At 37.4% G+C, this 288,358-nt stretch overlaps 1 protein-coding gene and 1 pseudogene across 1 annotated transcript; one reads left to right on the forward strand and one right to left on the reverse strand.

The window, feature by feature from the left end:
* Window positions 1-73,650: 73,650 nt before the first annotated feature.
* LOC116887891 (Kruppel-like factor 18) lies at window positions 73,651-75,841 on the reverse strand. Its single transcript, XM_032889373.1, has one exon. It carries the CDS (start codon window positions 75,804-75,806, stop codon window positions 74,112-74,114), a length of 1,695 nt encoding a protein of 564 aa, XP_032745264.1. The 5' UTR covers window positions 75,807-75,841; the 3' UTR covers window positions 73,651-74,111.
* Window positions 75,842-278,902: 203,061 nt separating this feature from the next.
* On the forward strand, window positions 278,903-279,353 carry LOC116887902 (annotated as a pseudogene).
* Window positions 279,354-288,358: the final 9,005 nt, after the last annotated feature.

The raw sequence follows: 288,358 nt of genomic DNA on the forward strand, positions 1-288,358 counted from the left end.
AAAAGTTATACCAGAGAACTCATGCAGCTTATAAACAACTTTAGCAAAGTGGCTGGGTATAAAATTAATTCAAACAAATCAGTAGCTTTTCTCTACTCAATGTATAAGCAGGCTGAGAAAGAAATTAGGGAAATGACACCCTTCACAATAGTCACAAATAATATATAATATCTTGGTGTGACTTTAACCAAGCAAGTGAAAAATCTGTATAGCAAGAACTTCAAGTCTCTGAAGAAAGAAATTGAAGATCTCAGAAGATGGAAAGATCTCCCATGCTTATGGATTTACAGGATTAATATAATAAAACTGGCCATCTTGCCTAAAGCAATCTATAGATTCAATGCAATCCCTATCGAAATCCCAAGTCAATTCTTCACAGAGTTAGAAAGAGCAATTTGCAAATTCAATTGGGATAACCAAAAACCCAAGATAATGAGAACTATTCTCAACAATAAAAGAACTTCTCGGGGAATCACCATTTCTGGTCTCCAACTGTATTACATAGCAATTTTGATTAAAAACTGTATGGTATTGGCACTGAGACAGACAGGTCAGTGAATGGAATAGAATTGAAAACCCAGAAATTAATTCACTCACCTATGGTCACTTGATTTTTGACAAAGAATCTAAAACCATCCAATGGAAAAAAGAGAGCATTTTCAACAAATGGTGCTGGTTCAATTGGTGGTCAGCATGTAAAAAAATGCATATTCATCTATTCTTATCTCTTTGTACAGAGTTCAAGTCCAAGTAGATCAAGGACCTTCACATAAAACCAGATATGCTCAAACAAAAAGAAGAGAAAGTTGGGAAAAGCCTCAAACACATGGGCACAGGAGAAAATTTCCTGAACAGAAGACCAATGGCTTATGCTGTAAGACCAAGAATGGACAAATGAGATATCATAAAATTTCAAAGCTTCTGTAAGGCAAAGGACACTGTCACTAGGACAAAATGACAACCAATAGATTGAGAAAGGTTCTTTTCCAATTCTATATCCAATATAGACAAAGAACTCTAGAAGTTAGACTCCAGAGAATCCATAACCTTATTATAAATGGGGTACAGAGCTAAGCAAAGAATTCTCATCTGAAGAATATCAAATGGCCAAAAAGCACCTAAAGAAATGTTCTTTTAAATTCTTAAACACAAGAAACTGCTGGTTCTATATTGTTAGTGAGGAACATTAGCAGCTCTGAGGAGAGGCACTAAATCTGCTGTACCCAAAATGCCAGGCTGAAATGTAGGTCATTCTTTGCCCCACCTCTTTTTAAATTATCGCAAGTAATGCAGACTAGACTTCAGATCAAACATATGGGGCTCATATGATGTATCTCCTTGTGATGTTTTGAATATGCTTGGTTCATGGAACATGGCATAATTAGGATATGTGGCCTTGTTGGAGTAGGTGTGGCCTTGTTGGAGAAAGTGCATCACAGTAGGGTTGGGCTTTGAAGCTCTATCCAGTAAGCAAGAGACAGTCTTCTCATGACAGTCTTCAGAACAATATCTTGACCTCTCAGCTCCTCCAGTGCCTTGCTTGCCTGGATGCTGCCTGCCATGCTTCCTGCCATGAACCTCTGAACTTTTAAGCCAGCACCAACTAAATGTTGTCTAGTATAACAATTGCATTGGTCATGGTGTTTCTTCACAGCATTGGTAACTAAGATAGTCCTTCTTCTCATAGTTCATTAGCCTTGAGCATATCTTACTAGAACTCGTTCTTTCCAAGAGTATTTTGAAGGACATTATTAAAATGAAACCAAAACATTGTTAAACCCATTGAACAAGAGTAAAACCAATATCTGAAAATTTTAATTGAATTAATAAGCTTTATTTTCTATCAAATAGAGTTGTCTTCCTATAATGGGGTTTAAAGAAACAATATTGAGCACATGAAGATATGGGGGTTACATAGCTCATTGTCAACAAGATTAGGGGTTTTCCAAGGTTTGGAGGACATCCAGAGAAATTTCAGTTAAGTAGGGATTTGACAGAACATCTCAAAATTATTTGAAGACTCAATCAGGTATGGACTAAGTTGAAATCCAGGAAGGTTCAAGGTATGAGTAGGTCAAATTCTAAGCCATAGGAACTTAAGTTTTATAAAATCAGAAACAAACTTATTTTGATCTTGTAATAAGATTGCTACTGATCTTAAAATGGAATCAGGCTGGTCCAACAGTCAGGCTGATAAATTAGCTCATAGAAACCTTTGTAAAACTTCACATTAGAACCTTTTGTTCTTGAATTGAGCTTGATCATATAGTTTAATTAAATCCTAGATTTCTTTTTTCAAGAAACATGCCTTTATTAACTGATGTTTCTGTAAGTTAACTAGAAATGTATCAGCAAAATTGGAGGTAATTGAGGATGGATTTCTGCCTCATAATCAGCATCGTATAAACCAAGAATTGATGCTACAAGGATGTGGTTACCAGTCAAAAGATGGAATCCGAGTCAAACTTTGGGCTTGCTAAAGACATGAGATTCTGAATTATCTGAAAGATAAAAGGTCAGAACCATTTAAATACTACATTACTATTATTTAGAGGATTCTTTGTAGTATAAAGAATCAGAACATACTATTGCCCTTTTCTCTAAGAGACAGTCCAAACATGTCCATCAATCACGTGGCCAAAGGAAAAACAAACAAACAAACAAAGAAACAATCAAAACCACCAAAATCCACAGCCTTGTCCAGAGATTTTGAAGCAGTGTAAAGTGTGTCTGAGATGTAGATCAGTGTAATGGTTCCTATAGCAATAGAGTTTTTATCCCTTGAAAGTGTGCTTTTTCTAATCTGAAATAATAAGTTTTTCATCCCACTGAATTCCTTCAAGGGACTGCACAAGGACTCAGAAGTCCAACAGCGTCCAGAATAAGATTCAAGAAATATTTCTTTTGGTCTTTCCACTTGCTATCATATTTTCTTCATCTTCATCTAGAGCTCATAAAATGTCTTGCTCAATTTTGCTCTGAACTTCACTTGTATATGTACTGTCTAGTCACAGCATCTTCTTTGCTGTCTTACATTCTGGATGACATATGATAGGTACTTGATACTTCTACAGATGTTCTTCTCTTTCTATCTACATGTATTCTAACCTGAATCATATACCATTTTCAAATGCTAAGGGGTATGAGACTAAATTCTATATTTATGCAATATTTTCTGGGCATGCATATTGTTATTGCTATGTGATTAAAGTAAATACATTTCCATTATTGGACTAAGAATTTCATACCAGACCTCAAATGCTGAGTACTTTTTAAGAGATAATTTATTTGAATAATGTACTGAGTCATAAACAGAGTTTCAATATCCCCCTATTAACAAATGATGGACAGAATATGTAGCGCTTTCCTTCTGAATTTCAAAATAGCCTCCCCTGATCAGTTTAGGAAGAAAACTCCTGCTAAATATATTAGAGAAGCAATTATTTGCACACAATACCAAACACCTCAGAAGATTTAAATTTGGTATCCTTTAGCAAGGGCAAATTTAGAATGAAGAAAAGGATGTTACATATGATTCTCTGGAAACTTATGTGACTCAGGATTCACTGTCCATGGCAACCCCAGGATCAGGGAAGGTCTATCCAGGCCACTGTTTATCTAGGAGCATGAGTTCCATCTATCAAGATATTTCCAGAATTGGGTAACTCGATTCCCAAGTTCTCAAGTAAGAGGAGTACCCTTTCACAATTTGTTTGTGATTTTGATAAACCTCAAGTAAAAGGAATCCTTTCTCCATGAGCTGTTGAGTGTAGGCTGGGCAGAATCTGGGGCAGTGCTGACAGTCTGTAGAAAAGAGACCTCCTTAAGGTTCTACATGCCTAGATGCTAGCTTGGCCTCTGGTAAAGCACTGGAGCTTCTTCCTGAATTGTGGGAAGGAATAATGTGAGAGGGGCTCATGGAAGTAGGCTAGCCGGGCACTGAAATTTGCTGGAGGTCATGCCAGCTTCCAGAATCCCAATTAATCCCACTGCCTGAAGACTGTCAACACTCCCCCACAGCCTGCCCAGCTTACCCCAACAGCATCCCCCTCCTTGTCACATATATGGAGAAACCAAGATTTTCCATGACCAAACCAAATTTGCACAATATCTTTCCACAAAACCAGCCCTACAAAGGACAGTAGATGGAAAAGTCCAACACGAGGAGAAAAACTGCACCCCAGAAAAAGCAAGAAAGTTATCTTCTTTCAACAACATACATAATTCTACCTCTAACAACAAAAATAACAGAAAGCGAAGATGGGTTTCAATTAACAAACAAAATTAAACAAAAAGAATTGCAAAAAAAAATAACAGAAAGCAATACTCATTTTCCTTAATATATCTTAACATCAATGTACTCAATTCCCCAAAAAAGACACACTCTAACAGACTGGATATATAAAGAAGACCCAGCATTTTGCTGCATACAGGAAACACACTGCAGAGACAAAGACAGATACTACCTCAGAGTAAAAGGGTAGAAATTTTTTTCCAAGCAAATGGTCCCAAGAAGCAAGCTGGAGTAGCCATTCTAATATTGAATAAAATCAACTTTCAACAAAAAGTTTTCAAAAAAGGTAAGGAAGGACACTTCATACCCATCAAAGGAAAAATCTACCAAGATGAATTCTCAGTTCTGAACATCTATGCTCCAAATGCAAGTGCACCCACGTTCATAAAAGAAACTTTACTAGAATTCAAAGCACACATTGCACCTCACACAATAATAGTGGGAGACTTCAATACCCTACTCTCATCAATGAACAAATCATGGAAACAGAAGCTAAATAGAGATATAGTGAAACTAACAGAAGTTGTGAACCAAATGGATTTAGCCGATATTTATAGAACATTTCATCCTAAAACAAAAGAATATAACTTCTTCTCAGCATGTCATGATACCTTCTCCAAAACAGAGCATACAATCAATCCCCAAACAGGCCTCAACAGATACAAGAAGATTGAAATAATCCCATGCATCCTATCAGATCATCACAGACTAAGACTGGTCTTCGATAACAACAAAAACAACAGAAAGCTCACATACAAATGAAAGCTGAGGAATGCTCTACTCAATGATAACTTGGTCAGGGAAGAAATAAAGAAAGAAATTAAAGACTTTTTTAGAATTTAATGAAAAGGAAGGCTCAAAATGCCCCAAATTATGTGACACAATAAAAGCAGTTTTAAGAGGAAAACTCATAGCTCTGAGTGCCTCCAAAGAGAGACTGGAGAGAACAGACACTAAAAGCTGGACTGCACACCGGAAAGCTCTAGTACAAAAAGAAGCAAACCCGACCAAGAGGAATAGAGTGCAGGAAATAATCAAACTTTGGGCTGAAATCAACCAAGTAGAAACAAAAAGAACTACACAAAGAATCAACAACACCAGGAGCTGGTTCTTTGAGAAAATCAACAGAATAGATAAAGATAAACCCTTAGCCAGACTAACCAGAGGGCAGAGAGAGTGTATCCAAATTAACAGAAATGAAAAGGGAGACATAACAACAGAAACTAAGGAAATCCAAAAAATTATAACATCCTACTACAAAAGCCTATACTCAGCAAAACTGGAAAATCTGGATGAAATGGACAATTTTCTAGCCAGATACCAGGCACCAAAGTTAAATCAGGATCAGATAAACCATCTAAACTGTCCCATAACCACTAAAGAAATAGCAACAGCCATTAAGAGTCTCCCAACCAAATAAAAGCCCAGGACCAGATAGGTTTAGTGTTAAATTGTATCAGACCTTCAAAGAAGACATAATACCAATAGTCTTCAAACTATTCCAATGGATAGAAACAGAAGGAACACTAACAAATTAGTTCTATGAAGCCATAATTATGCTCACACCTAAACCACACAAAACCCTACAAAAAAACCCCAGAACTTCAGACCTATTTTACTTATGGATATCAATGCAAAAATACTCAATAAAATTTTTGCAAATGGATTCCAAGAACAAATCAAATGGGTCAAACTAGTTTATGCTCTAAGATTAAAAATCTACAAATGGGACCTCATAAAAATACAAAATTTCTATAAGGCAAAGGACATTGTCAATAGGACAAAATGGCAACCAACAGATGGGGAAAAGATTTTTACCAATCCTACATTAGATAGAGAGCTAATATCCAATATATACAAAGAACTCAAGAAGTTAGACTCCAGAAAACCAAATAACCATATTAAAATGGGGTACAGAGCTAAACAAAGAATTCTCAACTGAGGAATATTGAATGACTGAGAAGCACCTCAAGAAATATTCAACATTCTTAGTCATCAGGGAAATTCAAATCAAAACAACCCTGAGATTCTACCTCATAACTGTCAGAATGGCTAAGATCAGAAACTCAGATGACAGCAGATGCTGGCAAGGAGGTGGAGAAAAAGGAACACTCCTCCATGGTTGGTGGTAAAACTATTGTGGAAATCAGTCTGATGGTTCCTCAGAAAACTGGACATAGTACTACCTGAGGACCTTGTTATACCATTCCTGGTCATATACCCAAAAGATGCTTCAACATATAACAAAGATACATGCTTCACTACATTCATAGCAGCCTTATTTATAATAGCCAGAAGCTGGAAAGAACCTACATGTCCTTCAACAGAGGAATGGATACAGAAGGTGTGGTACATTTTCACAATTGGGTACTTACTACTCATCTATTAAAAATAATGATGTTATGAAATTCTTAGGCAAATGGATAGAACTAGAAAACATCGTACTGAGTGAGCTACCACAGACACAAAAGAAGCCCTAAGTCCTGTGAACCCTAGATGCTCCAGTGTAAGGGACTTCCAAAGCAGAGAGGCAGGAGTGGGTGGGGGGGTGTACTGGGGAGTACCATAAAGAAAATAAGTTTCAGACACTTTAACCATATATTTTTATCTTATTAATTACAATTTTGAGAATAAAACCAACATCAACTCTCAAAAAATACAGAGAGAAGAATTTTAGAAGATTAAAATAAACTGAAGATATACTTAGGAGATATGGATTTACATGAAAATGGCTTAGCTTACATTCATCTCATGAAAGGATTACTAAGTACTGTGAACCATAGCAGTGTATTGCTTCTTCGAGCAAATTTTTCTTTGAGTATGAAAATCCATTTACATATATGGCATATTACTATCTTCATGGCAACAACTAGATAGAGTTGGTAGTTGTGACAGATACATATGGCCTGTTGGAAATATCTATTCTTTGGTCTTTGTTTGCTGGTAATCTGCTAGGTATTTGGTGAAAAGTGAGACGGATTAGTACATAAATAGTATTTGAATCTAAAATTGAATTCAATTTTTAGGTATGTTAAGAAAGTTAGTTATTAGAGTATAAGCTAGCTCAGTAGCTAAGTATTAATTTGATTTAATAAAAGATGGAGATTATAAAAATTGTATGATACTGATTGGGATATTTGTATGAAATAAGTAATTGAGAAAGTTACCTAAGTACTGATTGGTAAGTAAATACTGGGTATTCAATAGATAGTAGTCCTTGTTCCTGATCATTCTGAAGCTACTGTTAAAATGTGACCAAAAACTAATGTGAGAATCAGAAAAAAGGAAAATCTCTTTGCAGAAAATTCCAGACGAACATCACCCAGAGCTTCAGAAAAATTATATGAATGTATGTATTTGTGTGTGTGTGTGTGTATGTGTATTTGTAGTCACCACAACATTCTTACACAAACATACATATATTTATGTATATGTATATTTATATATGTGTGTATATGTATACATGCATACATGCATACATATACACATACACACAGCCTGCAGCCAACTGAAATATTCTGTGGTAGCTGCAACTGTAACAGTATAGGCTGTTGTCATAAGTACCATTTTTAGCAGAACTGGGGAGAACTGAAACAACTTGAAAGTTTTAAGTGCTTTGGTTTTAAATGAATCTGGCCACTCTGGGGGCATAGAGATGATCAATCCCAAAAGCAAGTGCTTGGGATTTAGAAATAGTAAACTCTGAGGCAATATCTAATAATTGAGCCTGTAATGTTAAAATGCCACCAACAATGATAAGCTGAGAACTTGGAAGAGAAAGGACCCTCATGCACATTTAAGCATTGTCATAGACCTAAAAGCTTTTCCCTGGTCATTTAGATGACCCCCAAGACATTTTAGTGCTTGTAGTTTCTTCTGAAAGTTACTTTTTACAAACGCTGATGGATCTTACAATTACATGAGACAATCCAAAGTCCATGCAAAACAAAAAGTACTCTTGTCTTAAATTTATTCTATCATTTTGAAAAATTACTTGAAAAATAAAAGCTATTCTACAAAGCATCGAGGGAAGATAATTAATTAAGAAGTTTACATTATGAAATTTGAACTTCACCCATGAACTGAACTCCCAAGTATAGAGAATAAGTGATTCATTTGCTTTTGTCTTCATCCAATTTATTCAGCAACAAAGAAAGTTGTCATTTGGTATGGGTTAGTTTTGTGCATATACCAATGACGGTGTGTCTACTTGCACCCTTGATGACTCTTGATTGGTCAGAACATACCCAAACTGAAGATAAGACTGTGTTACCACTGTGCCTTAGAAGATGCACATTCTCCTCAACTGTCAGCATCACATTTCTTTGTATTCACAAGTGTTTACTACCTCAGCCAAACCAGACCCTCTCATTGCCCTTCCTGTCACCCGCTGTAGTAATTGCTGACACTGGCAGGCTTTCATTTATTAGGAGGAAACCTGGGGCTATGCCCTTTGAAAGGAAATAGTAAGAACTGTAATAAATGCAGAGGATTAGAATTTTCTAAGCTGTCCCAGAAAGTAAGGCATTTGGGGAGACATTGTCCTCAAATCATTTTGGGCATCAACCTAATTATAAAGGCATTGAGGACCTAGGGCAGTATTGGGTTGTCTTCTCAAAATCAGCAGGAGCCTTTGACTACCAGCCGCCCCATGTGGTTCTGAGTGGGAAAATAAGGATGAAAAAACGTGTTAAGATTCTGTGGATAGAGTGACTTTAGTGCTTTGTCTTTCAACACAGGAAGGACAAGGACTCACATGTATTCTTTTCTGCTTTTAGCTATGTCTTTGTAGCCTGTGTAGTACCTATTGCCTTAATTAGGTACCATGCTCCATCCGAAAGGATAGCACAATAGGGCTCCTGTGGGCTTGGTTCTCTTGCATCATAAAAGCTGAATTTTAATAATAAAATTGATTCGCATCTTTTTCTGAACCTTGTCTCCACTGTATGCTAAATATCTACAGAAGCATTCCTTTCATCAGAGGTGCCCACTGTGTATCGCTAGCTACACAACTCCACACCTGATGGACCAGGGACAAAAACAACTGGGATTTAGCATCTCACCCTAATCTTAAGAAAAACAACAGCCAGGTGGTAAAACATATTCAAAGGACTACATTTAAGCTCACATGTCTAAGTGTGCACGTTTGGATGTTTGTGAAAATATAAGGAAAATCTTTCCATTCATATTAAATAGTACAGCCGACAGAACCCCAGAAGACCTGTGAAAACGCTGCATGGCAAAACTCTTGTGCTTTATAATAAGGTCAACATTCTCAGTCTATTCCCAGGTAAGAAAAATGCAGGAAATAAACTTGTTTTGGGTGTGTGTTTGCTCTAATCTGGAATATCTTGACATAGACTTGACAAGCCCTGCTATCTTTGACTTCTGGGTCATGTTCTTATCTTAATCCATTGTGCCTTTCAGTACTTTGCAAGAGAAATCATTCATAATTTCAGACTGTGCCAGAAAATACCAGGCCTCTGCTGGGTATAGAGTGCAGTATGTTCCCCCTTAACTTTTATACATTTCATCGCCTTTTTGAGCTGCCAGTAACTTGTAGACAGCTGCAAAGAGATTGGGCCCTATGAAGACTAAATTGAGCCAGCTTAAGGATTTCCAGGCACTTAACAGTGAGCCACTCTTCTTCCTGCCAGATGTTAGATATGTTACCATGAAAAGGAATCAGAGGGATACACATAGCAGTTTCTTCAACCAGTAATTCTATCAAAGCTAAATTATAATGCAGAAAACAGAAGATGACTTAATATAACCAAAGGTGACATCATATTTTACCAGTGTGTTTCAGTTGTTCATATAAAGTAAATGAAGAATCTCTTTTAGTGGAGGCAAAATGTCTCTACTATCACAAAGAATAGCTGAGACATCTTTCACAAGTAATGCCATGGTTGCTTAAAATTAATGTGTTAAAATGACTTTAATGTTTTAAAGAATTATATTCAGATTAGATGTTACAATTATGTGTTTGTGAATATCATATTTATATATTCATATCTGGTGCTAGAATGGAAATAAAAATAATTGACCTAGTCAGGAAGTAAATAATGAAGTGAAAATGAATATAATTTTAGGGAGGAATAGCAGGTAGAACAGTGTCGTTCTACCATGGTAGTTCCTATGAATGACTTCATTGATTATCATAAAGCCTCTTACCAAGACTATCAGTAATTATTATGTTTCTCAATTGAATTACTTCAAGAAAGCTCCCTTCACTTTGACATTTTGTTTATTTATTTTATGTGACTGTAGCAGTATGCATATATACACACATATATGTTCAGAGGCCAGAAGAAGGCACCAGATGCTCTGGAGATAATAATCACATTAGGGTATGAGCTCTTGATATGAGTGTTGGGAAGAAAACTCCAGTCAATTCCAGAGCATCAAACACTCTTAATTACTGAATCATCTATTCACTTCCCCTCAAACTCCATATTTACAGCGTATTTATTGATATATGTTTATACCTTGGTGAACCAAAGAGCTTTTAGCAAGGTTACTCAAAGAAGTAGGAATGAATGAAAAACAACTACATTACCAAAAGTATATTCCAACATGGACGTATGCAGTCAGTTTCATAGTAGGAGGATCTTGTCTCTTCAGCTCCATTGGTCACAATCCCCTCCTGCAGCATGAATTTATTCCTTTTTATATTTTGGAGAGGAACCATTGAGAAACTTCTAAGTTTCTGTTCTGCCATACTTGTGACCTTTCATCTTCTAAGTCACTCAAGCATCCTGCTCCCTCTCTTTTTTGCCTGGAGAGAATGTTTCAGTCCAGAGGAAACTGACAAGTAAAAGGAAGGACTGCACTGGTGTAGTAGTCCTGATGCTTCAATAATACTTATTCTGCTTTAAAACGATGCAATATGAGAGAGAGCTGGACCCCCAGAAGTGCGGACACTCCTGAGAACTCAGAGGAGACAACTCTCTGCCCACATTCCCGACACAAGAGGAAATCTCCTAGTGCCATCTATGCCCCCTGGGCACAGGGACCTAGAAGTAGTCAGGGGCAGAACCATTCTGGTACCTACCTCTGCCAAGAACTGAAAGCCAGTCACCAGAAGTGCCTACACACCTGAGAGCAGAGCTCTCTTTTCCCAGATCCAGCTGAAAGAAAATAGGACTACAGGAGTGCTGACACACAGGATTATAGAAGGGTCAAGCCACTTTCAGAGTCAGCAAGACAGGCCAACATCAGAGACAAGCTGATGGCAAGAGGCAAGCGCAGGAACCTAAGCAACAGAAACCAAGACTACTTGGCATTGCCAGAGCCCAGCTTTCTCACCAAAGCACATATTGGATATCCAAACACACTAGAAAAGCAAGATTTAGACATAAAATCAGATTCATGATGATGATGGAGGACTTTAAAGAAAGACATAAATAACTCCCTTAAAGAAATACAGGACAGCACAAGTAAACAAGTAGAAGCCCTTAAAGAGGAAACACAAAAATGCCTTAAAGAATTACAGAAAAACACAAACAAACGTGAAGGAATTGAACAAAACTGTCCAGGATTTAAAAAGGGACATACAACCAATAAAAGAAGCACAAAAGGAGATAGCCCTAGAGATAGAAAACCTAGGGAAGAGATCAGGAGTCATAGATGTAAGCATCACAAACAGAGTTCAAGAGATATTCTATCAGTAGATAGAAGAGAGATTCTGTTTAGTGTAGAATACTATCAGACCTTCATAGAAGACCTCATACCAAGAGTGTCCAAACTTTTCCACAAAATTGAAGCAGACGGAGGGCTACCAAATTCCTTCTTTGAAGCCACAATGATGCTTATACCTAAATCACACAAAGACCCAAAAAATAAAGAGAACTTCAGACCAATTTCCCTTACGAATATTGCTGCAAAAATACTCAGTAAAATTCTTGCAAAATGAATCAAAGAACACATCAAAATGATCATCCATCATTATCAAGTAGGCTTCATCCCAGGAATAGAGGGACAGTTCAATATATGGAAATCCATCATTGTAACCCTCTATATAAACACACATGTATAAAAACCACATGATCATTTCATTAGATGCTGAGAAAGCATTTGACAAAATTCAACACCCTTTCATGATAAAAGTCCTGGAAAGATCAGGAATTCAAGGCCCATAACTAAACATAGTAAAAGCCATATACAGCAAACCAGTAGCTAACATTAAACTAAATGGAGAGAAACATGAAGCAATCTCAACAAAATCAGGGACTAGATAAGGCTGCTCACTCTTTCCGAACTTATTCAATACAGTACTCGAAATCCTAGCCAGAGCAATCAAATAACTAAAAGAGGTCAAATGGATACAAATTGGAAAGGAAGAAGTCAAAATATCACTGTTTGCAAATGATATGATAGTATCTTTACGTGACCCCAAATGTTCCACCAGAGAACTACTAAGCCTGATAAACAACTTCAGCAAAGCTGCAGGGTATAAAGTTACCTCAAACAAATCAGTAGCCTTCCTCTACTTGAAGAATAAACAAGCCAAGAAAGATATTAGGAAAATGCCACCCTTCACAATAGTCCCAAATAACATAAAATATCTTGGTGTGACTTTAACCAAGCAAGTGAAAGATCTGTATGAAAAGAACTTCAAGTCTCTAAAGAAAGAAATTGAGTATCTCAGAAGATGGAAAGACCTCCAATGCTCATGGATTAGCAAGATTAATATAGTAAAAATGGCCATTTCGCCTAAAGCAATCTACAGATTCAATGCAATGCCAATCAAAATTCCAACTCAATTCTTCACAGAGTTAGAAAGAGCAATTTTCAAATTCATTTGGAGTAACAAAATACCCAGGATATCAAAAACTATACTCAACAATAAGAGAATTTCTGGGGGATTGCTATCCCTGATGTCAAGCAGATTACACAGAAATAGTGATAAAAAACTGTATGGGATTTGTTTAGAGACAGGCAGGTAGATCAGTGGAATAGAATTTAAGATCCAGAAATGGACCCATAGACCTATGGTCAGTTGATCTTTGACAAAGGAGCTAAAATCATCCAATGGAAAAGAGATAGCATTTTCAACAAATGGTGCTGTTTCAACTGGAGGTCAGCATGTAGAAGAATGCAAATCGATTGATTTTTACTGAACTGTACAAAACTTAAGTCCAAGTGGATCAAGAATCTCTGCATATAGCCAGATACACTAAAACTAATAGAAAAAAGTGAGGAAGGATCTTGAACACATGGGCACTGGAAAAACTCTTGAACAAAACACCAATGGCTTATGCTCTAAGATCAAAAATTGACAAACAGGACTCATAAAACTGCAAAGCTTCTGTAAGGCAAATGACACTGTCATTAGGACAAAATGGCAACCAACAGATTGGGAAAAGATCCTTTCCAATCCTACATCTGATAGAAAGCTAATATCCAAAATATACAAAGAGCTCAAGAAGTTAGATTCTAGAGAGCCAAATAACCCTACTTAAGAAATGGGGTACAAATCTAAAAAAAAATTGTAAGCTGAAGAATATCAAATTTCTGATGAGGACCTAAAGAAATGCTCAACATTCTTAGTCATCAGTGAAATGTAAATCAAAACAATACTGAGATTCTACCTCACACCAGTCAGAATGGCTAAGATAAAAAAACTCAGATGACAACTGATGCTGGTGAAAATGTGGAGAAAGAGGAACACTTCTCCATTGTTGATGGGATTTTAAACTGGTACAACCACTCTGGAAATCAGTCTCGATGTTCCTCAGAAAATTGGATATTCCACTACCTGAGGACCCAGCTATACCTCTTCTGGGTATATACCCAAAAGATGCTCCAACATACAACAAAGAGACATGCTTCAATATATTTATAGCGGCCTCATTCATAATAGCAAGAATGTGGAAAGAACCCTGATGCCCTTCAAGATAGGAATGGATACAGAGTGATACATCTACACAATGGAGTGGTACTCAGCTATCAAAAACAATGACTTCATGAAATTCATAGGCAAATGGATTGAACTACAAAACATCATCCTGAGTGAGGTAACCCAATCACAGAAAAACACATATGGTATGCATTCACTGATAAGTGGATATTAGCCCAAAAGCTTGAATTACCCAAGATACAATACACAGACCATATGAAGTTCAAGAAGACAGATGACCAAAATGCAGATGCCTCACTCCTTAAAAAGGGAAATAAAGATATCCATGGGGAGGTGGGTATGGAGGCAGAGTTTGGAGCAGATCCTGCCCCACATGGGCTCTACACACACACACACACACACACACAGAGACACAGAGAGAGAGAGAGAGAGAGAGAGAGAGAGAGAGAGAGAGAGAGAGAGAGAGAGAGAGAGAGATCAATATATATAAAACCACCAAGACTAAGAAGCTAAGAAGGGCATGCTGACAGGAATCGGATATAGATGTCTCCTGAGAGACACAGCCAGAGCATGTCAAATACAGAGGTGAATGCTAGCAGCAAACCACTGAACTAAGAATGGACCCCTGTTGGAGGAATTAGACAAAGGGTTGAGAGAGCTGAAGGGGCTTGCAACCCCATAAGAACAACCATACCAACTTACCAGAGCTTCCAGAGACTAAACTACTACCCAAAGACTATACATGGACTGACCCATGGTTCCAACTTCATATGTAGCAGAGGATGGCCTTGTTGGGCAACAATGGAAGGAGAAGTCCTTGGTTCTGACAAGGTTGACAAGGTCCCACAGTGTATGGGAATGTTGGGAGGCAGAAAAGGTGGGGTAGATGTGGAGTGGAATACCCTTCTAGAAGAAGGGGAGGGGATGGGATAGGGAACTTATGTCCAGGAAACTGGGAAAGAGAATAACATTTGAAATGTAAGCTAAAAAAAAAAACAATAAAATGTTTACTTGAAAAAAATGATGCAATACACAAAAGTGGTAAAACTGCTGATTTAAATCTATCAAAGAGGATCCACAATGTGATATTAAGTGGAAAGGTAATAGCCCACCACTTAAGAAAAAAAACAAAAAGACCTTTCACACAGCGAAAATGATGCATGTTCTCAAGTGTTTTCAAATACTAGTAGCCCTACTGTCTCATAGTGCTTGCCACTGACCACACTCTACTGCCTCAAATAAGCATTATTTTCTTACATCATTATAAAAAGAAGTGTTAGTACAGTGAAGAAAACTATACTGAGAGAATATGCTTACATAATTGTATAATTATGGCTTTATTTAAAGCTTAGTATGGCTAACTTCTTTCTGTACCTAATGTGTAAGGTAACCATTATCATAGACAATGATGTATAAGAAAGTTTAATAGAGATAGGAATTGTTTCTCTCTATAGTATTAGTTGTCCATTGAGAATTGGAGCATGACTCTGAAGAGAGAAATTACTGTCATTTAATTTAGAATTGCTTAAATACTTTAGATTCTAAGTTATTTAGAATTGTTGTAAGAATTAAATTGACATGTAATAATATACGTATGCTAGGTTTTTTATTCAAATGATCTGCTGAGATTAGTTTTCAAATTCAGGTAGATATACCACCGTGACTTCTATAAGCAAGAAATATATTCACACACACACACACACACACACACACACACACACACACACACACACACACACACACACTGAAAGTAGATAAATCTCAACTAAAACCACAGGTCTTAGACCAAAGATATGATTCTGCTCAACTTTTATACCTTACCAAATTCATTTGAGTATCACATTCTTCTAAAACTCACAAAAGTATTACTTTTTCTAGTAAATAAAATTAGGTATGACTAGAGATTAGCAAATCAAAATATCTAGCTATGAGAAAATAAAGAAAAATTTTATATGCTTATCAGGACAACTTTTTAGCACCTGAGAAGAAAGAAGTGTCAGCTGGACAGTTGCCTTGTCTGTTTATCTTGTGGGCATATCCTTAGGGCATTGTCTTGACCAATAATTGACACTGGAGGGTCTGACAACTGCAGGCAATACTATGGCCTGGACGGTATAAAAGTGGAATCCAGAAAACCAGCCACCAGGCCTTCCTCCATGAGTTCTGCTTCCAGTTCTTACTCTGACGTTCCTGAAAGATGGATTGTGACCTGGAAATAGGAACCAATTAAACCCTTGTACAAGTTTCTTTATTGAAAATATTTCATTATAACAGCCTAGGAGAAACTTGAAAATTAGTATGTATATTTTTAAAATAGAATGAAGCAGGAAAATATTTTGCTATCAAATTGTCATGTAAAAATGTTTTAGGAAGGTATTTTGTTTGAAAAAGGAGGCAGGAGGCCAACGTTTGCTTACATTAGGAATTTAGGTTTCGTAGAAAATGTTTCAAGACTTTGAAAAATGGCTCTTAGGTTATGCTTATTGCAGGATTTTTTTAAAAAAATCAATGATAGAAGTAAATAACTTGGAACTAAAAGGTAAGTAATTTCTTGGAGCAAAAGAGCGTGTAGATCTGCAGGGTCCTTGTCTATCGAGGGAAAGACAGTGAAATAAATGAAAGAAGTGATAAGACGGCCAATGAAAACAACTGACCAGTTGCTGAAATGTGAGATGATGTGTGTCCCGAAACTAATGCAAACACAAGACACACAGGGAAAGCAATCAAGACAGTAATCCATATCATTTGAAAACAGGGCAAGAATAGATGACAAGGCAAGAGAAATGGATAATTAAGACACCCATGAAACACACTCATTCCTCACAGCTTAAGGTATCAGTGTATCGGCTGGCTTTACCTTTTGCCAGAATTGAAGAATACTACTGTGATAGATATTTTTGTTTGTCAACTGATTATATCTAGAACTAACTAAAACCCCCAAATGGGAGGAACAAATGTTTGACGTGTTCTTGGTTAATTCAAAGTGGGAAGATCTACTTCTAATTCAGCTCATAGAGGTAGGAAGAAGCATTTTTAATCTGGATGGCAGGCAAGGAAGATATAACTTTAATCCAGATCTGGGAAAACTTACCGCTCATAAGGGCCACACCTTCTGCTGGAAGCATATATAAGTACACGGAAGAAGGTAGCTTTTGCTCTTCATCTATTTGTTCTTGCCTCAGTAACAAATGCATTTCTTCATTAGCATTCAGGCCTACTTCTTCAGGGTTCAAGTATACACTAAAGATCAGCTGAGACATCCAGCTCATGAACTAAGCAACTACTGAATTCTTGAACTTTCCATTCAAAAATCAGCTATTTGAATAGATAGAACACAGCCTATAGGCCATTTTAAGAATCCCTTTCTATATATAGAGATACTGCTGGACTGTCTTGATCTGTCAGCCACCCAAGTAATGACATGCAGACATTTTATTAGTTATCAAAGCTTAGTCTTAGCTTTCTTGTTCCTAACTAGCTTATATAACTTAAATTGATCAGTTTCTACTAATCTGCATTCTGCCAAGTGGCTCCTCACCTCTCCTCAATCCCAGCACATGTTTCATCATCCAGATCTGACTAGCAAACTCCCCTCAACTGACTCTTGCCCAGAGTTTCTATCTCAACATGGAAGTTTGGCCTATCATCTCCCGCTTTGCTATAGGCCAATCAGCTCTATATTAAACCAATCAGAAGGTGATAGAGAAGACATTCACAAAATACAGAGACAAGTGATATTTCATACAAGGACATCCTTTAAACAGAACACAAGAGATTATCCCAACAGAGATATTCATTTTCTAAGCTTCATTACCTTAGAGATCCTTGACCAATATGTCTACCATCAAGGTGAGAATATATCTATGATGCACACTCCTAACAAGGCCTGTAGCTACCATACTAAGTCATGAATGGTCAGGCATAAGAAATCCCTAACATGGGTTGGGATTTAGCTCAGTGGTAGAGCGCTTGCCTAGCACACGCAAGGCCCTGGGTTCGGTCCCCAGCTCTGAAAAAAAAAAAAGAAAAAAAAAAAAAAAAACCCTAAAATTATATTTATAGAGGACACACATTTAACTATTAAAATAGATCTAGACTATTGTTTCAAGGTTACAAATACAAATTCAAAATTTAGGTTTCCTATTCACAGAGGTCAATCAACTTTTTGCTTACACTGAGCCAACCGTTTGCTTTCCAGATCTCAATTTTCTACTAAAGGATAAAAAACTTCTACTTTTTCAAGCATGCTCTGGACAAGTTTAGTCACCATGAGGCAGTGGGAGACACCTGTAAAAAGCATGGAAATCCATGGTTCCACCCACTCCTGTCTTCTACCCTACATTCCGTGTTGACTCCAACATCTGCTTACTTCAGAGCCTCCAATCACTTTCATATAGCCTTTTAGTTTGCATGGATCAATCAATCTTCATTGTAAAAACATTTAATTTCTAATCTATCCCTTAGTATATTCTTCAATATTCATTTCAAATCCAAAGTTAGCTTTAGTTCTACCAGACAGTTCTCTCTTGTCCTGGTCTCTTCCTATCTCATCTCTGACCTTCTCTTTCCTTCCCTCAGAAAAGGGAAGGACTTTCATGGATATCAACTAGCCTTGACATATGAAGTTGCACTAAGATTAGGTACATCTTCTTTTAAGGCTAGACGAGGCAGCCCAGTTAGGGGAAAGTAGCTCAAAGGTCAGCAGTATAGTCAGAAAGAGCCCCTGCTCCTGCCTTAGGAGTCCCACATGAAGACCAAACTGCACACTTTTTCATGTGCTAAGGATCTAGGTCCATCACATTCATGTTCTCTGGACGGCAGGTCATTATGAGTCCCCATGGGCTCAGGTTACCTGATTCTGTAGGCTTTCTTGTGGTGTCCTTGCCTCCTCTTGCTCCTTTAATATTTCCTCCTCTTCTTCCAAAGGATTCTCCAAGCTCCATTCAGTGTTTCATGTGGGTCTCTGCATCAGTGTCCATCAGCTGGTCCACTACATTTTTGAATGTCTGTTAAATTAGCCATGGGATTTTGTCATAATGAAGTTATTTAATCAGTAATAGATTTTATAAAATAATACAGTAAACATAATTTAACTAGAAACTATGAAAACTAGTAAAATCAGAACATTTCACGAATATTATTTAGTGAAATTATCACATTTATAAATGGATAAATGCTGTGTGACTGAAACTTGCCTTTTTTTAGTAAACACTTGGTTTCATTTGTTTTTCCCTATTACAATCTGGAAACTATTTTTCTTATGAAAAGTAAAATACAGTTACTGCTATATGAAACATAGCTACCTTTTATAAACATTTTTAAACACTCAAGGAAAACTACAAGTCCATTTATTAAATTAAAAGTTAGTAGAAAATGAGTAATCTCTAGAACCCAAACCTACAGTGGGGCTATGACCATCAGAAAATTCACTCCATGAAGCATGGACTAGATATAAGAAATGATGTGTAGACAGAGGAGATATTTGTAGATAAGTTCATTTCCTTATAATAGTCTTTATATATTTGTAGGCAGATAATATGTACATAGAAATGTATGTAGCTATGAAGAGCAAATGTATAGGCTAACAATACAGGGAGTAATAAATGACAGGTGACAGCCTCAGTGGGCTCACTGTCTAGTATATGACAACTCACAGTGAAAATGATTAGGCAGCTACTATGGAAACATACAAATATGAGACCTTCTTGAACATGGTTTTAGCTCTCACATAAGGTCCCACATTATAATTGTGGGATTCATTTATTTAGTAAGACTGTAGAAAATAGTTCATGTTCTTTAGGTAAAAGGTGTAAAACGGATTTCTACAAACTAAGGCTATCTATCTATCAACAAATATCTATTCAAATAGTTCATTGATATTTAAATAACATTGACACAATGATAGTGTGTTATATCCAAAAATTAATAAATTAGATATTTGCATAGTAAAGATTCAAAACCAATAAACACAAAGGATTGTATTATTGGCTCACATGTATGTGGATGACTTGCTATTTAAAATTAGTAGCCAGAGTAAGACAGTCATGTCTTTTGAAGACTGGAGGGTTAAATTGTCAATAGTGTAGATTGTGGTCTGGGCCCTAGATATGAGAACCAGAAATATCTGTGGAAAAATGCTTACCTCCTAGTTGAAGTAGACATGAGTAAAGCCTTTAATCTTCTTTTTTGTATGAAATCCATGCTCTCAAGTAACAACATGTTGCCATGAACAAAGAGGGTAGGCCACTCTGCTCTGAAGTTGTTTCTCTGATCCTGAAATGCTGTTAGACACTTAAATACATAATATTCATCAGACACAAATTAAGATATCCTGTCTAGTCAAGTTCAGGTGAAACTTGACTATCAGAAGCCCTATATAACCAGATCTTCCACTCCAATTAAATTTTGGAATTAGGTTTTCTTTACTTTACTACCAAGAAAATTTCCATGAAACTATTGCTCTAGATTTTCAAGTATTAAAGATTATAAAGTAATGTATCTTTCTTTGGCTCTGTTACATCTCTTCACAGGAAAGTATAATAAAACAAAACTGTCTCTGAATAGCCATTCACTTTTTCACGTTCCAAACTGGCTTTCCAATTGTATATGGGCACACAGACTCACACTGAGGCCAAGACTGACCAAGGTGACCCTATTTTGTTATCAGAAAACACAGGAAGAAAGTTAAAATTCAATAGAAAGGTAAGTTTAGAACTTCTAGTTGAAATGGGCCATTTTGTTTCTCACTTGTATGGCTGACATTCTGATCTGTAGTTCTTACAGTCTCCAAAGTAAATATGAAACACGCTTCATACAGTCCTTTGTCCTCTGTGGTTTTTATCAAAAAGACTCCAGCAGAATTTAGTCCATTTCATTCACTCACTGTCCAAATAGATTCCAGAAACCAAAATTATAGCTCAGCTGATACTATGCTGATATTTTAAGCCTTCCTGTCTAACCTACATGAAAGTAGCATTAATACAAATTTGCTTATCGCATTTTTCTCCTGCTTTTGTGTTTAGCCCATCTGTTTTTTGTTTTTTTTTTTTTTTTGATTGTTTGGTTGGTTAGTTTTGTTTTGTTTTTCTGTCCTGCATTATTTGCATGCAGAATGTATCTTGACCATTCAAAGTACAACTCCCAAAAGTTTTCTGGTTTTTTTTTTTTTTTCTCATTATTTCTAAATGTTATCTCTCTCTGGAATACATTTATAGTGTTTTGTACCCAGGAAATATGGCAAATATTGACTTTGAAATTTCTTGATTTTATTTATGTAAACTACAAACTTTTTTTAGTTCTTTTTGAAATAGGTTAAATATGCCCTTTTCATGGCCTCATTCTGCTTCATACATTTTTATTGGAATAATGTGTTAGCTTCCTATTGCTGCTGGAGCCAGTGACCTCAAATTCAATAGCTTAAAACAACTCAGATTTATTTTTTGTAGTTCCAGAGTAGGAAAGTTGGAAATGAATTCTATTATACTAGAATCAACATGTAGTCTGCACCGTCTTCTGTGGAGGCCCAGAATATATATATCTCTATATATTTCTAGCTTTTTAATTCTATTTTTTGAGATTATAATTAAAATTATATTCCTCTTTCTTTTTCTCCATGACAATTCACCATTGTAATGTCCCAATGTTCTTTAAAATCCACAGGCATTTTTTTCTTTATTTTTTTCTTATACACACACACATACATACACACACACACACACACACACACACCATATATGTAAGAAATATTCACTAACAATCTAATACTAACAGTTTATATAATATTTTACATATATATAGATATAGATGTAGATATATATAGAGAGATAGACAGATAGATAGATATAGATATATGTTTTCAGGGCTAATCGTTTAATATTTGATAACTCTTAGTGTGCTTTTTACTGAAAGGGAAGTGGTTCTCTATTTTTCACCAATCATTTGTTGCCTGTAGTTCTTTGTCTATGGTTGAAACCTTTCAAGATTTTCTCAAATCCATGTTGGTGTGTGTATTAGTGTCATCCCACTTAAGGGCATGTTTAGGCTGCCGTGTTGTTGAAATATCATAGGTGTGGCTTTTGGTATTCTTAGGTGACACAATCTCAGAGCAAATCTCCTGTACTTCAAACTCTTACAATCTCTCTGCCAAATTCATTTGACCAAGAATTAAGGCCAAAAATTGGCAAGCAGGATTTCATAAAACTGAAAGCTCCTGCACAGCAAAAACAAAACAAACAAAAACCAACCAAACAAATAAAAACCCCCAAAAATCCAATTTATCAGGTAAGTAACAACCCCACATAATGGGAAAGGGTCTTTTTCAGCTATGCTTTGAATACTGTATCAATTTCAAGAGTATATAAAGAACTCAAAAAACAAAGTGTCAACAGCAACAACAACAACAACAATGATGACATAAATGAGCTATTCAAAAAGATGGGCCTAGGTTATGAATATAAATTTCTCAAAAGAAGAAATATTACTGGCTAACAAGTATCTCAAAAATGTTCATTTTCAATAGAAATTAGAAAAATGTATATCGAAACAACCTTGAGATTTCTTCTTACCCTTGTCAGAATAGAGAGGACTCAGTTAGCCAGAGCTAGAATGACTGCATGATAGTCTGCAAACTTGCAGTTTGGGAGACTAGGCCTAAGTTTCTGTTTCCCTGAAATAAGGACCTGGATCCAGAAACCTGTGGTGAGCCAACCACAGCCACTGGCAGCCAATTCTAGGACAACTTGTCATTTAGCCTGAAGTAAAAGTAGATAGCTAGAATGAGTAAGCAACCCCCTGGAAGTCTCCGGAGCCTTAGCAATTGTAGAATCAGCCAGAACCCTAGAGATAAAGATAAATAATCAAGATAAATGCACACGAATTCCTTCCTAGAATTCCTCTGACAATAAAATCTGTGGCTATGAGTCCACCAGAGGTCTCCATTCCAAAACGGGAAGGCCTCTCTTTGTATGTAAGAAATTCAGCTGAATAAATTCTCTTTGCCTTTACATTCTATTTGAGTCCAGGGTATTATTCATCAGACATTCTTATACCCTAAATATTGGGGCTCATCAGGGATCCCCCAGGACCCCTCACACCAGGACCCTTCCAACCTGTGGAGTCAAAGACTGATTAATAAATGTGCTCTGAGTGGTGTTTGAGTGTTTTGCTGCCTTTCCTCTAGTAAATCTGTAATCTTGTGATTTAGTACTGCCAAATGGACTAAGTGAATGTGATTGAACCCCTAAAGCAGCAAGGGTCAGGAGAATTCCCTGACCCATTAGTAGGGGATTGAACTCCTCTATTTCTCTGAGAGATACTGTGGGCCACACATGCTTTGAGGCATTCTATAGTAGTCTCTCTTTACTTTGGGTATCCTATACTGATAGCCATTAATAATTCTGTTTTACTGGCTGTTATTTGTCTGTGTCTGACTTATTTGTGTTTGAACTTAAAACAATGAAACAGACTCAAACAAACCTCCCCCCCAACTGTTTTCCAAGACAAATTTAGAGACCTTAAACATAGGGTCTAGAAGACTTAGGTCTAAAAGTGAGAAAGGACAGACTAACAACTTTTGCACACTAGAGTGGCTGACCTTCAAGGTTGATTGGCTCAAGAGAGGATGTGGGACACTTTCTTTATCTGGAGGGTCAAAGACATCATTTGAAGCCAACTTGGACATTCTGACCAATTACCCTACATCACCACCTGGTGATAACCCATTTACCTGACTGAAAACTCTTCTCCCTTAGAAGCACATCCTGATGGTTAAAGAAGAAGACAAAGAAACCTAAACCAACAGACGCCCTCTACTCTATTTTGCAGGATAGTTGGGATGCAGACTTCTTTTGGTCCCTTTCCCCCAATCATCAGCACCGGCCACTGTGATTTATATAATTGGAAGATGCAAAACTCCACTCTTTCAGAAAGGCCCAAGGACCTCATAAACCTTTTATATTTGGTAATTTTCACCCACCAACCTACTTTTGAATGGTTGTCCACAACTACTACAGATTCTCTTCACCACAGAGGAAAGGGAGAGAATTATCAATGAGGCTCAGAAATTAAATCTGGGCAAGAATGGAACCCCTAGTACTAACCAATTGATTATTGATATCCCTTTTCCTGTAGCTAGAACCAACTAGAACTTAAATTCTGCGGAATGTAAGGAGAAGCTCTGGGTCTACCACCAGCCTCTAATGGAGGGTCTCTGGGCAGGTGCCCATCACCCAACCAATTTGGCTAAAATAGCTATTAGACAGGAAGACAAAGAGTCCCCTGCAGTCTTTATAAAAAGAATCATGATGGCATTCTGGACCTATACACCACTAAACCCAGAATCACCTAGGAGTAAATCTGTAGTGATAATGGCTTTTGTCAACCAAGCTGTACCAGATGTAAAATACAATGGTATGCAGGAAAAATCTACAAGAAATGATGACAGTCACAGAAAAAGTACTTAACAATCTGGAAACCCCTGAAGCCAGACAGGTAATCATACCTGAATACCCCTACTCCTATTAGGAAGAGATTTGCTAACCAAAATTGGGACCCGAATTTCTTTCAACCCCAAGGGAGCCTCCATCACAAGTCCAGATGGACAACCAATATAGCTCATCACTTTATCATTAGAAGATGAATATAGACTACATCAAAAAGCTAAATTGCCTGAAGAAGAAGTCTGCACATGGCTATTATAGGTCCCCTCAAGATGGGAAAAGGCTGAGAGGATGGGACTGGCAGTTCATCAAGCCCCAATTTGAATAGAAATAAAACCAAGGCCTCTCTAGCTTGTGTTAGACAATATCTGGTGCCAGAGGAAACTGAGAAGGGGATCACTTCCCACATTAGAAGACTCAGAGACTTGGTGATCATCATACCAATCCCTATGAACACCCTGCTCCTGCCAGTTTGAAAGCTAAATCCAATGACTACAGGTCAGTGCAGGACCTTTGACAGGTCAATAAACATGTCATGCATATCCATCCCACAATATCTAACCCATACACCATGTTAAGTTCTCTAGAGCCATCTAAAATCTGGTATACTACATTAGATCTTAAAGATGTTTTCTTCTGTCTACCTCTAGTGTCTTAAGAGCCAGTTGCTGTTTGTCTTTGAATGACATGATCCCAATGAAAGATTCAATGGAAAGCTTACCTGGACCTGGCTATTCCAGGGATTCAGAAATTCACTCACCATCTTTGATGAGGCCCTACATGAAGACCTGGGTGAGTACTTATAAGAACATCCCCAGACCATTCTCTTAAAACATGTAGATGACCTCTTGATGACAGCAGAAGAGAATGCCAGTAAAGCACAGAGGACCTACTGGCAGCTCTAGGTGATCTGCAGTATGGAGCATCAGCCAAGAAGGGTCAACTCAACAGAAGATAGCATACTTAGGCTATACCTTGAAGAGGGTAACATTGACTGTCAGAGGCCCAAAAAGAGATCATCCTAAGAATCCTAATTCAAACCTCCAGATGGGAGGTCCAAGAGTTCCTCAGGTCAGCAGCGGGGTTCTTCCTATAATGGATTCCCAACTTGGCAGAACTGGCTAAATCCCTCTAGGATGTCACAAAAGAAAAAGAGCCTTTCAAATATGGCTTGAGGCTCTAAAGGCTCTGGAGTTTTACTGATGGCCCCAGTAGCAGGGCTGGAAGTGACAAAGCCCTTCTATCTGTATGTAGATGAGAGCAAAAGCATAACAAAAGGAGTAGTGACCCAGTGCTTAGCTCTTAGAATAGGTCTCCAGGCGCAGGACACTAGATAAAGTAGCATCAGAATGGCTGCAATGCTTGCAAATCATCACAGCTACTGCTTTATTAATTAAAGATGAAGACAAGTTAACCCTAGGGAAGAACTATATGTCACCACCCCCATGGCATTGAAGTGTTCTCAAACAACTCCCAGACTGGTGGCTAAACAATGCCCACGTGACTCATTACCAGAGCTTACTGTTCAACCAGCTTGTGTTTGCTTCCCATAAAGTACAGCTCTAAACCAAGCCTCCCAGCTATCAGACCTAGACCTCAAGGTACCTCTGCAAGACTGTGCTGGGATTTAAGTCAGGCACGTGGACACAAAAAGGACTCATTTGACCAAACACTAAGGTTACTTGGTATACAGATGGTAGCAGCTTCATATACAAGGGACAGAGTTACATGGGGACAACAGTGGTTTCTCACTCTAAGACTGTTTGGATTTCAGCCCTACCCACTGGCACTGCAACCCAAGGAGCACAGCTGATAGCCCCGACTAAAGCTCTCAACTTGGGCAAGGACAAGTGGGTTAACATTTATAATGATAACAGGTATGCCTTTGGCACAGCACAAATTCAGGGGATCATATATCAAGAAAGGGGACTGCTGACAGCAGAAGAAAAGACTATGTAAAACAAGCAAGAAATTTTAGACATGAAAAACCCTCTGGCTACCCAAGAGGTTGGCATTTATTCATTGTCCTGGTCAACCAAAGGCAACTACCATGGAGGCCAAAGGCGACCATTTCAAAGGGCAGATGCAGCAGCAAAGACAACTGCCCTTGATCTTCTGCCAACTCTGGTCCTTCAGTGGCCAGGCCCTGGGCCACCTACTCTGCTAAACAAATCTGTATGTGCTAAGGACTAAGGAGAACATTGCTTATATCAAAAATAAAATTCCCTGTGTCTCACAAGCCCAGAGATTGGTTGATGACAAGGAACTGTAAGCTAATCCTGCCAGACACTCTCATTCAGTACTTGCTCCAGCACATCTACCAGATCACCTATGCAGGTATGAGGAAGAGATCTTACTCAACATGTAAATGTAAAGATAATTCCTCTGAAATCTTTGTTAGAACAAATTGCTTCTAAGTACTCACCAATGCAGATAGTTAGCTCAAAGAAAAAGGCTCCTGACAGAGGTGCCAAACCAGATGCCCATTGGGAAAGGGACTTCAATGAGGTAAAACCAGCCAAATATAGACACAGGTGTTTATTAATGCTTGTAGATACTTTTTCAGGATGGATTGAGGCCTTCTTTACCAAGCATCAAAAGACTCAGACACTGAGCAAGATGATATTAGAAGATATTCTTCCTAGTTATTTGGTATGCCAGCCATGCCGAGCTCTGATAATAGACCTACCTTTACTGCTCAGGTAACATAGAGAATGGACAAGGACCATTGGCTAAAGTTTTGGAAATTACATTTGGTTTACAAGCTCCAATGTTCAGGACAGGTAGAAAGGATGAATAGAACTCTAAAAGAGACCCCTTACCAAACCTTTACCAGATTCAGTGGGGACTAGAAGGCTCTTCTCCTCTTTACCCGCTATAGGGTCAGTAATATGCCCTATTCTTTGGGACTGACCCCTTTGAGATCATGTATGGTAGACTCTCTTTCTCATTTCCTAACTTTGCCAGGTTCTCTGATTTGGCCTTCTATTTCTATGTTTACTTCTTTCTATAGTGACAACTGTCTCCTAATAAGGGGCCGTGATTACATTAGAAGCAATATAACAATACAGAATAGTTTATTTTATTTCTACTACTTTAATTATATTCGTGTGTGTGTGTGTGTGTGTGTGTGTGTGTGTGTGTGTGTGTGTGTGTGTGTACATGGATTCAAACACCAGCTATGGTCAAGAGTGTTGAATTCCCTGGAGATAAGGTTGTAGATAGTTATGAGCTGCCTCATATGGGTTCTGGGAAACAACTCCTGAGTGATCTCTCTATTCCTGTGGAATATATTTTATATCAAGTTTATTAATCATATTTGCAAAATTACTTATGACATATAAGAGATATATTAAAGGTTTCCAAGGTAAGAACATAAATATATTTGTTACCAGCTAGAGAACACTGGAGCCTGGTGATAAGATATTTCACATTTAAACCATAATAGATCTTAATAAACATTCCTTATCTTTATTTGCTTTCCACTGATATTCAAATACTTTAATATTGTTTGGGGGACATTGTGGAAACTTTTGGAGTTGCACCAGGCTCAAAGACTAGGTATAGGCTTCTGCTCCACTATGGACTAGGCTTACAGTTCCCTGGCCTCACCATTCAGAACCTGATGCTATCATGATTTTGCTCTTAAGAACTTTTGTATGCCTTTTCCACGTCTATGGACTAAAAACCATGTGTCAAGTAAACCTCTACCCTCTTGCTTCTTCCAGGTACTTTGTTATAGTGATGAGAAAAGTTAACGAAAATAATTGAATTCTGTTTTTACCTTCTTTCATTCAAAAATGCTTTAATGCTGCTCCCTGGAACAGCTATAGGAAGCTCTGCTACATTTTACTTTCATGGTAGAGCATGCTGTTCCAGGAGTGCTCTTATCTGACAGCTATTGGCTATAGCTTATCACCATTCCACCACAGCATGGCCTTGGGAATTTCTCTTTCCTCTTCTCTTCCATATTTCTTTTCTCTTCTCACATAAGGAAAGACCCTCACAATCTGAAATACATCTTTATTCAAGTCACGGTTTCTGTCTAACCTTTTTGGATATAGTAGACTGTTTATCAATGTCTTAACATCTCACATAAGCAGATACATACCATATTTGTCTTCCAAGGTCTGGGTTACCTTCACTTAGGATGATTATTTTTCTTGCTTTATCCAATACCTATATATTTTAGGAGATAAGTTTTGTTAAGAGCTGTTAACAATTGTTAATATTGTGTGCATGTACCACATTTTTATCCACACATCCTTCTATCCTTACTTTAATTTGAAAAGAAGTGTCTTTTTACTTCCTAATTTCTAATAAACTCTGATCAAATTTGACTCTATTTTTTATTGAACATATACCATCTTCCAGTATACATGCAAAGATACTTTCCGAACTAATATGAGAAAGACATCATTTATATGAATAGAGGAGACAGACAACTGTATAAGTTTAAATGTGCTTATTAAATAAAAACTTCTAATATTCTGTATTTCAACCAGTCATCTGATTTGCTTTTCAAACTAATATAGAATACTTTAATTTTCCAAATAACTAAAACAGCACAAATATTATAACTTAAGTCATTTAATTTTACAAAATTTGTCTAAGACAAATTATGGCCTTTTCTGTTTTTCATTTTCTTTCAAAATAATTTATATCCTTTTGTAAATAACACTACTATAATAGCTAATATGCCTAAATATCAATGCAAATATCTATGAACCATGTGCTACATTAATCATACAACATATGCAACCTAATTAATTATTTGTAAATAGTCTACTAATCTGCTCCTACTATTAATCCCTCAACCGCTGAGTTATGAGGTAGAAAGTTAAAATAATTAGCTGACAGATTTTGTGTATAAAGACCTCAGTCTTTTACTTTTACTACAGATAGAAGAGTTACCTGCTATTCACTGAGCAACGGGAGCAGCTTTTCCCTTAGAAGTTTATTTTACTAAGTACAACAAGGAAAAATATATTAAATCTAAGGTTTGGACTTCATAGCTGTGAAGAAAATCACACATTGAACAGTATGTTTATAGTGGTGAGAATTAATTGGGCAGGAGATGTTTTCAACCTTCAGACCATCAAAAGCACTACATTTTCCCTTCCTTGTTCCAAATTGCTTAAGAGACTTATCTACTAAAGACAGGCTTAATCTGAACAAATGGTCAGAGCCCTGTGAGCCTGCACAGCTGATATGCAAAGATGGCTGGAGCTCAAAATAGTCAACACAGAATGTGCTACAGGAAGATTTTAAAGTAAAAATTAGTCCATGTATTATGCCTAAGATAATCAAAGGAACAGCATACTTTGCCTTGTAAACATTTCTCCTGTTTTCCCTAACCACATTTTCAAATCAGTTTGGAGGATTAAAAGTGTAAGATATTCCTAAAGCTTTAATAAACATTTGGTTGATTAGTGGAACAAACCTATTGGGCCTTGCAGCTAGCCTTTTCAGAAATATCTCTTAAGTAGAAAAGACTAGGTAAAGAGCAAGCCCCTCTCCTCATGCCTTGTGGTGGGATGGGCTTTGCAATGAGATCTCCTTGATGAATATCTGCAAATAAATTTTGAAGATGATTATTTCTGGTCACTTACTGTTACCTCTAAATAAATACATTATTTTTCTTGGTTCCAATACAGCAAGCAGTACCTAAAATGAAGTTAAAATATGAACATTATGAATGGAGAGCAGAACTTAATAAACAGAACAATGAGGACTAAGCTTCCTCTCCTACGCTTGCTGCATTTGCCATAGACACAATGAACCTCACTGATAGTGTTCCAAGTGTCTTGATTCTTAGGTTCATTATTAGTATGACATGTTTGTAACATACTTAAGCAAAAATTTTATAAATTGGGTGGGTATAAGTAGATTCTTAGCCATTCTTTTCAGTAAGGATAGAAAGAGTACGTCTTACATGTACTGGATCTGAAACTTTCCCTTGTGTTTACAAGCTACCCTTGTTCTTTAAAAATTCCATCCTCAGATTAAGAGTTGTACACATTTGTAATCCCAGCATGTGAGGAACTAAAGCAGGAAAACCCATGACACGTAGAGAGTTCAATGTCAATTTATAGTAAGTTCAAAGCAACTTTACATAGACATTACATAACATCCTATCTCAAAAACAAAACAAAATATAGAAAACCCTGAAGGACACTGGGTTTGTCCTAATAAACTTCATTTGTTCCATTTCTACCTTTATGCTTGAGCTTGAGAGCTGATCTTTGCATTTCACCCCCTTTTCTGTATCTCACTCTTTTAACAATGTTTTAAATTTATTAAGACATTAATTAATTAGTGGTTTTACAACACTCCCAAGTCTTTCTTCAAAGAGTCCCCACCCTATCCTCTTCTCTTCAGAGAGGGTGCCCTGCGCCCCAGAAACTCCACCTCTTTGCAAATCAAGTCTCTGCATGCTTAGTTGTATCCCACTGAGGCCTGACAGGGCAGCGCTGTTGGGGAAGGGATTCCCTAGGCAAGCACCAGCTTTAGTAACAGCCCCCACTCTAGTTGTTGGTGGACTCACATGGAGACTGAGCTACATATATGCTATATATGTACCAGGGGCCTCGGTCCAGACAGTGTATTCTCTTTGCTTTTTTTTTTTTTTTTGTGCTCAGAATCTGAGAGCTCTCAAGGGTCCAGGTTAGTTGACTATGTTGGCCCTCCTATAGAGTTCCTATCACTTTCAGGGCCATTCCTCAACTCTTCCATAACAGTTCGAGACCTCTTTCCAGTGTTTGCTGTGAGTATCTGCACCTGTTTCAGTCAGTGACTGGTTGGAGCCTCTCAGAGGACAGTTATGCAGGGCTCCTGTCTGCAGGCATAACAGAGTGCCATTAATAGTGTCAGAGCTTGGTGCTTACCCATAGAATGGGTCTCAAGTTGGGCCACTTATTGGTTGACACGCTTCAGAAATTGTAATTTAATTAAAAAATATCTTTCTTCCCTTTTATTCCCCCATACTTCCCTATACATTCATGTCCTATCTTCTCACTAGTTTTTATTGATGTGTATATGTACATAAATATACATACATACATGTTCCCAAATATCCTATTGTTCTTTTTACTTCTTATTGGATATTCTTCCTAAGTCTTCCTTTCTTTCATGTTTAATGGCTGAAAATTTAGATGAATGATAAGAACTGATTAGAAATGAATTTCATAGGACTTTCACATCAGAAGAATTTTGTAAATACGTGTGATATTTCAAATGTCTTCAAAATCTGTTTTACTTGTTTTTGCTTTCATGTAAGATGAGATATATTTAAATCTCCCTTAATATATATTTAAGATGTAATGCTACTCTAACCTTATCAGGAAAAAAATTTATTCTATTTTTTTTCTTGCAAGGTTTTTTTTCAAAGTTAAGTTTAATTCTTTGGACTTCCATTGATTTACCCTCAAAACAATCTTGTAAAGATCCAAGACTTAAGTTCAGGCTCTCAGTAGATTCCCTTAATCTTGATGGAACTTGGCAAGCTTGTTTCTCTAGAGAGATAAATATCCTGGTAACAGTTCAAGTAACAGTTTAGTTTTCCAAAGTATAAGTCCTAAAGACTCTCTCTCTCTCTCTCTCTCTCTCTCTCTCTCTCTCTCTCTTTAAAAGATTTAAAATGGGAATAAAAAGTTCTTTAGAATGTGTGTAAGAATATCACTGATATACTCCTCACATTCTAGTTATTTATTTACTTGTCTGGGTTACATAACTTTGGATAGTCTACTGCAGATAAAGTTTCCTTGTTGGATGTTCATATGTACAAAATCATTTAACATTAATTCTTCTCATTTTAAAGTGCAATAAAGAGAAAAGGGAAAGTTTTATTATGGCATACAATGAGAGAGAGAGAGAGAGAGAGAGAGAGAGAGAGAGAGAGAGAGAGAGAAAGAGAGAGCAGTTTTTAATGGTTAAAAGTTATAGCTAGTGACCATTAGGCTACATTCAAAAGCCTGGTCTTTCACTTTCCATTTAAGTCTGCACTTATTTATATATCAAAAGATCTAAATAAGAAATACTACTGCTGATACCCTGAAAGAAGGCACTATTTTGTGGTTATCCAAATAGAACAATTAATAGCAACTTTAGATAGACATTAGGAGTGGGCAAACCCCAGATCTATAGCATTACTGTATTATTAAGTTGGGTAGAGCTAAAATAAAATGAGCTCTCAGCCAATAATGGAAATATGTCAGAAATGGGACATGGTCAGATAATATCTTATTTCTATTTATTTCTGCAAGTATAATTGATTGCATATGTTTAAAGATAAAGGAACTAATGTCATAGATTCATTAAAAAAAGAACCTAAAAACTCGTTCTTAATAGCTGAGTAGTATTCCATTGTGTAAATGAACCACATTTTTTTCAGTTCAACTAAAATTTTTAATATTTTCAAAGCCTTTAATTTCTTTCAAATTAGAACCTTTCCTTCAGTCAGATATCCATGAACAAGTTAAACACCATTTTAGCATATTTGAAATTCATAATAAGTAAAAGAAAAAAATCCCAAACATCTTCATTGAACGTTAATGTTATGTAATTTTTTAACCACATTTTGTGTATCCATTCTTCTGTCATGGGACATCTGGGTTGTTTCCAGCTATCACAAATAAGGCCGTGATGAACATGAGCCCCTGTGGCATGGTGGGGCATCTTTTGGGTATATTCCCAAGAGTGGTACTTCTGGGTCTTTAGGTAGGACTATTTCCAATTTTCTGAGGAACCTCTAAATTGATTTCCAGATTGGTTGTACCAGTTTGCAATCCCATCACCAATGGAGGAGTGTTCCTCTTTTTCCACATCCTCGACAACATATGTTGTCACCTGAGGTTTTGATTTCAGCCATTCTGAGTTGTGTAAGGTGGACGGAATGTCAGGGCTCTTTTGATTTGCATTTTTCTGATCACTAAGGACTTTGAATATTTCTTTAGGTGCTTCTCATCCATTCGAGATTCCTCTGTTGTGAATTCTCAGTTTAGTTCTGTACCCCATTTTTGATGGAATTCTTTTTTTTTTTTTTTTTTTTTTTTTTTGGTGCCTAACTTCATGAGTCCTTTATATATTTTTAATATAAGCTCTCTATAGGATGTAGGATTAGTAAAGATCTGTTCCCAGTCTGTTGTTTGTCATTTTGTCCTATTTACAGTGTCCTTTGCCTTACAGAAGCTTTGCAATTTTATGATGACCCATGTGTCAATTCCTGATCTTAGAGCATAAGTCATTGGTGTTCTGTTCAGGAAATTTTCCCCTGTGCCCAGGTGTTCCAGGCTCTTCCCCACTTTCTCTTCTACTAGTTTCAGTGTATCTGACTTTATGTGGAGGTCCAGTTGGACTTGAGCTTTGTACAAGTAGATTAGAATGGGTCAATTTGCTTTCTTCTACAAACTGACCTCGAGTTGAACCAGTGCCATTTGTTGAAAATGCTGTCTTTTTTCTATTGGATAGTTTTAGCTCCTTTGCTTTTATTATATTTAGATATGGGCCTTGAATTCCTGATCTCTCAGATACTTTTAACATGAAGGGGTATGTTTCTATTTTATGGAATAGTTTGAGGAATATTGTTATCAGGTCTTAGACGGTATGGTAGAATTCTGAACTAAATCCATCTGGACCTGGGAACTTTTTGGTTGGGAGGTTTTTCTATTTCCTTATGGGATATGGGCCTGTCTAGAAAGTTTACTTGCTCTTGATTTAACTTTGGTATATGCTGTCTGTCTAGAAAACCATCCATTTCATCTAGATTTTTCAGTTTTGTTGACCATAGGATTTTGTAGTAGTATCTGATGACTTTTTTAACTTCTTCCATTTCTCTTGTTATGTCTCCATTTTCTTATCTGATTTTGCTAATTTGGATACTGCCTTTATGCCCTTTAGTTAGTTTGGCTAGGGGTTTATCTATCTTGTTGATTCTTTCAAAGAACCAGCTTTTGATTTTGCTGATTCTTTGTATTGTTCTCTTTGTTTCTGCTTGGTTGACTTCAGCCTTGAGTTTAACTATTTTCTGCCATCTATTCCTCTTGGATGAGTTTGTTTCTTTTTGTTCTAGAGCTCTCAGGTGTGCTGCTAAGTTGCTAGTATAAGATCTTTCCAGTTCTTTAACAATGCACTTAGTGCTATGGATTTTCCTCTTAGCACTGCTTTCATTGTGTCCCATAAATTTGGGTATGATGTGTCAATATTTTCATTAAATTCCAGGAAGTCCTTTATTTCTTTCTTTATTTCATCCCTGAACCAATTATCATTGGGTAGAGTTTTGTTCAGTTTCCACATGTATGTGGGTTTTCTGTTGCTTTTGCTGTTATTGAAGACCAGCTTTAGGCCATGGAAGGTTGATAGGATACATGGGATTATCTCAATCTTCTTCCATTGGTTGAGGGCTGTTTTGTGGCCAATTATATGGTCGATTTTGGAGAAGGTACCACCTCCAGCAGAAAGACAGGGTATCAACTGAGGAATGGGGTTGCTATCCCACAGTCAAAGCTCTGACTCATAATTCTTCCTGCCTGAAAGAAATGCAGGGTTGGAAATGAAGAACAGCCTGAGGAAAAGAAGGTCCAGAGACAGGTCCAAAATGGGATCCAGCTCAAAGGGAGGCCCCATGACCGAACACTATTACTGAGGCTATGGGGCACTCACATAAAGAGACCTATCATAACTGCCCTCCAAACGACCCAACAAGCAGCTGAAAGAGTCAGATTCAGGTATGTGTACCCAACCAATGAACAGAAGCTGCCGACCCCTCTGTTGAATTAGGGAAAAACTGGAGGAAGTTGAGGAGGACAACCCTGTATGACGACTAGCAGTCTCAATTAACCTGGTCCCCTAAGATCTCAAAGACACTAGATCACAGACCAGGCAGAATACACAGTAGAGATGAGGCCTCCAACACACACACAGCAGAGAACTCCTGGTTCTGGGTTCAATCAGAGAAGATGCATCTAGTGCTCAAGAAAATAGAGGACCCAGGAAGTTTAGAGGTCTGGTGAGGTGGAGGGTGGGGATATCCTCATGAAGATGGGGGTGGGGTGGGGGTGTAGAGGAGGCTGAGCGGGGAGGAGTCATGGGATGTCCAACAGTCGACTGACCAGGAAGGGAATAAAATCTGAAATGTAAAAATAAATTAAAAAATTTACAAAACCCTCATTTATATTCTTGCAACTAATACAACTAATACATGCGAGGAAATATATAAATAAAAGCCTACCTTCAAAGCCTATATGGCTTATACTGGGGATGTAAATCACCGACAAATCACTTTCCCAGCCTGTGTGAGTCCACAAATTTAATTTCTAGCACTTACACACATACATAAAATTGTCTACTATTTTGCCTTTTGCGTGAATATATTGAAAACTGGGGAAGAATATCTAACAATCTTGGGAATGATGCTCCAAGCTAAGACACAAATATCCCGAATTAGACTCCAATGCTTACATAAAAATAGCCTATAAATTAGTGTTTCTTTTAAGAAATCGTACATGATTTTATATTTTTGTCATTTCCTTATTGCTAAAATCTCACCATAGACAGAGAAACGTCTTTTATTAAGGCATTTTCTCTGTGTCCACAAATCCCAATGAAACGACAGCCAGATTAATGCATAATTCATAGAAACTAACAAATTGCAGTGCATTTGCAAAAATGACCTGTTATTTTCTACTTATTTTCTGTGTGATACATTAATGTCAAAAATAACATAGTGGTGACCATAGACAGCATAATGCAACAAGCAATATTGAGATCGAGTATTGGTATAATCAGTACCACAAATGGTAGTGAAGCAATTAAGGCATGCAGTTTTAAAATGAGGTCAGAAAAGGTCCACCAAGCTGTTATTACAGCAAATGTTATTTTGTGCTTTATATTCTCTTTGGAGTGAGGAGACTAGCCTTTGTTTTGAGAAAGACCAATCAGACATATGAAATTCCATTTTTAAATCCTGACGAATTGACATTGCCTAGACTATCAGGAATTGCAAAAGACACTATCTGTGTAGATTTCTACAACCAAACAACATATCAGTAAGACCTGCAAATTACTAAAGCCCCAAGGGTAACATTTAAAATGGCAAATTTTCAGATCTGCTCTTTGAAAATGATGTGTTTTACTGTGTGAGACAGGATGGAAGAGAATAAAACAAATCATTTGCAGAGTTAAAGGGCATGGTTAAATTCTCTCTATTCCTTTTTAAATATAAAATTAAAATTAAGGCACAATCTGGCCAATGAAGTATTATGGACATTACGGACAAAATTACTCTTGAAATCTAAGGGGGCATATCACAATAAAACATTTAGATAAAAAACAAAATCGTTAAAATCATGAAATACTTAGAGTTCATGGAAGCATGGGTTAATAAATTTTAAACTGAAATTTACATATTTTTAAATTTTTATTCAGATGCTATTCACTAAACTATAGCTAGAGAAGTGTTTGTTGATATATTAAGCTGTGTGCCAAGATCTTTACACACAGTTCTTACCACATATAAATATTCAGTGTTATTCTTCTCCAGGAATGCTTATCTAGTGAGCATACTCTTCCACTTACAATTATATTCTACACAAAGATGTGTGTGTGTGTGTTTAAAACATTTACCCAAAAATTATTGGCCCAACATTAAAATAGCTTATTTCTTCTTTTAAATTCCATTTAATTAATTTTTACAGTCCAGATTTTATCCCCTTTCCAGTCAAAACTCTTATTGTTCCATATCCTATACCTTCTCCCCCATCCCTGTCTCCACAAGGATGTCCCCCACCACCATCCCCCACTCTCCAACTTCCAACCCACCAGACCTCCTCACTCTTTGGGGCCTCCAGGATGTCCCCACCCCACCAGACTTCTAAGCTTTCTGGGGCCTCCAGGCTCTTGAGGGTTAGGTTCATCTTCTCTGATTGAGTCCAGACCAGGCAGTCCTCTGCTGTATATGTGCTGGCGGCCTCATAGCAGCTGGTGTATGCTGCCTGGTTGGTGACCCAGAAACCAATAGCCAACATCAAATTAAATGGATAGATACTTGAAGCAATTCCACTAAAATCAGGGACAAGACAAGGATGCCCATTCTCACTATATCTATTCAATATAGTACTTTAAGTTCTAACTGAACAATAAGACAGCAAAAAGAGATCAAGTGAATACAAATTGGCAATGGAGAAGTCAAAGTATCACTGTTTGCAGATGAAATGATGGTATACATAAGCAACCCCCAAAATTCTACCAGAGAACTTCTACAGCTGATCAACAACTTCAGCAAAGTGGCTGGATATAAAATTAACTCAAATAAATCAGTAGCCTTCCTTTAAATAAAAGATAAAACAGGTTGAGAAAAATTAGGCAAATAACTCTCTTCATAGCAGCCACAGATAATATAAAATATCTTGGGGTAACTACAACCAAACAAGTGAAAGATTTGATAATCACTTCAAGTCTTTCAGGAAAGAAATTAAAGATTTCAGAAAATGGAGAAATCTCCCATGCTCATGGATTGGAAGAATTAACATAGTAAAAATGGCCATCCTACCAAAGGCAATCTACAGATTCAATGCAATCTCCATCAAAATGGCACACAATTCATCAAGGACATGGAAAAAGCAATTCTCAGGTTCATCTGGAAAAACAAAAACAAACAAACAAACAAAAAACCCCCAGAATAGCGAAAACAATTATTAACAATAAAAGAACTTCTGGGGGAATCGCTATCCCTGATCTCAAGTTATACTACAGAGCAATAGTGATAAAAACTGCATGGTATTGGTACAGAGACAGACAGATTGATCAATGGAATAGAATTTAAGACCCAGAAATAAAATTCCACACTTACAGACACTTGATTTTTGAAAAAGAAGGCAAAAATGTACAATGGAAAAAAGAAAGCATCTTCAATAAATGGTGCTGGCCTAACTGGCTATCTGTACGTAGAACAATGAAAATAGATCCATATTTGTCACCGTGCACAAAGCTCAAGTCCAAGTGGATCAAGGACCTCAACAAAAAACCAGATACACTGAATCTAATAGAAGAGAAAGTGGGCAAGAACCTTGAACTTATTGGCACAGGGGGAAATTTCCTAAACAGAACTCCAATGGCTCAGGCTCTAAGATCAAGAATTGATAAATGGGACCTCATGAAACTGGAAAGCGTCTCTAAGGCAAACGACACTGTCGTAGGACAAAACAGCAAAATAGATTATTTCTAATCTTTTCTTTATACTTACTTAAACAAACATTGTTACCAAAATTCTCTAAAGCACTTTTATTGATGAAATGCACAGGCACTTACATATATATAGGCAAAACGCATACCTGTATACCCGGAAGTGAAGGTAGTATAGGTAGAAGAATGTAAAAACTCTACGCGCCATGTCATTTCACAGAAACCTCTCAGATCTGCTCTTTAAGGGGAATCTTCAAAGATTCACAAACATGTTCAGGTTGAATCAATGAGCAGAGCCCTCTGAGCAAAAGCTTGCAGAACTCAGAGACTACTCCAATGTGGCATTGTGGCATGTTCAGCAAACTTTGAATCATTTCAGCTTGAAATGGCTGAAAATGAGATAAAATTAGGGCAGAGGGATTTTAATCCAGTAACTTGGTTACTCTGACTGGAATACACACACGCCCTTAGTACACAACTTTAATCCTAAACAAGGAAGGTAAAGTTAGTTTGTAGAACGAAGCACCCATGTATGAAAGTGATTGGCGAACCAAACTATATGATGTATCAGATTCACAGAACAGGATATGCCTGACTCAGGAGAGGAGAAAAGAAATGGAAGCTACTTAAGGGACAATATAGAAAAGGAAGAAAATAGTTTTCCTGTGGGAATTTTACAGAGACAGTTTGGAGAGAGAGAGAGAGAGAGAGAGAGAGAGAGAGAGAGAGAGAGAGAGAGAGAGAGAGAGAGAGAGAGAAGACTAGACACAGCTGAAGGCAGAGTGATCCAGAGAATGAGAAGGCCAGAAGATTAGAACATATTGCCAATGTTAGTAGGAGGCCAGGCAGAATCATTCAGGAGAGGCCTAGAGAGAGAAGCCAGATTGAATCACTTAGCTTAGAGAAGAGTTTTAGCCAGAGCAGCTGAGCTGAATCAGCCATCCAGAAGTCAGAAAGAACAAGAAATGGTGAGCTTATTCAGAAATATCAGAGGCTGAAAACCTAGGCCTAGATTAGATTGTACAAAGGCTAGAAGCTTCTAGCACTGGGCCTAGGTTAGCAGACAGAGGCAGTGAACCTCAGAAAGGATAATTACATCAGAGGATTAAAAGTTACTTTTATAGATTAGAGGCTTGTCCAGAAAATAGATATGTGATGCTGACATATGAAAGAATGAGTGTACTTAAAGATTTTTCACTCATTTAGCATCGCCTGACCCTGTATTCTGGTTAGATATAGATGGAGAACAAAATGGTAAATAGAAATTTGCTCACATGAGGCTTCTAAACTAACGTTTGACTTGTTTTTAAATATGAAAAAACTCAATCATTGACATATGAGACAATATCAAGTGATTGAACATTTTATGAAGAAAAGGAAGAAATTATATGTATATTTGGAAGATCATTTGTGGTGGTTCAAAGATAGTTGGCCTAGGGAGTGGCACTATTAGGAGATGTAGCCTTGTTGGAGTATGTCTGGCCTTATTGGAGGAATTGTGTTACTGTGAACATGGGCTGAAGACCCTCATCCCAGCTGCCTAGAAGCCAGTCTTCTCCTAGTTGTTTTCAGAACAGGAGATTGAACTCTCTGTTCCTCCAGCCCCATGTCTGCCTGTGTGCTGCCATGCTGTGATCTTAATGATAATGAACTAAACCTCTGAACCTATAAGCCAGTCACAATTAAATGTTGTCCTTTATAAGAGTTACTTTGGTCATGGTGTCTATTCACATCAGTAAAACCCTAGCTAAGACATCATAGTCTGAATACAGACTTAATATGTCCAAGTGGAAACTCTGGATCTAGCCAGAAAGAGAACTCAGGCAGTGGCAATAGTCCTCTCTTACCTAGGATAAATTTTTGAAATGTTAAATAAGTAAAAACTTACAACATTGATATTAGTAAAATTAGTGAAATGAAGGTTACTTTCTGTGTTGTCTAAGTAGGAAAACAGAGAGAAGTATAGTCCAATGAGGAGCAATATACACATGAAAAAGAATCTTAGGATACTGGATGATGAAGTCTTACTGAAAATCATATCCACATGTACAGGAAATGTGAGAATATAAAAAGCTGTGTCAAATGCATTGTTTAAATATAAATAATATGTTAATATACAGTATTATAATAAATCAGAGAGCAAGTATAAAGAGAGAATAGAAAAGGTAATTTTTATAGATGTAAGAATTTAAAGGATGATCGAATGAAACTTCATGCAGAATTTTATAATGACAAGAGGTTGATAATATAAATGTGAATAATTTAAAAGAGTAGTAATGTGGTAACAGTGGTTGAAAGTATCTCACAGATCATATATGGGAGGAAGTCAGATTCAATTCCAAATGGGAATGAGCACATCTTGAATGCTTTTCATTTTAAATTTTACTTTTAAGATTATAATATGAAGACATCATTTATTCTTTCCTTTTCTTACTCCAAACCCTCCTACATATTCATTCTTTCTCTCTTTCAAACTAATGGCCTCTCTTTTTTATTAATCATTGTTATTAAATTTATCAAATTAAATAGATTTATATTCCTAACTATGACCTGGTATGACCATTTAGTAGTAGATAACCAATTGCTATGCCCTTCCCTGGAGAAGGCTATTTCTCCAACTCTCAGCATTCCTTAGCTGTCTGGAGCTCTCTGTGTAGGGTTGAGGTCTTGTGGCAGTCCCTGGTGGACTTTGACATGGCTGTTGGTGTCACCCTTATTCAGCTCATGTTTATGGTAGTCACAGTGGTGACTTTAGTGGTGACTGGAAACATTAACTGGTGATGCTGCTGAGTGGTGAGATTACTGAGAGGCTACAGAGGAGCACAGAATAAAGAAGAGAAGGTACAGGGCCGTTGTGACTGTAACTAAGTAGTTTCAGCAACTGCAGTAGCAGAAATGGTTAAAAGAAATGACCATGGAAAGAACAAAGTACAGGAGACGGTCATTTTTAATGAGGGGACAATTTATAACCAGTTTGTCTCTAGGGGAGAAAATGTGACGATAGAATTAAAGATTTTAATGAAGTGGGTAAATAAGCAGAGTAATGGTGATAAGGAAAAATGTCGCTGTGGCCTCAACGGACCCTTGCTTAGCAAATGCTGCTCTTTCAGAAGTAAAGCACAGATGACTCTTAAAATGTAAAAATATTGATTGTTCACAGTCGAACTCAAGAGCTTTCTACATTAATTTTTGGTTGTTTTTTTCTCAGTTATGACCACTATGGATAATTAATATAAACAGGCTAGTGAGACTCTTGACTTTTCAAGGTAATTAACACAGCAGGGAATGTGTTCTGGGGCAGACAGTTCTAAGGAGAGTGGGTAGAATCTTAATGGGAATCTAAGGACTATTAAGAAAGTTAGTAATCTAGACTGTCTATATCTCTCACATCATTAAAGTCTCAACGATAATTTTAAAAGGCCAAAAACCTGGGGAAAATCTCTTACTTTTTTGGGGTTCATTGTAAGCCCAGACTTTTCTTATTATTTTTGTTTTGTCTGACACTGGTACTAAGACACATTTCTAAAATCATCCAAAACCCAAGCTAATTGCTCACCTTGAATAACTTTCCAACGTATTATTTAAACAATAATGACCTTCAGAGTAGATATGTTCTAAGCATTAATAAATAGTTTGAAAGCATCAATGGTCTCTGATGAAGCTAGGAGCCTTTAATGGAACCTGCTATTAATGGCCAGAAAATGTCTCTACCTGGGAGGTCATTAGTTTGATTATAAATTGTAACAATGTACATAAAAAGCAAAATGTTCAAAATTACAACTTGAACATCAAGTTGTCATGGATACAGTATTTTTCTAGACACAACCACTCAGATCACTGAGAGAAGGAAAGAATTACTTTTATAATTCCATTTAGGATTCTAGTTGTTATGTGGATACATAGACAATGGTCTATGAAAAATCTAAATTCCTCCAGTGCTGTGGTATTCTTTGGGTTTATAAGGCCATGTGAGCACAATCTTCTCAGTTTTTAAGACCACAGATACAAAAGATAGATTGAATTATTATAATGTCCTCTGACATTTAAGAATAAATTTATAGATATTATTAGGTGATGTATTTCTTGTAGAACCTGGTACTTATACAAATTTTCAAATCCCAACCCAAAACCCAAAGCAATAATAATCCAAATTAGTAATATAAAGTATCAATTTCTTCATGAAGATATATAATAGAGATAAACCTTTTAGACATCATAATTAGAATTTCTTACTTTTACAAAGTATATAAAAATCATATGTCCCTGTCTAATATAGGAAGGTCCTGTGCAACATATGATAACTGGAATCACTTTTTCTTATTATTATTTACTTTGCATCCTGATCACTTTCAGCCCCCTTACGTAGTTCCTCCTACCCCCTCTCCACTTCTCCTCTGACAGAATGAAGGCTTTCCCTGGATATGTGCCACACCCCCACCCCTGCCCCAACACATTAGGACTAAGTGCTTATTCTCCTACCAAAGCCAGACAAACAAGACAGCCGAGTTAGGGATTCAACATACAGGCAACAGCTTTAGGAATAGCCCCAGCTCCAGTTGTTCTGTATCCATGTGAAGACCAAGCTGCACATCTGCTGCATACAGTGGGAGAGGACTACATCCAGCTTGTGTATGCGTTTGGTTAGTGGTTCAGACACTGAGAATCCCCAAGGATTCAGGTCAATAGCTGCTGTTGGTCTTCCTGTAGAGTTCCTATCCCCTTGGGGAGGTTCTCAATATTTCCTCCATATCTTTCGTAAGAGTCCCCAAGCTCCATTCAATGTTTGGCAGTCGGTCTCTGCAGCTGTCTTAGTCAGTTGGTGGGTGGAGCCTCTCAGAGAACAGCCATTCTAAGCTCCTAGCAGCAAGGGTAACTGACTATCATTAGTATTGTCAGGGATTGGTTTTTGCCCATGAGATGGGTCTCTTGTTGGGCTGATTATGTTAATACAAAGTGATTACAGTTGGAACTACCAAACAATATCCAGCCCAACTGGGATTACTTGATATTAACTTCTGTGGCATCCTTTCATTAGTCTTGTATGTCTTGGACAAAGGAAGAGAGAAGGTTGTCCAGTATAATCACCCTCATTGCAGATTAGGGAATCAAACTCCAACATTGTGAATCTAAAAAGAGTATATTTATTTCTGGAAAACATGAACTATCCTAGAAAAGGAGATCATTTAATTAGTATTTTAAGTAAAAAGTTTGCATGTTGGAAATCACTAGCTGCTGGAACAATGAATCTTCTAATTTGCTAAAAAGCATGGAAAAATCACTGGCCAAGCAGATATATATTTTTCAGCTCTCTTTTACAGCTGGGCACTTTTCTGATTTTCAGTTTAAATAGCAAAAAATATATTCAATATTTCTCCTAATTTTATATAACTCTTATATGAAATGGTATAAGAAGAACAATTATAATCGCTTCTCAGACTTTTGGCTAAGATCAAGAGAAGAAGAACAATTATATTAAGTACTTAGTGACTACTTATTCTTTGTTTAAAATTGCTCATCCTTTTTTGGGGGTGGGCTATTCAGACCTCATGTGGATGACATCTCAGAGTAAATTAACTGCAAATTAATTTATGCAGTCAGAAAAATATTAATAAAAGATTGACTTGGATATATTTCTACAGAACATTATCAAATCATTATGTTTTTAACTAGTCAAGAATAAAGATAAGAAACCACAAACTTAAGTTTATTCATTGTTACCGGATAGGATCATTGTTCAGAGACAAGTGAGGAAAGGGATTTGTCTGGAAAGGTACCAGTCAAAAATATGGAGTTGTCTGTGTTTGCTCAACATATTCTGCTGTTACCCTCAGAATTGATATTTTGGGTTCTGTCAATCTAAAGATAAGTTTCTCCTTACAAAGGTTCATGTTCTCTTTTAGTTCATTTTCACTGGAATAATTAACTTTAAAATTAATTATTGGACACAAAAGACATCTTTTCCTTTAGAGAACATTAGAAGATAATGAGAAGCTTCTTTTCCCGGGATGATAGAAATGACATTGGATGAAGACTGGGTACTGATAGATTTGGTGGCAACAGAAGATATTCTGTAACCAAGCTAGTAGGTGTTCACTAATACATTGTTCTAGTGTGTGATGACCAAAACCAGTGACTTTACCTAGGACAACTATGAGTAGGCAAAACTAGAAGGTTGACTTTTTTCCCTGAATGTGTGAAAAATATCACACTCATCCTTAAAATGTTTTTTACTGGTATTACTTTAACATATAATTAGGAATCTGTTTATCTATATATCTATCCATCTGCCTTAGTCAGGGTTCTCCAGAGTCACAGAACTTATGGGTCGTTTCTATACAGTAAGAGAATTGGTTGATGATTTACAGTCTGTAGTCCAACTCTCCAACAATGATCAGCAGCAACTGTGAATGGAAATCCAAGGATCTGGCAGTGGGAGGCAGGCAGGCAAAAAAAGAGAGACTCTTCCTTCTTCCAATGTTCTTATGTAAATCTCCAGCAGAAGGTGTGTCCCAGAATAAAGTCTGGGCCTTGCTTTGTCACAGGTAACCTTGAACTCGGAGATCTTGCCCTATGCTCCTGGGATTCATAGCCACTTTGCCTCAGATCTCCATACCAAGATTCAGGTCAGAAACTTGTATCTCCTAGCCTCAAGATCAGGATCAAAGGTGAGCCTTTCAATTCTGGATTGTAGTTCATTCCAGATACAGTCAAGCTGACAACCAGGAATAGCCACTACACTCTCTCTCTCTCTCTTCTCTCTCTCTCTCTCTCTCTCTCTCTCTCTCTCTCTCTCTCTCATCTGTATATATTCAATGATACTGATTTTTCTCTTCATGATAAAAATCAACTGTTTAGAAAACATTTCTACTTTGAATTTACCTAATAGTCATCTCAAGGGAAGAATTCCAGTGACTGTATATAATCATAAACTTTTAACCACAGAGGCCAAATATTCAGACTTCTGTCAGCAGTACATATTCAGCTGCTATGGAGACACATGAGATTGCCAGTTCTGCCAAGCCTGTCAGAGGGGGAAGGTGTACTCAGACATTTGAAAATTCTCAGGAAAAATAAAACTTAACAGATGAAATGCTTAAGATCCCTAACACGGGAAACAACAGACTCCTGGTGTTTCCAATGAAAGGATCTCCATCCCTGTCAAGCTGCTACCTTCTACCTTTTCAGCCTGGTTCTAATGGTTTGGAACCTGGGCGATTTTTTTATGTAACTTTTCCTGAAAGTAGACTTTGACAGAAATTATTATCTTGTACCTTCTAAGTTTCACATTCCAACCTAATTCATTATCTATTCCACCAACTCTGTTCAGATATGAAGTAACAACCACAGCACCAGGATCAAAAGAATATTATTTTTTTTACCCACAAATTCATCAAACTTAAAAGTAAAATCTTACAGAAAATTATCCTTTGAACATGGTGTTCCTTATGTATTTTGGATTAGTGTAACAAACTTGAGCTGGTTCCTGGTGATATAAGATAGTTACTTTTGATCACTGATTCTTAAATTGCAATGACATTTTGTAAAAATCTAATGCCAAGGACACTCACTTTTGACTGATAGAATCTGTCTGAAGAAGCACCATGTAGGACATCAATAGGAGGAAACACACAGGGCAAGCTAATGCAGAGGGGGGAGCATTGCCTCTGCAGCCTCAGGATGTAGGTTTATAACCAGCTGAGCTCATTGCTTTAAGATGTTTGAGATCAGTCCGTGTCTGTTTTCCGCACATCCAAAACCATACCACTACTCAGAATAATTGACAAGTTACTTCTCCAAGGGGACTGTGCACTAAAATAGAGTTTGCCTGATATTTTGAAAATGCAATCTCCAAACACTCATACAATTCTTATAGTTTTGGGGTGCTGACAGTATAATAAAGTCTGAATTTCCTTTCAACTCTGACTTGGCTTCTGCAACTTTGCACAGCACAAAAACAGACTCAATAAAATACTTTAGGTCTTGAGTCCGATATTGCAGCTACTGGTTTGTAAGCACTCTCAGACACCTGAAAAATTTTGTGTTTGGAATCCTTAAGAAGGCCATTATGAGATATCAAGGTTTTTGTTTGTTTGTGTTGTGTTGTTTTTATTTCATTTTGTTTGTTGGATCATTTGTCAGAACTTTGAAGAAAGTATACTATTAGTGCGATGCTGAAAGAAATAAAGGGGTTATGATACCTAAAAATTATGGTTCAAGAGAGTGAATTATATTATAAACTTCATATTAAGACAGGAAGAATACAGATATGTAATTTTAGAATATAATGACCAATTCATATGAATAACTTTATAAATTGTTTTTCTAAATACAATTTCCACAATGGAGCTTTGAAAGCAGGTACTGTGTGCCAATGTACAACAAATATGATGGCTACATTATTTTTAAGGAAAGTGCTTATTTACTGATATTTCATCATTTGTCTCATGTTCTAAAATATGGTCTAAGGTTTATTGCTTATTTCTTGAATACAGCTCCTCCCACTGAAATGTCCTGTTTGTCCTCATGCTGAAAGAGCATAATAAATAGAATTAGTTCAAGTAACAGTCATACGGAGGGCTCTTGTTCTCCTTAGAATGTAACATGCTGTGTAGTGTTGTTGCTTAGCAGAAGTTATCTCAAATTTAGCACTATTATTACTCTAGGTTACTCAGCTCTTTGTCTGGGGAAGCTGTTAAGTGTATTGTAGAAGGTTTCTATCCTACCTGGTCTTTACAAACTAGATGTCAGTGAAGTAACAACTTACTTTCATTTTGACAACCACAAATGTCTAGAAATTAATAAGGGCTCCCTGGAGACGAGATTTCTCCGAGCTGAGATCCAAGGTGGGAGATGATATGCAAGGATAGTCTCCTAAATATTCAGGGAATAAACTCAAGAAAACTGGGCAATGAATATCCGAAGAGATAGGTTATGTGGAGGAATCCTCAATACAACAACAACTAATGAGCTTACTTATGAACAGAATGTTTCAGAAAATGATAGCAGATATTTTTATGTCTTCTTTTTACATTTACTTATTTTCTTTTTATTAATTAATTAATTAATTTATATCCCAAGTACTGCCCCCATCCAGGTCCCCCTTCGAATAAGACCCTCCTCATCCTCCATCCCCTTCTCTGAGAGAATGTGGCTCCTGTCTATTCCCCTTCTACAGTGCATCAAGTTTCTGCCAGATTAGGCACATTCTCTTCCAATGAGGCCAGACAATGCAGCCCTGTTGGGAAACAGATACAGCAGTCAGGCTACAGCTTTAGGGAAAGACTGGAATCTATTTGTTGGGGCTATCAAGGGATACTGAGCTGCACATCTGCTGTTGCACATGTGCCCTGGGTCTGGTTCAAGCCCATGTGTTCTTTGATTGGTGGCTTAATCCCCAAGAGCTTGTAGATATCTGGGTTACTTGGCTCTGTTGGTCCTCTTGTGAGATTCCCATCCCCTTCAGGCCTTCAAACCTTCCTTGAACTCTTCCATAAAACCTCTTTCCCTGAACTCTGTCCAGTGTTTGGCCGTGGATATCTTTCAGTCAGCTGCTGGATAGAGCCTCTCAGAAGATAGTTATGCTAGGCTCATGTCTACAAGCATTCCCTTTGGGAGAGTTAGGGGGAGTGTTCCTCTTTCTCCACATCCTTGCCAGCATCTCAATCTTAGCCATTTTGACTGGTATGAGGTGAAATCTCAGGGTTGTTTTGATTTGCATTTCCCTGATGACTAAGGACATTGAACATTTCTTTAAATGCTTCTTCACCATTCAATATTCCTCAGGTGAGAATTCTTTGTTGAGATTTGCACTCCATTTTTTAATAGGATTATTTGATTCTCTGGAGTCTAAGTTCTTGAGTTCTTTGTATATATTGGATATTAGCCCTCTATTGGGTGTAGGATTATTAAAGATCTTTTCCCAGTCTGTTGGTTGCCATTCTGTCCTATTGACATTGTCCTTTGCCATACAAAAACTTTGCATTTTATGAAGTCTCATTTGCCAATTCTTGATTTTAGAGCATAAGCCATTGGTATTCTGTTCAGGAAAATTACCCCAGTGCCCATGTATTTGAAGCTTCTTCTTCACTTATCTGATTTTATGTGAAAATCTTGTTCCACTTGGACTTGAGTTTTGTACAGGGAGATAAGAATGGATCAATTTGCATTCTTCTATAGGCTGAATAGCAGTTGAACCAGGATCATTTGTTGAAAATGCTATCTTTTTTCCACTGGATGGTTTTAGATCTTTGTCAAAGATCAAGTGACCATAGGTGTGTGGGTTCATTTCTGGGTCTTCAATTCTAATTCGTTGATCTACCTGTCTGTCTCTGTACAAATAGCAAACAACTTTTTATCACCCTTGCTCTCTAATACAGCTTGAGGTTAGGGATGGTAATTCTCCCAGAAGTTATTTTGTTATTGAGGATAGTTTTCATACTCCTTCATTATTGGTTGGATTGAAAGCTGGTACAACCACTCTGAAAATCAGTCTGGAGTTTCCTCAGAAAATTGGACATAGTACTACCTGAGGATTCAGCTATACCACTCCTGGGCATATACCCAAAAGATACTCCAACATATAACAAGGACACATGCTCCACTATGTTCATAGCAGCTTGATTTATAATAACCAGAAGCTGGAAAGAACCCAGATGTCCCTCAGCAGAAGAGTGGATACAGAAATGTGGTACCTTTACACAATGGTGTCCTACTCAGCTGTTAAAAACAAAGACTTCTTGAAATTCTGAAGCAAATGGATGGAACTAGAAAATATCATCCTGAGTGAAGTAACCCAATTACACACACACACACACAAACACACACACACACACACACACACACACACACACACACACACAACACATGGTTATTCATTCACTGATAAGTGGATATTAGCCCAAAAGCTAGGATTACCCAAGAGACAATCCACAGATCACATGAAGGTCAAGAAGAAGGACAACCAAAGTGCAGATGCTTCAGTTCCTCTTAAAAGGGGAAACAAAAATATTCATAGGAGGGGATATGGAGACAAAGTTTGGAGCAGAGACTGGCAATTCAGAGCCTGTCCCACATGGGTATACAGCCCACATATATATATATATATATATATATATATACAGATACCAAAACTGGATAATATTACTGCATGCTGACAGAAGCCTGATATAGCTGTCTCCTGAGAGGTACAGCCAGAGCATGTCAAATAGAGAGGCGAATGTTAACAGCAAACCATTGAACTGAGAATGGGATCCCAGTTGGAGGACTTAGAGAGAGGATTGAAAGAACTGAGGGGCTTGCAACCCTATAAGTAAAACAATGCCAACCAACCAGAGCTCCCAGTGACTAAACCATTACCCAAAGAATACACATGGACAGACCCATGGCTCCAATGGAATATGTAGCAGAGAATGGCCTTTTTGGGCACCAATAGAAGGAGAAGCACTTGGTTCTGCCAAGCTGGATCCCCCAGTGTAAGGGAATGTCAAGGCAGGGAGGAGGGAAGGGGTAGGTGGATGGGTGGGGAAACACCCTCATAGACAAAGGGGAGGGAGATGGGATATGGAGTTTATGGGCAAGAAACTGGGAAGGTAGTTAACATTTGAAATGTAAATAAATAAAAAATGTCATATATATATATATGATTTAGGGGAAGGATGAAAGGAGTTAAAGGGGATGACAACCCTATAGGAAAACCAATAGTGTCAACTAACTCCCTGGGAGCTCCGAGAGCCTCCAATCAAAGAGTAAAGAGTATAAGTGGGCTGGCCCAAGCCCTTCCTACTCCCTACATATGTAGCAGAGGATTGCCTTGTCTTGCCTCAATGGGAAAGGATGTGCCTAATCCTGTAAAGACTTGATGTTCCAGGTAGGAAGAATGTCTTGGGGGTGTACACTCTCTCAGAGGCGAAGAGGAGTGGGGACAGGGTGAAGAACTATTCAAGGAGGTACAGGAAATGAGATACTAAGACACTGAAAACTAGGAGGAAATGGGTAGTGGAAAGAACTAGAAAAAAGTTGATGGGTATGTATTTGATTGAAACACATTATAGACATGTATGACATTCTCAAGCAAAAGATATTGAAAGGTATGGAGAAAAGATAGCCTCTTGAGGCCCCACTCCTAAGTAAAGTAGCTGCTGGCAATTGATGTCTGTTGGGGAATGGAGAGTCATTCTTTTAGAAACGTAGAGATGTGTACATTTCCCATGCCCTTAAGTGCAATACTACTGCATTTTGTGAATTAAACTAGATAAATAAATAGCAGACCTTTTTAAAGGAAAACAAAGGAAGAAGGAAATGAGGAAAGAGTTGCCTACACAGGAAGCAGAGAGAGAGGAGACACTCTCAGCACTTAACTGGAGCATTGGTCAAATATAATCTACATAAAAGACTCCTACAATAGCGTGTCTCCTAGACATAGCAAAGATGTTGTTGTATCCATGAAATCTCAACAATATGATTACCTCAACCAAATCTGTATAATGACATCATTCCACAGGCCAATGTAGGTGGATGAAATTTCACAAGAACCCACCCCAACATGAAGGTCTACAGGAAACAATGTCTGCTGAGAGAGGAGGAATCATTCTTTGTGAGGACAAAAGCCATCTGATAGGTTTTCCATCATAAATGGTCAGCCTTTAGCACATGCATATAAGAAAAGCAATAAATAGGTCACATGTGGGGTAGAGGTAGGGGTGTATGTGTAAGCGTATATATACATGAATATCCATATAAACATATGAGTATGTGTGCAGCAACAAAAATAAAAGCAATAAAAGAAGAAATCATAAACATGAGAAGTTGGAAGGATATAGCAAGAGCAAGAAAAGTAAAATTATGTAAATTTCATATAGTATTTATGTAAGAAATTAACAAAGAGGCAAAAGATATATATTATCTGAAGAACTTCCTGAACAGAACACCAACAGTACTGGCACTAAGATCAAAAATTAATAAATGAGACCTCATAAAACTGAGAAGGTTCTGTAAGGCAAAGGATACTGTCAATAGGATAAAATGACTGCCTACAAAAGGAGAAAAGATTTTCACCAAATCCACATCTGACTGAGGGCTAATATCTAAAATATATAAATAATTCAAGAAAATAGATATTTAAAAAACAAATAATAAAATTAAAAATGGGATATAAACAGAGAATTCTAGGCAGAAGATTAAGGATTTATTAAACATAAATGGCCAAGAAACAAAAATATTCAGTATTCATAGCCATCAGGGAAATTAAGAATCAAAAGTACATTAAGATTTCATCGTACAACTTCCAGACTGGCTAAGATCAATAACACAAATGACAGATCATTCTGGCAAGGATGTAGAACAAGGTAATCACTTCTCCACTGATGATAGGAGTGCAAACTAGCACAGTCACTCTGAAAATCAACATGGCAGTCTCTCAGAAATCTGAGAATCAATTTACCTCAAGACCCAACGGAAACTCCATCCTAGCACAAGAACACTTGCTCAACTATGTTCATAGCAGCTTTATTAATAATAGTCAGAAATTGCAAACAACCCTGATGTTCCCCAACTAAAGAATGCAAAAAGACGTGGTATATTTACTCAATGGAGTATTATTCAGCTCTTTTAAAAATGACATCATGGAATTTGGAGGCAAATGGATGGAACTAGAAAAACATCATCCTCGGGTAACCCAGGCCAGAAGGACAAACATGCTATGTATTCATAAGTGTATATTAACAGTTATTGATAATCATGCTATAATCCACAGAGCCAAAAAGTCTAATTAAAAAGGAGTGCCATAAGGGGGACAAATGGAACTCCTAGAGAAGGGGAAATGTAATAGATTTTGTGTCTGGACCAGGGCAGGTGGAGATAGGAGCAGGAGGGATCAGGAGGTACAGGGGGAGCAGGATTAAGGAAGGGAATACATGAAGTGGTGACAAGAACCGGAGGACTCTGGGAGGGGGCAGAGCTCAAGGTGAAAATCTAGTACAGTAGAAAATTCCAGGGTTCTGTGAGAGTGATCCTAGCTAGGACTCCTAGTAATGGAGCATTCAGAGCCTGAAGGGGGCATCCTCTGTAACTAGGCTTCCACTTGTGGGACTGCTACACCAATCCAGCCACAAAACCTTCAATTTACAATCCTGCCCACAAGAACTTGTGGGAGTGGCCAATCAATGACTACCAAACAATAAGTGGTAGCTCATTTATGATGCTGCCCGAATAAGAAGAAATGAAAGTCTGGATAGCCTAGAAACCAATAATAGAAATAAAGTCATTTCTAATGATATACATACATACTTATCCCAACTGTCATCAGAGAGTCTTTCTGATGGGAACAGGTGCAGAGAACCATAGGTCTTCACAATAGGTAATGATATAACCTAAATTGGCGATCTCCATTGGATCCTTCCCCTTGGGGCTCAGACAACCCCTCAGAAGAGGGCAAGAATTGCAGTATCCTGGGTTGTCAGGAGAACACAGTACACAGACACTACCTAGATTAGGGCTTATAGGGAATCCTAGAGACTGAAGCAGCTATCAGGGAGCCTGTATAGGCCCAAGCTTGGTTTCTACATATTTGTTATAATAATTAGTCTAGTGTTTTGGAAGACTCCTAACAGTGGAAATGGCAGTGTCTCTAACTCTTTCATCTGTTTTAGGTACCCTTTACTTCTTACTGGGTTTCCTTGTCTAACCTTGATATTTGGGTTTGTGCCTAGTATTACTGTATCTTGTTAAGCCATCTTTGGTTGATATCATGCTCTTTTCTGAAGGGAAACAGAATAGTAGTGGATCTGCTGCAAAGAAAAGGGGATGGAAGGAGAATTCAGGTGGGTACCTGGATGAAGGAAAGCTGTAGTTAGGGAGTATTGAAAATAAAAAAAATAAATGTATTAATTAAGAAAGAAATTTACAAAAAATTAAATTAAATCAAAAGTCCTCCATATGATCCAGATAATAACTTTGGGATATTTACCAAAAGGTCCCAGGTAATCATATCACAAAGAAACTTCCCTATCAATATTCATTGGCATATTAATCACAATAACTCAGAAGTTAAGTGTCAAAGACCAGCTTTGACACCACAGGATAAATTGAGTCAGGCAGCAAGGTGTGGCATTGGTGATTTGGGTCAACCCTGAAAATAGATGATGGGGATCAGCACTATAAGGGACTAATGGGTCTGTCTAGATAGCTACTATCTATATAGCAGCCAGTAATTAGAGAAAAGAAAAAAGAAACCAACACACACACACACACACACACACACACACACACACACACACACACACACACACATGCTTGAAACAAAGACAGCCTCCAGCATTTTATTTTTTTCTCTTAACACTTTTCATATCCCCTAAGACAAAGGTTTTCTATGTAAGAAAATTACCTCAGAACCAAAAGGTGCTCATTTTCTAAATCAATCACCACAAGAACGTGTTCTTCAAAAACAGATTAAAATAATTACACAAGAGGAAATTACTACAGGATTATTGGTTATGTATTCCTTTTTTGAAACTTATGTCTAACTAAACATTTCTTGTCTTCTCTCCCCAACCTCACTGTAATATCAAATCAATAACTCTCTTGTCATAGATTAACGAAGTTGAAGCAGACTAAGTCTACAGTTGCAGTTTTCTCCTATGTTTGCTTGATGACAATCTGTACTTGCTGAGGATCAAGGAATCTGTCTTACATCTTATTTTTTAAGTCTTGTTAGGCTAAACTGGCTAATAATCTGTTCTTATACTCAGAATAGGCTGGGGTTTTTGTTGTTGTTGTTGTTGTTGTTGTTGTTCATAACCTTTTCATCCAATGGCATACGACAAAGCCCTGTTACAAAATTCCTAAATTACAAGACCAAGGAACTAAGTACCTACCAAGAGTGAATGTTGTCTTTGGTCATTAACTTGTTCCAAGTCCTTTTAATGCATAAAGGATCATTGTACGTTTTCTCTAATCTATGAATCTCTTGCATTCTATGAGAAAGGGGCACGTTTTATTTTTCATGCTAACTTGAAACTTTTTATCAATTACCCTAACTTCCCAATATTATTTGAATCAAGCTAGTCATTTTAGGAATAAAATGACTCAAATCACATCAGGAATTCTATAAAATCATTAATTCATCTAAATAGCATTTTCTCAAGAATGCCCATCCTCATGTTGATCTGCAGGTTCTTGCCTAACAGAAGGGGCTATTGCATAGGAAGTGATCACACTAGGCTATAGGAAGTGAGGTTCTTCCACCCTCACCAAGACAAATCAATGAGGAATATGGCAATAACAAACATGAGAAAGTACATCCATAGCAAGAAGCAATCCTGGAAGAAGTCTCTGGGGCCATGCCTTTCCAGAGTGCACCCATTGTACCCGAGCAAAAAAGTGTGCTGTCTCAAGGGAGCTCACTTGCTCACTGTAGTTCTTTGTGCATGGTGCCCTCCAGTGAAGTAAGTCTAGACATCCAATGATAGAGATGTGGATAAAAAAATATGTTTAGACAGTCAACAAAATTTTCTTCATTCACAACAAAGGATAAAGATATGTTGCTTGTAGAAAAATGGGTACAACTGGTGAAAGCCATATGAATTAAAACAGTCTCAGAAGGTATTATTTACAGTAATATGGGCAATGTATCAATGACTATATCACAGATGATATTGGCTCTCTGACCAATGATGAACTACCAACAGACGTCTAGGAGGCAAGACCTCATAAGCTTTTCATTTCTATACGATGACATGTGTCATCAGCAGTCACAGCTGCTGAGAATTCAAGGGTGCAATAGCCATGTCATGCCAGGAAGACTTCCAAAACTCCATCCTTTGCTCTTGCCCTTATATTTTTTTCTGCTCTATCATCTCTGATGATATTTAATATGTGGAGGGGGCATGCAGCCATTCTGGTTTTCATTAAACACTCATTTTTCACTTATTTTAATCATAGTAACAATTTATGAGTCTCAAGAGTAACTATTTCACACAAACAAATCAAGCTCCCATGATCAAATCAGAGAACAATACCAGTTTATGTAATAAATATAACTATTGGGAAATAAGGAAAATATTCACTTATTTGGAAAGAAATCCGACTGATTCATCATATACATTTGACAAGACAACAGTAGTAGCCTCTGCACTGGGGCCTATGGTACTAGAGTACTAGACATGAATTCTCTCCTGAGGAGCAAACCTACAATTGAATCAGAAAGCAAGTTGATTGATTATCTTCATAAAATTATACTTCCATTTTAATTTACTGTGTAATAATCATTTATAATTTTCTATATTCATAGCACTAAGTGCCCTGGTAAAGGAGTTGGAGAAATCCTATACTAGCAACTTAACAGCACACCTGAGAGCTCTAGAACAAAGAGAAGCAAACACAGTCAAGAGGAGTAGAGGATAGAAAATAGTTAAATTAGGGGCAGAAATAAACCAAATAGAAGCAAAGAGAACAATACAAAGAATCAACAAAACTGAAAGCTGATTCTTTGAGAAGATCAACTGGATAGATAAACCCCTTGCCAAACTAACTAAAGAGCTTAGGGACAGTATCCAAATTAACAAAATCAGAAATGATAAAAGAGACATAACAAAAGAAACTGAGAAAACTGAAAAAATCATCAGATCCTACTACAAAAGTGTATATTCAACAAAACTGGAAAATCTAGATGAAATGGATTATTTTCTACACAGATACTATGTATCAAAGTTAAATCAAGATCAGATAAACTATCTAAACAAGCACATATCCTGTAAGGAAATAGAAGTCATTAAAAACCTGCCAACCAAAAAAAGCCCAGGGGCCTGATAACTTTATTGCAGAATTCTACCAGATTCTCAAAAAAGACCTAATACACAAGACTCCTCAAACTATTCCATAGAATAGAAGCAGAAGGAAAATTTCATAATTCATTCTATGAAGCCACAATTACTCTGACACCTAAACCACGCAAGGTCCTAACAATAAAGGAGAATTTCAGACCAATTTCACTTAAATATATTGATGCAAAAATACTCAAAAAAAATTCTCACAAACTGAATCCAAGAACACATCAAAATGATTATTCAATATGATCAAGTAGGCTTCACCTCTACTTGCAAGTTGCAAGGTTGCAAGGATTGCAAGTTTGGTTCAATATATGAAAATGCATTACCCTAATCCACTATATAAACAAACTCAAAGAAAAAATTCTCATGATCATATCATTGGATGCTGAAAAAGCATTTGACAAAATACAACACCCCTTCAAAACAATATACAGTAAACCAATAGCCAATATAAAATTAAATGGATAGGTACTTGAAACAATCTCACTAAAATCAGGAACAAGACAAGGTTACCCACTCTTGCTGCATCTATTCAATAGAGTATGCTAAGTTCTAGTTAGAGCAATAAAACAGTAGAAGGAGGCCAAAGGGACACAAATTGAGAAAAAAAGTCAAGATATCACTATGCTGATGGAATGATAGTAAGTGACCTCATAAAGTCTACCAGAGAACTACTATAGCTGATAAACAACTTCAGCAAACTGGCTGGATATAAAAATAATTCAAATGAGTCAGTAGTTTTGTACAAATGATAAATGGGCTATGAAAGAAATTAGGGAAACAACACCATTAAAATTGTCACAAATAATATAAAATAAATTGGTGTTACTCTAACCAATCAAGTGAAAGATTTGTATGACAAGAACATCAAGTTTCTCAATAAAGAAATCCAAGAAGACCTCAGAAAAGGAGAGATTCCCACGTTCATGGATTGGCAAAATTAACATAGTAAAAATAGCAATTCTACCAAAAGTAATCTACAGATTCAATGCTATTTCCATCAAAATTCTAACACAATTCTTCAAAGACATAGAAAAAGCAATTCTCAAATCATCTGTAATAACGAAACACCCAGGGTTGTAAAAACAATTATTAACAATAAAAGAACTTCTGGGAGAATCACCATCCCTGACCTCAAGCTATACTACAGTACAATAGTGATAAAAAAAACTGCATGGTATTGGTAAAAAGACAATCAAGGTAATTAATGGCATAAAATCGAAGAACTGAAATAAAACCACACACTTATAGACACAATCTTTGACAAAGAAGACAAAAAATATACAATGGACAAGAGAAAGCATCTTCAATAAATGGTGCTGGTCTAACTGACAGTCAGTATATAGAAAAATGAAAATAGTTCCATATTTATTACCTTGCACAAAGCTCAAGTCCAAGTGAAACAAGGACTTCAACATAAAACTAGATACATTGAATCTAATAGATGAGAAAGTGAGAAAGAGCCTCAAATTCATTGACACTGGGTGGTAGTTTGGGATGAAGGGATTTCCTATACAGAATTTGAATGGCTCAGGTTCTAAGATCAACAATTGATAAAAGGGACCTCACAAAACTGAGCAGCTTTTATAAGGCAAAGGACAAAGTCAATAAGACAACTCAACAACTTACACATTGGGAAGAATCTTCACTAACCCAACATTCAATAGATGGCTAATATCCAATATATACAAAGAACACAAGAAGCTAACTTCTAAAAACCCAAAACCCTAAGTCATAAAAATGTAGTATTGAACTAAACAGGGATTTCACAACAGAAGAATCTCAAATGACCTAGAAGCACTTAAGGAAATATTCAAATTTTTAGTCATCAGGAAAATGCAAATCTACACCAACCAGAATGTCCAAGATAAAAACCTCAGGTGATAGCATTTGTTGGCGAGGATGTGGAGAAAGAGAAACACTTTTCCATTGCTGATGGGATTGCACACTGGTACAATCACTTTGGAAATCAATCTGGAAGATTCTCAGAAAATTGGAAATAGATCTACCTGAAGAACTAGCTATACCCCTCTGGTTTCATTAGGGAAAGTCTGAAGAGGCTGAGGAGGATTGTGACCCCATAGGAAGAGCAGTCTCAACTGACCTTAACCCCTGAGAGCTCTCAAACACTGAGCCACCAGCCAGGCAGCATACACCAACTGGTATGAGACTCCAGACACATATACATCAGAGGAATGACTGGTCTGACCTCAGTGAGAGAAGATGTACTTACCCTTGAGAGACTGGTTGAGTGGGGGTGGTGGGGACATCCTCTTGGAGATGGGTGAGGAGGAATGGGAAAAGAAACAGTTGGAGGGTGGACTCGGTGAGGGATAAAGACTGGCCTGTAATAAAGATTAAATAGTAATAGTAGTAGTAGTAGTAGTAGTAGTAGTAGTAGTAGTAGTAGTAGTAATAATAATAATAATAATAATAATAATAATAATAATAATAATAATTTTCTACAAAATATATTGAAAGAAAGTGTTTTTGAAGAAACTTTCTCTTAAGTGCTATTTATTCTTTATGTAAGTGGAAGGCTTTTTTTTCTAAGTTTGTTCATAGTTTATATGAATGAATGTATGAATTTGAATCTATTAACCCAGATAAACCTTGTTATAATGATTTATTTATGAGCTTCTATATAGAGTGGAATATAATTTCTCACATATTTTCTTTTTTTAAATTTTGTTCTTGACTTAATTAATTAACTAAAAATATAAGTATTTTAACAAGAAAACATGTAATTCATAATTTCAAAGAAAAAATCTTCAAGTACTTCATATATATTATGAACCATAAGTCATTTTTATTTTGTAATAATTTAAAGGCAACATTAACTGCACTATAGGATAACTTTAATGTAGTTAAATCAGCCAGTAAAAATGAGTAGTAAAATATGAACATTTAGGTTGGTGCTTCTATACTACGAAGACTGAAATGTATATAAAACTTAATTTTTGACATGTTAAGTTTGAGATGCACCTTAGATATGAAAACAGCTTTTAGTTATTTGATTGTGTATATAATAAAGTCTAAACAGAACCAATGCGATATCTGTAGACATATAATATTTAATAGAACAGCTGTCTTGCCTAATTATAGAGGAAAAGAGGTTTCTTAGTATGCCACGTGTAAATTAAGAACCAGGAAAGTTGGTCATTAAATTAACCTAAATTTGAAGGCCTAAAAAGAAAAGAGATATTGATATTACCTGAAGTTTGAAGTTAAAGGCCTTTGCAGCAGTAAGAGTTGCAGGTAGAGTGGGAGTATGTGCACAGATGTAGGAATCTTTATGTTTGAAAGCAAAGATAGTCCCAAATTAAGGAGAGAATTTATCTTTCCCTACATTTTTATTTGAACTTATACTTAAATGTATTAAATAATGCTGGATTCCATGAAGGAAAAGCTTCATGTTAGACATGTTAAGTTTGAGATGCACCTGCTGCAGTGGGCAAGAGCTTTCTAGAGACAACCCACCATTTTGCTTAGCTGCCATGGCTTTATTTCAAAAGGCATGGGCCTGGGAGCGTCACCCTAGGCCTGCTTCTTGCTACTGATATAATTTCTTGTGTTTGTCATTGCTATATACCTCGTATGTCTGTCTTAGCATGCTGGGGCATGACAAAATCATCACTGTCTATTCCTCGTGTGTCCGTCTTAGCATGATTAGGCATGAAAAAAAATCACTATCTCCTGGTGTGATTCTTTCCACGATGAGGACACAGTCTGTTAGACAAGTTTCCTGCAGGTTTACATTAAGATGAATTTTCTTTAGATAATGCTGTTTGAATTAATCAAGGAATCCCTGGTTTAATTTAAATTAATGAACTTATGGAATCTCTTGTTTGATTTAAGTAGTTTTAGAAAGGTAGTTTGACTTAAATGTTTTTGTAAAGTTACAGGTAGTTGATAAAAAGTTTCAAGCTAAACTCATGAAGAGAACGTGTCCTTTCCTCATAATAGAACAAGAGCTGCATAAGTTAGAAATAGGAGCATGGTGAGCTTTCGAATATTATAAACATATATTTGTGGTGGCAAGAAAAATAGGCTTGGAACACGTTAATGATCAAAGCAAATGTTCATTCTAAATTGGGTCTGAGTTTCTGGATCTTGTGATCTAGGGATGTGGTCACAGGCACAGGCTTCAGTGTACAACATGAAAAGACAGGGTTATAAATAAGGTGCCAGAAGCCATCTAGGACAGGTTAAAGGCAAATAAGTATATTTTCTGGAAATGGACCACCATTTTGCATGGCTGTGATGGAAGAGCTCTAAGAATTCAAGGTCCTTAGAGTCTTCATTCCAGGATAGGTTTCTATTATCACCATGTCTTTCCTGTCACTATTAAATAACCTAATGGTTCCTGGAGATTAGTCCACGCTATTGGGCAGATTTTCTACAAATTAACATAAAGATGTACTCTCATGTAGTATTGCTATGTAGTGAGCTCATAATTCCTGATAATGACTTTATAGAATTCCCAAATTTGCACAAGAATTTTGAGCCCTCTATAGAATTAAAGTTGCAAATACAGCTCTGTAAACTATCATGTGTCATGGCTAATTCCACTAGGATAAGAAAGCAGCCTTGGAATAAATTTCTGATCAGAGAAAATATTCCTTTTAGGTTAGCTCTGAGGCCACTACCCGATAACTAAAGGGCATACATTCGGAATAGACAATGTAGTGTAGGTGCATAGACAAAAAATAAAATATCGATAGGCAGATCTTCTGTCTCTTGACAAGGACATGCTAACTTGTGACATAAAAAAATCACTTTAATCTTATAAAGAAATTGTGGGGCTAGTAACATAATGACTATTTAGTTTTAATTGAAAGAAATATAAACAATTCTGTTATTTCTTATGTCTTATTGATCTTTGACTTGAATTATAGCCTAAAACTTACTATGAACTTATTGAAATGTAAAAGTATTTAGAAAATCATATAATCTATTATCCTTCTGTGATGGTTTTATCTGATAGTTGTATGAGGTAAATTTTTAGAGGCAGTATATATGCTGAAAACAGAAAATGAAGGTGGTTGGAACTTATTTTTTCTGCTTAATCCAGAGTGAGTGTTTTCTGAGGCATGATTTTTTCTTCTTTCATTCTCTTCTTTTCATTTCTCTCTGGGTCATAAAGAGTTAATGAGTTCCAGGCACCTCACCTGGCCAGAGAGAGGTCCTTCAGCCAGAGAGGAAAAATAAGTCCTGGCAATAAAGCCTTTTTTCCCTCATCCCTTGCTGCTGCCAGCAGGAGTCTCTTACCAGAATCCAGCTGGATTTAGCCACAGAATAGTAAGAAACCAGCAACATTTAGTCACAAATTAGTAAAGAATTGGCATAATCTAGAGAGAGTTACAAGGACAGACATCATCAGTCTTTGACCTTCTTCTGACTCACTCAGTGTTCCACCTCTGCACGGAATAAACCTCCAAAGGCCAGAGTACATAATTCTATTGTGAGTGTAAGAATAGAGCATAGATGATTGGCCTTTTAGCTGAATAAGACTTCAAAATTAAGTCTTGTTCAGGTTAAAAATAAGTAAGTAGATGATCTGTTTCTTAGTAAATACAAATTGTCATTAGCTGAGCATAAGAAAAAACTTGCTACTGTAGACTTGGCTTGCTTTAACTTTGTTAATCAATGGCAAAAGAATCATTGCTTTGGGGATACATTGAACTTGTAGAAAGAAAGACAGATGGAAAATGTTTGTTAGGTGTAAGTTTCAAAAGAATATATAATCAATAATCCTGTTGTAATTTCCTCTGTGTAAGTGGCTTTAATCTGTTTTTTAGAAGAATATGGTTTTTGGTGATTATTTTTAGAGAATGTGTAACTTGTGGTTGTCAGGTAAACTTTTTCTTACATAGAAAACCCTGTCTTACGCGGTATAAAAAAAGGTAAGAGGAAAAATAAACTTCTTGGAGCCAGCTCATTGGAGTTTGCTCTATCCACCAAATATATATAAATATATATTCATATACACATATGTGTGTATATGTTTGCATGTATGTATGTATATATGCATGTATGTATGTATGTATGTATATATGTGTATATGCATATATGTGATGTGCAAAATGGTTGCAGTCTGCTTATTGAAGATTTCCTTCATCCATCCAATAAGTCTGTGTGTGTGTGTGTGTGTGTGTGTGTGTGTGTGTGTGTGTGTGTATGTATGTATGTATGCATGTGTGTTGTTGAGCTTGTCTTGTTTTTTCCTGTGTGTGTGTGTGTGTGTGTGTGTGTGTGTGTGTGTGTGTGTGTGTTTTGTGTGCGATCCTCTCCCCCTTTTCTCTCTGCCTTTTAGCCAGTCCCTGAAGAATTTAAAGAGTTCAGAGTTTCTTGCTGGTCAAAAAGGCGCTGGCCCCAATGAATCAAGCTTTATTCCCTCAGAGAAAAGTCTGCTGAATGATTACTCTAGTCATTGGATGCCATAGGCAGCAGCCTCCATTGGCTCTATCAGTGCTGGCACCAGGGGGCTGTTATTAGTGCAGGCTCCAATCCCTGACACCACATTCTGTCCTCCTCAGGTAACACTGTGGTGTTGAAGCTAGCCTTGGGAAGAATAATATCTTTCTTTGACAAACGTGCAGCAGCCTAGTGATGAAAATTTCCTTCCCTCCTAGAAACACTCACATCGATGTATCCATAAATAACACTTTATAACTATTTAAATGTCTTTTATCCTAGAGAAATTAAGACATAATATTACACATCATGAATCTATACCTTGTTGACCTGACATTTGTATACACTGCTTGAAGCTACACACCAATCTCAAAGTCACCAAGAAGATGTGCATATACTTAATATGATATAACTATTCTCCTTACAGTAAAAATTACTCGATTCATTTTACTCAAGTGAAGTACTTGAGTTGTTTGAATGCTTCTAATATCTGGCATCTTGAATATCATGATCTAATATTATCAATACTCAAAGACCAAAAAAAACCTGTTCTTTTTTATTACATGTGAAGGGGATAATAGAAGAAAGAAAACATATCTATTTCATATGTATCTAGTTACAAAAATATATCATAATAAAATATGGATGATTATAACTCACTTCTATAATCTTCCATATTTGTAACTAGTTGTTGTGTTCCTCTAAAAATTTTCCAATCCTATGTTTTTCAATTCTAGAGAGCTATTTTAAACAGTTTGGATGGGTTTCTATAGGTTTCCATTAATTTAATGGCAGGGAATGATAATTCTAAGAGAGAACCTAATAACCCTTGTTCCAGTCTTCTAAGATAAGACTGTCTGCTACTGTAATCAATTCTTCAAAGGTCTATTCAGTAATCTTTTGTGCCAACTGCCTTGAGTTGGCAGGCCTCATAGTAAGATCCGTAAATTCTATAAGCATGATATATTACTTTACTCCTATATGTATCATATGTGATCCTTATTATGTAGAAGACATGCTATGTAGAATAGTCTTCTATAAGTACATGGATGAGTATATTGGCTAAAACAATATGTGCCGATAAGAAAAATCTATACCTAGATTATAGAGTAAATACCTACTGTATGAAGAACAAAATGATACCTCTTTCTTGATAAAAGCTGTAACCTAACTGTCACTAGATACCCTGTTGATAATCCCAGGAATAGTAGTATTTCAAGGTGGACTTCATTTTCTCTATTTTAAAGGCAAAGTTGGAGTTAAATAAAATAGATCCAAACAAAGACTTAATAAAACAGGGTGATCAATAAAGGAGAGGATCACTTAGAAGATAGACAGTATACCTACTTGTGGATGTGGACTTCTCAAAATTGAGTTGACTATTATTAGGGTGTGATATGGGGATGATAAATATTATCCATTTCTGATAGCCAATCTGAAGACTTGTAAGTGACAACATCCTCATCTGCTTCGGTGAGCAGAAGTCCGTGATACTAAACTTCTTCATAACGTCAACACTACTATCAGAGCCATTTTTCTCACAACAAGGATATCTAGGCAATGAAGTTGACTGGCATCCACAGAGTGGGTGATTGAATACAATTGACTACCAAGGTAATTGTCTGCTAAATTAATCATTTGTTGAGCATGGACTAAGAGCACAAATATCTCTACTTTTTCAGGTTGAAAAATCTTTCCATACATCTCTTTTCTTAATTTTCATGATCAATTTTATCATCGTGTTCCTTATGAGTAACAGACCATTCACTCAAATCCAAAATAGCTATAGCCTATGAATCAGTTTTTAATCATCTAGTTGGCCATTTCCTCCCTCAAGAAATGGACACAACAAGATGCCTCATCTAATCCTTCCACTACTGGGAAGTTTTCCTTCACCATTATTCTTAGTGAACAGTCAAGAGTGGGACAGCTTGACTGTCCTTTTCTGTGTGTCATATTCAACTATCTATAAATTAGGCCTATAGATGATTAATATAAAGAAAATAATAGTGTTTTTCTTCCTCTGTCAATTGGCTGCAGAGAATGCCATGTGATGTTGTATTGGGAAGTGGAGGAAGAGAAGGTACTGTAAGGACATAGGATTGTGGGCATCTGGGTATCTTTTCTGTCAAGTCAAGAAATAAGTTGGAACAGGTTCTATTTGCCTATGATACTTCAAAGGCAAGGAACAGGCAAAACACAACCCAGTATAAAATAACTCTGGTACAGTTAAAGTCCCACTACACTCATATCAGCTGCTCTATTTTTTTTTCCATTTTTCTTTCACCTTATTCCTGATTTAGAAACAGCTAGAATAGAGCTGCATTAGCCATGATGACTTCTGCCTCCAGCTAGTCCCCTAAATCTTTCAAATTTCACATGTAGTAAATGCAGCTAAAACTAAGTAAGCAAAACAACACCCAGGAGAATTGTTTTGTAAGTTTGAGCATAAAAATGTCTCTTTTGAAGCCTGACCTATTTTTACAAGGGCAGGACTATGTAGTCTTCATATTTAATATGGCAAGCCAGCTCTGCATCCCTACTGGAATCAGCACTTTAACACTGATGAAGCTTTGAGGTGAAAGGCAATCTCCTGCATCACTGCTCTGCCTAGATACTATTTGTGTTTTATTTACAACTGCACTCTCTGTTTAAAATGAATCATTTTCCTCCAAAAAAAATAACTGCAATAAAAATGTAAAGATTTTAAATATTTTTCTTCTATGTATATTTTTCTCTCTTCTGTTTGAACTAGGAATTCGCTTATTTATTTATAGAAAAATCTTAAATTTTGTAGTGAATCTAATTCAAGAAAAATAGCACAGAATGCACAAAGGGAACTTTTAAAATAGTAGGTGCAGCAGACCTGCTATTAAAGGGAAATCCATGTGTTTAAAGGGAAATAATTGACTACAAGCGGAATAACACTTGTTTAGAATCACATTATACAATAACACTGAAGTGTGTGTGTGTGTGTGTGTGTGTGTGTGTGAGTGTTCTGTTCAAACTACTTAACATTAGAGAGCCAAATAGAACTTAGAAGCAAGAATTCTGGTTCTTGGTGAACCATCTTGTTTCAGTACAAAATAATTTGCTTTTATTGTTTTTGGTATAAATCAGCCAGTCATTAATATTTCTTGGTGACACATTATTTTTTAGAGACTTTTCCTTGCATATGTTTATTATGTTTGCTTGTGTCTAAGTATATGTATATGCACTGTAGAGACCAGAAGATGTCAGATCTCCTGAAATTGACGTTAAAGGTAGCCATTAGTCTCCTAAATCAGGTTCCAAGAAATAAATCTGGAAAGAATTGTGTTAGAATTTTGATGGAAATTACATTGAATCTGTAAACTGCTTTTGGTAAGATGATTATTTTCACGATGTTAATCCTACTGACCCAAGAGCATGGTAGATCTTTCCATCTTCTGATATCTTCCTTAATCTCTTTCTTCATAGATCTAAAGTTCTTGTTATACAAGTCTTTCACTTGCTGGATTAGAGTCACACCAAGTTATTTTATATTATTTGTGGTTATTATAAAGGGTGTTATTTCCATAATTTCTGTCTCTGCCTCTATAAAGGCAGGCTACTGTTTTTTTTTGTTTTGTTTTTTGTTTGTTTGTTTTTTTTTAGTTAATTTTCGATCCAGCCACCTTGCTGAATGTGTTTATTAGTTGTATAAGGTCTCTTGGAGAACTTGGGGGTTGGTTATATATACTATCATGTCATCTGCGAACAGCAATACTTTGACTTCTTCCTTCCCAATTTATAACCCTTTGATCTCTTTCTGTTGTCTTACTGCCCTAGCTAGAACTTCAAATCTGTTTTGCCTACAAATTGTGCAGGGATAAAGCTGGAACAGAGAGCGAGGGAGCAGCCATCCAATGACTGGTCCAACTTGAGATGCATTCCATGGGAGAGTGCCAACACTAGACCCTATTAATGATACTCTGCTAGGCTTGCAGACAGGAACCTAGCATTCTTGTCTCCTGAGAGACTTAACTCAGCAGAGGACGGAAGCAGTCTGACAGTCAAACATCAGGTGGAGTCCAGGAAGCCTCATGGACATGGAGCAAGGGCTACCTCATCTGGCTCTGTTCCCTGCCATTCCATCTCCTTTCTCCTACCTGGACTGCCTGGTTGGGCCTCAGTGGGAGATGATAAACCTGCACCTGCTGGGAATAGATGCCCCAGGGTGGGGTGATACCCAAGGGGGATGCTCTTTCTCTGAGAAGTGGAGGTAGTGATAGGGGGAGAGAATTATAAGGGTGGGAACCAACACACCAGGTTAGTTTTACATGAGTTCCATGTTTGAACTTAGTTTTTCATTATTGCAAGACAAGAGACTGCCTGAGCTATCTTAATTCCTGGGGAGACACAATACTCATCTCTCCTAATCTCAGATAGGGCTCATGACAGACCAAATATGTATCATACCGAAGTCCAACTTGGTGAATCAGTAAATTTTATTGAGGTTATTTTTCAGGAATATAGATGAGTTGTTGCAGGGGCAAAATCTTATCTAGTTTGGTGGCCCATACATATACAGCCACCAAACTAGATAGGATGGATGAAGCAAAGAAGTACAGGCTGACAGGAACCGGATGTAGATCTCTCCTGAGAGACACAGCCAGAATACAGCAAATACATAGGTGAATGCCAGCAGCAAACCACTGAACCGAGAACAGGATCCCCGCTGAAGGAATCAGAAAAGACTGAAAGAACTGAAGGGGCTTGAGACCCCATATGTACAACAATGCCAACCAACCAGAGCTTCCAGGGACTAAGCCACTACCCAAATACTATACATGGACTGACCCTGGGCTCTAAGTGCATAGGTAACAATGAATAGCCTAGTAAGGGCACCAGTGGAAGGGGAAGCCCTTGGTCCTGCCAAGACTGAACCCCCAGTGAACGGGATTCTTGTGGGGAGGATGGTAATGGGGTGAGGATTGGGAGGGGAACACCCATATAGAATGGGGGGGGTTAGGGAGATGTTGGCATGGAAACCAGGAAAGGGAATAACATTTGAAATGTAAGTAAGAAATACTCAATTTAATAAAGATGGAAAAAAAGAATGACTCAAAGACAGCTACATCACCAAAGTCCACCCAAGCGTGGGTGACAGCTCACAAAAGCTGGAAACTTGGGGCATATTGACAGCACAATGGGTTTTATAATACCCTTTCCAAGTGACTAAGCTAATATAAATCTCTCCTAGACATCTAGTTTTGCGTTGCAAAAGTGTGGTAGGCATATTGGATGGTTTCTGCTTCATCCAGGAAGCTGGCTGGTCGCAGAATCTTTTTTACCTCTTGGCTTATTTACTCTAAGTGAGAGGGGCATAGTAAATTTGGTTAGTTGCAGGGACTCCTTGAAGCTATTTTTAGTTGTTTACCTTCCTATTTGAGGAGTTTGCTAAAGGATGGAATATTTCAGTCTCAGAGGAAACCACTAACCTTCACAGATCAAAGCCATAATGTCTTATCTCTCTTAATAGTCTGCATTCTAGCCATAGTATCTAACTTTTATATTATTAAATTAAGTTTTTCTTATTTTCAATTTTTATAGTAAATTCGACCTATTGCAAAAGCCCCTTACAAATTTATTTGCCTGGTAAATTAGTACTTTCCCTTTACCTTGTGTTTCACCTATAAATTTATAAAGCAGCTTATGAATAGTGAATGTAAGTCATGTTAGGAGCCACAAATATAGAAGATAGGTCTAAGCACTTAGTACAAAAGAGAGCTGGACGTTGAAAACAAGATTTTGCTATTGCATCATATTCTAGCATGTGCTGTACAACTCTTTGGGGAGCCAGAGACATTGCTTTGAGTTATGATGATGTCAAAGATGGTGACTGATAGTTCTAGAAAGGAACAACATGATAATTTGTTCCTGTGACAGATGCATACCATGGAGGAGCAAAAGAAAGTAGTTAATATACATTACAAAGATCACATTTTCAACCTGACATATGTCCAAAGAAATATGAGAAAAATAACAAAAATATTTTTCTAAATTATTAAAACTTTACAAAGCCAACTTCATGAGATATGAATGAGAGTGGTAGATGGTAAAGGGTAGCAATGAAGCAGAATTTGTCTACAGTGGTGACTTGGGTTGAATTAAGAACACTTGGGACGACAGTGTTTGTAATAATTCTATTTGTAAAGCAGAGTTACTTTATATTCAAGGGCTTGCAGATTGTGTAACTATGGAAACCATCTTTTATAGAAAGACTGTAAAATTACAAATACAAAATGAGGCACACACCAAATATTTATTAGAAGGACCAATAAATCACACAATTTTAAAACACCAAAGCGTTTCACAAAGTTTAGAAAATAATATTTTCAATCATTTTATTTAATACCCAATTTACATTAAACTATACAAACCAACTTTGGTATACAGTCATTGGAACTTTGACAGATTTATAAACTTATTATTTACCAATTGAACTAAGACATGAAGCCCTTCTGTTAGTCATAGGTATTTTCTCATGTTCCACTGAATCTCTGTTCCAAAGTCAATCATTACTGTATTATTTATATGACCATAAATTAAATTTGCCTGATCTTAACCTTCATAAAAGTACTATTTAGCATCTTATTACAAACACATACACATGCATGTACATGCATAATTTTGCTGCTAATACTAATCTGAATATGTAATTATTTTATTGAATGCATCAGTAGTATGCTGGTAAGACTGTATTGTAGTCAACTGTAGTGATAGACCAGGGATTTCTTATCTACTTTATTGGGAATATTTTATATCTAAGTTGAGGAATTTCAAGTTAAGCTGGTGTTCTAGTTTGCTATCTTTGGCTGTAATAAACACCATGACCAAAAGAACGGGGGGAGGAAAGGATTTTTCTTACAGGATATAGCCCACCGTCAAGAGGCACCAAAGGAAGGAGTTCAAAGCAGGAGCTTGAAGCAAAAACAATGAAGGTATATTGCTTAGTAGTTTGCTCCCAGGTTCTGGCTCATTAGCCTCTCTCGTTTTTTCTCCTTGCTTTTTGTTTTTTTTTTAATTGGATATTTTAATATATTTACATTACAAATGTTATCTCTTTTCCAGGATCCCCCCTCTCCCATGCTGCTCCCCCTGCTTCTATGAGGATGCTCTGCCTCCCACCCGCCCACGCCCACCTCGACACTCTGGCATTCCCCTTACACTGGGGAATCAAGTCTTCACAGGACCAAGGGTTTCTCCTCCAATGGATGCCAGACAATGCTATCCTCTGCTACATATGTGGCTGGAGCCACGGGTCCCTCCAAGTGTACTCTTCGGTTGGTGGTTTAGTCCGTGGGAACTCTGAGGGTCTGATTGGTTGATAGTATTGTTCTTTCTATGGGGTTGCGAACCCCTTCAGCTTCTTCAGTTCTTTCTCTAACTCCTCAATTGGGGTTCCCATGCTCAGTCTGATGGTTAGCTGCAACCATCCCTATTTGTCTCAGTAAAGCTCTGGCAGAGCCACTCAGAAGGCACCCTTATCGGGCTCTTCTCAGCAACCACTTCCTGACATCCACAATAGTGACTGGACTTGGTGGCCTCTCTTACATAGCCTTGGACTACCAGCCGAGGAATAGGTATCACCACAGTTGTCTGGGCAATCACTATCAATTAGGAATCAAAAAAATAAATAAATAAATACAACACAGACTCAGCCATTGGTCTGTCTGGAGTCAATTCCTCAATTGTTTCCTCCTTCAGAATGTATAAAATGGAGCATCACCCAGAACATAGCAGGTGTGTGTGTGTGTGTGTGTGTGTGTGTGTGTGTGTGTGTGTGTGTGTATTGTATGGGGGTTGCTTGTTTTGTTTTTGCAATAGTGCGAGATGATAAATAAGTATGGTTTTAATTTACAGTTTTGAAATTGGCAAGCACACTGAATATTTTTCCTGTCTGTTTTCACCTAAATATTTCCAGTGAAATATCTCCACAGCTGTTGCTACTTCTTCAACTGGACTGCTTGACTTTCCTAGTATTAAGATGTTCACTACCTTTGTCAGACATGTGATTTGTAGATATTCGAGCTAAAGGTAACTTGTTTATCAAATTCAGTGATTTTCAGAGCCCAATTTGTTTTTAAAGAGACCAAATTATTAGGTATTTATTGTATGAGTATTGCATTTGGTTTACAAATTCAGAAACTTGAACTTAGACATCGATTAATTTCCTACTTTTTCTAAAATGTTTATAATTTTACATATAAGTTGATAATAAAATTTTAAAGTACACAATTTAAATTCAGGCTTGCTGTCCTTTTGTCACAATATCGCTGCTTTCCTTTTAAAATCTGTTGGGAAGTTTGAGCGGGACCTTTGCTGGGTTCCACTAATATCTCCAAAGTGCTAGGTCAGTGGCCAGGCGTGGTGACTGTGGTTTTATAAAAATATAAGAAGAAATATGGCGTGGGGGGAGGGGGTGCCTCTGCAGGCCCATGCTGTGCCATCCCCTGAGGTACCAGTAGTACATATAGTAGTACAGAATAGAGTTTATTCAGAGCATGGAGAAGGAGGGTCGAGAAAAAGGCAGAGGGGGGGGGGGGGAGGGAGGGAAAGAGGAGACATGGGGGGGGGGGGAAAGGAGAAGGGAAGGAGCAGGAGCAAGAGTAGAGAAAGGCATAAGAGCAAGGAAGTGAGGAGGCAAGCAGCCCATTTTATATTTAATCAGGCACACCTGGCTGTTGCCAGGCACCTGTGGGGCGGAGCCTAGACAAAATGCCACCAGTGACACAGTTATAATTCCACCACTGTACTCAGGAAGCAGACTTAGAACTCTGTGAATTCTCGGCCAGACTGAGTTCCAGGACAGTCAGGGAGACATAGTGGGACTCTATCTCAAAAAAACATCAAAAAACAAAACAAACAACAACAGCAACAAATTTAGATTAGTGATTAGTCCCACTTGTAACTACTACATGTCTTATTATTAGATTCAACAGAGGCTCAATTTTCTGTTGACGTAGTATTTCTAAAGTGCAGGAATAAAGGAAGCTTCCGAAATTCTCTGAGTATATAAGCCATGTAGGGAAAATCAGAGTAATACTTCTGCATTTAGTGTGTCAGAAGTGGGCATTGTGTTTATTCATATTTGTATTTAGATAGAAAAATATAAGTGTCATACAAAGGTTATCTATTTTGTTAGGATGTCTTTAGTGGCACCCTTCTGTTAGTCCATCGAATATGAGAAAAGTAATTTTATTGGAGGTTTTCTCTTCTTCAGGCCAGTTGATGTTTTGGTTATTGTTGAGACAATTTTGCTTGTTTTGTTTGTTCTGAATTTGAGATCTTATAAATAATATTTCTACTCTAATATAAAGAAAGAATTCCTCCCATAAATGCAAGCATTGCTGACAATCTAACATCTACATGTCCTTACTGTTTTACAAACTAAAATTAAATACCATAATTAACAATCATAGATTTCACAGAAACACCATGTTTACAGTTTTAATTATCTCTCATACAATTTTGCTTGAAAATTATAAAAAGTGATCTTACACATATAAAGGAGCATATTCAAGCAATTTTACATGTTACCATTTCAAGTATGAAAATTCATCTATCTGCTTAAAATTTTATATTTATATTAAATTGGTAGTTTAAAGTTTTTTGATATTTTTAACTGATATTTTTTTCCTGTGACATTGAGGATATATACATCTGTTATATAATTGTTTTGAACTAGCTGTTGTTCTATTTATAGTACATTGCAACGAAAATTGTCAATTCTTAAAATAATCTTTAACATTTGCAATCATGGTAACACATTGACAATGATGTTATTGTATAAAGTAATAAAAATAGCTAGATTAGGTAGCTATAAATACTTAAAAACTCTCCATGGCAATGTTATGATTTCAGAAATCTCAACAGCCCCATTTGAGGTTCCAATCCTGCTTCTAATTCATTCATTTTTTGTTTTTTTGTTTTTTTAATTGCAGGTTACAGGAATTAAAATGAGATTCTCCTTTCTGTATAACTAACTTCCTTCTTTGATATTCCTGATAGTTGATTCTTTCCAATAATTAAAAAAATGGTTTTCTTTTATTCACTAATCAACAATGAAAAATAAGTGGCAGAATAGAACAATAGATGAAGAATAATAAGTTATAGTCACACTGGGCTTCCTCTTCCCACTGAATAGGGCAAGAGGGGTTGGGGATTTAGCTCAGTGGTAGAGCACTTGCCTAGCAAGCACAAGGCCCTGGGTTCGGTCCCCAGCTCTAAAAAAAAAAAAAAAAAAAAAACTGAATAGGGCAAGAAATGAGGAAGGAGAATCAAGCTACAGTCATACCGGCCTCCCTTCTCCCACTTTGTGCTGCTTTTCCTCACTCTTGACAAAGCACAGAAACTGGTTTTTTTTGTTTGTTTGTTTGTTTTTTTTCATTTTTCCCCATTTTATGACTAAAATCAAAGTTTGCTCTGCTCTCCATCATGAAAGGAATTCACAGTTTTGGGTTTCCTTTTCATTAACAAAGCCAAAAGTCACTGGAACATAATGATGCATCCAGTCAACTAGAAATTAGTAAGTGATTTCAGAAATCTCAGTTTATACTTTCTTAAGATGGAGGAAGGGTAGATCTTTTAAGAAATTATAAATCCAAAGAAAAATAAATGAATAAGTGTCTTTACAAACATATTCTCAAACAAATATAACAGTATAAATCATGTCAATTATAATCCTAATTTATGTAATGGTCATATAACCTTAACTGGAATACATAACTAAAAATGTTAACAAAATTCTAGGATAAAGATAATGATGGGAGAAATATTAATCCTGATTCAGTGTACAATGATACTTTCAGGAATTTCTTAATATTTATATTTTTGTATCACTTTAGTCCAAACTACAATAAGCCAAATTTTGTTATAGAAATATAATTATACTCTCAAAAAAAGGGTAAGTTAAAATTTCCCCATGCAAAATAAAAGATAAGTATCACACGGTATACTTTCTTATTCTAAATGTTTGTTTTGCCATCTAAACACAAAATTAAAATCTCCTTCTTGTTGATAGAGTTAAAGGTAGGAAACAATTAAGTTTCTTTAGGGAAGATATTGTTTGTGGACAATCAGTTTGCAGTGGTAGGCAATGCTTGAAGGTGGCTCACCAGATGCTGCTTAAGGTAAGAAGGTCTGGAATAGTTTTTGTTGCACTTGGGACAGGGATAGGGCCTCTCCCCACTATGCTTTTTTTTGTGCCTGTTGAGATCTATTGAACGGAAGAATTTCCAATCGCATCCAATCTGATCACACACAAAAGGCTTCTCCCCAGTGTGTTTCCTCATGTGGTCCTTGAGGTGGTGAGACTTTGTGTAAGATTTCTCACAACCCTGGTAGGTACAGGAGTATCGCTTCGAGGTAGGAGGCTTCTCCGGGGACACAGGGCTCTGGGTCTTGAGGTCTAACTTTATTTGTGGATGTTGTCCCTGGTCCAAACCAGAAGCTGAAGCGATTTCCTGAGATTGTATTTGGAACAAAGGGGAACTTGAAGAATCTGAAGATTCTCCCACATCTGAGGCTTGGTTACTAAGTGAAGTCACTTCAGGTTCTAGGCTTTCTTCAGTATTTGCTGTTCCATTCTGACTTGGGTAAACATTCTGATCAACAGAGGTCCTCATCTGCCCCATGTACAGTGTTTCTTCAGAACTGGAACTTGTCTCTGGATGCCAAGCCAGGTTGTCTTCTGCACTGGATGTTGTTCTCTTAGTCCCATGAGGAGTTGTGTTAAAAGTGGCGGTTGGTTTCTGAGAGTCATAAAGATTCTGGCCACCAATGGGACTTATCACCTGGTGATTCATAATCCAGTCCTGGTCACATCTGTAGCCTGATGTCTGAAACCCAGAGAGGGAGTGCTCACCCTGGAAGATGCTCTCCTGACCACTGCAGACATTTTGACCACTGAAGGATGCTATCTGAGAATTGAAATTTATCTGGTCAAAGTTATCTCTCACCTGAGGCTCATAGAAAGCCTGATATGCATTGGGAGGTATCGTCTGATCTCCATAGAATTTGTTCTCAGTTACTGGGCTTCTCTGCTGATCCCCAAAAGGATTCTGTTCATAAAAGGAAGTTATGAATTGATCAGTATCAAGGACCTGGTTACAACTGGGTGCTATCATCTGACTCTCATAGAGAGTCAAATGCCCTCCACATTTAGTTGTCATTTGACTGTAGTAAGAGTCATCACTGGAAGGCATCTCAAGGTCACCACCGAAGGTCTGGTCCCACACAGAATCGAGGTGATCCACATTTGGGACCTGGCCTGCATGACTCCCAGAGAGAGCAACTGGATGATTACCAAAGGTAATCCTCTGACTCTCACACAAGTCTGTATTTTGAATCAAGAGAGTCTTGTCAGAGTTCAGTGTCCTCCTCCAGTAGCCTTCATTGTAGAGAGTCTTTCTGGTGTCCAGTACTGCTGTCTTCTGGGGCTGAGGGAGGCATGATGTGTCAGTACTGTTGAGCTTCATAAAGGGAGAGCCTTCAGGAGATTTATTCTGCTCAGCAGACACAACTTGCTGGATAAAAGAAGCAGTCTCACTTGGCACTCCAAAATAGGAATCAGTGGCTTTTCCTGGGTGTGCTGTTGAGTTCTGAGTACAGTCTGTCTCATGTGGGTTAAAGTATGCAGATGCCATCACTGTTTGTTTCCAGGTAGGCATCTCTGAGCTCTGACCTGAAACAAGCTGGCTGGATTCCACAGGGGAAGGCTGAGTGTTACATGGTACTGCCTGGGAAGCACCTGGGGTTTCTGCCATGTCCATATAGGCGTCACAGAAGGCCTGAGGACTCTTCAAGTTCCTCACTGTTGGGAGAAAGGAGAACATATGACTGAACCAGGTATTCAGTTGTAAGAGCTTAAAGTCCTTGAGAATACTCACACTCAGGAGACAAACAGAAGTCAGGTAGTATACTGGAACAGACACAGAATGTGTGCTGGGGGCCAGGGATTCAAAACTTCAGGGGCTTTGATGAAGGTGGAATGGGCAAGCAAAATATAGCTCCTTATCTCTGGGGTCTCCCTTTTGAAAGCTCAGCCTGATATGTCTTCTGAGTCTATGGCTTGGTAGGCCATACCTTTCAAGGGGTAGAACCCCATACCTAGATGACGTTCTTAAACATCTCATCCCAGGCTCTTAGCATTCAGAAGGTGCTCCCTTTTATATAACCTCTTAGGTTCTTTGGGTGTTAGCTTGCCTACTATTTACTTAATGGCCAATGTATTTACAAAGTAGCATTCATCTATCTTGGAAGTGAATGTGGAATAGGATTTGTTCGTGGGATGGTGGTGGGTTTGGACAGAAGCAGTAGAGGTCAGGTGGGCTAGTGTTGGATGGAGAAAATCAATGAAGAAACAATTGCATGATGTTGTTGAAACCTCCTTCTGAAGAAACTTATAGATTACATGAGGGTAATCTTAGTAATAGTGGATACTACTATAGCAAATTTTTGTAGCCAGCAAGTCTCCCTGGAGAAGGACTCTGCTGCATTCTGTTGTATCCTTGTACTATAGAATCCCATTGAGTTTCTCAAACAATACAGGCTAATGCTAAGAGAGACGTTTCACTCTCAGCACACTGCCAAGAGGACCCCATTGTCTAGGTCTATAGTTACACAGCTCATGGGACCTGGAGAGATCTAAAGGATGAACTAAATAAGTGACAAATCTAATTTTGAATTTTACAAAAGTGAATGGTGAAAGCAAAATATTTAAGAAAGAAAGAAGAAATGAAAGAAACAGAGAAATAGCAAAAAGAAATAAAGTAAAAATAGAAATCACATCACCACCATCATCATCATTATCATCATCATCATCATCACCAGCACCACCACCACCACCACCACCACCACCACCACCACCACCGTCATTTGGCACAACCTGTAGAATTGAAAAACTGAAGTTTTCATGGATATGTATACACTGGAAATTAATTCAGAAACTGTAATCGAGGAGGTTAAGACTTGGCAACTTCCAGTAGAAAAAGCTTCCAGTTTTTCACCACTAACAAAACTCTCCAAAAAGTATCCTCTGGTGTTTTTGTGAAGGTATTATTGCATAGATTTCAGTCGTTAAAACATTTACCAGGTGTTCAGCTCAACATCCAGCCGGTCTCATTTCCCCTGGAATGTGGGGAACCAACTGCTACCTAGTCTCGTAATCATTATTATTTTGTCCCTAACCCCTGATTGCAGAAATTTAAAATACTTGCCTGGAAACTGGTCATGGTCTCTATTTCTTAGTATTATAATACAGCATACCTGCGGGTTCCTTTCTATTTTGTGCCATTCTACATTCCTCAGTGTTTACATACTTTATATTTTGATGTTTAAGATTGCTAACTAACAATAAAATAAATCTGTGGGAAGACAATAAAATCAACAACAGGTTGATTGAATCATCTGGCAACAAAGCTGGGATTCTATGAACTCTATTCAGAGCAAATAGTGGCATATATTTTAAATCACTACTTGCTCTGAATTGAGGTGCCCGGCAGGAACATGTAGAAAAGAACTGGACTCCTTATTGCCCAGGATTCCTTATTGCTGAAAGGATCTAGAAGTCCCATCCTCAGTGATTGCACTGGGACTCAGGCCCTGTATGCACACCCCTTAGTCTTAAAACTTGGATTCTTAGTGAATTCTTGGGCCCCAAAATTGTTCTGGTTCTGCACCTTCAACTTTATCTTTGAGAAAGATCATGGCAAATCCCACCTGCTATGATGGTGATAGTTAGGACATGAACAAAAGTTCAGGTTTCTCCTGCTTGGACTTATGAAAATGAGTTCATAGAATCCCAGCTTCGTGGCCAGGTGATTCAATCAACCTGTTGTTGATTAAAAAATATGCTGTCTCACCCCAGACGGATAACTCTAACTTTATATATGTTGAACACAGGTATTACCTGTCAACACCATAAGGAGTAGTACTTTAAAATGCTGTATGTATACTTGGTTTCCTAATGTTTTCACCAAAACTACTCCAAATGTTTGCTACTATAGTGCACAGGTACTGTGGTAATCATTGGTGACTTGGCCTTGTGCAGCCCCTTTTCTCCTTCCCTGGGAGTGATAAGGCTCACAGAAATATATTGGTTTAAGTATTACGAGTACATGTCATGGGGAGGTTTCTGTATCAATCTCCTCTATTCCCACTGAAAATACTGTGAAAAGATAAATTATGTGGTTTGGAATGCTGTGTCCTAACAAAGAACATCTCATACAAATTGTACAACATGGCTTTTTCATGAATATTTCATGCCATTCCTATAGCATAAATCAAATTTGTGACCATTAAATAAATGTATAGAATCAAGATTTAAAATGAGACCTAAATTCCTATGAACACAACATACCCCTGTAATAATCACAATTTTCAAGAGTCACAGATGTTATGGAGTCCCTTTCCAGTTTCCATCTGCGCCAGGGAGAAAACCCTGTGCCACAGCTCTACAAAACCCAATCTCACCAGAGAGAGCAGATCACCAGGCTCACAGGAGGAACGAGTTATAGCCAGCAACAGAAAGATAAGCTAATACTAGAGATAATCAGATGGCGAGAGACAAGTGCAAGAACACAAGCAACAAAATCCAAGGCTGCAAGGCGTCATCGGAACCCAGTTCTCCCACCACAGCAAGCCCTTGACTGCCCAGCATAATAGAAAGGAAAATTCTAATTTAAAATGGAACTGGAAAATATCATCCTGAGTGAGGTAACCCAATCACAGAAAAATACACATGGTATGCACTCATTGATAAGTGGCTATTAGTCCAAATGCTTGAATTACCCTAGATGCACAGAACACATGAAACTCAAGAAGGATGACCAAAATGCAAATGCTTCACTCCTTCTTTAAAAGAGGAACAAGAATACCCTTGGCAGGGAATAGGGAGGCAAAGTTTAGAACAGAGGCAGAAGGAACACCCATTCAGAGCCTGCTCCACATGTGGCCCATACATATACAGCCACCCAATTAGACAAGATGGATGAAGCAAAGAAGTGCAGACCAACAGGAATCGGATGTAGATCTCTCCTGAGAGACACAGCCAGAATACAGCAAATACATAGGCAAATCCCAGAGAAACCACTGAACTGAGAACGAGACCTCTGTTGAAGGAATCAGAGAAAGGACTGGAAGAGCTTGAAGGGGCTCGAGACCCTATATGAACAACAATGCCAAACAACCAGAGCTTCCAGGGACTAAGCCACTCCCCAAAGACTATACATGAACTGACCCTGGGCTCCAACCTCATAGATAGCAATGAATATCCTAGTAAGAGCACCAGTGGAAGGGGAAGCCCTGGGTCCTGCTAAGACTGAACCCCCAGTGAACTAGATTGTTGGGGGGAGGGTGGCAATGGGGGGAGGATGGGGAGGGGAAGCTCATATATAAGAGGAGGGGGAGGGGCTAGGGGGACGTTGGCCTGGAAACCAGGAAAGGGAATAACAATCGAAATGTAAATAAGAGGCAGATCTTCCCGGCTGCTGCCACCGCAGAGAGCCCATGGGCAGCACCCCGCGAGCGAACTTGAGCCTCGGGACCACAGGTAAGACCAACTTTTCTGCTGCAAGAAAGTGGCCTCGTGATCTCGGGACACACGGAGGCAGAATTCCTCTAGGACCAGGCACGTCCTGTGTTTACCGGAAGTCCCACACCCGAGGATCCCGGCCCGCAGCAGCTCTCTGCTCCCAAAACCCGTGGGAGAGAGACCTCACCGCCTGGTCAGGTGGGCACTCCTGAGGCTGCAGAGCAGAAGAGACCACCAACACTGCCCACCCCTGCCCACATCCCTGGCCCAAGAGGAAACTGTATAAGGCCTCTGGGCTCCCGTGGGAGAGGGCCCAGGAGAGGCAGGAGCCCTGCCTGAGACACCGCCGGAACCTGAAGGAAACAGACCGGATAAACAGTTCTCTGCACCCAAATCCCGTGGGAGGGAGAGCTAAACCTTCAGAGAGGCAGACACGCCTGCGAAACCAGAAGAGACTGCTCTCTGCACACATTGCTGATTCCAGAGGAAAACACCGGAGGCCATCTGGAACCCTGGTGCACGGAGGCTCCCGGAAGGGGCGGCGCAGATCTTCCCGGTTGCTGCCACCGCAGAGAGCCCGTGGGCAGCACCCCGCGAGCGAACTTGAGCCTCGGGACCACAGGTAAGACCAACTTTTCTGCTGCAAGTGACCTGCCTGGTGAGCTCAAGACACAGGCCCACAGGAACAGCTGAAGACCTGTAGAGGGGCAAAACCACACACACGAAAGCAGAACACTCTGTCCCCATAACTGGCTGAAAGAAAACAGTAAAACAGGTCTACAGCACTCCTGACACACAGGCCTATAGGACAGTCTAGCCACTGTCAGAAATAGCAGAACAAAGTAACACTAGAGATAATCTGATGGCGAGAGGCAAGCGCAGGAACACAAGCAACAGAAACCAAGACTACATGGCATCATCGGAGCCCAATTCTCCCACCAAAACAAACATGGAATATCCAAACACACCAGAAAAGCAAGATCTAGTTTCAAAATCATATTTGATCATGATGCTGGAGGACTTCAAGAAAGACGTGAAGAACTCCCTTAGAGAACAAGTAGAAGCCTACAGAGAGGAATCGCAAAAAATCCCTGAAAGAATTCCAGGAAAACACAATCAAACAGTTGAAGGAATTAAAAATGGAAATAGAAGCAATCAAGAAAGAACACATGGAAACAACCCTGGATATAGAAAACCAAAAAGAAGAGACAAGGAGCTGTAGATACAAGCTTCACCAACAGAATACAAGAGATGGAAGAGAGAATCTCAGGAGCAGAAGATTCCATAGAAATCATTGACTCAACTGTCAAAGATAATGTAAAGCAGAAAAGCTACTGGTCCAAAACATACAGGAAATCCAGGACTCAATGAGAAGATCAAACCTAAGGATAATAGGTATAGAAGAGAGTGAAGACTCCCAGCTCAAAGGACCAGTAAATATCTTCAACAAAATCATAGAAGAAAAAACTTCCCTAACCTAAAAAAGAGATACCCATAGGCATACAAGAAGCCTACAGAACTCCAAATAAATTGGACTAGAAAAGAAACACCTCCCGTCACATAATAGTCAAAACACCAAACGCACAAAATAAAGAAAGAATATTAAAAGCAGTAAGGGAAAAAAGGTCAAGTAACATATAAAGGCAGACCTATCAGAATCAAACCAGACTTTTCGCCAGAAACTATGAAGGCCAGAAGATCCTGGACTGGTGTCATACAGACCCTAAGAGAACACAAATGCCAGCCCAGGCTACTGTATCCTGCAAAACTCTCAATTAACATAGATGGAGAAACCAAGATATTCCATGACAAAACCAAATTTACACAATATCTTTCTACAAATCCAGCACTACAAAGGATAATAAATGGTAAAGCCCAACATAAGGAGGCAAGATATACCCTAGAAGAGGCAAGAAACTAATCATCTTGGCAACAAAACAAAGAGAAGAAAAGCACACAAACACAACCTCACATCCAAATATGAATATAACAGGAAGCAATAATCACTATTCCTTAATATCTCTCAACATCAATGGCCTCAACTCCCCAATAAAAAGACATAGATTAACAAACTGGATACGCAACGAGGACCCTGCATTCTGCTGCCTACAGGAAACACACCTCAGAGACAAAGACAGACACCACCTCAGAGTGAAAGGCTGGGAAACAACTTTCCAAGCAAATGGTCAGAAGAAGCAAGCTGGAGTAGCCATTCTAATATCAAATAAAATCAATTTCCAACTAAAAGTCATCAAAAAAGATAAGGAAGGACACTTTATATTCATCAAAGGAAAAATCCACCAAGATGAACTCTCAATCCTAAATATCTATGCCCCAAATACAAGGGTACCTACATACGTAAAAGAAACCTTACTAAAGCTCAAAACACACATTGCACCTCACACAATCATAGTAGGAGATTTCAACACCCCACTCTCATCAATGGACAGATCATGGAAACAGAAATTAAACAGAGACGTAGACAGACTAAGAGAAGTCATGAGCCAAATGGACTTAATGGATATTTATAGAACGTTCTACCCCAAAGCAAAAGGATATACCTTCTTCTCAGCTCCTCATGGTACTTTCTCCAAAATTGACCATATAATTGGTCAAAAAACAGGCCTCAACAGATACAGAAAGATAGAAATAATCCCATGCGTGCTATCGGACCACCACGGCCCAAAGCTGGTCTTCAATAACAATAAGGGAAGAATGCCCACATATACGGGAAACTGAACAATGCTCTACTCAATGATAACCTGGTCAAGGAAGAAATAAAGAAAGAAATTAAAAACTTTTAGAATTTAATGAAAATGAAGGTACAACATACCCAAACTTATGGGACACAATGAAAGCTGTGCTAAGAGGAAAACTCATAGCGCTGAGTGCCTGCAGAAAGAAACAGGAAAGAGCATATGTCAGCAGCTTGACAGCACACCTAAAAGCTCTAGAACAAAAAGAAGCAAATACACCCAGGAGGAGTAGAAGGCAGGAAATAATCAAACTCAGAGCTGAAATCAACCAAGTAGAAACAAAAAGGACCATAGAAAGAATCAACAGAACCAAAAGTTGGTTCTTTGAGAAAATCAACAAGATAGATAAACCCCAGGCCAGACTAACGAGAGGACACAGAGAGTGTGTCCAAATTAACAAAATCAGAAATGAAAAGGGAGACATAACTACAGATTCAGAGGAAATTCAAAAATTCATCAGACCTTACTGTAAAAGCCTATATTCAACAAAACTTGAAAATCTGCAGGAAATGGACAATTTCCTAGACAGATACCAGGTACCGAAGTTAAATCAGGAACAGATAAACCAGTTAAACAACCCCATAACTCCTAAGGAAATAGAAGCAGTCATTAAAGGTCTCCCAACCAAAAAGAGCCCAGGTCCAGACGGGTTTAGTGCAGAATTTATCAGACCTTCATAGAAGACCTCATACCAACATTAGCCAAACTATTCCACAAAATTGAAACGGAAGGATCACTACCGAATTCCTTCTATGAAGCCACAATTACTCTTATACCTAAACGACACAAAGACCCAACAAAGAAAGAGAACTTCAGACCAATTTCCCTTATGAACATCGATGCAAAAATACTCAACAAATTTCTGGCAAACCGAATCCAAGAGCACATCAAAACAATCATCCACCATGATCAAGTAGGCTTCATCCCAGGCATGCAGGGATGGTTTAATATATGGAAAACCATCAACGTGATCCATTATATAAACAAACTGAAAGAACAAAACCACATGATCATTTCATTAGATGCTGAGAAAGCATTTGACTAAATTCAACACCCCTTCATGATAAAAGTCCTGGAAAGAATAGGAATTCAAGGCCCATACCTAAACATAGTAAAAGCCATATACAGCAAACCAGTGGCTAACATTAAACTAAATGGAGAGAAACTTAAAGCAATCCCACTAAAATCAGGGACTAGACAAGGCTGCCCACTCTCCCCCTACTTATTCAATATAGTTCTTGAAGTTCTAGCCAGAGCAATCAGACAACAAAAAGGAGGTCAAGGGGATACAGATCGAAAAGAAGAAGTCAAAATATCACTATTTGCAGATGATATGATAGTATATTTAAGTGATCCCAAAAGTTCCACCAGAGAACTACTAAAGCTGATAAACAACTTCAGCAAAGTGGCTGGGTATAAAAGTAACTCAAATAAATCAGTAGCCTTCCTCTACACAAAAGAGAAACAAGCCGAGAAAGAAATTAGGGAAACGACACCCTTCATAATAGACCCAAATAATATAAAATACCTCGGTGTGACTTTAACCAAGCAAGTAAAAGATCTGTACAATAAGAACTTCAAGACACTGAAGAAAGAAATTGAAGAAGACCTCAGAAGGTGGAAAGATCTCCCATGCTCATGGATTGGCAGGATTAATATAGTAAAAATGGCCATTTTACCAAAAGCGATCTACAGATTCAATGCAATCCCCATCAAAATACCAATCCAATTCTTCAAAGAGTTAGACAGAACAATTTGCAAATTCATCTGGAATAACAAAAAACCCAGGATAGCTAAAACTATCCTCAACAATAAAAGGACTTCAGGGGGAATCACTATCCCTGAACTCAAGCAGTATTACCGAGCAATAGTGATAAAAACTGCATGGTATTGGTACAGAGACAGACAGATAGACCAATGGAATAGAATTGAAGACCCAGAAATGAACCCACACACCTATGGTCACTTGATTTTTGACAAAGAAGCCAAATCCATCCAATGGAAAAAAGATAGCATTTTCAGCAAATGGTGCTGGTTCAACTGGATGTCAACATGTAGAAGAATGCAGATCGATCCATGCTTATCACCCTGTACAAAGCTTAAGTCCAAGTGGATCAAGGACCTCCACATCAAACCAGACACACTCAAACTAATAGAAGAAAAACAAGGGAAGCATCTGAACACATGGGCACTGGAAAAATTTCCTGAACAAAACACCAATGGCTTATGCTCTAAGATCAAGAATCGACAAATGGGATCTCAAAAACTGCAAAGCTTCTGTAAGGCAAAGGACACTGTGGTTAGGACAAAACGGCAACCAACAGATTGGGAAAAGATCTTTACCAATCCTACAACAGATAGAGGCCTTATATCCAAAATATACAAAGAACTCAAAAAGTTAGACCGCAGGGAGACAAATAACCCTATTAAAAAATGGGGTTCAGAGCTAAACAAAGAATTCACAGCTGAGGAATGCCGAATGGCTGAGAAACACCTAAAGAAATGTTCAACATCTTTAGTCTTCAGGGAAATGCAAATCAAAACAACCCTGAGATTTCACCTCACACCAGTGAGAATGGCTAAGATCAAAAACTCAGGTGACAGCAAATGATGGCGAGGATGTGGAGAAAGAGGAACACTCCTCCATTGTTGGTGGGATTGCAGACTGGTACAACCATTCTGGAAATCAGTCTGGAGGTTCCTCAGAAAATTGGACATTAAACTGCCTGAGGATCCAGCTATACCTCTCTTGGGCATATACCCAAAAGATGCCCCAACATATAAAAAAGACACGTGCTCCACTATGTTCATCGCAGCCTTATTTATAATAGCCAGAAGCTGAAAGAACCCAGATGCCCTTCAACAGAGGAATGGATACAGAAAATGTGGTACATCTACACAATGGAATATTACTCAGCTATCAAAAACAACGAGTTTATGAAATTTGTAGGCAAATGGTTGGAACTGGAAAATATCATCCTGAGTGAGCTAACCAATCACAGAAAGACATACATGGTATGCACTCATTGATAAGTGGCTATTAGCCCAAATGCCTGAATTACCCTAGATGCCTAGAACAAATGAAACTCAAGACGGATGATCAAATGTGAATGCTTCACTCCTTCTTTAAAAGGGGAACAAGAATACCCTTTTGCAGGGAAGAGAGAGGCAAAGATTAAAACAGAGACTGAAGGAACACCCATTCAGAGCCTGCCCCACATGTGGCCCATATATATAGCCACCCAATTAGACAAGATGGATGAAGCAAAGAAGTGCAGAAGTGTAGATCGCCCCTGAGAGACACAGCCAGAATACAGCAAATACAGAGGCAAATGTCAGCAGCAAACCACTGAACTGAGAATAGGACCCCGTTGAAGGAATCAGAGAAAGAACTGAAGAGCTTGAAGGGGCTCAGACCCCATATGTACAACAATGCCAAGCAACCAGAGCTTCCAGGACTAAGCCACTACCTAAAGACTATACATGGACTGACCCTGGACTCTGACCTCATAGGTAGCAATGAATATCCTAGTAAGAGCACCAGTGGAAGGGGAAGCCCTGGGTCCTGCTAAGACTGAACCCCAGTGGACTAGACTGTTGGGGGAGGGCGGCAATGGGGGGAGGGTGGGGAGGGGAACACCCATAAGGAAGGGGAGGGGGGAGGGGGATGTTTGCCCGGAAACCGGGAAAGGGAATAACACTCGAAATGTATATAAGAAATATTCAAGTTAATAAAAAAAAAGAAATGTAAATAAGAAATACTCAAGTTAATAAAGATAAAAAAAACATTAAAAAAAATCACACCTCATGATGATGGTAGAGGAATTTAAGAAGGACATAAATAACTCCCTTAAAGAAATACAGGAGAACATAGGTAAATAGGTGAAGGAATTGAATGAAGTGATCCAGGATCCCAAAATGGAAATAGAAATAATAAAAGAAATCACAAATGGAGACACCCTGGGAGATAGAAAACCTAGGAAAGAGATCAGTAGTCATAGATGCAAGCATCACAGACAGAATACAAGAGATTGAAGAGAAAATCTTAAGTGTAGAAAATACCAAAAAAAAACAAAACAAAACCAAAAACCATCACCACACACACACACACACACACACACACACACACACACACACACAACATTGACACATAGTCAAAGAAAAAAAAAACATTGACAAAACAGTCAAAGAAAATGAGAAATGCACAAAGCTCCTAACCCAAAACATCCAGGAAATCCAGGACACAGTGAATAGACCAATTCCCCAAAGTTTTTAGTGCTGCTGGACCAGATGTAATCTTTGCCAGTTACCTTGTTTGTTTGTTTTTTTGTTTTGTTGTTGGTGGTGGTTTTTTTTTTTGTTGTTGTTGTTGTTCTTTTTTTTTCTTTTGTTCTTTTTTTTTCCCCTGGGAGCTGAGGACCGAACCCAGGGCCTTGCACTTGCTAGGCAAGTGCTCTACCACTGAGCTAAATCCCCAACCCCCATTTCCAATCCTAAGGAAAATAGCTATAGAAGAGAACAAAGATTCCCAACATCAAGAGCCAGTAAATAAGCTCAACAAAATTATAGAAGAAAAAAGTCCCTTACCTAAAGAAAGAGATGCCTATAAACATACAAGAAGCCTATAGAACCCCAAATAGATTGGACCATTGGGAAATAAATTCTTCCTGTCACATACTCAAAATACCAAATGCACAAAACAAAAAAAAATATTAAAAGTAGTAAGGGAGATATGGAGACAAAGTTTGGAGCAAAGACTGAAGGAATTCCCAGAGACTGCCCCACCTGGGAATCCATTCCATATGAGGCCACCAAAACCAGACAGTATTGCTGATGCCATGAAGTACTTGCTGACAGGGGCCAGATATAGCTGTCTCCTAAGAGGCTTGGCCAGAGCCTGACCAATACACATGCAGATGCTTACATTCCACCATCAGACTGAGTACAGGGACCCTAATGGAGGAATTAGATGAAGGACTGAAGGAGCTGAAGGAGTTTGTAACCCCATAGGAAGAACAGCAATATCAACTAACCAGAGCCCCCAAAGCTCCCAAGGACTAAACCACCAAGCAAAGTGTTCACATTGAGGGATTCAAGGCTCCTGCTGCATGTAGCAGAGGATGGCCCATTGAGGGGGAGGCCCTTGGAACTGTGAATGCTCGATGCCCCAGAGTAGGTGAGGAGGGAGGTGCATGGGTTGGTGGGGGAACACCCTCATTGAAGCAGGGGATGGGAGATGGGTTGGAGGTTTGGGGAGGGTAAACCAGAAAAGGGAGTAATATTTGAAAAGTAAGGTAAATAAATAAAATACCCAGCTAAAAAGCAGAAGTTATGGAATGAATCTTTCTCTATATACATGGCAAGATGAAAATTTTTGGAAGTACTTACTGGCTGCTGTCCTGCTAATCCCACTATGGCTAGCTGGAGTTGAAAGTTCAATAGTCTTGTAGTTTTGGAGTCCCACAAGACAGTTTGTCTCAACTAGTCTTCTCTACAGGCTGCAATTTGGAAATGGTCAGCTCCAGGGCCAGTGTAGGGATGGATGTGTGAACAAGCTGAAGACAAGCTCACAGATGGAAAACCTTCCTGCTTCCATGGCCTTATATACACCTCCAGGAGAAGGCGTACCCAGGATTAAAGGCGTGTGTCTTCCAGTCTCATGTTCGTGGCTACAGTGGATTAACAGAATTCAATCAGAGAGTATTGTGGTGTGTCACCCTTGTGTAGATCTGTGTTTTCTCTAGTTATTTTCTTGACTTCAGAAAATTGTGGTTTTAGCTCCCTAGAAACCTTAAAATATCATAATTTCATTTCAGAAGATATCTATCAGATGGCTGCATACCTCAGTATGCTCAAGTGTACTTGCTAATGATTTCTTTCTTTTTCTTACCTCCTGCATTTGTCAGGGTTCTTTAGAGGAGCAGGAGTTATACAATGAATCTTTTTATATATGGTTTACAGGTTGTGCTAACCCTAACCCAACAATGGTTCCATGTGGTCTCCAGGAGTAAGAAGGAGTCCAGGAGGATGAATGTCTTGGCTGGTCATTTTTTAAATTATTATTCTTTAATCTATTTTAAAAAAAATTTATTGGATATATTTCTTTATTTATATTTCAAATGTTACTGCCTTTCCCAGTTTCCTGCCCATAAACCCCCTATCCCCTTCCCCTCTCCCATAAGTGTGTTCCCCCACCCCTTTGCACCCCCTCTCCGACATTCCCCTGCACTGGGGGTCCAACTAAGGCAGGAACAAGGGCTTCCCCTTCCACTGGTGCCCCAAAAAATCTATTCTTTGCTACATATGAAATTGGAGCCCTGGGTCAGTGTCAGTCCATGTACAGTCTTTCGGTAGTGGTTTAGTCCCTAGAAGCTCTGGTTGGTTGGCATTGTTGTTTTTGTGGAGTTACAAGCCCCTTCAGCTCTTTCAATCCTTTCTCTAAAAGGGGGTCTGAAGGGGGTCCCATTCTTAGTTCAGTGGTTTGCTATTAGCATTTGCCTCTGTATTTGACATGCTCTGGTTGTGTCTCTCAGGAGAGATCCATATCCGGTTCCTGTCAGCATGCACTTCTTAGCTTCATCAATCTTATCTAGTTTTGGTGGCTGTATATATATGAGCCACATGTGGGGCAGGCTCTGAATAGCCTTTCCTTCAGTCTTGGCTCTAAACTTTGCCTTCATATCCCCTCCTATGGATATTTTTGTTCCCCCTCTTAAGAAGGAGTGGAAGCATCTGCATTTTAGTCATTCTTCCTCTTGAGCTTCATGTGGTCTGTGGATTGCATCTTGGATAATTTGAGCTTTGAGGCTAATATCCACTTATCAATGAGTGCATACCATGTGTGTTTTTCTGCAACTGGGTTACCTCACTCAGAATGATATTTTCTAGTTCATTCCATTTGCCAATGATTTCATGAAGTTACAGTTTTTGATTGCTGAGTAGTACTCCATTTTGTACATGTACCACATTTTCTGAATCTGTTTCTCTGTTGAAGGGCATCTAGGTCCTTTCCAGTTCCTGGCTATTATAAATAAGGCTGCTATGGACATAGTGGAGTGTGTTTCTTTGTTGTACGTTGGGGCATCATTAAGGTATATGCCCAGGAGAGGTATAGCTGGGTCCTCAGGTACTGGAATGTCCAATTTTCTGAGGAACCTCCAGTCTGATTTCCAGAGTGGTTGCACCAGTTTGCAATCAAGTAGACTGTACAAAGAATTAACAAAACCAGGAGCTGATTCTTTGAGAAAATCAACAAGATAGATAAACTCATAGCCAGACTAAACAGAGGGCACAGAGAGTGCGTCCAAATTAACAAAATCAGAAGAAAAAGGGGGGACATAACAACAGAATCTGAGGGAATTCAAAAAAATAATCAGATCCTACTATAAAAGCCTATATTCATCAAAACTGGAAAATCTGGAGGAAATGGACAAATTTCTAGACAGATACCAGGTACCAAAGTTAATCAGGAACAGATAAACCATCTAAACAACCCCATAACTCCTAAAGAAATAGAAGCAGCCATCAAAAGTCTCCCAAACAAAAAGAGCTCAGGACCAGATGGGTTCAGTGCAGAATTCTATCAGACCTTCATAGAAGACCTCATACCAATACTGTCCAAAATACTCCACAAAATTGAAACAGACAGAGAACTACCACATTCCTGCTATGAAGCCACAATTAGTCTTATAAAGCAACTACACAAAGACCCCAAAAAGGAAGAGAACTTCAGATCAATTTCCCTTATGAACATTGACACAAGAATACTCAATAAAATCCTTGCAAACCAAATCCAAAAACACATCAAAATGATCATCCATCATGATCAAGTAGGCTTCATCCCAGGGATGCAGGGATGGTTTAGTATATAAAAATCTATCAATTTAATCCACTATATAAACAAACTCAAAGAGAAGAACCACACGATCATTTCATGAGATGCTGAGAAGCATTTGACAAAATTCAACACCCCTTATGATAAAAGTCCTGGAAATATTAGGAATTCAAGGCCCATATCTAAACATAGTAAAAGCCATATACAGCAAACCAGTAGATAACATTAAACTAAATGGCGAGAAACTTGAAGCAATCCCACTAAAATCAGGGATTAGACATGGGTGTCCACTCTCTCCCTATTTATTCAATATAGTACTCAATGTCCTAGCCAGAGCAACATGAGGAGGTCAAAGGGATACAAATCGGAAGGGAAGAAATCAAAATATCACTATTTGCAGATGATATGACAGTCTACTTAAGTGACCCTGAAAGTTCCACCAGAACTATTTAACCTGATAAACAACTTCAGCAAAGTGTCAGGGTATAAAATTAACTCAAACAAATCAGTAACCTTCCTCTACTCAAAGGATAAACAAGCTGAGAAAGAAATTAGGGAAACGACACCCTTCACAATAATCCCAAATAACATAAAATACCTTGGTGTGACTTTAATCAAGCAAGTGAAAGATCTGTATGACAAGAACTTCAAGTTGGGGGCCTCATATCAGCTGGTGTATGCTGCCTGTTTGGTGGCTCAGTGTCTGAGAAATCCCAGGCGTCAGGTTAGTTGAGACTGCTGGTCTTCCTCTAGTGTTGCCTACCTCCTCAGTTTCTTCTAGCCTTTCCCTAATTCAACCAGAGGGGTCAGCAGCTTCTGCCCATTAGTAAATACCTGCACCTGACTCTTTCAGCTGCTTATTGCCCTTCAGAGGGCAGTCATGATAGCTCCCTGTTTGTAAGCATACCATGACATCAGTATTAGTGTCAGGACTTGAGGCCTCCCCCTGAGCTGAATCCCAATTTGGGCTTGTCACTGGACCTCCTTTTCCTCAGGGTCCTCTCCATTTTTGTCCCTGCAGTTCTTTCAGACAGGAATAATTCTGGGTCAGAGTTTGTGATTGTGGGATGGCAACATCATACCTCCAACTTGATGCCCTGTCTTTCTACTAGAAGTGGGCTCTACAAGTTCCCTCTCCTCACTATGGGGCATTTCAGCTAACAGTTCTCCCTTGCAGACCTGAGAGTCTCTTACATCACAGGTCTCTGGTATATTCTAGAGGATCCTCCACCTCCTACCTCCTGAGGCTATTTCCATTCTTTCTTCTGGCCCTTAGGGCTTCACTCATGTTCCTCTCCCCTAATGCCTGATCATGTTCTCCTCTTCCCCTCCCTGTCCCATTTACCAACCAGGTCCCTCCCTCCCTCCCTCCCTCCTCCTGGCTCCTGTGATTGCTTTCTTCTCCCTCCCAAGTGGGATTGAGGCATCCTCACTTGGGCCCTTCAGCTTGTTAACCTTCTTGAGTTTTGCGGATAATATCCTGGTATTCTGTATTTTTAGGCTAATATCCATTTATTAGTGAGTACATACCATGCATGTCCTTTTGGGTCTGAGGTACCTCACTCAGGATGAGAGTACCTCTTTCCATCCATTTGCCTCCAAAACTCATGATGTCCTCACTCTTAATAGCTGAATAGTAGTATTCCATTGCGTGAATGAACCACATTTTCTGTATCCATTCTTCTGTTGTGGGGCATCTGGATTGTTTTCAGCTTCTGGCTGTCACAAAATAAGACTGCTATGAATATAATGGAACATGTGCTCCTGTCACATTGTAGGGAATCTTTCAGGTATGTGCCTGAGTGGTATAGCTAGGTCTTCTGGTAGATCTATTTCCAATTTTCTGAGGAACCTCCAGATTGATTCCTACAGTGATTGTACCAGTTTGAAATCCCACCAACAATGGATGACTGTTCCTCTTTATCCACATCCTTGTCACCATGTGCTGTCATGAGTTTTTTGATCTTAGTCATTCTGACTGGTGTAAGGTGGAATCTCAGGGTTTTTCTGATTCACATTTTCCTGATGCCTAAGGGCTTTTACCATTTCTTTAAGTGCTTCTTCACCATTAGATAGCCCTCTGTTGGGAATTCTCTGTTTAGTTCATACCCTATTTTTTGATTGGGTTGTTTGGTTTGGTGCAGGTTAGCTTTGAGATTCCAAATCTTTTAAATTCAGTCTCCATTTTAGGGAAATTGATTCAATGAAACCCAAGTCAACTAACTGACTGGTGCCTAGCTCTAATTTCCAAGTTGGCCCCCAACAAAACCTGAGCCTAGCTCCAGTCTCTAGGCTAATCCCAAGAAGACTAGAGTTTCCAGGTTACACACTCAACTAGACCAGTGTCTCCAAGTTATTTCCCCAACAAACCGCACCCCAGGTTATAAGCCTACCCCTTGACTAACCAATGCAGATGGGAGCAGAAGTTAAGTTTATGATATGACTCCCAGCACCAGCAAATTATGTTAAAGGACACGGTAGCTTTAACATAATTTATGCTTGCACAAATTACTCCAATTAGATGCTTGCACATGTACTCCCTGTTTTGCTGCTTACTATAAAGCCTTGCTATGATAGACATATGGGGATACTAAAACTGTCCTGCCTGACAGTGTTGCTTTGAGGGAGGGGGCAAGCTAGCTTGAATAGAATAAAGACCCAGCTGTGAGTTGCATCAGATCGGCTCCTGCCACTAAGCTTCTTCAGTTCTTTGTATATTTTGGATATTAGGTCCAGGCATTGTAGTACATGCGATTAATCCCAGCACTCAGTAGACAAAGGCAGGTAGATCTCTGAGTTCAAGGCAAGCCTATTACTGATCCAGTTCCAAGTTAAAAAAAAATGATTAGGCCCAGAAATAGTGGCATATGCCTTTAATATCAGAACTCAGGTGATAGGAGCATGCAGATCTCGGAGTCTGAGGTCAATTTACTCAGCAAATGCCAGAACAGCAAATCCGAGGCAGTGAAGGATTTAATAGAATAAAGGAGGCATGTTCCAGCCCCAGCAATCAGCAAATTCAGGAGCCTTGGCCTTCTGACTCTGACTTTAGAGTCAAGAACAGAAGGGGTTGCAGGGACAATCCTTTATAAGAATTACCTTGTTCATGGTGTCTTTTCACAGCAATAAAACCCTAAGACACATAGGTAATAAAATGTCAGAACCTATTGAAAGTTGGAATCATAAAATAAACATGAATGTTTTTGAAAAATCTAAGTGACTATCTTAGATAAAACATTGTTGAAATAATATCATGTTTTTATACCCATGGTTGAATTTTTTTGCTGTTAATTAAATTGATAACTTTGGAATTAATATACAAAATTTGATTGGAATTATTGTTCAAAGAGTATGTGTAATTTGAGCAATAAGTCATCGATAGTCTTAACTGTAAACATTGTAAACTAAAATAATGACTTACATGGATAAACATGACCAATGATGCAATAGTGCATGCATATTATGATAGTAAGCAACCATTTCCTGTTTGGAGTTAAAAATCTGTTTCTTAGGGCAGAATTTATACCTGCTACTATGAGCTGACCATGAATTCATGGAGAATTCATTTCCAAAGGGAAAGCCCAGCGCTAAGCATACACAGTATCAAACTGTTTACTAAATACTAAGACTATAACTACCAATTAATTAATGAAGCTCTTACCTATCAGTGAGAGAATCTTCTTTTTGTGGTGGACAGAAATTAATACAGAGACTCAGAGCTGTTTAATGTACAGAGGTACAGAGAATAAGTCAGGCTGGACTGTTTACCTCTAAATGGGATATCTGGATCACATCTCCTCCCTGTACTCCACAGGGAACATTGTGGGAGATATGGAAGAAATCCAAGAGCCAGAGATTGCAGAGGACTGCTGTGAAATACTGTCTTATGTTGTGACCATAATAGTCATTTCAATCATTAATTTAAAGCAACTGTGGTTGCCTGCATAGATCTACACAACTCAAACTGGTCAAAATTTCTTCACAGACGCAGAATGGACTCAGAAAGCACCACTTCTAACTGACTAATTTTGGTGGCTGAAGGCTTTGGAATACTGAGAAGCAAGTTTCATCATATAAGTGATCTCTCTTATACTACTCATGCTCAAATGGGTTTTCACACACAAATCATTGGTAGGACTCAGTGAGTTATAGAAGGAAGATTTGAAACTAGGACAAGTACATAGTAGAGCCTATATTAGGGAGGCATTGAAGAGGGCCTAGACAAGTAAATAAGTGCATTGCATGAAATTCTCAAGGAATGGCTTAGAAATAATATATGATTGATATTTTTATCATTTTTATTTCAATGAAATCTCAGTCAATAAAATAATGAGATTTGACAGTGTGGTGGTTTGTATTTGCTTGGCCCAGGGAGTAGCACTATTTGGAGGTGTGACCTTGATGGATTAGGTGTGGCCTTGTTGGAGTAGGTGTGCCACTGTGGGTGTCCAATTCAAGAGCCTTATTTTAGTTGCCTGCAAATCAGTATTGTGCTAGCAGCATTCAGATGAAGATTTAAAATTCTTAGCTCCTCCTCCTCCATGCCTGATTAGGTGCTGCCATGCTCCTGCCTTGATGATAATGGACTGAACCTCTGAACCTGTAAGCCAGCCCCAAATAAATGTTTTTATAACACTTGCCTTGGGCATGGTGTCTGTTCACTGCAGTAAAACCCTAGGACAGAAGTTGATACAGGCAGTAGGGTATTGCTGGGATAGCCCTGACGATGCTTTTGTTTGGAAGAATGTGGATTTTGGAACTTCGAATTTAGAAGCCAGGGAATGTTTTAAGTGGAGTTTAATGAGCCATCGTAGTAGGAATATGGAAGAGTTTGTTGCTGTGAACGATTTGCACTGTGCAAAAGGGACCCAAGAGGTTTCAGTGGAGAAGTTTGGTATGTGCTTTTGTAGTATTTTGTTGAAGAATGTGACTGCTTTTTGCCCTTATCTGAAGAGTCTGCCTGAGGCTAAGTTGAAGCTCAAATTAATTACATTGACGAAGGAAGTCTCAATGAATCGCACTAGGGACGTTGTTCTTTTTAAATGTCGTTGAAAGAGCCAATCTTGGGGTCAATCAAAGGCCAGTGGAAAACTTCCAAAACAAACCTCCAAGCACAAAGATCCCTCCTGTCCAGGAAGGGTAGAACTAGTTTAGTTCCTGGAACAACTACAAGTGAACTATCAGACAAAGCCACCTGTGACTCCCCAACAGACCCCCTTGGAAAGTTCCAGATGGTCCACAGACCACAAGTCAGTTTGAAGGTTGCTTCACCCCACCAATAGTACACTGCCTAGTTACTATTGTTTTAATTGTGCCCTTACTGCTTGAAATCCGCCTGAACTAAAGGTATATAACTCCTTGTTAGAGTCTTCTTAGGGTCTTCTCCCTCTCAAAGTGGGGCAAGCCCAGGCACATGCTGGAACAATAAAACTCTTGCTTTTGCATGGATCACTGCCTCCATGAGTCCCATTCAAAGGGTCCCAGAAGAGGTCCAACTTGAACCTCACATCATGAAGAGTGTTTTGAACAAGGATAGCAAGCTTAGAAAGGAAAAAATATAACATATATGGTTCCAGTATTAAAGGTGCACCAGGAAGTGAAATGGAGTTGAATTCTAGGAGATAACAGATTAAGGGAGTGGGACTGTGGGAAAAGATCCTATCTACTTAGATCCAGGCATGGTGGTGCACACCTTTAATCCCAGGAGATATAGCCAAGCAGATCTCTGAGCTCAAAGCCAGCTGGGGACAGAACAAGATTTAGGTGAAAAAACAAAAAAGGTTAAGTTCAGGAATCTTGGCACATGCCTTTAATTCAAAAGACAGGCATGCAGATCTCAGGAGTTGAAGATCAATCTACAGAGCGAAATCCAGGACACCCAATCTTAGGGAGTAAAAGAGTTAAAAACCAAAGAGCTAGTGATGATGTAATAGAAATGCGGGGACGTGTTCTAGTTCCTACAAGTAGTAGAACTTGGGTTTTCTGGCCAGGTGGCTCTGGGTTTAGATTCATGAACAGAAGGGACTACTAGGACAATTGATGCTGGTTAGCTGGAGTTAAATGAGAGGTGATTACGAAGAGACCAGTATCACTGAGATAAAATCTCAGTGTTTTATGAGAACACCAAGAAGCTGTGTTCTAGAGATAGCCAAGGTTCTACCTGGTGCTGCAGGTAAACTTGATAATGGTGGTACTGGTTTTGAAGCATTAAGTGGTCATAAAGAGCATCTGAGGCTGGGCACTGTGAGAGGCCATTGAAGGCCTTTGATGAAGGTGCAGCCTCAGTTGTAGTTCAGGATCCAGGACTGAATGAATAATGCAAAGGACTTGAGGCTTTGACACCATGAAGAGAGCCTATGAGAGGTTATTTTTGAAGCCTTATTGCAGCAGAAGACCTTGTGTATTGGAGATGTCAGTGCCATGGGATGATCACCAAGAGCAGCAGAAAATCAACCTGAGCTTAGAGTGCTGTAGGGGTCAGAGCTTGAGAAATAACACAAGCCTTTTGGAGGAGCCCAGTAGATCATGTGTGGATCCCAGACATTGAAACAAGAAGCTGTAACACTGAAGTTGCCTAGGAAACCCCAAGATATTTGAGATGCCAGAGTCATAGGATATCTGTTGAGGAAAGCTGCTAACAGGGATTAAAAAAAAGTTTGTTGCAGTCAACAAAGTTGAAAAAGGAGATGGAGATCTGAAGACTGTTTTGCCATCAGAAATGGAGATGCAGAGTTTGGAGTTTGCCCAACTGGTTACCTGTCTTGCTTTGGGGATAAAGTCTCAGACAAGACTTTGATCTTTGTGCTTTTAATATTGTTGAGACTGTTATAGACTGTAGGGACTTTGAATGTTGGACTAAATGTACTTTTTTATTATGTTATGGCTAGGTATGTCTCCCATTCAAAGCCTATGGAGGTTAGGGAATGGAATGTGATGGTTCATATTTGCTTGGCCTGAAAGACCCCCGGAGTGGGGAGACCCTCACTCAAGTCTCGGGATGACGCAACCCCCCAAGAACTCACACAAGACCGTCCTTGTTGTAATTACATGAGGTTTATCGATAGCAACCAGTGCACTGGGGTCGAGACTCGTATCCCACGCAGTGGAGTTCGACCCAGAGGCTGGGAGAAGAGGTATTTAAAGGAGAAACCACAACCTGAGGGGGGAGGGATGGCGTCATAGAATAACAGTGAAAAATCACAAGGAAGAACTCTCTGTCTCCCAAGATTGTTTCCTAGGAGAAGCTGTCTCTTACTTCTCAGATTGTTTAACTTCATGGTCCGCTAGTTCTTAGGAGACGTTGTTTCCTGCTTCTCAAAATTGTTCTCTAAGATTTATGGTCAGCTAGTTTCTGGGAGAAAGCTGTTGAGCTGGCCAATGTAATTATCCATTCTATAGCCCTAGGAGAGGCTTCTTGGAACATACAATTCTGGGGCCTAACCTGTTTTCTTTTTTTTTTCTGCTCTAAACTTTGTGTCTAGGGGGGCAACTTTAAAACTTTTATCTTTCAGGCCCAGTGAGCGGCACTAATTGGTGATGTGGCCTTGTTGTAGGTGTATCACTGTGGGTGTGGCCTTTAAGACCCTCATCCTAGCTACCTGGAAGACAATATTCTGCTAACAGCCTAAAAAGTTGTAGAATTCTCAGATCTTCCTTCACCATGCCTGCCTGGATGTTGCCATGCTCCCTCCTTGATGATAACGGACTGAACAGCTGAATTTGTAAGCCAGCCCCAATTAAATGCTGTCCTTATAAGAGTTGCCTTGGTCATGGTATCTGTTCACAGCAGTAAAACCATAACTAATATAGTCAGTAAGAAAAAAGCCATCCTTTGTAATCTGATAAATGAAAAATCTCTAATTGTGGGCTTGATTTCATTTCCTATTGTGGATTATGTTGAGTCTCTTTTAAGCATGTGGCTGTTGTGTTTATTTACTTTGCTTTGACAAAAGCTTCAACAGACTGCTCAATTTTAATATGTATTCTGTATTTGTTTATTTAACATTACTTATAGCGACTTCTTCCCATTAAAATGTGACATGTGTTTTATTGTATTCTGAACCATAAACACAATGTTATAAAGCAATTTGAGAATGTGTGATAAATAATATATAAGACAAAACATGAGTAAGGAAAACTGCAGTGTCATTAACAATGAATTTAAGTCTCATATGTGGACTCTTTTTATAGAATTGTATACTAATATATATTCATGACCTGTGAGTTATATACTGCCAAACTAATAATCTGGGGATTGGAGCTACTATGACAATGATAATTCTCTATTAGCTAATTTTTGAATTGCTTCTACTTAGAATGTTTCTTTTCATATATAATACAAGTACTACTGGATTAAAAAGAATATCTTAGCTGGTTTCTGAACACGATCTCTTCACTGTGTAAATAGTGAATTTAATACAGCAAAGTTTGCATTTATTTGCCTAATATTACTGCAGTAGGTATATCCCTGAACCACGATAGCTTGGAGTATACCCTAGATATAATGCAAAAATAGCATTTATAATTTATGCAAGATATTGTAAAGAGTCTCTAGTGTTTACACTCCTTTTCATTTTCAAGTTACTATGCTGTTCATATGCATCTACAACATATCTTGAATATCAAGAGAGCAAGCTCTAAAACTGTGTGTCACATAATGCCCCTCTTACTTTCATAGTAACTGCTTACCTGGACATTATTGTAACAATAGCAGAGTGCTCACTTTTTTTTACACCAAGAGCTATTTCTGCAGTGGTAACGTCTTTAAAAGATTTCATGTCTGTATGCTATATAGATATCTTCTTGCCTTGTGATATGAAGTAATTATTTTGTAAAGGTTAATAACTAATGATACGGGGTTGGGGATTTAGCTCAGTGGTAGAGCGCTTGCCTAGCATGTGCAAGGCCCTGGGTTCGGTCCCCAACTCCAAAAAAAAAAAAAAACTAATGATACATAAGTTAATATTCAGATAACTATCATTGAGGTCAAATAAAATAAATTTTACCTTAAACATGCCTTTTATATATTTACACATCTCCTATGGGGAAATAAATATATTATTATTAATAGTAACTTGTTTCTGTTTTGTATCTCTTTCCTTTATAGCTTTTAACATGTGTTTACTTCCATTTAACTTAATTTATTTTGTCTCATTTCTAACTTTTATAGACATTAAGAGATTGGCATGTATTGCTTCATGTAGTTTAACGTAACATTCCATTTTACATTGGTAAGATATGTCCTTTCATATTAGATCAGAGCTCATCTAAACTGGGTAATGTGCAAGAGTCACCCAGGTGGTACTGATTTTGAAGCATGAAGGGGTCATAAAGACCAGCTGAGGCTGGGCACTGTGAGAGGCTGTGGAAGGCCTTTGGTGAAGGTACAGCCTCAGTTGTAGTTTAGGGTCCAGGACTGAAGGGGTCATGGAAGGTACTTGAGGCTTTGGCCCCATGAAGAGAGCCTATGGGAGTCTATTAGTGAAGCCTAATTGCAGCAGAAGACCTCCTGTATTGGAGATGTCAGTGCCATGGGATGATCACGGAGAAAGCTGATAACAGGGAGTGGAACCAGCCCTGTAGAAAGAAGGTTGTAATCAACAAAGGTGAAAAAGGAGTCGGAGATTCGAAGACAGCTTTGACATCAGAGTGTGGAGCTTGCCCAACTTGTTTCCTCTTTGGCTTTGGAAATTAGAGTTAAGTTATTGGATGAATCTCAGAAGAGACTTTGAACTTTTAACATTTGTTTGACTTTTAACATTGTTGAGACTGCTATAGACTATGGGGAAATTTGAAGTTGGACTAAATGTATTTTCTTTTATACCATGCTTAGCTGTGGACCTCATAGACTCATATGAACAAGCCTATGGATGCCAGGCAGTGAAATTTGATGGTTTGTATATGCTCCACACAGGTAGTGGCAGTATTAGAAGATGTGGCCCAGTTGGAGTAGATGTGTCCTTGTGGGTGTGGCCATTCTGAATGGGAAAAGGCAAAATCAATAACTTTATGTTTGATTTCCCTAATGGCTAAGTATGTGAAACACTAAATTTTTTTTCAGGCATTTTATTTCTTCTTGGAGAACTCTCTATTTAGTCCCATTTAGTTGTTTTATTTGCTTAGTGTCTAAAGCTCCCCCCCCCGACTCAACTCTGTCATATAATATAGCTGCTAAAATGCTAATTCTATCCTGTAGATTACCTAATTACTCAAATGATTGTTTTTGATAGGGTGAGGTTTTTAGTTTCATAAAGTTCCACTTTTAATGGTTGGTCTTAATGCCTATTGAATGCTTCCTCTGCATTCTTCTCTAGCTGATTCTGGATGTCTGATCTTACACTGAGGTACTTGATATGCAGAGTTGAGTTTTGTCTAAAGTTAAAAGTTAGGATCAAATATATTTATTCTTCATGCAGCCATTAAGTTTGGCCAATACAATATGTTAGGTCTTTCCCCCAATGGGTATGTCGACCTCTTTGTCAAAAATTACATAGGTGTAGCAACAGGTCTTTTATCTTGGTCTTCAATTCTCTTCTATCGATCAATTATTTTGTCTTTATGCCAATATCATGCTGTTTTGTTACAAGAGCTCTATAACGTGTCTTGAAATTAGGGGTGTTAATGCTTATAACAGGATTATTGTGACTGTTCTGCGTGTTTGATGTATTCATATAAATTTTAAAAACTGCATTAATATTTTGATGAGGATCAAATTCACTTTGTAAATTGATTTTTGTAGAGTGGTCATTTTTTACAATAATGATGATAAAAGTAGAAGAGCATGAGTGATCTTCCCATTTTCTAGTATGTTCTTCACATGATCTTGTCAGTATTTTAAATATTTTGTAAAAAAAATTTTTCACTTGTTAGATTTATTGCCACTTTTTAAAGACTATTGTGAACAGAATTATTTCTTTTACAATTTGTTGTTTTGTTGTTATCTCAGAAGACTATTTTGGGTTTTATTTTGTGTGTGTTTGTGTGTGCGTGTGTGTGTGTGTGTGTGTGTGTGTATTGATTTTTATTCTTACACTTTGTAGAACCTGTTTATCAGTTGTAGTAATTTCTCTTTTTATTATTTCATTTTGTTTGGATTTACAACATAAGTACATCATTTCTTACTTCCCTTTCCTTCATCCAAATTCTCCCATACATACCCATATATCTTTGTTCTGTTTCAAGTTTATGGCCTCTTTTTATCTCATTTATTGTTGTTACATTTATACATGTGCACCTATGTATTCCTATATATACCCTGCTTGGATCGTATTTTGCTTTTATATGTTTTAGAAGGTGAGTGCTTTGTATTAACGTTTCCTTTTTAAAGTCATTTACTTTATTTTACATATATGAGTGTTTTGTCTGTGTGCATGGATGTGTACTACATGTGTTCAGTGCCCAAGAAAGGTAGAAGAGGCCCTTTCATCTCCTTGAACTGTAGATATAGGGGATATGATGCATCCTGTGGGTGATGGGAACAAACGGTAGTCCTCTGCAAGAACAGCAAATTCTCGTCTCCCTCTCCCTAGATTTAACAGTTTTCTGGTCAGATTGTTAGAGTCATTTTTTTTCTTTTTTTGGTATGGATTTATATTATCTGAAAATAGAGATTATTTGACTTCTTCCCTCTTATTTGTATCCCTTGCATCTCTCTTACTTGCTTTATTCTTCTAGCTAAGGTTTTAAACCTCATATTGAACAGACTTAAGACAGTTAATATTTTTAAAGGTCCAAATTTTTCTATGTTACAATTTTTCTATGTGCAAGTCTTCATTGTTGCACAGTTAGAATCATTTTTCCCATCAATCCTATTATTTATTAGCCTGACAATTGTGAAAAGGGCATTATTTCTTACCTCAATGACTTCGCATGTTCTGTTGTTGTTGTTTTAATGTTTTTTGGAGGGTTTTTTAATTGCCAAAAGATTATGTGGTTTTTCTCATCTATTACTACTATTAAAATAATTACTACCTTTTCTCATCTATAATTTGGCAATCACTCATGCCATAGTAATATCATAATTTTATTCCTACTTTCACATCTTGCTCAAATTTTCTTGAATTGAGGTCTATATTTTATTTATTTTCCCTTTATTTAATAATAATTTTAATACATAAAATATTAAATTAAAAATAAATATTCAAATAGGAAAACCTGTCACAGCTATAAGAGCATTTTAATTGCCTTATAATTAAAATACATTGAACTATTATATATTTATTATATATTTAATTGTTTAAAACATTTTTAAAATCTAAATATATTTTGATCATATTCTTTTCCTAAACCAAGTCCTTTCAGACCCTCTCCCTGTTCCTACACACCCAACTTTATTTAAGTTCTTTCTCCAAAAACAAATACAAAACACACAAACTCATACACTCGGACACACACCACACACACAGACACACACAGACACACACAGACACCCACAGACACAGACACAGACACACACACACACACAGACACACACACATACACACCAAAAATACAAATCAAAAGCACTGAAAATAAAAACAAAATCTCCAAGCTGTAACAAAATAAAAGCATGAGAAAAGAGAGAGAGAGAGAGAGAGAGAGAGAGAGCGCCATGGACTCCATTTTATGTTGGTCAACTCCTTCTAAATATGAGGCCTATCCTTGTAGTGGTTGATATATGCCATGTGAATCCACTTGAGAAAACAGATTGCCTTCTTCCAGTAGGCCTAAATGAAAGTTCAGTCATTAACATTTTCTTGGTAGATAGGTTTCCATTTATTTGTTTATTTATTTATTTAATTATTTATTTAAAAATATAACAAAATGAAACATAATAGTATATAATAAAAGCTCTCACATTAAAGTTGGACATAAAACAAACAAACAAACAAAACAGAATGAACGGAACCCAAAGGAAGGCACAAGAATATACACTTTTGAATAGTCAGCATACATAGATTCCTGAAACTCTTAACATAATCAAATTAGAGAATATTTTCATCCCTGAAATTTTCTCATCTTCTTTATAATCCTTTCACTGTTTTTAGGGTTTCATGCTCTTTATAAATAATTCATTATATCAAGTGATGTACTTGTTCTTAAAACAATAGCATTTAAACTTCAAGATGGCATTTAGTAGCTCTGTAATGGCCAAAGTATTTGTGACCACTGAAATCAAAATATTAGAATTCTAGTACCCAGTGTAAGGGTATTAACAGGTAAATTCTTTGAGAGGTAAGTTGGTCACGAAGGCACAACCCCTATGAATAGCATATGTTCTTTAAGAAATTAAACCTGTAAAGACATAGAAAATATGATCATATAAGACCATGAAATGACTATTCTGAATTGAATATGCTAGCACCTTCATTTCAGACTTACAACCTCCAGAACTCAGAGAAACATATTATTGTAGTTCATAAATGTACGAGTTTGTAGCATTTCTTGTAGCCATCCTGAATATACTGAGATAGATAGATCGCTGGTACTGAGAAATGGCACTGTTGCTGTGGCAAACAAGTTTACATGCAGAAATGGGCTTGGAATTGCCCATTGGAGGTGGACACATTGGAGGTGGGCACATTGGAGGTGCCCATTGGAAGTGCAAATATTTTGAGGAACCTGGAAAAACAGGTTTGCATTGTTTTAAAAGGACTGCTAAAGGAAATTCCAGTGAACCATGATAAGGAAGAACCATAGAGCTATAGATAGTATGTGGCTCACTGGGCAGGCACTTTGAGATCTTGAGTTTGATCATTAAAACTGGGAAGAAGAGTAGCAGCATTACATCAAATCATTTATTGAAGGGTGTCATTATTTTAGCAAATACTGAGACACAAATAGAAGTCTGGTAGGAGTACTGTTTGGAAGATCAAGCTGATAGAATCATGAAGGAAAGGAAAAAATATTCAGGAAGACACAGGAAAGTCTGATCTTATTATCAAGTGGCAAAAAATTAACTAAATTGTGTTCATGCCCTACTGAGTTATGGAAGGTGGAATCTGTGAACAATGAACTGTGTGTATGTATAGATATGTATGTATGTATGTATGTATGTATGTATGTATGTATGTACATATGTATGTATGTATGTATATGTGTATGTATATCTTTATAGATGGAGTTTCACTAAGCGAGTTTAAAGTGAAAGTCTGAGATTCCTTCTAACTTCTTTAGAGAGATAGAAGAAAGCGATAATTTCAGGATAAATTTTAATAAAAAGAAAAGTAGAATGTTATATTTTAGAAAAATTTGAGCTTATCTTTATTGGAAAAATGAAAAGTGATATTTGAGAGAAAATATTAATTAGTTGACCATATTGATTAAGACATGATTATGAATTGATAGAATTGACCAAGACAATGAAAGTTAATAACCATATATCAAGCCAATAAATGAATTAGTGAGACATCTAAACTAAAATTAGAATCTATTGACAGTCTAAGGCAGTGGTTCTCATGTGGTCATGACTCTTTTAGTGATGGACTGACCCTTTCACAAGGGTCACATATCAAAATCCTGCATATCAAACATTAACAATATGATTCATAATAGTAACAAAATTACCATTATGAAGTGGCAGTGAAAATAATTTAATGGTCGGGATTCACCGCAATGTAAGGAATTGTATTAGGAAGGTTGAGAAACCTTGTCTAAGGGCAAGAAAGTAAATTTTTAAATTATCAAGGCGTCCCCAGTCTATACAGGTGCAGCCAGCAAGTATCTGAAAATGAAATATTTCAATGGGTCTACTACTATTTATAGAGGCTTAATACATACAACCAACATCCCCCTATGTTGTATGATCCAAAGCTGCTCTTCATGTATTTAAGTATATCACAGTATTGTGTTATTGTATCCAGAAAAATTTGTGTGAATTATGCTGTCTCCACTTGTACATTAAGGAGATACCAAGAAAAACTGTGGAGCCCAGAGAAACACTGCCACCAAAACAGAGCTACTATGGATTCTCCACTAAGATGATTTTCAACAAATACAGTAAAGTTACCAACATTTAAGTCTACCTTGGAAACTAAAAATGTATGATTCCAATAATGAGAACTATGGAGTGGACTACTCCAGACAAAACTGGAGGCTGGAACTCTGTCCCAGTGTGTTCAAAAGATGGTGCCTACACACAAAGCATGTAAAGACAAGGGGTTGGAATAAGATTTTGGGATTTGAGACTCTTTTTATCTGTTCCTGTCTTGGAATATCCATCCTGTGTCTGACTCACCATTTTACATTGGAAGCACAAAAATAGTAGATTTCAGAAAGTTTCAGTTTGGAAGCAATTTTTTCTGAGGATGAATCACCTAGAATATCACTCATTTCTGAGTTAGAAGCCATTTTGATGAGAACTTTGATTTTCAGTTGATAGCATAACAAATTCACATTGATAACATTGCTGTGAGGGAGTACATTTCATGTGAAAATAGGAATGAAGTTGGAGAGGACAGGAGTTAAAGGGTTATTTGCTGAATGTCCGTATCCATCTGCTGAAATCTTGAGTTCCTGGACAATAGCATCAGGAGATTAAGCTGTTTGCACAAAATTAGGACATGATAAAAAGTGTCTCATGGATGGCATTAGTAATTTTATAGTAGAGACTTGTCCTTTTGTCCTTGTCTTTTTGGGATGACAATGTTTCTCTCTGCACATGTTACCACCTAAGAGTTTGCCTTGACTGACAGAGAACGATTATCAGCTTTTAAATGTGGATTTATTCTTTTTCTTCTTACTTGGTACAGGATCACTTTGTTTCTGAAGCTTATCTGTAACTCACTATATAATTCACAAAAATTGTATTATTATGCATGGTGAGGCATAGACTTTTGAGAGACATTGGAACTCCTAAAACTATGGGGACTCATGCAAAGGGTCTGAATGTATTTAGTACCACGCAATGGACAAGAATCTTTGAGGTGCTGGAGGTGAAATGTTATGGTCTAATGAGATGGTTTTGAGCATTGAGTTAACAAAGGGTGGGTTTGTGATGATTATCCTTGATTTTCAATATGGCTAGATTGAAAGGGGCATAGCAGATTGAGAAATCGATCCTTTAGGTATGTCTCTTAGAACATTTCCAGAGAAGATAACAAAGAAGAGCAGACCCATCCTGATTGTGGGTAGCATACTTCACAGGGTGAAGTGTGGGATGAGAAAGAATAACAAACAGGAGAGACACACCAGTGCTTTACTCAGGCTTTAGGCTATGGTGAAGTGAGAAGCTTGTTCTGTCAAGTCTTTCCTTCATAATATTCTACCTTATTACAGGGCCACCAGAATAGAGGCATCCAATCATGGACTGAAATCTCTTGAACTGTGAGTCAAAGCAAATCTTTCCTTCCTTCTTTCTTGTACAAATAAAAATAAGAATTATTTTTAAAAATGTGTTTGCCCTCTTTCATATGGAAAAAAATATAACAGGAGATATAACCACCTACACAGATCTCACCAGAATCTGAATCTGCCAGTATTCTGACATTGATTCTTCAGTACTCCTAGCAGAGTACTTTTTTGTTGTTATTGTTTGTTAGTCACCAAAATTTCCTGTCAGCATGAATATAATATCGTCACCCTACCTCTCCATCTAGCTCTTTAACTGAGCCAGACCAAATTTTTTCATTTCCTTGTGTTCTTTTCCATTTTAGAAGTTTGTAATGAGTCTTTCAGCTTTATTCTCTTTTCTCCATTTGCACTCTGCAGATGTCTTATCATATGAAGAAAAAAGTTATATTGATCCTTGAAGACGATGCTCTAACCTGGCATAATGTCAGTTCAAGTATATTTATTGTTCAGAGCAAGACACAGATTGAAAGGAAAGAAGAAAGACTTAATGTCTTGTTGAAAGACACATAGCCAAAAGGGCTGTGACCAAATGATAAACGTATTTAGGGGAAATGCTTAGGGTGACTAGAATATGGTAGTTGCTATGCAATAGAAATATGTTAGGAACTCACCACAGAATAAATTAAATATTTATGGAGCTAGAAAGGTTAAGTGCTTATTGCACAAACATGAAGAAATGAGTGTGGATCTGTAACACCCACATAAAAGCATGTGTGTCTGACACAATCACCCTAGGTGAAATAGTTATAGGTAGATCCTGGGAACTCATTCACTAGCTGGGCTAGATTAAATGCTGAGCTCTGGGTTCAATGGTAGACTTTGTCTCTAAAAAATATTAGGGTACTGTCAAGTAATGGAGAAAGACATCTTTCATGGAGATCTGACTCCTTACATATACACACACAGAGACACACACAGTCGTCTTTCATATTTCCTCCTATGTTGATGAAATATGTTTTAAGTACTTGGAAATAATAACACAAACTATTTTCTTTTTCACTATTTCATTTTGTGCTAATGCTTGGTACTCATGTGAGGTTCGAGTTGGACTTCTACTCAGGAAGGTGGTGATCCATGCAAAAGCAAGAGGAGTTTTATTGTTCCAGCACATTAGGACTGCTCTGCTTCAAAAGGGAGAGGGCCCTGAGCAGACTCAGAACAGACAGTTATATACCTTTGGTTAGGGCAGATTTCAAACAATAAGAGCAGAATCCAAACAATAGTAACTAGGCAGGATACTATTGGTGGGGTGAAGCTCCTTCAAACCTACTTGTAGTCAGTGGACTGTCCGAGACTTTTCAAAGGGGTCAGTTGGGGGTCATAGGTGGCTTTGTTTGACAATTTGGCTTGCAGTTGTTCCAGGAACTAAACTAGCTTATCCTTCCTAGGAGGGAGGGGTCTTTGTGCATGGAAGTTTGTGATAGAATTTCCCACTGGCCTTAGATTGATCCCAACTCTGGCCCTTTGATCGCCCCCATTTTCTTTGAGCATTGCTTCAAGCCCGAAGCTTAAAGTCCTCTGGTTCGTACTCTTGATTCTCTGTTTCGAGGTGTGTATATTATTGCCTTAAGATCCTTAACTTGTCGGTATTTATTTGTTCTCTTACAAAAGCTACTAAATTGTTTTAAATGCAGGGGCCAAAAGTCAGGAGTAAAAGTAGTATTATCAAGGGTCCTAGCAAAATGGTAAACCAGGGGAGCTATTAAACCAACACTCAAACCATCCTTGGACCTGATTTCTTTCTTTTTTTCTCTTGGCAAGTACTTCTCTAATTTTGGCCACAGAATCTTTAACTACTCCTGAGTGATCTATGTAAAAGCATCATTCTTCCCGGAGGGCTGCACAGAGACCCCCTTGCTGAAGAAACAAGAAGTCTAGACCTCTTTGGTTCTGCAAGACCACCTCAGAGAAAGAGAGGTCAATGACTCTTGTAAATGGGAGATAGAAGTCCCAATTCTTTCAATATTTGCATCCTGAGTTTTTGACATCTCTGTCCCTGGAATACTAAGGAGGTGGTTCCAATGGCCACACCTGTTGTGCCTAGCCCCACCGGTAGCAAAACACAGTTATAACTATAGGCTCTCTTTTGACTTGGTATTCTCCATCCTATATATCTTGCATTTCCTCAAAAGGGTGATATATTAGCCTTGGAACTAACAGTACCAGGACACAGAAATCTTTTATCTGGTCCAATATTTGTATGTGAACACAGGGCACTAGGCCCATGGAGCAAGCAAGCCATCCATTTTGGGGCTGTATAATGTATGGAGCTCGGTTACCTGGAGAATAGGTAGAGTTGCACAAAGACTGGTAGGACAGTTGGATCTGCCCTAGGCAGAGTACAGACCTCTTCACTGCCTGTAAGGTAAGACCTATTCCCAATTTCTAAGCCTACTTGCAGGAAAATGATATATTGGACAGGGTTATATTTAAAGAGTTAAAGGCAATGCCCTCATAATAAGGGGCTTCTATTTCATAGCAGAGCCAGCAAGAGTTAGTGGCCCCAGGGCTAGATGCATTCAACACATGAAAGGTTTTCTTGATGAGATCAGTCAAGGGGGCTGGGTTAATTGGATATAGAGTCAGATTGTCTAAAGTATGGGAGGGTTACCATATGAGCTGAGAGACGGGGGTGGGGGATGGGGACGGTGTCCAGTGGTTTTGGTGGGATGATGATCATGTCTTTGTTGGGTCCCACTGAAGCAGTGGGAACTTCTCTCTTGAGCTGGACAGTGAAAAGGAGCCCATCACACTCACATTTATAGACTCTAAACCCCCAGGCTTTTCCCTTGAGCCAGCTATTATTAGCCCACTTCCCTGGTTTGGGGAAATCTACAAGTGGGGGCTTGCAGGCCCCCAATTGGCAGGGAAAGGTTGTTAGACCTAAGTTGCAGTTAGTGGTCTTGGTTAGGTTCCTTCTGACTGTAATCAGGTCCCAAGAGGAGGATGAGCCCCAGTAAGTATCTCCAGTAATCTCATATCCCCAACTGCCATAGTAGAAGGAGTCAGTACTCCTCCCCCCCATACCTGTGCTGGTCTCTTCTGATAGGCTTATCCTGGGTGCAGACATAGACTGGGGTATTATGAAGGCAGCAACCAGCAATCGCAGCCAATCTTCTGATCTCCCAGACTCTGAATTGCCCTTGGTGTATTTAAGAGTCCAAGAAGGCTGTTTAACCTAGTCCTGTCAGCCATGGGTATATCCCAAGAGTCTAGTCCTACAGCCAATTGACACAGGTCAAAGGCAAGCGTTGGTCACCATGTGTAAAGGGAGATTCTTGGCCACCATTAACTACCTCATCTCCCATGAAAGTCGAAGTTAAGCTCCAGGTCAGCTTGGCCAGCTGGTGGGAGCTTGTCCCTCTGGCCATCCCCTCAGCTGGGAGCAGAATCAGGATCAGGATGATTGTCAGCAGAAGGAGTTCCATTTTTCATTGGCTGTCAAGTGAGCTGATCTTTAAAGGGTTGTGGGAAACTCTCCAATCTTTGTTTCAGGAGGCATGGTCAACTGGGAGCGGGCAGGTATATGAAAGGCATGTATCCAGGCTGCAACTCTGTCCACATTTACAGCCATTGGCATGGTTAGCAGGATTATGTAGGGGCCCTTCCATAGAAATACCAGTGCTAGCAGACATATACAGAATCTCCGGTTTAAAACTAATGGGGTATTTCCATAGTCCCAGTAGCATAAAGAACAGACAAATTGGACCTCTGAACTGTCTGAAGGGCTATCAGCTTCTTTATAATTCATGATTGGCTCAGTTGGTAATCTCAAGGTCAGGTCCAGAAGCTACCAATGGGGTGGGCCCCCCACAGAGAATCTCAAAGGGGGTCAAGTTCAGCTGGTAAGGAGTGTTCTCAGCTCAGAACATGGCCAAGGGAAGGAGTGCCACCCAGTCACTGCCAGTCTCTACGATCAATTTTGTCAAAGTCTCTTTTAGAGTTCTATTCATCCTTTTTACTTGTCCTAAACACTGGGGATGATATGCACAATGGAGTTTCCAATTAGTCCCCAAGACCTTAGCAAGCCCCCTGACTTACATGAGATATGAAGTCAGGCCCATTATCTGATCCTATTACCTTAGGTGCTCCAAACCTAGGAAAAATCTCCTTTACTATCTTCTTTTCCATCATTGTGGCAGTCTCCTTTTTGGGGGGAAGGCCTCCACCCAAATGTATCTACAACAACTAGTAAGTATTTGTAACCATACTTCTCAGGCTTGACCTTGGTAAAATCTACTTCCCAAAAGACACCTGGCCTGCTTCCACTGGGTCTTTTCCCTTTCCCTACCTTGGTGAGGCAGGCATTTACTTGTTGACAAACCTGGCATCTTTCTACTACTTCTTCTGCCAGGTACCTCAGGTCCATGATGAATATTCAAGAACCCTTGACTGCTTGGTGCCTAGATGAGTCCATTGGTACATCTGGGTAAGTAGATCTCTTTCTTGGGCCCTGGATAAAATAATTTTTCTCTCCTGTGTCTTCTGTTGTTTACCTCTTTTAAGGCAATCGTTGGTGGGATAACTAGAAATTCAGACTACTTCCTCTGGGGAGTACTGTAGAAGGAGCCAGCCCTTAGTCCAGTTTTCCACTCACCTTTTCTCTGTCTCTGTTAGTTGAACTATGACATGGCCAGGATGTTAGTAGCAACCTCTTTCACTGTTTTATCCACAAAGTTTTATCCCTTAGCTGTGAAAGTCTCTTTTTTTTTTGGTGGCCCGGGCAGTGGATGATGTTCACCTTTAGTGGTTTGAGTAGAGCTTCCATGAGTGCCTTAATCTCTCCTTTGCTCTTAATCTCTCTGTCCCTGGATGGCAGGAGCCCCCTCTGCTGTTATATCACCACATGCACATGAGTGTAGGTGAAAGCATGCCTGCTATTGCTGTAGATGTTAAGTTTTTTGCCAGCTCCCAGATCTAAGGCCTTGGTGTGTGTGATCAGTTCTGTTTCTGGGTTAACATTCTGGAGGGCAATGGTTCTGCCCAGAGCACTTGTTGCCAGTCTACCACTGTGGCTCCAGCCTTGAGCTGTCTAGGAGATAGCTGCTGTCATCAGTGAACCAGGTAACCTCTGCGTCCAGCAGTAGTTGGCCCAAGAAATCTTTCTGCCACCCCTGTTCCTCTGCTTGGACTTGCAGACAGTAATGGGCAGGTACCTGTGGATCACGGTTAGGTAATAGAGCTGGGTTGAGGGTCACCGGAGGTGTCAAAGTGACTTAATCTGAGTTCAGCAACAAAGTCTGGTAGTGGGTCATATGGGCGTTAATGAGCCACTGGTCATGGGGCTGAAACACCATGGTCTCGAGGGGACGGAGGACTGACACAGTCAAATCCTGTCCATGGTCAGCTTATCCACATCCTTGACTAGACCTGCTACTGCTGCTATTGTCCTCAAGTAGGCAGGCCATCCATCCCTACCGGGTTCAGCCTCTTTGACAGGTAAGCAATGGGGCATTTCAATGAGCCCAACTATTGGGTCAGCACCCACTTAGCCATCCCTTTGTTTTCAGCCACAAAGAGATGAAAAGGCCTGCTGATGTCACGCAGCCTGAGGACAGGTGATTCCAACAGAGCCCTCTTAATGGCATCGAATGCCTGTTGTTCACCCTCACCCCAGTAAAATGGTTGTTCAGTCTTAGTCAAGGGGTAGAGGGTGGTCACTAGCTCGGCAAACCCAGGAATCCAAAGCCTACCAAAGCCAGCCATCCCCGAAAATCCTTGCACTTGTTTGGGGGTCTTTGGGACAAAGATATGAAGGATGTTTTTTTCTTGGCCTCTGATAACCAGCACCTCCTGTTTTCTAACAGGTACCCCAGATAGCTCATCTTAAACTGGCAGATTTGGGCTTTCTTATATGAGGCTCGATAACCCAACTGGCTCAGCTCTATCAGCAGCTGCTTAATGCCCATAAGCCAATCTTCCTCAGTCTCTGCTGCAATTAAAAGGTCATCTAGGTTCCTCAGAAAATTGGACATTGAACTACCTGAGGACCCAGCTATACCTCTCTTGGGCATATTCCCAAAAGATGCCCCAACATATAAAAAAAGACACGTGTTCCACTATGTTCATAGCAGCCTTATTTATAATAGCCAGAAGCTGGAAAGAACCCAGATGCCCTTCAACAGAGGAATGGATACAGAAAATGTGGTACATATACACAATGGAATATTACTCAGCTATCAAAATCAATGTCTATGAAATTCATAGGCAAATGGTTAGAACTGAAAAATATCATCCTGAGTGAGGTAACCCAATCACAGAAAAACATACATGGTATGCACTCATTGATAAGTGGCTATTAGTCCAAATGCTTGAATTACCCTAGATGCACAGAACACATTAAACTCAAGATGGATGATCAAAATGCAGATGCTTCACTCCTTCTTTAAAAGGGGAACAAGAGGAAGGAGAAGCCCTGGGTCCTGCAACTGAACCCCCAGTGAACTAGACTGTCGGGGAGGGCGGCAATGGGGGGGGTGGGAAACACCCATAAGGAAGGGGGGGAGGAAGGGATGTTTGCAAAATGTACATAAGAAATAAAGTTAATAAAAAAAAAAAAAAAAACATCATAGTAAAAAAAAAAAAAAAAAAGGGGAACAAGAATACCCTTGGAATAGGGAGGCAAAGATTAAAACAGAGGCAGAAGGAACACCCATTCAGAGCCTGCCCCACATGTGGCCCATACATATACAGCCACCAAACTAGATAAGATGGATGAAGCAAAGAAGTGTAGGCCGACAGGAACCGGATGTAGATCTCTCCTGAGAGACACAGCCAGAATACAGCAAATACATAGGCGAATGCCAGTAGCGAACCACTGAACTGAGAACAGGACTCCTGTTGAAGGAATCAGAGAAAGGACTGGAAGAGCTTGAGGGGGCTTGAGACTCCATATGAACAACAATGCCAACCAACCAGAGCTTCCAGGGACTAAGCCCCTACCTAAAGACTATACATGGACTGACCCTGGGCTCCAACCTCATAGGTAGCAATGAACAGCCTAGTAAGAGCACCAGTGAAAGAGGAAGCCCTTGGTCCTGCTAAGACTGAATCCCCAGTGAACGTGATTGTTGTGGGGAGGGCGGTAATGCGGGAAGATGGGGAGGGGAACTCCCATATAGAAGGGGAGGGTAAGGGGTTGGGGGATGTTGGCCCGGAAACCAGGAAAGGGAATAACATTCGAAATGTAAATAAGAAATACTCAAGTTAATAAAGAAAAAAAGGAAAAAAAATAAAATAAAAGCTCATCTATATATAACCTGTGGGTTAGACTCATGATAGATGGTGAGGTCATGATAGTGAGGCCTCATTGAGGAGGGTTGGCAAATTCTTGAATCCCTGGGGCAGCCTGGTCCAGGGGTGCTGTCCGGTGATCCCACTCTTGGGATCTTTCCATTCAAAAGCAAAGTACTCCTGGCTTTGGGGAGTCAAGGTTAGACAGAAGGCATCAAGGTCCAAAACTTTGTACCAGGTCCTGGTAGGTGGTAATGAGCTCAGCAGGGTATAAGGATTAGGTACTGTGTACTGTATATATGTCAGCTGTTTGCTGATTTACCTCATGCATGTCTTGCACCGGACAAAAGTCCTGGGTGCCAGGTTTCTTGAGGTGTGTGCCTTGTTGATGTGCACCTCTTCAGGATCCCCATGTTCAGGAGCCTGTTAACGTGAGGCTGAATCCTCTCCTGAGCCTCCTGTGATATGCGGTACTGGCACAGGGATTTTGGGTAGCTGTGGCCTTCAGCTCTACATGAATGGGCTGGTTGGCAGTCTTCCCCTTACCTGTTGTTTCAGCCCAGGCCTGGGGGAGGTACTTTTGGAGCCACCAGTCCGTGTTTTAGGGCATCTCCTTGATATTCTTAAACAGTTTGCCATCATCTTCCAGTCTTATGGTCAGAACCTATATAGGTTCCCCCTATGTGGCCTGTGGTGGTAGGGCCCTTTGGGAGTAAGTGGATTTGAGCACGCATTTTAGTAAGTAAGTCTCGACCAAGGAGGGGGTAAGGACAATTAGGTATGACCATGAAAGAGTGGGATACCTGGCCCACAACTAGATCAATAGATCTTCAGGTAGAGTCCATGAGTATTGTTTAGTCCCTGTGGTTCTTTGGACTCAAGACATTTTCTTGGAGAAAAGCCCCTCTGTTTGGAGGAGGACAGAATGTTGTGGCCTTGTGTCCACCTAAAACTGGGTGGGTTTCCCCTATACTTTCGGAGTTACCCTGGGTTCAGGGAGTGTCTCCAAACCTTGTCCCCATAGTTACTCTCTTCTCCCAGAGTTGAGACTCTTCGGGTCCATGATCCATTTTCCTTCCTTTTGCCCACTTCTCCCTGCTTTTTCTTGTTGGGACAATCTCTAGCCCAGTGGCCATGTTCTTTGCAATAGGCACATTGGTCCTTCTCAAGTGGAGCTCTCTGTCTCCTCATTTGTGGTGGAGGCTCAGGTTCCCTCCTGTTTTCTCTAACGTCTGATGTCAGGATCTTTTCTAATTTTCTATTTTGATGCTCTTCACTTTGTAATTCCATTTCCTCTGCTTCTTTCTGTTTCCTCTCTTCCTTTTCTTCTTATGTTTCCCTATTGTGGTAAACTTTCTCAGCTACCTGTACTAGTTCCCTCAAAGATTTATCTTGTAAGCTGTCTTGCTTCTGGAGCTTCCTCTTTATGTCCTTGGCAGCCTGATCTGTGAATGCCATAGTCAGTATAGCCCTATGTTCCGCAGTGCTAGGATTATAGGGTGTATATTGGCAGAAACCTTTCATTCGTCCTTCTAGGAAGGCAGGTGTCTTGTTAGGGCCCTGCTGTACCTCTTGTACCTTAGTCAAATTAGTGGGTCATTTTGCTGCACCCTTGAGACCTGCCAAGAGAACCTGGCAGTAGACTTTCATGCGTTCCTTATCTGTTGCCTCATTGTAGTCCCAATCAGTTTTCCTGAGGGGGAATCCTTCATCTGTGTCAGCAGGGTTTATGGTTGGGACTCCATTATTTCCTGGAACATTTTTCCTGCTCTAGAAGTGGTAAAGAGGACCTGTAAAAGCTGCCGACAGTCACCCCAAGTAGGCTGGTGAGTGAAAAGAGTGGACTCTATTAGATTAGTGAAGCCCATGGGTTATCTGAAAAGGGCGGGTTTTGAACTTTCCAGTTATAGAGATCAGAGGTGAAAAAGGGCCAGTGTTGCAAGGCCTGATTCCCTGTTGCATCTGCAGGCCCAAAGGCCCTCAGGGAGAGAGCTACAGTGGTATCAGGGGATGCCACTCTGTAGTTTTGTGCCTCTTCTAGGGGGAAAAGGCATGGGTAAAGGGAAACAAAGGCTGGAGCCAGTAGAGCCTCAGCCTCTGCTTGGGGCTCCCACAGCATGCTCAGGGCAAGAGTTGGCAGATATGGGGGAGGGAGAGCAGGTAGGGGGAGACCTGCAGTTCCTGATTCCTGGAGAATTTCTGTCTTTAGGCTCAGTCTTAAAAGTCAGAAACCTGCTAGGAAGAAAAGGATGGACCCAAGCAGGGGTGCTAGTTATAAGCTTTATCCAAACAATTATATATGGGATCTGATCCAGCTGACCAGCAGATCTGGATTCAAGATCCAGGATCTTACACTTTACTGCCATGGCTATGGAGAGACCAAATGGACCTTCATGGGGCCAATTGACTCCAAAAGCTGGCCACTCAGACATGCACAGGGTCTGGAGTTTCTTTTTCTTTATGTTTACTGACAAGTTGTGTGTGTGTGTGTGTGTCTCTGGACCTCATCCCAATACTCCAGGACCAGACCCAGAAGGGTGGTAGAAAGTTACTGTCCCATGTCCATAAATTTCATCAGTCCAAGTCCAAGAACACAAAGAAGAACAATTAACACATAGATAGACCACTCGCCCCTTCCATAGGTGGAACAGATTACCTGGTGACTCAGCCAGCTCATGCTGTATCTGGAGTAGGCACTCCAAGCCTTCCCAATGCTTGCAAACACAAAGGGAAAACAAAGCCAACACACAAACACAAAGACAATACAGAGGAAACACAGACAACTGTGGTACCTGCTCGAGCTGTTTCCTCTGATTCACCCACCTCCTGTGGGACCCCCACAAGAGGTGAGTTTCCTGGTCAACACACCAAATGTGAGGTTCAAGTTGGACCTCTACCAGGGTTCCTTGAATGAGACTCTCAGAGGTGGTGGTCCATGATAGAATCAAGCTCACTGGGGCTGCCCCACTTCAAGAGGGAGAGGGCCCTGAGCAGACTCTAACAGAGAGTTATATACCTTTGGTTAGGGCAGATTTAAACAATAAGAGCAGAATTCAAACAATAGTAACTAGGCAGGGTGGGGTAAAGACCTTCAAACTGACTCTTAGTCAGTGGACTGTCTGGGACTTTTCTTTCTTTCTTTCTTTCTTTCTTTCTTTCTTTTTTTTTTTTTTTTTGGAGCTGGGGACCGAACCCAGGGCCTTGCGCTTGCTAGGCAAGCGCTCTACCCCTGGGCTAAATCCCCACCCCCTTGTCTGGGACTTTTCAAGGGGGTCCACTGGGAGTCATAGGTGGCTTTATTTGACAAATTGGCTTGCAGTTGTTCTAACTAAACTAGCTCCACCCTTTCTGGAAGGGAGGGGTCTTTGTACTTGGAGGTTAGTGGTGGAATTTTCCCACTAGCCTTAGATTGACCCCAACTCTGGTTCTTTTCACTTGCACCTTTAAAGTAGTCTTATTTCTGAAGATCTTGTGTTATATGTTCAGACACAGGTAACATTCCAGTTTCTGGTTGTCCAGAATTTTATCAAACATAGAAATTGTACTAGCAAAACATAAATTCGTGAGAAGAGTTAGAAGATAAGTACACAAGAATATTTATTAAAACTAAATACCTTAAATGTGAACCTTTAAGAATATACCATAATTCAAACTTAATTAATTTTTTAAAAATGTGAAACACTGGCTTAGGCTTTACAGAGTAGAAATTTCTAGTAGTTTTTGCTTGCTTATTACTTGTGTTTTACTATCAAGCAAAATTCTAAGGCCCTAAGAAACAAAAGACAATCAGAGTAAATATGACATTCAATATCCTCAAGTGTGCAGAACCCTGAACTGACATACCTGCTTGTCTATTTAGATGGCATAACTAAAGAAGATTCACGTACTTCATTTAGAATTGGGTGAGTTTTTGAGGCAGAACAAATTTAAAACCCTTGGATATATGCCTAACCATACAAAAAGCAGAAATATTGGCATATAGAAGCTAAAAATTAGCAAGATGGCACAGGGCCTAGAGGAAAATAGAAATCTGGGCTCCTCCCCAACCTCATTGCTGACTTTCAACATAACCTTATAGCTTATAACTTCACTTATTTACAATCTTGATTTTTTCCAACCCTAAAGTATGTTTTATGTGTGTGTATGTGTGTGTGTGTGTATGTGTGTGTGTGTTGTATTTCATTTATAAATCCAAAACAATCTACATAAAATATCAGCATTCATACAATGAACTTAGTAATGTTTGTTTCTTTTGGAATTCTGAGAAAGTTCCAGGGTTAATTGGTAACGGAAAATTATAGGAGATAGACTTTCCACTGTAGGCCTATTTTTTTTTTGTTGTTGTTGTTATTGTTTTCATCTTGAAAGATATAGGAGGGAATAAGTGGAAGAATGAATGAGGAAAAAGAAGAAAAAAAGAAAAAATGGAGAGAGGGAGGAGGGGGGAGACAAGATGGGCTGGTGAAAAAGAGGAAGTGCAAAAAGAGAGAGGGAAAGAAGAAGAAAATATGAGTTATTTATATTCAACACTAACCTCAAGGCTTTTCTGAGATTATTCACATATTCTGAAAATAATAAAATGTTTATATTATGATGAATTATCCTAAATGTCATTTTGTGTAGTATCCTTCATCTTTCATTTTAAATTCTATCCTGTTATTTTTTTTTCTGCCTCCTATGATCCATTCAACTCAAGAAACTGTATGAGCAGGTGCACAGTTATCTGTGAGATGAACACTATGAAATGAGCAAAAACAATGCTAGATTGTCTATTATCTACAAATGCAGAAGCATCTGTCATCTGTTAATACAAAGAACAGGGATCCCTTGGAATTCACAAGCTTGAGTAGGGAATTAGATATGAATCACTTCTTAAGCTTTCGAGTCCATCTTATCCCTGTTGTTTTAAGGATAAGTGAACTCATTTCAACCACCGGCCTTTTCTAGCATCAATGCGAAGTGAGACCCTTGGTCCTGTCAAGGCTCCCAGTGTAGGGGAATGCCAGTGCAGAGAGGCAGGAGGGAGTGGGTGGGTGGATGGGGGAGCACCCTCATGGAGGCAAGGGGTGGGTGGATAAGATGGGGGGTTTTTGGAGGGGGATAACACTTGATATGTAAATAAAGAAAATACCCAATCAAAGAAAAAAGAAAGTACAAGCCAAAAGATGGGGGTGGGGTGGGGATGAAAGGCTGGATGGGTGCTAGAGATATTCAAAAGGAACACATGGCTAAAAGGAGTAAAAGAAAGGCAATGAATCAACAAACACTGCAGGCTGAGCAGGATGGGGGTAATGGCTTTAATAATGAGGAAAATACAGAGACCTTTTATTAAGATTCTCTTATCTCTAAATAAGATATATGGCACTTGGAAATACTGCAAGAAGAGAAGTCTTTGGGGGCAAGAATTTAATATGCAGAAGCCACCACACTTCAAAGTTGAATACCAAATTGGAAATGTTGCTGCACTGAGGTTCACATGTGGCTGTGAGAGGCAAGCTCAGCCATCCTCAAGCTTTTGAAGAGGAGGCAACAGGGGGCAAATCAAGACACACATCAAAGTGCCTTCCTGGAATTGCCTGGGAAAGGTGAAACTGCAAGTGGCTGTGGTAATAGTGCTCTGAGCGCCAAGGCCACAGCCAGTGGATTGCTTGGAACACAAAGGGCTCTTCTCATTAACTTCCTGCTTCTCCTTTTGAAACCTCCCAGTGGGCTGCAGAGTTCTGTCAATGAGTCTGCACCTCTATTCCTTAACTGAGAAGCCCTGGCTGTGCGGGGACTACAAATTCATATACTGAAGCCTTGCTAGGAGGAAACATACTATCAATATTTTTTCACCTATTTCGTTAATATTTGAAGGATTATAGGACAGTTTCTGCACTACCTGTCTACTCCATCTCCAAATGTATAAAATTTACTAGATCAAGCCAGTATTATTTCTAGAGTCCTTAGTTTCTATCATAGACCTTTAAATATGACATCGTCTGAAGTAGACACTAAAGAAAACTTGATACATTTAACCCTTAATAAAATTTATATGGGGTAAGGAATTAACCTTCCCTATCACCTACTGTGTGCTTCACATGGTACTCCCCCCGCCCCTTTGGTTTTAGACAGGGTCACAAGTAGCCAAGTCTGGCCTTGAATTTGCTATGCTATTTAAATAACTCTACCTTTGAGACACAACTTGTAACTTGCTATGTAGTCAAGGCTGGCGCCAAACCTTTGATCTCCATTCTTCACCTCTGAAAGGCTACATAATATGCCCACCACCACACCTGGCTTTCATGATAATATTTATTACGGCTACTTTAGTGAACAAATATGGATATAGTTTCTGGGCTCAAGGAACCTGGAGGCATTCTGACCAAGCCTAGGCTCCATACTTCCAGAAGTAATTACATGTTAACAGTTGCGAGCATTTAAATACAGTTTCCCCCATCTCTGCATCTTTAGTTTATTAGTCAGTTCATCCATGTCACCTCTCTTTCTCTTTGAATTTATGAACTGCATGTGATCATGATATATAGGTAGCAACAAACAGAAAATTAATATGTACCCAATAGCAATAAAACAAAATGCAAGAGCATTAGATTTGTCTGGAAAAAAATATCTAATGACCTCCCAGGTCTCTGGTACATTCTGGTACTGTTTTCATTCTTTCTGCTGACCCTCAGGGCTTCAGTCCTGTTCCTCCCTACTAATACCTGACCATGTTTCCCTCTTCCTCTCCCTGTCTGCTTTCCCACCTAGGTCCCTCCCTGCCCCTCACCCCATGTTTGCTTTCTTCTCCCTCCCAAGTAGGATTGAGGCATCTGTACTTGGGACCTTCAGCTTGCTAAACTTCTTGAGTTCTGTGGATTTTATGCTGGACATTCTGTACTTTTTAAGCTAATATCCACTTATTAAAGTACATACCATTCATGTCCTTTTGGGTACCTCACTCAAGATGATATTTTCTAGTTCTATCTATTTGTCTGCAAAACTCAGGGTGGCCTCATTCTTAATAGCTGAGTAGTATTCCATTGTGAAAATGAACCACATTTTCTGTACTCATCCTTCCTTTGTGGACATCTGGGTTGTCTCCAGCTTCTAGATCTCACAGATAAGGCTGCTGTGAATATAATGGAACACATGTCCTTGTGGCATGGTGGGGCATCTTTTGGGTATACCCAAGAGTTAACACTAGTAGTAGACCCAGATTGTTGGGTCTTCAGGTAGATCCATTTCTAATTTTCTGAGAAGCCTCCAGATTGATTTCCAGAGTGGTTGTACCAGCTTGCAATCCCACCAACAATGGAGGAGTGTTCCTCTTTCTTCACATCCTTGCCAATATGTGCTGTCACTTGAGGTTTTGATCTTAGCCATTCTGATTAGTGTAAGGTGGAATCACAGGGTCGTTTTGATTTGCATTTCCCTGATCACTAAGGACTTTGAACCTTTCTTTAAGTGCTTCTCAGTAGATACTCTCAGGACCTAGAGGAAGGGGCCATAAAGGAGATGCCCTACAGTGTGGAGATGGAACTTGTAGAGCCCACTTCCTGTAGAAAGACAGGTATCGAGTGGAGGGATGGGGCTGCCATCCCACAGTCAAAACCTCTGACCCAGAATTATTCCTGCCTGGAAGAAATGCAGGGACAAAAATGGAGAAAATGATGATTAGCTGATCATCTGTATCAGTAAGGCTCTGGCAGAGCCTCTCAGGAGACATCCATATCAGGCTCCTGTTAGCAAGCACTTCTTGGTATTGGCAATAGTGAACAGGTTTGGTGACTGCATGTGGGATAGATCCCCAGGTAGGGCAGTCTCTGGATGGCTTTTCCTTTAGTCTCTGTTCCACTCTTTGTCCTATATTTCCTTTCATGAGTATTTTAGGAGCTGAAGGGGTTTGCAATCCTATAGGAAGAACAACAATATCAACCAACCAGACACCCCAAAGTTCCCAGGAGCTAAAACACCAACCAAAGATTACACATGGATAGACCCATGGCTCCAGCTGCATATGTAGCAGATGATGGCATTCTCTGGCATTAATAGGAAACAAAGCCCTTGGTCCTTTGAAGGCTTATTTTCTCAGTGTAGGGGAATGTCAGGGGGTTGAGGTGGGAATGGGTGGGTGGGAGTGGGAGTATCTTCATAAAAGCAGGGGGAGAAGGGATGGGGGGGAAGAAATACAGCTTGAAATGTAAATCCATAAAATATCCAATTAAAAAATAAAAGAAAAAATTGGAGAAGAGCCTGAGAAAAAGGAGGTCCAGCCATAGGCCCTAATTGGGATCCAGCTCAAGGGGAGGCCCCAAGACCTGAGACTATTACTGATGCTATGGTGTTCTTACACACAGGAGCCTAACATGACTGTCCTGTGAAAGCTCCAACAGGCAGCTGAAAGAGTCAGATGCAGATATTTTTATCCAACCAATGGACAGAAACTGGGGAAGTCTGTGGTTGAATTAGGGAAAAGCTGGATAACACTGAAGAGGAGGGTGACCCTATAGGAAGACAAGCAGTCTCAACTAACCTGGACCTCTGAAATTGCTCAGACACTGAGACACCAACCAAGTAGAATACACCAGCTGATTGAGGCCCTGGATATATATACAGCAGAGGACTTCCGGGTCTGGACTCAACGAGAGGAGATTCACTTAACCCCTAAGAGACTTGAGGTTCCAAGAAGTGGGGAGGTCTGGTGGAAAGGGTTGGGGACATCCTTTTGGAGACAGGGGCAGGGGGGTGGGAGTGAGGAGCTTATGAATGTGGAACAGTCAGAGGGCAAACTGGTAGGGGAATTAAGACAGGACTATAAAAAGAGATAAAAGAATAAATAAAAAAAAACATTTGATGACCATGGAGATCTTGACTTCAGGCATTGTCTATATACTCAGGAATTTCTGTCATGCCCTTTATTTCTTTTTGCAGTGTTGTAGCTCCTTCTGGAATGACCTTTCCATTGTATGCTCCAGGATACCACTTGCAATCCTTTGTCCAAGCCCAGCTTTATTGTCCTGTCTTTGGAACTTTCCAAATATTTTTATCATTTTCTGTCTGAAAGAATTCTTCCTCCACTTGTATTCCAATGTCACTTAGGAAACTAAGACAAAAGAAAACAAATAAACAAACAACAACAAAAAACCCCACCAAAAATCTATAGTAACACTTATGTTTGAAAAACACTTACTCTTCTGCCAATTTTAATGCACTTTCTTTTGACACTTCTTATCACATGAATCTCAGTATTTACTCTTACAGGTTAGACACTTATGTGTTGATTTAATAAAGTAGATTTGTGCTTTACTTACTATAATTATGTTTTCAGAATTCAGTCTCTATCAGAATATATCAGTAAACCGAGTTTTACTCGCATTTACCAAAGCTACCTGGAGTAAAGGAGTGTAGACTAATCTATTTCTGTCCTATTATGGAATGTGAAACATGACTAGCATCTTTAAACCAGAATGTGCCTGTTTCTAAGATACTGCAGTAATTCCATCCTCACACCAAAAAATATAGATATACATATGAGAAGAACAATCTCCACATCCTCACTTGAAGAACAAAGCAGACTGGCCTGGAGGAGGAAATCCAGAGAAGTTCTGGGAGCATTATATCAGAGGAAATCACCACTGTGGTGGTGTGGTCCCACCTCCATTCACAAGTAGTTGCTTCGCTCTAGCTGTGCTCTTTGACATTTTAGAAATCTTTTGTTCATCTTTAACTATCACTTTTACTTGTCTGCCTGTTTAATGGACACCAGAATTATGTGACGTCCCAAGGCAGCTCTATGTTGTCCCATTTCACAGATTGCTTTTCCTCCAAAAGGTATTTGCTCTCTTTAAGGCTAATCCTAATGCCCATACAGCAGTCCAGCTGAGCATCCATGACAGGAAGATAGAAGCTTTCTAGTTTGTAGCAGTACTCTCCTCTGAAAAGTCTATCACTCACCCAGTATGCACAAAATTCCTTTTAGACGAAAGACCTTTTAACAGTAACAACCAATTACCAATTGCTTATCATTATAAACAGTATTCCATGCTTTTAAATATAATATATATTGATCATCAATGTATAAATTATCCCTTTTATGTTTATATAAAACATTGTGCAATTGAGTAGTCTACTTTCCTCAAGTACACATTTTAAGTATTTTTAAAGCTGTTGCAAACCGCATTATATTCTGACATTTAAAAGACTGGTTTTCTTTAACACTGTTCAAATTAATTTCAGCACTATTATTGTTTTTCTTTAGTTGAATGTACTTCATTCACTGCCAAGAATTTTATTGTTGATTGCTTTGATTTAATCTTTGATAACTTTTAGTAGATAAAAGGTATTTTCTCCTAAATTTTTAAATATAAAATTTCCTGACCACACGGGACGAACATTTAGTGAGGCTGTTACACAAAAGTCGTTATATTTAACTTACTAAATATGAGTGTGACAGAAGGGTCTGTGCCACAGAAGGGTCTCAGCATCACCATTCTGGTCTTACTGGACAGGTTTGTGGGTTTGTTTGTTTGTTTTTTTCTGTCTATGGTATATCAGTCTTAATGAATGTCAGAGAGATGAAGGAATGGTTTACAGACAATCATATGCATTTTTGATGGAACTGTTAGTAAAATGCCAGTCTATATGTCTTAAAATATATTTTCTTTGTAGATTGGTTACCTATTTTACATAGTATTCTGATGGTAACCATGACTACACTGTGTGAGCTGGATTGCTCAATATCTATTCATCTCATCTCATTCTTTCCCTATTTACCTCAGGGACATACAAAAAGCCATTTGCTGCAGCAGCGAAAATGACAAAATATAGTAGTCAGTGAAATTATAAAAAGGAAGGGCACATGTGTCCAGGATTATTTAGAGGATAAGGAATACTCATAGCTTCAAGAAATCATTCGAGTTATAGAAATACAAATAAGTTGATACAAAGCACAAAAGAAAGGAAGAGAGATGTAAAATATAAATCAATAAACAAATAAATAAAATAAAGCAATCAAAGAAACAACACAAAAAGCTTAATTGAACTAATTTCATTTATAGTTTTTACAGTAAGTAAATTTTTTTCTAGGATGTCTGGACAAACCACGAATAACAAATTGAATTTTAATATCTTAAAAACTAAAATCTTTTTAAACTAATTGACAAATACACCAGCAAAATGCAGGCACCATTTCACAGACAGATTTCCTCAATGAAGGGTGTGCTGGGTGTTCACTGCCCTGGAGCATTTACAGTTTAATATAAACATCAGAGTGAAGGCCAGGTATCAACTGCTGGTCTTCCTGGATTTGAGAAATACAGGGTCCTTTACTGCTTGGTTCACCCTCCTCCTCAAATTTTTAATTTCTTTTTTAATTTTAAACTTCCAGTTTTTATCCTTTCAATTCAACCATCAAACAAACAGGGCTCAATATTTTTATTCAGTTCTCCTGTCCATTGGTTGTTCCATTTGCATGTGACTTCTCTGAGGGATCAGACCTGCTTGTACGGGCCTTCCTGATATATGAGGGCAGTCATGATAGACCCTATTTGTCCAGGTTAATACACCATCAGTAACAGTGCCAGGCCTTGGGGACACCTCCTGAGCTGGATCCCAATTTGTGCCTGTCACTGGACCTTCTTTTCCTCAGGCTCCTCTCCAGTTTCATCCCTGCAGTTCTTTCAGATAACAATACTGGGTTTTTGACTGTGGTATAGCAACCCCATCCCTCCACTTGATGCCCTGTTTTTCTACTGGAGGTAGACTCTACGAGTTCCCTCTCCCGACTGTAGGGCATTTCAGCTAAGGTTTCTCTCTTTGAGACCTGACAGTCTCTCACTCTGGGATATTCTAGAAGGTCCCCCTACCTCTTACTTCCAGAAGTTGGCTGTTTCTATTCTTTCTGCTGCTACCCCACCAATGCCTGATCATGTTCCCCTCTTGCCCTCCCTGTTCTTTTTCCCACTCAGATCCCTCACTCCCCACCGTCTGTGATTGCTTTATTTTTTTTTTCTTTCTCCTTTCCAAGTGGGAGTGAGGTATCCTCTCTTGGGCCCTTTTGCTTGTTAACCTTCTTGAGAATAATTAACGGACAACAGTCCAGGTTACCTCATATAGATAGATGGTTTTCAAAAACATCAAAAATCCACAAAATATAACATTTAAAGTTATTTATCTTTTTTTTGAGACATATCTGCTCCTAACAGTTCCCATTTGGTATGTTTAATGAAGAAATTGAGCATCTCTACCCCCAGGTGAGGTAATACTTTGTGGCTAGGCAGACTCTGTGTAGAAACTGCCTATTTCATCTACAGACTAATACTGTCCAAAAAAGGACACTTTATGCAGAATAGTTGACTGATAATCTTTGCCAAGCCATAATTATCAGCCCTTCAAGGTTTCTGCATTTCAAGAGTCTGTCAGTTGATTTGGGGCCAGAAGGCTGATGACTTGTACTCACATGTTGCTAACAGAGGACTGTGCTAGTGGAGACTTGTCTCTACAACCTGGGAGCTGTGTCAGGCTTCTTGTGCTTATAGATATTTGGTCATTCTCAGATTTCTGATGGGGTTGAAGATTGGTTATAGTCTCATAGCCTACTCGGGCTGTTTAACTTTGAAAATAAACATTTAATTAGATAGTTATCAGATAGTATACAAATGGCCAGGATATAGTATAGATTTTAAGGCATTGTATAAATGAACCACATTTTTTGTATCCCAAATTTATGGAACCCATTTGACCAATGGCTCAGCAGTATATAAGCCATAACTGCGCTGGAGGTTCCACTTGGTCACATCATATTTCTATTTGGGATATTGTATCCCCAATTATATGGTAACCCCCTTTAACTTTCTTCAATATATGTAAATGTCTTAGGACAATTCTATAGTAGTTAATTCCCATATGGCTCTTCAAAGACTTAGTTTTCTCTTTCTTATATTCCATAATTATTCTGCATCCCCATTTCATCCCCATTTAATTCTCTGATTCTGGTTTCCCCTCAATCTCATTTAAATACCATATTGTATTTCCCTTCCTTGAAAGATCATTCCACCCACTCTAAGTCCCTTACTAGATTCATAAACACTGTAATTATTCAGATTGGGACACAGACAACATTCAAATTATACAAAAAGCATACAATGTTTGTCTTTCAAGGTTGGATTTCTTCACTCAAGATAACTGTTTTTCTAGCCCCATACATTTACCTGCAACTTTCACAATTTCATTTTTCTTAGTCTCTGAATAATATTCCATTGTGTAAATATACCACACTTTCATTATCTTTTCACCATTTAATAACATCTAGCAGTTGCAATTTCATATCTATTGTGAATGTTGTGGTAATAATCGTGGGATAGCAAATTATTTCTACAGTAAGATATAGAGTCCTTTGAGTATATACCCAACAATTGTATGGTGGATCTTAAGGTAAATTGATTTTCAGCTTCTGGAGGATTTCTGTACAAGTTTTAATTCCCAACAACAATGAACAAATGTTCCCCTTTTCCCTCATCCTCTCCAGCATGAACTCTCATTTGTTTTATCAATCTAGATCTTTCTGTCTGGGGTAAGATGAGGTATTTAAGCAGTTTTAATTTCCATTTCCCTTATGGTTAAGTATGTTGAACATATTTAATGTTTATTGTAATTGTTTATTGGTAATCTGTGTTTTATATATTTAGAACTCTCTCTTTGGGTCTATATTCCATTCTTTGGATATTTTTTCTTGAAGTTCAATATTTTGTTCTTGATATATTCTAATACTAGCCTTATTAGTTATAAATTGGCAGAGATTCCTTCTCCTTTCTGTAAACTGTTGCTTTGATTCAAGGATGGTATCCTTTGCTAAATAGGAGCTGTAGAGCATTGGTAGGTCTTATTATTCACTGTTAGACTTAATTCTTGTGCTGTTGATATCCTGTTCAGAATGTCCTTTCCTTTACCAATGAATTGAACTGTGTTCTGTATTTTGTCTTCAGTCAGATCCAGTGTTTCTGATATTTCAATGAGGTCCTTTATTTACTTGGACTTAATCTTTTTTGCTGCATGATAGATAATGACCTACTTTCATTTTTAATATGTATCTATCCAGTTGGACAAAAACCATTTGTTGAAGATTCTGTCCTTTCTACACTGTGTGATTTTTATTTTTATTTTTTGAATGTCTAGTTGTATGGAGTTGTCTCTTAGGATTCAATTCTGCTCTAATGACCAAAAATATAAAGACACTGAGCCACCCATCTGGAAGCATACATGAGCTGGTCAAAGACTTCCAACATATATACAGCAGAAGATTGTCTTGCCTGGCTTCAGGGGGAAAAGGTACAGAAGTGGACTACCTGGTCTGGCCCCAGTGGGAGCCTAACCCTGGAGAGACTTGAGGCCCCAGGGAGTGTGGAGGGCTGGCATGGGTAGAGACATTCTCTTGTAGAATGGAGGGAGAAGGAATTGGGTAAGGAATTGTGGGATGGCAGACAAGGAAGGGGACAATGACTGGACTGTAAAAAAAGAAAATTAAATGTAATAGAATAAATAAATATTGCCTATTAAATTAATGATCCAAAATATCCTATAAAAAGGCATAGATTAATAGACTGGGATGAATAGAAATGTCCTTATTTTAAAAACCTTTTAGGTGCAAAGTTAATGAATAAAAATATTTAGAAAAGGTAACATCAATAAATGATATATGCTTTCTCTGGAAATAAAATTAATTAGATTTAATAATACAACAATTGTTTATCTCTTTCTCTTCCCATATGAGTCTGCCACCATACTCTCCTGATATATATGTATATTGGGGAATGAATTCCATCACTTATACTTATGCTAAAAATGCTTTATGTGACAAGCCATGTTCAAGGCCCTTATTTATCCTATAATCAAAAGCTTATAAGCTTTGACCAATACTTCCATGACCTTCTCTACTTACAAGAGTGTTCCTCTTTTAGATTTCACACAATAGTATAATGACACCATATTTGTTCTTTGTCACCACTTTCTTTTATTTAGCTTATAACTCAAGGTACAACAATATTTCTATAAAAGGAAACAGTAAATGTACACTGTTAATATACTAAATTACATTATTCAAATTACTGAATTGTCTAAATATATCTGATTCAATTCTATTTTCAATAAATAAATTGAATAAAGGAAATTAGTGAATTAAATTGTATATTAATTATATCTCAACAAAATTGTTCATAAAACATAGTGATAATCTTTTAAGTATTTTTTAAAACTCTATAGGCATGTATATATTGTCTGTAGGTATCTGTCTATATATAGATATAGATATGAAGAGAAAAGGAGGAAACTTTAGTGAACTAAAAAGAAATCTGCAAGTATATCTGACAGATCAGGAGATTAAAATATCAAAGAACATTACGAGCCACTTAGAAGGGCATTTAGATTGTCAACTAACTTCTCATAACTAATAGTAGGAACGAGAGGCAATAAAAATAACATTTTCAGCATTCTAATCGAAATGGCTGTCAACTCTGGTTTCAGTACACACATTTATTTGTCTAAAGGAAAGATATAATATAAAATCTTCTGGTTTTACAAAAACTTGAACACCACTGTTCTCAGCACATAGTTTACTTCTCCCTTGGAGCTGAGTGAAATTATATCTAAGTTTGGGACAACACAAGGTAAGCAGGCTTGTATCTACCCTTCTTGGCCTACTCTGATCCTTTCGTTAGGTAAAGAAACTTCAGAGACACAGGGAACACAAAATAGTTGATTCACTAGACTGGAAGGCTGCCTGGCAAATGTTTGATTCTATTCAATATGAATGGAAAATAAACTTTCATGCTGTTAACCATTGAGATTTGATGTTTTGTTTGTCATGGAAGAAGCAAGGATGAAAGGATTTTAGGTCAAACAGAAGATGGCTCCATATGTTTTAAAAAATGGAAAAAATATTCAAGAATATATTTCATTAATATGCAAGTGTAGATTAGAGAAAGAACATGTGTGTACTTGGGAAATTTCTGTAACAAATGAGAACCTTATAAAAACATACTTAAATAGGTAAAATAGCACATATATTGAAGGATAAAAATGTAAAGAAAGTTATTTTAAAACATTGTTTTCAACAATTGTGGTTAAAGGTATTATGGTTGCACAATATGACATATATTGTTGAAATATCAGATTTCTAAGGAAAACAATAGATACAGTATCTAAATATATTACATAAATAAAAGTTTTCTTTGGAAAAGTCAGAAGAGAAGTATATTAAAGTGAAGTTGAGAAGCATGCACGTTTTAGGATAATATAGGTGTATGTTAATAAAATATGTGTATACAAAATATTAATACTGTCTATATGAAAGAGAAAATATTAAGCAAGACTCTAGAAAAACTTAGGTAAATGCTTGAAGAGAACTTTAGTATTAAGGGATCTTATTTTTAATTCACAATTTTATTGAGAAAGAAATTAAATAGCTTTCAGTACATTTATTTTAGAGTATTTGGTACCAGTAAAAATGTAGCTTTTCACAAACTGAAAATCTTTGAAATCTTTGATTTTACTTCAATGAAAATTAAATGAGAAGACTAAATTCTAAATCAGTTCAAAGAAAAACAGAGCTGATATCAAATAGCTAGAAAAATTAACAAAACAAAACATAGCAAGAAAGATAAAACCAACCTAACACTTCCTCAGGAAGGGGAGATATAATGACTTACTTATGGTGAAAATAGATTTTTCCTATATACTTGAACTATGAAATATTGATAGTATTAAAATGTAGACTGTTGGGGAGAGGGCAGCAATGGGGGAGGGTTGGGAGGGGAACACCCATAAGGAAGGGGAGGGGGATGTTTGCCCGAAACCGAAAGGAATAACACTGAAATGTATATAAGAAATACTCAAGTTAATAATAATAAAAAAAATAAATAAATAAATAAAGTAAACTAAAAAAATGTCGACTGTCTAAAACTAACATGTATCTTCAACTCTGACTTAATCAAGTCTCATAGGCATTTTAAAAATAAGATTATTTCAGCTTGTAGCAATATAGAATTTGAAAAGTAAAGTTGTAATTTAAAGAGAAGAGAAGCAAATAGAGATTCAGGAGTGGAATGATACCACAAGCAGGGTGAAGTAGTTACTAGAGCAAATCGAAAGCCGATTAGAGATGCTAGGAAGCAGAATCAGCACACCTGAAGCTAGGTCAATTGAGATTACTCAGCCTGAGAGACAAAGGGAAACATATGCATGGCCTCAGAGGCCTGTGGGCCACCATCAAGAACAACACACATAAGGAATGCTAAAGGGAAGAAGAGAAATTAATTGTGTATGTTTGATGAAAGAGTGATTAAAACTTCTCCAACTTGATAACGACCATTTTCTCTGAACTCGAAAAGCAGTTTTAAGGAGATACGTATACAGAAACATCATGATCAAAACAACAGGAATAAAAAACAAAATCAGAATCGCTAAAGAGACCATTAAAAAAACAGACATCCCAAAAAAGAAAAAAACATGACAGAGAATAGAAAGTAGAGTGGCACTGCAAATTAGGAGGAAATAAATAAACATAAATAAATACATAAATAAATAAGTGAGACTGTCAAGCAACCTAAATGACAGACCTAGTCTTTGCAAAAGAATAAGAAAGTGCTGTATAGAAAATACAGAACCCCCAGATTTATGAATAGATCTGCTATTTTCTCAAATTTAATGTTATTCAAAATTATACTGGAGGCCTAGGAAGAGTGATTCGAAAGAAAAAAAAAAAACATTGTGACATGAGAAAGAAAGATGGAAAGTCATTCTCTGCAGAAGATAACCCTGCAAAAACGAAAACTTAGAGAATACCAACACAGAGAGGAAAACAAAAACTTCTAGAAATACTCAAAAAGAAATTGAACAAATTCTCAGGTTATAAAATCAATATAATAAAGTTTAATGCAGTTTATACATTAACAATCACCAGTTTGACAAAAAAAAGTCGTAAATCCCTCAGTATATAATACCTTTAAAAACTATCGTACAGTACTGATGAATGTATGTTTTCAACAATATGAACAGCTTATGCACTGGATAGTAAATTAATCTGAGGAATAATTCAAAGATCTAAGTAAGTAGAAAGATTCCACATACTAATCCAATAGTGTTTTTTCAGAAGATGATATGATCGTATAAAGAGATCACTGCTTCAGTTTAATCCCTTCCCAATCCATAGTGATCTCTTTTTACAGAAGTAGAAAACTTGATCCATGAATTCAGAATTTCAAAGCTCCAAACAGACAAATACTGTGAAGGTACAGCTGGTACTTGATATACTCTAATATAAAAACTATGTAAAGCTAAATAATGAATGTAGCGTGGTTCAGACATTAAGACAGACACATAGTTAATACAATTGAGTTGAGAATCTGAAATAGAGCAGAACATCAATGGTCAATTGATTTTCAGCAGAGGCACTACAATTCAATGGAGAAAAGTCTTTTCAATAATATTCTGAAGATCTTACCACTCTCTACTTCTCTGACAGAGATGCAAGGTGACCATCCTCTTGTTTTATCTGCTTTGAAGATTAATCTATCTCTTCTTGAACTATCAGACTGATGTAGACTAAGTTCTGATAATATGCTCTTCCTCATTTTACATTATCAAACTCCATAGCTCAGATGCCAATGGGCGCCAGAATCCCCACAAACTCAAGCAGCTGTACATACACGTATTCACCTACCATAAACGTTAACCATCACATACTCTTATGTAACAGCATAATGACAAATGTATTCGACTATATAATGGATGGATATCATGAATTAAAGTCAATAAATTATTCCACTTAGAATTATTAAACCAAAAATATTATTTTGGGAATGAAAGAATCACATAATTTAGATTAAATATGAATTCAAGAAATTCAAGATACAAAAATAATTGGAATAAGCTCACAATGGTATATAAAACATGAAATTCTATACAAAGCAAAATATGACACTAAATATAGAAGAAACATTTAAATATACACTTTTTAGAACCTTTTATTTTGTTTTATTTTATTCTTTTTGATATAATTCAACTAGAAATATTTTCTTCTATTTTTTTAGCCTAAAATTATGGCATAATTGTGAATATGTAAAAATAAGATTTTTAAATTTATAAAATCGAAAAATGACATAATTAAAAGGTCATGTTAAGCACTTCAGACTTGGTCCCTTGGAGGGCTCTCAAAGACTGAGCCACCACTCATAGAGCATACACAGGCTGTACTGAAGCCTTGGGAACATATGTAGCAAATGTACAGCCCGATCGTCATTGGGTCCCCAAACAACTGGAGCTGAGGCTTTCCCTAAAGCTGTAGCCTGACTATGGTATCCATTTCTTAACTGCCTTGTCTGACCTCAGTGGGAGAGGATGTACCTAACCCTGCAGTCTTGATGTGCCAGGGTTGGGGGATATTCAGGGTGCCCCCACTCTCTTAGAGGAGAACTATGATGAGTGGGTGGGGGAGTAGGAGCACAGTCATCAGTATGTAAAATAATTAAATAGATTAATTAATAGAGAAAAAAACAAATGCAAATTTAAAGCTGAATTCTCAGCACTCATTCTTATATTTCAAAGTACACAAAAGAATGAAAGTAATAATATAAAACTGATAAACACTAGTCATTGATAGATTTTACCAATATCAAAAACATTGTTTGCCTATGTACTAACAGCTCAAGTATATTAAAAATCATTTTTTAGCTTATAAAAGTATAAAGTTCTTTGGAAAACTTTATTAATTAGAGGCAATAATTTTGTGATATTTATTTAAAGGAATTCAAATAAAAAGGAGGATGAATTATTTTCCTAGATTAGAGGACAATTTAAAGATTTCAATCACTTCCAAATTGGTGAACAAATCTAGTGTTTTTTGTTACTTTAGACACAATATATTTAAGTTTCAATTTGTGAATTCAAAGCACAACAGGCATGACAGGAGTGTATAGAAATGACCAAGTTATTAACCTGTGTACCTGAGCAGCAGACGTACCTCTCCCCAACATTTTAATACAAACTATAAGCAACAAACAATTGACATATGAAATTAGTCATGTATTTTCTTTGTAATTTCCATAGAAATACAAAAATCATTCTGAAATGTAGGAATACAACAAGCATTTTGAAGTACCATTTCTATAAATTGTTGCTCCATTGACAGGTTAAAAATATTTAATAGCAAAAATCAATCCGCATTCATAAACAGAGCATTCATCCTTAACTACCATGGTTATTTTAAGGCTTCAAATGCTGTCAAGATTATGTTAACAAGTACAGAGGTTACTGTTGTATTAAGAAATTTGGAGTCTTCTAATACTATTATATATGTGAATAGGTAAGACATGCTTTAAACAATCAGTAATAAAACATAAGCTTTAGGAAGGCAGCTCCGAAAATACTTGTCACACAGTTCTGTCACCCTATAGCCAATTGTCACACACATAAAATCTATGCTTGGTGGCATGTGCTCTGTAATGCAAGTACACGGGAAAAAGATCGAGATAAATCTCTGAGCCTCACTGGCATCAATTTTAGTCTTCTTGACTAGCTTCATGTATCAGTGATTAAACAATAAGCTACCACCTAAAATATGATAATAGATGCTATTAAATTATTAGGATGAGAAAATAATTATAGACTTTATATTGATATACAACCTCTTAATGTATAACCTGTAGTTATTTCAGTTTATATTCCACAAAATTCTTTTCCATACACACTGTCACCAAATTTTGTGTTGCTTAAGTAAATTTAATTATTTACAGATGCAGAAAACGATGTTCGCAGACATCAAATGGCTTGCTAAAATATGGCATGGCTTTTGCATTGAAATCAGAACTTGAGATGTACTTGCCTAAGTTTGTTTCTTTTCTATCCATTATCTATCATAGTGAAAATATTAAACTTTCAATTTAAATTTTATTGTCTGGTAAATTAAAACTGCCTTGTCCAAATACATAGAGTTGTTAACTATTATTTTAACCAAAAATAATGTTTTACAGAGTGAGTCAGAGTGATTCTGATCATCAAATAGTTTTAAAAGTCACCACTAGCCATTCTGGTTTGCTCTTACTTTTTCCACATAAAAATCTCCTAACACTGTTGAGATGTGGTAAAAGTTGAATGTAGAGGAAAACGCATTCATGTGTTTATGACTTACAATGCTCTGTACAAAAATAGCTCTAATGAAAGGGTACCAGAGCTTTTCATAACAATACAACAAAACAGTATTATGCAAATATCTCCATTGAGTGCTTCCATTATCAGACGATTCTTCATTGATTCAAGCAACAACAATATCAGCTTGATACTATGATGACTCAAAAGGAGCAGCTCTGTAAGTGTGCTTTCCCTTGAACAAAGAGGACCAAGGGACAAGCTTTATTGTCACAAGATGTTCTAAGACCCTTTGCGTATTTAACAGTTGCTCTAATTCATAACAAATAAAGGTAAATTAAATGAGAGGTATATGGTGTTTTCCTGTTTCTTCAGCAGAGAAAGCACACACAGTTCCCCAGTTGGCTATTCACTAGCTCAGTTAGTTCATTAGGGCATTTTCATGATGTGCATGGATTTACTTTTGGCCATTGTTCAGATACAAGATGCGATGATTGTCAAGATCTCATCCTCAGCAGGTATAGAAGATGCTAAGAAAATTATTCCACTCCCACTTGGTTAAATTATGAATCGAAATATGATAAAACACAAAAAGTAAATTGATTAAAGACACTTAAGGGATGGCATTCAGCAACTAGAAGAGAAAATGGCTGAATAGGCAAAAGACGAAGGGAGGAAACAGGATGAGCTTGGAGCTTAGTGGTTAAAACATGCTTAATTGGTTGTATTCTGGGATGTGGATACAGTTAGTAAATGTAGAAAATATGTATGGTAATGGCAAGAGGCAACATCACGAACAACAAATATATGATCACTAACAGGTGTGGAAGGAATCACAGAAGACCTACAATACATATTACAGCCTAAGTGCTTTCCCACCCACTAGTGTGGTGCACTCAAGAAATAAATATAATGACCACTGTGAAAGTAAAGAATAGGCTAATACCTTGGTAGTTGATATACTTCCCCTTAAGCCATCTTTATTTTCTATTTAGTATTATTCATTCGATGAGAGAACTTTGGTAAACTGAGGGAAGACAATGAATAAAGTGTGAAGTAACAGATGTGGCAGAAGCTCTTTGTTAGATGGGATATTGGGCTTGCCTACCTTACTGTGTCTTTCAATATTGTCTGTTACTTCTTGTTGTTAAGATCAACCATTTCTGCCTTTACTGTGAAAGTTTTCTTTTCTAAAAATTGCTTGGAGCGTTCTTCATTCTTAAACTCAATTGACTCCTCTTTTGAGGGCTTCGGGTAGGAGGATGGATACCAACACCTGTGGTGAAGAATGCAGAATCACAGTTTATTTCTAAAAACAGGTAGCATATATACTCAGGTACTTCTTCAAAGCCTAATCTGCGGTAATATCCAGCTGAAACCCTGCCAGTCCGCTCTGATTGTTAGCAGTGTGTGTGCCAATTCCTCTCAGCCTTCAAAAAGGTGTGTTCACTCTCTGGCACCCACAAAGCACTGTGGCCTCATGGAACTCAGCCGTGGGTGATTAAGGAGAACTGAGGAAGCCTGTAGATTAACTTCAGCTTCTGAAGAGAATAAAAAATTTGAAACTGTAGTTTTTAATCTTACAAGGGAGAGAAAGGAAATGGAATGTTAAGCAATGGACTACTATATTCATCAAGTTTTGGAAAATTCTGTTATCTTTAGATTATCTAAGAGGAAAACCTAGGAATACATTTTTTTTGGTAAAGCTGCATAACATCTAAAGCTATGTGATTTGAAGCTAGTCCAACCAATGTCCTTCATCTTGTGAGAGGCTGGTACCTGAGACTCATGCAGGCAGCAGCCCCATGGCTGCTTCTCTTCAGTGGCATTTTGCTTCTATCCACAAGCTGTGCTTGAGATTTTCGGCCTCATGATTATCTTCACTCTGAAGTTCTCTGTTTGTTTCTTCCTCTAATCAAGTATGCTGTCTGGAAACAGTAATGTTAGTTTCCTAAAATTTCATGGAACTGGAACTCTGATGTATTTCTTTCTGTGTTGTTTTGTTGTTGTTGTTGTTTGAGAAAGAAGGACTGATATTATAGCTTTTCGCCATTGCCCAGACACCAACAGGATTTGTTTGGACTGTTTCTTTTCCAGCTTAATAAAACAGTGCTCCATTGTCCTACATATCTAAACCCTGACAATATGTAAAAAATAAATAAATATGAATCTCAGGACACAAAAGAATTCCAATATAAAAAGTAAATGGGGTGGTATGTTATCTAGGCAATCACATTTCTGAGATAAAAACATTTTCTTCAGCAAATTATTATATATTTTTCTGTTCAATTGTCTTTGTCTTTTTGTACAACTTTAACAAAATACCAGAAATTGGGTTATTTATGAGAGCATAAATTCATTATTTCACAGTCCTGTAGCCTGGGAAGTCCAAGATCAAAGAACTGCCAACTTCAGTTTCTGGTGAAGACTCACTATGTTTCCAAGACGGTGCTTCTTACTGCCTCTCACATGGCAGAGGATGTGATTATTTTATCTTATTGTGAAAGAAGGCAGAAAGACAAAAGGAACTGAATTCATTCCCCCAAATATGTTTATAAAAATTTTAATCTCATCTTTAAAGACAAAGTTTTCATGACATAATTTCTTCAAGCCTTTACCTCTTAATAATGATGTCTTAGAATTAAATTTCAACCTGAGTTTTGCAGGAGAATAACATTCAGAACAGAATGGACTAATCATGAACCCACAATATATCCATATTATAAATTATATATTGATTCCACCTCAGGCTTAAGACTTGTCCCTGTAACAATTAAAAGTTTTAAAGTCTAAAGTCTTACGTAAAGACCATCTAAAAGACACAAACAGAAAGACTGGGTATGATTCATTTTGAGGGAAATCCTCCTAGCTGGTGGTTTGTGGAAATGAACAAGTGATATTTTTCACTAATATAATGATAGATAAACCTGATGACATATTTCATGCCAATTGACACACTAAAATTCTAAGTGTAGGCAATTATGGTTACAAGTGTGCATTCTCTATACCTGCAGATTTAGGACCACGTGGATGACACAAAGGCCACCATGTTTATTCGACCTTTGAACATTGCAACAGATATTGTTATCTACAAAGTTCACATGCCAGACCTGTGAAATGCAATTCGAAATTACAATTTTTAAAATGTAAATTATATTTTGTGTCATAAAATTATGCTATTAAATTATACAATGCAATTTATATTCATTTACATGTAATTGAAAATCACAAAACTTGTTTTAAGTGAGTTTACAATTTCTGTTGAGCCACATTTATAATTGTTCTTGGCCACGTGTGGATGCATGTGACTTCATTTTTTACCTGCATACCCTCTCTCTTTACTGGTAAGCACAATCACATCTTAGCCCATTTGAGTTGTAGATAAGGATCAAAAGAACATCTTAGTAAAATGTGTAGGGTAGAAAAGCACAGCAACTCTGAACATTGAGTTCATGGGCACATTGAAAAACATTCTGCCCTCAGTCCTTTGGCACTCCTGGCTTGCGATGTCAGTGCAAACATCAGAGGTCTCTAAAATGCTTATGGGGACATTTTCCATTGTCTTGATAAAAGCATCTGTTTCCTTTCTACCCTTATTAGTCAGTCCTGCTGCTTTTTAATACCAATTATTATGCCAATTGTATTTATATCTGGCCATGCCAAGAATTTTCAGAATATTGAAATTTGACCTTCCTATTTATGATATATTACAGCATTAGAGTGTTCCTATATCTTTTCCTTTCATGATAAGGAACTAATTTGTGCAAATCTTTTAAATTTGGGTGATAGGTTTCTTTCACTAAGTATCCTAAATATCCCTTACACATTGTCTTCTACGAAGTGCTTGGGGACATAGAAAACTAAGCCAAGTTCTTTGCTGTTTTACAACTAGAATGTTTTTTCTAGTTTCTACTATTTTGACTTTCATTACTAAGACCCTATCACGGTTGTCTTTATTGTCAATTAGGGCTAACATTTTGATTGTGCCTAAGTAGGTAATCTCTAAGAATAAGGCTTTCCCTGTCTTTCCTCTTCATCTGAGCTATCACCAGAATAACACTCTATGGTCCCTCCCAAATTTAAAGACTATCTTACGCAGTGCTTCACTTCGCAACACTTGTCTCAATGTCTTTGTGCTGCATTGATAAAATACTCTTGTCTATCCAGTCAATTCTCTGGGTTCGTTATCTGAAAATCCATAATCAAGATGCTTCAAGCTTAGATATTCCTGATCTCACCACTGTTATGTCTGGACATGGCAAAAAGGTGAGTGACATCTTTAAGCCACGTAGAAAGGTAGAAAGACCAAAGCAAGAGCATCCATGTTCAACTGTTTTATGAAAGTGCCATTTTCATCCCTGAGAGCAGAATCACTGTGGCCTCATCATTTCCTAAATTCTCTTTAACTGTTTTTCACTAGAAATTAAGTTTCGACATGAATTTTGGAGAGCACACAAATATTAATAAAAAAATAACATTTCCAAATGAATGAAAAATATAGATACCTTTCTAAGTTCACAATGATTTTATATATTTTTAACCTCTAGGAAAACTTTTGTTGAAATCCGTGGACTGAATTTTAGTCCCATCCAAAAGAAATTAAGCAAAATGCTGATCACTTGTACTCTGAGTTCTTCAGGGAATTGCATTTTCGATAGAGATCCAGAAGAGTCATGATGAATGTACTTAATGAAGTATGATTAAAGTATAAGAGACACAGAAATATCCCATTTTATTATGAAACTAAACATCAATTATTTGAAATGTTTATAATCATTTCAGTCAATTATCATATAGATAATCATCACAATTTCATCTTTTACTGGGACTCTTGATTTCTCAGTTCAGGTATATATTTTCAGTGTGTCAATTATTTAGCAAAAGTATCTGCCATTTAACAAATGTCAGTTTCTTATGTGTGTTAGACACTGGGATCAGAATTAGTAATGGAACACTGGGTGAAATGGACAAGATGCTTTTACTCACTGTTGCAACAGCTGGAGACTGGCTAAAGAGGGTTATTAAAAAATGATGATGATGAAGATGACTGCAGTGGTTCATACCTACAATCCCAGCACTTAGATTGCTAAATCAAGAGATTTACTGCAGTTTGATGCAAGCTGGGGCTGCCAGTGAGTGCTACTCTACCAGGGTAACAAATTGACGCCAGTCTTCTAAAACCTACAAACAAACCATTGTTCAAAGACTAGATTGTTATAAATGCCACAGGCAAATAATTCTTGGATAGCATCAGACTCTATGATAGGGAAAACTAAGACGGCTGAAGTGCAGGAGATAATGGCTCGTGCCTATGATCTCAGTGCTCAAGAGACTGAGAAGGAAGAAGATCACAAGTCTTAGGCAAACCTGGGTTATATGATGAAATCCTGTCACAAATAATAAAGAAAAGGACAAATGAAAAGATGGAAGTTCACAAGTTTTTGCATCTCCCGAGATGGCAGAGCTGAGAAAGTGTTTTTGTTTGTTTGTTTGTTTGTTTTTTGCCAAGTCTGGTGACCTGAGGTTAATCCACATGGTGGAAGGAGAAAACCAGTTCCTGCAAGTTGTCCTCTGATACTACATGATGTACTGTGTCATAGATTACTTCTCCTTTCTCTTAACTTTACAAAACTAAGAAATGTTAAAAAAAATAACAAAAGAATCTCCCATAGAAGTTGAGAGCACTCAGATTTAAATTTTCTTAGACAAACTATCACATTTGGAGAATGTCAGGTAATAGGCATCCGACTAGAGGATGATTATATGGCTATACAGGTATTCATGTAAGGAATACCTAATTGAGATTAAAAAGAATAGTCTTCATTAGGACATCTTGTATGAAGAGTAGAATTTAGTCGTATGACAAAAAAAATACAGTTTAGATTTAGAGGACTTCATGAGGAGCACAAAGCTAGGATAAACCACAGTAAACATAAGAACAAAGCCAAAAGAGCTATTATGTACTGATTTGTCTACAGCATGGCTGGAAAGGAAGCAGAGCCAGAGAGTGTTTGAGCATCCTCCTGGTGGGTGCTAGGTGGTTTTGCCACATAACCAGAGTTGTAACTTGCATTCCAGTGGATGCTCTCAGAGGCCAACTAGAAGATGGATTTTCCACCACAATTCTGAATTCCCTAGAATATCATCTTATCAGTCACTTAACTTGGTACACCAAAGATTTCCATTGCACTGGGATACAAGGCACTTGCCAGTTTTCAGTGAAATGCAGTAGCTACGTACTGCCACCATGTGGGAGTCTTTAAGCTTAAATAAACTTCAATACCTAGCATTCACTAATGTAGATACTTTGAAGCCTATAACTGGAGGGTTGATTTTTAAAGATGTATGAGAAAGCACAGACTGTTTTTCAGTGAAGATAATCCCTGTCCTGTGTGAGCCTGATATTTAAATCTCATATCAAATCTAGCATTAGGTTATTCCAAGTCTGATGCCAGTAACCTGTGTGTACAGCTGAAATTGTTTTGATATTTATCTTTTGGCTTCTCTTTTTATTTAACTTATTTCTTTATAGTCTCACTTCCATTTCTCACCCCATTGCTCTTGCTTTCCAAGTGAGAATTGCTTTCCGGAAAATCTGTATATCTTTTATGCTATGTTTTAGCTGTAATTTACTGGCTATAAATTGAGAGTCATTTAATAAATTATTAAATGAGATAGACATGGATAATTGACCATAAGTTACTCTAAGACAAAATGTTGTATTAAATTGAAATATACTAAAAATAATGAAGCACAGCTATATGCTTTACACTTATAAATCTAAAACCATGTAAGGTTGAATGTTATAAGTCTATGTGATCTACTTACTTTAGACTTTTCTAAGGATACTTGCTTTCCTAAGTCTTCTTTTTGAAAGAACATGCATATCTTCTTACAATTAATAATTTCTTTCTCTGAATATTGAAATTGATGTAACACCATGCAAGATTTTTATCCAATTAACCTCAATCCTTTTACTGTTACATAATGTACTAAATTAAGGAGTCTTTTTGATATGGAGCTCCATATTCAGGCAAAATAAATTGTTAAATATAAGATACAATGAAATGAATTTTCTATTTTTCTTTCACAAAACTTGAGAAACCCCAGGGTAATGGAAGCTAAGAAAACTGATTCCGTTTCCATTTTTTCTAGACTTATCATATGATGCTAGTGTCAAGATCCTGCTGTATCTGTTTGTTGAGTGTTGAGCGGCTCCAGTATCAAAGTGTTTTTCAGTCACAGAATTGTTCAACACATATCAAAGATCTTATTTCTTCTTAACATTGCACCATTTGTACTAAATCAGAATTTGTTTCTAAGTAACAGAAAATGTGTTTATCATTATGTTGCTATGTGGTGTGTAGTGCCCGCAATATACTTTACAAATGTCATCCTCTTTCACATCGCAGGGGCATCTTTGGGCATACACTGCCTATGCCTCTGTCAATCTTGAAGATACATGGAAGTGATATTTTCATAATTCTTCCTTTTATAAAAAGCCCTCTTCATTCATGATAAAAATCAAATCATCTCCTGGTCTTACAAGCTGAAAGGTGTTTGCCATGGCCATAAGGGGCCAGTATAATTCCTAGTACTCAGAGCTTAGTACTCAGAGATATGCAATATCTTGCGAATGTTTCATAATATAGTTATGGTTATATAAATAACAAGCAGTTACACCGTTGTATATAGAGTAACATCTAAATGTTTTTAAATTATAATTAAATATTAAAAAGAAACTGTCTGTTGATGTTGGAACACATGGGTTTCCCTTTCAACTTCTAATTCTTTTTAAAATCACTTGATCTTTGGAATATATTTTTATTACTTTTACAGTTCAGTCTGTCTTCCCACACTTACACATCCCATCCCCCCCATTCCCACCCCTTGTCTCCAAGATGTTGCCCTTCCCCATCAGGCATCCCCACTCCCTGGAGCTTAAAGTCTCTTGAAGATTAGGTGGATCATCACCCACTAATGCCAAACCAGGAAGACCTCTGCTGTGTTTGTGTCAGTGTCCTCGGACCAGATAGTATATGCTGCCTGGTTGGTGGCTCAGTGTCTGAGAGGTCTAAGGGGTCCAGGTTAGTTGAGACTGCTGATCTTCTTATAGGGTTGCCCTCCTCCTCAGCTTTTTTCAACCTTTCTGCAGTTCAACCACAAGGGTCCTTGACTTCAAACCATTAGTTGGGTGCAAATATCTGCCTTCCGCTCATTCAGCTGCTTGTTGGGCCATTTGGAGGGCAGCCATGCGAGGCTCCTGTCTGTAAACACATTATAGCATCAGTAATAGTGTCAGACCTTGGAGCCTCCTCTTCAGATGGATACCAAGTTGGGCTGGTCACTAGACTGTAATTCCCTCCGTTTTGTCTCCATTTTTGTCCCTGCATTTCTTTTAGACAAGAACAATTCTGGGTCAAAGTTTTCACTGGGCGATGGCAACCCCATCCCTTCACTTGATGCTGTGTCTTTCTACTGGAGGTGGACTCTACAAGTTCCCTTTCCCCACTGCTGGGCATTTAATCTAAGGTTCCCTCCCTTTGAGTCCTGAGAGTCTCTCATCTTCCAGGTGCCTGATACTTTCTAGAGCCCCCTCTCCCAACTTCTAATTTTTCTTGTCAGCTATCAATGTAATGCCCACTGAATTTGGTATTTTTCCCAAGTTTTGGTGGTGACTGTATCTAATAAAACATTTAACTTTTCATTTTCATAACTAAACTTTGGTTTTAGGATAATGAATCTCTAAAAGGAAAATGTTTGTAAATTAGAATATCAGACTAATTAGAAATGAAGAGCAAAGTTTTTATTTGTGGTAAAATTTTACCTCCAAACTCTTCTAGTTACTTTATTCACTTGTAATGTTCATCTTGTTTGACTCCAAGTTTGAACTTTAAATATTTGTAGATCATATATAATAGGCCATGCACAGTGGATCATTAACACTGAACCCTATTCTTAAGGACATACAAAGGTAACAAAAAATAGATATAAGTCAGTTATAAAAATGCATGCAATTGATCTAGTAACAGCAAAGAATCATAAGAGAATGTACATTAAATTTACCTTAAAAGATAAATAGAAACTACTCCATAAATCCACACAGCAGAAACTAAGATGCATACATATGAAGGGGTATACTGTCTCAAGGAGTTAGAAGTAGGTTGACTTCCACAACACAAAAGTTGGGTGATAGGGATGTGGAAGAGAGTAAAAGTCATTAAAAAAATTTTTTTGGTCATAATAGTTTTTATTCTAGTTCTTTTTTTCCTTTTGTTGGATATTTTTATTTACATTTTAAATGTATCCCCTTTCCTAGTTTCCCCTCCAAAAGTCCCCTATACCATCTCACCTTCCCTTGCTTCTATGAGGGTGCTCTCTCACCCACCCACCTACTCTCTCACCTCCACACCCTAACATTCCCCTATATTGAGGCATCAAATCATGACAGGACCAAGGCCCTCTGCTCCCATTGATGGTCAACAAGACCTTCCTCTGCTACATATGTGGCTGGAGCCATAGGTCCATCCCTGTGTACTCTTGGGATGGTAGTTTAGTCCGTGGAAGCTCTGGGAGGTTTGGTTGGTTGATATTGTTCTTCTTATGGGGTCGCAAACCCCTTTAGTTCCTTTAGTCTTTTCTCTAACTCTTCCATTGGAGATCCCATTCTCAGTTCGATGGTTGTCTTTGAGCATCTGCCTCCGTATTTGTTAGGCTCTGGTACAGCTTCTCAGGAAATAGCTATATCAGGATCTGGTCAGCATGCACTTCTTGGCATCAGCAATATTGTCTGGGTTTGGTGTCTGTATATGTGATGGATCCCTCAGGAGGGACAGTCTCTGGATGGTCTTTCCTTTAGTCTCTGCTCCATTTTTAAAATCCATTTTAATAGCTTAAAAATTAAACTTATTTGCAAAATCCATTTTAATAGTGTAAAAATTAAAATCATGCCCAAATTTTAATTTTATTAATGTATGGGTGTTTTGCTTGTGTGTATGCCTATGTACCATTAATAAAGCTGATACCTCAGCATAGGTTGCCATATTCCTGAGTTATAGAAGGTTGTACATCATCATGTAGTTGCTTAAAATTGGGCCTTGTCTTCTGGAAGAACAAGTGATTTTAAATTCTCAACCCTCTCTTTAGCTTCACTTTGCCATTTCTGAAAATATTCCTGGTGATAATCTCTCTAAAGACATCAACAAAGCTAATGTCAGCCTTATTCAAAGAGACCAGTTTGGTTTCTAATGATTAGTATTTGCTTATATGGATGCTTAACATTATATTTAATCAAAAGTTTTATGGAAAAATCAAATGTTTATATCTATGTTACTATCTTAGGGTTTTATTGCTGTGAACAGACACTATGACCATTTCAAGTTTTATAAAGGGCAACATTTAATTGGGGCTGACTTACAGGTTCAGAGATTCAGTCCATTGTCATCAAGTTGGAAGAATGGCAGCATCCAGGCAGGTATGGTGCAGGAGGATCTGAGAGTTCTACATCTTCATCTGAAGAAAGCTAGGAATAGATTGAGCATCCTCAGGCAGCTAGGGGGAGAGTCTCCAAGCCTACCCCCACAGTGACACACTTCCTCCAACAAGGCTACACCCTCTAATAGTGACACTCCCTGGACCAAACACGGAAACCATCACAGCTCCCAACAGTAAGGACCACAATTCCTTTTTTAAAATTTCCATGTTCAGTCCTTTAGCATTCCACAAGTCAATACCACATTTACATTTCTAAAACACACTTTCACACATTCCTCCACGTTCCCCTGTGTTTTCCCAATTTGTTACCAAATTTTTTGAACTGTTTTTATTTTTTTAATTGCTGTATTTATGTATGTGGGGATTGTTGTGGGCTGAGTTGAGGGTTGAATAACTTTTCAGTGGGCTTGTCAGTTACAGAGAGAAATCTTTTTTCCCTTTTCTTAGTAGTCATTGATTGCCTTTGGGTTGTCATATAGGGCAGGGGTCATTGTGATTTCCCCACCTACATGGCATGTTAATGGGCGCTGCCATTGGACAGGGCGTGTTTAGATGACCATATTGTTAGTGTTCCATGTGTGCTGATTTCTGCCATGTATAGGAGACACTGGATGTCCGCAGACATCTTGGTCTTCTGCCTCTTGCCATCTTTCTGTCCTGTCTTTTCAAATGTTTCCTGAGCTTGAGGTGTAGGGTTATGTTGTGGATGTATCACTTTGGAATGTGAACTACCCTTCTCCTTCAGTGCATTTGACCAGTTATGGATTGATCTCTGTAAGAATTTCTATCTGCTAGAAACAAACAAACATACAAAAACCCAAACAAACAAACAATAAATATATAAAAAACAAAGAACAACAACAACAAAAAAACAAAAACAAAACAAAAAACCCTGAAGCTTCCATTGCTGAAAGGCACAGTACATCTGTATGTGTGAATAAAGATAAGTATTTAGAAAGCAGAAACCATATTTGCTTAGGCAATGGACAACAGTAGAATCTCCTCTTAGGTGTATGACCTCTTCTAGTCACTGGTACTTGCCTATGTTTACACCTAGCATTAGTTTCTACCTACTGAGCTGACCTTAATTAAAAAGAAATGGTTTCCAGTTATTCCAGGGACAGATTTCACTGTTAGTTCCTGGGCTATATCTAATCATTGCTAATCATTGTTGTAGGTCACAGGCTTTACAGATTTCAATTGATTTTCTCCCTTGGCATCACACATAGAATCTTCAGCTGCTACAAGAGCTAGTCCTCAAGAAGAAAGCTTCCAGGCCAGTTTCAAGTCAATTCCTCCAAGTCTTGCCTGGTGTCTTCAATTTATCTTCAAATTTTGAGAGTCAAGCAAGGCTAGCAGCAATTGCCTATTGTGTTTTGGGAATCTCTTCAACTCTTCTCACCAGTGACTAAAAGGAATATTTTACATGTCTGGCACTGGGGTTTTCCTCAGAGAGTTTCTGGCTTTTGGGGGTATCATTAACACCACATCCGAATAACTTTATTTCTGGTATTTATATACATAAACAATACAGTAATATATATACAAATTATGTAAACATAAACATTTTGTTTTTATATAACTTTTTCAGTCATCGTAGTATTCTTCATCAATGCTTCTTCTCCCTGAGGATTGCTCACCTTTTCCCCATACAAAATCTTTCCTCATTTTTCCCATTTCCCCATTCAGCGCACCTGTGTACCAGTTTCCATCTGTATAAAGCTCCTTTTTCCCAATACTGTGCCCCACAACTGAGTCATTTTATACATTCTTAATTTCTATGATTGCTCCAGTTTATATAAATCTAGAGATCTAAAGTTCAGATTTACACATAAAAGATAAATGCAACATTTGTGTTACTAGGTTTGGATTTCCTCTCTCTGTATGATACCTCGTAGTTCTATCCATTGACCTTCAAATTTGATGAGTTTAATTTTTTCTCTGAGTATACTTCCATAGTAGATATGTATCAAAATTTCATTATCCAGCCATTAATTTGTTGAAGGGCTTTTGTTTGCTTCCATTTGCTAACTATTGTGAATAGAGAGTACTGTACCCATTTCCTGAACCCCAAAAGACCACCAGAGAGCCAACTCCAATGTATAATACATAAGGGTCTTGATTTAAGCTTGAGCTTGGGCCACACTGTCATTATCACTAACATAGCAAGACAGGAGGGTAAACCCAAGCCCGGTTTCAAGCAAGATTTATAGTGGCCAACAAACAAGCAAGGGGGTATCCAGCTTGGCACACATTTGATTGGGAGGCTATTATGGAATTTGTTGCTCTTTAAAAATGATTGACTGGTGCTGGGATCCAACCATAAACTGTCATAAGTAAATATGTTTAGGTACTTCTTTCCTGCTGATCAATGGAGATGGACCAGTGTTAGTCTGATTATTTCGGGGTAATCTTAGGTGAGGTTCTCTAAGTGCTACTGAACTGGAAGATGGAAGAGGGTGGTTGACCAAGTATTTCTGGAGTATGATATCAAAAGAATGTATAGTCCTTTGCACATGTGAAAAGAATAGAAAATCTGGGTCATAACACTCAATTCTCTTTAAAACAGGATTACGATGAGCAGATTGAGAATTTTAGCAAAATTTTCTTCTTAAATTTTAAAACCAAGGTCAATTTTTTTTTGGTTCTTTTTTTCCACTGTGGCTTCCTGGGCATTACCACTGAGCTAAATCCCCAACAAAGGTAATTTTTGACTGTACAAGTTTACGGATTGTGTCTTCTAAATGGCAATAATGCACATGAACACAACACACACACACACACACACACACACACACACACACACACACACACACACAGAGAGAGAAAGAATAATTTGCTGATGTATCACTTGATTATTTAATCCTTTCAGTATCTTCACAATTGACACTAAGGATTCTTCAAATAACATAACAACTTGATCAAAGTTATTGTTTTTGTTTTAATAATTCTCACGTTACAAAAACTCCAGTTGAGACCAAATTAAATTATAAACACTGATGCATGTGTTTTCTGTTGAAGGGTGGTCTGAGTACTGTTACTGTTAGACTCCATTCAGAAAGGCTTCAGTAAACACATGATATATGAGCGAGGGAAGAGTAGAATTTTTCACATATCTCTATGACCTATTAGACAAATTTTGATTCTCAATTTGTCTCTGGAGTCTCAAGAATAGCAAAAGACACCAAGCACCAGTGTATAAAATTCTACATGGCTTTCTGTTTACCTTTGAAATTATTTTCTTTAGGATTTCTTTATTTTCTCAAGTATAGTATATGGCTGATTTCACTGGGTTGGATAGAAGTAATATTTGGAGTGGCTGGGTAATAACAATACATAGTTCAAAAGGAAAAAAGAATTCTTTTTCAAGAGGTTGCATATGCATTTATCATGAGTGATTGAAATAAATTCATATATTTTGGCTTTATTATGTTAGCCTCCCTCATAAGCAATTCATTTTATATATGCTGGTTTATTAGTAGAAGACACTTCCAAGGCATGAAAAATGTTGATACTTATTTTGTTTGTACATGACAGAATAACTCCTTGCTTTTAAGTCACTTATTCTAAAGCACATATTTAATCAGAGATAAAAATCTTGCCACATTTTCTATGTTACTACAGATTATTTGATCACAAAACTATCAGGATATTGTTAAATACAGTATATCATGCTTTTCCATATTTCAGGAATTAATGTAGAACTCAAATAATAAATCTCAAGGTATTTGTGACCCAATTATTATGAGAGCCCACAGTTTTATTCACCAAGTAATAATTATGGAGAGTTATGGCAAGACATGTAGGTCAACTATCTGTCTAGACAATTATGACTCATTGTTGCATCAAGCAATAATAGCTATAAGGCGAAGGTTGAACAACTCACTATTGGAGCCCAAATGGACTTCATTAATCTTTGTGTTAATGAAATGATGTTTTTCTTCAAGAGTTGCTATATTTCCAAATGTTTTTGATTTGCTTATCACTCCTATGCAATTTAGATAACTCCCTTTTGATAGGCTCTGTCATATAGATTATATGAATGAGAAAATAAAATGTCAGAAATTTTCAAATGCCTAATTCTAACCACACAGCCAACCATGAATCTCATTTAATTTTACTTCCAGAAAGTACAGAAATTATGTGACTGAGTATAGGACTTATGGAAGTCTTAAAGACATTTTCTATTGTTTGTCCTATGCCAAACATCACTTATTTTTTCTTATCGTTGTTTTATTAGTTTTTAAATTAGCATACAGAGTAATGAGTTTCATTATATCATGTTTATGTATTCTTTTATTTTATTATTGATCCTCCTCATCCTGTTATTCTCCTCCTGCCTCCTAACACCCTGTCCCTTTGTATACATAAAGCAGTATCTCCTTCTGTTCTTAAATAATATTTATTCTGCTATCATTTTTGTCCATCTTTCCATTAAGATATGTTTTAGTCTTTTCAGGGTTTAAATAGAAAGGTATTAAAATCTTGCAGTCTATCTATTATGTATAATATATCTAATGAGACATAAATAATATTTACATATATGTATGCATATACATATAAACACATATGCATGTATATATATAACCATATGTGAGAAAACTCTAAATGGAATTGCAAATGACAGAAGAGACACATTCTCAAATAGACATCTCATGTCAGCAAGTTAAACCTCCGTTATCAAAACTGCATTTTATCTCAATGAACTATTGTCCAAAAGGATAGCATGGAACACTGCCCACTCCCCAACCCACACACACACACACACACACACACACACACACACACACACACACACACACACACAAGAAACTCTCAGGCTGCTGTCAAGGCTTGGTTTCTCTCCACAAACTGATGATAAGGCCCTATTGCTGATGATAACACCTATAAAACTCATTGAACATGGAGAAATCAAGCAGGTGCTGAAGTTGAGTCTACTGAGTAGTGTTCATGGGACTGGAACATATTTTATATACTACTAAAAGAGAAATATAAAAAGCAACCCAGCTATAAACTGTTTAATCTACATTGGTTACCTGCATGTATAAACCACTACAGCAATAGTGGCACACAGTTTGTGGAAGTTACCAACCAACCCATATCTGATTTGGCTTAAGTTCCACTCCATGAAATAGAACCCATCCTCAAAACTGCTCTGGTGGCCAAGAAACAGACTAGATAAGTTAAGTTACTTTGAGAAAATCAAATACAATTGTTCTGCTAAAGGAGCATAACAATAAAATGACTCCGAACAACATTTTTCTACATTCATAGATCAGTGCCTTGCGCAGCTACCATCAGAGAAGTTTCCTCCTATAGTATACAGGAGCTAATAAAGAGTCATACAACTGAACAGTGTGCAAAGAGTAAAAGACCTTGAAACACTCAGTCCTAAATGAGATTTTTGATCACATTCGTCTCTTCAGGACTCAGTGAACTATGTACAAGAGGAAGAAGAAGGGTTATAAAAGAACCATAGGAGATGGGTGACACCAAGGAAGCAGTGTCTTTCAGACAAAACAGAACTGACAGACATATGAACTCCAAGAGATATGAGGAGTGCATGCTTAATAATTGTACAGGTACAAGCCAGATCATGTTTCAGCACTGACAAGGGGAATGGACATATGGGCTCCCATTGCCAAACAAGAATCTATTTCAGATAAACAATGATTCATAAAATCTTAACTGTTCCAAGGGAGCCTCAAGGGGTACACAATGCACACTTTAATAAAAGTTAAATCTAGTTCTATGCATTTGCCTGCAAATTTCATGATATCATTGTTTTTAACGGTTCAGTAATACTCCATCATAAAAATATACCACATTATTGTTATCTATTCTTTGGTTGAAAGACATCTATGTTATTTATAGTTTCTGACTATTTGTAATGAACCTGTTGTGAGTATAGGTGAGCAAGTGTCCTTGTGATAGAATGGAACATCCTTCAGGTATATAACCAAAAGTTCTATATTGGATCTTGAGGTTGGTTGATTCCGAATATTTCACTCCTACTATCAACAGAAAAGTGTTCTCTTTGCTCTACATTCTTGCTTGCATGAGCTATCATTTGTGTGTTTGTACGAAGATATTCTGACATGTGTAAGATAAAATCTCAGTGTCATTTTGATTTGCATTTCCCTAGTGGCTTAGGATATTGAAATTTCTTTAAGAGCCTCTCAGCCAGTTGAGATTCATTTATTGAGAATTTTCCCTTTAGATCTCTACCCCATTTTTTTGGTTTGTTGATTTCTAGTTTCTTGAAAAAAAAATATATATATATATATATTAGATTCTGTCAGATATAGTTGGTGAAGATTTCTTCCCATTCTCTAGCTTACCATTTTGTCCTGTTAATGATGTATTTTTCCAAAAATTATCCTATGTGATGTAACCCAGTCCTAGAAAGACAAACATGATATATAAACTCTTGTAAGTGGATATTATCTGTAAAGAAAAGGATCAATCCCCTGACCCAGAAAAGCTAAGTAACTAGGAAAGTTCAAGGATGGATGAATGAATCTCTTTTTATGAAGAGAAAATAGCATAGACATTGTGGGTGGATGGGAGGGTTACATTTTGGTAGGGAAATGAGAATGGGAATAGGAGGAATCAGGTTGGAGAAGAATGGAGTAAGAGAGTACTGATAGAGACCACTGGGATTGAGGGACATCTTGGGAATGAGCTAGAAACATAGTGCAATGGAAACTCCTAGGAATCTATGAGGGTGGGTCAAGCCAAGGTTCCTAGCAATAGGGGAATTCAGATCCTGAACTGGCCATCTCCTGTAATCAGGCAGGATTTTGAGTGGAAGGATTGGGAAAACAACCCAGCAACAAAATCTTTGACCTATAAGTTGCCCTGCCTTCAGGATATAAGATATGCTGAAGTAAACATAGCAAAGAAATTGTAAGTGACCAATCCATTAACTGATCAAACTTGAGACCCATTCCCTGAAAGTGATCCCACCTCTGATAATACATGGAGCACCAGGACCTCAGATCTGGATAGTCCTGAGATAGCCATGGATAGCCTGAGGATAGAAAATGATTTTTAATGGTATTCAGCTGTACCCACAGATTGGTGCTTAGACAAATTTTCATCAGAAAGGCTTCACCCAAGAAGTGATGGAAACTCACAACCAAATATTAGCAAGGGTTCATGAATCCTGCAGAAGAGCAGTGGGGGAGGATTGTAGGAAGCAGAGGTATCAAGGGCACCACAAGAAAATCCACAGAATCAACCAACCTGGGCTTATGGAAACTCACAAAGACTAAACAAATGTCAAAATTGTGGGCTTCATAAGACTGACGTACGTCCTCTGTAAATATGTTACAATTATTTAGCTTCTTCTTGAGGGACTTCTAACAGTGGGAGCAGGGGCTGTCTCTGACTTTTTGCCTTCTTTAGGAACCCTTTCCTCAAGCTAGGTTGCCTTTGTCTACCTCAATAAGAGGGGAGGTGCCTAGTCTTACTGAAACTTGATATACATGAAAGGGCAGCACATTTCTGAAGAAAAGTTGAGAAGGAGTGGATGCCTGGTGGGGGACCAAAGGGGAAGTGAGGGGGAGAAACTGGGAGAAGATGCAGGGGTTAAAACTGTGATCAGGATGTGACAAAAGAAAGAAAAAGAAAATAAATGTAGTTATATCAAAAATTAAGGAAGAAAGTTCAATCGTGAAAAAAGAAACATAAGATTGATTTAACAAATCTAAAAATTAAGAAAACTACAGAATGTTTATATTTGGTGCTATTATTTCTATAAACAAATCCTGAAAAGTATATGAAAGAAAACTCTAGAAAAAAATTAGAATTGTCATATGTAGTAAAATTTGAGTTTTGATATATAGTTTATGCTTTATTTCCTTGGTTTTATTCCCTTTTCCTATAATATATATTGCATTTATGATTAATAAACGTTAATGATTATTAATTCACAATAAAATGTATATCTTATTTACTAAATTCATAAGAGTAACTTAAGCTTGTTGCTTCTGTCATCCATTTTGTTTGTGTCCTTATATAGAGATATTAAATCCTAACTTAATATTTATTACATAATTAGAATAAATACTGTCAATTTTCAGTTAGACTGCAGAGATTTACTATGATGTAGGCTTCTTTTGTTGTTAAACAAGTTTGTATCCACTATGTAGGATAGGCTTACTGCCAAAATAATTTTTTTACCTCAGGCTTTCACAATTGCCTGTAAGTCTAGCACCAAGGATCTCTGATGTCACTGCCCTCTGTGGACCTCCATTCAAATATACATGATTTTAAAACCTTTATAAATAGCTTGAAAGGCAATAAAAAGACATAGAATAACAGACTGAATAGGTAAACCGGACACAGCATTTTGCTACATACAGAAAATGCACCACAGTGACAAAGGCAGACATTACCTCAGGGTAAAAGTCTGGACAAAAAATTCCAAGCAAATAGTCCCAAGAAACAAACTGGAGTGGCCATTCTAATATTAAATAAAATCAACTTTCAAACAGAAATCATCAAAAAAGAAGAAAGGATACTTCATGCTCCTCAAAGAAAAAAGTTATCAAGATGAACTCTTAATTATGAACATCTATACTCCAAATGCAAGGGCACCCACATTCATAAACAAAACTTTATTAAAACTCAAGGCATACATTGCACCACACACAATAATAGTGGGGGACTTCAACACTGTACTCTCATCAATGGACCAATCATAGGAACAAAACTTAAACAGAGACATAGACAGACTAACAGAAGTTATGAACCAAATGGATTTAAGAGTTATCTGTAGAACATTTCATCTTAAAACAAATGAATACATCTTCTTCTCAGAGCCTCATGGTACCTTCTCCAAAACGGACCATATAATTGGTCACTAAACAGGCCTCAACAGGTACAAGAAGATTAACATATTCCCTTGCATCCTAACATATCACCATGGATGACCACCATGGCAGGTCTTCAATAACAACAAAAACAAAAACAAAAACAAAAAAACTCCACATACACATGGAAGCTATGATAACTTGGTCAAGGAAGAAATAAAGAAATTAAAGACTTTTTAAAATTTAATAAAAATGAAGGCACAACATACCCAAACTTATGGGACACAATGAAAGCAGTGCTAAGAAAAATCTCATAGCTCTGAATGCCTCAAAAACGAAACTGGAGAGAACATATACAAACAGTTTGACAACACACCTGAAAACTCTAGAACAAAAAGAAGCAAATACATCCAAGAGGAGTAGAAGGCAGGAAATAATCGAACTCAGAACTGAAATCAACCAAGTAGAAACAAAAAGAATTATACAAAGAATCAACGAAACAGGAGCTGATTCTTTGAGAAAATCAACAGGATAGATAAATCCTAGCCAGATTAACCAGAGGGTACAGAGAGTATATCCAAATTAATAAAGTCATAAATGAAAAGGGAGACATAACAACAGAATCAAATGAAATTCAACAAATTATCATATCCTTCTACAAAAGCCTATACACAAGAAAACTGGAAAATTTGGAGGAAATGGACAATTTTCTTGACAAATACCAGGTACCAAAGTTAAATCAGGATCCAATAAGCATCTAACAAGTCCCATAACCCCTAAAGAAATAGAAGCAGTCATTAACAGTCTCCCAACCAAAATACGCTCAGGACCAGATAGGTTTAGTGTAGAATTCTATCAGACCTTTAAAGAAGACCTAATACCAATACTCTTAAAACTATTCTACAAAATAGAAACAGAAGGAACACTACCCATTTGTTTTTTGAAGCCATAATTATGCTTATATCTAAAGTACACAAAGACCGTACAATGAAAGGAACTTCAGATTAATTTCCTTCATGAATATATATGTAAAAATACTCAATAAAATCTTACAAACTGAATTCAAGAACACATCAAAAAGTTCATTCACAATGATCAAGTAGGCTTCTTCTGAGGGATACAGGGATGGTTCAATATACAGAAATCCCTCAACATAATTCATTACATAAAAGAAAAAAAACAAAAAGACACATAATTTCATTAGATTCTGATAAAGCATTTGACAAAATTCAACACTGTTTTATGATAAAAAACATCTTTGAAAGATCAGGAATTCAAAGCCCATACATAAACATAGTAAAAGCAATATACAGCAAACCAATAACCAACATCAAACTAAATGGAGAGAAATTTGAAGCAAACCCATGAAAGTTAGGGATAGACAAGACTGCCCACTCTTTCCCTACCTATTCAATATAGTACTTAAAGTCATAGACATAGCAATTATACACCAAAAAGAGGTCAAAGACAAAAAATTGGAAAGGAAGAAGTCGAAATATCACTTCTTTCAGATGATATGATAGTATACATAAGTGAACACAAAAATTTCACCAGTGAACTCCTACAACTGATAAACAACTTCAATAGAGTGGTTGGATATAAAATTAACTCAAACAAATCAGTAGCTTTCCTCTACTCAAAGGGTAAGCAGGCTGAGAAAGAAATTAAGGAAATGACACCATGCAGAATATTCACAAGTAATATAAAATACCTCTGTGTGACTTTAACCAATCAAGTGAAAGATCTGTATGACAAGAACTTCAAGACTCTGAAGAAAGGAATCGAAGAAGATCTCAGAAGTTGGAATTATCTTCTATGCTCATGGATTGGTAGGGTTAATATAGTAAAAATGCCTAAAGCAATCTACAGATTCAATGCAATCCCCATCAAAATTCCAACTCAATTCTTCGTAGAGTTAGAAAGATCAATTCTCAAATTCATTTGGGATTACAAAAACAAAACAAAACAAAACAGGATAGCAAAAACTATTTTCACCCACAAAACAACACAGAACAAAAAACCAAAAACTTCTGGGGGAATCACCACTCTTGACCTCAAGCTGTATTACAGAGCAATAGGGATAAAAACCAAATGGTATTGCTACAGAGAAAGGCAGGTAGATCAATGGAATAAAGCTGAAGAACCAGAAATGAATCCACACACCTGTGGTCACTTGATCATCGATAAAGGTTCTAAAACAGTCCAGTGGGAAAAAGACAGCATTACCAACAAATGGTCCTGGTTCAACTGGCAGTCAGCATGAAGAAGAATGCAAATCAATCCATTCTTATAGGCTTGTACAAAGGTAAAGTCCAAGTGGATCAAGGACCTCCACATAAAATGAGATACATCGAAACTAATAGAAGAGAAAGTGAGAAATAACCTCAAACAAATAGGCACAGGGGAAATTTTCCTGAACAGAACACCAGTGGCTTATGCTCTAAGATCAAGAATCGACACATGGGACCTCAAAACTGCAAAGCTTCTGTAAGGCAAAGGACACTGTGACTAAGACACTATAGCAACCAACAGATTGGGAAAAGATCTTTACCAATTGTACATCTGATAGAGGGCTAACATCTAATATATACAAAGAACTCAAGAAGTTGGACTCCAGAGAACCAAATAATCCTATTAATAAATGGGGTACAGACCTAAACAAGAATTCACAACAGAGAAATATTAAACGGTGAAGAAGCACCTAAAGAAATGTTCAACATCCTTAGTTGTCAGTGAGATGCAAATCAAAACAACCCTGAGATTCCACTTCACGCCAGTCAGAATAGCTAAGGTAAAAAACTCAGGTGACAGCAGATACTGGTGAAGAAGTGGAGAAAGAGGAACACTCCTCAAATGTTAGAGGGATTGCAAGGTTGTACAACCACTCTAGAAATCAGTCTGGTGTTTCCTCAGAAAACTGGACATAGTAGTACCTGAGGACCCAATTATACCTCTCTTGATTATATACCCAAAAGATGCTCCAACATATAACAAGGACACATACTCCACTCTGGTCAAAGTAGTCTTATTTATAATAACCAGAACCTGGAAAGAACCCAGATGTCCTTCAACAGAGAAATAGATAGAGAAAATGTTGTACATTTACACAATGAAGTACTACCCAGTCAGCTATTAAAACAACGACTTCAGGAAATTCTTAGGCAAATGGACCAAACTAGAAAATATCATCCTGAGTGAGGCAACACAGGCACAAGAGAACATACATGGTATGCACTCACTGCTAAGTGGATATTAGCCCCAAAGCTTGGAATACCCAAGATACAATTCACAGAGCATACGAAGCTCAAGAGAAGGGAAGACCAAAACGTAGATGCTTCATACTCACTGGAGGAAATGCAGGGACTAAGAAAGGAGGAGAGACTGAAGGAAAGGCCATCTAGAGACTGCCCCTGGGGGCTAATTCCATATGCAGCCACCAAACCCAATCGCTATTGCTGGTGCAAAGAAGTGGTTGCTGACAGAAGCCAGAAATGGATGTCTCCTGAGAGGGTCTGCCAGAGCCTTACTGATACAAATGAGGATGCTTACAGTTAACCATCAGACTGAGCACAAGGACCCGGATGGAGGAGTTAAAGGACTAAAGTAGCTGAAGGAGTTTGCAAACACCATAGGAAGAACAACAATATCAACCAACCAGACACCTCAGAGCTCCCAGGGACTAAACCACCAACCAAAGAGTACACATGGAGGGACCATGTACAGTGGTTGGTCTTCTCGGGCATCAGTGCCCTTGGACCTGTGTAGGTTAGTTTCCCCAATATAGAGGAATACCAGGGTTTTGAGCTGGGTGTGGGTTGGTGGCAGTAGGAGCATCTCATAGAAGCAGGATAGGAGAGAATGAGTGATGGGGGAGCCAGTAAAGGGAATAACATTTGAAATGTAAATACATGGAATTTCCAATAAAAAATACACTGTCTCTAATGGGTTGACCATGCTTTTAGATATCTGTACACTGGAAAATACATTGATAACACCACCTGTACTTGAAGGTTATATCTGTCTCTGTCTGTCTGTCCATCCTTCCATACAAACATCCATCTATCCCTATTATCAATATCACTTTTCTGAATATTTTAAATCTTTTTTTCTGTTTTCTGTTTTAGTTACGATGTACACAGGCAAGAATTATTTGTGGTTATCTTTTCTTCTTTTTTAATCTATGATATTATGGTTATGCATTTGTTAATCATTATCAGATTATCATCATTATCTTTAAAGATGTTTTAAAAACATCTTTTTTTGTTTTCCCTTTCTGGAACGCCGATGAGAAAAATTTACACCTTTTAATATTATTTAATTTTCTTGATATTCTACTTGCTCATTAAACCTGTTTTCCTATGTGATATACAGATATAACTGATTAATAGACAACATCTCTTATTTTTTTTTAAATTGTACTGTTTCAAAATCTTGTTAGTGCCTTTTCTCATTTGATGATTAAAGCTTGATTTCTCTTAATAGCATCTATTCTAGTGTTGTACATTGTTGCTCGTTCACCCATTTTAACACTTGTGTATTAAAGTCTTTGTTAGAAATTCCAACATCTGTAAGATCTTTTCATTGGCATCTGGTGATTTTCTGTTGATATGCATGTAGAGATTTTGAAGATTCCTTGTACACTGAACAATTTTAATTAAACCCTAAGCATTAAAAGACTGAGAGTTACATTTAAATTCTGTAGATAATGTTTATGTACATGTAGGCACTTGACATGATAGATTAAAACTACACGATTCTAATGAATGCTACTGTAATATCAGTTTAATATTTAAAATGACATTTAGTTATTCAGATAAGTGTACATGGAGGGTACACTAGAAATTTAATGGGGGTTTTCATATCAACTCAGTAACATGTTTTATCGTTAACTTGGTTTTCCTATTTGTATTCCATTCAGATTTAAATCCAGCATTTGTTGGTATAGATTAAAGGTTTGCTTTAAAGTTTCAGTCTTAGTTTTGAAAATGATTGAATTTTATGTTCCAATCAGTGGAAGATTATGAAAGAAAATATTTCCTTCTGCATAATGAGAAGTTGAGTAAATTAAAATTGGGACTCAAAAGCATATGCTCAGTATCTATAGATCTATAAAAATGAATAAAAACAGTAGCCATTTGGTATTAAAATGAAACCTACATTGCAAAAGAAATCATGATATTATTCTCATCCTAAATAAATTCAGATTCCCAGAAATAACAAAGTAGTTTTGTACACTAAATACTCTTATAAAAGTTTGGGACAAATATTTGTAAAAAGTGATTCAAGTGGCCAGTTTGAACACAGCACCAGCAATGCATTTCTAATGCTCCCTTTTGGTTTTAATGAGAGACTACCTGCTTGCCAAAAATAATTAATCCATGTTTTTTGACTTCTACCCTTGGGGAAAATAGTCTGTCCTATTACCATTGTGCTACTGTTATACTTTTGAAACTAAAGGGTCATGTCTTAGAAAGACTAGGGAATTACTGAGTATGAACCTCAAAGCTCTCATTCAATTTTGGCTTCTGTGTAGTGCAGGACATACACACAGCAGGGTTAGCTATTGGATGGAGACCATGCTGTGTGGTTAAGTCTCTGCTTGCTGTGTCTAAACCATTTGGCAGGCACAACAGTCTTCTTTTCCTTCATAGGCCTAAATTTGTCTCATTTGGCAAACAAATAGGAGACCTCCATCAATGCAGAAATCCATCCCCGCATGCTTACTGGCAACTGTAAATGCATACAAAGGCACAAATCAATTTAGTATCTCGAAGGTGCATCTTACACATCCAAAATTATTACATGTATTAAAATTATTACATACCAAGGACAGATGAAAATCTTTACCTGGTATATCTTGGCAATGAATACTTGCAGAATTTAAAAGATTTTATTAACTCCTATATTTTGCAAGTATAGTCATCTTCCAGTTTAATGCAAAAGTCATTCTTTAAACCATGTTTCTCCCAAGGCCATAAGAACTCAGGGGCAGGGTAGCAAGATTACTCAATGGATAGTGGTGCTTGCTGTTCAGCGTCATGACCTGAGTTCTATCCCAGATCCCCACTCGTTAAAAAAAGAAAACTGGCTACTGAAAGCTTTACTTTGACTTCCACATGTACACTGTGGCATGCATGTACACACACACACAAATGTACACAGGCATGCATGCACACATTCACTCATACACACGTGAATGCATAACTATAAAATTAGAATTTTAATGAATAAAAATTTCCATAGTTTATCCTTAAAGTATATTTGTTAGAAATCATGTTTCTCTTTATGTTATGTTTTCTTTCTTATCAAGGATGAGCTTCAGCACCTGTGAAGGACAGAATACTAGGTCGTCTTTCAACTCCTTCTCATTAGATACGCTACAGAAAAAAAAATGAATACCAGCTAACTTGAATTAAGAGGAGTAAGAAATTACTATATGTAGAATTCTGCAGAATACTTCCTTAGTTTGATGTTTCTAGTATAACAATACAATCTGTGTTCTTTATATCTTGTGGATGTGTATTGCTAAAATTACATCTTTTTAAACTTATATTTGAGAATTTCTTACATGAAGACTGTATCTGCAATATTTTTACCTCCTCACTTCTTGAAGCTTCCTTTATGCTACTTTTCAATTTCATGATCTCCTCTTTATTATTTTGTTGTGCATATATGCATATACAAATATACATACATATGTATATGTATACACCCACATATGTAATCAATGTAATGAGTCCATTTCACCTAACTTGTATATTTGTGTGTCCAGGAATTAGCACCTTGGATGAGATTCCTTGTCCCTGGAAGGAACTAATTCTGTATCAGCAACCATTTACCATTTGAACCTCTTCATCTATGGATAGTGCCATGTGGAATTTCCTCTGTTCACATTGGTATATCAACTGGGACTTACTCGCACCTTGTTCAGCAGGATTGCTGAGATTTTATGAGTGCATCTTCCTTCTCCTACCTAGGGGCAATATCTAGCATCAGTCATCTTGGGCTTTTTATCATCCTCCTGTCTCTCTCTCTCTCTCTCTCTCTCTCTCTCTCTCTCTCTCTCTCTCTGTGTGTGTGTGTGTGTGTGTGTGTGTGTGTGTGTGTGTGTGTGTGTGTGTGTGTGTGTGTGTTTTTATGAGAGGCTGTAAAGATCACATTGCAGATGTGTCCATTGGAGTTAAGTACCCCACCATCCTTGATGCTTGGCATTTTGACCAGCTGTGGATCTTTGAAATGGTCTCCGTGTGATCCACAATGAAGCTTCTTTGATGACATGGGAGATATATACTTATCTGTGGGAATAAAGCTAAGTATTGGGAAAATGTAAGTTCTGTTTGTTTAGAGAAACTGCTATAGTAAGTTCTCCTCTCAGGTCTCTGACCATGCCAGCCACTGGTAGTTGACTAAGTTTGTAGTTGCCAGTTTGAATTCCCTCCTGCTCAGTGGGCCTTAAGTCCAATTAGATAGCTGCTTGTTACTGCCAAGATAAAAGTGTCATATTGCTTCATTATTGATATATTGCTGGTTCTTTTATCTTTACTATTTGTATGCTTTCAATTTGTGAAGGATTATTGGCATCTTGTACCTTGACAGCCTATATATAATTTTCAGATCCTATGTATGAGACCTTGTTCCCAAGGAAGAAGCATTTAAGATAATTCCAGCTGAATTTCTCCAAGTAATGTATCTAACGTATATGTGTTTTAAGCAATAGCATCTTATTTCAAGTTCTGGAGGTAACTAATAGCAACACTGATAGCCTGCATAGTGCATGGTTCTTGCAGGAAACATTGCCATCTCACATGGCATGCATATGTACATCTGACTATATGCACACATATAATTTTAAATATATGTATATAAATTTATGTATGCCTATAAAATTATACATTGACCAATTTCTTTTTCATACATTCATAGTATTATTTACTTTCCTTTATGCTGTCTCTGTATTATCTGTCCTTACTTTTCTAGTTAAGATACACTCCATTCTTTTCATTACTCACTTTATAGCAGTTGCCTTCTACTATCCTCCTCATGAGAGTTCCTCCTTTCATCATCCTTCTATAATGTCTTTATATTTTCCTGGATTCTTTATATACTTCAAATTATATATCCAGCACTAGAGATCTAAGACTATGAATCACAATATAAATAAGAGATAGATAAGGAAAAAGAGAGAGGGGTTGGGGATTTAGCTCAGTGGTAGAGTGCTTGCCTAGCAAGCACAAGGCCCTGGGTTCGGTCCTCAGCTCCGGAAAAAAAAAAAAAAGAAAAAGAGAGAAATAGAGAGAAAGAGGACATATAACATTTGTTTTTCTAGGTCTGTATTCCCTAACTAAGTGTAATATTTTCCATCTGCAAAGTTTATGATTTAATTTTTCTTTACAGATGAATGCTATTTCATAAGTTTATTTTATCATATGTTCATATATTTCATTCAGTCAAAAGAATAGTATTTGTTTTTGTTTTTCTATTTTCTAACTATTATGAAATATATTGGCAATGAACATGACTAAGCATTTATCTCCGAACTGGAAAATAGAATCCTTTAGATACCTGCCAGCAAGTGGTTTATCAAATGTGAGCCAAGCTGCCAGATATTAAGAAAGTTCAGCAAACACGCACTAGCCTAGCTCAAGTTTGCTAAAACCTAGCTACAATAACCTCATCAATCTTTGAATGCTATTTTTCATTCTCTAGGTATAGGATATTCATTCTGTATTCTTACTATATAAACACTTAGATATCTATGCTGAACTCACATGAGACCTTACCTCCTCTGAAAAAACTTCCTTTGGTTTCTGCAGTAGTCTACCCCCTTTTCACCTGTGGTCTTATAACATACTATTTTCCAAGTGCTACTTCACTAACTATAAGATTCTGAGGGAGCCATTAAGCTCTCTAAGAATGAGGCCTTCCATTTATTACAGCCACCAAGACTAGATAATATTGATGAAGCCAAGAAATGCATGCTGACAGGAACCTGATATAGTTGTCTCTTGAGAGGCTCAGACAGAACATGTCAAATACAGAGGCAAACACTAGCAGCAAACTATTGAACTGCGAATGAGATCCCCACTGGAGGAATTAGAGAAAGGATTGAAGGAGCTGAAGGGGCTTACAACCCCATAATAAGAATAATGCCAACCAACCAGAGCTCCCAGGGACTTAACCACTACCCAAAGACAACACATGGACAGACCCATCTCTCCAGCTGCATATGTAACAGAGGATGGCCTTGTTGGGAACCAATGGTGGGGACAGGCCCTTAGTCCTGCCAAGGCTGTACCCCACAGTACAAGGGAATGTCAGGGGGAATGATGGGGGGATGGTTGGGGAGGGGAGACACCCTAAAATGTAAAATAAAATAAAAAAGAATCAGGCTTTCTATATAAGATCTATGCATAGTTGTAGAATACAATTTATTTAATAATTATGGTATTTATATTATATTATAATTGTAGTGTGTCATGCATCCAATCATTCTTAAATAATAGTCCAAACTGAAGAGAGAATTAAGCACAACCAAGTAATAGAAATAAAATAAATGAAGTCTTAATTTAATAAAAAACAAACCACAAACATGAAAACAAATCATTGAAACCTACCAAAATGAAAATCTACAAACATTTTTCAACGAAAACTCTAATATCATTGTCCTCAAGGCTTCTATCAAAAGACACAAGCTAAGTGAATAGATTAGGAGATCAAACCCACCTCTCTTTGATCTACAATACACATATCCTAACTTTAAAGATCAGCATCACCTTAAAGAATAGAGAAAACTATTCCGAACAAATGATATCAAAAGCAACTAGGATCACCATCATACACAGACTAAAGAGAATACAAGCCTAGGGATATAGGTAATTTCAAAACCCTACTTTCTTCAACAGATCATCTGATCAGTACATAAACAGAGAAACCTCAGAATAAAGACTGTTTTAGTCAAATAAACTAAATAGAATATTCTCCCCAAATGATAAAGAATCTATGTTTTACTCAGCGACTTCTCAAAATTAGGTCACACAAATTAAACCTTTGAAAAATATAGAAAAACTGAAATAGTCTCAGGCATCCTATCTGATCATTGTGCAATACATTTTAAAATCAGCAGCAAACAAAACTCTAGACAGTGTATATTCTCATGGATACTGACAAACTCATTATTGAATGCTGAATGGGTCAAGAAAGGAATTGAATGTTTCTGGAAGTAAATAAAAATAAAAGCACAATACAACAAAACAAAAGGGACACACTAAAACTAATGCAAAGGATCTTTGTAGTTCCACTTGTGCACATGAAGAAATCAGAAAGAACACAAATAGATGACTTAATTGTGCATAGTTAGATAAAAATAAATGTTATAAGTCATTTTTATCATGACTTAAATTTTGATATTTATATCCATATTAAGTATAAGTTCATTACTGGAGTATATAATACATTTTCTCTCTTTTTTCTTTTATTGGATATTATTTTTATTTACATTTCAAATGTTATTTCCTTTCCCAGTTTCCTGGACATAAGCCCCTATCCCATCCCCCTCCCCTTCTTCTATTTTCTTAACTATTTCAATGCTATTTCTAGAAAATAGTAAACATTTTTAAAAGGGAATAAACTAAGAAGCCAATGACATTCTCAAAGGTACATTAAAATGGTTTTTGCATTATAGTATCAGGCCAAGAATTAATTTAAACAATGTCTAATGTGCATTCATTTTGTATATAGTCCACTTGTATAATTTTATATAGTACCCACATAAATATGCACTGCATATACATGAGTATACATAGAAATATGTCCATGTATCCTCCAGAAAGTATAAGAGAGATGCTTTAGACTATTCTAAGGTAATAGGTTCTGAACAAAGATGATTATAGTTAGAAATAACTTGCATTGCACATTGTGTGGCCTGACAGGACATAGTGTTCAAATGGTTTGAATTATCATAACTGGTAGGAGACGATTCTGTATTTCTCATGCAGAACTCAATGGGTACATGGACTTTTCATAGTCACTTCAAGCAAAAAGAATGATAATTAAAGATAAAAACATGACTGTTGATAATTCGTGTATATATCCAGGTATTAATGGACTTAGAAATAATATTGTGTAATGTAATGTTTCTTGAAAAACATTACTCTGTGGCTCAAATCCAAATGAGGTATAGGAGAAAATGTGTTCTTTCCATTAATATTATTACTACTAGATTGGAGGAAGCAGAGACAAGTCCACCCCGCCATGGACTTGATTTTTGACAGAGTTAAAAAGCACATATGGTAGCAAAGCCATTATTTTCAATAAGTAGTCTTGGTTAAACTGGGTAGATTTATGTAGAAGAATGATAGATCTTTATTTCTCATCTGCACAATACTAAACTCCAAATGGATCGAGGATATTTTCATAACACCTGATATCCAGAATCTGACAGAAGAGAGAGTAGGGAATTTAGCATAAATGCTCAAGAAGAAGTAACTGAGAGTATATTTTGGTGTCAATGAGGCAAAGAGAAACTCTCATCTACTTTTGGTGAGAATGGAAATTGGGGCATCCATTATATTAAATGGAATGGTGGATCCTCAAAAGGTTGAAACAACACCTACCATATGATCTTTTCATACAATTCCTGGGAATAAAACCAACACTCTATATCTTGCCTCAGAGAGGCTCTCTTATCCATATTCATTATTGTTGTATTCACAATAGTCAAGAAATAGAAGCAGTCTAAAGTCCCATCAGTTAATGAGTAGATAAAAATGTGATACATTTATACAATTTGTAATATTACCACCTGTTAAAATATGTTAAATTTGAAGGTAAATGGATGAAACTAGAAACAATAATCCTGAGTATGGTAACCCAGACCTAAAACACAATAGTCACACACCTTTTGTCATATGTGAATGTTAACTTTGAATCTTTAGATATGAGCTTTCACACATCTGGCCAATAGAGAATAGTAAACTAGTAAGGGACTGTGTGAGAGAAGAGAATATTCCAAACTAAAGGAATAGGTGTACAGTGTTAGAAATGGGGGAACAGAGAAATAATGAAATGGGAAAACTTAAGTAGTGGAGGGCTGAGAAGGTTGGGCAGAGAAGGTAATATGAGGAAAAATAACATTAAAGGCATTTTGAAAAATCCACACAGAAACACACTACCATACAAGCTTTCTAAAATATAAATATATACATATACAAAAAGTTTAAATAGAGTTACCCTATCATGGAGGAATATCCCAACTAAACACTTCATACTAACAAATTAAAACTCTTTTGAAAGCAATGAACCATCTTTTTGTGTAGTTGGTCATTGGAATTCTATTGAATCCCAAATATTACAGGCTATATGTTTCTGTCCAGAACTTGACTGTACTGCTGAAGATATGCCGGCATGATTGAAAAACATGAACAAATCAGACAGGTACTGATCTGGGAGCCTCATCCTTACCAGTTGGCTTTCACAGCATTAAAAGGTGTTATGAACTCCAAAAGTGGAGAAAAGTGATCATCAGTGTCACCTAACTCCAAGAACTTTGAGCTACAGTAATGTCCAGTTGGCCAGGTCTACCTATTCATTCAATAGTATCATGAAAAGTTATGTAAGCAATCAATAATTCTGATTGGATCTAAGGCCTGCTTCATGAAATAGAACCAATAACTGAGACTACTAACAGGACCAAGAGCCATTGGTTAGATAGGTGATTGTGCTTAAAAGAGAAAGTACTGTTCTTGTTCTGTTAATATGACACATACTCAAACAAAGGTCTTGGCCTATAACTCTGGCAGAAGCACCCTGTTCTATTGGAAGCTGTACCAGTATCCAGAATCAACATAGTTTCACACATGCTGTGTGAGTCCTAAGTCGAATTCGAAAGAAGCGAGTTACTACCAAAGTATGTGTGCCACTACCGAATATTTAGGATAATTGTGCCTTGTTTGTCATGGCTGTGATTTATAGGTATCATAGCTAGGTGAGAGAGTTTGTTGCTCCTTCCATTGGAAACTTGCATGGTTCATTCTAGTACTGAAGGACACTAATCAGGGAGGAGGTATTCAGGTAAATTCCAGTTCAATGGCCTCTGGGTCCTGAATTTGAAGAACATTGTATCTTTGGTGTTACTGGAGAAAACTTGCCTTGAACCTCTGGGTAGAAACCATGCACAATATCAATAATCTGTAATAGTGCAGGATTTTCTTGGATAAGCCTGACTAACAACTCAAAGGTGAGCTGTCATTTTAAACAACTCTGTCAGCTCAATGTATCACTCCAATACAATTCAAGAAGAAAAAATATTGTAATAAACTTATACATAATGCTCTGCACACCTCTTATTCTATAGTTCTTTACTTGAAAGAAACAGACTTGAGAAGGAGCAAGAGGTCAACATGTCTACACTACAAGCCCAACATGATTTGAGTTGTATCACTCATGGTTTAAACATTATTTAAAACATTCATGATAAAACCGAGAGCCACTGACCTTCTTTTCAAGTCCAACTACTCTCTGTTCCACATATAATGCACTGTGATCATCCAAACAAATAACCATTTTTTGCTTTTTCCCTTAAACAAAAATGTAATGCCAATTCTGATTGCAGGTATATAGTCGTGTTTGAGCTTTTTAAAATATTAAATGATAAAATTCAGCAGACATATTCTGCATATCTTATTTTGTTACTATATCTATTACTTAGTTTCTACAATGGTTAAATCAGAAACTAAACTAAAATAGGTTAGTGTGGGATTTATTAGATGAAATATATTTAGGAATACTGAGCATAACTGGCATATAATGATCAGCCAGTGACTTGTTAAAGATTGAATGCAGAAAGAGATTTTGACACAGCTTTTGAAAAATTAGAAGGGATAAGTATTAACCTTGTCCTCATATTTTCTGTATGGTCTTGACAAGGCTGACAAGGCCCATGGGGTAAAACCCTATTTGATAAAATTGAAAATTCTCTAGGAACCAATCAAGCCAAGTGTGAATTTTTCAAGCAAAATGGATGTAGATCAAAAAGATAGCAATGGATTTTCTATATCTGTCTTCTGTAGTATTTCCTCTGGCTAAATCATATCCTCAAATTAGTGAGATGTGATCATGGAGACTCATATCAGAAATGACTTCTTGGTAGTGAGTACAGTCTTGTTTTATTTTCAAATAAAAGCTTTTGTACCACAATTATGACTGATATTTCCTAAGACATTTATGTAAGTGTCCATAGTTCCACCATTGCAATATAGAGGAAGAAGGGCAAAAGGAAAGCAGAGGAGGAGAAGATGTAGCATGGAAACTCAGTTGGAAAGGGGATATGGGACAATTTATTATTGCTATGCACAATGAATTTCATTCACTTGTTTATTGACCAAGTAATGTTCACTGTAGACTAATTGTGAGTATGAAACTAACGCAAGTATTACAAAGACTATGGTTAATTAGTCATTCATTTTGTTATATTCCAGTAGCTCATATTGAAGTGTAGACAAGTACATGGTCCAAAACATGCAAATAATATTTTCATCCTCTCTAAAGACCCCATGTGATTCATTATAAGACTAAAATCAAAGTGAATTTGGTTCATCTTTGGCTATAAGCTGTACATAATCTGAATCTTATTTATTTTTCTATCATAATTACCATTCATTTATTTCTCAGTAGTTCCATATATTAAGGCATCATAGACTGTGTTATTTAGCTTTCTATCACTGTTACAAAATATGAAAAAAATGTGGAAAAATAAGAGATTTCAAATATACTTTTCCATGTTTACTTGGCTACATTGATTTTGGGTCCACGTTGAAGCAGAAAAAGTGGTGAAAATAATGGTAGAAGCAATTGTTCTCTTCATGTCATCCAGGAAAGCAGACAGATCCAAAACCTTATTGTTACCTTGAAACATTCACCAATGGTCTTTATTCCCTTCTGATAGGTCTCACTTCCTAATGGTTGAACTACTTTCCAACTATGTGATGGTCTGACAAATAATCCTACAGCATCTGAAAGATATTTAAGACCTGACCTAATGAATCAATTTCGTTTCTCCATCAGTGTCTTTAAATACCTTAAAATTTTCTGCCTTGAATATTTTTCTTTAGAGCTTTCTATCTGTCTGTCTCTGTTTATCTCACTTTTCAGTTTCTGTTTTTGACTCTCTCTCTCCCTATGTGTATGTATTTGTAAAAACATAAATTAATATGTGACAAATGGATATGAATGTTTAAATATACAAATGCATCTTCTTTACTTCTTATAAGATAGAATACACACTAATGCTCACAGATACCCATGTCCTGTTCACAAGAATTAGGGAATATGTTATCATACCTAGGAAATGAGATTTTGGTGATTAACATTAAAGACATACAAGAAGCAGAGAAGCAGACAAAAGCTATCTAAGGTTGTGTTCTTCAGAAAAAAATCATAGAAATTGAATGAAAAAAGATCTGACACATTGACTTTAAATACAGATAAAAACCACCACTGGCCCCAGAATGTGAATAGACTGACACTTGAAGTCATAAAGAAAGATATTCTTCCTGAGGATTCAAAGGCAGACAGCACTGATTACACCCTGATTTTAATGCCATGAAAATTGTATTAAAATTAATGCCCCAGAACTATAAAATAATACCTTTGATTGTTTTTAATGCCAATGTTTATAGTAATTAGTTATAGAAACAAGTAATTAGTTGTAGGAACATAAAAATGCTATTGTGGTTTCATTAAAATATCTGAATATCATCTCAATTTTTCAAAGAACAGGAGGGTAACAACTTATCTATACTAATCCATTCCCTCCTTCAGGTATTTATTCTTCTGTAAAATGTAATATTACTTGAGCTTATGTTATCCTCTCCCTCTCCCTCTCTCCCTCTCTCCCTCTCTCCCTCTCTCTCATCTCCCTTCATTCTCTCAAACAATAAGATGAGATAAGCTCAGTGAAATCAGTGATATTCTTTGTCCTTTCCTTTTTATCTGTAGGAAGTCTTCCAATAACTACAGCAATATCTGGCATGTCCTGAGTGGTACTCATTAATTTCATGCATGGATGAATAAATCACCTTCAAAATCTTCAATTCCATAAAGGTGCATCTAAGGTCATCCTGTGAATCAGATTCATTGTCTCAGATTCTCATCTCAACCTCCCACAGGTCAAATGATTCCAGATAATGTTATCAATCAACCTCTTCTTACCTTCAACTCCACACCCCTTACCTCTTATTTAGAATGGGATATTGTCCACATTCCCTGAATTTGAGAGTCCCTACCCACAACTACCTGGTCCACTGACCTAAAACTATCAAATGTACAACTATTAAAAAATTCCCCCAAACTCCTTACCTTTATGATATGCAGTGGCTGGACTGAGACTACTCCCCAAAAGACTCATATGTTGAATATTTGGTCTCCATTTGGTAGAACTGTTTCACAAGTATTTGGAGGTGTGGTCCAGCTGGAGACATCTTATTTGCAGTGAGCATTGAGGTTTTAAGACCGGTGATTCCCAATGACTTCTCTTTGTGTTTTGTGTTTGTGAATCAAAATGTTAGCGTTCTAACACCATGGAGTCTAAACCTCTAAATATTTAAGACAAACTTAAACCTGTTTTTATGAATTACCTTGACCATGATGTTATATAACAGCAAAAGAAAGTGACTAAGACATGATGTTATACAAGAAACAGCTGATCTGAGAATATTGGAACATTCTTGAAGTAATTGCAAATGGCATTAGGATATTTTTATTTATTGGCTTTAATCTTTCATATGATATATTGTTATAATATTCCTTACCCTCCACCAACTCCTCACAAATTCTTACTATGAATATGCCTCCAAATTTATATCCCTTCTCTCTCTTAAATGAAACATGGAGGGTGTTTTGTGTAGGAAACTACTCCTCAGCATGGGACCTGACAAGCAATGTGGATGATTTACCCACACTACTGGCTACATTTATGTTATTTTGACAAAGTAACATCTTAGAAGAGGAAGAAATATTTGTTGAGAAAATGCCTTCACAGGATTGACCTACAAGCAGAACTCTCAAACATTTTATTGATTGGTTATTGATGTGGGCGGATTTTGCTTGTTGTCCTGATTGGTATCAAAAAGCAAGGTGAACAATGTATGGGGAAAACTCCACAAAGCAGTGTTCCTCCATGGCTTATGCTTCAGTTCTTGCCTCCAGTGACCTGCCCTGTTTAAGTCATTTCCCTGTCATTGATGATAGAATATGATGGGGCAGTATAATTGAAAGACACCTTTCCCTCACCACATTGATTTGATGAAAATTAAAACATGAACTAAAACACTGAGTATCAACCAAGAAAAGTAAATTGATTATCCATTTCCTGAAGGAATTATTTACAAAGAGCTTTCTTGAATAGGGAGGGATTTTGTGCTCACTCTCCCCTCTCTATGCTTAGAGAGTATCTGTCTTGGTATTCAGGTATTGTGCAGGCTGCCAGAGTTCCTGTGAATTCATATCAATATCAGCATTGCTCTGTCTGGAAAATACTGTTTTCTTGTTGACTGTTTGCTACCTGTGACTCTTACAATATCCCCACCTCCTCTTTCAAATAGGTCCCTGAAACCCGAGAAGTTGGGATTTAATAAAGACATAAGACAGCCTACTCTCCCCTATCTATTCAGTATACTACTGGAGGTTCTACCTAGAACAATAAGACAACAACAAGGGATCAGGGGGATACAGATTGGCAAGGAAGTAAAAAAGAAAATTAAAGAAGTATTTGCAGATGATAGGGTAGTATACATAAGCAACCCCAAAAATTCTACTGGAGAACTTCTACAGCTGATCAACAACTTCTGCAAGGTGGCTGGTTATGAAATTAACTCAAATAAATCAGTAGACTTATAGAGATGATTGCATATTGTAGCATTATAGAAATGAGAAAGAAATTAGGGAAACAACTCCCTTCATAATAGCCACAAATAATATAAAATCTTTTGGGGTAATTCTAAGAAAGCAAGTGAAAGATATGTGTGACAATAATGTCAATCTCTAAAGCAAGAAAATGAAGATCTCAAACAATGGAGATATCTCAGATGTTCATAGATTAGAATAATTAACATAATAAAACTGGCCATTTTAACAAAGGAAATCTAGAGCTTCAACACAATCCTCATCAAAATCCCAACACAATTCTTCAAATACATGGAAATAACAGTTCTTAAATTTATCTGGAAAGGCAAAATAAAAACCAGAATATCAAAAACAATTCTTAACACTAAAAGAACTGCTGGGGAAATCACCATCCCTGAGCTCAAGCTATACTACAGAGTGATAGTGAGAAAAATTGCATGGTATTGGTACAAAGACAGACACATTGATCAATGGAATAGAATTGAAGACCAAGAAATAAAACCACACATGGACACTGGATTTTGGCAAAGAAGCCAAAAATATGCAATAGGAAAAAAAAGCATCCTCAATAAATGGTGCTGACCTAACTGGCAGTCTGTATGTAGAAAAATGAAAATAGATCCCTATTTGTCACCTTGCACAAAGCTCAAGTCCAAGTGGATCAAGGACCTCAGCATAAAAACAGATTCACTGAATCTATTAGAAGAAAAAGTGGAAAAGAGCCTTGAACTCATTAGCACAGAGGGAAATTTCCTAAACAGAACTTCAGTGGCTTATTTTGTAAGATCAAGAATTGATAAATGGGACCTCATGAAACTGGAAAGCTTCTGTAAGGTCGAGGACATAGCCAATAGGACAAATCAGCAACCTACAGACTGAGAAAAAAATCTTCACTAACTCCACATCTGATAGAGGGCTAATATCCAAAAGATATAAAGAAGTCAAGAAGCCAACCACCAAAAACCCAAACAACCCAATCAAAAATGGGGTATAGAACTAAACAGAGAATTCACAACAGAGGAATCTCGAGTGGCTGAGAAGCACTTAAAGAAATGTTCAAAGTCCTTAGTGATCAGAGAAATACAAATCAAAACAACTCTGAGATTCCACCTTACAGCAATCAGAAAGGCTAAGATCAAAACCTCAAGTGCTAGAACATTTTGACGAGGATATGAAGAAAGAGGAATACTCCTCCACTTCTAGTGGGATTGCAAACTGCTACAACCACTCTGGAAATCATCTGGACATTCTTCAGAAAGTTGGAAATAGATCTACCTGAAGACTTAGCTATACAACTCTTGGGCATATAGGCAAAAGATGCCCCACCGAGCCACAGGGGAACTTGTTTCACTATGTTCATAGCGACACATCTGGTCTTTCCATCTTATAATATCTCCTTTAATTTCTTTCTTCAACATCTTTAAATTCTTGTTATATGAGTCTTTCAGTTGTTTAGAGTTATTCAAGATATTATCTATCTATCTATCTATCTATCTATCTATCTATCTATCTATCTATCTATCTATTTATTTATTTTTACACTTTCAGATTTTATTCCCCTCTCAGTCCACTCCCAGAGAGTTCCACATCCCATATCTCTTCCCAGCACCCTGCCCTCCCTGTTCCCAGTCTCCAAAAGGATATCCCCATCCCACCCAACCCACCGTTGAATAGATGAAGAAAGAATGGACATTCTTGTCTTGGTCTTCATATTAGAGGGCATGTTTTGAATTTCCCTCTGTTTATGATTAGTCAGTCATGGACTTGCTCTACATGCTCTATTATATTGATATTAGCTCTCTCTATTCCTTGTCACTAAGGACATTTATCATGAAGGAATGGAGGATGTTTTTAGAAGATTCTTCTGGCTCTAATGAGATGACCATGTGGCCTTTGTCTTTTATACATTATTCTGTGTGCTATATTTATTAAGTTTGTGTATGTTGAAACAACGCAGGGCCTCTTAGATGATGCCAACTTCATTATGGTGGATAATCTTTTTGTTTGTTTGGTTTTGTGTTTGTATGTTTTGCTTTGTTTTGTTTGTTTGTTTGTTTGTTGTTTTTTTTGAGACATGGTTCTCTCTGTATCCTTGACTGTTCTGGAACTCACTGTGTAGAACAGGCTAGTCTCTAATTCAGAGCTAACTGAATAATCCATCTGCTTCTGCTTTTTCAGTACTTGGATTAAAGGTATGTGCTACTACTTCCCAGCTGTGAATTTTTTTGTATGAATTTAGTTTGTAAGTATTTTATTATAAACTTTTTGCATCTACTTTCATAAGGAATATTTGTCAATATTTTTAGGTTGCATTCTTGTATGGTTTTGCTTTAAGAATTATAGCAAATTTAAAAAAATGTTAGGAATTTTTTCTGAAGTTTCTATAATTTGGGAAGTATTAATTTTTTTATTTGAAGGTTTGTGAGAATTCTATGCTGAACATCTGGCCATAGGCTTTTATTCATTGGTAGTCTTTTAATTACTACTTTTATTTACTAGGCACTATCATTCAATTTAAATTGTTATCTCATCATGATTTAACCTTGGTAAGAGTTAAATCTATTTTTTTTAATTCTGTAGATTGGTGGAATATAGATATTTAAGTATGTCCTTATGATTCTCTGAATATTCTTGGGTCTTCCTGTTACTTATTTTTCGTGTGTGTGTGTGTGTGTGTGTGTGTGTGTGTGTGTGTGTGTGTGCCTGTGTATGCCTGTGTGTGTGTATGTGTTTGTATGTGTGTATGTGCCTGTGTGTGCCTGTGTGTGTGTGTGTGTGTGTGTGTTTGTATGTGCCTGTGTGTGTGTGTGTGTGTGTGTGTGTGTGTGTGTGTGCTGGCCACAAGGCACGCCTCATTCCTGGCAGGTTGATTGCTTAAAGGAAATGTTGGATCTCTGGAACTGTAGTTGTGAACTACCTTATGGGTAATAAAAATTGAACTCAGGTCATCTCAAAGATTAGGCAGTGTTTCTAACTGCTGAACCAAGTCTCTAGACTCCTTTATGTCTGTTGTAATGTCTCCTTTTTCATCTTTAGTTTTAAGAATTTGTATCTTCTCTCCTTCTTTCAAGTTAATTTGCATAAATATTTGTATAATCTACTTAATTTTTTTCAGAGGACCAACTTTTTTTTCTTTTATTCTGTATGTTGATTTTTGTTATGTTGCTTTTCTTTTATTGATGTAGCCCTGAGATTCTTTCACTCTAATCTTTTTGAGTGTTATTTATGCTTTTTTTCCTGGAGAATTCAGGTGTGTTAATACGTTATTAATATAAATATCTCCCCTTTTTTGTTTTGTTTCATTTGTTTTTTTCTTATATAGGCACAGTGCTTCGAAATTCTCTCTTAGAATTGACTTCATTGTGACAAATTGTTTTGAGTTTATGTTTTCATTTTAATTCAATCATGAAAGATTTTAATTCCCTCACTAATTTCTGTCTTCATATAATTTTTTAATAGTGAGTTTGTTAGTTTTCATTGGTTTGTATACTTTTTGCCATTTCTATTTTGTTGCTATCCAGCAGTAACCCATGTGTTCATATATGATACATGGTATTATTTCAATGTTTCTGCATGTATTAGGATAAGATTTGTTTCTAATACATAGTTAACTTTTTGGGGAAAGCTCAATGGTTACTGGTAATAAAGTGTGTTCTTTAGGATTCGGATGGAATGCTTTGCATATATCTGCTGGATCATTTGGCTTATGATGCTATTAATTTATGCTAAATAGAGAAACTCCAATGTTTCTCTATTTAATTTTGTCTGGATGATTTTTCTATGTTATGAATTGGGGATTGAAGTCACCCACTATCACTGTGTTATGGGCCATGTGATTCTAGATGTAATTTAATTTCTTTTATTAAATTGTGTCCTTTTTTGGTACATGGCTGTTTAGAAGCATAATATCCTCTTGGTTGCTTATTTTCCTTGAAGTAGAGCCCTTTCCTATCACTCTTGATTAGCTTTAGTTTGAAGTCTACCTTGTCAGAAATATAGACTCTTTTTTTTTAATGGTTTCACTTGATTGGAATACTTTTTCTTTTACTCTAAGATGATATATGTTCTGGTGTATTTCTTGGATGCACCAGAAAGATAGTTCTTGTTTTCTAATCCAATCTTGTCTTTTTATCAGGAAATTAAGATCATCCATATTGAGAGTGATTATTAAACATTTTTGGTAATTTCTGTATTTCCATTGGATTGGTATTTCTTTTCCTCTTTTGATTCAATGCTCTGAGATTTTTTATTCACTGCATCCTCTTACAGATTATTTGTCTTCTTAACACACTGAAAATTTTCTTCTGTTGTCTTCTGTAGAGCTAGGTTGGAGGACAAAATTTTATAACTTTACATTATCATGATATGTTTTTCAGTTTTATCCATTGTGATGGTTTTGCTGGACTTGCATTTATAGTCTTTCAGAGATAATAAAACATCCATCCACAGTACTTTCGTCTTGCAAGGTTTGCACTGAAAAGGCATGTGTTTTTTTCCTTGGCCTTCCTTTATATGTAACAAGATGGAAACCTTCACATATGTGTTGCTCATTCCTGTAAAGAAGCCACAATAATCTCTCATCATTCTATTTTTAGTATATGTGTGGGCAAAATGAACATTCGCTAAGAATTTTATGTTTTCCTTCATAGGATCTCAAGATAGGGCAAAGCTCGCTAGATCTTCCAACTACAGTGTGTGATGAGGAAATATTTATTATTTATTTATATGGCAAGTTTTGTAGTTCTCTTAGGAAACAAACTATATTTTTCAGTTTTTAACTACAATAACCTTCTATTGTATAAACACACACAAACACCCACTTCTCCCACACATACATTAAGATTCTGTATCCAGGATAAGAAATAGATTTTAAAACTAAATGAAAAAAAGAAGAGCATTCTTCATTCAGAGGTACACTTATTTTCCCTGTAAATTAACACTTAGTATATTTGCTTTGGTTTTTCAAAAGAAATTTTCCTGTTCATCAACGTAATGGAGTAAACATAATTATAACAAGACATCTTAAAAATAGAAGCTAGTTCTCATCCTGGGTAACAATTTTCTGGAGTAGCTCTCTTTGTAGCACTTTCTTCCATCACAACTTCTGACAGGCTGGATGATGGAGTCTGGTTGGAGCTATTGCTCAGTATCCTCCTTGACAGTTTGCTCACTTTCTATTTTCTGTCTACTACAATTTCCAAACTCCTTGATAGATAATTGCTTTTTAATTCTTCAGGAAAGATCGTGCTGTCTATTTTTATGACAAGTGACAGTGATTAGAAAAATCAACTAATTCATACTGACTTTATACTGTGTTTATTAACCTTGTATTTGTGACTTGTGCCCTCTAATGGCACCATGTATCTATTCTTGGGCATGTGGTATTTTTACTCACTAAAATGACAGAATTTTATTTTTAAAATATCAGCAAAATTCCTCATATATATGTCATGTGTAAACACTTATAACCATTATGAGATTGTACAGAATGTGGGGTTATTTATTTTGGTTTAAATTCTGTAATCATTCATCTTATTGATTTTGGAACAAAAATAAATTCCTACCTTTAAAATGTCAATGTACTAGAAGAGTTGAGTGAATTTGTTATACTTTATTAAATGGGCATACTCAGACTTGGAAAGAAATAATTCCCTTATAACCTGATCTAACAATATTCTGTGTAATGATAGAGTAATTCATTTAGGTAAGTTAGGTCCTGATGGCTATTTTTTTTATCTTTTTTCAAAAGTAAAATTCTAAATGACTTTGAACTTTGCATATCATTTCCCTGCATATTTTTGGGATGTTGTTTCTCACCACTCATTCAATTTCTCATCTAGACAATCCTGGCCTCATGAGCCAGGATTTTGAATGCATCATTGCCCAGAACATTCTTTACCCATATATTTTCTCCACTTACTTTTTGCCTCTGACCAAATACCATCTTTTTAAAAATAAAGTTCTCTCCATCTTTACATAAAATAAATAATTGTCCCATTATTATTTGTCTCACAGTGATAATAATTTCCTGTTAAGTAACTATTTTGAAGTATCTTTCATATAAAATACTCATATGCAATTATTTAAGTAAGAAATAATATTAAATTTTATTAATACAGACAACTAGAAAACCATCACACTCAGGACAAAGACAATTTACAGTGTTCCTCAAAAAGATCTTCTCGTTGAATGCCAGTAACTGGTTACTAAGCTCAGCAGGCTTTCTTCTTTAAATAGAGAATGATTTTGTCTTTTCTGGAATTCATATTAAGGGAGTAATTTCGTAATCTCCCTTGAAACATTTTTGATTTACACATGTTACTACTGCATATTCTCATACATTGTTATTTCTACTGCAAAAACATACTACATGGTATATCGGGAAATGAACATTTAATAAGCCCTGATTTTTATGTATTTGTTTCTGTATTTGTGTATGTTTACATTTGTGATTTAATCACATACTTGGCATATTGGGTCTGGTGCAATAGAAATGATCCAACTCTGATCATCACCATGGAGATTCCCTGGTTTTCTAACATAACCATAGCAATCTGTCTTCCCCCTCTCCAGTGCCTAACAACAACTGTCTTAATTAGGGTTTCCATTGCTCTAAAGAGACCATGACCAAGGCAACTCTTACAAAGGACACCATTTAATTGGGCTAGCTTGCAGTTTCAGAGGTTTAGGTCATTATTTTCTGAGTAGCAAGCATAGTAACATGCAGGAAGACGTGGTAATGGAGAAAGAGCTGAGCACTCTACATCTTGATCAGAAATCTCTCTTCTGTATGCTGCCAGGAGAAGGGTCTCTTCTGCACTGGGTGGAACTTTAAGGCCCAGCCCCACAGTGATGTACTTCCTCCCACCAGTCCACACCTCCTAATACCACGTCCCATGACCCAAGTATACTCAAACTGCAGTAACAACTATTACTATTGCATATGGAATGTGACCAATTAATATTGCCCTGTTCCTCTATAGAATTACTTGTGTCTATGTCTATTTATTATTCTACACTTAAATTCTTGGTTTATTCTAAGTCATTTTTGACAAAAAATATAAGAATTAGTCACAGATAATTTTCTTTCTGTTTTGCTGGTGAGTGTTTAGTTCCTTCTGCACAATTTCTTGATAAGATCTACCCATTCATTACTGCCTTTCTTCCTTATCCGTATCATTTAAACATCCTTTGCAGTTTCTTAGTCCACTGACACTTGACAACATATAAATTATTTGTTAGAATTTTCCAATTTTAATAGCAGTTATTTGTGCAGAATAAGTTAGAGTCCTATATTTAATTTTTGTCTCTAAGCTTATTTGTCTAAAGTTTATGACATCATACTCTACAAATATTTTTGAGTTTATATTTTATTCTTAGTGCCTCCAATATATCACTGAACTAAATGATAAAGAATTTCTGAATGCTAGCTATATGCATATTGGAAAAAAACAAAATACAAATAAAATACAGTAAGCAGGCAATTTTTTTCTAAGATTGAAATGAAGACTTAAGATCCAATAATATATAAGTTTAAGGAAAAAAGTCACAAATTAAGAACTGTGAAAGGCAATTTTAAATGAGGGATAAGGACCTGGCAAGAATGTGTTGGGTATATAATGGGAGTAATAGAGATATCATAATCAACCCTCTCATATTTCAGTAAGTTCCTTATATTTAAGAATATCATATAAAAATAATTTTAATTCAGGATAAGATAAAGAGAGATTTGAGTGAGACACTGGGGAAGAAGCTGAGGAGATAAGAAGGAAGAAGAAGACTGGGACTCAAGGAGAGGTAACTAATCAATTAGAAGACAGAACAGTTTGAAGGGATTAAGGAAGTCATGAGCTAGTCAGGGAATGAACTGGAGCTATGGCCAAGGCATTTATTAACAAATAATTAGTTTCAGAGCCGTCATTCTAGGAGCCAAGGCTGGGAAAGGCAAACTTGGAATTCATTTTACAATAAATATTATCTCAAAATCTGTCTATATATATATATATATACTTTCTCTTGTGATACTACTAGTCATATAGAATATTAATTAATTCTAGAAGTAAGCTTCATCTAGCTTCCTGTATGTATTTTCATATTTGAGTCCAAAGCATGTAACTACAAACAAATTTTGTGTACCTCAGGAGTACTTAATAGATTGGGGTCCCTAAAGCTAAATATGATATTTAAAATGTTTAGGTTTTCTATTATTCCTTTGAGATCTTGGAGAAGATGATGGGTTCCTGAAATGTTGAATCCACCTGGACTGCGCTAACACTAACCACTGAGAAAAACTGCCTCATCCCTCTTCTGCTGCCAGATTTTGTGCTAACAGTGGATATCTTGGAGTTAACTGTAGTGTTCCACCTAGCCAGAATTGCCACTAAACTGAAAAATACCACACAAAGATCAGCTTCAAACTACAAACTCCTCAGGACATTCAAATTGCTGAATTCATAGGAGATAGACATGAACATTTTACAGAACTTTGAACTCAAATGTACTTAATCCTAAGACTGCCAAATACAACCAGATGGACCTTGTGGAATGCCTGGTAGAAATAACTTCATTATTGTAAATAGTTTTACTGTGATAGAGTTAAAACCTTTCCTTTTATTGAAATGAAAAGGAAGAAATGTTACTGGATACTTTATTTCATTATGGACCCCGAAATTGTATTATTTACTGGTAAAACTTATTTCTAGTTGTGGTGTGACTCAACCCTAACATACACACCTTTACTCCAAGAACTTTCCATTTATTGTAAACTCAATTAAATAAAGTAACCATGGGTCAAAAGCAGGAGCAACCAACCAGTTGACAGGGAGTGAATATAGAAAAAACATTCGGAATGAAAGAAAGTCAGGAGGATGAATAAAGAGACACATAGGAAGTAGAAGGGATTTTCAGTTTGAAGGTTTCTGAGATGGCTTGGTGAATAACAGCTTCCTTTTGGAGTATCAGCTGTGGAAGAAAGTCAGCTGAGTGCTTTCTCTGCTTCTTTAAGCTATCAGGCTTTCATACACCCCCCCAAAGAATTTGATGCATATAATTTTTATATATCATAGTTTGTCCTGGCCTAATACTTACCTTAGTCTTCAGTTGAGCAAGAGAATCTAACAAAACATGTGTTAATCCCACGGGTAATTTACTCAGTGTGGTACACTGTGTAATAGTGTTTCTTATCTTCTTTCACAACCCGCTTTTTGAAGATCTGTGAATTTTGTACTTTGTAAGTACATCTTAGTTTTGAAAATGATGGATTTGATTATGAATTTCTTTACATGTTTCTTTGTTGTTGTCGCTGTCACCATTGTTGTTGCAGTTGTTCATGATTTCTATTTTCAGTCATGATCTCCCCATGTAGCTCATGATGGCTGGAAGTTAGCTACATAGCCTGGAACATCTCTAAATCCCAATATTCATACCTCATTATCCCATACATTATTTTTTCATTTTTATTGGTTATTTTTTTACATTTGAAATGTTATGCCCCTTCCCAGTTACCCCACCACAACCCCCCCATCTACTCCTCCTTCCTCTATGAGAGTGCTTCCCCATCCATCAACTGCCCCTACTCTGGGTCATCAAGAATTCTCAGGAACAAAGCCTCCCCTCCCAGTGAATCCCAATAAAGCAGTCATCAAATACATATCTAGCTGGATCCATGGGTCCTCCTACTTGTACTCTTTGGTTGGTAGTTTAATCCCTGGGAGCTCTGGAGGGTCTGGTTGGTTGATATAATTGTTCTTCCTATGAGGTGGCAAACTCCTTCAGTTCCTTCAGACCTTGCCCTAACTTCTCCACTGGGGCCCCATGGTCAGTCCAATGTTTGGCTGGGTGCATCCACATTTGTATTTGTCAGGCTCTGGCAGAGCCTCTTAGGAGACAGCAAGCTCTTCTTGGCATCAGTAATAGTGCCTGGGTTTGGTATCTGCAGAGGGGATGGATCCTTAGGTGAAGCAGTATCTGGATGACCTTTCTTTCAGTCTCTGACCCATTCTTTGTCCTTGCATTTCCTTTTGATAGGAGGAATTAGGGATTATTATTTTTTTAGTGGGTGGGTAACACCATCATTCAAACAGTGGGCTGTGCCTATCCATTGAACATGGTCTCTACAGGTTTTATCTTCCCTTTGTTGTATATTTTGGTTAACTCCTTCCTGTTGGGTCCTGAGAACCTCTTGGGTCCCTGGCTTCTGGGACTTTCTAGTAGCTACCCCCAGTTCTCCTTCCCCCACTGCTCCACACTTACTTCCAAATTCTTGGCCGTCTGTACTTCTCCCCAATTTCCTCCCGTATCTGAACTGCCCCCCTTTTCCCTCCCCCTTCTCTCTCCCTCCCAGATCCCTCTGTCCCTCTACTTCCCAAGATTATTTTCTTCTACCTTCTGAGAAGAGTGTAGTATCCACAATTTGGTGTGGTCTTTCTTCTTGGGTTTTATATGATCTGGGAGTTGTGTCTTGGGTATTCCAAACTGAGGAATCTTGAATGGCTGAGAAGCACTTAAAGAAATTTTCAGGATCTTTAGTCATCAGGGAAATACAAATCAATACAACCATGAGATTCTACTTTACAACTGTCAAAATGGCTAAGATCAAAATTCAGGTGACGGTATATGCTGACAAGGAGATAGAGAAAGAGGAACACTCCTCTATTATTGGTGGGATGGCAAACTGGTGTACCATTCTGGAAAACAGTCTGGGGCCTTCTCAGAAAGTTGGAAATATTTCTGCCTGGGGACCTAGCTATACCACTCCTGGTCATATACCCAAATGATGCTCTAACATATAACAAGGACACATGCTTCACTATGTTCATAGCAGTCTTATCTATAATAGCCAGAAGCTGGAAACAACCCAAATGTCCTTCAACAGAGGAGTAGATACAGAATATGGGGTACATTTACACAATGGAGTACTCCAGCTATTTAAAACAGTGATTTCATGAAATTCTTAAGCAAATTAATGGAACTTGAACGTATCATCGTGAGTGAGGTAACCCAGTCAGAAAAGAACACACATGGTATATATTCATTGATAAGTGAATTTTAGCCAAAAAGGAGCTCAGAATACCCATCATACCACTCTTTCCATGTTTCCAATGTACTTTGATCTTATTCTTTTCCTCATTAATTTTTATTTCCTCTCCTATTTTGATGGTTCCTTTCTTCTTTATAAAGTCTCTTCTATTTTACTTTTTCTTTGTTTCTCTATTTTATATAGACGTGTATCTGAGAATGTGAAGCATGAACATATATATGAGAAAGAGAAAGAGACACAGACAGAGAAGCAGTCATGAAATGACCCAAAACATTTATTCAGCAACATAATATTTCTTTCATGATATTACTTCTCACAGGTTTGCCAGATATTTTCTCACTTGTGTGTGTGTGTTTAGCTATCTTTGAAGACTCCAAGATCTTGCTGAAAATTCACATTTGATTTTATGTGTTGTAGGATTTTCTATAACAGTTAGTTTACATTGTAGTAATGGAAATGTTTCACAGAAGTAATAATTTATTATCTCATGATAATATAAGTTGGCTATTCTTCTACATGTGTTTTATTCATTTTAGGATTAAAGCACAGTGTATCAAAAGAAATGAATAAATTATTAGATATACAATAGTCTCCTAAAATGTAATATTTATTATATATTTGCATATTTCTTGACCATTGTGAGACCCAAAGATGAATTTAAGTTTAGAGTATAACACTAGAGGAGTTTGCTCTTTTATAGATTCTACACATTCAAACACATAGTTACATGATACATTATTATAGTATCATGTACCTCAAGCCCTAAAAGTTCTCTGTTCAATTGTCAACAAAGTCGAAGAAAAAGGTCTTCTCCATATCTCTAATTCATCCAGCCCTCCCACAACTTTTGAAATTCTTGGTATTTTTAGTTGTTGTACAGTTCTACTTCCTCTCAAATGCCATGAGAGTGGAACCATGCTGCCTGAGCCTATTCAAACTTCCTTCTTTTGGTTATTAATAAGAACTTCTTTTGTTGATATCTTTTTTTCATGAGTTGATGGCACATTTCTCTTTATTTCTAAATACTATTCCATTGTCTGAATGTATCAGGCTTTGCTTATTTTACTTTGTTGTGAAATTCATATACAAGAACTAAGTTTTTATTACTCCTGTTTCTCTCTCCCCTTTCATCTCCTCCAATATGGCCATTTTAAATTCACATTCTATTATTATTATTATTATTATTATTATTATTATTATTATTATTATTGTTATTACATAAAATACAAATGTATATTTGCATATGTGTGAATATACAAATATATAAACAACCTACTATGTCCATATACTCATATGTACATTTGAACATATATACATTAATTCAAGACCAGCCACTTGGAATTGGATGATCTGTTTGATCTATCTATCTATTTGTTTGATTGATCTATCTATCTATCTACTCAAGCCATTTTTGTTGCCTCAATTCTGAATAAAGTCTCTATAACTACAGACTCTAGAACTAGGTGATTGTACAAACATAGGTTTTCAACTAATCTGATTTAATTCTAGATAGGATGATTGTCAGATAATATGGTAAGTGGACGCCTAGATTATGAGAATGTGCAAAATTATCTCCCATAGTTACCTACCATTCTGTATTCTCACCCAAAACAAATTACAGATCCTAATGCACTACATTTTAGCCAGGACAGAGTACTGCCAGTGTTCTAGATTTTAGCCATCCTAATAATTATTCAGTATCTTTTTTGTAGCTTTAATTTGCATTTTACTGTTTCCTTAAATCCTTCAGAATGTTTTTTTTTCCATCTTTATTAATTTGGGTATTTCTTATTTACATTTCTATTGTTATTCCCTTTCCTGTTATCCCCCAACCCCTCCCCCTCTCCCTCTATATGGGTGTTCCCTTCCCCAGCCTCCCCCCATTACCGCCCTTCCCCCAACAATCCTGTTCACTGGGGGTTCAGTCTTGGCAGGACCAAGGGCTTCCCCTTCCACTGGTGCTCTTACTAGGATATTCATTGCTACCTATGAGGTCAGAGTCCAGGGTCAGTCCATGTATAGTCTTTGGGTAGTGGCTTAGTCCTGGAAGCTCTGTTGGTTGGCATTGTTGTTCATGTGGGGTCTCAAGCCCCTTCAAGCTCTTTCAGTTCTTTCTCTGATTCCTTCAACAGGGATCCCATTCTCAGTTCAGTGGTTTAATGACGGCATTCGCCTATGTGTTCACTGTATTCTGGCTGTGTCTCTCAGGAGAGATCTACATCTGGTTCCTGTCAGCCTGCACTTCTTTGGTTCATCCATCTTATCTAGTTCGGTGGCTGTATATGTATGGGCCACATGTGGGGAAGGCTCTGAATGGGTGTTCCTTCTGCCTCTGTTCTATACTTTTCTCCCTATTCCCTGCCTCCTTAAAGAAGGAGTGAAGCATTCGCATTTTGGTCATCCTTCTTGAGTTTAATGTGTTCTGTGCATCTAGGGTAATTCGAGCATTTGGGCTAATAGCCACTTATCAATGAGTGCATACCATGTGTGTTTTTCTGTGATTGGGTTACCTCACTCAGGATGATATTTTCCACTTCCATCCATTTGCCTATGAATTTCATAAAGTCATTGTTTTTGATAGCTGAGTAATATTCCATTGTGTAGATATACCCCATATTCTGTATCCATTCGTCTATTGAAGGGCATCTGGGTCCTTTCCAGCTTCTGGCTATTATAAATAAGGCTGCTATGAACATAGTGGAGCATGTGTAGAGATGACTCAGTGGTTAAGAGCACTGACTGCTCTTCCAGAGGTCCTGAGTTCAATTCCCAGCAACCACATGGTGGTTCACAACCATCTGTAATGGGATCCGATGCCATCTTCTGTGTGTCTGAAGAGAATGACAGTGAACTCAGAATGTTTTAATATATGTATTTCTCATCTGCACATCTTCACGGGTGTGATATATGTTACATCTTTGACCTTATTTTCTGTTCTTTTTAAATTTAATTTTATTTAGTTTTTTGATTATTCACTTTACATACTGCTCACTGTTCCCTCGTGGTCACCATCTCCCACAATCCTTCCTCCATCCCCATCTCCTTTTCATTCTGAGCAGGTGGGGCTCTCTTGGCATTTTAAGGCACTGTCCTCCTCTACTTTGGCACCTCAAGGTTCTGCAAGTGCTTCGTCTCCCATTTAGGCCAGACAGGATAGCCCAGCTAGTAGAAATACCCCACCTACACGCAACAGCCTTTGGAATAGTCCCATTCCAGTTGTTTAGGACCCACATGAAGGTCAAACTTCAAATTTTAACCATTTAAAAAAATCTCAGATATTTTATTTTTAAATTATTGATATTCAGAAATTTGGTATGTTTCAGATTAGTCTTTCATTGGATATAATTTGGTTTTTCTTAGTCTGTGGCTTCTATTTTTATTCTTTCTGACAGTTCCTTTCATATAGCAGACATTTCATTTTATTAGAATCTAGCTTATTATTTCCTTATTTCAAAGAATGTGCCTTTGATGTCACATCTAAAACCCAAGATTATTTATTTTTTCTAGGAGATTCATGGTTTGCATTTAGATCTACAGTGTAATTTTTGGTTGTAAGACTTGCATCTAGATGTACTTACTTGTATGATAAAATCCAATTTCTCTAACATTAACTTTTAAAAAGTCTTTCTTTTCTTCATATTATTTTTGGTCTTTGACAAAGATCAATTTATTATATCTACATAATAAATTTTTACTTTCTTCTTGGACCTATTTGCTCATAATCTTATTCTCATAATACTGCTTTAATTACTAAGGCTTTTTAAACTTCGAAGTGAGTGCACTTGGACATTTGGAAAAAATGTAAGGATTCTACACACAGCAGAGTTGGATGTGCTCAAAACTTCAGACTCACTCATTTCAGTTAGATGCACATAACCTGATTCTTAGATACCATCAAAAACTGGGTATAGTCAGAAAGGGAATAAAATTCCAAAGGCTTCTTGATGCATATATTTGTGCTTAGCATGCTGCAACATCCATCAAATTGTTTCCTCCAGATCATACTGAAAGACTATTCCATATTCAAAAACAATGAAAAGTCACACCCCAAAAAGGCTTGATGATAACAAAAGAAAATAAGTAATGGAAGCCGAAAGTGAAGTGAATTTTGTCACACAACATATTTATCTTTTGCTTATAATCAGCCATTTTTGATGTAACTTAATCTCTTAAGTGGCAAGAACTTCATTTTTTTAATAGTTTATTCAAATCACCTTATTTTTTTTAACATATGTTGTGAACACAGTAACTATTTGTTGATTAAATGTGTGACTGTACTATATCACGTTCATGGAGGGAGCATCACCTATAAGCTCACAAAACTTACCATTTTTTTTCATCATTTTTCCCAATGCAAAGCTACTTGTATGAAGAGCATGTAGTAAATAAAAGTTGTATAAAAAGCAAATAAAAATAAATTCCAGAAAGCAAAGAGAACTTTTACAATAGTACTGATTTATTCATGCTGGTGATTTTTTTCAAGTGCCCCTTGCTGATTTTAATAACTTCTGAAAAAGTGCTTTTTATTACAGACAAGACTTTGGAGCTTCTGAATGGTGATGGCTCTCTTCTTCAAACAGCATCTGCACAGATATATAGAAGAAAAATATGCATATTTTGATGTACAGTGTCCACCCAATTTGAGAGATTGTTACTATAAAACTCAAACTGCAATTTTGATTCCAAGTTTATCCCTTCAATTTCATTAAGATTAACATGGCTTACCCATAATTGCTTCAAGCGATGAGCCTTTGCCAAATTGCCAGAGAGCAGAGCCTGTTTGCTTGGTTCACAACCATGTCTCTTATAGACAAATGTCCAGGAGAAGTAGTAATGCTTTTATTTCAAAATTAGCTAAGAGATTATTTTTACTCCTAAATTAATTCCTGACTCATATTAAAAGAAAGACATTTAGATAAGTGGGCTGCTGAGAATATTCTTATGTCATCATGGACATATAAGTTAAAATATTAGATAAAAACGTAATTATTTGAATTGTTAAAATTGTGTACATCTTGTGAAAATTCACTGAGTTTTTCACTCAACACCATTTTGTATACAAACTTCATAATTATTAAGTATTGCACTGATGGTTTAATAAATGAAGTATTTTAAAACTGACATTATTATTGAACATTTTCTCAGAGAGTAAAAAGCACTCAAAATGGCCAACACCAAACTAAGTTGAAACTTGAAGCAATCCCACTAAAATGAAGGACAAGACAAGGCTGTTCGCTCTCCCCTTGTCTATTCAATGGAGTACTTGAAGTTCTAGCCAGAGCAATTAGACAACAAAAGGAGCTCAAAGGGATACGAATTGGAAAGGAGCTAGCCAAGATATCACTATCGGAGATGATATGATAGTATATATAAATGACCCCAAAAAGTCCATGAGAGAACTCCAACAGCTGATTAACAGCTTCCGCAAAGTGTCTGGCTAGAAAATTAATTCAAATAAATCAGTAGCTTTCCTCTACTCAAAGGATAAAAGGGCTGAGAAAGAAATTAGGGAAACAACACCCTTTAAAATAGTCAAAAATAATGTGACGTCTCTTGGTGTGAAGCTAACAACGCAAAGTGAAAGGTCTGCATGGCAAGAACTTCAAGCCTCTGAAGAAAGGAATTGAAGAAGACCCAGAAGATGGAGGTATTGCCCACGCTCAGGGATCAGCAGGGTTAACATAGTAAACACGGCCATCTTACTTACAGCAATATACAGATCCAGTGCGAGCCCCAGCAAAATTCCAACTCAATTCTTCATAGAGTTAGAAAGAACAATTCTCAAATTTATCTGGAATAAAAAAAAAAAAAAACCCAGATAATAAAAACCATTCTCAACAAAAAAGAACTTCTGGGGGATTTACCATTCCAGACCTCAAACTGTATTACAGAGCAATAGTGATAAAAACCACATGGTATTGGTACAGAGACAGGCGGGTAGATCAATGGAATGGAATTGAAGACCCATAAATGAACCCATACACCTATGGGTCACTTGATCTTTGAAAGAGGAGATAAAACCATCCAATGGGAAAAAGACAGCATTTTCAACAAATGAACTGCTTTCAGCATGTAAAGGAATGCAAATCATTACATTTTTATTGCCTTGTACAAAGGTCAAGGTCAAATGGATTAACGGCCTCCAAATAAAAACATATACACTGAAACTAATAGAAGAGAAAGTGGGGAAGAGCCTGGAAGGCATAGGCACAGTGGAAATTTTCCTGAACAGAACATCAATTGTTTATGCTCTAAGATCAAGATTTGACAAATGGAACTTCATAAAATGGCAAAGCTTCTGTAAGGCAAAGGACAGTGTCAATAGGACAAAACTACAACCAACAGATTGTGAAAAGTCTTTACCAATCCTACATCTGATAGAGGGCTCGTATCCAATATATACAAAGAACTCAAGAAGGTAGACTCCAGAGAACCAAATAATCCTATTAAACAATGGGGTACAGAGCTAAACAGAGAATTCTCAACTGAGGAATCTCAAATGGCTGAGAAACACTTAAAGAAATGTTCAAGATCCTTAGTCATCAGGGAAATGCAAACCCAAACAACTGCAAGATTCCACCTTACAACAGTTAGAATGGTTAAGATCAAAAACTCAGGTGACAGCAGATGCTCGCAAGGATGTGGAGAAAGAGGAACACTCCTCCACTGTTGGTGAGATTGCAATCTTGTACACCCACACTGAAAATCATTCACCAGTTCCTCAGAAAATTGGATATAGTAGTACCTGAGGATCTGGCTGTACCACTGCTGGGCATGTTACACAAAAGATGCTCCAAAACATAACAAGGACACATGCTCCACTATGTTCATAGCAGCTTTATTTATTAATAGCCAGAAGCTAGAAACAACCCAAATATCCCTCAAAAGAGGAATGGATACAAAAAATGTGGTAGATTTACACAATGGAATACTACTCAGCTATTAAAAACAATGATTTCATGAAATTTGCTAGCAAATAGATGGAGCTAGAACATATCCTGAGTGAGGTAACCCAGTCACAAAAGAATGCACATGGTATGTGCTACTCGATAAGTAGATATTAGCCAAATAGAAGCTCAGGATACCCAAGATACACTCACAGACCATATGAAACTCAAGAAGGAAGAAAATTACACCAAAGTGTGGATGCTTCAGTACCACTCAGGAACAGAATAATCTCTGGTAAGTAGAGGGACAGAGGGGTCTGATAGGGAGAGAGGCAGGAAAGGAAAAAAGGGGGGTGGCAGTTCAGATATGGGAGGATGTGAGGTAGAAGTACAGAGGGTCAGGAATTTGAAAATAGGTGTGTAGCAGTAGGGGAGGGGGACCTGGTAGGTAGCCGCTAGAAAGTCACAGATGCCAGGGATCCAAGAGGTTCAGAAGGACTTTAGCCAAAATATCCAGCAAAGGGGGGATAGAACCTGCAGAGACCATTTCCAATGGATAGGCACAGTCACCATACACCTAAAAAATATTAATCCACAATTCCTCCTGTCAAAAGTAAATGCAGGAACAAAGAGTGGAACAGAGACTGACGTAAAGGCCATCCAGAAACTGCCCCACCTGGGGAAATACCAAACTCAGACACTATTGCTGAAGCCACAAAATGCTTACTGACAGGAACTCAGTATAACTGAGGTTCTGCCAGGGCCGGACCAATACAGGGAAGAATGTACACAGTCATACACTGGACTGAGTGTGGGAATACCAATGGAAAAATTAGGGCAAGGACTGTAGGAACTGAAGGGGTTTACAACCTCATAGGAAGAACATCAATATCAACAATCCAAAACCCCCAATTCTACCAGTGACTAAACCACCAAAGAGTACACAGTGAGTACTGATGGCTCCAGCTAGATATGGAGTAGAGGACTGCCTTATGCAACATCACTGGGAGGGGAGCCCATTGATCCTATGGAGGCTTGATGACCCAGGATTGGGGAACTCTAAGCTACTGAGACAGGAGTATGTGGGCAGTTGGGGGAGTACCCTCCTAAAGGCATGGGGAAGGAGGAGGGGATAGGTGGCTTGTGGAGGGGAACCTGGGAAGGGGGATAACATTTGAAATGTATATAAATAGTATAACCAAAAAAGCCCTCAAAAAATTCCTAATTGGAAGATCGAATTTACAGAGGCATGCATTTGCTGTAATTATGATCTCTTTCAACTCTATACTCATCTGAACTGCCTTATATCACAGTATGTGAATGAACTTTTGAATATCCTTGATTTAAAAATAAAACTAGATTCTCCTTTACTTTGAAAGTCATGGAACGTTTAATTGGCTTTCTAGATCTCTAACTTAGCCTGGTGAATTTGCTTTGGTATTATTTATTCATTTCTTCATAAATCTAGTCAATTTACTCCATTATTGTGAGAAAATTATTAGACTTAGTGTTCAATATTGAGATATATATTATTCCCTTTAGTTTAATCCCTTTATAAAAGGGATATATTTAACTTCATAAATCAGTTTTCTAGTTTATTTGAATATGACATTCCAAATCAATTTGTCATGATTAAGGGAATTTTAAAAACATGAAAAGTCAGTTCCTCTTGGGAAATAATATTGAAGATTATTGTGCACAGCTAAGTGAGCACCTCACAGTAAGGAGTAACAAAGGGGCAGTTGCATTTATGCTAATTTTAACTGACTGCCAATTTTTACTTTAAAGGCAATACTTAAGAACTGAGTTCAAAGGGGGCTAGATTCATCTGACTTCACTGTGACAATGGCAATAACATGCAAACCTACTCTTCAGGCCCATAGATACATCCCCATTTCATGAGTTAGATATTCCAAGACAAAGCAGAAAGAGAGGTGTTAAAGATTAGACTTGCAAATTTCAAAATACATAGTGTCAGTCTAGTGATGTTTAAACATCCATTTAGAATAACTCACAGAGGAACTGTAGCATATTACAAAGTGGGATCATGAATATGCAATCAGCAAATGGTTCTGGAGCCTGATCACCATCTCTGTCAATTACAGAAGTCACTTTCTGTGATGGCGCCTTGGCACTTTGACAGTGATTATACCTTTACATGATGTATTGCAGATATTATGGTTCACTTGTTTACAAATAGAGCCATATCTTACTCTTTAACTGTGAGAATAGAGTGTTTTAAGTAACAAAAACATTTCCTATAATAAATCCTCCACTTAAGTAAATCATGCATGATCTGACTTGGAATATTATACAATGCCACTACTATGGCAAAAAAGGAGCATCGCAAACACTTCCTTTTATCATTCCTAAAAGTAAAATAACATGGGGTTCTTTCCAAGTTAATGGAAAAGAAGCTTCACAGAGAATCAATTCACAGTGCAGCATGGATCGCTCTAAGGTAGCATTTTAAAATCTGAAGCATGTGGGGACAATGGAGTAGGGATGTTATCAAGGCACAATGTTGTTGTCTGAGTGTTACATAAATTGACTTGCCCTTATAACCTACCAAAATTAGTTATCTGGATTTTGGTTTGTTCTTATTTTGTAGTCAGCATGACTACATGGAAACAAAGAAAATTAGATAATTCTCTTACATGAAGTATTCTTCCGGGCATACTTGCCCGTTGGGGTCTCGGTGTGATGAGGTTACCAGATACTCCCTCAGTTAAATTTAACCTTATTTATATAAATGAAAGCTCCTATACTTCTGGCTGCAACATGATAAATATACTTACTCTGGTTTCTGAATATCTAGGTGATTGCGACCATGAAGATAATACATATAAATTTTAGGTTTTGCTAGATACAATGGTTTATATTTAGTAATTGTTTGATAAAATTTATGAATTCATAGTCATAAGATATTGATACCATGATAAAATATGGACATGGTATTTTTCAAACCATTGTGTTTTCACCATCCCCATGAATAAACATTGTTCATATAAATATGAAATTTTCCAAAACTATATTTTACAAGAACTCTATTAAATATCAAGTGACGGTCTCAGTTTCATGTAATGCAATGGAACAATGGTTAGTTAGGAAGGATTGAAGGAGAGATTAGGAGCAAAGCATAGAACTGTGTCCCTGATGAAACTCGCACATTAAACTTACAAATGGAAGAGGATGAGTATCAGCTTGAGAAACCCCCCTGAGTACTATGGGATTTCACATCGCAAGCAAAATGAACTAAATCCTAAGACAGGATGCACAGCACAACCAAACCTAAGTCTTGGAAAAAGACATATGTTTAAGATATTCTAAAAATAAAACATTAGCATTCTTTTCCTTAGCATTTGTCTAGCATTCATCTCCACTAGTCTGTGGAAAAGTGATACTGAACAAAATAATTGCTCAAACAGGACCATTTTATGGAAATGTGCTCCAAACCAACAGGAAAAGAGGCAAAACTTGACCAATAACAGTCAAGAAAAGAAAACAGGGAATGTACTGCTCAACATAAGCAATGGAGAGGAAAATGGAGTGGTAAGTCTGCTTTATGGATGGCAAGTAAGAAAAGGTTAAGAGAGTACACTGTATAGAAAGTATATGGAGAGAAAACATCTCAAAAATCAAGAGATTGTACCAATAATCTCAAAATATAGGACATTTTGGTAACAATCATTTATTAAGTTTATTCTCAGTAGGAGAAAAAACTTGTACAAATGAAATTGCAAATGTATGCAAACATAAGAATCAAAAATATTAATTTCCACTTGGGACATAAATGAAACACGGGAGTGAAAGGTTAATCTGTACTCAACTTGGACCTCATAGAGAAAACAATTTTCTAACTGTAAGCAAAATAAATAAAAATGACAAACTGATGAAAGCATTCAGTGAGACTTGAAGCATATAAACAGATTTCATTGGAGAAAACTGAAAAAGTTTTCAGTAGAAAACTCATCAAACTGCATAGAAAATAAATTCAAATACATATCATAATTGTACCTAATATGAGGAAGAAATTGAAGGGGCAAATTGAGAGGCTAAAGTTTCAAAATCCATGAGGTTAGACACTCAACATCAAGATGTTTTGATATTTCTACTGTTAAAAACAAATAGCCCAATTTAAAAAACGGATACATTTGCTTCTTTTTGTTCTAGAGCTTTCAGGTGTGCTGTCAAGCAGCTATAGTATGCTCTCTCCAGTTTCTTTTTGGAGGCCCTCAAAGCTTTGAGTTTTCCTCTTAGCACTGCTTTCTTTGTGTTCCACAAGTTTGGGTATGCTGTGCCTTCATTTTCATTAAATGCTTTTCTCTTTTCTTTTATTGGATATTTTCTTTATTTACATTTCAAATGCTATCAATACTCTTTCCAGGTTTCCCATCCAGGAACCCTCTATTACAACCTCCATCCCTCTGCTTTTATGAGGGCACTCCCCCACCCACCCACTCCAACCCTCCTCCTCACACTGGCATTTCCCTACACTGGAGCATCAAGCCTTCACAGGACCAAGGGCTTCTCTTCCCCTTGATGCCAGACAGGCCATCTTCTGCTACATATGTTCCTGGAGCCATGGGTCACTCCATGTGTATTTTTTGGTTCACGGATTAGTCCCTGGGAGGTCTGGGAGGGGGGTTCTGGTAGGTTGATATTATTTTTATTGCTATGCTGTTGCAAATTCCTTCAGCTCCTTCAGTCCTTTCTCTAACTCCTCCATTGGACCCTTTTCTCAGTCCAATGGTTGGCTGCTAACAGCTGCCTCTGTATTTGTCAGGCTCTGGAAGAAACTCTCAGGAGACAGCTATATCAACTTCCTGTCTGCATGCACTTCTTGGTATCCACAATAGTGTCTGGGTTTGCTGACTGTATAGGAGATGGATCCCCAGATAAGGCAGTCTCTGGATGGCCTTTCTTTCAATTTCTGCTCCACATTTTTCTCCATATTTCCTCCTGTGAGTATTTTGTTCCCCTTCTAAGAAGGACTGAAGCATCAACACTTTGGTCTCCACTCTTCTTGAGCTTCACATGGTCTGTAAATTGTATCTTAGGTGTTCTGAACTTTTGGGCTAATATCCACTTACCAGTGAGTACATACCATGTGTGTTCTTTTGTGATTGGGTTACCTTAATCAGGATGTTATTTTATAGTTCCATCTATATGCCTGAGAATTTCATGAACTCGTTGTATTTGATAGCTATGTAGTACTCCATCATATATATGTACCACATTATCTGCCTCCATTCCTCTGTTGAAGAACATCTGGTTTGTTTCCAACTTCTGCTATTATAAATAAAGCTGCTATGAACATAACAGAGCACATGTCCTTGTTATATATTGGAGCATTGTTATATATGCCTAGCAGTGGTATAGCTGGGTCCTCAGGTAGCACTATGTCCAATTTTCTGAGGAAGCCCCATACTGATTTGCAGAGTAGTTGTACAAGCTTACAATCCTACCAGCAATGGAAGTGTTCTACTTTCTCCACATCCTCACCAGCATCTGCTGTCACCCAAGTTTTTGTCTTACGCATTCTGATTGTTGTAAGATGGAATCTCAGGGTTGTTTTGATTTGCATTTCCCTCATGACTAAGGATGTTGAAATTTCCTTTAGATGTTTCTGAGCCATTCACTATTCCTCAGTTGAGAATTTCTGTTTAGCTCTGTACTCCATTTATAATAGGATAATTTGGTTCTCTGGAGTCCAACTTCTTGAGTTCTTTGTATCTATTGGATATTAGTCCTCTATCAGATGTTGGATTGGTGAATAACTTTTTCCAAACCTTTGGTTGCCGTTTTGTCCTAGTGACAGAATAGTTTGCCTTACAGAAGCTTTGCAATTTTATGGGGTCCCACTTGTCGATTCTTGATTTTAGAGCATAAGCCATTGGTATTCTGTTCAGAAAATTTTACCCTGTTCCCATGCGTTTGAGGTTCTTTCCCACTTTCTCTTCTATTAGTTTCATTGTATCTGGTTTTATGTAAAGGTTCTTGGTCCACTTGGCCTTGAGCTTTGTACAAGGCAATAAGAATGGAATGATTTGCATTCCTTTACATGTTGACTGCCAGTTGAACCAGCACAATTTTTTGAAAATGCATTCTTATTTTCACTGGATAATTTTAACCCCTTTGTCAAAGATCAAGTGACCATAGGGTGTCCTTTTCTGGGTCTTCAATTCTATTCCATTGATCTACCTGCCTGTGCCAATACCATACATTTTTATGACTATTGCTCTGTGATACAGATTGAAGTTTGAGGTGGTAATTCCTCCATAAGTTCTTTTATTGTCAAGAATAGTTTTTCCTAGCCTGGGTTTTTGTTATTCCAAATGAATTTGCAAATCAATCTTTCTAACTCTCTGAAGAATTGAGTTGGAACTTTAATGGAGTTTGCATTGAATCTGTAGATTGCTTGCGGCAAGATGACCATTTTTACGATGTTAATCCTGCCAATCCATGAGCATGGGAATTCTTTCCATCTTCTGAGATCTTCTTTGATTTCTTCTTCAGAGATGTGAAGTTCTCGACATACAGATCTTTACTTGCTTGGTTAGAGTCACACCAAGGTACTTTATATTATTTGTGACTACAGAAGTGTGCCATTACCATAATTTCTTTTTCAACCAGTTTATCCTTTGAGTAGAGGAAGGCTACTGATACATTTGAGTTAATTTTATATCCAGTAATTTTGCTGAAGTTGTTTATCATGTTTAGGGAAGAGTAGTGATAAATACCACATGGTAATGGTACAGATACAGGCAGGTAGATAAATGAAATAGAATTAAAGACCCAGAAATGAACCCACATACCTAGGGTCACTTGATCTTTGAAAAGGGGGCTACAACTATCCAATGGGGGAAAAAGCATTTTCAAGAAACAGTGCTGGTTCAATTGCAGTCAGCATGTAGAAGAATGCAAACCATTCCATTCTTATCTCCTTGTTTAAAGCTCAAGTCCAAGTGGATCAAGGACTTTCACATAAAACCACAAACACTGAAACTAATAAAAGGGAAAGTGGGGAAGAGCCTGGAAGACATAGGCACAGTGGAAATTTTCCTGAACAGAACTCTAATGGCTTATGCTCTAAGAGCAAGAATTGACAAATATTTCATAGCTTCTGTATCATAAAGGACACTGCCATTAGGACAAAATGGCAACCAACAGATTGGGAAAACATCTTTACCAATCCTACATCTGATAGAGGGCTCATGTACAATAGATACAAAGAATTCATAAATTAGACTCTAGAGAACTAAATAGCCCAATTAAAAATGGAGTACAGAGCTAAACAGAATTCTCAACTGAGGAATATCAAATGTTTGAGAAACACCTAAAGAAACATTCAAGATCCTTAGTCATCAAGGAAATGCAAATCAAAACAATGCTGAGATTCCACTTCATACCAATCAGAATGGCTAAGATCAAAAACTCAGGTGACAGCAGATACTGGTGAGGATGTGGAAAAATAGGAGCACTCCTCCATTTTTGATGGGATTGCAAGCTGGTAAAACCACTCTGGAAAGCAGTCTGGGGCTTCCTCAGAAAATTGGCCACAGCGCTACCTAGGGATCCAGCTATACCCCTATTGGAAATATACTCAAAAGGTGCCTCAACATGTAACAAAGATACGTGTTTCCCTATGTCCATAGCAGTCTTATTTATAATATCCAGAAGTTGGAAAGAACCCAGATATCCTTCAACAGAAGAATGGATCAAAAAATGTATATTTACACAATAGAATACTACTCAGCTATCAAAAACAAGGACTTCATGACATTCTTGGGCAAATGGATGAAACTTGAAAGTATCATCCTGAGTGAGGTAACCCAATCACAAAAGAGCACTCACAGTATATATGCACTCAGTGATAAGAGGATATTAGCCCAAAAGCTCAGAATACCTAAGATACAATTTACAGACCACATAAAGGTCAAGAAGAAGGAAGACCAAAGTCTAGATGCTTCATTCCTTCTTAGAAAGAGGAACAAAATACTCATGGGAGGAAATATAGTGACACAATGTAATGCAGAGGCTGAAGGACAACCCATCCAGAGACTGTCCCACCTTGGGATCCTTCCCATATACTGACACTAAACCCAGACATTATTGTGGATGCCAAGAAGTTCTTGCTGACAGAAGCCTGATATAATTGTCTCCTGAGAGGCTCTGCCATAGCCTGACAAATACAGAAGGGTATGCTAGCAGCCAATAATTGAACTGACAAAGGCGTCCCCAATGGAAGAGTTACAGAAAGAACTGAAGGAGCTGAAGGAATTTGCAACTCCATAAGAACAGCAATGTCAACCAAATAGGCCCCTTTCCCCCGGAGTTCTCAGGGACTAAACCACCAACTAAGGAGTACACATGTATTAACCCATGATTCCAGCAGCATATGTAGCAGAGTATGTCCTTGTAAGGACCTCAATGTATAAAGAGGCCCTTGTTCTTGTGAAGGCTAGTTGCCCTGGTGTAGTAGAATTCCAGGGCAGGGAGGTAAGAATAGTTGGGTGGGTAGGAGAGCACCCTCATAGAAGCAGGGGCATGGGGTGTTATAGAGGGTTCAGGAGGGGAAATCTGGAGAAGAGATAACATTTGAAATGTAAATAATTAAAATTTCCCATGAAAATGGGGTACATATCTAAACAGAATTCTCAACAAAGGAATCTAGAATGGACAAAAGCACTTAGAGAAATGCTAAACATCCTTAGTCATCTGGCAGATGCAAATCAAAACAACCCTGAGATTCCACATTACACACTCAGAATGGCTAAGAACAAAAACTCACGTAGCAACACATTCTGGCAAGGATGTGGAGAAAGAGGAAAACTCCTCCATTGTTGGTGAAATTGTAAACTTTTACAACTACTCTAAGTCAATCTGGCAGTTTCTGAGAAAATTGGAAAAAGTTCTAACTGAAGATACTCAGCATATATGCTCCTGAGCATATATGCAAAAGCTTCTCTAACATATCAAAAAGACACATGTTCCACTATGCTCATAGCAGCTTTATCCATGATAGCCAGAAGCTGGAAACAACATAAATGTCTCTTAACTGAAGAATGAATACAGACAATGTGGTTCATACACACAGAACTATTAAAATTGAGGATATCATGAATATTATAGGCAAATGGTTGGAACTAGAAAATATCATCCTGAGAAAGGTAATCCAGACCCAAAAGTACATACATGACATGTACTCACTGAATAGTGAATATTATTCAGTAGTAAGTGAAGATTGTAAATATAGTGGATGCGTTGATCTGAAGACACAAGAATTGCCTTGGGATGCTGATGTCTATAGTAATTTGGATAGAGTTGTGAAAGGAGAATTAATTAAGGAATAGGTATGAGAAATCTCTGCAGGAATTCCCTTGTTTATTTTTCTGTCAACTAAGCAACATGTATTTAAGGCAAAAGTCTAAAACTTGTAAAGCATGTCTTAGAAAGTGGCAAAATAATAATTCTTATAGCTTCCATAATAGTGAAAGTCACCTGAGCTCTGCAGAGCCAGGCCAAAGAAAACACATCATTAAAGGCATTCAGTAGGATCAGGGAATGTTACAGTATAGGAATGGGAGGTGAAAACAAAACAAACTGAAAAAATAAATCTATGAACTTTCTTCTGTTTGTTAAAGAGCAACTTTGCAGGGCCAAACAGAATCTAAAGATGAGAAGAGATAAGTGAATCCAGAGATAGCTTAGCTAGAACAAACCCATCTTTGCTATAGAATGCCACTAGTGCCTAAACTGATAGGCACAATGAAATGTGCACTGATAGTATTTGATAGTGAAGTCAGAGCAAGAGAGTCTTGTGGGGCTTCCTTTGTAGGGAAAAGTGGCTTATGATGGTATATTGTGTAGAGCTTACTCTCAGGAAACTACCAAAACTCCTGGTGAAGATCTGTGGGTCTAGCAGAAGTGAGAAGAAAAGTTAACCAGTAACTTTTCACACCTCAGAGGCCATTTGTCTTATGATAATATTTTGTCTTGTTCGTAGTTTACTTAGGGGAAGAACCTTATTCTCTCCAATGCCCTATAAGTTTCTCATATGATGAAAACTGAGAGGAAATTTAAAAAAAAAAAGATGAAACTCACAGCCCAGGGTCACTGACTAATAAAAGATTGAACTTTTTGTTTATAAAATAATTTTTCTTTATACAGCATACACTGATATTATTCATGATCCTGGAATTCTTCATTTTCTTGCAAACCTTGCCACCTTAACAAAGCAAAGCTTCTAAACCACAGCTTAAAGAACTGTGAGACAGATTCACTGAAGAATACTTAGGGAGGTCAGGAGGTAACATAGAGACCCTGGGAGAATATGAAATCTCTGATATTATAAATCTAGATTAGAATGCTAGGAAATATTAAATATCATCCAAATTAGACCCAGACTAATAAATAATCACATTGAAGTCTACTTGCCTGGATTTCTGTTCCTTGATACGTCGTGTCTTGCTTTAAATATGCCCAAAGCAGGATCTGAGCCTGAAAATGAATCAACCGGAAGTCAATGGTGATGGAAAATAGATGCTGAGGTTACTAGAGTAAGAACTGAAGTAACTATGGCTAATCTTCTAGTGGATTCAATTACAAAGGTTAAAAATGTATACAGTGCAGGTTATGTAAGGCTAGGGATAGAAACCCTTCACAGAATTGGAAGAAAATATCAGTAATGAAAACATTGTAAAATAAATGAAAATTATTTTTTGATAAGCACATTAAACACTGGCTGTGGTAAGAAAAGACAGCATGCTTGAATATAAGCACATAGACCAAAACAGGATTAAAAATATAAAATAACAGAACACAGTGTCCCCAAAATATGGGTCAATTTCCAAAGTAACACACACACACACACACACACACACACGCACACACACACACACACACACACACGCACATGCACATGAATACCCACATATACATGCACAGATATGTGCTCACTTATATGAATACACAAGTTTCACTGTAAAGAACTTTTATTACTCTGTGGTCTTTGTTTATAAATAGTATGCATACACATGTATTTACTGGGTTAACAGAAAGAGAAGAATGACAGAAGAGTTTGTTGGCATACTAATAATTGGAGCACAGTATTACTGAATCACTCATGACTGTTAGCTTACTAACATCAAATGGTAAACAAACATCAGATCATAGATCCAGGAAGATCAGAGAACACCAAGAAAAAAAATTAAAAAAAAATTCTACAGTAAAGCATATTATGTTCAAACTAAAAAAATGAGCACAAAGATAAACAACTTAAGAAACTACCAAAGCAGTATATTTAATATTGGCAAGTTGGTACTAGTTTAAGTTTCTATGGAGTGTTAAAATATGAGAATAGTTAATAGAACTGACTAAAAACAATTTAGAGGTTACATCCTACTTATGGGGTGAAGAGGAACAAATTATATTAGAGAAATGTTCAATTCTCAGAGTTGGGTGACCCAAGAGGAACAAATAAACTGAAAGCAATGAGGTCTTAAGGGTTGTAAGGCCCAAATGAAAACATGCCCATTGTTCAAGACTGGAGCAAAGTTTATAAAGTGGCAATAGTCTATAATCTAAATTATAAAAATACTTGTGTAATATTGATTCATACTTGTAGGAAAAAAATGACTGAATGAAGACAATTACAAATTGTAAGTATTAAAGTTAGATATGCCATACTTCAAGAGTGGTTCACAAATCTTTGTAAGAATGAATTATGTATAGTGAGTTCCTTGCAAGTAGTGTACAGTATGGTGAAGAGAAAAGTGAAATACCTCTACACTAAAGTAATATAACAGCTTTTCTCCTGATAAATATAGTGAAGATAACATTCACATTGGCAAACTCAATCTAAAGTTTATATTTAAAGGCAAATGTGTGATACACATGCATTCTGGACTAATATTAATCCATAAAGAAAATTAAATCATGAACTTTGCAGGTGAGTCAATGGAACTAGAGAAGACATTATTAGAAGAAGTAATATTAAAAGAAGTAATTTAGACACAGAAACACAAATATTTTATGCTTCCCCTCTTACTGGAAACTTTTGGCTCCAGATCTTCTGACATGAATACAGAACCCTGGAGCAAGTGCAGAAATTAGTAATTACAACCCCCCCCCAAAAACAAACAAACAAACTGAGGACTGATACAGTAATATCTAATGCTCATAGTTTGGTGATTAATGACAGAAAGAGCCTTTAACATCTTAAGAGTTTCAGAAAATTAATGTGGGTGTTCTTTTTAGTTTTGCCAATCTGAAAAGAGGGAACACCAATTAAGAAAGTGACCCTACAAGTTGACCTATAAAAAAGTGTGTGGGACATTTTCTCAACTGCTGTTTAGTGTGGGAGGGCCCAGGTCACTATGAGCAATGCCATCCCTGGACAGGCGGTCCCGAGTTGAATAAGCATGCTGAACATTCTTATGGGGAGCATGCCAGTTCACAGAGAGTTGTATGCCGAAATAAGCCATTCCTTCACCAAGTTGCTTTGGGTCAATGTTTTATCTTAGCAATAGAAACTTAACAAAGACAGTGTTGAAGCAAACATCTTGAAAACCATCTGTCCTCTTGACTGCAGTAACCTTTGAAGTGTATTGGTAAAGCTTTGTTCCTCACTGCTGTAATTCCCTTTTCTCTACCTACACACCCATAATCCATGTCCAATTCTAAGACAACTCCTCCTGAAGGAATTTTAATAACATGTGCCAGACATGTATTGAAAGCTGTCAAGTCATTGAAGCAGTTTTCAAAGTAAAGAAAAACTGAGAAACTATCACAGCCAAAAAGAGATAATGAAGATATGATACTAAAGTTGATTTGGTATTCAGATGAGATCCTAGAATAAAAAAGGACATTATTTAAAACCTAAGAAAATCAGAATTAAGTATGGACATAATTATTAGTAATATATACATATTGTTTAATTAATTCTAACAATTGTACTATAGTGATTTAAGATGTTAAAATAAGAGAAATGGGATATGTGGGACTATGAGCTCCACCATTCTCATATTTTTCTATACTTTTAAGATTTCAATAAAATTAAAATACACCTATATTTTTATAAATACACTTATAAAAATGGGAGCAAATGTAATGTAAATTTTGACCACATATTAAGCAGAAAGAAAAACTGTTTTAATGGTGTTTAAAAAGAAAACAATTAACCTAGAATTTTATATTTAAAAAATGCCCTTCCTAGCTCCCTGCTCTAGAAGGATGGGAAACAGGCCTTGGATCTCTTTCTGTGAGTACAATACTGACAACCAAAGTGTTCTAAATGGAAGTTGTTGTGTTTGTGTAAAGAATAGGAAATCCCATTTCTTTATATTTGTATCTTCTGCTTATAAATTTTAAGAAGTCTCATACATTAGTCATTCACAGTTGAATGTTTCTTCCTGAGTACCTGTACTTCCACCATGAAAACATACCCAAGTTGTGATAATGAATAAAGGGAGAACTTATGAGGCTGAACTGATTCACACCTACGAAAGCCATCCACTTCAAACCTCAGTAAGTTCAAGACATGATCGTGACCTAGTAGTAAGAGGAAGAAACATCGAAGCTAAATCTCTGAATTTCAAAGTGAAATCAAAACAATTTATTATCAAGCTAGTGAATTTTAAGGCAGTGATAAACAGCATTATCAAAGCAGTATGCCTTAATACAAAGAAGAATCTTTTGATGATTTAATTTTGTATGTATTAAACATGAAGAATCTACAAACCAAGAGAGTTCATAAGTGTACTAACAAGTTTGGCTAGATGCAAAATGAATACCAGACCTTTAATTGCATAGATAAACATAAGGCCCATCACTTTTTCTGTGTCTGGTGCCTTTTAGGTCTGATTTGTGTTTTTTTAAAGGACAAACTTTCTTTTGATTCTTATCACTGATAATATTTCAGTGTGTGTGTGTGTGTGTGTGTGTGTGTGTGTGTGTGTGTGTGTGTACACAGTTTTGTTCATAATAGATAATTGGGTTGCCTCCCTATCTTTGCTATATTTAATAATACAAAAATTTCAAAAGGTATATTTTAATATAAAAAAGACCATGATCACATCACTATTTTCTAAGGACACCTGAGCCTGAAAAGAGATATGTTTCTAGAGAACCTGTAGGAGCTGGACAGGATTTTGAATTTGCTATAAACAAGTCATTTCTAGCTAGAATTCAGAGAGAATAACCAACTTTAAAAACAATTTGTTGCATTCATCTTAGTGATGCAAGCTTAGGAAAGAAAACAGGTTTTTCTGTAGCTGAGGATAGAAAATTATCAGGACTGGCACGAAGAAATCTAAGTGAGAGCCTGCAGCTTCATTACAAACACCACCTGATTGAATCATTTTGAGAGGCTGTCCGTCTTCACCACTCATGTGTGCTGTATCTCAGACTGAAGTGGGAGAAAATTAGCGAACTTTCAAAATGAAAACTGATTTCATAAATTACAGCCCGGAAAATAACAAAAAGAGCTGTCATGCCCTTTAGCGATGCTTCCTTTCATCTCAGCAGCATCTTTTGTCTTCAACCTTTGAGTCTCGCTATTGTCACTATTGTACTCGAACCAAGGCTTTTCTTCTCCAGTGCAAGTGCTAGAAAAGATACATGATGATTTCTGTGCTGATTAGAGAGAAGGTGCATGTACAGATAACTTTTGCAAGACAAATTGTTAAGTAGAGTGTGTGAAAGCCTGAGACATGTGAAACACAAGTAACAACTATTAACAAAATAAAGACAGATCATCATGGGATGAACTACACACACAAAAGCTCGCCAGGCCCAATGCCCCAAAACAGGAAAGACAATTCTATAAAAACAGTAACCAAATAGCACATCTTTAAATGTGTGAGAATGACACCCTCTCAACCTCAGAAAAATATGAATAATGATCTCTTCAAGGCTTGAATGTTAAAGAATTCTATTCAAAGTATACCATTGTTTATTCTAAAATAATATTTTTACAAACAATAAAATACACCTATGTAAAGGGATGATTATATACTATTAGTAAAAATACCACTCATTCATTCTATGTGCATTTATTCATGTAGTAATGAGATATCAAGTACATCTAGGATAGGTAACATAAGAGAGAGTAAAATGTCTCCACCTTAAAAGATATAGATGTAATGTTATACTCACTAAAATTGATTGATTAATTAAACATTTTGCAATAAGAGACTAAAATAGAAGAAGATAGTGGAAGAGATTGCACTCAGAAAATAAAGATTTTCTTAAGAGAAAGATATTCACTTCATATTTATTATTTCTACATATTAAATATTATATTGTTAAAACTTTAAGTAATGTGAACAAATACAAGAACTAAAGAAAATGGAACTTTTTGACCAAACACAAAACCAGGAAAATAACAAGGAAAATTGTTCATTAAATGGCATCATTGAAACTGTTTTCATGAATGCATATATACATAGACAGTAAGATTAATATTGTAAGCAAATAAAGAAAGTAGAAGAGGGAGGAAGGAAGGAAGGAAGGAAGGAAGGAAGGAAGGAAGGAAGGAAGGAAGGAAGGATGGAAGGACTTGTTTACAGCTGTGTCAAAATTTCTATAAGACCAAATGAATGAACTTTGAGATTATGTGAAGCTAAAATTATCTAGGTATATTTTAAGAACCTTTGATAATCATTCACTTCCATTCATGTCTAACCTAACATCCTTGTTACTAAAATGCTGTTCAATACATTTGTAGCACAACATTAGCTTCCTTTCATAGGAAAGCTAAGAATATCCTCTGGACCATCTGAGACCTGAAGCAGAGCTTTCTTTGTTTTTCTTTAAACACATTTATCTATGCATTTCTTTGGTTTTTACTAATACAGTGGATGACGAAAACCTGAAAATGTGTTCAGGGGCTATGGTCATCATATTTGTTTCTACAATAGAATATCTGTTACCTATTTGAGATGAGAACTATATTTATGTGCCCACGATACACAGATGTCACTTTGACTGACTGTTAGGTTTCACTTATTTCCTCTAAAATCTTCATCACAGACTGCCTAAAATAGAACATATAAAGCTAGACATCTAAAGTCTCACACACTAGCTCAGTCTCTCTTCTTCCTACGTGATATTTTTTTTTATTCTTTAAACTGAAAACATCAAGGAATTAAAGTTGAGTTAATATTAGAATATAAAGTTTGAAACAACCTCATTGAACAGGAATTAGAAAAAAGAAGCTAATGAAGATATAGTTGGATATTTGTTCACTATATCCTGGAACAAAGGTTTGCACAATCATTAGAAAGGTATAAGGGATGTGAAGGCTAAACAAATACTCATACAAGATATCTGATAATTAACCATTAGATTTCAAAATCATTTTGAAGAAGATGATCCAGAAAAATCAGATCTTGAAGTTTACAAATCAAAACATATTTTCTCTATTATTATCAGAACTTTAAAGTAAAATATCATGTATTGGTGGTATTTGAATTATTTATAACCATTATAACACATTAATAGACTGCCACAAGAATAGTCAGTAATTTTGATGTTGTCCTTATTTTGCCAACAATAGAATATGACAAATGAGGACATAAATTACAAACTCACAAGTGTCCATGGATGGAGTCTATTGCATCAATCATCATGTTTCTGATAAATATCAAATAATTTAAATTCTTGCTAAATGTTAACATTGAAAAATAATTACCTGTCAAAATTAGCTGGGAAAAGTTAACAAATAACCTAAAATCTATGCTACATCTAACTGGGCTTCCAAAGTAACTTGTCATCATGAGTAATTCAGTTCAGATTAGGACATCTACTTGAATTATCAAAGCTTTGAGAAGCAGAACTAAGCATTCTGCATTTTTTTATTTACAAAAACATTTTCCAAATAGTAAGCAACATCAATGCAGAAAATGTATTTTATTCACTAAATAAATTTGGCTTTTAACTACATCTGTATAGAATTTGGAAGGAGATCATTTGTTCTGAAACTTAGAATACAAAGTAGACACTACATCAATGTGTGAAAGAAGTCAAGTATTCTTGACCTGTCCATTTTACTAATTGCTCCTTCCCAACATTTCCCAGCCTTGTAGACTTCCTTCACTTTAACAGGAATCACCTACACTGAGTTAGCTCTTCCCCAAACTGCTCTTCTTATGCCTTCTACTGAAAATCCGATATTGCTCCACCTTTTCAACCTCTGAGCTAGCTTGTTCAAATATCATTTTCCCAGAGACCTGTACACTATTTTCAAGGTAACAAATAAGTGAACAATTTATTGATCAGCTTCTTTGCTTTCTCTACTCATATTACAACCCAGAAGCTCTGTTATGCCAGGAACTTGATTTTTTAATATGCTTGTTACCTACGTATCTCTCCAGGATGATATTAATATTTTTATATTCATATTTTCAAACCCTAAAGTATAAGTTTCAAGATGAAATTACATTAAATAATATGGTTATGGGCTTAAAGTTACCTGATTTTTTTTAAAAAAATGACTTTCTATGACACCGTTATAATGAACCTGGGGTTTTAAATCAAAAGAGGATATGGGAAGAACGTTGAGACCTATAGCAGACAATTGACATAGGTATTTTTCATTTACAGGTACGTAAAGGCTTCTATTTTGATAAGTTCTCAAGCTAGTATGCAACCAGATATTAGTATTGGATTATTTTAAGCTGATTAGAAGTACTTGGTGTTCATTCTGTTATATTTTTTGTATCAGTTATTATGATTTCTTTCCATTTCTCATCCAATATATACTTGCTAAGACATTAAACATTTTAAGGGGAATTCTTTATTGAAAATAAATTCATCATGTCTGGTTTCATATGGAGGTCCTTGGTCCACTTGGACTTGAGCTTTGTAAGAGGCAATAAGAGTGGATCAATTTATATTCTTCTGTATGCTGACTGCTAGTTGTACCAGCATCATTTGTTGAAAATGCCTTCTTTTTCCCATGCAATGGTTTTGGTTCCTTTGTCAAAGATCAAGCGATAAAAAGTGTGTGAGTTCATTTCTGGGTCTTCACTTCTATTCCATTAATCTACCTGCCTGTCTCTGTATTAATACCATGTGCTTTTTATCATGATTGCTCTGTGGTATAGCTTGAGGTCAGGGATGATGATTCCCCCAACAGTTCTTTTACTGTTGAGAATGGTTTTTGCTCTCATGGGTTTTTTGTTATTCCAACAAATTTGAGACTTGCTCTTCCTATCTCTGTGAAGAATTGAGTTGAAATTTTGATGGGAATTGCATTGAATCTGTAGATTATTCCTGGTTAGATGGCCACTTTTTACTATATTATCCCATGAGCATGGGAGATATTTCCATCTTCAATTTCTTTCTTCAGAGGCTTGAAGTTCTTATTATACAGATCTTTCACTTGCTTGATTAGAGTCACACCAAGATATTTTACATTATTTGTGACTGTTGTGAAGGGTGTCATTTCCCTAATTTCCTTCTCAGCCAATTTAATCTTTGAGTAGAGGAAACCTACTGATTTGATTGAGTTAATTTTTTTAACCAGTCACTGTCCTGAAGTTGTTTATCAGCTGTAAGAATTTTTTGGGGTCACTTATGTATACTATCATATCATCCACACGTAGTGAAATCTTGACCTCCTCCTTTCCAATTTGTATCTCTTTGATCTCTTTTTGTTACCTACTAGCCCTGGCTAGAACTTCAATTACTATATTGAATAGCTAGGGAGAGAGAGGGCAGCCTTGTCTTGTCCATATAAAACCAGATACAAAATTTAATAAAAGAGAAAGTGGGAAAGAACCTCAAACATATTGGCACTGGGAGGAATTTCCTGAACAGAAGACCAATGGCTTATACATTAAGATCAACAATTAAAAAATGGACCTCATGAAATTGAAAAGCTTCTATAAGGTGAAGGACACTATCATTAGGACAAAATTACAACCCACAGACTGGGAAAAGATCTTTACCAACCCTACACCCGATAGAGGGCTAATATCCAAAATATACAAAGAACTCAAGAAGTTAGGCACCAGAGAGCCAAGTAACCCTATTAAAAATAGAATACAGATCTAAAAAGAGAATTGTCAACTGAGGAATCTCAAATGGCTGAGAAGCACATAAAGAAATGTTCAACATCCTTAGTCATCAGGGAAATGCAAATCAAAGCAACCCTAAGATTCTACCTCACACCAGTCAGAATGGCTAAGATCAAAAATTCAGTTGACATCAAATGCTGGCGAAAGTAATATTCTTCCATTGCTGGTAGGATAACAAGCTGGTAAAACCACTTAGAAATCAGTCTGATGGTTTCTCAAAAAGTTGGAAATAGTTCTACCTGAAGACCCAGCTATACCACTCCTGGGCATATGCCCAAAAGATGCTCCAGCATATAACAAGGACACATGTTCCACTATGTTCATAGTAGCCTTATTTATAATAGCAAGATGCTGGAAACAACCCAGATGTGCCTAAACAGAGGAGTAGATATAGAAAATGTGGTACATTTACACAATGTAGTACTACTCAGCTATGAGTAGTACTAACAATGACTTCATGAAATTCTCAGGCAAATGGAAATTGAAAATATCATCCTGATGTTACCCAGTCACAAAAAAACACTCATAGTCGTAGTCACTGATAAGTGGATATTAGCCTAAAAGAAACTGGGAATGCCCTCAATACAACTTATAGAGCATATGAAACCCAGGAAAAAAGAAGACAACACCAAAGTGTGAATGCTACAGACCTACTCAGAAGAGGGAAGAAAATTATCTTTCAGAAAGTTGAGGGAGAGAGGGATCTGGGAAGCAGAGAGGAGTGCAAGGTGGGAAGGGATCTGTTCAGATACAGGAGTTGATGGAGGAGAAGTACAGAGGGTCAGACATTTGAAAGGAGGTGAGTAGCAGTGAGGGAGGGAGAACTTGGTGTACCCCAGATTCCAGGGACCCAAGAGATTCCCAGGATGCAACAGAGAGGACATTAGCTGAAATACACAACAAAGGCGAGATAGAACCTGTAGAGACCATAATCAGTGGATAGTCACAGCCCCTGGTTGCATGATGGGACCATCTGCCCACCTCAAAAATATTAATCCATATTTACCCCGTCACAAAAAACAAATGCAGAGACAAGAGTGGAGCAGAGACTGAAGGAAAGGTCATCCAGAGACTGCCCCACCTAGAGATCCATCCCATCTGCAGACATTAAACCCAGACACTATTGCTGATGCCAAGAAGTGCTTGCTGACACAAGCCTGGAATAGCTGTCCCCTGAGAGGTTCTGCCAGAATCTGACCAATACAGATGTAGATGTACACAGTCAAACATCTATCTGAACGAGTAGACATCAATTGAGAAGTTAGGGCAAGGACTGAAGGAATTGAAGGAGCTGAAGGAGCTGAAGGAGCTGAAGGAACTAAAGAAGTTGAAGACTTTGCAACTCCAAAGGAAGAACAAACCACCGACCAAACAGTACACATGGGCGAGTCATGGCTCTAGCTGGATATGTAGCAGAGGATTGCTTTAATTGGACATTACTTGGAGAGGAGTCCCTTGTTTCTGTGTAGGCTTGATGACCCAGGGCAGAGGAATACTAGGGCGCTGAGGCAGGAGTGGGTGGGTGGGTGTGGGAGCATCCTCATAGAGGCAGGGGAGGGGGAGGGATTAGGGGGAAGGATCTGTAGAGCATGAACTGGGAAGGGGGATAACATTTGAAGTGGAAATAAATAATACTCAAGGGAGGAAATACAGAGACAAAGTGTGGAGCAGCTACTGAAGGAAAGGCCAGCCAAGCACTGCACCACCTGGGTATCCATCGTATATACAGATACCAAACCCAGACACTATTGTGGTTGCCAAGAAGTGCTTGCTGATAGGAGGCTGATATAGCTGTCTCCTGAGAGGGTCTGCCAGAGCCTTACTGACATAGAGATGGATGCTTTCAGCCAACCACTGGACTGAGAACAGATCCCCAAAGGGGGAGTTAGAGAAAGAACTGAAGGAGCTGAAGAGATCAGGGGTTGGGGATTTAGCTTAGTGGTAGAGCGCTTGCCTAGCAAGGGCAAGGCCCTGGGTTCGATCCCCAGCTCCAAAAAAAAAAAAAAGCTGAAGAGATTTGCAACAGCATAGGAAGAACACCAATATCAACCAACCAGACCCCCCCCAAGAGCTCCCAGGGACTAAACCACCAACCAAAGAGCACACATGGAGGGACCAATGGCTCCAGCGGTATATGTAGCAGAGGATGGCCTTGTTTGGGTATCAGTGGGAGGTGAGGCCCTTAGTCCTGGGAAGGCTAGATGCCCCAGTGTAGGGAAATGCCAGGGCAAGGAAGTAGGAGTGGATGCGTGGGTAGGGGAGCACCCTCATAGAATCAGGTGGAGGTAGGATGAAATAGGGGATTTCCAGAGGCCAAACCTGTTAAGGGGATAACATTTTGAAATGTAATTAATAAAATATCCAATTAAAAAAAGAAAAAAATGGGAAAAAAAGAAAATTGATTCTTCTCTCAAGCATTGCACCCTTATATCAGTTTCCCCTTCTTCCACTCCTCCCAACTCTCCCATACCCTTTCTCTCTCCCCCTTTATCCACTTCACCTCTGTTTCTTCTTCATAAAAGAGCAGGCCTCCAAGAGACAACAGTCAAACATGATACAACATGATACACGAGCTCAAGGAAGAAACACTCATATCAAGACTGGAAAAGACAACCCAGCAGGAGGAAAAGAGTTCAAAGAGCAGGCAAAAGAGCCAGAGATTTCCATGCTCCCAATGTTAGGAGTCCTGCAAAGTCACCAAGCTAACAGCCTCAACATACAGGAAATTCTTAGTGTTTGGTCATTTAAGATTGATGATTTGAGAAACACCAACCCATCAAAGATTTGGAACTTGTGTAAATTTATGTAATGTGGAATAAAATTAAAAGTAACAAATGCTTTACATATTGATTAATACATGCCAGAAACCAGAATTATTACAGCTGTAAAAGTTTAATATGTATGCACTGTCTCTCAAACAAACTCTGCTTCTTTTATCATGGTAGAATAAAACATGAATATATTTGCTTCGAAAGCAAGATAGTTTCTTCTTCTCTTATCAAAAAGTTTATCTGTAAGAACATGGATGATGATTCTCCATTGCCAATTGTAAAATCTTAGTCATTTTATCCATCACCAAATATTTCTGAAATAAATATTAACATGATCCCATACAGAGAAATAGATCTCCATACACACAGTTTTACCAGAAGGTCACTATGTAACCTTGTTTCTATCCTTACAGCCATATGACTGTCGATGTTTGTTATGGGTTTTGGCAGACAAATGAGTTTTATTGTGATTACTTACAAGAATATGGGTGAGGTGCTACTGATAGGAGTGGTAGCACAATAGCAACAGTATCACCAAAGACATCCTAACATCTGTGAGGGTTCAAAAGGGATGGTTTGCACAGTCCTCTCTTCTGTTCTTTTCTTTACAACTGAAATTAAGTAGGGCTGAAAGTTTATGTTTATTTTTTCATCAGTAGGCAGTAGATGGAGATCTGTACCATTTCTAATCCCTCAAAGGAATGGTGCATGACTCTCATTCTTACTATTCCCTTGAAAATTATAAAAAAACTCAGTCCAGCTTACCAAATTTGAATGGACCAAATTCACCAATCACATATTATGCATTTTTATAAACAAAAAAATTTAAAAGCCAGGGGACCCTTAAGGCTATTGGTTACTACAGTTTAGAATAAAATTATTAGGCTGAGGTTAATTTAGAAGTTGAGGCATATCATCAAATCATAATTTAAAATTGAAATAATGGATCCCTATGAAGAGAAGTAAAGTGTTATACTAATGCATGCGACAGAATTGTTCATTGGATATGTGCCATTAGTAGCAATAGGTAAAACCAAAACTATCATGGTGCCCATATAATATTTTCTCTTAATATCTTTTAAACTTTAATATCTATAGTTCTTATCTTTAAAGCAGTAGTCAAAGAAATATCTCCAAAGAAGTAAACTGTAACACATTGCTTAATGGATACTGATTGGCATCTGTCTACTTTCTATTTGACGACAAACTGTTTTAGTTCTTAAGAGTAATGACATACTTATTCATGTAGCTTCAATGACGCAACTCAGAAATTGTGCATAAGAGTAAGATTTAAGGGGAAAAATGATTGGCTTCTCTGCTTCTATCTCACCAGGCTTCCCAATCATTTCTATTTTCTTCTCCTTCTCTTGTAACAGCAATGTCCCTAAGGTCCAGTGGACACACCAAAGGCGGGGAGCCGAAGGAAAGGACAGCAAAAAAGGTTAGCACAAATCTGCTGTGTAATCTGTTCTTAGACAAGGAATTGATTGTAAATTGAAAACGTGCATTAAAATAACCTACTGTTCAGAAGCAATCCTTTCAGCCACTTGAGAAAAACCACAAAATAAAGTATAAATCGCCATAAAATTTTTATTATTTTTTGACCTTTCCATGAATTAAGCCACTTTACTGGACACCCCTGGGGAAAAGGTAAATTGCTTGGCCTAACAACTAACTCAGATTCACTTCTTATTCCCATTTTAACTTTCATCTATTAATGAAGAGAATATGTGACAACTCAGGCAAAGAAATGCCAAAGAAATATTTAAAATACATTTTTAAATCATTTAAGGTCACTTGGACCTGCCATCCTGGCATATGAAGAAAGAGCTTAGAAAAAAAATGTAAGATTGAAAAACCATCTGAACACTCACCTCCAGTTTGAAAATTGCATATTGTTATTTTTTCCTGTTAGCTGTCCTTGTAAAGATCCTGCATATATATGAGACCATATTGTGCTTGTGCAGCTCTGAGCCACCAACTGATTCGGCGCATGCTAATTCATGGACTATTTATCTTCTTGTTTATGCTCGAACAAAATGATGGCTGTTTAATTATACTACAAATGAGTCTTGCCAGCCAATTACATGCCAGATATTATTTATTCCCAGAACAACTGTCAAAAAAGATCAAAGTAGAACATCTAACAAACCAAGCTGCACTGTACTGGGCTGCACTTCATAGGCAGCCACTCTTTCTGAGAAACTTACATTTTTCAATATTGTCACAAATAAGAGGTGCAGAATCACAAACCAGAATAGGCAGCCAGAAGTCATCGTCCCTAATATGTAGGAGTCTAAAATACATCATTACAGATTAGGTAGACTTCTTGTAATAAAAACAGAATATGGTAAGTAAGGACTTTCCTCCCTTCAAACTCAAGTTTCTTAAACATGACACATTTATCAAGTACTTTTGTGCTGACCAGTGGGGGAGGGATCCGCCCTTTTGTGTATAGAGTGATTGAACAATTGATTGTTGAGACATTTTTCCACGAAATGTATAGATGTCATGAAGACGAAGATGGTGATCATGTCTGACTAGTGCCATGACTTGAATATTTGAATATAAGAAGAATTATAACTGTGAATTTTGTTTCTATTCATTGTTTAAACTTTTGCAGTCGGGGGGGAACATTTTTATTATGCCGAAGACTTACGTGGATAAAACTGTTCACAGAAAGCTCTGTTAAGGCCCTCTTTCTGCTGTATGTTGGCATCATGCCAAGGTTTGTAATATTGAGGAAAAATAAGAACTTTAAAAATTTTTAAAGCCCAATAATAGAACAACTAAAATCTGATTAAATGTAAAATAAGCTTTCTGCACTAAATGATTCACAAGCAAATAAAATGAGGATAAAGCCTGAGAAACGACTCTCAGCAGTTCGATGTTGCGTTCCTCAGCAAATTAAGATGATATCTATTTGTTTAGCATAGAAGTAAGTTTATAAAACAGGGAGGGGGTTTTCTCATTGCTCTAGGCCACAAGAATATTCCACTGTGAAAATTCCACTGCTTCACTTCCTTATTGTGAAAGTGTTTTCTCCGTGGCTCCTTTCCTTGGCCTGTGAGTCGTAGTTATTTATGGATCATTAACAGAGGTCCCCCAAACCCAGTACCTTACTCACTTCACACTCTGTTTTCTTCATTCTGGTAATAATTGAAAAGAAACATTTGCTTTGCCATGCGACATGGGATACCTGGACTTGACTCTTCTGTTGTTTTTTGCAGTAGAATCCTCTTCTTGCCTGAGCCCCAAGTAACTGTTGACCTAATAAATCATTGTCCTAGGAAAACTAAATCACTAATTGTAGAGGTTTGGGAAGCTATCAGATTTTAAGCACTCATTTTTATTCTCCAAACCAAAATGCTGAGAATTTACTTAAACCAATGTCTTGTACTGGTGCCTTTATTCTTCTATTTCCACACACATTTTATTTTACTTTATTTGTGACAAGGAAATAATTTGGTAACTATTATTTTCTGCAACCTGACATTATTTTTAAAGTATGTGAATATGAGTCGCTTTTCCAACTTAACAAATGTACAGGGTGTTACTTAAATCAATACTAATAAAATATTAACTATGTAGTGATAAAGATAAATAAAACTGACATTTATAATAAGTTATTGCAAAAGAAATCACACCTCCATAAGCACCTTAAATAGGCCACTGAATTTCTTTGAATTTCTTAACCAAGTTTGGTGGATTCCTAGTAGTGTTTTCATCAAGTGCTCTTTATATCAATATAAAATTTCAAAGATGTAATGTCATTGTATTTCTCTGTCTTTCTCCATTCTTACATGGGTGCATAACAATGTTTCATAAGTTAAGATTTATCATATATTACAGTATAGATTATACAAACAACAAGCCCTGACAAAACACCTGTGACAGTTTTTGTATATATAATAAATTAACATTCAAAATATAGTCATTGACTCTGTATCATTTTCTTATTCTATCTTTGACTCAACTATTTGACCACTCAAAGACTACAGGGTGACACCAGACAGTGATTTCAGATGTTAAGCACAGTCACAGACCCTGAACATGGCACAACTGAAAAATCATAATAATTAAGATATAATAAGTAATGTATCAATAGGATAGATCTTCCTGTTGCAAAACTGTGATAATTTTAGAGAACGTAGATCAAATTTGTGAAATTATCTTAAGAAAAGCTTCTGTTTTATACTAAATCAGTGTCCCATTTTATAGATAAGAAGAAGAGATATTGAAATAAAATACTAAAGTAATAGTAAATCCTGGTGTTTAATAGCATGATAGTTTAAGTGCAATCCCCTAAACTATTACATAGATTATTATGCACTAGAAGAGAGTAGCTTGGGTAATTTAAAATTATTTAATGATAAAAAGGCCAAGCCTACTCTGATTAAATCAGAAATGATTTGGCCAGAGTATATGGTATGAAAATATGCTGAACTGTTTAAATAAGAATATTACGTTTTTATACTTTTTTAAATGTTTAAGATAAAAATGTTTAAATTCCATGAATTATTGGCCATTACATATTGTAGGCATGTATTGAATTATGACATTGTACTAAATCAAAATGTGCAATTAAAATGTAGGAAAGGAAAAAGAAAAAAAACAAAAAAAGATAGAGGAGGAATATCACAAAAATAAAAAGGAAGATAGTAATATTGAGAAAGGTAAGGAAGTAGAGAAACAGAAAGGGACAGAGAATCTAAGAATGAGACAGGCATCATTCCTTAATAACCTTTCAAATTAATTTTACTCTCACACCAATGTGTAGCATAGGATTCAAAGGATATCATGCAAAATTCAAATGCTTAACAAACCATGTAGCCAAAACTTTTTCTTTTTTGAGACCGTTTCAATTATGAAGAAGTGATTATTCAACTAAGAACATGGTTAATTAACATAACTAGCATGATGGTCACAGAAAGAATTGAAATAGCAAAGAAATCCTACTGATCCAGACAGGTTTTGATCCAGGTTTTGTTTTATAAAAAGTTTTATTGGAACCAGCCATAGATGGGATTGGGCGAATTCAGATTTATATTTATGTTTTGTTCACTATATTTTATGTATTATTTTTGACTATTAAAAATCATAGTAAATCTTATCCTTGCATAAAATGTAATTTTGTGCAGTAGCACAAAACAAAGAGATTATTATAAGAGCAATTAGTACTCTATAACCAAGTATGGTAAGTGGAAAGTTCTCAGCAGAGATGATCACTAAATGTTTCTAAACATATCCCTGTTTCCCATTGTTGATCTTATGGGATGGCATGACAAAGAGAACTGGTGAATTGAGACAGTCAAGACTTAATATGACATTCCTAGGTTTTGCTTTGTCTCTGGTTTATTTTTGTATGGATTTACACAGATTATTGAGCCATTCAAAACCTCAGTGCATCTCTGAAATAGTATTATATGTCTTCCTTTGAAAAGTCATTCTATTAATTGAATAAAGTATTGTTGTCTACAAGTTATACTAAAATAGCCTAGCATAGGTAATATAATATGCCTCAACAGAAGGTAAAGTTCTTGATCCATTACTTCAGTGGCATTACAAGGTCTTTGGGCATTATGGAACGCTTATATTGGGATATAAAATCACCGGCTGCTGTAATGTGTGAAAGAGAAACTGCACAGGGAAGATATCAAGTCATCCACTCAATTTCATAATGAGGCAGGGTCTGTGTTTTAATAATTTATAAATTAATCTGCAGTAGATGACAGACTATACTAATTAATACTTTATTTGGATTATGATGGTTATCCATTAACAAAAGTATTGACTTAATTGTATGATCATGGCTTTATTTGAGGGAAATGAATCATTTTACTTGGAACTTTTGCAATTTTGCTACAGTTCAGTTACAACAATCATCACAGAATTGTAAGCACAAAAACCACATTCTGCACATGACATTTATTGATTGACTGACTGACTGACTGACTGACTGACTGACTGACTGATTGATGGGAGTAACACCTTGTGTGTATGGGAGTTACAAAACAACTTCCCAGGGTCATTTTTGCTTTTTCCACTATGTAGGTCCTTGGAATTAAATTTACATCTCTAAATTTGGCTAAAAGTGCCTTTATCCACTGAGCCATCTCAGTGGCCTAGACCTCATTTTGTAACTCTTGGAGTACATACCCAACATGAGCAGTACATCCTACAAAGTTAGTGAGATGCACTGGATGTACATAGTACAGAATTATTTAAAGAAAATCAATGATAGCTACACAGACAAGCATTCAAATCATAAGAAAATAAAACCTGTTCAGGGATAAATAGAGCATCTGTTGTGGAATAGGAAGAGAAGTAGTAAATTTACTTTTCATACATATTTAGCATAATTTTAAGGGATATATGAACACAAGTTGTAATATGAATTAAATAATTTTTATGTATTAAAGTTACTTTTTCTCCAATTTAATTTTTTTATAAATTTTTATTAGATATATTTTTTACTTACATTTCAAACGTTATTACCCTTCCCAGTTTCCTGTCCATAAATCCCCATCCCCTCCCCCATACGAGTATTCCCCCTATACTTCCCCCTTATTGCCCCATCCCATATTCCCCTGCAAATAGCATTAAATGGGATCCCTTAGGAAAAGAGAAGTGAACCAAATACCTTGTTCCAGATGCCCACATAAGAGCACTGCAATTATCCCACTTGTCAGATCCAGAATGAACGTCACTTCCTTCATCTTCAGCCTTGAACCCAGGATGCATCTTACAGGTTGGAGTGTATTTATTATGTCTCACCCCATCCTGTATGTCTAATAACACTAGAGTTCCTGTTGTTTCCACATCTGTAAAATCTGTGGAATTCTTTTGTCTTCCTCACCCACCTCTTTGAGATCAATATTGCAATTACATTTCTCTCTACCCTTTCATCCCTCCAAACTCTCCCATTTATCCTTCATTGCTCTCCTTCACATTATGGCCTCCTTTTCATTAATTGTTGTTACATGCACATATTCCTATGTATATACATATATATATTTAAATAAAACCTGCTCATCCTGTATGTTACACATTCATATTTTACCATTTGGTATTGGAGAACCAACTAGTTGGCTTTTTTCTAACGACTATCTCTTCGACCCTCAACATTTCTTAGATGACAGTAGTTGTTTGTGTAGGGCTGAGGCCCCAGGGGCTCTGCTCCTACCCACGTTAGCATGTTTATTGATGTCATCTTTGTTCTGCTTATGTTTTGGAAGTCATGCTGATGAGACTTTACAGGTGTAGCTTCTGATACACGAAGAGACACAGTCTTACAGAAATGTCTCTACCTGTGGTGCTTGCATTCTTTCTGCACCCTTTCCACAGTGTTCCCAGAGCTTTAGGTGTGGGAGTGTTTTGTAGGTGTAGCCATTGGTTCTGTGCCCAACACCTCTGCATTTGGATTGGTTGTGGTTTTCTGTAATGGTCTCTGTCTATTGAAAAGAGAATGTTTTGAGAAGATGTGAGGATGCACTTCTCTGTGGGTATAAGGGCAAATGCGTAGATAGTTGTTACAGATTGTACCGTCTTAGTAACTGATGCCTGTAGTTTCTTCTTCCATCCATATCTTCACTAGCACTGAATAGTAGATGGGTTTTCAGTACCAGGCACAATTTTCTTCTTGCTTAGCAGGTCTTAAGACTAGGTAAAAGCTGTTGATCATCTCCAAGGTATGTCTAACACTACTGAACCCTTCAGGTTATCATGTCTCTGCTGCCGCCTTGGATTTACTGTGCTATGCTGGCCACTGACTGGATCATAGGCATCATAGCTGGGTAGTACTGTCAGTTGCCTTATTCTTTGGAAGTTTGCATGATGCCCCCTGATACCCGGAAAGCTAGTTCTTGGGATGAGGCATTCAGGACAGTTTCAGCTCAGAAGTCTATGGACTCTTTCTGAAGTATATTGTGTTTTATCAGTAGGGACTTTTCTTTCGCTCTGTAGTACAATGGGAAATGCCAACAGGCTTTACATGTTTGGCTGTCTCTTAGAGAGCCATGGTCCACAACTCAAAACAGGGCTTTTCCCAATACCTGGGATTTCCCAGTAGTGGGATTCTGGTCGGGTGGTCTTTGGCTCACCAGAGATGATGCTCATCTGACTGATGCTCTTTCCCACTCTGATTCCTTGAATACATTATGTCAGTAACTCCCTAACAATACCTCCGTGCCTCAGTTGCACATCCCTTTCTCAGTTATTTAAACGGTTCTTCTGTCTAACTGCAATGAGAAAGGTGTCTTTAAAATGAAGAGATTTAGGCATGTAGCCGTTGCTACATTAACCAAATGATTAAAGTTGTCATAAAAAACTGGGATAACCTGACATCACATATTTCATGCAATGTAGTGAAAGTACTCCTGGTATTTTCTTGCCAAAAATTCGTAATCAAGACCTAATCATGCAGAAATAATCCTCTAAGCTCCAAATGTGGGCTTTTTTATGAGACAATTAGCTTTTTATACAGAAGAAATTAAATATCAGAAAAAAATCTAATTACTATGCTGTGGCTGGTTGCTTGCTTGGGGAAAATATGTACAGTTTCCCCCCCTTTGCTTCCTTATCCTGAAATTACTGAATGTGAATGCTATTTTGTGAAAGGTTGCTGACCAAAAATCTTCAGAGATGTGCTAGATGTTTGGCACACGGTGCTTGTTTGGAAGAAACGCATCAGTGGTAGCTCCTCGTTGAAGAAAAAGCACAGCAAACATTCCCCACAATGAATGTTCTGTCACAGGGGGAACTGGGCAGGAACATCTGTTAGGGGCTTTTATGACAGATCAGTATACAGACAATGTTGCCAGCAAGGGTTTTTCTCCATTATAAAGCAACAATCTTCAGTCGAATTGGAGTCACTTAAAGGGGGAGAACAGCTTGCTTTATGAAAGATGCCACCTTTTCTGCAGCAAAGAAAGCACGGATTGGATGCGATTAGCCTTTCTTCAGCTGTGCAGGTGGCAACTGTTCCGTGTTCCAGTTCAGCTCCCCAAGGTTACAGCTGTGAACTTGGGTAATGGCTGTGTTTATTCTCTGAAAGGCTTAAAACTCTTCAGGGTAAACTTTCTTTCCTCTTTTTTTTCTCCCTTCAATTCTCATTTGAAATCCCTTCTAGAGCAGATAAATCTCTCCCTGTCTTCTCTTGCTTCTGTGCTGCACAATTTTAGTATTATTTTTGAATATTTGTAGCATTCCTTCTAAAGAGAGACACAGACAATATTAAAGTTAATTTCCTTAGCATGGTATCTCTTCCATTGTTGCCAATATACATGTTCATGATAATGTGGGCATCAAATAACTAGTGAATGAACATCATTAATGTATAACATTATGTTCATCAACTCCAGCTTAGACTGAAACACTGAAGTTACAAGGACATCAGCAATCTCAACTTCTACTAATGTGTAGAAGGAACATTAGGGCACCCCCTATGTTTATCAACACTACTCTGATGTTATAGAATCTTCAGTGGCTCAAAGCTATACCACCATAATATGTGGAGTCTCAGGCACAAGGCTAAACATAGAATATGCTCATTCTTTCTTATTTAATGTTATGTCCACAATAACTGATATATTGCTTGTAAGATAAGGTTAGCATTGTGCTCAAAGTGGAGAAAGAATAACAAGAACAATATGAACTTGTCTTCATGCACTTGACCAATTTAGAAAAGAAAAAAATACACTAAGCAAGTAATAATGACAATCTGAATAAGTATCATCACTGGGGAGTCTCAGAACAGAATGAAAGGACAAGTAATTGAATAGCAAACCAGTTCAAGGGCTCATGTGGGCATCTGTGAGGTGCAAACTTTTCTCAGGAATAAGAGGGAGCTTAAGTTCAACCTCTTACAGCATCTAAAAGCTTTCAACTTCCTTCCAATGAATGGATATGAATGCATTCATATTTTATGGACTTTTAATAACTATACACTGACATTTTGGTTTGGAACAAAGAAAACCAGTTACAAAATGATTGTTCACAAACCAAAGAGCCACCTATTCATTTGTTCCTGCAATTTCTGAATGTATTATAATAAAACTTTGTTTATGGCCCCAATTTAATTCTCCTAGATGGTGACATTCAGTTTTCCATGTGCCATTGTTGAAGATGCTATTTTCCCTTCGGTGTACATTTTTAGGAGACTTGTCAAATATTACATAGCTACATAGATACAGTTATTTATATGCATACATTTTTGGGGTTTTCAGTTATGTTCAAATATGTTGATCTATATATCTATTTTATGCCAATAGTATAAAATTATCATCATAACTCAGAATCATCTAGAAATATGGTGCAATGATCTCTCTACCATAATTTTTCTTGCTTGAGATTGCTAAGAATTCGGCTATCCTTGTTATTAGCCTCTCTGGTCTGTGGATTGTAGAATGATCACCCTTTGCTTAAGGGCTAATATCCACTTAGAAGTGAGTACATACCACATTTGTCTTTCCAGATCTGGTTTACTTTACTCAGGACAAAGAAGACTGAAGAGGGGAATGCATGGATTGACCCAAGAAGGTTTGGACTGAGGGCGGGTCCAGGAGTGATCAGGAGATGGAATGGAGGGAGAACATTCTAGGAAAGATGACTGGAATTGGGGGTACATGTCGGGGTGATGTGGAAACTCCTTGAAATCCATGAGGATGATTCTAGCAAAGATTCCTAGCAATAGGTAATATGGAGCCTAAACCAGCCATCTTCTGTAACCACACAACGCTTCCAGTAATTGTACTGGGACATCAATGCAGGCACAAAACCTTCTACCTATGCTTTGTCCTGCCTGCATGATGTCTGCAGAGCTAAGGTCACCCCCAGAGACTTCTGGGAACACCCCAAACCCCTGGTCTCTGGCACTCACTAGAGATGCACTCCTCCCATACCAGCTGATATCTCCATTCACTCTCCTGGCCTTATGGGCCTCTCTCCTGTCTCTCCTCGTCATCCGACCCTCATTCTTATGGCTAATATCCACTTATATGTGAGTGTATGCCAAGCATGTCCTTTTGGGTCTGGGTTATATCACTCAGAATGATATTTTTTAGTTTCATCTGTCTGTAAAATGTATGGTCTCTTATTTAAATAGCTGAATGATAGTCCACTGTGTAAATAAGCCACATTTTCTATGTCCATTCTTTGACTGAGGGACATCGTGGTTGTTTCTAGTATCTGGCTATTATGAATAAAGCTGGTATAAATATAGTAGACCATGTGTCTTCATAGTATGGTGGAACTTCTTTTGGGTATACACCCAGTAATGTTATAGCTGGGTCATCAGGTAGAACTATTTACACTTTTCTGAGAAAACATGAGATTGATTTCCAAAGTGGATGTGCAAGTTTGCACTCCCACCAGCAATATAGAAATGTTGTCCTTGCTCCACATCCTTGCCAGCATGTGCTGTCACCTGCATTTTTGATCTTAGCCATTCTGATGGGTATAAGATAGAATCTCAGGGTCATTTTGATTTGCATTTCCTTGATGACTAGGGACATAGAACATTTATTTAAGTCCTTATATTAGAGATTTCTTTGTTGAGAATTCTCTGTTTGGCTCTGTACTCCATTTTTTAAATTGGGTTATTTGGTTTATTGGTGTCTAATTTCTTGAGTTATTTATACATTTTGGATATTAGCCTTCTGTCAAATGTAGGGCTAGTTAAGAACTTTCCTCATCTCTAGGCTACTGCTTTGTCCTATGGACAGTGTCCTTTTTCTTATAGAAGCTTCTCAGTTTAACATTCATGAGGTCATATTAATCTGAGAATCACATCAGTGGGAGGATGGAACCTGAGGAGGCCAACTCCTATATCCAGGCAGGAGCCCCGCTAGAGTGAGAAGGACACCAAGTCTCCCAGAAAACTTTTGATCCAAAAGTTGTCCTGTCTACAAGAAATGCAGGAATGATGATGGAACAGATTCAGAGGTAGTGGCCAATCAATAACTGGCCCAACTCAAGACCCATCTCAGGGCAAGCACAAATCCCTGACTCTATTAATGATATTCTGTTATGCTTGCAGTCAATAGCCAAGTATAACTGTCCTCTGAGGGGTTCCTTCCAGCAGCTGACTGAAATAGATGCAGAAACCCATAGCCAATCATTTGGGAAAGGTTTGAGGGCCACAAAGGGAATAGGGACTCCACAGGAAGAATAATCGTGTCAACTAACCTGCATCCCTGAAGAGCACACATGGATTGCACCTAACCCTGATACACATTTGCAGCAGATGTAGTGTGTGGTCTTCATGCCCTCCCACCCTCAGCAATGAGAGCAAAGGCTGTACCTAATGTTTTTGACTGTGGGTTCTGCTCTCCTGCCTGGGTTGCCTTTTCTGGCCTCTGTGGGAAAGGATTCACCAAACCATGCAGACTTAATGTGTCAGGGGTAAGGGTATGGGTACATGTGTGCTCCATCATCTCAAAGAAAAGAGGAGAAGGAGACGGGGAGGAACTGTGTGAGGCAGGTATCTGAAGGAGCAGCAACAGAGATGTAAAGCAAATAAATAAATACATTATAGATAGATAGATAGATAGATAGATAGATAGATAGATAGATAGATAGATGCCTGCAGGATAACAGTGACATAAAATTTGGGGGAGTGGCCACCTTGTGGGTCCCATCCACTTGTAGGATTGGTAAAATTTAAGGCCCAAGCCACAAGAAGGGGCCAACACCTGACATTGCCTAGATGGGCAGAAAAAAGAGGCTGAATACTCCAGAGACCTAAGATAGAACCAAAGAAACTGGCAATAAGCACACAAATAAATAAAATTATTTGTAATGATATTCTACTGTACTCATAGATCAGTGACTAGCCCAATCACCATCAGAGAGGCTTCATCCAGCAACAGATAGGAGCACATGAAGAGACTCACAGCCAAAATAGACTGAGAGGAATCCCAGAAAAGAGAGTGAGGAGGGAATAGCAGTCAGAGGGGTGCCCAGCCCATTTGTTACATCTACAATGCAAACCCTACATCTAACACTCTGGGAACATTGCAACGTAGAGGGTGGAAAGAATTTAGGAGCAAAAGGACCTGGATGTCTATATCTTCTAGACATGTCAGGAAAGCTACACCAAGGAAACTCCAGCAATATGGTTACCTACATAAGACTTTTATAACAATACTACTAGTCAACACATTGATTTGAATGAAAGGAAGTGCATGAGGTCCCATTCCTATATCTAGAAGAATAGCTTTAGGCAATCAGTTGTTGCTAAGAGGAGAATTGGTTTTCCACAGAAATGAGCTCCTTGGTAGGTTAAAATCTCCAGTACTCACTTTTAAACAGATGTATATATGACAATACTAAATGCATTCAGAAGAATACATTCATATATATGAATATATATACCTACATCAATATGTACATATATTCATAAATATATAGTTAATGTATCTACATACATTATATACTAAAAAGGCACTAAGAAGGCATGGACAGAATAGTAGGGTCAAATGGGGGAGAAAAGGATAAGAATAATGTAAATATAATATTCATGTATGCAATTCTTGAAACAAGTAAATAATTTGTAAATATTACAACTGTTCACCCACAGTTAAGGATTTATTTAAGCTATGACAAAGTATGAATGGTATAAGCCAGTAATTCTTGTGAAATAAGTGCTGTACTTGCCTAACAACAGATGCTAATTCCATTTATTCCATAGAATTGTATTAACTTTTGCTTTTTTGTATTTGTATTTTAACTCTACCTAATTTAAGGAAAGCATCAGCAGATTTCACTTCTAATGTCTAGAAAGCATCTTTACACTGAGGACCTTGTGTCCTATTACTCCTGCTGGTTTAGTTATACGAATTCCTGAGATGCTATTTTGAGGATTGTGCAATCTCATCATATTTGTTTCCTTTTTTTGCTTTTGTTGTCTTCTAGATTTTTAATATCTTCATTATGTTTATTTTGAGTTGCCATTTGGAAGGTATTCTGTACCTTTGAATTTTTTTTAATGTGTTAGCTTGTGATAACTTGTAAGACTTAATTAGAAAATTATATATATTCTTTATTTTCTACCAATTATTTGTTAAATATAAGTGTCACCAGAGTTATGTAAAGTTGATATTCCTCATTTGATGGCATTGCTTGTTTACATTTTAATTTTTATTTATATATAATTCAATGTTATTTTTAATCATGTAAATATAGTCTATAGACAGTGATTGTTTAGATCATTAATTTTTAACTTTTTATGTGCTCACTTTTAAAATTGTTCCTTGAAAAATATACTTATCTAAAGATAGCCCATATATGTTCATTCAAAAACATTTAAAAATATTAATTTTTTGAGAGTAATATCAAAATTATTATAATTCTAATTTTGTGATTTAAACATTTTCTTATAGGCATAGATTTGTGGCCTTGGCCCTTGTTTTGGTCTGCTGTACAATTTATGTGCAGAGTAGATTCTATGATTATGAATTCACCTATGTGCAAAATATTATTTGTAATTGCAAAAATATTTTATAACACTTTCAGGCCAGATGATGATGTGTACAGTATGCATGCTATTTGAGTCACCTGCCATTCACCTGTGGCCATGAAAAATGATGTCTTGTTCTATACACAGCAGCATCTTTTTCAGTCTATTTACTAATGGCTCCTGGTTTCATATTTTCAATGGCTGTCAATCATTACATGTGTGTTCCTAAATGCAAGAAGGTTGTTATGTGCCTTATGAAGAAACTAGTTCACTTAAACAAATTTTGTGTGTATTACTTATAATTCTGTTGACTCTTAGTTCAATGTTTATGGTCTAATGATACTTATTAAATAAGATATATTTAGACAAAAACATACATGACATAAGATTACTTTTATAATGACTTTTATATTGATAAGGACATAAATGATACCTGAAAGTTCATGTAGAAGATGATGTCATTATTGGGAAAGAGTGCAACATGCAGGAGGTTGGACCTATTTGGAAGAAGGTTGCTGAAGATATATGCTTCAAGGGTAATATGGAACCTGCTCAAGTCAAGAAGGCTTACTCCAACCCACAATATCTCATCATGATATTCTTCCTTCAAATGGGCCCAGAAACAATGCTTGAAAGAAATCAGAAGCCAAAATTGTTATTTTATTAGTTCTCAGTAAGTTATCTAGATATTTTTCTGAACAACACAATTAACAAACACATTGTGATCACAGGGTTAGAAAAACCTAACCTCATACTTACCCAGTTACTGTGGCTCAGTAGTTCCTGATTCAGTAGCCACAGAAATGATATAAACACAATGAGAAATGATCATCCTTCTCTTTGGATTTAGGTTTCATGAATTCACATTCTTTGCTCTTTACCTGTGAAGTTATTTATGGTAAAGCTGCATTTCAGATATGCTTCACATCCTATTTGTCAGTTACTTGAGAGCATTGTCATCCATCCAAGGATGGCTTTAATCCATGCCCCTGATAGACATCACTAGACAATTTAAATTAATTTATTCTACACACCTCTGTGAACAATGATGCGTGTTTGAAGATTCACAACAGAGTTTTCATTTTCTCTTCTTTTTCTTGTCTACCCTATTGGAGAAATTCAACATTCCTTTTGTTAGCAATTTCTTGAGTGCAGGTCCAGATCGATGTGGAAACCTGATATATTTTTACCAGGAAAGTGATGGGGATTATCCTCCATGATTCCTACAAATGTATAGACTAAATCTTAAAGGTATCAGTTTGGGCATATGTTCTAAAGAAACATTCCTAATTTGGTCACTTTCATCCTGAGGATTTTATTTTTGCTTGATCTTTTTCAAAAAAGAACTTTGGGATTGAGGACTGGAGAGATGGCTCAGTTTATAGAATTCTTACTTTTATACCTGAGACCCATGGTGGTTGTTGTTCTTGTTGTTGTTGTTGTTATTTTAATTCAGTCACAGCTTCATGCACTGTTAAATTGGTATTCCATGTCCTGGACAGGCAGAGATTCAGAGACAGGAATATCCATGCAGCTCATTGATCAGCCAATTTAGTCAGTAGGTTTAATGAGTTCAGTGAAAGCTCCTGACAAAAGAAGACAGTCAACACTGAGATAGAAACATCTTCTATATGTGTGCACAAACACACACTTGCATGCATGGGTGTTCTCTCTCTCTCTCTCTCTCTCTCTCTCTCTCTCTCTCTCTCTCTCTCTCTCTCTCACACACACACACACACACACACACACACACACACACACACACACCACACCACACCACACCACACCACATCAAAATCAGAGAGCATTTGGTTGTACGTCCCTGCATCTACTCTTATCAGTTGCTGCATGATGTCTCTCTAATGACAATGGTGTTCGGCAACAATCTATGAGTAGCAGAATAGCATTAAGAATCATTTCACTGCATTTTTTTGGCCAAGTGTGTTTGGTTCTTCTCCAGGTTTCTGGGGAATTGAGATTCTGGTTCCTAACCATCCAGGAAGTATCAAGTCTGGGGCCCCTCATGGCTTGGGCTTTGTTGGACCACTCATTGGTTGGTCATTCTCACAAGTTCTCCACCATCTTTACCCCAACACATGTTGGAGGTAAGACAGATTGTAGGCTGAAGATTTTGTGGCTGGATTGAGAAAAGGACAACCTGCAGAAGACAGTGAGGAAGAGATTATAGGAATCAGAAGGCTGCAGGACACTGAAAGCATAGCCCCACAGAAGTAACTCATCAGGGATTATAGAGTTCACAGAGACTGGAACAATAGTCATGGAGGTATATGAGTCTGAGCTAGGCCCTCTGTGTATATGATATGGTGTGTAGCTTGGAGTTCTTGTAGGATTCCTAATAATAGGAGCAAGGGCTGTCTCTGACTAGTATGGCTCTTCTTGGGCCGCCTTTCCTCCTTCTGGTTTGCTTCATCTCTCCTTTATATGAGGGTTTGTGTCTATTCTTATTATAATTAGTTATGCCACACTCGGTTGGTATCCCTGGGAGGCCTGCTCTGTTTTGAAGGGAAACAAAGGAGGAATGGATATGAAAGAAAAGTGGAGTGGGAGGAGTAGCAGGAGGAGAAACTACAGTTGGGTTATAACATATGAGAGAAGGATAAAAAGTCAGAGAGTAATATTTTTTAAAAGATTTAAACAAATCCCGGCTTTGTTGGCTGCTTCATTCAGGAGATACATACCATCTTCTAAACACATAGTTCACCTTTTCAGGTATGTGTATAATCCTAACTTATCCCCAAACCTTACGATATGATGATCAGAGCAAAATAAAAATATTTCTCCAAGTACTTTGATATTCATGACATATTTTTTTTCTAAATAGAATAATTCTGGGTATTGGGAGTTGTGTTTATGAGATGAGCTGATGTATGTGAAAATAAATTTGCTGCTATGTGGTGCTTGAATGTTAATTAAAAGAGAGTGTGATTAGTTAATAGAACATGACACAGCCATGGTACAGGAAACTGTTGAATTTGTTGAATTTTCTATCCCTAGGCCTTCCCTTAAAGATTCACACTCAAACAGTCAAGTAACTTACCATTGATTTCCATTTTCAAAAAAAAGTCATGAATATTTTTCTCACATTATAAAAATATTAACTTAATTAAAGATGGGTTCCTTTAATCTGGTTTATTGTATAAAGACATTTGCCATAACCCTAAAGTCATGAGTTCAATACCCATGCTCCACATAGTGAAAGCAAAGAAGAAACTCCCAAAACTACTTTGTCTTTATGTCTGCCTCCATATATAAAAAATAATTTTAGTATGTATATTAACATATTAGAGACATAGGTAATATTTAAGTATAGGAGTAATAGAGTTGGTAGTCCTACCTCAGGGTCAGCAATCTTGTACAGAAGGTCTGCTCAGTTTGCCTTGATTAGAAACCAGTTGCACAGCCAAAATTAACAACACAAAAAGCTCAGAAACTTAAGCTTTTCATAAATGCCAGAAGACAAGGAATTAGATTCTTTGGCCAAATGATACTGGCTGCTAAATAAACAGTAAATATGTTTATTTAGAATTCAATTTTTTTCTTTTAATGTAATGTGTTATATAGCATTTTGTACATGTCAAAATGAATGTTCAATTCAATCATTGGGAAAATATAAATACTCTACATTGTTATTATTGTTTTTATTGTACACCAGGTTAGCCAGTCAAGGATTCTCTTGCTTCCCATCTTAAGATAGAAACACTGGAACTACGGACTTTACATATCACACCCAACTTTGTATGGGTTTCAGGGGTGCAATCACATGTTGTGGCAGTTGTGTGGCAAGTGCTTTATCCACTGAGCCCTACCTTCCATACCCACCATACAGTTCCTCTTTTCCAGTATGTTTATTTATAAACTTTCTGTTTATATTGTATTTATACTTCTGTTTAGTACACGAATAACTAATGTATTGTATAGAATTATGCATTACAGTGCATGTGAAGGATATTTTATCTTTTAGGTCAACATAAAGGATTGGAATATAATGATTACAGAAGTTACCTTGACAAAGGGCCATGACTTCTTAAGGAAATCCTTGGTGCATGGTACCTCGGAACGAAGATGAAAGTCCTCTACTATTTGACAGTAGAAACCTAACCCTAACCCATCTAAATCAGATGCCAGCACCCTGCCTGGGCACAGTTCTTCTGCAGAGCAAAGAAATGCAGAATGACAGCTTAACGAATATGTTTTAACAATGGCATGTCATTTTATCAGGGCTTTGAAATGACTAAGAAGCAGACTAATGGGATGATTAGAATGAATGCTCAATATGACAAAACTACAGAGCACTTTCTTCACATCATCCCTTTGAGACCCGTGGGTGGCACACGTTACCTGTGTTTAATAGATGGTAAGATGAAACAGTTTATGTGCCTGGAGACATCTCACTGACATTCTGATTCTTAAACAGTGGTAGAGTTTCTTTTAATAGATCTTTAATAGTTATTCTATCAGCTGTGCTCTCCTGTGATATGCCTGAGTAACAACACATATGAAGTTGTTAAAGGAAGCAGGATTACACTCTGCCTTCCTTTCACGACACACGTTAGTTACTAAAGTGGCAAACAAAAATAGCAATGCAATCTCTAATTCTGTCAAGGGAATTTATGAGTTTCAGAGATCCTTTCCGGGATTTTGTAAGCCATTCATCTTACTATCTCTAGGTCATTCATCCTATCATCCCTAAGTCATTCATTGACACCTGCGTAATTGAAATAAATAGGTTGCTAAAATATTTGCAATGTTCGTGTTTCGGTAAATTTGAAATTTAAAAGTTATGATATTTGCTGAAGGATAGGGAACCATTCTTTTTCAGGATGGATATCCACTTGTAGGGATACCATATTCCATTTCATGGCTCCATACCCATATGAATATTAGCAGCATTAATTGCAATTAGGAGAATGTTTAGAAGAAGAATAAAAAGAAAAGAAAAATGCACGAAGTTGGTATAGATGTGATGGGAGGATGCAGGAGGTGTTGGAGGGCAGAAACGGAGACAGATATCACTAGATATAATTTTACACAGATATACAATCCTCAAGAACAATGAACATATTATAAATATGTTCGTAATTTATAATTCTGTATAACGAAGTCCTTATTATAATAATGTTAAACGAAAAGCCCAATTCTTAAATATTTCATACTAAGTTCTAAGCTTATCATTAAATATTGTACAATGTTGTGCCTAAAATTAATTACAGGATTTTCCGAATTGACGTAACGGTCCTCAGCAGGCACGATCCTGTATATGATGACAGAAGTGGCTTCCTCTGTGCTCAGTGATAGACTGCAGCACGAGAATCCCACTGATCACATGTCTTATCACCGTTTTCCCTAACTGCTGTTCTCCTCTGTCCTGCCTCACCCACAGCTACCTGTGATCATCAATATTGTTAACAACCCTATCATTTGGGAGGATAGCTAGCAGATGACAGGGGTATTTGTAATTCTGATAAGGATTCTATTCTGGACTTCTTATCTGGAATTCTGTGAAGGTTCACTAAAACTCTAAAAACTCAAAAGAGATTTGTATAAGAGTGGTCAAAATGCCTGCTGATTTTATCAGTATCTCTAGGGGCAATGGTTAAAAATGGATTGCCTAAAAGTTCATTCATTTATCTTTCATTTGTTAAGAAAAAATTATATGACTTAAATTTTTTAACAACCAACACCAGATAATAGCAATTATATATGGCAATTTGAAAACTAATATTCTGTCTATCTATCTATCTATCTATCTATCTATCTATCTATCTATCTTTGATTCAAGTCCCCACACTATATATATATATATATATATATATATATATATATTTTTTTTACATACATATACATATTTAGTCTATCCTTGGGTACAAACTTACTATTTGGCAGAGGGTGGTTTTGAACCTTTGATCTTCCTCCTCTACTTCCTAAGTACTGAGATTACAGGTATACTAAGGACTGAACTGAGTGCTTCATACATGCTTAACAAGCACTCTGCCAATCATGTTGTATACCCACTCACATTTGTTCATGAATTATGTTGCTAATATGCTAACAAAGATATAATGATCTCCACCACATGTTAAAATATTTCATATGATTTGCTTGACTTTTATCTGTTGCTATAAAACATGTTCTTGACATTTTATTAACTACATAAGTTTAAATGGGAATATACATACTCAAAATAGGCAATTGTATCACATAAATTCTCAAGCCATTAAATCAAAACTTTCCAATATTTTAACTCTTGGTATTTATAAAACATCTGAAGTTGTTACATTTTTCTTAAAAACATATTTCTCAGAGTTTTAGATCTTTCTACTATTGAGGATCTGAAATAGCTTACTCTTTGAAGGAGAAAGAACATTACCCATGTCATTATCAGAGGAGTATGGTAATATTTGAGCAAAGTTCATCTTAAAATAGTAATTTTAAGTATGTCTAGAACAAAAGATCAGTACTGAATATCATCTTTACATAAATACTGCAGGTGCTCTGCCATTGCCAAGGAGCTGTTTTGACTGGGGAGTAGCTTTCTAAGGGAGAGAGGGGATAAGAACACTCTGAAGGCAGTAGTATAGAAACTAGGTAATCACTAAGAATAATTCTCAGAGCCAGAGAGATGGCTCAGCATATCAGAGCACTGCTGCTCTCCCAGAAGAACTGGTTTCAACACCCCCATCATGGCTTACAAACATCAGTTCAGGGGATCTGAAACCATTTTTTTTTTGTCCTGTACTGGCACCAGGCACACACATGATACACAACATATACACTGACAAAACAACTGTACTCATAAAAAATGCTCTAAATAGGCTCTTTAAAAGAATAATAATTCTCTTTAAACAGCTGAACTTCTAAGATATTTCCATTGACTTGAATACTTTGTGCACATGAATATTAATGTGCATGGATACCCTGTAATTAAAAATGTCACTGTTTGAAACATTGTATGTGAAGCTACTATTTAAAGGAAGGAATTTTATTCTCTATTTTCAAGACTGTCTGTCTGGAAATATCAGTGTATTTATACCTGTATGTGTGTATGTGTGTGTACATGCTTATGTGTTCACAAATACATGTGGGTATAAATATGAGGGTGGTGTGAGGGGAGTGTTGCGTGAGTGTGGAGGCTGGAGTTTGATGCAGAGTTCAGGTAGTTTATCAACAAGTTTTTATCTTCCTTTTGGAGAGAGCATACACTACTAAACAAGGAAGTCAATGATTTTGCTAGGGTGAATGGCTTCGAGTAAACTCCAGGGATCTTATTTCTTCATCCAAGCCCCAGGATTACACACATTTGCCATTGAGCATGGATTTCTTCCTTCCTTCCTTCCTTCCTTCCTTCCTTCCTTCCTTCCTTCCTTCCTTCCTTCCTTCCTTCTTTCCTTCCTTCTTCCCTTCCTCCTTTCCTTTATTTTTTTTTGTATGCTCTAGGGTTCTACTCTAAGGTCTTTATACTTTCATGGTATAAGGATTTTAAAGACTAAGCTATCTGCCACACCCCTCAACAAATTATATTTATATTTATATTTATTTAAGTTATTTACATTCCAAATATTGTCCCTCCTCCATGTCCACCCTCCCAGAGTTCTTCACCCCATTCTCTCTACTATTTGCCTGTGTGGTGTTCCCAGACCTACACCACCGCCCCTACTTACCTCACCACTGGCATCCTCCTTCTTTGGGGCATCAAGTCTCTATAGGATTAGACACATCCTTTCCCACTAAGGCTAGACAAGGCAGTTCTCTGCTACATATAAATCAGTCCCTGTATGCTTTTTTCTTTTCTATTATTGGATATTTTCTTTATTTACATTTCAAATGCTATTCCCTTTCCTCATTTCCTCTTCAGAAACCTATCATATCCCCCTCTTGCTGCTTCAACAAGGGTGCTCCCCCACCCACCCACTCCCTCTGGCCTCCCTGTCCTAGCATACACCTACCCTGGAGCATCAGCCTTCACAGGAACAAGGGCCTCTCCTCTCATTGATGCCCTACAAGGCCATACCTTTGCTACATATGCTCCTGGAGCCGTGGGTCCCTCCATGTGTACTCTTTGGTTGGTAGTTTAGTCTCTGGGAGCTCTGGGGAGGGGTCTGGTTGGTTGCTTTTCCAAGTTTTTTTTTAAAAGGCTTGTCACTACTGAGGAGGCTAAGGAATTGTGGTCACTGACATGTGTGTACCAGGTCAACAGTATACATTCACTTGGGACTTTACTTACTCCCCACATATCTGCATTTACTGTTTTGTTATATGTTCCGATGGACCCCCTTACTTAATCCATGGAGAGTTCATCTATTTGCTCAACATCAGACACCTAGCGTGATAAGGAAAAAGATCATAAACAGCTCCTTTATGAAGAGAGTGTAATCTTCAAGTTTAAGTAATCGAAGCCTCAAGTTTTGCCAAGTATCTTTTATTTTATCCTATTTTATTTTTTTGTAATATTAGCAGGATGACAAGTCTTTTGCTAGTCTAGGATGTGCCAATGTAATTGGGCCATATCCATGCTACCAATATCATGGGTCAAGTGTCCAGATGGTGAGTCCTCTGTAAAGCACCAGGGAAGGAACTGTCAAAGGAGGGAAACTCGAATATAGGGTCATATATGGATAAAGGGGAAATTAGAAATAGACGATTATAAGAGTAGAGAAAATACTATCAGGAGGGACACTAACACTAAAGTTCTCTTGAAAAGTCATATGTAATCTACTACTATAGAAGCTTCATAAAATATATCCATAAATGAAGGGAATTTAAATAGAGTAGCCACATAATGGTGAAGAAATGCCCTAACAACACATCGTATGCTACTAAAGAAAAACTTCAGTGCCAAAAATGAGTTCCATCTTTTGAGTCATTGGCCAATTGATTCTCAAAGGTCACTACAAACATTACATACCATTTACAGTGCTATTGGCTACCCTCCTCAACATGTTGGTAAGATATTGTTGATGGGGATCATTCCTGTTGATTAGGTGTCATCGTTCTTAAAGGTACTACGCAGGTACTGGGAGCTGAAAAGTCATTCTCAAATGCAACCCTCAATCTCATCCAACTACCAATCCTGAGAGCTAAAAAAGCAATTTACCTACAAAATATACCCACTGCTAAAATGTTTTAAGTATAACCAACCACACTTTTAATTCGCTGTAAATCCCACTTTATGAGATAGAGTGCATACCTTACACTCTTAATAAGGCCAATAACCTGAGAGTATGTAGGTCATGAGCCACAGGAGAATGTCTACTACTATTATTCTACAAAATCCACATAGCCATAAAACAACTTTTAATGATGTATTGCTATACGTGTAGATCAGTTTATTACTCAATCCCCATTAGAAAAGCTCTTTCTCTGAGTAGGTGGTAATCAACACAGGGACCTATAGTTGAATAATATTCAGAGAGTGAGAGCTTAGAAATGTTCAGCTCTAAATGCTATGTCTTTATCACTTTCCTTCCCATCACATCTCAGAGATCTACATGGAAAAGGAGAGACTGTAAGAGCTAGAAATAATGGATAACTCCAAGGAAACAGCTTCTTCCAGACACAACTGAGTTCATGAATGTATGGATTCACAGAGACTGTGACACTATACACAAGACCTGTAGGAGTTCTGGTCAAAATAAAGCATGGAGCAGTGAAAATGAGCACAAATTCTCATACCAAGCCAAAAGTTATTTGCAATTGATTGCTGCTGGGAGAAAAAAACTACACTTTCTTCAGTGGAATTACAACAGGTCTATCTACAGGCCTCATGCTCAGGAGTATTTGGCCAACACAAAAGACTCCATGTTTTATTTTGAGAGAGAGAGAGAGAGAGAGAGAGAGAGAGAGAGAGAGAGAGAGAGAGAGAGAGAGAGAGAGAGGGTGTGTGTGTGTGTGACACACCATATTTTTAATATTTTGTTGTTTTTTTTAAGAGAAAAAGAACATAAAGTTGGGTGAATAGGGAGGAATGGGAGGATTGCAGAGAACTTGGGGAAGAGTTCTTTCAATATGATACCAATATATTTTATGGGAAAATTTAAAACCAAAATAAATAGCTTTATCAGCACAGACACAATATGCTTTATCTTCTAATTGACATACAGATAGTTATATAGAAAGTAGAGGATGAAAAAAAGAATTGTACCTATTCATTTATGTTACCAAGCTTGTTTTTATTTCCATAAACTCTGACATTTCCAAGAACTAGGAAGCTGCATGGCAGGGAGTTTGACTTTTCAAAAGAAAAATGAATTGTGTGTCGTGACACTGGGTGATACATGGAAGCTTGGAAAGACCATGCCACAAAAAGGAAGATGAACAGAGTAGGTCAAAAATAAGGAAGACAATTTTGAGGAATTGTAGATTGATAAAAACAACCTGATAAATGGATATTAGGTAGGCGGATACCAGCAAACAACAAATCACATGCTGGTATACATAGGCCATGCACAAGCAGGGAGCATACACTTAACATGGAGATGGGGACACAGGTATATAGACATAAATGGGCACACTAGTGAGGGCAAAAGTCTCAAGCTTTAAATCACAGTCATATTTCCACAGAATCAAACAATAGTGGAACTCCGACAAAACAATTATATGCCAGATTTCATCCCTGTTTACTTTGTGGTTCCATGAACATCCAATATTACTAATATCATGACGACATTGGTTTCTGGATGTACAGTGCCAGCCACATATTTGTGACCCATATTGGACCTGCATTTCAGTAGTATGTCTAAACTTGACAGCTACAGCTTTCTGTATTCAATGCAGCTGGAGAAGACAATAGAAAATTCAAAACTTTAGGGTTAATGATGAAGATTATGGCTTGAAAAAGTTCCAATTAGTCCTAGAAATACAGAAGAACTCAATATTCTCAGAGCTTAGAGCATGTGCAGAAGATATCTGTGGACACCCCAAGCTTTCTACTGTACCCAAGCTTCAAGCACAGTATAAATAGAGACTCAAGCAGAAGGCAAACATTCATATGACCCCAACAGAGCACAAGAGCTCACTTTTAAAAGCTTCTTTTTCTTGAAAATTCCACACATACATATCAAATGTGTTTTGATCATAACCACTCCTCACTTCCCCTCCCCTGGCTCCCCCTAAATCCCTCTCACATTTCCCTCTCAATTACATGTTTGAATTTTATGTACATTTTAAAAAATGTTTCAACCCATTAAGTCCAATTATTTGTGCCCACGTGTACATAAGTGTGGGGTCATCCACTGGCTCATGTGGAACTTACCAGTGGACAAATTTCTAAAACAAAAAAGTGATTATCCCGCTCCCCCTGCTGCAAACCATCCACTGTCAATAGATCATCATTTGGAGATGGATGCTAGAGAGTTCCTCTTACCTTCATGCTATACTTCTTAACTGTCATGGCTTCATGCAGGCCTTATGTAGGTAATCACAGCTAACTGAGTTCATGGGTGCAGAAGCCATGTAATATCTAGTCACAGAACTCTTTGATATCTCCCAAATCTTACACTCTTTTGCCCGTTTCCTTGTGTCATGTTCCCTGGGGTTGGTAGAGGGTTGGTGGATGGTCTAGTTATCCAACTTGTGTTTATATTAATGGACACATCAGATATTTTCATATTACTTAGCTATAAAACCAAGCAAGCATTGATAAATACTGCACTTGAGCGAGCCTTGAAATTTTTTGCTAATTAAAATAAAGGAGTCTTAAATGTCTTGTGTTGTATGATTACATTTATTTGAATGTGCAAATTAATCAAATCTATAGAGGCAGGGTGTGGAGGATCCAGAAAGAGTAGAATGAGAAGTGAAAATTTAATGTCTATCAGGTTTATTATCAGGGTGATGAGAATGCTCTGGAATATTATAACGATGATGATTTTGCAATCTTGTAAAGTACTAAAAAAATCACCAAATTGTACAATTTTAAAATAGTCTAGGAGATAAATGTTATGTTGATAAGGTTTGTCTTAAAAATTGAATTTGCACATTAGATGTATGAAGCTGCATACATAAAGATTAAGCTGCACCAGACACTGATGTTGGACTTTAAAGGGAAAGTCATTTGACATTCCACATAAAAAGAACTTGCCATGTTCTTTATAGAAACGTTTTAATGGTTTTACATATCAGCACTATATTTCTGTTATTACATCTCTCCCTCTCCACACTCCAACTCCCCCAGGGGCATCCAATTCCTAAAATGTGTGACACCTCAAACTTAAAGTCACATGTACACAAACACACAATCTACTATGTCCATCAAGTGTTGCACATGTGTACATGTGTGTAGGATTGATCTCTTGAAGAAAAGGGATTATTCCTCTCTCATCAGCTATTAGTTGCCTATAGTTATTCTTCTAATGTTGACACCTTGTGAAATCCCCCCTTATTAGTTTATATAATCCCAACATCTCAGCTTTAAAGACTTGTTCTTACAATCTTTCCTGCCCTTTCTTCACAGTTTTCTCTGAGCCTTAGGTATTGTAGGTCATGTTATACATATATCACAGGAGTTGTAGAGAATGGGTTAGTAGAAGACTTTGAACAAGGAATGGAAAAATAGGGAAGGGAATTGGTAGAAAAGAGGGAGGAGGGTAACACAGATAGAGAGTAAAGAAAGGGAGATAAATAACCATCTTCTTTTTGAAGCAATGTATTTTCCCATAGCCCAGGCTCTCCTACAATGCACTCTATACATCCGAATGGCCTTTGTCTTGAAATCAAGGCAATCCTCCTACTCAATTTTCAGAATCATAGGTGTGAAGTAGGACATTCAGAGATAAATTACCTTAAAGAAATCTTAAAAGGTCTTAAAAGATTGGGCAACATGGGTCAGTAACTATATTTTAAGTTAGAATTAAACTAAGTGAAGCATTACCCCAGGAAAGAAAATACAAGCTTAAGATTGTATAACTTGTAGTAGTGATGGTCAGGAGCAAGGGCACACAATGTTTCATACCTAAGGACTCAAGAAATACTGTTTCTGTGAACTATTCCCAATGACCTCCTGGGCTCAAAGCAACATCACTTTGTTGGCTTCCTTTATCTATGGTTAGAGAACTAAATGAAAGAAAATTAGAAGAGCATACCCATAATAATGAGTATGCAAAAGAGATTTCACAGCAGTGCTCAGCACTAAATAGTGACACAACTAAGTTCACTAGAGAGTTTATGTTTTCCCAGGAGTCTGTCTTCTCTTCCTATACTTTCAAATTTATTGACATAAATCCTCTTCTGTCGTGCTCTTTATTTCAATATTTGTTCTTATTTTGCTTTTTATTACTCCTATCATTTTTGGAATTGATTCTTTTTCCTTCTTTAGTTTCACCCAAGATTTATGACCTCTCCTAATTTTAGCAAAGTCCTAGTATTTAAATTTGGTACTCTATTTTAATTTTCATTGTTTTTGCCCTCTTAAGTTCAATGACCAAGATAGCCTATTCATCGAGAATTGAAGGCTATACATTTCCTTTACAAATTACTTTGGCAACTTCTCAACATGCTGATAGTGTTATTTTAATGCCTGTTAATTTTCTTTGAGTTTCATTTGGAACTGTATGTGTTCTAGACTTTTTCCCTGTGTGGTAAGCAAATGGGCCACTAAAATTCAGCATTCAAGACCCCATGGAAAGCAAGTAAATTTAAAGGACCATTACTGTACATTTTGTTAGCCCTGCATGATTCTTCTTGATGCTTGTGCCCTTGAAAGGATTTGTGTACATACACTCCTTGAAAACAAGATATTATATTACACCTTTTTGGGGGGCATCTTTTTTATTTTTAATTTTTTCCATCTTTATTAAATTGGGTATTTCTTATTTACATTTCAGATGTTAATCCCTTTCCCAGTTTCCATGCCAACATCCCCCTAACCCCGGTGTTCCCCTATCTTCAGTACATTGCCAAAAGTTAGAGTTCGGTCATTAATCCTATAAAAACTTCAGTGTGGTTAGGACTCTAAGGGCGAAGACTGTTCCCAAATACTCTCATCTCTTTAATTTGAAGTCTTAATTCCAAACACTACATCTCCTACTGGGACTAAATAAAATGTGTGTGATTTAAAAAGGTGGACAAGTATTTAGAAAGCAAATTAAGAAAACGGAAAATGCTATCTCAAAAAATACCACTCATTTATAAGATAACTATGTTACTTAAATAACACAGCATCATAAAAGTTCTATAATAAGATTTTATTCTACTTTTTATTGTAATTGTTTTATTTTTTGTACTACTTCTTAATATCTCTGGAAGAAGGGAATTTTCACCATGTTTTAAGCAGTGTTTAGACCTTGGATTTTTAAAGACTTTTGGTTTTTCTTTCCATAAGAAAATTTAAGGTTTATGAATTTCTGCCTTTCTTAATGTTAAAATATCAAAGAGAATAAAGGTACCAAGTCAAGAAAATATTGAGGATTCAATTCCATAACTTAAGCACAAAGCTGACTTCAAACACACACTTATACATATACACCATGCAGAATAAAAACCGATGGAAACTGCCTAGAGGAAAAGCTTGAGGGTGCTGTTATTGTCAGCCAAAATAACATGGAACCATTCTTCTTTACATGTATTATAAGAAATGAGACCTCTAACCTGCTCAACTACTAACATCCCACTGAGGTTGTGAATCAAGACTAACTCAGATCCATACCTCCTGGGGAATCCCTTTCAGCATCTCCTCAGCTATTTAAATCTGACAAATGACAGGGGCACAGGTGGAAGATAAAGTCTATGTCCCCAGGACTGCCTGTCACTCTTGAATCCTCAGTCTCATTCTCGATAATAATTTTGTAAATTTCCTACCTCGTTTATTTTCAACCTTTTATCCTTTCTTGGATTCCACAACTTTCCTACACTCACTCACCCTCTTTCAGAATACTGCATCCAGTCTCAGTCTCTGTCTCTCTGTCTTTCTGTCTCTGTCTTTGTCTCTCTGTCTATTTCTGTCTCCTTCCACTTTTCTCTCTCTTTCTCTGTGTGTGTCTTGTCTCTCTATGTATCTGTCTTCGCCTCTGCCTCTGTATTTAGATATCTATCATGTTTGTCTCCATCTATCTCTCTGATTCTCTCTCTCTCTCTCTCTCTCTCTCTCTCTCTCTCTCTCTCTCTCTCTCTCTCTCTCTCTCTGTTGCTGCTGCTCTCCTGAACTCCACAGTTCCTTGATAATAGTATTTATCATTTTTGATTCTTCAACAATGTTCAATTTAATCAATCAACAGGATAAATATGCCCATGGCCTTGCTTCCTGTTACCAGGATGGCAGAAAAAAAGTGTGTGTGTGGAGTGTGTGTGTGTGTGTGTGTGTGTGTGTGTGTGTGTCGGGGGTCGCAGCTTCAATGTTAAAGTGTAGTTTCCTTAAAAGGCTGGATGATTTCTTTACATCTCTTCCCCAAAACACATTTGTTTCACTTCTTCCCCAATTTGTTTCACTTCTAATTGATATGCCTCTGTATTCGTGAGACTGAGGTTTTTTCCAGAGCTCAAAGCTTCCTTCTTCCCTGCCTTTGTCACTGGCACCCACCCATCAAATTCACAGAACTCTGCCTTCACTGACCATAGCTGACCTCTCTGAATTTGCCTTCTCTCATACCATGTAAATCACTGCTTTTGGGACAGGTTATATCTCCTCCTCCTCCCTGCCCCCCTCCTCCTCCCTTCCCTTTCCCTCTCCCTTCCTCTTCCTTCTCCTCCTTCCTCCCTCAAATAAGAATACACACTAGGGATCTAATGGTAGCTATGCCATCTTTAATTGATATGTTAGTTTTGAACAGGACATATGATGTTTCTGAGAGTCCTCTGAGGGGACTAAATTACCAAATGGCCTGGATGTTGTTTCTATTAAAAAACTATGTCTCCTAAGCCATCCTGAACGAGCTTCACTTTCATATATGTAATTAAAATGGGAAAATTTGAAATTATTATAGTATCATTACCATTTGTTGCATATATACATATCCTGCATTTCCAGATCTATTACAATTTAATCCATCCTTTGAAACTCAGTGAAATCTCTGTAAAGGTAATACAATTGTTTCCACATCACATCCACAGAAATAAACCCTCAACATGTCCTAGGTAACATGTATTCCAAATCATGATGTTTCAACAATAAAATTCACTCTTAGTCACAACCCCTCTGTCGCCAATTAGGACAAACATTGGGAACTTGATTGGAGAATTCCGTGTTTAAATCACAAGTGCCTAGAACTTTGTTATGTGGCTTGTTGCTCTTCTAATCATCTCTTGGGACTATAAAAAGTATTGTCACTAAATTGCATGCCTGATACTCACTGAGCAACTTGATTTGGGGATACTTTTTTTTGCTTTCTAATAATGAGCCCCCAAATCTGGTACCTCAAGACCAGCAAACATTTTACCTCCCTAGATTTTTTTCTCCCAAGAGATTTGAACTTCATTAATAAAAGAATAATTATACTATCATTAATGAAGTACTATTAGTTGACTGGAATCTTTAAATATGGTAGCACATTGTACCTTAGGTTGGTTAAAATTCACAATTTACCCAAGACTGGCTTTGAACTCATGGCAATCCTCCTGCCTCAGACTCTGAATCCTGGGAATCTAAACATAAGCTGTCATTCCTACCCTGTATTTTTGAATTTGAGATTTTTTTAAGTAAAACATTATAAAGTCTTAGAAGAATTATTATTCATAGCTACTCAAATAGTTATGGATCTCACAAATACAACTTTAAATAAAACTAGGAGACACAGAATAATCCTTATAGCAAAGATTCCAGAACATATTTAATTAGCACTAATTTCGTGTATTAAGTAATGAAATTTGCAGAGTGCTGTGAAAGTACAGTGAGAACAAGAGTGTCCACTTTGGGAGAGTTTCTTCCATGTAGAGCATTTTCCAAGTGCTTTCTCTGGACAGCCTGGCATGGAAAATAATTTGAAGGATTCAAACTAAGTGGCATCTGATAATACACTCACATGACCAGAAATGAATAAACACAAGCACAGGAACCATGGGAATGAAAGCAATTAAGTGAAACACAATTGCACTGGCAGCGGAGCTCGATATGCAGAAGGTCAGCATCAGTAAGCTTGCCGTGACCAACCCTACAGAGGAGTCCCACTTCCCCATTACTGACTTCCTGTTGCACACCAAGGATGGGATTTCTCACAACATATCACATCAGTAACCTCCAAATATTTGAGCTAATTTTACATTAAGGCTTAAATATAATTAAGAGAGATATTTAAGTCCCAAAGCATTTAGAATTAAGAAGGTGACTTTCACATTTTATTTCTGTAAGGTTCTCATTTCCATTTTCTACCCTCTTCAAATCTTATAACAGCTAATCAAGAAATAATTCACAGGGTCACTCATTCCCAAACACCCAAAGGGCAAGAGGGACAAAAAGTTCCTCTCTCCAATTAAGCTAACCACAGCGATCACAGGAAGTTTATTGACAGTTTAGCCAAATAGTCATAGAAATTTTCATTCTGGCTTTTGGATTTGCCCTTCAGTGACTGAGACTTGGACAAGCATGAATTGGCAATATCGTCATTGGCAGAGAGAAAATAAGTGTCCTTCCAGGAGAAGTAAAGAGTTCCAAGTATGGATCATCTATATGAGATGAAGGAAGATGAGAAACCGAGACATTCAGGTATTGAAAGAAAAGGGTACTATTCAGTCATTTTAATTTGTCTTTATTACTTAAATTTTTATAATAAAATATGATGGCATCTATCCACCAGTTCTCCTCATACACCTCCTAGCACATCCTTCTTTGACCCTATGCATTCTATGGTTACTTCTTTTTTGTCTATAACCCAATGACTCCAGTTAGTGCTACCCATATGTCCATGGGTATGGGCCATGATTCTACTCCACCAACTGTCCCCTGCAAATAGTTCCTCAGTAGGACCCAGTTCCTGGATATACTCTATCCATCTATGTTGGACTTTTGGCTGATGTGGTCTTTGTTTTTGCTATGCCAGTTTTTGTGAGCTTACGAATGTGATGGCCCTATTATGTCCAGAGGACAGCTCTTCACAGAAGTCTTCTCCCCACCTCTTGCTCTTATGTTCTTTCTAACTCCACTTCAGAGATGCTCCCAAAGTCTTGGTAATGCAGTGGAGTGGTATGGGTGGGGTGGGACAACAGATATATGAATAGGACTGAGCATTCGTTATCTTATTCTTAGCATTTGACAGTAGGTTTATTATTACTTCAATTGTTCACTTTATATCCGGTTCACTGTCCTCTTCCAGTTACTTCCTTCACAATCATCCTCCCTACCCTTCTCCTCAGAATGGGTAGGAGCCCCTTGGGTATACCCTGACAGATGAAGTCACTAAAAAAACTACATACTCTCTTCCACTGAGGCCAAGCAAGGCAGGACAGCTAGAAGAACATACCCCACAGACAGGCAACTGCATCTGGGATAGCCCCACTCCAACTCCCTGGTAGCAGGACCCACATGAAACCAAGCTATATATCTGCTAAATATGTGAAGGAAGGCTTTGGTCCAGCCTGTTTGTATTCTTTGGATGGTGGTTCAGTCTCTGAGAGCCACAAAGGGTCTAGGTTAGCTGACTGTTGGCTTTACTGTAGAGTTCCTATCCTCTCCAGGCCAACAATCCTTCCTCCTATTCTTTCATAAGAGTCCCTATAAGCTCCATCCACTGTCTAGCTGTGGGAGTCTGCATCTGTCTGATTCAGCTGCTGGATGGAGCCTCTCAAGGGCAGCCATGCTACACTCCTGTCTTTAAGTATAACAAAGTATCATTAATAGTGTCACTAATTGCTATTTGTCCATTGGATGGGTCTCTGTTTGCTCTGGTTATTCCTTATCCTTTCCTTCAGTCTCTGTTCCATCTCCTGTGCCTGCATTTCTTGTGCCTGCATTCAGGACCAATTTTGGGTCCAAGGTTTTGTGGATGGGTTGGTGTCCCTCTGAGTCTATTGGGGTTCATTCCTGGGTACAGGAGGTGGCTCTTCAAGTTCCAAATCCCCATGCTATGAGTCACACTATTCTTTGATTTTTGGGCACCTCCATTATCACAGAACTCAGTCTCTTCCTGGAGTTGCCCCCTACCTTCCCAACCCTGTCAGTTTCAAATTTTCACTCATTTGCACATTCATCCCTCTTTTCCCTTCCACACTTGATCTTGAACCCCCCCCCATTATCCTCTTTATCCCTTTTCCATTTTCTTTCATCCATCTGACTCTTGTGACTATTTTATTGCTACTTCTGCATGAGATTCAAGCATCCTTGCTTGTGTATTCATTTTTGTTTAGCTTTTCTGGATCTGTGGAATGTAGAATGGTATGCTGTATTTTATGACTAACAGCCACTTATAAGTGGTTACATACCATGCATATAATTTTGGGACTGGGTTACCTCACTCATTCTCAAGATGCATCCGTTTGCCTCCAAAATTAATAATTTCTTGCATTTTAATAGCTGAATAGTATTCTATTGTATAGATGTGCCACATTTTCTTTATTAATTCTTCACTTGAGAGACATCTAGGTTGCTTCCAATTTCCAATTATTATGAATAAAGCTGCTATGAACATAGGTGAGCAAGTGTCTTTGTGAGATGTTGGGGCATCTTTTAGGTATATACCAAGGAGTGATACAACTGGCTCTTGAGGTAGAACTATTCCAAGTTTTAGGAAAAACTGCCAAATTAATTTCCAGAGTGGTTATACTAGTTTGCACTCCCATCATCAGAGAAGGAATCTTCTCCTGTTCCACATATTCAACTGCATGTGCTATCATTGAGTTTTTGATCTAAACTATTTTGGCCTGTGTAAGATAGAATCTCAGATTTTTTTCCATTTACCTGATCACTAAGGACTGTATCCATTTTTTATTGGGCTATTTGATTTGTTGATACTTAACTTCTTGAGCTCTTTATACATTTTTTATATTACCCCTCTGTCAGATGTAGAGTTCGCAAAGATCCTTTCCCAATCTGTAGGTTGTCAATTTATCTTATCCACAGTTGTCCTTTGCCTTACAGAAGCTTTTCAGTTTCATGGGGTCCCATTTATCAACTGTTAATCTTGGAGCCTGAACCACTAGCGTTCTGTTCAAGAAATTATCTCCTGTATCAATGCATTCAATGATATTTCCCACTTTCTCTTCTTTAAGATTTAGTGTATCTGGTTTTAGGTTGAGGTCCTTGATCCACTTGGACTTGAGTTCTGTGCAGGGTGATAAATATGAATATATGTTCATTCTAATGCATGTAGATGTCCAGTTAGTCCAGCACAACTTGTTGAAGATCTTTCTTTTCCATTGTATTGGTTTGGGTCTTTTACAAAATAATCAAGTGTTCATAGGTGTGCAGGTTTATTTCTGAGTCTTCAATTGTATGCCATTAATTAATATTTCCATCTCCATACCAATACCATGCAGTTTTTATCACTATTGTTCTGTAGTATAGCTTAAGGTCAGTAATGTTATTCTTCCCAAAGTTCTTTTAATGCTCAGGATTGTTTTGGTTATCCTGGGTTTTTTGTTCATCTATATAAAGGTTAGAGATGCTCTTTCAAGGTCTGTAAAAATTGTGATGAAATTTTGATGAGAATTGTATTGAATCTGTATATTGTTTTGGTAAGATGTCCATTTTACTAAGGTAATCCTGTCTACCCATGAGCATGGGCAATCTTTTTATTTTGTCCTTAAAGAATTTCCAAATATTTGGAAATTCTTAAAATTATTTCTATTAACTTTTAGTTCCAAGTACATGTCACAGATCTTCTATGCCAAGTATTGACAAAGACTGTTTTGAATCAGCCAAAGTCACATTTACTTCATCCTTCATTCACCTCCTACCTTCTCACCAGAAAATGGAAATAGAAGATATTGCTACCCAACTTCTGCTTAGCAACTAGGTATGGGGACTTTTGTCTCTATGACTTTCATTCTGGACTGCTGTTATGAATGTTTTTGAGCCTTTTCTCTACCATGTAAATACACAAACATAAAACTGTGATATATGTTAATAAGAAAAACTCAGAATTACCCACTAAAAACATATTTCCCATCACAACAGTCACAACATATGAGTATTACAAAAATACAAAAATAATCAGCACTATGCCATAAACATTGGGCGATTCTCTAAACCTCAGGCTAAGACTCCATCACTTTTAGGTAAAGAAATGGGTGGAATATGTACAATTCACCATTCCCCCTATAGTATCAATAGCGACTTCAGAAAATAACTAAAGCAAATAATTGTAATAACTGAGGGAAAATTAAATTAATTGTGTAGTTGCCAAAACAGTGGCAATGTTTTCCAGCTTCTTCTTGTTGTTTTATTTTGTTTTAGTGTTTGTTCGTTTGTTTGTTTTGTCTCTGTTTTTTCACAAGACAGATACTTGGTAAGCTGAAATAATTTTATTTGCATGCTCTGGTTATGTATAGTAGAGTAGAGCTTCATGGCAAATTTCTCCACTGATTGGACAAATCAGTTTGATGCCAGTGATCAGTTAATAAAAACAAAAGCAAAAGCAAAAACAAACAAACAAAAAACAAATTAGAATGCCATGTGCAAGTGAGAAATGATTTTGTTAGATGTTACAAAGAGTACCATGTTAACTGCCATGGATCAGAAGATCTGAAAAGATCTTCCATACAATAACATTCTGTATCTTTTTTCGTATTAATGTACCTTTTGTCCATGTACTGTATGTGATATGGAGCAAAAGACAGTGTTAGCCCTGATAATTATTGATTAATAATTATTTGTAAGAATAACTGGGTGCAGGGGAAAAAGCAAATCCACGAAGCCACTTATTTCAGTCGTGGATGACTCTATGAGCCTGGATTTCCTTCCACTTTTAAGCACAGGAGTTCTGATTTCTTTAGAGACTTGCAAATGCTTAGTCTCCGTGCCAGCTAAAGAATAATTTACTAGGTATTCCTTATTGGCTTGTTAATACATTCCATCTCCCTAGCTATAGAACAAACTCCAAAGATTGGAGGACATATTTTAGTTATAAGAAAGCAAATATTTTGAAGATTTGTTTTTGTTTTACTGTTGATAATGCTGTTAAATAATTTTTAAAAGCCACAAGAGCTCATATATAGTGTGAATACATATTCACACGTGTGGAGCTGAGGAGAGAGGAGAGGAAGAGAGAGAAGGCAAAAGGTTCTGGCAAATTTGGTTATTTTAGACCATTGGTTTTTCTATTTGTTTATTTGTTTTTTTTCTAAAGTAATTTAACAAATTATTTTCTATTTTTTTCATACACTATATTCTGATTATGCTCTCCCCAAATTCTTCCCAGATCCTTTTAGGAAACAAAGTCAAACAAAACACAAACAAGAGGTTTGTTTGTTGGTTTGTTTGTTTGTTTTTAAGGGATCATGGACACACATATATACACAAACCTATGAAAACATAAAATTGGAAACAATACTATACAAATAAAAAATCAGCAAGAAAAAAAAAGGCCTACACGACAGTCTATATATAAGGCAAAGAGTCTACAAAAACACCAGCGAGGTGTGTTGGTCATCTACTGATGGTCAAAAAGCCTCCCCTTAGCTGTCATTCATTACCTAGTAAGACTCCAGGTAAACAAAACTAAGCTTTCCTTGTTAAGCAGATGTCAACTGGAGGTAGCTTATGGTTACAGATGGGGGCTTCTGTTCACTTACATTCTTTTTTTTATTATTATTATTAACTTAGTATTTCTTATTTACATTTCGAATGTTATTCCCTTTCCCGGTTTCCGGGCAAACATCCCCCTAGTCCCTCCCCCTCCCCTTCTTTATGGGTGTTCCCCTCCCCATCCTCCCCCCATTGCCTCCCTCCCCCCCAACAATCACGTTCACTGGGGGTTCAGTCTTAGCAGGACCCAGGGCTTCCCTTCCACTGGTGCTCTTACTAGGATATTCATTGTTATCTATGAGGTCAGAGTCCAGGGTCAGTCCATGTATAGTCTTTAGGTAGTGGCTTAGTCCCTGGAAGCTCTGGGTTGCTTGGCATTGTTGTTCATAAGGGGTCTCGAGCTCCTTCAAGCTCTTCCAGTTCTTTCTCTGATTCCTTCAACGGGGGTCCTATTCTCAGTTCAGTGGTTTGCTGCTGGCATTCACCTTTGTATTTGCTGTATTCTGGCTGTGTCTCTCAGGAGCGATCTCCATCCGGCTCCTGTCGGCCTGTACTTCTTTGCTTCATCCATCTTGTCTAATTGGATGGCTGTATATGTATGGGCTACATGTGGGGCAAGCTCTGAATGGGTGTTCCTTCTGTGTCTGTTTTAATCTTTGCCTCTCTCTTCCCTGCCAAGGGTATTCTTGTTCCCCTTTTAAAGAAGGAGTGAAGCATTCACATTTTGATCATCTGTCTTGAGTTTCATTTGTTCTAGGCATCTAGGGTAATTCAAGCATTTGGGCTAATAGCCACTTATCAATGAGTGCATACAATGTGTGTTTTTCTGTGATTGGGTTACCTCACTCAGGATATTTTCCAGTTCCAACCATTTGCCTACGAATTTCATAAAGTCATTGTTTTTGATAGCTGAATAATATTCCACTGTGTAGATGTACCATATATTCTGTATCCATTCCTCTGCTGAAGGGCATCTGGGTTCTTTCCAGCTTCTGGCTATTATAAATAAGGCTGCTATGAACATAGTGGAGCACGTGTCTTTTTTATATGTTGGGGCATCTTTTGGGTATATGCCCAAGAGAGGTATAGCTGGATCCTCAGGCAGTTCAATGTCCAATTTTCTGAGGAACCTCCACACTGATTTCCAGAATGGTTGTACCAGTCTGCAATCCCACCAACAATGGAGGAGTGTTCCTCTTTCTCTGCATTCTCGCCAGCATTTGCACTGTCACCCGAAGTTTTTGATCTTAGCCATTCTCTCACTGGTGTGAGGTGAAATCTCAGGTTTGTTTTGATTTGCATTTCCCTTATGACTAAAGATGTTGAACATTTCTTTAGGTGTTTCTCAGCCATTCGGCATCCCTCAGCTGTGAATTCTTTGTTTAGCTCTGAACCCCATTTTTTAATAGGGTTATTTGTCTCCCTGCAGTCTAACTTCTTGAGTTCTTTGTATATTTTGGATATAAGGCCTCTATCTGTTGTAGGATTGGTAAAGATCTTTTCCCAATCTGTTGGTTGCCGTTTTGTCCTAACCACAGTGTCCTTTGCCTTCCAGAGGCTTTGCAGCTTTATGAGATCCCATTTGTCGATTCTTGATCTTAGAGCATAAGCCATTGGTGTTTTGTTCAGGAAATTTTTTCCAGTGCCCATGTGTTCCAGATGCTTCACTATTTTTTCTTCTATTAGTTTGAGTGTGTCTGGTTTGATGTGGAGGTCCTTGATCCACTTGGACTTAAGCTTTGTACAGGGTGATAAGCATGGATCGATCTGCATTCTTCTACATGTTGACCTCCAGTTGAACCAGCACCATTTGCTGAAAATGCTATCTTTTTTCCCATTTGATGGTTTTGGCTCCTTTGTCAAAAATCAAGTGCCCATAGGTGTGTGGGTTCATTTCTTAATACTGGAACCCCATCTGGCCTGAAACTGTGCAGACCTGGTACATATTGCCAGTCTCTGGAAGTTCATAAATGTAAAAGTCCTGTCGTGTCTGGAAGATGCTGTTTCCTTGGTATTAGCTATGCCCCTGGCTCTTTGCCCTCAGCTCTTAAAATATTTCTGCCTCCTTGACTTCATAGCTGTTTGGATCATAGTTTAATCAGAGCTTCCCAGGCAGGGCTCCTCCATGAGCAACCTATTCGTTATTAGATGTCATACTAAACCCCGTTATCCACGAAGAGTCTTGTTTGCATGCTTCCCTGGGACACTTCTGTAAGCAAACATGAGTTATTAAAATTTGTGTTAAATAAAATGTTTATATATACTTCAGAAAAGGGTGTTTTCTTACTAACACCATTTCAAATTGGGTTTATTTATAAATAAAAGATTTTGCTCATTGAACAAATATAATTCAAAGGCAGGAAGTGTCAAGTGCATGCTATTGGTGTCCTTTCCACAAGGCCAGTGAATTTTCCTTAAGTAACAGATGATGCTTATGAAGTCATGTAGTATTAGGTCAGTAATTCTTACCCTTCCTAAGGCTGCAATCCTTTAATACAGTTCCTCATGTTGTAGTGACCCCGAACAGAAAATTATTTGCATCGCTACTTCACAGCTATAATTTTGCTTCTGTTATGAATAGTCAGGTAAAGGTCTGTTTTCTGCTGGGCTTACGTGACCCCTGTGAAAGGGTGGTTCAGACCCAAAGGGGTCATGACACACAGGTTGACAACCACAGGTTGAGGTAAAGGGATTCTCATAATTTTCTATACAGATAAAAAAAAATATGATAACATTCTTAGAGCAAATAATTGAAAACCTACATCTGTCTCTACAGGATGCATGTGTTTTTCTGTATTAGAGATCTGCAAATGAGAAGCAAGACCGTGTCTGGGTTCACTTGGTCATTTAGTTTTCACTGTGGCTGCCCAAATAGAGGCAAATTGTGCCTAAGGGTTAGTCTAAAAAATAAATTAAGTAAAATTATATATTCAAATTCTTACTAACAGAAACAGTCCTTGTCCATTTGGCAGGTAATTTGTAGTAATGTTTAGTAATTGATAGCAATTTCTCGTAATTTAATGCTTATCCGCATCACTTAATGTTGTTTTCATTTAGTAAAGCCAGTTCTGAGAGAAAGATAAAATGCGCAATGGTCATTCCTCTTATTTAAATTCTCCCACAAGCAAAAGAAGTTCAGAGTTAGGAAGGAACTGGCTAATGGGAAAATTAAGATCAGATAATTGGTTTTCTGTTAAAGTAAATATCATAGATTATTGGATATACAAATGTTGGAGTTGAACAAAATGAAGAAAAAGGGTACCGAGCCTACTGGAATGAACTGAGGCACTGAGTAAATTGTAGAAGTGTAGCACATTTTCTTTGTCCATTTTTTTTGTTTGTTTGTTTAGGGACACTGGGGATCCTTCCAATTTCTGGCTATTATTAATAGAGCAGCAGTGAATGTGGTTGAGCAAATGTCTCTGTGATAGGATTATGCATCTTCTGGGTATCGGCCCAAGACTGACATACCTGAGGTAGATTGATTCTATTAATCCATTTGACATAAATGAATAGAAATTCAGAAGCAAGTTATATGTTGAAGGTTTGAGAGCACACACATTACAAATTGCTATTTTTGAAGATATTTTGTTTTCTCTTTGAGGTGCCGAGCACAACTTTTCGCATATTACTTGCAACTCCTTGCACCATTCTTGGTTTTTATTTCACTTCCATGTCACCATATCATAGCTATAAGTCTTGAGGAACACTGATTGTTACCTTTTCATGACCAACTTTTCAGAGTTGTATTTGGATTGTGCCCTTGGTAAACTCATGCCTCTAGCAACATGAGTGTCATAACGTTGAAAATAAAAAGAATCATTCTAACAATGTGTGGTCCACTAGACTCCAAAAATGTGGTTATAGTCAGTCACTCCTTCTAAGTAAAGTAGGAAGATGTTTCAAATCGGTAACCTGATATTCTGAAAGTAGAGTCAGAAATGATCTAAATCAGTGGTTATAGACATATATCTACTCTTTCCTAATATAGAGAAACTTTTCATAAAGGGGTTAATTGTAGTCTACTGAGTCTTTCAAATCATCAATACAATTCTCTGTACATGTCAAAATAATATTTTAGACCATCAACATACTTAGATGACTTTGAAAGTCAAGGGAGGAAAAGTTCATCCCCAAGTCCTGGAACTCTAGAATCCTCCTGGGTTGTTGATCTATTTAAATTCATAGGAATTGGGCTCTCATCAAAATACAATGACTTCCTCTGTCCATAAAACCAAGCCATTATATTTAAGTAGAAATATAAATTTATTCATGTAAATCTTTAGATTAAAAAGAAAAAAATGGAGCATTTAAAAGAACAGTTCACTCTACCTTAAAGAGGAGGTCACCCTGTCCTAGCTTATGACTGCTTACATCTCTCCTGTCTCAAATCTTTTCTCTCTTTCTTCAAGGCCTTAGAGTATCTAGAAAAGTTTCAATCAACTGTATGTTCAAATTCATTGCTTTTGATCTACAAAGTGTATGAACTAAAAAATTGTTCTTTCTTTCCTTCTTTCCTTCCTCCTCTCCCCTTTTTTTCTAAAGATGAGACCCATCACACCAATATTGTCTTAACTAAAGTGTCATTAGGTATTCAAAAGCACGGTAATCAACAAATGCTACTTTCTCCATTGTATTCAGTTAGACATTTATTAGGGAAAAAGCTTCACTGCTATTACTAGTAATATTTACCCAGAGATTACTATTTATCAGTCACCCTTCAGGACATATTTTAAGTGCTTCTTCTTCACTAAAGTATTTAATAACACTCTCGGTTACTGTTACTATTATTTCTCTTTCATTATAGCATCATAAATACCTTTTTATTGTGGCAAATATATTCACATTTATATTTGTGTATTTTTACTCTTCTTACAAGATGATAACTTCTTAAAAGTAATAGCCCATTTGACATCTTTTTATTTCCTGTCTACACATTTAGTTCTACTGAATTGCACTCAATCATAATAAAATGAATTGAAGTGAATTTGAAAAGATTGATATGCAACTCCAGACTGAAGGATAACTTCCTTTATGTGTAGATACAAATAAAGATGTAGGACATATCATCTCACAATAAAATTTATGATTATAAAATCTATTGTTGCAGAAAATATTTTTATTTCCAGTATTACCCAATAATTTGTATACTAAACTGAAAGTTTAATAAAAAAAAGGAAAACTGTTTGAAATAACTACAATGAAGAAAAAATGTCCTACTTTATATTCAACAAATGAGATCTTTAAACATTACAATCTTGTCAGTTTACTTGTTCTTACAATAATTTAATTTTGGTCAATATTATACTATTATGTTTATTCTTCATATAATTTTGATAACTTCTATTAATTTGTTCATAATAACATTTTTGTAACCTAATATGGAAAGTCATGGGATTCATCATAGCCATATATATATATATATATATATATATATATATATATATATTCATGTTATTCATGTTATTTTACATTGTCCTTATTCATCCCCCAGTCTTGTCTTACTCTACTCTTTTTTTTCTTTTTTTTCTCCATCTTTATTAACTTGGGTAGTTCTTATATACATTTCAATTGTTATTCCTTTTCCTGGTTTCCAAGCCAACATCCCCCTGACCCCTCCACCTCCCCTTCTATATAGGTTTTTTCTGACCATCCTCCCCACCATTACCACCCTCCCCCAACAATCATGTTCACTGGGGTTCAGTCTTGGCAGGACCAAGGACTTCCTTCCACTGGTGATCTTACTAGGCTATTCATTGCTACCATGAGGGGCTCCAGGGTCAGTCCATGTATAGTCGTTTTTGGGTAGTGGCTTAGTCCCTGGAAGCTCTGGTTGGTTGGCATTGTTGTTCATAAGGGGGTCTTGAGCCCCTTCAAGCTCTTCCAGTCCTTTCTCTGATTCCTTCAATGGAGGTCCCGTTCTCAGTTCAGTGGTCTGCTGCTGGCATTCGCCTATGTATTTGGGGTATTCTGGCTGTGTCTCTCAGGAGAGATCTACATCCAGTTCCTGTCAGCATGCACTTCTTTGCTTCATCCATCTTATCAAGTTTGGTGGCTGTATATATGTATTGGCCACATGTGGGGCAGGCTCTGAATGGGTGTTCCTTCAGTCTCTCTTCTATACGTTGTCTCCCTATTCCCTCCCAAGGGTATTCTTGTTCCCCTTTTAAAGAAGGAGTGAAGCATTCGCATTTTGGTCATCCTTCTTGAGTTTCATGTGTTCTGTGCATCTAGGGCAATTTGAGCATTTGGGCTAATATCCACTTATCAATGAGTGCATACAATGTTTGTTTTTCTGTGATTGGGTTACCTCACTCAGGATATTTTCCAGTTCCAACCATTTGCCTATGAATTTCGTAAGTCATTGCTTTTTTTAGCTGAGTAGTACTCCATTTTGTAGATGTACCATATTTTCTGTATCCATTCATCTGTTGAAGGGCATCTGGGTCCTTTCCAGCTTCTGGCTTTATAAATAAGGCTGCTATGGACATCGTGGAGCACGTGTCTTTGTTATATGTTGGGGCATCTTTTGGGTATATGCCCAAGAGAGGTATAGCTGGGGCCTCAGGTAGCTAAATGTCTAATTTTCTGAAGAACCTCCAGACTGATTTCCAGAATGGTTGTACCAGTCTGCCATCCCACCAACAATGGAGGAGTGTTCCTCTTTCTCCACATCCTCGCCAGCATCTACTGTCACATGAGTTTTTGATCTTAGCCATTCTAACTGGTGTGAGGTGAAATCTCAGGGTTGTTTTGATTTGCATTTCCCTTATGACTAAAGATGTTGAACATTTCTTTAGGTGTTTCTCAGCCATTTGGCATTCCTCAGCTGTGAATTCTTTGTTTAGCTCTGAACCCCATTTTTAATAGGGTTATTTGTCCCCTGCGGTCTAACTTCTTGAGTTCTTTTGTATATTTTGATATAAGCCTCTATCTGTTGTAGGATTGGTAAAGATCTTTTCCCAATCTGTTGGTTGTCGCTTTGTCCTAACCACAGTGTCCTTGCCTTACAGAAGCTTTGCAGTTTTAAGGAGATCCCATTTGTCGATTCTGATCTTAGAGCATAAGCCATTGGTGTTTTGTTCAGGAAATTTTTCCAGTGCCCATGTGTTCCAGATGCTTCCCTAGTTTTTCTTCTATTAGTTTGAGTGTATCTGGTTTGATGTGGAGGTCCTTGATCCACTTGGACTTAAGCTTTGTACAGGGTGATAAGCATGGATCGCATCTGCATTCTTTCTACATGTTGACCTCCAGTTGAACCAGCACCATTTGCTGAAAATGCTATCTTTTTTTTCCATTGGATGGTTTTGGCCTTTGTCAAAAATCAAGTGCCCATAGGTGTGTGGGTTCATTTCTGGTCTTCAATTCTATTCCATTGGTCTATCTGTCTGTCTCTGTAACAATACATGCAGTTTTATCACTATTGCTCTGTAATACTGCTTGAGTTCAGGATAGTGATTCCCAGAAGTCCTTTTTTTATTGTTGAGGATAGTTTTAGCTTATCCTGGGTTTTTGTTATTCCAGATGAATTTGCAAATTGTTCTGTCTAAATTTTGAAGAATTGGATTGGTATTTTGATGGGGATTGCATTGAATCTGTAGATCGCTTTTGGTAAATGGCCATTTTTACTATATTAATCCTGCCAATCCATGAGCATGGGAGATCTTTCCATCTTTCTGAGATTTTCTTCAATTTCTTTCTTCAGAGGCTTGAAGTTCTTATCATACAGATCTTTTGTTGCTTGGTTAAAGTCACACCGAGGTACTTTATATTATTTGAGTCTATTAGGAAGGGTGTCATTTCGCTGATTTGTTTCTCGGCCTGTTTCTCTTTTGTGTAGAGGAAGGCCACTGATTTATTTGAGTTAATTTTATACCCAGCCACTTTGCTGAAGTTGTTTATCAGCTTTACTAGTTCTCTGGTGGAACTTTTGGGATCACTAAAGTATACAATCATATCGTCTGCAAATAGTGATATTTTAAGTTTTTCCTTTCCAATCTGTATAACTTTGATCTCCTTTTGTTGTCTGATTGCTCTGGCTAGAACTTCAAGAACTATATTGAATAAGTAGGCTGTTTAGACAGCCTTGTCTAGTCCCTGATTTTAGTGGGATTGCTTCAAGTTTCTCTCCATTTAGTTTAATATTAGCTACTGGTTTGCTGTATATGGCTTTTATTATGTTTAGGTATGGGCCTTGAATTCCTGTTCTTTCCAGGACTTTTATCATGAAGGGATGTTGAATTTTGTCAAATGCTTTCTCAGCATCTAATGAAATGATCATGTGGTTTTTATCTTTCAGTTTGTTTATTTGGTGGATTACATTGATGGTTTTCCATATATTAAACCATCCCTGTATCCCTGGAATGCAGCCTACTTGATCATGATGGATGATTGTTTTGATGTGCTCTTGGATTCAGTTTGCAAGAATTTTATTGAGTATCTTTGTGTCAATATTCCTAAGGAAATTGGTCTGAAGTTCTCTTTGTTGGGTCTTTGTGTGGTTTAGGTATAAGAGTAATTGTGGCTTCATAGAAGGAATTCGGTAGTGCTCCATCTGTTTCAATTTTGTGGAATAGTTTGATAGAATTGGTATGAGGTCTTCTATGAAGGTCTGATAGAATTCTGCACTGAACCCATCTGACCTGGGCTCTTTTTTGGTTGGGAGACTTTAATGATTAGGCTGCTTTCTATTTCATTTAGAGTTATGGGGTTGTTTAAATGGTTTATTTGTTCCTGATTTAACTTGAGTACCTGATGTCTGTCTAGAAAATTGTCCATTTCCTGCAGATTTTCAAGTTTTGTTGAATATAGGCTTTTGTTGTAGGATCTGATGATTTTTTTGAATTTTCTCTGGCTCTGTTGTTATGTCTCCTTTTTCATTTCTGAGTTTGTTAATTTGGACACACTCTCTGTGTTCTCTCGTTAGTCTGGCTAAGAGTTTATCTATCTTGTTGATTTTCTCAAAGAACCAGCTTTTGGTTCTGTTGATTCTTTGTATAATCCTTTTTGTTTCTACTTGGTTGATTTCAGCTCTGAGTTTGATTATTTCCTGCCTTCTACTCTTCCTGGGTGTGTTTGCTTCTTTTTGTTCTAGAGCTTTTAGGTGTGCTGTCAAGCTACTGATATATGCTCTCTCCTGTTTCTTTCTGCAGGCACTCAGAGCTATGAGTTTTCCTATTAGCACAGCTTTCATTGTGTCCCATAAGTTTGGGTATGTTGTACCTTCATTTTCATTAAATTCTAAGAAGTCTTTAATGTCTTTCTTTATTTCTTCCTTGACCAGGTTATCATTGAGTAGAGCATTATTCAACTTCCATGTATATGTGGGCATTCTTTCCTTACTGTTATTGAAGACAAGCTTTAGGCCGTGGTGATCTGATAGGACGCATAGGATTATTTCTATCCTTCTGTATCTGTTGAGGCCTGTTTTATGTCTGATTATATGGTCATTTTTTGAGAAAGTACCATGAAGTGGTGAGAAGAAAGTATATCCTTTTGCTTTAGGATAGAATGTTCTATAAATATCTGTTAAATCCATTTGGTTCATGACTTCTCTTAGTCTGTCTATGTCTCTGCTTAATTTCTGTTTCCATGATCTGTCCATTGATGAGAGTGGAGTGTTGAAATCTCCTAATATTATTGTGTGAGGTACAATGTGTACTTTGAGCTATAGTTAGGTTTCTTTTATGTATGTAGGTGCCCTTGTATTTGGAGCATAGATATTTAGGATTGAGAGTTCACTTTGGTCGATTTTTCCTTTGATGAATTTGAAGTGTCCTTCCTTATTTTTTTGATGACTTTTGGTTGAAAATCTATTTCATTCAGTATTAGAATGGCTACTCCAGCTTGCTTCTTCAGACCATTTGCTTGGAAATTGTTTTCCAGCCTTTTACTCTGAGGTAGTGTCTGTCTTTGTCTCTGAGGTGTTTCCTGTTGGCAGCAAAATGTTGGGTCCTCATTGAGTATCCAGTTTCTTAGTCTGTGTCTTTTTATTGGGGAATTGAGTCTATTGATGTTGAGAGATATTAAGAAATAGTGATTGTTGCTTCCTGTAATATTCGTGTTTGGATGTGAGATTATGTTTGTGCTTGTCTTCTCTTTGTTTTGTTGCAAAACAATTAGTATCTTGCTTTTTCTAGGGTGTAGCTTGCCTCCTTTTGTTAGGCTTTACCCTTTATTATCCTTAGTAGGGCTGGATTTGTAGAAAGATATTGTGTAAATTTGGTTTTGTCATGGAATATCTTGGTTTCTCATCTATGTTAATTGAGAGTTTTGCTGGATACAGTAACCTGGGTTGGCATTTGTGTTCTCTTAGGGTTTGTATGACATCTGTTCAGGATCTTCTGGCTTTCTTAGTCTCTGGTGAGAAGTCTCGTGTAATTCTGATAGGTCTGCCTTTATATGTTACTTGACCTTTTTCCCTTACTGCTTTTAATATTTTTTCTTTGTTTTCTGCATTTGGTGTTTTGACTATTATGTGATAGGGGAGTTTCTTTTCTGGTCCAATCTATTTGGAGTTCTGTAGGCTTCTTGTATGTTTACGGGCATCTCTTTCTTTAGGTTAGGGAAGTTTTCTTCTATGATTTTGTTGAAGATATTTACTGGTCCTTTGAGTTGGGAGTCTCTTCTCTTAATCCCATGACCACCTCTTGCTGGTTCTCTCTCTTCTCCCACTTGGTACCTCATATTCTTTCATGCCATATTTTCTTTTTTATTATTGATCTTCTTCCTTACCTTCTTTTAATATTTCTTTATAAGAAATAGAACACATAAGATTAAAAAATATGTCACCCCTCTTACTCTTGCTTATTTTCCTTCACACAATGGTCTCAAATGTAACAATTTTTTTCTGCACTTCATGATTTCATTTTTTACACAAATGAGTATCATAGCATTGTGTGGACATTTTCTTTATCCATTTATATGTTGATGAACAAAGGAACTAGTTTCCTTTCCCACCTGTTGTAAGTAAAGCAGTAATAAACAGGAGTTCGCAAAGCTGAGTAGCAAATAGACTCAGCGTCAATCTGAAATTTATAAGTCAGGGTCTTGATAGATATATTTTTAGATTTCTAATGAAGCCCCACACAGATTTTCATAGTAGGTACGGCAGTTCACACCCCCATCAACAGTGTATAGATGTTTTCTTTTCCTGAATCCTCACCTGCACCTGTTGTCATTTCATTTCTTGGTGATGACAATTCTGTCTGGCATCTTGAAGTAGTCTTAATTTATACTTTCTTCCTGGCTAACAATACTCATTGCTATTTTCAAATATTTATTTTCCATTTGTTTTCCTTCCTGTGAGAACTCTAATGTCAGTTCATTAGAGATTTACCAATTACATGCCTTGGTTTACTGTTGTATTAATATTTGCCATCATTTATATACTCTGGATATTAACCTCTCAGTGATATGTTGTCAGAAAGACTTTCCAATTCTGAAGGCAATTTATTCATTCTGATTAGTATCTTCTTATTCATGTGGCTTTCCAATTTTATACAATCTTAAGTGTCAATTCTTTGAATTATTGACTCTGCTTCAGAAGGCTTTCTTCATCTGTGTCTATATTACAAAATGTTTCACTTGTGTTTTATCATTAGAGAAACTTTTAAGTTTCAAAGTTTCGTGTTTTTTTTATTATTTAGAGAATACTTTATTAGTTTTTTAAATCAAACCCATGTTGATAAGACCTTACATATTTAATACAGTGCCTTACCACTGTACAAATGGAAAAAATTTAAGTTCAACATTTCTAGACCAATCTGGCTGTTAATTTCTGTACAATGCCAACTCAACACAGTAAAGTGGGATACAGTTTTCCAAAGTTGACAGCACAGCTAAATTTTCCAAAAATTCAAGTTATATATATATATATATATATGTGTGTGTGTGTGTGTGTGTGTGTGTGTGTGTGTGTTTATATTTATATAAAAGGACCAATAATAACACTATGCTATGCATCAATAGCAGCAACAGCTTTTCCAGGTTCTGCAGTCATCTGAACAAAACTGTAGAGACATGCGGCACACTCCATTTAAAAAAAAAAAGTAAAAAACAAAGTCTCAGAAAACAGCACTGTTCTGTTACTCTTGTGGTACCTGACACCATTTTTTAAAATTAGCTTCTCAATCATCATCTAGAAAGAAAATATTCTGAGCAACATCATTAAAAACAGCTCTGATAAAATTTGCCCACTACTACATATCATAAAGCAGGTACAAGCTATTTTATAATCACACAGGTATGATGCAGTGCTGTCCTACATCTATAATACTAGAGGGTACATTTGAAAAGGCATCATATGAGACTTGGTTCTACTTTTCCAGCAGAGGGTCCAAAGGATGGTGTGATAGAGCTTTATAAAGAAACATACTCTTAGACAGGATATCCTTTCACTAGTGGCACAGTTCTAAGGATTCATTCTCTCCACAAATGTCAGCTAAAAACTGTTATTAAAAAATGAAATATCCCTAAAACCACTGGATTCATATAAGATGATCTAGTGGGGACAAGACACTTTGTCAACATGTTATCAAATCTGTTATGTTTAAATGGTAAGACCTCCAAGGAAGGAGATGCCAAGTAGTGCTTCGAAGCTTTAGACCACAGAATCATTGTACATAGAATCAGAAGCCATATGTTTTTCATCTGAATATACTCAAGGATGCTGACATCAATATTTAATCATCTGCTCACAAATCCAGAAAGAAGGAGAGATCAGCACTTTATTGCATTCAACCAAATCACCATGTTACAAAAATAGCAAGCTGCCATAATAAAAAATAAGGCTCCTCTATCTTTTTATGTCTTAACATTCAGATCCATGATCAATTTTGAACTGAAGTTTAGATGAATGAGAACTATGGACATAGTTTTATTCTTCTACTGGTAACTCTTTCTTGCCAGCACAAGTTGTTACAATGGCTTTTTCCAATATAGCTTTCCATCATTGTTGAAAAGCTGGTGGCTATAGTGCTGAGGGTTTATTGTCTGGGTCCTCTACTCTGTTCCATTGATATACATATTTGTTTTATTCCAGCACCATGTTCTATTTCTTACTATAACTCTTCAGTGTAATGTGAGGTCAGATAATGTGCTGTTTCAAGAGAATGGTACCAAACAAAGTACCACATTGTGGTTTGTGCTGCTGTAAAATTTGTCACTGAAAAGCATCCATAGCTCATTGGGTTTGGTGAATGTAGGTTATGTTATTGATCACAAGTGTACCCTTCACCTCTGTCACCATTACCACTGTGTGTGGGGGACGTTAGGGGGAATGTTGGTGCATTTTGCAATGATAGGTCTGGCAAGGAAGGAGGTTGATTTCTGCCCAAAGATTAGGTCACCATTAATGCTTGATTCTGGAAGTTCTCCTCTACTGAGGTAACCTTTTGGTGAATATTTACATGTCACACAAGTATTTTTCCATTCTTATTCTATCTAGAGAGTTATATTCAGATATCAATTTCCCATATGTTTCTCTCATCAACTTTGCAATCATGATTCTTCCAAGTCACTAACAATCAACTATGCCATTGGTGAATTTTTATATAGTTTGACATTTTGCCATTTTTCTCTCACAAATATATATGAGCTTGCCCATTGCAAATTAGTTAATCATGATACTGCTTAAAAATTATAATCCTTCAGGACTATTCCAAAAAGTGGCTATAATGCTCTAGCTCTTCATAGTCAGCTCATGTTTACATGAGCTAGAAATATCTTAGATCTTCTTATTTTCAGTTAATCAAAATGCATAGTTCATAAGGCCTTGAGTGCATGCTTAGCAAGAGATAGCCTGTGACAAGTGTAAGATGCACATCAAGGTTTCTGGTATGGTGGGTTCGATACTATCTAGTTCATACCAATGTGCATTTCAGATTTGCAGGGCTTGTCTAGCAATCAATTTCCACTGAGCACAGTAGCTGACTTAGAACCTCTCAAAGTGTCTCTCAAAGGAGGGACGTTTTCTTCAGAAGACGAAAGGACCTTGCTCAAGATTTCTAAAGTACTCCGTGTGGCTATATGGGTGTAACAAAGGCTCAAGATAGTTACTTTACTATTGATAACTCATGAATCATTAGAACTCTAGGATCATATGTTATATGTCATAGAACAGGATACAGATATTGAAGAAACTTCTCTTGTAGGTTACAATCAGAAGTGGAATGTCTTCTCTTTTTTTCTGTGAATCACACACACATTCACACATTCACACAGTTCTTTTTTTTAATGTACCCATGTAATAAATGTGCTTTCTTCAAACTGTAAATATGTTTGCTAAGAAATAGGTTTTTCTTCTTTGTAAGAGGAGATGACAGTTACAATAGCTTATCTTTTATCTTGTAAGGAATATTTCTGTGTGCACTACATCACTGTACTCCTTGGAATTTTATTGAACTGGAATTCTCTTGAATTTTGATAGAAATTACTTCTTATACTGTGATGTGTCAGTGCTTTACTAAGTCTTCAGTGACAGTTACCTGCTTCTCACTCAGTCCAATTAGCAGAAAGTTACCAATATAATAGAACAGTATAATACATGTCTGGAGAGATAGGTAGTTAAGATTCTTGAGAATAAAATAATGGTACAGTGTTAGAGCATTAATATATCCAAGATAAGAAAATGAAGTTGTATTGCTGGACTTGCTGAAAGTAAATTGTTTCTGATGAATCTTATAGGCAAGTATGAACAGACAAACAGCTAGATTAATACCTGTATATCAAATACAAAGAGATGTATTAAGCTTCTTGAACAAGAAAAGCATATCAAGCCCATCAGCTGAAATAAGAATCACCACTTGATTAACCTTACAATAATCAACCGCCATTCTCTAAGACCCATACTTCTTCTGCACAAGCCTAAGAGGTAAGTGAATGGAGATGAGGTAAGAACCACCATGTCTGCAATTTTGGAGTCCTGGTGCTGGAGTTATTCTCTTCAGTCTCTCAAGGTGTATAAAACTGGCACTGACACAATATTTTCTCAGGTGGAGGCAGTTCTATTTGTTTCCACGATCCTTTCCAACAATAATATATCTCACCCAAAGGGATTTTGGATTCATAAACTCAGTAAAGTCTGAAAATTGGTCATGGTGTCCTGAGTTTCTGGGGCTATAATCTAAGTGAACATTATTTATTTTCTTGTCACCTTCTTTTTTCCTCTTAAACATCTGTCCCCCCATCCCACAGCTTCTCGTTTTGTTTCACACGTGTCCTTTCACATTGGCTCTTCTCCCATTTCTTGACACTCCTTTTGTCCTCTTTCAGACTGAACACATAATCACACACACACACACACACACACACACACACACACACACGGAGAGAGAAAGAGAGAGGGAGAGAGAGAGACAGAGAGACAGAGAGACAGAGAGATAGAGAGAAGAGACAGAGAAGAGACAGAGAGAGACAGAGAGAGACAGAGACACAGAGACAGAGACAGAGACAGAGACAGAGACAGAAAAACTACCACCACCACCACCACCATCACCACCACCAATCAATCTAGGATCCACAAATGAAAGAGATCATGAGATCGTTCTTTCTGAATTTGGGTCACCTAGCTTAATATGATACTTTCTGACTGAATAAATTTTACTTCAATTTTTGTATTTTCACTTTTCTCTGTAGATGAATAAAATTTCATTCATAAATGTTACATATTTTCATTATCATTTGTTATTGGGCTGTTTCAACTTCCTTGGTAATGTGAATAAGGCAGCAATAAACATGAGTGTAAACATATCACTTCTATACAGGGCAAAAGAGATGGATCAGTAGTTAGGTACATCATTTCTCTATCAGGGGACCCAGGTTCAATTTTCAGCACCCGTGTCAAGCAGCTCACGACCACCTGTAACTCTAGTTCTAGGATATCTGTCTTATGAAGGAAGCCATGAGACATGTGCACACACCCACAGAGATCATAAACCTACATTCACATATTTATACAGCTATATATATATATATATATATGTATAAATGTGTGTGTGTGTATGTGTGTGTGTGTGTATAACAATCAGAGCAATATGAAGATTCCTTAATGCATATGACTGGACTCTTATGACTGGGTCAAGTGGTTGTTTTACTTTTAAATTTTCTAGGAACCTCCATATGGTTTCTATAATGGTCATAGTGTTTTTGGAATTTTGGCAGCAGTGGCTAGAGTAGATCTTCTTTCCCCATATCTTCCCAAGTACTTTTTGTTAGACTTCTTGATGATAGTCATTCTAACTCTAGTGAGGTTGTATCTCAAAATTATTTAAAATCATATTTCTCTGCTGACATGGACTGTTGAACAGTATTTAAAATATTTATTAGCTCTTTGTGTTTCTTATCTACCAATTTTTTATTTCATTAGCCTATTTGTTCATTATAATTTTTATTTTGTGTATATGTTTAATTTTTGAAATTCTTTATACAATTTAGATATTAGTCCATAGTTTAAAGCATAGCTAACAAAGATTTCTCCTATTCTAATGCTATTTGCTCTGCTCATAGTTTCTTCTTATGTGAAGAAATTTAATTTCATATCATACCATTCATTAATTTAAAGGTATATTTTCTGTGCAGTTGGAACCTTCTTTTTAAATTTTTTAAACTATTCCCTATATCTGTATCTTGAAACATATTGCTCATCTTTTCCTCCAGAAGTTTTAGCATTTTAGATTAGAAACTAAAGTCTTCCATCTACATTTCAATGATTTTTGCAAATTTAGAAATTGGTGGTTTAATTTAGTTCCATAAGTCGATAGTCAGTTTTATTACCACCAGGTCTAGCTAAAGCAGAAAAAAATATAAAAGAAAAATAGGTAAGAAAAAGTCAAACTGTTACTATTTGCCAAAACATGATTCTATATTATTCTGATCATAATTTCCCCTCCCCCAACTCCTTCCAAATCTTCATCTCCCCACCCACCTAACTTCATGCCTTTTCTCTCTTTCTTTAGAAATTGTTCAACAAACAAAAATGAAAAAGAATTAAAAACAAAAACAAAACAATTGAAATAGCCCACACACATACTAACATATAAAAACATAAAATCAGAAATCATAATATACTTCCATAATATACTAGTAAAATCAAATAAGAAAGAGAGAGAGAGAGAGAGAGAGAGAGAGAGAGAGAGAGAGAGAGAGAAAATTGCCCAAACTAATCAGTATGAGGCAAAGCATACACAAAAATTCCTGAGATTGTGTTTGTGTTGACCATCTACTACTGAGTATGAGACCTGCTCCTAAGTGTTGAAAATATACATGGTGAGACTCCATTGGCAAAAAACTATTGTTCATTCACAGGTGGATGTTGATTGGTGATAGCTTCTTGGGTGGAGATGGGAGATCGTGTCCATTCTCCCCCATGACCCCATCTGGCTTGGACCTGCACAGACCCTTTTAGTGCTACCACAGATCAATGAGTTCATATGTGCATCAGTTCTGTCGTTTCTGGAAGACAGAATTTCTTCTGGGTCATCTAATAGTTGTTGCTCTTATAATCATTGGGCCTCCATCGTAGCTCCTGGAACTCTCATGCGAAGGGTTTCATGAATACTTCTGTTTAGTACTGAGTGCCCCAAATACCTCATTTTCTGCATAATGTCTGATTGTGGGTCTCTGTTACTGATCGGTAGCAGTGACAGGCCCCAGGGCCTCCCCATGAGCTGGATTCCAATTTGGTCCAGTCACTGGATCTCCTCTCTCATGATCTTATCCATTTTTGTCCCTGAACTTCCTTCAGACAGGAACAATTGTGGATCAGAGCAATCTTAAGCAGAAAGAACACAGAAATACCATATCCGACCTTATATTATTCTACAGAGTTATACAGGCAAATATCCACTGTAATGGCATAAAACCAGGCAGGTAGACCAATGAAATAGAATAAAGAACCCAGACCACCCAGGAGTGCAGAAATCCAGAGGCTGCAGGACAGACTGCCACCTTTGCACACTTCGGCTCACATCCCTGGTCCAAGGAGAAACTACACAGTGCCTCTGGTCAGAGGGATATAGGAACAGAAAGCCGCAGGTACTCGCAGTTCTGGTCTGTGCACAGGACAGAACTGATCCCACCAAACAGCTCCCTGCACCCAAATCCTGTGGGGGAGAGTGCTGGAACCTCAGAAGTGTGGATACTCCTGAGAAGTCAGAGTAGAATACCCTCTGCCCATAGTCCAGACCCAAGAGGGAATCACATAGTGCCTACTATGCATGCTGGGTGCAAGGACCTACACACGAGCAATCAGGGGCAGGACCCATTGATTCCTGCCCACACCTAGAGCTGGAAGACAGTCTCCAGGAGTGCCAACACAGCTGAGAGCAGACCACCTAATCTCAGGAAAGGCTGAAAAGAAAACAGGAAAACAGTTCTACAGGAGTGCTATCACAGAGGCCTAGAGCAGGGCCAAGTAACTCCAAGAAACAGCAAGACAAGCAAACACCAGAGACAACAAAGTGGGTAGAGGCAAGTGCAGGAAACTAATCATCCAAGACCAAGACTACTTGGCATCATCTGAGCCCAGTACTCCCATCAAAGAAAATACTGGATATCCAAACACATCAGAAAAGCAAGATTTAGATTTGAAATGACATTTTTTGATAATGATGGAGGACTTTAAGAAAGACATAAAGAACTCCCTTAGAGAAAAGCAGGAAAACTCATGTAAACAAGTAGAAGCCCTTAGAGAGGAAACACAAAAATCACTGAAAGAATTACGGGAAAGCAAAACCAAACAGGTGAAGGAATGAAAAATGGAAATAGAAACAATTAAGAAAGCACAAAGGGAGACAACCTTGGATACAGAAAACCAAAGGAAGAGACAAGGAGCCTTAGACACAGGCATCACCAATAGAATACAAGAGAGAGAAGAGAGAAACTTATGGGCAGAAGATACCATAGAAAACATCGACACAACTGTCAAAGATAATGTAAAATGCAAAAAGCTCCTAGCTCAAAACATACAGGAAATCCAGGATACAATGAGAAGATCAAACCTAAGGATAATAGGTATAGAAGAAAGGGAAGACTCCCAACTTAAGGGGCCAGAAAATATATTCAACAAAATTAAAGAAGAAAACTTCCCTAACCTAAAGGAAGAGATGCCCATAAATATCCAAGAAGCCTACAGAACTCCAAATAGATTGGACCAGAAGAGAAATTCCTCCCATCACATAATTGTTAAAACACCAAATGCACAAAACAAAGAAAGAATATTAAAAGCAGTAAGAGAAGGCTTGCTGATCCCAGCCCACAGCTCCCTGCTCCCAAACCCTATGGGAGAGAGAGCTCACCGCCCAGACAGGTGGGCACTCCTGAGATTGCAGGGCAGGAGAGACCGCCAGTACTACCCACCCCTACCCACATCCCTGGCCCAAGAGGAATCTGTATATGGCCTCTAGGAAAAGGAAGATAGGGGCACTCAACACTGCGATGCAAACACTGCCCAGATCTGAAGGGACCTGGTCAACAGCACCCTGCACCCAAATCCCATGGGAGGGAGAGCTAGACCTTCAGAGGGGCAGACACGTCAGGGAAGCCAGAGGAGACTACTCTCTGCCCACATTTCTGACTTTAGAGGAAAACACCTAGCACCATCTGAGACCCCTGTGCACAGGGTCCCGAGTGAAGGCAGGGCAGGCCCTTCTGGTTGCTGCCCTCACAGAGAGCTGAAACCTGGCACTGAGAAGTGACTCCAGGCATGAGACTAGAGGGAAGACCAACTTTTCTGCTCCAAGTGACCTGCTTGGTGGACTCAGGACACACGCCCACAGGAACAACTGAAGACCAGTAGACAGGAATGACTGCACGGCTAAAAGCAGAACACTCTGTTCCCACAACTGGCTGAAGGAGAACAGGAAAACAGGTCTACAGCACTCCTGACACACAGGCTTATAGGACGGTCTAACCACTGTCAGAAATAGCAGAACAAGGTAACACCAGAGACAACCTGATGGCGAGAGGGAAGCGCAGGAACCCAAGCAACAGAAACCAAGACTACATGGCATCGCCGGAGCCCAATTCTCCCAATCCTCTAGTTGCCAATTCAGTCTCTGTGAACCTCTATGAGCCCTGCTTCATTGATTTTGTGGACTCAAAACAGTGGAAGTGTGGGTCTGATTCTTTTACCTGCTCATGAGCACATTTTCATCCTACGTGGTTACCTCATTCAACCTTCCTATGAGGGTTTATGCCTATTTTTATTGCATCTTTTTATTCATGTTCAATTAATTACTAGGAAGCTTACTCTTTTCTGAAAAGCAATGAGAAGCAGTACATCATGGAGAGAGAGGAGCTTGGATGTATTCTGGGAGGAGGGGAGGAAAGAAAGGTTGCATTGGGATTATTACAGGAGAGAGTCCTTTTTTTTTTAACTAAATTTGCTTTTTTTTCAAGTAAACCATTTTCCTCCCTAGAGTCTCCAGAACAGTAGAATTCTTCAAATAGATAAGCTATACTTCTACTTGGAACACAATGCAATTCTCTGAGAGAAGCTATACCATACCCATGGAGTTGGTAGCATTTTATATACAGCTGTCTTCCAGTCCCAGTTGAAGAATATCTAGGTCTGGAAACAAAGACATGGAAGCTTAAGTGACCTTGGCTGAATTACTCCAAAACTCCACGTTAGAAGATTGTGAGCCTTGCTTTTCTTTTAGTTAGTTCAATACTTGGTGATTAATAGTCTTGGTTAATAGAAACAGAACATTTCTGTTGTGGGGTTTCCAAAGGTCTCATTGGAATATAAATTGTGACAACCACCTGGAAAAGTATATTAGCGAGCAGGAAGATCAGGCATAATCCTGATAGGAGCAGAATGTGATAATCAAAAAGGGGTATAGCTGTTAGTAACCAATGAACATGAAAAATATGTATGACACATAGGTTATCTGTTTGGACATCTCTTTTATTTCTTTGTGTGGTGAAAATATGTGCATAAGGAGCACAAAATTAACGGAAGAAAGACAAGATTACCCGAGTCATAGAAACTGAAGACACCAGTAGAATGGTTAGAAGAATGAGTATGATACAACACAGACAATTGAAAGAACAAGAGAGAATCAGTTGCCTCCATATGCCTAGGACAACTGAAGGGGAAGTGAATGGACCCTACCCCTAATCCTCTTTTCAATTCCCTTAGGAAAGGAAATCTAGAAGAATCTCAAGAGAGCCATTTCCAGAATTTTTATGAAGGAGACAATCCAAGTAGGCAACAGATGGACTGTGGAAGATGGTTCTAGTTGGCACTATATTGCTCAAGTCTTTATTAAGTGAAGAATCTGTCCACTCAGAAGCTGAGAGAACCAATAGTAACTACTTGTTTTTGTTTTTTGTTTTGTTTTGTTTTCTGTGAAGTTGTGAATTGCTCCTTTAATGTCTATAGAAAGTTGTGTTGGGATTTTGATGGGAATTACATTGAATGAGAATTGCTTTTGTTTCCATAGCCATATTGAATATATTTTTTTTGGTTCTCTGTCTTTTAAACCTTGTTTTGTTTTGTTTGTTTTGTTTTGCTTTTTTTTTTTTTTTTTTTGTTTTTGTTTTATTTTTTTTTGTTTTTTTTTGGTTTTGTTTTTTTTTTTTGTTAGTCCTGGAGTTTGTTCTGTTAACCATGCTGGTTTTGTACTTAGAGAGTTCTGCCTTCCTCTGCCTCCCAAGTGTAAGTATTAAAAGCATATGCCATCACCATCTGATTGATAATACATTTTAAATTTTATTTTCTTTAATGTGTCACTGCTCCAATCTCTTATTTGTATCTATTCTTCAATGTTTCCCAGTCTTTACAGATTTCATTCCTTTTTAGAAGTGCTCTGAAAATTGTTTTTCTTTCTTTCTTTCTTTCTTTCTCTCTTTCTTTCTTTCTTTCTTTCTTTCTTTCTTTCTTTCTTTCTTTTTAATCTAGTAACTACCTGTTTTAGCTGCCAGCCCTCCTCAAAGATTGAATCACTTGCAAAGAATCTCCTTATTCATGAGGATAGATACAGGTTACTTGTTCATTTGGTAGGCTGAATCTGAAACTAATAAATGAGAAGACATAATCGTTGGTCTTGGTATGACTTGACAGAGAGAGAGAGAGAGAGAGAGAGAGAGAGAGAGAGAGAGAGAGGAGAGAGAGAGAGAGGGGGAGCAAAACAAACTAAAACAAACTTCACAGAGCATCCAAACTCCGGGTATGTTTCTTCAGAATCACTACTTAACATTTATCTTTTTTATATTAAACTCTATCTTGAAGTCTTGTTACTGGGTTATACAATCTATGCACATGCTAATCAAAGTAATGGTTTCTATAAGTTTACCAGTTAGTGGGAACATATCAATCCTTTTTATGATTAAGGATTTTGATAAAAATATTAGTACATTTCTTTTTTTTCCTAGATCATTTCTATGTCTTTTATTCTCCAAAAGTACCTGAGGTCACTCAAATGGCAAAAAAATCAAAGGAAAACTTCAGAACCAAGAAGACATTGATCAAAGAGAACATCTTTCTCACATCACTAAGATACATGCCTGAGCAAAATGCAGCATGAAGAGTCAGGAAGGGAGAATCTCATGTTTCAATTTAGCATGAACACATCCAGATACCATGTTTTATTGCTTTAGTTACTGCTACGGAACATGTGTATTTCTCCCAGTCCTTTACTTTTCAGTTCACTGTTTGCTTCTGGAGGATTCTTAAGCACCCTCTGGCCTGGGACTCTGCATCTGAGATTCTATGTCCAGGTGAAGAATAAGGAGTAATATCTTTGGTCATGATTATCCTTCTCTGTATATCTTATGGTTACATTCATGTAAGTAGACATGAATGTTCCAGACATGATTCCTCTTGGGAAATTTTTCTAAGAAGCATAGTTCATCAAACCAGTTTTCTAATAATCACTTTTTAACTAAAAACTCTTTGAATTCAACTGTTAGGCTGTATTTATTTTAAATATTTGTTTAAACCACTGAAATGTAGCAATAGAACATGGGAAAATCAGCATTTCTACAGCTCTTTATGAAATCACTTAAATGGTGGATCCATCCCTGCACAATTTTTCCTGATCCTAAAAGAAAAAACTTTATACATGGGTAAGAGGAACATGAGTGCTACAGGATGTTGAGTAGAGCACATAACTAAATTCATCCGATGCTCACCCGGAGTCCTGGCTCTTTGACCAATACCTTAGCCACATTGTATAGACAATCATAAGAATGTAAGGGAAGCAAGGTGGTGGTGATACACGCCTTTGATCCCAACACTTGGGAGGCAGAGACAGGCAGACCTCTCTGAGTTTGAGTCCACCCTGATCTATGGTGCAAGTTTCAGGACAGTGAGAGCTTCACAGAGAAACCCTGTCTTGATTCCCCACACCCCCCAAAACCCATAAGGGAATTATCAATCTATAAAGACAGTGTTGGTTTGGCACTGGAGAAAGAGTCATCTTTGACTCTTGTTTTTTTCCTACTTTTACTTTTTGTTGGTTTTGGGGGTTGGGGATATTTTGTTTATTTACATTTCAAATGTTTTTCTCTTTCCCTGATCACCCCTCTCCCCCCACTGCACCCTCTGAAACACTCTATCCTCTCCCCCTCCCCCTGCTTCAATGAGGGTTCTCCCGCACCCACCCAGCCACTCCTGCCTCCCTGCCCTGGCATTCTCCTACACTGGGGTATCAAGCCTTCACAGAACCAATGGCCTCTCCTCCCATTGATGCCAGATAAGGCCCTCCTCTGCTACTGCAGATCAGTTCTCCAACCCTCTTAAATAGTTCTCTGGGTAACCATTAAGGAGCTGGATAAAGATATTTTATTTTATTCTTTTTGAAATCATGATACAAATTTATCCTACCACTAACAGAAACAGAAATCACACATGCATAAAATACTGAGTGCTTGTGAACAGCATACTTTACAAACCTTTATTAGATATTAAAGATACCAACGGACAGAAATGTCCTACTATATGATAATAATTCATTGTTCAATTTTAAATATTCTGTTTGTATTTTTCTAATATTTGAAGCATTTTATATTAAAATAATGAGGTATTCACAGCAAGTTACAACTATAGTAGATGTCTCATCCAGCCTTTTATGGCACAATGTAAGAATGACTTCATAATATCCAAACCAGGAAGCTGGTATTGGTATAAGAGGGGCACATAGCCCCTGTCACTGTAGCCTCTGCACAGATTTGCGTAAGTACCAAGACTCAAAAAATCATCATAGAACTCTTCTTAAAGCAAGCCTACTATAGCTCCATCTGCTTCTTTTCCCTCCAGTTACCTTATCCCCCGACAATCACTAATTTGTTATTTAGAGTATGCTCTGTGGAATAAATCATATCCTTGAACATATAGTTTGCTCAATATAGTATAACTTGAGATATATACAAGCTGTACTTTACTGCTCAGTAATATTCCATTGTCTTTAATCATTTACTCATCAAAGGGTGTTTTGGTTATTTCCAGGTTTGAGCTAACTAAAAAACAAACCTGGTATAACAATTGTGTCAAGGTTTTTATATGAAGATAAATTTTATTTGTCTTGGATAAATGTCTAGGAATATTGGCATTGGGCAGGTATATATTTTGCATTCTAAGGGAAATTTAATGGATTATCAATTCATTAAAGAGAATTATATTGCCCACATTTGTAAAGTAATAAATAAAAATCATAGTGACTCCAGCTTGGGATTTGGAAATAAGTGGACAGTGTGCTAAATCTGCACTACCATTCTTAATTGTGTGATTTGACAAATTAGTTTAATCCCACTATAGTTCTATGCTGTTTTATTTCATATGTATTTCTCTCCTTTTTTTTTTTTTTTTTTTTCTCGGAGCTGAGGACAGAACCCAGGGCCTTGAGCTTGCTAGGAAAGCACTCTACCACTGAGCTAAATCCCCAACCCCAACCCCTATTCTTCTTTTTCTTAAATTGGATATTTTTAATTTACATTTCAAATGTTATTCCCTTTCCTGATTTTCTGTCCATAAGCCCCTTATCCCCTCCTGTTCCCCTTCTTCTATAAGGGTGTTCCCCTCCCCATCCATGCCCCCTTCCCGCCCCCCCTCCACATTCCAACCTTGGCAACCCTTCTTTTGGTGCCCAACAAAGCCATATGCAGCTGGAGCCATGGGTCAGTCCATGTATAGTCTTTGGGTAGTGGTTTAGTCTCTAGGAGCTCTGGTTGGTTGGCATTGTTGTTCATAAAGCTCTTTAAAGATTAACCTTACATGCAAAGTTTGAAATGTGTTCAATATGAACTAAAAGTCAATCAAAATGTTCATTGTTGTGCATAATCTTCATTGTCAACCTGACTTGATTGCAAATAGTCTAGGATACACACCTCTGGGCATATCCGTTAAGGCATTTCCAAGAAGGCTTAACCTAAGAGAAGAAAATCCACACTGACTGTGGGAAGCACCATCCCATAGGCTGGAGACCTGTACTAAAATTCTGTTTTATGACAGTGGACACAATGTGACTAAATCACCTCATGTTGCTGTGCCATATTTCCCCTACAGTGTTGGAACATACCCTCAAACCAGGGACCAAAGTATAATATGCCCTCTTTTAGTTTCTTTAGGCAAGTATTTTGTTGTAGCAGCAAGAAAGGTAATTTGCATAGGGATGTGGAAGAGAACCTGGAGGAGGAAGAATTGGGAAGGAGAATGAAGGACCAAAGGCTTCTGCTTCCTCAAGGAGTCTTGATCTGCCAACACAGTATACCATCTGGGGTGGCTCCAGGCACATGGTGAGGCAACACAAAGAACCTGAGGCTAGGTCATTGGCTGTTTCCCCTGTCTTCAAAAGAACTCTCCTTGGTGATTGGCCCTTCCCCTACAGGCTCTTACTGCAGAGGATACAGATTCAGGTAAACAACGCATGCCCACCCACCCCCATTTGCCCTTGAATACATAACTGTCCCTAACTGTCTGAAAACTGTATATAACTTATGTACTAAACAGAAAGTTAGATCTGCACCAGATGCTCGTCTTCTGGATCCGAAGCCTGGGAACCTTTGTAAGCTCTGCCTGCACTTTCCCTCCATTTCCCAGTTCCGGTTCCTACCTGTAGCTAGGATTTCAAGTTATTTTTCAAGGAACTTTTTACTGTATTTCCATAAATTTAAAAAAGGTCCTTTTTTTTTTTAATGATGCTGCAAGATCAAATATTCCAGAGGAAAATGCCTGATTTCACTTATACTTTAAAATACTGTTTGATTTGTCCTCGTGTGTGTGTGTGTGTGTGTGTGTGTGTGTGTGTGTGTGTGTGTGTGTGTGTTTTAAACTCAACACTTTCCAAGTGTATTACTGTTTGAGAAATAGTCAAAATTTAAACTTGATTTATGGTGTAGATTCTGATTTCTGCTTAACCTTTGAAAAACCAGACAAGTCTTGTTGGGAGAATTCTGAATGAATTGTAACTTTTTCAATTTTCCTTTCTTAAAGAAAGGCCACATTTAACCTATACATTTAATCAATTTTCATTCTACACAGAATTTTTAATATCATAACTCACTCTAGAAGTCCCCCTCATGCAATTTTCCAGTTGCTGCTTACTTCTCTAAAAACAACTGCTATCCTAGGATGTCATCACCAAGAGGCTTTGCCTCTTGGGAATGTAAAGGAAATAGTCACAACTTCTGGGAACTTTGCTATGTTTATGTGATCTATAATATTGAATTTATCAATAGTTTATAAATTGTTATCCCTGTATAGTATTTAAGTAGAGATTCTATTTATGTTTTTATCCATTCTAACTTGAATGATGAGTTTTGCTCAATTTACATCTGTCATGGACAAAGCTTTATATTATTAATTATTCTATTTATTTACATTTCAAATGTTGTTCCCCTTTCCAGGTCTCCCCTTCGCAAACCCCTCACCCAATGCCCTCTCCTCTTTGCCTCTTTGTTCTCACTCATGTACCCACTCCTACCTCACCCAACTAGCATCCCCCTTTTCTGGGCAACAAGCCTCCACAGGACCAAGCACCTACCCTCCCACTGAAACAAGGCCAGGAAGTCATATATTACATATGTAGCAAGAATCATGACACCACTGTCTTAGTCAGGGTTTGTATTCCTGCACAAAACATCATGACCAAGAAACAAGTTGGGGAGGAAAGGATTTATTCAACCTACACTTCCACATTACTGTCCATCACAAAAGGAATCAGGACAGGGACTCACACAGGACAGGAACTTGGAGGCAGGAGCTGATGCAGAGGCCATGGACTGGTACTGCTTATGAGCTTGCTTTTCTCTAGCTTACTTTCTTATAGAACCTAGGACTACCAGCCCAGGGATGATACCACCCACAATGGGTCCTCCTACTTTTGATCACTAATTGAGAAAATGTCTTACAGCTGGGTCTCAGAGATGCATTTCCTCAAGGGAGGCTCCTTTCTCTGTGATAACTTCAGCTTGTGTCAAGTTGACACACAAAAAAACATCCAGTACACAGCTATACTCTGGTTTGGTAGCGTAATCCCTGGGAGCTCTGAGGGTTCTGGTTAGTAGATATTGTTCTTCCTATGGGTTGCAATCCCCTTCAGCTCCTTCAGTCCTTCTAACTCCTCCACTGGGGTACCCAGGTTTAGTCCAATGGTTGGCTCTATCTGCATATGTCTTAGTCATGTGCTTTCAGAGCCTCTCAGAGGATAGTTATACCAGGCTCCAGTCTGCAAAGCACTTCTTAATATCAGCGATAGTGTAAAGGTCTGATGTCTGCAGATAGGTTGGATCCCAAGGTGGGGCAGTCTGTAGATGGCCTTTCTTTCAGTCTCTGCTACATTTTTTCGTCCCTGTGTTTTCTTTATACAGGAACAATTCTGGGTTAAAGATTTTGAGATGGGTGGGTGGCCCCATCGCTTTACTGGGGGGCCCATGTCTATCTACTGGAGGTGGTCTCTTCAGGTTCTATCTCCCTGCTGTTGGGTATTTTGGCTAATGTCATCCCCATTGGGTCCTAGGAGCCTTTTGCATTCCTGGCTTCTGGGAATTTCTAGCGAATCCCTGTTCCTATACCAGACGGCTACATACTTCTATTCGTATTCCTGACCCTCTGTCTCTTTCCATACCTGATCCTCCCTCCCCCTTTCCCTTTCTCTCTCCTTCCTCCCTCCAAGGTCCCTCCCTCCCTCTATCTCCTGTGATTATTTTGTTCCCCCTTCCAATAAGGATTGAAACATCCACACTTCGGCCTTCCTTCTTGTTAAACTTTATATGGTCTGTGAGTTGTATTGTGGGTATTTGAACTTTGGGGCTAATATCCACTTATCAGTGAGTACATACCATGTATGTCATTTTGAGTCTGGATTACCTCACTCAGAATGATATTTTCTAGTTCCATCCATTTGCAAAATTCATGAAGTCATTGTTTTTAATAGCTGAATAGTACTCCACTGTATAAATGTACCACATTTTCTTTATCCATTCTTCTGGTGAAGAACATCTGGGTTGTGAAGGGTATTGTTTCACTAACTTCTTTCTCAGTCTATATATCCTGTGTGTAGAGGAAGGCTTCTGCTTTGTTTGAGTTAATTTTATATCCAGCCACTTTGCTGAAGTTTTTTATCAGCTTAGGATTTTCTGGTAGTATTTTAGGAATTGCTTATGTATATGATCATATTGTCAAAAATAATGATATCTTGACATCTTCTTTCCAGTTTGTATTCCTTTAGCCTCCTTTTGTTGTCTAATTGCTCTGGCTAGAACTTTGAGTACTATATTGAATAAATAGGGAATGTGGGCAAATTTGTCTTGTTCCTGATTTTGGTGGGATGGCTTCAAGTTTCTCTCCATTTAATTTGATGTTGGCTGTTGGCTTGCTGTATATTATGGACAAAGCATATATCAGCATTTCTATGCATACTTTGATTTCATTCCATTGTTATATCTACATATCTGAGAGTGAACTAATTGTGTCATGAAGGACATAAATGTTGAATTATATTAAATAATGAACAATATTTTAGATAGCTTTAAAAGACTTCTTTAATTTTAATTTTATATGAATTAGTTTTGCCATCTTACCACATGTGTGTCTGGTGCTCATGAAGTCCAGAAGAGCATATCAGACCCTCTTGAACTGAACTTACAGGCAGTTGTGAGCTGCCATGTGAGTGCTAGAAATCTAACTTAAGTCCCAGGAAGAGCATCCTCAGCTCTCTCTCCAGACCTTTAACCAAACATTTTTATCTCACATATTTTCTAAAATAATGTTTAAGTTTTCATTTGTATCACCTACATGATATTACCTGTACATCTTCACCAATATGGGCTTCTTTAAAGCTTTTTATAAGTGCCATATAGACAATAAGCCAGAATGACTAGTCTTTAAAAATAGTTTTATGAGAGCCGATGCCTTGCACATAGTATGTAAGTATGAAACTTCTGCATTTATTTGTAAATGGTATAAATTAAATAGGAAATAAGAATCATGGCAAGCAACAAGGATAATATTAAGGAGTTCTGCTTTACAAACATGTATTGAGACAGACACAAATTTTATAAACACTTTAATTAATCAATTTTTACACTGAACTATAAATAGAAAATCAGAGTTACAAAACAATTTCATAAGTTTCTACAATTCACACAGCAAGGAAATCAAGCCAGTGTCTGAGAGCTTGATCTTCAATTATCTTCACGGGAGACTCTACAATAAAATATATTCTACATTGCACAATTTTTGTTACACACATACACACACACATATATAAATTTATATATCTATCAGTCTAAAGTAACTTTCTCAGGTCAACAACGGTATAAAGCTACTTGGGTTGTCTGTTAGCTACTTCTCACCACTTGCTACTCCATCCTCCCTCTAAGCCATGGAGGGTCTCATAGTATCTACTAAATATTCAAAAGCAGATTAAGAAAAATAATATGTCACAGAATCACCAAAAAGGTACTATAATTCTAAAGATTTATGCATCAAGGCAAAGACACCTAATTTCATTAAAAAATTACTACATATAAAAATCACATGTTCCTCCTCTACAGCTCTGGCACCGTAGCCATCATGAATGACACGGTAACTATCCAGACCAGGAAGTTCATGACAAACCGTCTGCTTCAGAGGAAACAGATGGTCATTGATGTCCTTCATCCTGGGAAGGCCACAGTACCAAAGACAGAAATTCGGGAAAAACTGGCCAAGATGTACAAACCACACCAGTTGTCATCTTTGTAATTGGATTCAGAACCCACTGCGGTGGTGGCAAGACAACTGGCTTTGGCCTGATCTATGACTCTTTAGATGATGCGAAGAACAATGAGCCTCAACACAGACTTGCAAGACATGGCCTTTATGAGAAGAAAAAGACCTCCCGCAAACAGCGAAAGGAACGCAAGAACAGAATGAAGAAGGTCAGGGGAACTGCAAAGGCCAATGCTGGCGCTGGCAAAAAGTGAGTGGAGACTGCATACAGCCAAAGGAGCAGCTCTGCGGTGACTTGATGTTCTGCTGTGATGCAAATTTCTGAGGGTAAAATAAACTAAAAGCTTCTGCAGAAAAAACAAATCATATGTTGACCCTAGCACCATGATAGTGACTTCGAGAGCCCACTCTCAGTATTAGACATGTTATCCAGACCAACACTAAATATTGAAATCTTGAGATAAATCACAACGTAGATCATATTGATCTCAAATACATTTATAAAGCATGTCAACTAAAGATTAAAGATTTACTTTCTTCTAAGCTGCTCATGGAACTTTCTCAAAAATTGACAACATATTAGAACTTTAGACTGTACACAAATACACACACACACACACACACACACACACACACACACACACACACACACACACAGAAGAAAAAGGAAATCAAGAAGGAAACAACCAACATTATATATTATACTTTCTATAATTTAGGTAAATCATGATGCTGATAGTTTATAAAGAAAAATGCTACGCTGGGAATTCTGAATTTCTATTGAAACCTAAATGAAATACTGAAATAATTAAATATATTTAATTGGAAGCTCACTAGACACATGAACACAGGAATAATTATGCATGTAATCCAACCAAAATCATATGTAACTTACTCAAAACATGGTAATTTTTTGAGATTCCTTTCTTGTACTTGATTTCATCATTCTAAAATGCTAACTTTGTATATAAAACCATCGTGTGACAATATCTACAGATTCCTTATAGGGGTGCATGGTAAAAGGATAACATTGCTATAATATCTGTTTGGATATCACATTTTGTTTAGTAACGAGTGTCAGCATGGTCAGATAAAGAAATACTTAGAGAGATACACTTCCAGAGACCATTCTCTCAAGAAGAAATTTAAATAAGGATGAATTAATCCCTTCAATCACTTCATGTGTTCTTCATATAATGGTGTTACTAAAAGGTAAGAAGGGTAAGAGACACCTGCAATATAAGTCAGTAGGCACATATTCATTGTGCTATTAGTTGTTCTGTTTCCACCATAATATTCTGCCTTATAATAGGTCTACTCTATTTTCCCTGAAGTTAGATGTGAAAAGTGTAGCACATATTTCTCACATACTCCAGAAAAGCTACTTCAAATGCACCCTAGTAAATAAGTTGAATTCCATTTTCAGTTACTAAGTTAAATTAAGTCACTAAACTCTTTTTTTTTCATCTTTATTAACTTGGGTATTTCTTATTTACACTTTGATTGTTATTCCTTTTCCAGGTTTCTGGGCCAACATCCCCCTAGCCCCTTCCCCTCCCCTTCTCTATTGGTGTTCCCCTCCCCATCCCCGCATTACTGCCCTCCCCACCAACCTCCCCACAACAATCACATTCACTGGGGGTTCAGTCTTGGCAGGACCAAGGGCTTCCCCTTCCACTGGTGCCCTTACTAGGCTATTCATTGCTACCTATGAGGTTGGAGCCCAGGGTCAGTCCTTGTATACTCTTTGGGTAGTGGCTTAGTCCCTGGAAGCTCTGGGTGGTTGGCATTGTTGTTCATAAGGGTTCTCGAGCCCCTTCAAGCTCTTTCAGTCCTTTCTCTGATTCCTTCACTCTTGAAACCTTCTTATAACCTAGTGACTGAATGAGAAATTAGTGGTATCTCCGAAGTGTTTTTGAAATATGCTGTCAAAAAATATCTAATTTAGTGACTGTCTTAGAATTTTTGGAGGATTGTATTATTTACAGATTCTCTATCATCTGTTTTTGTAGTCATTCCTCATCCTGATCCTTAACATGTGTTCCTGATCTCTCGTATAAGACTAAGATCTGGAAGTTGACTATAGACGCTAGGAAACAGGAGGAGGCTCAACATGAGATTATTTATTGTCTCTTCTCCTCAAAAAGAAAAGTTACCCAGAAAGTGAAGCTTGCACCTGAATGCAGCTGTTGGTTCATGCAGAAGCCCATGAAATGCATATTTGTAGCAAAATAATAGTGTTTTCCATGTCACTCAGGCATCTTGGCTCTGGTATTCTTTGGTAAACGTTTTCTGTGTGTGTTCCAAATGATTCTGGACCACAGAATTACCATGTATCTGTATAAAACACACCCCCTTTTCTTGTTCAATAAATAGTCAAATATTCCAAAGTAATAATGTTAGCTTTTGTAAAAGTTATTTTTTAACTATTATTACCCCTTATGACTCCATAATCCTAAACACCAGGGGTGTAACAGAATAATTAGCTGTGTGACAATGGTATAAATTTAGTCTTGTTAAAATAAGGATTATTAATATCCCCTTGGGTTATCACCCTGGCCTAACTTCCCCAGCCATAAAGTATATATACTGAGACACAGACCTGTGATTCTGTGGCTCTTCTAAAGTGCCCAAGGAAAATGGTATAAAGATAAATGAAGGGGGAGGGCAGAAGGGAAGCAGAGCCTAAGAGCATCATAAACAGAAATGCATTAATCACACTTAGATGAGTAGAAACATTGTATATTATTATAAAACCAATAGCTGCAGCAATACTGTAATGATGCCACAATGATGTTGTGTTCATAGCAGTTTGGCCATTAAAATTCCAGAAGCTTTGATTCTTGTTTATATTTTATTTCTTATTACCCTCTCTGAGTTTATGTGGTGGTGTTATGGCTAAAGAACTATGGCTCACTCATAAGCAAGAAGCAAGATGAGCCTGGAATTTGTGCAGAATCACAGGGATGTACTGAGAAGAGCATCACCATCATCCACACACTGTTTCCTCACTCATAAACTGAGACTTGAGCAAGGCTCAAGTTCCTCAGATCTCAATGCCATTCTCTGCTAAAGTGAAAGGGATACAGGAATGTTCACAGCACTGGGATCAAATCGTCATTACAGAGCCAGGCAGCTAGTCATTCATTCACAGCAACACACTCAAATGTTATAGTAATTAACTTGGGCAATTGCTTACTTATTTTAAGATATATTGGTAATTATCATAATATATCTCAAGTATATTGAGTGTTACATAGTAAGGGCTAAAGAATGCATGGCTAGTATCTTTACTACATATTAATTATGTAGCTTATTACTGGTAGTTGGTAAGCAGCATTTTTATGAGTTAATGAGGAAAGAGGAAAGATTTTTTAAGTCAAATCACATACATACACACACATAGAAAAGGAAGATCCATTTAAAATTAAATATTTATGGTCCATGTTACCAAAATTATTTAGCCTATGGTTTTACCCCTGTTTAACTTCTTCATGTTTCCTTCCACTGCAGGATCAGACTATTAATACAATTAATGATGCAGAGAGGCTTAGCAGTATATCTGAGCAATTAAGTCCCTTCATTCAGGCAGTAATAAAACCTGCAATTGTCTCTTTCTGCTTGGAAGAGCAACTTTATAGTTTATTAAACAAGTACGATTTTGACCTAACTATGACTGGTCTTTACCGCCCTCCCACCAACAATCCGTTCACTGAGGGTTCAGTCTTGGCAGGACCAAGGATTTCCCCTTCCACTGGTGCCCTTACTAGGCTATTCATTGCTACCTATGAGGTTGGAGCCCAGGGTCAGTCTTTGGGCAGTGGCTTAGTCCCTGGAAGCTCTGGTTGATTTGGTATTGTTGTTCATATGGGGTCTCAAGCCCTCTCAAGCTCTTCCAGTTCTTTCTCTGATTCCTTCAATGGGGGTCCCGTTCTCAGTGCCCTGGTTTGCTGCTGGCATTCACCTATGTATTTGCTGTATTCTGGCTGTGTCTCTCAGGAGAGATCTATAGCCGGTTCCTGTCAGCCTGCACTTCTTTGCTTCATCCATCTTATCTAGTTTGGTGGCTGTATATGTATGGGCCACATGTGGGGCAGGCTCTGAATGAGCGTTCCTTCAGTCTCTGTTCTAAACTTTGCCTCCCTATTCCCTCCCAAGGTATTCTTGTTCCCCTTTTAAAGAAGGAGTGAAGCATCCACATTTTGATCGTCCTTCTTGAGTTTCATGTGTTCTGTGCATTTAGGGTAATTCAAGCATTTGGTCTAATATCCACTTAACTTCTCTGCATTCTTCTGTCGTTAGCTCAGTGAAAGTATTGTCTGTTTTTGAAGACAGGATCACAAATCAGCGTTATCAGGACACATCTGGGCTAAGTACTGTCTCCAAGCACAAATGTTATTCAGTCAGCTAAGTAAGCCAAATTTCCCATCAATGCTCAGAATCCTACTTTTCTTTCTCTTTTTTTCTAAATATGAAACAAATAAGGCAGTAGCCGGGATAGTCATGCTTGTTGATTCACTTCTACATATTTTATTTATTCCTAGCAGTGAAGTCAAATTCTTTCTCAGCAGGCTCTTAGGGTTAGCAAATATTTACACATACTAAACATACTGTTTGGAGCATATGTGACAGTAAGAATTTGAAGAAAACCAATTGACCCCACTTATGATTAACTGCCACTTATCACTTACTTTCAGCAGGCACACAAATTTTCCCTATTATTTATTTATTTATTTATTTATTTATTTATTCAATTATTCACTTTACATCGCAATCTATAGCCCCTTCTCTTCCCAGTACCCCTTCACATAGGCCTTTCTCCCATTCCCTTTCCCTTCTCCTCTGATAAGGGCAAGTTCCCCCAAACCAATATCCAAGCAACCCTGGTATATCCAGTCACTACCAGAGTAGACACATCCTCTCCCACTGAAGCCAGGCAAGACACCCCAGTCAAGGGAAGAGGATCCACAGGCAGGCAACAGAGTCAGGGGCAGTGGACCCCTCCAGGAAGACCAAGCTGCACATCTGCTAGATATGATGCATACATGGAATGTGCACACATCTGTATTCTTTGACATAAAGAGGATCAGAAGAATTGTGAATAAAGTACAAGGGAAATTGCCATAAACGGGCTGCAATTTCATAGATAAAGTTAGTGAAACTACAACTCAACAGGCTGATAGTCTTGAGTAAGAAAGTTCCAGAAAAGCAATGCTGAGATGCTCTTGTCTTATCTAAGAATGTCATGAAACAAAACTAGATTAAACACAGTAATGATGTTGTGAAGGTTATTAAACACAGTAAAGATGTTGTGAAGGTTGTTGAACCAGGATATTGTCATAAGATACCTTCAATTGGACTAGATACTAGTCGTGTGTTGCAGTCGTCACTTTCTTGGCTCACTGTTCAATATTATGAATCAGCCTAGGGGAGAATAAGATAGAAAGGACAAAGATAAGATGAAGGGAAATACTGAGAATGAAAAGTTGAAGAGATAAAAAGAAATAAAGGTTTCCCTGAATTAAAAACAAAAGACAAAAATAACTGTTGCTTTCCTCAACTAGAAGAAGCAGGTAGCAAACCTTCATGGATCCTACCTCCCGATGATCCATTAGCTAAATCTAAATTCCTATCAAGCTTAGACACCCTTACCCATTCCATCTATTACAAGTGCCTCTAATCTCTGAAAGAGCAAGCAGCCTAACTCACTGTGGTACAGGACACCGCACGCTAACAAGGAAATGAAACCTCTTGTCATTTCTTGGGTTAAAAAGAGATTGCCCCACAGAAAATTGTGTGAACATTAAAAATACACAAACAGCATGTTTACATATTCATCTATTAATAACACTGGAAAGAAAATATGCCTGTAGAAAGCAGAGTGTCTGAGATTAACAATCACAAAGTAACATCACTGAAACCTCTCTCCTCTGCTAAAGATAAACAAACAATTCAATACCAGCTCCGTAATGACCACATATTTTCATCCACAGCAGGTTGCTGCCTAGTCCCGGCAGGAAAATGACAAATGAATGCTGTTTAATATTTTGCTTGAACAGTTTTTTCTTTCAGAAAACTATTTGCAATACGATAATGAGAAGAGCGTAGCTGCAGAGAGTAGCATTTTATAAGGATGACTACCTTTCTAGGGCATATCATCTGATACACACTTTGTTTATCCAGAGTGAATTCAATGGTTAAAATGATTAATTGAGCCCATTTTGTGTTACTCATACCAGCTCTTGCAAAGGAGGTGATTGCTATTTTTTTCTTAGTGACTCATACAAAGATGCCAGCAGTCCACTGGCAATAACAAAATGACATTTCTAAACTTAGCAGTTCATAAATCTTATAAGATGCTAGCCATATCCAGTTCTCTTCCCTCGCACTCATCTCTGTACAGAGTCCAAAGTTCAAAAGATGTAAATATGTCTGGAGGGCAGAGAGAGACTTCCTGTGGCAGGAAGACCTTCCACGGCAGGTCCCTCTCTTAGTACCACTGAGAACTCTGGGAGGAATAATGTTATATTTCTCAAGCGATGGCCTTTATTATCCCACCAAAATGTCAAATTTGTCTGTTAAAAACATTCATAAAGTCTGTGGACATTTTCAAATTCCAATTTGGAATCAAAAGGTAGCATCCATCCAATTCAATGAATTATTTTGTTAAGGAGCACTATGGAAATTGACACGTTTCCTCCAGTCTTCCTAAGTTGTCATCTACTGTGCAACAGGAAATATGCAGCAACTCCACAGCCTCAGGAAATGAGGAAAAAGTCCCCGGTATTCTTTTCTGTGGTTCACATAAGACACTTACCAAGTGTGCCCTGTTCTCTTTATACTTCCTTTCCCCTCACCAGAGCTGCGATGCTAATTTCTAAAGTCCGGATTTGTTACTAATATGTGACTCACACAGCTAGTCTGCAGCAAGGGAAAGAGAATTGAGTTGAAAAACCATTAATCTTCATGGGTGAAAGAGAGATGATTCGGCAAAGTGACAAACAAATACTGGTTTGTTCGGTTTGTTGTTTTATTTTTGCTGTTGTTTGTTAATGCAATTTTTATTTATTCTTTGAGGACCCCACGGTATTTATCGCCTTCTTCCTCCTTGCAGATCATCTGACATACAGCTTCATGTCTTCCCCTTATCTCCCCCAAAATAAGGCAAAACACAGCAAAATCCATAAAGTCTGATTTGTGCTGGCTGAGCATGGGTGTTAAGCCAACCTTTAGAATATGGCTGATGTGCCACGTGTCGTTTTATTGAAGAAAATTGACTTTCCTTCGGTCAGCAGTGATCAGATGACATTAGCTATGTTGAGGCATGGTTGTGACTTCATGTGCACCGCCTTTCTTCATGATGGGATTTTTGTCTGCCTTGAGCTTGTACAGGTACTGTATGTGGTCACACTTACTGTAAGTTCACATGTACGTCTACTCTATTCCATCTGGGAACAGTGGTTCCATGGAGTCATCCATCATTTCTGGATCTTACACCCTTTCTACCAACTTCTCTGCATAGGCCCCAAAGCTTTGAAAGAGAATGGTGTGATATAGAAATCTTATTTAAGGATTGGCATTTCAAAGCCTTGTCTCTGGACAATAATGATTTTTAAATTAATTGATTTATTTACTTTACACCTCAATCTCAGCTTCCCCTCTCCTCTCTCTCTCTTTCTGTCCTCCCGTATCTCCCTCCCCCATGTATATCGACCTACCTCGGCAGATTAGGTTGCAATAGGACTAGGTGCATCGTCTCCTATTGAGCTTCAACAAGGGAATCCAGTTAGGAGAAAGGGTCCAACGGCAGGAAACAGTCAGAAATAGCTCCTGATCCAGTTGTTATGTGTCACTGGTAATGGCAGAAAATTTCAAAGCCTCAAAGTTCTCCCATCCCTGAACTATCCCGTGACAAACCTCCTCCAACAATGCTATACATCCTAATCCTTCCCAAACAGTTCTACTGATTGGGGGGGGGAGCAAGTTTTTAAACATATGAGCCTATAGGAGTCATGCCCCTTCAAGGCACCATTGTAGATATTGCTTACTTTGTGACCCATATAGAAATTAGGACATTTCAAAAAAGTTCTCATTCACATTTTATTTACTTAATATTATGCCTGTATTGTTTTTTAACTTCCTTACTTTTTATTGTTGTTAATTTTGGGATGAAGCTAGCAGAATTACTTCTCATTGATGAGGATTATGTTCAGTACACTGCTATACAATTTAATTCAAGTTAATTTATTCTAACATGTTGTGTTGTGGCAGATGTGAGCATAGTGGAGAATATTTGTCATATAACTCAGAAGGGAAAGGCAGAATAACCCTGTGTTTTGGTTCAGTCTCGGCTATAGGACAAGATTCTCTGAGTTCTCCATTTTCGGATGACGGAGATGGGGTTATACTAGTTCTATGTCTCTCTTAGAAATGGCACACAACTCTATCGATAGAATCTATCTGACTTTAATAAGACAATGATTTTTTAAAAATTATTCTTTCTGTTTCAATAGTGGTACTTATTGTTTATCTTACAGTAAGAATAATTTTCTATATCAGGAAGAAGCTGAAGTGAACAAACTATTGGGTTAGGTTATCTTATAGAATAAATTTCGAAGTACCAGAATGAGATAAATGTTCTGTGCTTAGTCATTGCTTGAGCTGCCCATCTGTGCAAAAGCAAGTGATCAGAGAATCCAGTGATAAGATGTCTGCAAAATCAGGCATACAATAAAAGCAAAGGCATCTGACTCAGGTGTTTCTGACAGCTTAAAAATACTGTCAGCTTTCCTGTTTGATTTAAGGTGGTTATTCCTCAGTTAGACAATATCAATATAAGATTCTAGTTCTACAAAGAGCCCTGTGATGGATGTTGAGGCTGAAGCTTTGCTGAGAGTAAATACTGCCTCCGAGTGTTTTTGAAGACAGGATGTGGAGGATGAGTTCAAAACACGTCCTGACTTTATGCCAATAATTCACATTACCAGTGGCTCACTGTGCCTGGTGTCCTCAATCTTGAAACTGGAAGATAAAAGCAAAATTGCCTCAGCTTTTAGCTTCTCTCCCACATCTCAGGATATACAAGCATGCTCTGGCTTAATGAATTTTAGATATTGATAATTATTTAAAATATAGAGCCAGAACCAGGTTGCTTAAGCATTGATTTACTCCATCTCGATCTCAAAGCAATTTACCAAAAAATGGGCTAGATGCTAATACTGTGGTGACTGTGTAATTTTTTATTTCTGTTTATAGTCTTTGGCAGGTCCTGCTGGGAAATAGTAATTTGGCTTTTCA

Source organism: Rattus rattus, chromosome 1, assembly GCF_011064425.1.
Source record: "Rattus rattus isolate New Zealand chromosome 1, Rrattus_CSIRO_v1, whole genome shotgun sequence".
NCBI lineage: Eukaryota > Metazoa > Chordata > Mammalia > Rodentia > Muridae > Rattus > Rattus rattus.

What these genes read in the sequence shown, in the direction of transcription:
- LOC116887891 (XM_032889373.1), bottom strand. Translation starts at nt 75,806, where the DNA reads ATGGACATGGCAGAAACCCCAGGTGCTTCCCAGGCAGTACCATGTAAC.